This window comes from Danio aesculapii, chromosome 11 (assembly GCF_903798145.1).
Source record: "Danio aesculapii chromosome 11, fDanAes4.1, whole genome shotgun sequence".
Classification (NCBI taxonomy): Eukaryota; Metazoa; Chordata; class Actinopteri; order Cypriniformes; family Danionidae; genus Danio; species Danio aesculapii.
Genome location: NC_079445.1, coordinates 34,842,163 through 35,097,162, shown reverse-complemented (window position 1 = coordinate 35,097,162; position 255,000 = coordinate 34,842,163). Strand labels below are relative to the sequence as shown.

The window sequence follows — 255,000 nt, the reverse complement described above, 5'->3', positions numbered from 1 at the left end:
TATAGGATACTTATTTTTAATATCGCTTGGAGGGTTATAATTAAAGGTTAATACTTGTGTTTTTTTTATATTCAAATTAAATCCTGACATAGACCCAAAGGTATGTAATGTATTCCACAATTCAGGCAATGATTCATTTGGGTCTCTCAGATAAGTTAGAATATCATCCGCAAATAAAGCTATTTTATGTACATCATCCTTAATGTTAATACCTTTTATCTTTGTATTTTGCCTGATCCACTGTGCCAGGGGTTCAATGAATAACGCAAAAAGCAAAGGGGACAGGGGGCACCCCTGTCTCGTGCCCCTCTCCAGTGTGATGGTCTCTGAGAGATTACCATTTATTTTGATTCTTGCAATAGGACAAGAATATATGTTTTGGATAACCCTGATAAATTTTTCATGGAAATTAAAGCGCGTGAGGATACACTTAAGAAAAGACCAATTGACTGAATCAAAGGCTTTTTCTGCATCAAGACTTAGAAGAACAGCTGGCAGCAATGTTGCTTTTTGTGAAAATTTGCCATTAAGTATTTTTGAAAATAATAGTAGTTTCTAAGTGTCAAATGTTAATTTTTTTTTAACTTCAGGTTTGCATTTCTTAATGTTTTCATCTTTCCCATAAGAAATTATTTTTTTGGTAATTGGAAATGTATTTTCTTGACTGTGAATTACATTTTGAAATTTATTTTGATATATGAAGTGCAAAATTCTATTTATTTTCGAAAATATATTTTAAAAAGTTTAAATTTGAACATATTATTGTTCATATTATCATATTATTGAAGAAAATCTGTCAAAATCAGTTAAAATTGTTTGACAAAAAGTAAACGCTTTGGAACAAAAATGTCCACAAAAATTATTGACATTGTAATAAAAATACATAATTATGACATAAAAACTAAATTATGAGATAAAAAGTCGTTAAAAAATTTATATAAATAAAATGTTATAATTATTACATATTAAAGTAAAAATTATATATTATAAAACAAAACAGTAACTATGGCATAAAAAGATAATAATGACATTATTACACAATTACATCATTACAAAAGTTTAAATTATGTAATAGTCATAATAATGAAATGAAGACTCAAACTTGACATTAGAAGTGAAAAATATTGCAATAATCTATAACAAAAAACTAACATTGTAAGATAAAAGTCATATTCATATATAAGGATCACTTCAATATAAATATATATATATATTTATATGTATGTGTGTGTGTGTGTGTGTGTGTGTGTGTGTGTGTGTGTGTGTGTGTATAAATTCTCAATTGTTGAAAAGTATGAGCTAAATAAATCATGAGATCGATACTTAAAAAATAGCCCTTATGGCCTACTATAATATATGTAAAGTCACAAAAGCATATGCATTAATACATGAGCATCTCACTGTGGGCTTGTGGTGACCTTCACATGTCTGTATGCAAACACGAGTGTGTGTGTTTGTGCATGTGTGTGTGAGCAAAGGCCACAACATGCGAATGTCTTTATATGCGGGTAATAGGTTTAAATTGCAGCGCTGCTTTGATCTGTGAGAATGAATGACTGAGATTAAGTTGTCAAACTGGCCACTGATAGAGGCCAGATGAACGGCTATGACAGTCCAGTCCTGAGAGCCTCTGTTCAACATGTAGAACGGCTGCCAAAGCAATTGTGTGCGACTACATCTTGCATGTTAATGCAAATGTTTTTCTATTGTGCACAGATGATCATTGCATGCCGTAGCTCATTGCTTATGCATATCATACAGAAAAAAAAGAAATATACCGTATATATGTGTGCGGGATCATTAGGCTGAAGTAAAATCAAGTGGAAGTAGAAATTGAAGCAGAAATCCAGAGTTCAGTCAAAGCAGGGTGAATCCGCCTTCAGTTACTGCTCCCCCTACTGCTGGAATCCAGAAATGATCAGATGTGCTCCAACATTAGGCACATTCAAATCAACACTTAAAGGGCACCTATGGTAAAAAATCTACTTTTCAAGCTGTTTGGACAGACATATGTGCATGTATGGTGTATAGACCATCATATTGGGGTGATATAAGCACACCCAGTGCTTTTTTTTTCAACTTAACAACATAAAAAACGATGGACCAATTGAAGCGGTTTTCAGATCGACCGCAACTTTACGTAGGAGTGCGGTCCTTCCGCCCACCAATATTGATTGACAGGCGTGTCATAATATCCTCAGTTTGTTGATTCACGTCCGCCATTTTCAGCGTGAGTCGAAGCGATATCACTAAAGGAACACCCTAGCTCTATTATTAGATGCAAGGCTCATTGGGCTCAACACAAGATCAATATTCTCCACATTATCGCTCTAATCGGAATTATTGGTTGTATCTTTAGATAGGTTTGCAAACATGTGTACTTCTCATTAAGTCTACCTTATACTTCAGCTGTTTGCATTTCTCGCGATCACAGAAGCTCCCTGTGATCTTAACTAGGTGCTGCTACACCTGACGCTGTGCCATGCGTTTTAGAATTCGGGACACTGGGGTGGTACCTTTTCAGAAGGTACAAATTTGTACCTAAAAAGTCCTTATTAATACATCAAGGGTACATATTAGTACCTAAAAAGTACAAAAGTGTTCCTCTTAAAATTTGTAGGTACTAATACATACCCCTTAAGGTATTAATAAGGACTTTTTAGGTACAAATTTGTACCTTTCGAAAAGGTACCAACCCAGTGACAGATCATGTACCTTTATTTCTGAGAGTGTATCTATTTTTTTACTGTGTGGGTATGAGCAGTGTGTGTTTGTGTATGACGAGCCTCGGTGCACATAAACACTCACATGTGTGCCAGTGTTCCAAATCCATTTAATTTCAGCATTATTAGGTCTTAAGAAGCAGGAATGAGAGGAATTTTAAGAGGGTGGTTTGGATTGAAGAGGTTTGGGTCTGATTGGTGGTGCCCTGCTGTACTGACGCAGCTCAAACCACATCTTATTCCAGCCGAGTAAAGCTTCACACACATATGTGTATTTATCTGTATAAACACACACACACACACACACACACACACACACACACACACACACACACACACACACACACCATATCCTTCATAGGGGTTTGCTGAGTAAATAAGAGAAGCGCTTGCAGAGGGATTTAGCAATTTCCAAGCTTTATCATTGAGGGTAAAAAAACTACTTTTCTGGATTGTCTCTGTCTGCGAGATATTACTATATATATGAAAGGTCTGGACCTCTTAATTTAAACTTTTTAATATGTTTTTTTGACATTTTGGCATAATTGTTTGTTATTGCTGTTTACTGTTTTGCGTTATACTATACTTTATGCACTATATACTGTTTTGCATCTGCACAACTCTGGTTTGCACTCTCTGTCATGTGTGCTTAAGTGTAATTGTATTGTTTACAAATTTTTATTTTATACTTATATTTTTAGATTATATGTGTAACTGTATTTATTGTCATTTCTTTTTTAAATTCTACTTTTTGCATTAATATTATATGTTGGGTCTGAGAGTAATTAATCGCAATTTAAATTCTCTGTATGTCCTGTACATGTGGTAGAATTGACAATAAAGCTGACTTTGCCTTAATATACAACTTCATTCATTCATTCATTTTCCTTCAGCTTAAGTATTCCACCATATGCCTTCCAGCCACAACCCAGTACTTGGAAACACCCATACACTCTCGCATTCACACACACATTCATTAACTACGGTCAATTTTAGTTTATTCAATTCACCTATAGCGCATGTCTTTGGACTGTGGGGGAAACCGGAGCACACGGAGGAAACCCACAGGAGCACGGGGAGAACATGCAAACTCCACACTGTTCTAGCCTAGCCAGAACTTGAACCAGCGACCTTCTTGCTGTGAGGTGACATCGCTAACCACTGAGCCACCATGTCACCCCCGTAATTCCAATTTTATGCCATAATTTAGACTAAATAGATCGCAATTTTGGGTTTGTTTTTAATATTTCTTTATATTATACTGACATAATTTAGTTTTTATGCCAATTAGCACTGTTTTGATAACCCAGTTTTCTTTAAAACATTTGTATTTATAAATATATTATAATAAGTATAAATACCTTATTTCTTAGGCTAGACACTCCTAAACACGCCCAACTTTAAATCTCTATGATATTTAGCTTTTTTTGTCCCTTCTTCATTCATTCATTCATTTTCTTTTTGGCTTAGTTCCTTTATTCATCAGCTGTCGACACAGCAGAATGAACCGACAACTTATCCAGCATATGTTTTACGCAGTGGATGCCCTTCCAGCCACAACCCAACACTGGAAAGCATCCATACACATTCATTCACACACATACACTACGGACAATTTCGCCTATCCAATTCACCAGAGCACCTGGAGGAAATCCCACACAGACACGGGGAGAACATGCAAACTCCACACAGAAACAACAACTGACCCAGCCCAGGCTCGAACCAGCATCCTTCATGTTGTAAGACGAACGTGCTACCCACATTTTTTGGTTTTGTAAGTCATAATTTTGACGTTTTTAAGTCGAAATTTGAATTTAAGTAATAGTTTCTACAAGTCCTAATTTTAACTTTTATCTCATAATTGCAACTTTTTGAAGTCATAATTTCACCTTTTAAAATTTTGGCTTTATAAGTCATAATTTTAAGTCATAATTTCAACTTTTTATCCTATAAATTCTGCTCTGCTAAGTCATCATTTCACGTTAATAAATCACAATTTCAGCTTTTGAAGTTAAAGACTTTTAATTTTATAATTTGACCTTTATGTCATAATTTAAGCTTTTTTATCTCATAATTTTGACTTAATGGTGCAGTGGGTGATTGTCTTAAGAAAATTTTTTTGTTGTGCTGAATTTTTTGTTGTGTTGAAAGTCTCTTCACATTCCAACAGTAATTATTAAATTAAATGATCTAAATGCATTCATATGTATTTTTATATTCTGGGTAAGGCATAAGACTAAACAACTGTTTATCCAATTAAATATTGTCGGGCCGATAATTCCCATAATTCTAATAAGTAGCCCAAACTGTCTGTCAATAAATGGAGACTTGTACATCTGCAGCTGTTCACGCAGATCCGCCATTTGCAGTTGCACATGTACCATGTGCATGCACACGAGAGAGTGCGGTAAAACAAATGCTCAATCATAACTTTTTAACATCCTGAATTAATATTGGAGTTACTTTTGCACGCTGAAGAAAGGATGGCACCATGGCTGAAGTATTTCTTTTAGACAGGTAATGTTCTGTTTTAAAAGTATTTTAGTCACGCAAAGCTGATGTAGATTGTGTTGTTTTGTGAATGGGTTATATGCACAGAAGTGTTGTTCAGCCGCTGAAATCTCATGGTGAAAGAATAATGTGACTATTTTCAGTTTCATAAGGGAAATTCTTCAATAATGTAGATTTTTATTTAGTTTAACAACAAAACATCAGTAAATAGCGCTATTCTGCCTAGCCTGCTTCACTGAGGTTTTATATCCAAATTGGTTCATTTTTGAACAATGATAGCCTGTGACGCGCTCCCTATACTGTTTACCGCTACTTTGAATATTCACTCTGAAATAGCATATCTTAGTATGTCTTAAGTAATAAGTGTAATTCCTGCACCCCGCTGGCCAACCCCTAAGCATACAGTAGTTGCTTTAGGACAGAGTGCGTGAGAGAACGAGACCAAACGATCCTTGCATGCATGAAATATTACACATTATGACAAGTTTTGCTTTGCTATACTGAAAACATGCTAGATATAGTAGTCTTTTTTGTTCGGAAGTATCATAAAGAACTATAGAGTTTTCTAACTGGCGAATGACATGGTCTAGTGGGTCTCTGCCATCTTTAATGTGCACGTTTATGATATCAGGAGGCGTAGCTCACTTTGGACATCAGGGGTGGGACTGTGTTTCAAAGATATCATGCTAACCGGTTAGCATTTTGACCTTTAAGTGTTCATGTGGGTTTCCTCCAGGTGCTCCGGTTTCCCCCACAGTCCAAAGACATGCGCTAGGTGAATCTGGTAAACAAAATTGGCTGTAGTGTATGAGTGTGTGAGTGAATGCGAGAGTGTATGGGTGTTTCCCAGTACTGGGATGCATCTGGAAGGGCATCCGCTGCGTAAAACATATGCCGAAATAGTTGGGACTAAGGGACTAAGCTGAAGGAAAATGAATGAATGAATCAATAATTTCTATTTTTAAGGCATGACTTTTCCTTACCTGCAAGAAATGAACTTCCATAATAATATTTATGGTTAAGAGTCATTAAAAGTAACCGTGAACCCTAGATTGTGACCAGGTGTCCATCAAGAACCAAACACTAGTCTAATCTAATCTCCAGCAATTAAAGCCTTTGTTTTTTATGACTCCACGGAGCCAGATCTCCGCCCGTGATCTCAACTGACCCCTACTGGCTATTTAAAGGTCAGCCAGGTCACCATTAAAGCTACTGAGCCTGTCTGGTCTGGCAAAGAGCGTCGTCATTTCAGGCCTCAGCTCTTTTTTTATTCTCTCATAAAACACGCAGACCTGGAGCACTACAAAGTGACACTCGCTGACCTGATGGTGGATACATTTCAGCCATTAAACACAGCAGAGGACAGTCACGCTGTTCAAAACTGTACAAGTCACCACATTTAACCAATTAGCTAATGGCAAAATTAACCACATAGCAGCTGAAGCCAGATTGTGTGTTGTTATGATAGAAGCATGTGTGCTTTTCATTATATCAGCTGCTGCACATAAGCTGTGTTTCCATCCATGTATTTTTTAGGGTGTGTTGAGCAGTTGCCGAGGTGTTGCTATACATTTTCAACTTTGTTCTGCGTGGTTGCCAACATGTTTTTATGCAGTTTCAAAGATGTTCATGGGGGGGTTTCTGAAAACCATCGTTAGCCAACTAAGGTCGCAAGTTCCATCATTACAAACACAGTTTGTTGATTTGTCTTTTTCCAAATCCATCGTTCCAACCAACATTCGCAAACTGGGTCGCAAACTTGTACGCTTGCAACTACACCCCTACTGCCCCTTGCTCTTAAATGTGAATCTGAATTTCATTTGGGCATGAAAACACTTTGAATAAACATAAAAACATCGTGATTCATTTCCTTTTTATTACAGGCGCCGTTGCCCCTATGCAATCCTGAAACGATGCATGACTGTCAGATGATGCGCTCCATAGTGATAAATAAATCAATATCACTGTTTCCCAAGCGGATTCTGTATGCACGCGATTTAATGCGGAGCTCAAGTGGAAACTGGGTTTTTTTGGGTGCATGTTTGAACAGACATATACACGTCATCATCAAAATAATAATGATCATAATCATGGCGGTTTATTCAACTGTGGCGACGCCAGATTAATAAAGGGACTAAACTTAAAAGAAAATGAATGAATAATAATAATAATAACAACATCTAGATATGTCGATCTTGTTGGGTTTTCTTTTAAACGCAACAAATTTTGTCTTAAATGAGCATAAACAGTTAGGAAAGCAATCAAATGCTTTCATTATAAATCTGTGTATTTTTAAAGTGACACTGTTATTTAATGTATACAGAATGTTTAAATTATGCAGTGAAGAAAAGATGAATGAGATTTGATAACTCGATTCAATTTCTTTATAATAGCTAATAATTTTAATGAGCTGAACTGTTTGCTAATTCATTTGCAGCTTTTTCTAACGTATACTAATTACTATATCCCTTGTAAATAATAATAAAAACGTATTACTGACCGTTTCAGCAGTTTATTTACAATGAAACAGCTCCAGATGAACATATTTAGTGTTTTTTTTTGGGGGGGGGGGGTGTTATCCCTTATTTTCACATCCCAATGTTGACAGATATGCTCCTATGTCCTATTCCTTTAGAACGTTTCAACATTTAAACTCGGAATAATTTTTAAAAAAGCATTAAAGTCATCACTCTTAGGTGTAATTTGCTTTCCAAGTATTTTTACAGTTCAGTTTTAATAATCTTCATATTGACAATTGCGCTCCCTTCATAGTGCACTTTGAAAACATTTATGCCGTTTTGAACACAGCCGTGGCTCATGACGAAAGCTATAGGTGACCTATTATTTAAAAGCGGGATTTACATTACGTCTCCAAAGCTTCATTCAATCATTTTCTTTTTGGCTTAGTTCCTTTATTAGTCAGGGGTCGTCACAGCAGAATGAACCGCCAACTTATCCAGCATATGTTTTACGCAGCGAATGCCCTTACAGCTGCAACCCATCACTGGGAAACATCCATACACACTCATTTACACATACACTACGGACATTTTAGCTTATTCAATTTACAGATAGCATCCCAAATGAGGGCAGGAGAGATATGACTTGCAATATGAGTGATGATGCAACAGCAAATAAGAGCCCATATGTCGTATTTTTGCTTCTTAAGGCACCCACGTTGGATTTTTATACATTTAAATGTTAGTATATTGTATTTTGAAACTACATAACATCACTGCATTGTACAATTTGGCTTTTTAAAAAACAACAACAACAAAAGCAGTGCATTGCTTAAGTAGGCTTCTTCTACATTCAGACACATCCATATATTATATTTCGAACTGCATAACAATTAGGGATGCAATGACTATAGATTTTGGTTGAAGAATAATCAAGGTTTCACGGTTATCACGTCTAATGTAAATTTGAGCTTTATATTACAGTTTTTTCTGATTGCTTGAGCACAATGTTGAAATTAAGGCTCATTTTGTCAAAACACTACACACAATTTACACATCCACACACACACACAAACAGCAGAACAGTTCTTTTGCTAAATGAAACACTTCGTTCAAAACTTTACAACAATATAACGAAACTCAATTTTGTCACCGTACGAACACACACACACTTCATTTGCCTCATTTACAAACTGCTGTAATTAATCTCACTCATATCATTTCAAATCGACTAATACTGATATAATCAGGGTTTGATTTGTTTCAGAGGTATTGCTATAATGTACATGAACATACTACAGTTTTTCTTAGTTGTTTACACACTTGTACTTCAGACACAATGATTACAATGACTTACAATCATTTGTAAGTCGCTTTGGTCATTTGTAAGTCGCTTTGGATAAAAGCGTCTGCTAAATGACTAAATGTAAATGTAAATGTAAACATGTAACTGATGCAGCGACCCCCTGAACCAATTCTGCTAAACTACAAGCACAATTCCTGCTTTACACTCAAATTGCAGGTTTAAAACACACTTTTTTCAAAACACTACACACAATTCTCTGCATTTGGCACAATTTTCATGCAGAAATTTTTTTCACACAAAGTTTTCACAAGGAACACACTGCCATTCAAAACTGTAAAGTCAGTTGTCCTACTTTCCATACTAACTCATCACATAGGTAAACAGCTGTCATACATAACTGCAATTTAGAAATCAGAGCTCATCTGGTTCATAATTGGTTCACTGTCCACCCACGTTTTTTTGTTGTTTATTTCCCTCCATATTCTCCATTTCTCAATCCTATTGAGGATTTATTTTATATGACCGAAATCCACACTTTTTTTTTTTTACTGTAATTGTATTCTGTAAATACTTCTGTTGATGGTATATCAAAACCACGTTATGTTTAGCTTTGTGTTGGTTGGGATGAACACTGTGTAGACTGTTTTTGTGGGAAAAATACAGTAAAATATATTTGGTATTTGTGTGTTTTGTATAAAAAAAACAATATTCTGAAATATTTTACAATGCACTTATTTAGGCCTATGTACACACTGTAGTGTACGTGTAACACTGAACAAAAAAGGCTTACAGTAAGTCATTATGATAAATGGAGAAATAGTGGTCATAGTGTTTTACATTAAGCACATCAGTGGTCAACTGTTCTTATAAATGTCTATTGATGTGATGGTTTGTGTGTGTCATTTAAAAACAAAATACCATTTTGAGAAGAAATCACATTGTTTTGAATGTAGAGTTTCATTTTTCAGGAGAATTGAAGGGTTTGGCCCAATGTGTGTGTAGTTCCCTACTAAAAAAAACAGCTTAAACCAGCCTAAGCTGGTTGGCTGGTTTTAGCTGGTTGACCAGCCTGATTTTAGAGGGGTTTTGGCCACTGCAGGCTGGTCTTAGCTTGTCAGGCTGGAAAATGACCAGCTAAAACCAGCTTGACCAGCCTCCCTCCTAGCTAAGCTGGACAAGCTGGTTTTAGCTGGTCATCTCCCAGCCTGACCAGCTAAGACCAGGCTGAAAATGGCTGGAAACCAGCCTGGAAGTGCCAAAACCCCTCTAAAACCAGCCATCCACACTGAAAAAAGTGTTGCATGCAAAACTGTTGTAAAACATTTATTTGTGTTGAATTTAAACAAACAAATTAAATTGAGCAATGTTCAACTTAATTTGTTTGTTTAAATTCAACCCAAATAAATTGTTTACAACCACTTAACGTAAAAAAAATTGAGTAAATCCAAGGAATCATCTTTGAATAATTTTTTTCAGTGCAGCCTATGCTGGTTTAAGCTGTTTTAGGGTTCTGACAATATGAGACATGCTTTTAGAAAATGTGTGTAAACAATTGGGAAAAACTGTAAATTCACCAAACAGTGATAGACTGATATTGCCCTATAGACTAAATATTGCCCTATCCTAACAAACCATGCAACAATGTAAAGCTTATTTATTCAGCTTTCTGGTGATGTATATATTTCAAGAGTAAAACAAAATCTCCTCATCTCCTGTTTACCAATCTTCCTCTCTTTTGTGCTTTCTCTACCTCTTACTAGGACATTGCCTTCTATATTTATTGAAGACTAATATTTATATCTATACTACTGTAAACATATTTATTGAAGACTATTAGTTTATACCTATTACTTTTATTTGTGGTTCCAGCTGAATGGTGTGTCCACAGTTTTGCACCAGTGTGCCTGCACACCTGATGGCTGTGTTTTACTAACTGGCTCGTGAGTGTTCATTTGGAAGCCTTTGCTTTGAAATTGCAAGGAAATTCCATCATGAAAAACTTTTGTGTCAAATGCAAACAAGTGTGTTAAGTGATTTGCAAATCACTGTGTGTAATGTTTTGCAAAAAGTGTAAAGCTGACTATGTGCTTACAGTTGTGCTATTCTAGCCTTGTATTTTGCTCCTTGGGTGTAAGGTTGTGCTAGTTGTGGGAAAAGTTACATTTTAGTGTGTAAGCAATCATGAAAAACTGTAAATGAACTGTTGTTATCATCTGTGTTCATACATACATAATCATTTTATTAACTTATAATAATTCGTCTGACGGATCTTTTGTTTACATTGCACTGAAAGCCACGCACAACTCTCACCGCTACGGTGTCAGATGTTTTCTACTCGGTGCTTCTAGGGGCGAGCGCATCGCTCTGCTTGCGCTCACATATTGGCACATATTCTAATATTGGAAATAACAAACTTGCGCGCGGAAAAGATGCGATATGTGAATGGCCTGCTGCTATAGTTAATCCAGTGTGCGTGCGTATTAGCCTTGGTGTATAAGCTCAGAACTTTAAACTAGCGCACAAGTGGCATAACTTTGTTTCACGAGTTCACACTTAGCTGATGATTGATTATAAAGCTTGTTTGGCATGCTGTCCAGGGAGAGAGCCCTGTACTCATAAGATCCTCGAGCCAGTGGCTCCCTCCTGTTTGCAAGGCGAGTGAGGAGTTTGAGCTCAGGTAGATCCTCTCGAAATTAGTTTATAAATAAACTTCACTTAGTTGCAGCAGTTTCGTTCTGTGCAACAGAAACGCAACGTTGAGAAGCCTTTAAGCTTAAGTATCCAAATGTTTTTGGCTGCTCACGCCACTCACTCGCTTAATGTCAGGTGACTCAGGCTCTGTGCAGCCTTCATCTGCAGCTCGTGCTGTATTGAACAGACACGTCACTTCATAACTATAACGACCGTTTTTTGACCGAAATAAATTTATTTTTGATGTTTTGGTCACACTATTTGGAGGGCCGAAACAAATTGTCTCACAGGCCAAGTTCAGCCAGAGCTTTATTCAACTGAATAGCCCTGCCTTAGGGTAATCTGAATAGCTTCCAATGTGTTGCTAACATGGTTAGGGTGATTTCACCAAGAAATGTTCCTGAATGCAAATAATAACAGCGTTACTCTGCACTTAGGGTGATCTGAGCAGTTGTCGAGGTGTTGCTATACAATTTCTACAGTGTTTTGCATGGGTGTTCTTTCTTAATGGTTACCAAGGTGTTTCTAATATGCAGTCTCTAGGGTGTTCTTTATTAGTGGTTACCAAGGTGTTGCTAATATGCAGTCTCTAGGGTGCTCTTTCCTAATGGTTACCAATGTGTTGCTAATATGCAGTCTCTAGGGTGCTTTTTATTAGTGGTTACCAAGGTGTTGCTAATATGCAGTCTCTAGGGCAGGCATGGGCAAACTTGATCCTCGAGGGCCGGTGTCCCTGCAGAGTTTTGCTCCAACACTAATCAAACACACCTGAACACCCTAATTCGTGTCTTTAAGATCACTAGAAAGCTACAAGCAGGTGTGTTTGATTAGGGTTGGAGCAAAACTATGCAGGGACACCGGCCCTCCAGGATCGAGTTTGCCCATCCCTGCTCTAGGGTGTTCTTTCTTAGTGGTTACCAAGGTGTTGCTATGCAGTTTCTGTGTTGTTCTTAGCTGCTGATAAAGTGGTCAATCTGTGCTTTTTAAAATACTTTGGGTTGGGTTTAGGGAAGGGGTGGGTGGGTCAGTTGATCATTCAGTCAGTCAAACAGTCAATTGACAGCGGCCTCTGGTGGATTTATGAGAGAACAGCAGACACGAATGGCACTCGCAGGAGAAATTTGTCTAGAGAAAAAAGTTTACACAGTGGCCTCTGGTGGATTTGCAAAAACAAAAACTGCAAAAAAATGTACCTCCTGAAATGTATTTAGGGGTACGTTTTCAGAATGAGCCAGGGTTGAAATAATCTTACGTCAAAACAAAAAACAAGATTATTTTGTTTACACAACTGGCAGATTATTTTGCTGTTTTAAGAAATAAAACAAAACAACATTTTTTTGCTTGTCTAAAATGCTTCTGGATTTAAGATTTTTTAGATATTTGGAGTAGAAACAAGACACAAAGTCTAAGCAAGTAAAGCATTTTTGCAGCGAATATTCTGTGGAACAATATATATTCTGTACAGTTCAGTCCAATCGCCTTTTAAAATCTTTGATGTGTTTGCTAACTGAGATAAATCAGACTCCCGTGGTCTAAAAAACCAGATCAGACTTATAGACGCTTCATATTCTTCTATGACTCTTTAGCAGTGTGACATTGGGAAGCTGGGGGCCCACCTCTGCTGCTCTCCAAAACCAACATCTGGGTATCATGAGCAGCTAAAGTTAGAAGCACATGTTGCTTTCATTACTGCAAAATAGGAGTCACACTCAAGCAGGCGTGACACCCACAACCGCCTGTGGAATAAAGGCAAGAAGGGCAGATGAGGGGTGTAAAAGGGAAGAATGACTGGAAGAGGAGGAGGTTTTGTGTGCAGAAGTTGCTCAGATCAATTATGATTCAGTGAACAGTGCGATCAAAAAGTCAACCAACCGCATAGTATCTAAGACAAGTATAATTTACAAGTTACAAGGACAAAAACAACTGTTGAATAGTTGTTTTTGTCCAAAGCACTGCATTTCCAGAAATTAGCTCATGCATTCACTGGAAATCCAACACACGACTTTGGCATTGCAGCTGCATTGTTAGTTCTGTTTCTTGATCATTTTTATATTGCAGCCTTTTGTGATTCACATAAGAAAAAAGCATGCTTTGGTAAATAATGCAAACAATAAATACATGTAAATGTAAGTTCTGACATAAATTCTGATAATTTATTGATTAAAGGTCAAAAATAATAACATACTACTCTCAAGAAAAATTTTTGTCGCCTGATCTAATTGCTTATTTAAAATGAGCTGAAACAACACAATTGCTGAAACAACTTAATTGTTTCATGTTCAATCCCAATCCAGGCTCATTCTGAATACCTACTCCTATATACATTTCTGGAGAGCTCCAAATACATCCCAGGAGCTACGTTTTGCAGTTTTGGTTTTCGCGAATCCACCAGAGGCCACTGTGTATGCTTTTTCAGATCTCAAATTTCAATTGCGAGTGCCATTCGACTGTCGACTGATTCATTTACTGACCAACTGACCAACCCACCAATACCCCCAGCCTCCCCCTTCCCCAAACCCAACCAATAATGTTTTCAAAAGCAATCCAGAAAAAGAAAAGCCCCCTGATTTTTACCACGTTTTCAGATTTTACCACATTCTCACCCTGTTGTTTACTTGTTTATTTTATTTTTTAGCTTTTGTTTTTGTCTTACCTGCTTTCTGGAACCGTTCTTCATCGGACTTGAACCCCGTTGTCACAGTCAACTCCACTTTTCATCTCAAGTCAGCCAACATACATGTCGAGCTACCGGACAAACCGGTAACAGAGGGAAAGCCGTCCATACAGAGGTAAGCGGTCACCTGATAAGTGTTTCACCACCCCGTAGCATTCATTTTAAAGACGAAATGCAGCCATACATACTTCTGGCTACATAATTCGCAATCTTCAGAAATGTATATAGGGCTACGTTTTCAGAATGAGCCTTTGTTGTTCAATCCACTTAAATTTGCCAAAAAATTAAGTTAATTTAATCGATTTGTGTTGGGATATCATGAAGCAATTGTGTGGAACCCAGCATTTTTTTACACATATTAAGAGCGAGATAAAAAGTCTAATTAGATAGTCTTGTCAAATTTACAGCACATTTTTAACAAAAGTAGAAATTATGTACAGACATTTATGAGATAAAAAGTCAAAATTTGGACAGTATATACAATATCTTGACAAATATTTGAAATCATGAGATACTAAGTTATAAATATGACCAAAAGATCTGTCATAGACAGTGAAGTAGTCCTCTCAACTTCCTCACTTAAAGGGATGCACGTCATGATTTTACATAATACAATGCCTGGATTAACATTTATGTTGATCCTGGAACATCATTTTTGTTGAAAATGTAATCCATACCCCTAAACCCAACCACAACTGTGAATTATTCCCAAAATCAGAGGGGAATATTAGTCGGATAACAATCATGTAGAATTGCATAAACCATAAACCTAAACTTAGCATAAACGGTAAACATATCTCTTAATTCTGATTGGCTGATTTGAATGTTGTTCCAGGATCAACATACTGTAGATGTTACTCCAGGAACATTTCCTACTTGGTGAAATCAGGCTGTTTTTTTATTCACCACAAAATAAGCGAACATTCTGTCATCATTACTCTCCCTTCTCTTTTGAGTTTTCAGTTTGAGTTTTGTTTTTCTACACAAGAGGGATAGTTCACCCAAAAATGAAAATTCTGTCCACATTTACTCACACTTTACTTGTTCCAAACCTGTTTGAGGGCATACTCACACTATGCTTTCCGAACCGTGCAAAACGCGCCAAAGCCCGAAACTGAAAGCAAGACGTGACTTTTAAGGGATTGTTTCATATGCGTTTATTATTGATTCTTACTGTTCAATGAATGCAAACTGTCATAGTTTATTAAAGACGCAAACCTCTCACTGCAAGAAAGCTCTGCACCTTCAGCAAACTTCCTAATTCCTGCAGCACGAGGACTTTATGATTGTTTATGAGCGTCAAAAGTGGCTGATCTGTTCGGCGAAATATTTGACTGCGTGTCGCTCCATATCAAATGACTTAAACAACGATATAACTGAAGAAATCTCGACTGTGCTAAGCGAGAGCGCTTTTGACCAGCGCATCATCGATGACGTAAGCGTGCCCAGGCCCGAATGTAATGTGAGTGTGGGCCGTCGTGAGAGGCGGGAGGGGGGACAAACGTGCTTTGGCTCGGTTCAAGGAAATTGTACATAGTGTGAGTACACCCTGAGTTTCTTTCTTCTGTTAAACACTAAAGAATATATTTTGCTAAAAGCTGGAAACAGGTAACCATTGACTTCTTGACTTCTTCCTACTATGGAAGTCAACGGCTACAGGTTTTTAGCTTTCTTCAAAATATCTTTAGTGTTCAACAGATTAAAGAAATTCATAAAGGTTTGCAATCACTTGAGAGAGAGAGTAAATAGTGATTCATTCTCATTTTTGGGTGAACTATCCCTTTAAGAAAGTTTGAAGCTGGTATTTATATTTGAAAGCTGGCCATTATATTTTAGTACTTCTGTTGTATTTTCTTTTCTTACTATGGAAGTCAATGGATATCAGTTTTCATCATTTTTTAAAATATCTTCTTTTGTGTTCAACAAAAGAAAAAAGAGATCTGACACAGGTTTTGAACAAGTGAAGGAAGTGTAAACAGTCAGTTCATTTTCATTTTTGGGTGAACTATCCCTTTAAGAATGTTTGAAGCTGGTAGCCATTGTATTTTCGTACTTCTGTTGTATTTTCTTTTCGACTATAGAAGTCAATGGAGAGCAGTTTTCATCATTTTTTCAAATTATCTTCTTTTGTGTTCAACATAAAAGGACTATAAACAGGTTTCGAAAAAGTGAAAGAAGTTTAAATACTCAGTAAATGTTCATTTTTGGGTGAACTATCCCCTTAAGAATGTTTGACACTGGTAGCCCTTATATTTTTGTACTTCGATTGTATTTTCTTTTCTACTATGGAGGTCAATGGGTATCAGTTTTCACAATTTTCAACATATCAGCTTTTGTATTCAACAAAAAAAGTGATCACAAACAGGTCTCAAACAAGTAAAACAAATCTAAACAGTCAGTAAATTTTCATTTTGGGTGAACTATCCCTTTAAGAATGTTGGAAGCTGCGGTAGCCATTACAGTTTCGTACTATGGTTGTATTTTCTTTTCATATGGAAGTCAATGGATATTTCTATCATGTTTTAAAATATCTTATTTGTGTTCGACAAAAAATGGATCATAAACAGGTTTCAAACAAGTGAAGGAAGTGTAAACAGTAATTTTTGGGTGAACTATCCCTTGAAGAACGTTGGAAGATGATAGCCCTTATATTTTTGTACTATGGTTGTATTTTCTTTACATATGGAAGTCAATGGACACCAGTTTCCATCATTATTGAAAATATCGTCTTTCATGTTCAACAAAAAAGATCATAAACAGGTTTTGAACAAGTGAAGGAAGTGTAAACAGTCAGCAAATGTTCATTTTTGAGTGAACTATCCCTTTAATTGACATTTTGTGCAAGTATAAACAAAGCAAGACTGATCTGAGTCAATGGCAGATCCTCATGAGATTCGCAGCAATTATGTTGAAACTCAGACATTTATGGTTTCGTACTGCTATAGTTAATGCCATTAATTATGACCTAATACACTGGAATGGGCGTCCCAGAGTGATCTCAACCCATCCGTTCTCTTTTCATCTCATCCCATGTAATTGTGCTCTCATGGTCCCAAATGACCCACAGGGATCCTCACACGTCTCGGTCGAAAGGTCCCAGAATCCTGCCCCGTTTCCCAGCGGAGATCACAAGCAGTACATACACACCTTCGCCCCCGCTGGCCCTGCATATCATCCTGAACATGCTTCAGTTCATTCATGTGTCTCAACTCATGTCTCATGCCTCAGTTTCAAAAACATGGACATATACCGGGTCTGAAAATCTGTGAGGATTGAGGGTAACTAAAGGGATGGTAGTACACTCAGAAATGAAAATGTAGGCTACTCACTACTCTCCTTCAAGTGATTCTAGTCCAAACCTTTATGAGTTTCTATCTTTTACTGAACAAAAAAGATCTTTTGCATTGACTTCCGTATAGGAAAAACAGATTGTATGGAAGTCAATGGTAACAGGTGGCCTTCTTCAAAATATCTTCTTTTCTGATCAACAGAAAAAAGAAACTCAAACAGGTTTGGAACAAATAAAGGGTGAACAAATGACGACACAATTTAAATTTTGGGGTCAACACTTCCTTCAATCATTTATTCATTAATTTTCTTTCGGCTTAGTCCCTTAATTATTCTAGGGTCGCCACAGAGGAATGAACCGCCAACTTATCCAGCACAAGTTTTACGCAGTGGATACCCTTCCAGCTGCAACCCATCACTGGGAAACATCCATACACACTCATTCACACACATATGGACAATTTTAGCTTACCCAATTCACATATACAGCATGTTTTTGGACTTGTGGGGGAAACCGGAGCACCCCAACCCCCGCGAACATGAGGAGAACATGCAAACTCCACACAGAAATGGCACCGTGACGCTCAAGTCTGGAATCAGCAAAATGATTTTAAATATTTTTTCACTCATAAAACTTCCAAAAATGTTATTTTACAACATGAAAACTTAACCGGTCTGGATCTCTCTGACTCATAGCTGTCTAGGCCAAGGTGTCTTGCAGAGCCACAGACAGGTTTGATGAGGTCAAAGCTCAAGTGCACGTGCGAAACTCAAAATGAGGAGCCAGAGATGCCCTGTTGACTCTGCATGTGATCTCACTGCCGTCATTGTAAAGGACTGAAAAGGACATGACAGACTGACAGATCATTAAGAAGATTCATCAGATCATTAAGTCAACAGGTTAAAAAGTTAAAGGCAGCAGAGGAAAGACTTGCCAATTAAGAATATAGGGGTGATACTCTGCCACATGCTTCCAATACTGGCTTAGTTTATTAAATGCATGAACAGAAGCAGTTGGTGTGAGATTTGCAGAAGAGAAAAACAAGCTACTCAGCCCATCTTTTTATATGGGTAAAAAGTTAATATGTTTGGGTAAATACAGTATATGTTTAAAATAGTCAGAATGAAGTCAGAATTATTAGCCCCCCTTTTAATTATTATTATCTTTTTAATATTTCCCAAATTATGTTTAACAGAGCAAGGAAATTTTGACAGTATGTCTGATAATATTTTTTCTTCTGAAAAAAGAATGTCTTTTAATTTTTTTAAAACCGTTTTAAGGTCAAAATTATTAGCCCCTTTAAGCTTTTTTTTTCTGCAGAACAAACCATCATTATACAATAACTTGCCTAATTACCCTAACCTGCCTAGTTAACCTAATTAACCTAGTTAAGCCTTTAAATGTCATTTTAAGCTTTATAGAAGTGTCTTGAAAAATATCTAGTCAAAATTATTTACTGTCATCATGGCAAAGATAAAATAAATCAGTTATTAAAAAATGAGTTATTAAAACTAAACTAAACTATTCAAATTTATCTCCATGAAACAGAAATTGGGAAAAAATAAACAGGGGGGCTAATAATTCTACTTCAACTGTATATAATGAACAAGCGCACTATTTTTAACAACTTATTAAACAACATTTAAGTTTTCTAATTAAATATTAATATTATCAATATTTAGGATCAAGATATAGTATAATATAAAATAAGGAATGCATTTTTCTATTTCTTTATTTTTACTTTTCCCCTCTAATTTTACTGTGTGTGTGTTTGTGTACATAATTAATCATTTTAAAAAATATTCCATTAGTTTTAAATTGTATTATTTCACAATAAAAAGCATACAAATATTTACATTTAGTCATTAAATTATATAATTATGAATACAAGTTTAGTAATATTTACAATTTTAACTATTATGTACAATTAAGTTGGCGGTTCATTCCGCTGTGGCGACCCCAGATTACTAAAGGGACTAAGCCGAAAAGAAAATGAACGAATGAATTTCAGAATTTACTGTTTCCAATTTACAATTAATTATCATTTGAAAAAAAACTAACAATTAAACATATATTAAAGTAACATATACACTTTATTCCTATTGATTTGCATTGGGCTTCCAGATAATATATTGAAATACAGTGCTCAACATATCTAAGTACAGCCCTCACAAATCTATCTTTTAAATTCATATTTTAATAGGAACCTATACAATGTTATATTTGTGCATATACTTTTGATTAGTCAGTACTGAAGGCAAATCTGGAGCTTATCTAACAAAATAACTTACGATAACGCTCCGAAATTAGTACAGCCAAATGTATATGTTTTAGAAAAATATTAAATACAAATTTTAAAAAAGAGGGAAAAAAAGAAGAGAAAAAAAGAGAAGCAAAAAAAATTTAGTTGAAATTTCGTAGGTTGTAATTTATTTAGCAATATTTTGCTTGAATTTAATTGTGTTATCTTTCAATTCCAAAATTAGTTTGGTGACTAAAATATTATTTTAATAAATATATCTGTTTAATAAATCTGTTTTGTTTAAATGCACTAAAATACATTGCCTATATTCACTGAGAAATGGATAAACATAATAATATTCAAAATGGGGTGTACTCAATTATGCTGAGCACTGTAGGTATAGGTGTATAGATATAGTTACTACAGGGTTATGAGTGGATGCAGGACTTACAACCAACTACTTTCAATCGGATACCTTATACTAAAATTACACTATAGAGGGTCTGATATAATGTACTACTGAATATGTTGTTCTGTGCACCATGGTAAAAAACACATAAAAGCTCCTAAACCCTATAGAGAATTAATTCTAGAAAGAGTGCAATATTTTGACAAACTAAATTTAATAGGTGCTAAAAGATACGTAAGATGAGTAAAACAAGCAAAATAATCTACCAACGGGGTAAGTAATATAATCTTGTTTTTGCTTTAAAATAAAATAACATTTTGCTCACCCCATTTGCAGATTATTTTGCTTGTTTTCAAGAAAAACACAGCTAATTTTGACGTATTATTTTTAAAACAGGACAACATTTTTTGCCTGTCTATGAAATGCTTCCTAATTTAAAAATTAATTTGGACTAGAAACACAAAAACTCTTAAGTAGGAAAAGCATTTAAGTAAGTAAAGATTCTTGCTCTGAAAATCCTGGTTTAGTTCAATCCACAAACACTTTTTGTTCTTCATTTTTCTCAGTTCTGCTTGATTTGTTATAACTTTTAGCAGTCTAGTAGCCTTCACTCTAAAAATCTGATCAGAACTATTAGTACAGCTCAAAACATGACAATAATTGATCTTTTTTTCTGCTGCAATAACTAGCAATATGCAACTTTCGTTCAGTTCAGTACCATTGTTTACATTCTGCTCTCCAATATGGCTGACTGATGATGCGTCCTGAAAAACATACTCACTCAAAAGCTGGTGTTGTTTTTTTTCCTTATACGCTTGTGACTTTCTCTATAGGGCAGATGTAGCAGATACATCTTGTCAATGGATCCGAACAGCTGCCAACAATTAATGACTAATAGCTTTGGCCTACAACATTACAGGGCTGTTTGAACTAAGCAGCTTAGATTTCAGATGAGATCTTTGGTGCACTGGGGTCTTCAAAACAGAGTTGTTCTCATTCTGTGATCCAGAATCAGGATGGATTGGTCCCCCTTGTGATTGAGATCATTGTTAAGCTGCAGATCAAAAGCATTTCTGATAAAATGATGCACAATTGGGATTTTCAAATGTCAGAATATCAGAAACTACGCCAGTAAGAAGATAAGTGGATTTTCATGGTAGAACCAGAAAACAACACAGTATTTTTGTGCTTATATAAGTTCACACCTACTTGGAGTTTTAATCAAAGAGAAATAACAGCTCTATTATTACCCATATAACTACAATATAATTGTATATATCTGTGTTCATATGCCCATGTATCAACATAATGTATTACTATATCTAATATATTCAACATAGGCTCATTCTGTAAACGTAGCCCTATATACATTTCTGTAGATCGCAAATTATGTTGCCAGAAGTATGTATGGTTGAATTTCATCTTTAAAACGAATGCTACAGGGTGGTATGACAGCATTCCTTTTCGTGCTTACCAGCTGAGCGCTTACCTTCATATGGACAGCTTTCCCGCTGTTACCAGTTTGTCCAGTGGCTCGCCATGTACGTCAGCGACTTGAGATGCACAGAGGAGTTGATCATGACAATGGGAGGGTGGGTCAGTCAATAGTTCTGCGTATACTGTATTTCCATGTATCAGATTTCAACATGGGTAATCATGCTTGGGTGACCATATGTCCTCTTTTTTTCCAGACATGTCCTTTTTTTTGGGCCTAAATGAATGTGAAAAGCTCCTTAAATGTCTGTGGTTCAGTTTTCAATTTCTACAGTTATCATTAATGCATTTTTAAATTACTTTTACCCTTCTCTTAAATCCAGGCTTAGTTGTATGCCACCAATGATTGGTCATGTATTTTACATTTCAGTGGGTGGCACACAAGTGTTTAATCATAAACATTGAATTAATTCTGCATTGAATTCCATTTCCCCCACATGACAATCATGATTATTATTATTATTTCATAATTATCTGAATCTCATCCTTTATACACTCATCGGCCACTTTATTAGGTACACCTGTCCAACTGCTCGTTAATGCAAGTTTCTAATCAGCCACATGGCAGCAACTCAATGCATTTAGGCATGTAGACATGGTCAAGACGATCTGCTGCAGTTCAAACCAAGTATCAGAATGGGGAAGAAAGGTGATTTAAGTGACTTTGAAGTTGAACGTGGCATGATTGTTGGTGCCAGCAGGGCTGGTCTGAATTTTTCAGACCACCCATATTTCGCCACAGCCTACCTGAGTATTGTTGCTGACCATTTCCCTCCCTTTTTGACCACAGTGTACTCATCTTCTGATGGTTACTTTCAGCAGGATAAATCACCATGTCATAAAGTGCGAACCATGTCAGACTGGTTTCTGAACATGACAATGAGTTCACTGTACTCAAATGGCCTCCGGTGTCACCAGATCTCAATTCAATAGAGCACCTTTGGGATGTGGTGGAATGAGAGATTCGCATCATAGATGTGCAGCCGACAAATCTGCAGCAACTGCGTGATACTATCATGTCAATATGGACCCAAAATTTCTGAGGAATATTTCCAGTACCTTGTTGAATCTAAGGATTAAGGCAGTTCTGAAGGCAAAAACGGGGTCCAACCTGGTACTAAGGTGTACCTAATAAAGTGGCCGGTAAGTATCTTTTAACTTTCTCAACTTATATTTCCTAATGCAGTTAATGTATCTGTATCGTATCTTATAACTATTTTTTTTTTAATCTCATAACAACTTTTTGTAGGCCCCAACTAGCACAATGAGACTTTTATTTTAAAATAACATTTGTTTATGACAGTTTCAGCATTGATTAAGTTGCAAAAATATACTTTATATTTAACTATTTTGAGGGATGTAAACAAAAACAATAGTCCCAACGTATTTCCCGTTGTACATTTTTAATTTCTATAGCTTCCGAGAATCCTAAAAGAGCCACACACTGATAAATAATGTTATGCTAGCTGTTTTAACATTAAGATTGATTTGCCTCTTGTTACAGTTATGAAAAAGTTTGAAAACCATCAGGAAATGTTGATGGACGAGAATCAAATATCATGAAAAATAGGCCTACATTTGTTAAATTGATAAATTACATTTTTAAACCTTCGTGGAAAACGTGGAGTCAAAAATACACGTAACAAAATCTCAGACACACATTATTTCTTTGTAGAGCTGGCTTGACTAAAAAACATTGTTCACAGCACTCGGTTGTTTGTTTTGCTCTCCACAGTAACTGTGCTTGTGTAAAGCGCGCCGCCAGTCTCCAATCTCGTGCACAGGAATCTACAACAAGTCCCACGTGAACGGCGTCGCCCTTAGCAACCACCGTCACTAAATGACAGTAAAATATATTAACCACCGAGGAAGATGAGAATAAACACCACATACTCATTAACCGAGTTCATATAACGAAAGTTTGTACTTTTTATATCTCCCAATAACTTTATTCCTCATGATATACGGGATGCCTGTCATCTGCTGTGATTTGAAGTGAGGTAACGTAAGATTTAACGGATTTTTGGCAGAATTCTGTATTATGTCGACCACATTGTAGCACAGAGCCTACTGCTTGGTATTGCAGCATTTCATTGAAATACAGTGATAGATAGCCTGTGTTGTAACAGTGTTTGGTTTTGTATGCCTTTTTGTAACTTTGTATCTTATATGAGGGTTTGTGGATTAGGAATATGGACAATAAACAGACGAAAAGTGAAATACCTCTTTACGGATCTGGCATGTTTCGTCCTCAACCTCCAAACAAGTCTAGAGAGACTCACAGGGGCAAACTTCTGTCTTTAAGGGGCATTTACTCTGAGCTCATAACTAAATCAGACAAAACAGAACAGGTAAACAGCTTTTTCTTCTTATGTTGCTTCTTCCTGTTATTTATTGCCTTAGTAAGGGCTCTATGACATCTTTATTTTTCCTCCAAACAGTATTTCCCCCAGAATTCTTTTTTTTTCTAAATTACAGGTACATTGATATAATTTCCTTCAATGCAATGATCAAAAAGAAAATATAGTGTTGGAATAAATTAATTCCATGCGTGTTCAATAAAAAAGGCCAAAAGAGGGTTTTCTTCAAAGTTTAACATATTAGCAATTTCATTCATTCATTTTCTTTTCGGCTTAGTCCCTTTATTAATCTGGGGTCGCCACAGCGGAATGAACCACCAACTAATCCAGCATATATTTTACGCAGCGGATGCCCTTCCAGTTGCAACCCATCACTGGGAAACATCCATACACACTCATTCACACATATACTCCATGGACAATTTAGCCTACCCAATTCACCTACATCAGGTTTTTGGACTTGTGGGTGAAACCGGAGCACCTGGAGGAAACCCACGCGAACACGAGGAGAACATGCAAACTCCACACAGAAACGCCCAGTGAGTGACCCAGTCGAGGTTTGAACCAGTGACCTTCTTGCTGTGAGGCGAATGTGCTACCCACTGCACCACCATGCAGAAAGTTTCTAGCTGTACAGCCCAAGTTAATTTTTGACAATCAGTCCTGTGCAGCTCTATCTGCTTCTGCAAAAATGCTTTATTCGTATGCACAGCACATCACATTCATACAGGAGTCCAGTTAATATGATCTATAAGCAAGACAAATAATTGTTTAATGAAAAGAAAAAGAGACAAAAATAATTAAAAAAAAAAATCAATTTTCCCAACGATAGTAATTTGAGTTCATTAACAATTTTAATAATGGATTCAAATTGTAACAAAACATACCTCTGTGAAATCAGTATAAGCATTATCTGAATTGCATTTAATGTTGTTTTGTTACTTTTTAGATCATTTATACATTTTCTGACAGTTACATTTATCTTTTTTATTTAATACATATGTATCATTAATATTTTAATTAAAATAATTTTTTATTAATATGATCCTATGAAATTAGCTTAGAAATGTCTTATTAAATAATCTTTATGTCTTATTAAATAATTTTTTTCCTAATTTGCATTATGTCATTGTTTGCATTGTGTTTTATGATGTACAGTAATACAAATTTATCAGAAAAAAACTTTAATCAAAGGAATCCTTAAAACCTGAAAAACATGTTTATGTTGTAATATTAACAAGGTCCTATATGAAATTTATTTATTTATTTATTTATTTAATTATTCTAAATTCCATTTTATTTTATTTCCTATTATTTCTCTCCAAGAACTTTAATCAAACGACTAACATTGTTCACATAAAACAATTTATTAATTTGTTAACAATTAAATTATAATCAATATTAATAAATATAATCCTAGAAAATAATTTCCCAAAATCCATATTATTTTTAATCATCACAAATCAAATAAATTCATAAATACTTCACAAAAAAATTACAATAATTCGTTTATTCATTTTTTTCTTTCATTCATTTTTAAAATGTGCTGTCAAATAAACAGTTGAGCATAAAGTCAAGTAATAAAGCATAAAGCAGTAAATGTATATAGTTTGCATTGAATTCCACTATTCTGTTTGTGTTTTCCACATCACAGAAATCATGGGGCCCTACTCATTCACACAATCACACATATACTGTATAATTGTACACATCTTAAACTTATAAACTATGATCACCAAAACTAATGTTGCTGTTTTTAGCCTTACACGCAAGGTCCAGTGTCCCAGCAAAGTTTACTGTGCCAGGGGGGACACAAGTCCAACTCCTGCAAAAGTAAGAAATCAACCAACACTTAAGTCAAAACACAAATGCTCAAACTAATCACATTTTCTTTTGATTTTGGCTGTAGCAGCTATGTTGAAAACACCTCTTGACCTGCACAGTGATATGGAGAAAGACTGGAATGGACCAAGCACACAACTCCAGCAAAAAACAGATTTTTACTCTGGAAGTTACACCCCTAAAGTTCAGCTACCTTATATTTGCCCCCCAGGACATGTGCCCCGCAAGATAGAGATCGAGAGGTGAGGAGTTTAAACCAATGGTCCTTAACTGGTGGGTAACAAACCAAAAATGGTCCGGAAATCTGTTTTGGTAGAAGCTAATTAAATTAGATTACAGCATATTGACATCCTTAAAAAAATGAAGAACAAATTAGTAAAATGATGCAAGGTCAAGATAATAGACATTTGATGAAAGGGAAAACATAGCCTGAATGTGTGTTTTGCAGTAGATCATTGTTTTTTTATATTTATTTTATATATATATATAATACACTACCAAATATAATTATTATTATTTTTAAAGACTTAAATTTTTTATGTATTAGATTTACATTAAAAATAAATTTATTATGTTACTAATAATTTCTATTTAAAAAAATACTGTTTTATTTTTTTCCAAAATAGAAAACAAAATAAAATCCAAATTAGAATACAAAAAAAACAAATTATTAGAAAGCACAGTGGTTTTCACCAATTATATTATTATGAATTGAGCACCAAATCAGCATATTACATTCTTTTTTTTCTGAAGGGTCATGTGAAACTGAAGACTGAATTATTGGCAGCCAAAAATTCAGCTTTGGCATCACAGGAATAAATTGCTTATAAAAATATTAAAAAAAATATTTAATATTAAGTATATTACTGTTTACTATATTACTGTTTTACTGTCAAAGTCAGATCAATGGTCAATCCTGCCACATAGACAGACATACAGAGAATTTAAATGATGTTATTCTTAGACACTGGGTGCATGCAAATAACAAAAACCCTACAAGAAAAGCTGTAAATATGCAATAAATACAAATAATTTTTGTAAAAAAATGAATTAAATTTACTGCATTTATTTTACTGTACTTAGTTAAGTAAATTAGAACATTAGAGACATTTTACTAAAATATTAAAAATCTCCCAAACTTTGACAGTACTGTGTATGTATTTATTTTATCTATCATATTTCTGCGTAATTTTGTGGACAGTTTTTTTTTACCTGCATGCAAATTTAGTAATGTTTGATACTAAACAGTATAAATATTCTCATCCGTTTAAAAAAGCTTGTCTCCATTTTACTGTTGCATGTTTTTATGTATGATATTGTATTATAAAAATGTTAAATGTAATATGCATTAGCGTTGTACTCCGTTTTAATTCTCAGACGCAGGAGGGAATATCAGAAATTAGATATCAGTAAACTTTTGGCTGAACGAGGCATCAACTCTAATCAGCTCATACCCAGAAACCAGAAAAGAACGGAGACAGAAAACCAACCTGTATCAAACTACCTGTCTTTGGAGGTCATGCATGTTCCTTGTATATTGATTTTAAATATTATTAATATGATTATTATGATATTATTAAATATTAATATTACATTAATTTTGTCCTAGTTTGCTCAGGTCATTATTTTGGCTTCAGTTTAAAATCTGGTACACTTTCTGCATCATTGGTCGTATGCTTCTTTTTATATTCATTCAATTTCCAGATATTCGACAATGAGGAGTTTGACTGCCGTACTCCAGAGGAATGGATGGCTTTAGGTTATGAGCCTGGCTCCATCGACTGCAAACCCGTTCCTGCCAAAGCCCTGTTGCCGACAAAAAACAGCATCCCACCTGGTACGGTACTGTCGAAACCCTCTGCAAATACCTGACTTATTGTAGTCGAATGGATCCCATCATTTGTCTTGTAGCTCCTTCTGAAAACAAATTCATATTACAGCCTATCCATTGGGAGCCATATGAGCACATGTGGGAAAAATTAAAGGTCTGTTCTTCGTGTGTTTGAGGTGCAGTGGATCCACAGAGCCTGGAATTGGAGTATTCTTGGCAGCGGGTTGGGGTACTACGGTACAGCCAGGAAAAGAAGCAGTATTTGGTGCATAAAGCAGGATGTAATGGATGGGTTCGAGATTTCAAGGGAGACCCCATTTTGAATGGAGGACAGAGAGAAGGCATGTGTAAAAGCCATTTGGTTGTTTTAAAAACTCATGAAACATTTGTTCTTCTCCTGTTGACATGTTTCCTTTTGAAATAGGAAAGTTGACATATCAGGCCAATGAACTGGGATACGGTTGAACTTTTATGAACTGTTATGTTTCTATTCCACTCTTCCTCTCTTTACAGGGGTTTTGCTAGAGGGCCAGTATTGGGTTCCCAGGATCAGGCTGCTGTTTTGTGCGGAGGATCCACGCGTCTTTGCCCAGAGAGTCCAGTTTGCACAGAATTTGAAGCAAAACACAGAGGCTTCAATTTTATATCATTATGCAGTTGATTGTATGCCAGTGTGGAGTGGCACCCCAGCTCTCCCTCTCACCAGTTTAGAACGCATCAGAAAATATGTACTTTCTACATCAGGCCTGCGACTTAAATGGTAAGTATATGATTAACAAAATTAAATGCAGTTGAAGTCAAAATTTTTAGCCCTCCTGAAATATTATCTCCCCCTGTATATTTTTTCACTAATTTCTGTTTAACAGAAAGAACACATTTCTAAACCTAATAGTTTTAAAAACTAATTTCTAATAACTGATTTATTTTATCTTTGCCATGACAGTACATGATATTTTACTAGATATTTTTCAAGATACTAGTATTCAACTGAAAGTGACATTTAAAAACTTAATTAGGTTAATTAGGCAGAGTTAGGGTAATTAGGCAACTCATTGTATAACAGTGGTTTGTTCTGTAGACAATCAGAAAAAAAAAACATTGCTTAAGCGGGCTAATAATATTGACATTAAAATGTTTTTTAACAAATTCAAAACTGCTTTTGTTCTAGTCGAAATAAGACAAATAAGACTTTCTCCTGCATAAAAAATATTATAGGAAATACTGACAAAAAATATTAAACATTATTTGGAAAATATTTGAAAAAGAAAAACAATTGAGTATGATTTTTTTATCTGATAATTTTTAATCAGTAAGTATACACTAAATTAGTCAAAAGTGACAGACTTCTAAACTGTCTATTTATCAAAGGTGTATAAAAACAGCAGTACTGGTTTCAGTATTGATAATAGAAAATCCACAAATCAGCATATGAGAATGATTTCTAAAGTGACATTGAAGTCTGAAGTTCGGCTGATGCTTTACCATGACAGGTAAAGATGGAAATTTCTAATAAGTACTTTCTTTTGTCTTTACCATCATAGCAGTAAATCATATTTTGCTAGTTATTTCACAAGATAAAACAAGTGTTATTAGTGTTAAAAAAACCTATTAGTAATACATTAAATAACTAATATACTCTAAATAAGTATATTAGTAGTCATCTTAAAGTGCAAGCTAAAGGCTTAATTATAATAGGTTAACTAGGTTAACTAGGCAGGTTAGGTTAATTAGGGAAGTCATTGGACAACAGTGGTTTGTTCTGTAAATATATTTTATGGGGCAAAAATGTTTGACCTTAAAACTTTAAAAAACATATATATTGTTTTTTTATTCCAGCAAAACTAAAAGAAACAAGTCTTTCTCCAGAAGAAAAAAATGAAAGAAATTGAGTCAAAAAACATTATATTAATATTATATTTTATTATATATATATTAATATATATTTTTTCAAGTGTTCAGGTCAAACATTTTCGCCCCTTAAAAAATATTTGCAGAACAAACCACTGGTGTAATGTAAAAAGACATTACATACTTATATTATATCCCTTTATTAATCTGGGGTCGCCACAGCAGAATGAACTGCCAACTAATCCAGCATATGTTTTATGCAGCGGATGCCTTTCCAGCTGCAACCCATCACTGGGAAACACCCATACACTTTCATTTACACACATACACAACGGACAATTTAGCTTACCCAATTCACCTATAGCACATGTCTTTGGACTGTGGCGGAAACCGGAGCACCCAGAGGAAACCTACGCGAACACTGAGAAAACATGCAAACTCCACACAGAAATGCCAACTGACCCAGCCGAGGCTCGAATTAGCGACCTTCTTGCTGTGAGGCAAGAGCGCTACCCACTGCGCCTCTGTGCTGCCATTATATTATATTATATTATATTATATTATATTATATTATATTATATTATATTATATTATATTATATTATATTATATTATATTATATATATTATATTATATTATATTATATTATATTATTATGAATGTAAATTCTATTATACCAAGTATGATCATTAGGATTTTAATCAAAACAACATACACATCATACAATTTCACCAACATGACGTCCACTGCTCATAATTCTCATTGATAATGTGTTTTTTGTTTGTACAGTCTACAGGAATGCGAGAAGCAGCTGGAGAAAGAGCTTGATTTGGAATACAGCCGCCCTATGAACCAGATGTGCTTTAATAAGGTGGTACAGGACAAGCCAGAGGACATCACACTTCCTCAAACCCAACCCGAGAGCGTTCCTGAGAGAGGTAGAGACTATGATGGACATCAAAAGCAAAGAGACTGCTTTCAGACTGTCAGGGCTTTAACAGTGATTTATTTTATGGGCCCACACACAAACTGCTGTCTCCTTTCCTTCTAGGCTTCGTGTCAGTCCCAAACTATCCCTTTGAGAAGAACCGTGCAGCTTTTGTCTTTAATTCTCTGCTCACTAAGGCTGAGGTGATCGCGGTGCTGTCCAGAGTAAGAGAAGAGTGCAACCGGGTGGCAGAAATGAGCCTGTTTCATATCAGCTTCACAAAGTCACTTCGTTTAGAGGAGTTTGAGTCGGCACAGTCCCAGAAACATGCACAGGTAAACAAACTACCAGCTACACATACACATACAAATTTACCTTCCATCATAGTCTTTCTGTCTTCCTACAGATCCATTTGTTTCTAGAAGAGTCATGGTTGGCTGCTTTATGTAATGGCATTTCATCTAATCTGCGCGATGAGAGATGTAGCTGGTACAACCTTGCAGTCTCCCGCTGTGATGTTTACCGCATGTCCAAACTGTGTCGCCTGATGGGGCTGATTCGCAGCGTTCAGCAGGACTCGCTCAGGTTCCTGGTTCAAGGCTCTCTGGCCAGCTTGACCAAATTAATGCTTGAGGCTTGTCACAGTGTCCTGCAATGCCCTCAAGAGCTGACCTGGGGTCCTGATCTCATAAACAGTCCATACAAGTATGTGAATTTTAATTTTCATGGTTAAATATGCTCTATTATTTCTACATTTTTTTAATCAGTGGTTCTCAAACCAGGAGCCAGTGTACACTAGGGGGACTCTGCAAACTTCTAGAGTGACCCTAATAGGTCTAAATAATATGAAGATTTATTAAAGATTTATTAATGTTAGTGGTGGTACCAAAATTAGGCACTTAAGTAAAGGTACAGATACTCTAATAATAGCCTTCTTTTAAAAGTCCTCATTTTAAATATTCAGTATAGTGCTTAATATTTCATTTTAAATTTACTCAGTTAATAAAAGTAAAAGTACTTACTGATGAGTTTTTATTCTTCATTATATTCAGTTTATTTGTAAGATAGTTGAATTACCAAAACTTGTCATACTTTAATAAACATTCTGATGATTCAAGTGAAAACATCAGTGAGTTGTTTACTGGAGACTCACTCTAAACAGATCATTTGAATTAGTGAGTTGTTTGCTACTGGAGACTCACTCTAAAAAAATCATTTTAATCAGTAAATTATTTAGTGGAGACTCACTCTGAATAAATCATTTTGTTCAGTGAATTATTTACTGAACCAGGGGTGTTCAAACTCGGTCCTGGAGGACCGGTGTCCAGAATAATTTAGCTCCAACTTCCTTCAACACACTTGCCTGGAAGTTTTATTATACCTAGTAAGAGCTTGATTAGCTGGTTCAGGTGTCTTTAATTGGGGTTGGTTTGGGCACGGGCTGCAAGGTGGCGCAGTGGGTAGCACGATCACAGCAAGAAGGTCGTTGGTTCGAGCACATCTGGGTCAGTTGGCATTTCTGTGTGGAGTTTGCATGTTCTCTCCGTGTTCGCGTGGATTTCCTCCGGGTGCTGTGGTTTCCCCCACAAGTCCAAAAACGTGGTACAGGTAAATTGGGTAAGCTAACTTATCCGTAGTGTATGTGTGTGAATGAGAGTGTATGGATGTTTCCCAGTGATGGGTTACAGCTGGAAGGGCATCTGCTGCGTAAAACATATGCTGGATAAGTTGGCGGTTAATTCCGCTGTGGCGACCCCTGAATAATAAAGGGACTAAGCCAAAAAGAAAACGAACGAATGAATGAATGAATGGTTTGGGCACCCCTGCTAAAGATGCACTCCGAACAGATCAATTGAATCAATAAGTTGTTGACTTGTGAACAGATATCAGTTTAATTCATAAATTAAATGCTTAGAACAATTTGTGAACTGATTTAACAGGTTAACTGAAATAAATTCAGCTTGTTCATGAAATAAAAAACACTATCTCATCTCTCCCTCAATAACTTTTTACTCAGCTTCATTTAGCAAATGTAGTGAAGTAATAAGTACAATATTTTGTTTTGGAATATAGTGAAGTAAAAGTAAATGTTTCCTAAAATAAAAATACTCTGATAAAGTATAGATACATAAAATATTTACTTAAGTAAAGAAAAAAGAAAAAGACTTACTGTCCATCACTGATTAATGTAACATATATATATAAAAAAACAGTAACCTAAATCATAGTCGATCAAAACTGGGTTGTTGAAAACAATTTGTTTTGTCATTTGCTATAAACATTTATTATACACATCATACCTACAAATATATAAATACTCAATTAATTAAGCTGTTTGGAACATAAATTGACAATATAAATTGACTTATACATTAAATATAACACTAGTATCAAAAGGGTCTAGTATAGATCAGGTTAGATGAAGAGGGCATCTCAATGTTCTCTTGGGTTCTATTTGTCTTTGTATTATACATAACATACACAATCTGACATGACATTTATGCAGGCCAAAAAAGAAGCCACTTTTCTCAGTGGATTTGGTGCTTGACCAGACTGGGGTTCACTACAGCACTCCTCCAGAGAGCTTTGAGACCTCCGTTATCAACCTGTTTGATAAAGGAATCCTATCCACACACAACGTGCCTCAAGTAGACAAGGTTTTGTATTCGATCTCAGGCAGATAAATAACTTTTATGATGAGATAAACTCTAAATAAATAATCAAAACAGCTTCTTATATTATTAAAATTATATTAATTGAAGGTTATGACCTACTTTGTTGTTTTTCCATTCCCTCAGTTTGTATTGCCGAACCTGTTTATTGTTGGAGAAGTGTTATGGTCAGTGGGCTTGTGGGAACCTGAAGTCAAGAATCTGAGGGAGAGTATAAGTACAGCTCTGAAACAAGCCATCATTCCTCTCAAAGCCTACACCCGTGAATATGAATGCTACCTTGAGCTCTATAACTCCGACGTCAACACATACCTTGAGTAAATCTCTATATTGTTGGCTAGTTTTCTGTTAGATATTAATGAATGTATAAAATGTATATATACATAGTTGGATGCATGCTGTAATTTAATACACACCAAGGATTGTTTTTCTGCTTATATTTGAATTTCTCCAAGGTTGCACAGTCAGGAGAACCAGACACCTCAGGAAGTGAAGCAAGAGGTTCTGGAGCACCTGATGGAGGTGGAACATTTAAATCGGTCCATTCCGTCTGCCATTATCATCGGACCCTTCATGGTCAACGTTGAGGCCATCCGGCAAAGTCTGGTAAAGAAACGGAAAGGTCTTGCCAAAGCATTGTTGGACCGTCTTGCCCTGAGGTTACGTCAACAGATGCAGGATGTGAGTCATTGTCCATTAGAACGAGATGCAATTTTTTAAAGGGATAGTTTACCCAAAAATGAAAATCACCTCATAATTTATTAGTTTCTTTCTTCTAGTTTTCATGTCTTCTTCAAAAAAAATTAATTTGGGAGAATGCTAACTGCTGGACTTCCATCAAATTCTATAGTAGGATACAAAAATACTATGGAAGACTATGGATACCAGAACCCAGCATTTTTTAATTCTTTTTTTTTTTGTGTGTGTGTTTAACAGAAGAAAGAAACTCAAATAGGTTTTGAACAAGTGAAGGGTGAGTAAGTGATATCAGAATTGAACATTTTGGGTGAACTACCCCTTTAAGTATAAATGCAACACAAATAAGATCAATTCAAAGTGACATATGTGAACAGTAACCAGATTATAGCACATCACTTCTCAGATATTCGGTGACCAGTTAAGTGCATGTTCAGTCATTGAGAATATTCTCTGACAGACACCTAAAGACTCAACAGCGATATCACACTGACTAACCCAACAAAATGTTCATGTGAATTGGCCTTTATATATTATTATGCATGTATTTTAGGCATGTAAGGAGTGTAAAGCCATCAGCAAAAAGCTGTTTGAGAAGCCCAGCAGCATTGAGGAGCTCGCAGAGCAAAGAGAATGGATGAAACAAGTCCCTGAGCAACTCAAAGTGCATGAGGTACTTTACAATTACTGTTAATCAGCATTACACCATTAATTCATAAGATTAGTCCAAATGTGGGATATATATATATATATATATATATATATATATATATATATATATATATATATATATATATATATATATATATATATATATATATATATTTGGGATGTATAGACTTGAATATCATAGAGATTTGAGAGACGGGTCTGTTGTCTTTGAACAGCAAATCACTAGCAAACTTAGCAAACACCCAGAACATCTAAGCAATGACTTAAAACATCACAGCAACTGCATGGTTTGAACTTTAACATTCATAAAATGTAACCATGGTCCAGAAAACCGCTCATAATTGTCAATTTTAGAAAACTGAGATTGATACATTATCTTAAAGCTGAATAAATAAGCTTTCCAACAGAACAATATTTGGTTGAGATGCAGTACAGTAGTTACAGTAAAACAAATGTAAATACTGAGAAAATCACTTTTAAAGTTGCCTATAGGGTGTGATTAGCAATGCATACCACAAATGTTATTTTATATATTTACAGTTGGAAATTTACAAAATGTCTTGGAGCGTGATCCCAATAGTTTTCACATTAAAGAAAAATTAAAGATTTTGACCAATGCAATTTATTTTTGGCTGTTCTCATGAATATACTTGTGCAACCTAAGACCAGGGTCCAGGATCACAAATGTAAAAAATCTAGATGGCATTGTTTGCATTTATTGGAAAAGTTTAATGGAGAAGTGACAGAAATTGGTGACATCATTCTAGTTTATATAATATTTTGAATGTCTCATAATTGCACTGTTGTGGAAATTGCAGTATATTGACTTTTTCTATTTTCCTCTTCTGATGATCTCCTGCAGGAGATTTTATCCAAAGCCATGTCTGATTATGATCTAATAGATGAATTCTTCTACAGTCTTTCTGATGAGGAATTCAAAGAGAAGTGAGTATATGATACTACAGCAGATGCTAGGATTGAGTCTGTGCTATAAAATCGATGCTAAATTCTGTGTAGGTGGTCAGCAATGGCCTGGCCTCATAAGATCCTGACCCAGATGGAAACAGTGAGTGCTCAACATATTGACGACGAAGAACGTTTCGATAAGATCCAGGTCGCAGATCAAAACAGCTTCCTGGAACGCTTGAGTTTCCTTGAGGTCAGGTTTGCCCAGTTACCATAGGGTCAAAAGATACCCAAGCATTACAATGAAGTTTTCTTTGTTTATTTTCAGATGGTGGTAGCTGGATTTTCTGGTTATACAAACCTTGAGCGAGCACACGAAGTGGCAAATGAAGTGCGGAGAGTAGGCAAACAGCTGAAAGAGTGCCAGGAAATGGCGCAGCTTTACAATAACCGTGAACGACTCTTTGGAAAACCAGTTACTAATGTAGGTTAACTCTTTTTGTTTGTACTACAATATAAGGATTTATTGTTTTATAATCTAATTTTGGAAACATTACAACTTTTCATAGTTGATTAATAAAACAATTGAGTTTTATTATTGACAAATTAAACTACACATTAAAAAACAAAGATATATGTGCTGCTTGTCAAATTGCTTATTTAAAATGAGCTGAATCAACACAGTTCTTGAGTTTTTTTGGGACAACTTAATTGTTTTATATTCAATCCACTTAACTTTTTCAATTTTTGTCAGGAAAACATGAATGAATTGTGTGGAACCCTGCATTTTTTAGTGATCTAATGATTATTTTTTGGCTGTGGTCTAGTACACAGAGTTACAGAAGCTAAACCGAGACTTTCAGCCATTTCATGACCTGTGGAAGACAACATCTGATTGGCTGCGATGGCATGAAAGCTGGCTCAATGACCCGCTTTCTGCCATCAACCCTGAACAGCTGGAGCGTAATGTCACTGATGCGTACAAGACTATGCACCAGTGTGTCAAACAGTTTAAAGATCTTCCTGGTAAATATAATGCACATTTGGGATATCTGAGCTGAGAGTCATATCCGATGTCAAGATTGAAATAGATTTTCCTGTTTAGAAAAAGTGAAGATTAACCCTTGTGTGCTGTAGGAGATGTTTTCATCCACTCTGACGGTGATTTTGAGTCTTAATTTGGCCACTTAATTTGGTGACAAATCTTATTCTGACACATATTTTGGGAAAATGCTTTGAGAAGTTCAACAATACGCTCTGGGCAAATTTACTTCCCTTTCGTTATGTTCGTGACTGTTTTTGCCCCATCGACTTCCATTATAATGACATTTTTTTAATTGCAAAGTCATGACACCAAAAAATCATGCATTCTTGATAGTTGCTGGTTTTCCCTGTTGGTAAGAAGTAAAATTAGTATGTTTTACAGCAAAAAAGCATAATTTCTGCTTACTATATATAGTATAGTGTGTGAGAGTGTAAAATGAACCGGCTACTTGACACCAAAAGAAATCCATAGAAACCTTCAAATGTCTGCAGCGTTGACAATCTTCATTTTTTTCAGCCTACACTGACTGAGAATAATGCTGCACTGTTTTATTAACAAATGGTTCAACTGTTTTCTTTTCCCTGAACATATTCATAATCATTAGGCTATTTTCGCCGGTGCAAGTTTTATGTGCACGCTTGAGCACGGAATAGGCTATAATATATTTTATATATAAAATTCTGCACAATTGTGGCTACGCCCTTGTTAAAAAGGAATCATAAGTTTGATCCTATCCTAACGTATGCCCTTAAATTATGTAGTTATTAGTTAGAGTGCAAGCCTCAGTGTTTATTGAGATTGAAATAAGATTTTTTTTTAAATGAAATTGAGATAAGAAATATCATTATGGCAACACTTGTAACTGCTTTGGGAAATAAAGCTTGTCATAGACGTCAAGGGATGACTGATCATGAAGGAACGTGTAGTCTGGCACATTTGTTACCCCGGACAACTCAAGATTTTATCAGGAAAAAAAAAAATTGCATCATCTGCCATAGTGACTTTCATAAATGACAAAAAAAAACTTGTGATCTGAATGGGGCTTAAGAGAACCTTTGTGCACTTATCTTGATGTGTCTTAAAAAATCAAAATAAGCAGCTCACCTCAGAACATAGTAAGTGTATTCATGCACCCACACTATAATCTGCTGTTTTTCTCTATAGAACTCCATATAAAAGCCAGAAACGTTTTTGCACAGGCCTATCTAAAGGGTTAAATGTCACAGTTGGTGTAGGGAAAGGAGGACTCAAGTGCAATACAAAATAGGTATTTATTAATCATAAAATAAAACAAAACAAAAGGGCAACATAAACATTAACTAAAAGACAAAACACAAACTTGGCTGTGCTGGCAGGACAGGAAGGAAGGATCTAGACCAGGGGTGGGCAAACTCGGTCCTGGAGGGCAGGTGTCCTGCACAGTTTTGCTCCAACACCAATCAAACACACCTGAACAAGCTAATCAGTGTCTTCAGATCACTAGAAATCTATAAGCAGGTGTGTTTGATTAGAGTTAGAGCTAAACTGTGCAGGACACCGGCCCTCCAGGACTGAGTTTGCCCAGCCCTGATCTAGACAAAACTTGACAAGAACAACATACGGCATATGATGAACGACGACGAACTGGATATCAGACAAGAGGGAGCTACGGTATAACCAGAAAGAATTGGCAAACAAAGAGGTGAACTGAATAAACTAATAGTTGGATAACAAGGAGGGTGGGACTAAAAATAGATGGCAGAGCACATGACACAAAGACAACACAAGCCATGTGCTCATGAGAAAACAGGACTAGAACATGCAGCCAATGAGAGAATTATTTACCGTGTGTTCACATGAAACATATCACTAAAGCAAGTGGCGCATGTAAACATGAACCACGCGCTAAACACAACACCAACAGAAGAAAATAATTAAAAACACTTACTGTGCACTCACACATGCAACGTGCATGTTTCATCTCAGCGGCAACCTAAACTGAAACCAACTAGACTGAAGAATAAAACGGCATGCTGCAGACAGAACAAACACTAACATCAGGATGAGAGCGTGATCCCAATCGCCAAGCGGGAGCACACACGGGCTGAGCGCAGCCAAGACAGCACTCATAAAAAGACAATGAAATCAGGAAGCATGAGTGCTCAACTCAAGAAAAACACAAGCCGAGCACAACATATTAGACAAGACAGGACTAGTGTCTGGCCACCAAAACAAGAATTAGCAAGACCGAAGTGGCAGAATCCTGACAGTTAATGCTGCCAACTGATGATCAACAACAAAAATTATACATTACTAAACCACCAACAAACAAAAATACATGAATATATGCTGTCATGGCTTTGCAATCAAAAAATATAATTAAAATGGAAGTCAATGGGGCAAAAACAGCCACAAACATAATGAAAGGGGAGTCGGTTTCAACAGTACACAAGGGTTAAATTCTCATCAATACAAAAGAAAAAAGTAAAATGTACTGTATGTTCGAGTCATATTTGTTATTCCCACACATCTGTTCCTATCATACATCTTTATAACCTTCCATTCAGCCTGTCAAGAAGTAGCATCCGAAATCCGGACTAAAATTGAAGCATTCCGTCCTTTCATCCCTCTGATCCGGAGCCTGAGGAATCCTGGCATGCGAAATCGCCATTGGGAACTTCTATCTGAATGTATCAACATAAATATGAGGTCCAGAGCCAATCTGACTTTTTCCCTTTGTCTTGAGTTGGGCCTGCAAGATCATGCGGAGGAAATCACCCGCGTGGCTCAGGAAGCTGGAAAAGAATATTCTATCGAGCAAGTGAGTGCATTTTTTAGATGCATTTTACAAGGGCTGCACAATGTATTGTTTCAGCATCGATATCGCATTGTTGCATCCTCAATAGTCACATCTCAGAATATGCAATGTTGAGTCTAAATCATAGTTGACCAGGAGCCACAGAAGCCATTTAGAGTCACTGCTCAGTTTAACTATAATAAAGTAAAAGTTTAGAATTTTCATGTGTTTTTAAGGCCCATGAATGTGCATTTTAAGAGAGTTTACAATATTTTTGCACAAAAAAGGTTTATGTTTGGAGGTCTAACAAATATTAATTGTATTTCATTTTAAATGGAGAAAAAACTACATTTTAGAGCAAATATTTGATTATTGTACTCACCCCATTGGCAGATAATTGTGCTAATTTTGACTTATTTGTTCTGAAAGTGAAAACAAAACAATATTTTTACTTTATTTAAGATTTTTTTTTATATTTGCACTAGAAGCAAAGTAAGAAAAGCATTTTTTTTGCATTGTGATTTATTCAATTTCTGTATCTGAATACATTTAGAATCCCCAGAGAACCATCAAACAGAGCTATTCAAACCATTTTGTGAAACTATTCAGTACAAATACAGCATCAGATTTTTTCAGCCCTAAATTTTACCTCTATAAGGCAGAAAAACACAGCATTTATGCCCATTCACATAAAATATGATGACTATAATGGCAAAGATATCAGTGGTGATCTTTTTTTTCTCAATTGCATGACAGGAAAATTCTACAAGCACATTGTTTTACAATGTTGAGTCTAAATCATAGTTGACCAGGAGCCACAGAAGCTATTTAGAGTCACTGCTAAGTTTAACTATAGTAGAGTGGAGGTTTAGCATTTGCATGTGTTTTAGGGCCCATTTCAAGATAGTTTAAAATATTTGGGCACAAGAAATTTTAATGTTTGGAGGTCTAACAAATATTAATTGTATTTAAGTAATTTAAATGGGGGTGACACAGTGGCGCAGTAGATAGTGCTGTCGCCTCACAGCAAGAAGGTCGCTGGTTCGAGCCTCGGCTGTGTCATTTGTCGTTTCTGTGTGGAGTTTGCATGTTCTCCCTGTGTTCGCGTGGGTTTCCTCTGGGTGCTCCGGTTTCCCCCACAGTCCAAAGACTTGCGGTACAGGTGAATTGGGTAAGCTAAATTGTCCGTAGTGTATGAGTGTGAATGAGTGTGTATGGATGTTTCCCAGAGATGGGTTGCAGCTGGAAGAGCATCCGCTGCGTAAAACATATGCTGAATAAGTTGGCGGTTCATGAATAATTTAAATGGAAAAAAATTTGTAATTTTTGTCTTATTTCTAGTCTAAATATCTACATTTTAAAGTGAAAACAAGATTATTGTACTCACCCTGTTGGGAGATAATTGTGCTTGTTTTAAGGAAAAAACTCTAATTTTGACTTATTTTGACTTATTTCTTCTAAAAGATTATTTAATTTTTAGATATTTGTACTAGAAGCAAAGTAAGAGAAGCATGTTTTTGCATTGTGATTTATTTAATTTCTGTACCTAAATACTGTTAGACTCCCCAGAAAACCATCAAATAGAGCTATTCAAACCATCTTGTGAAACTGTATTCAGATTTTTCCAGCCTTACATTTTACCTTTATGAAGCAGATAAACACAGCATTTATGCCCATTCACATAAAATATGATGACTATAATAGCAAAGATATCAGTGGTGATCTTTTTTTTCTTAATTGCATAACAGGACAAATTAACATCCACATTATGTTTTGTGACAGTATTTTTCCTCTCATACATCTGCTGCCTTAGGCTCTGAACAGGATGGAGGAAGAATGGTCAACAGTGATGTTTGAGGTGATGCCGTATAAAGAGACAGGAACTTACATACTGAAGAGCCCAGATGAAGCATCTCAGCTCCTGGATGACCACATCGTCATGACCCAGAGCATGGCCTTCTCTCCATATAAAAAACCCTTTGAGGAGAGAATCAGCAAATGGGAAAGTAAACTGAAAATGACACAGGTAAGCCTGTATATATAATTCTTAAAATCCGCAAGGTAAAATATTGTTTGGTGGTCTAATAAATCAGCATGATTCTGCGAAATAGAAAACAAACCCCCACCCCCAAACAAAACATTGTCACTGTGGCTCTCTGGTGGTACTGTAGGAAGTATTAGAAGAGTGGCTTATCTGTCAGCGGTCATGGCTGTACATGGAACCCATTTTCAGCTCTGATGACATCAACCGCCAGCTGCCGGTGGAAGGAAAGAGGTATCAAACCATGGAGCGCACCTGGAGGAAGATCATGAAGGCCGCCCATGATAACAATCGGGTGAGCAGCATCAGGCTACTTAATCATACTACAGTAGATTGTGGCAGTAGTTCATTAAAGAGCTGATTGTCTTTATGAGCACAGGTGATTGAGGTGTGTCCTGAAGCACGTCTGTTGGCCAGTCTCAAAGACTGTAACAATCTACTGGAGCTTGTGCAGAAAGGTCTAAGTGACTACCTGGAAACCAAGCGAAGCGCCTTCCCCAGGTAAGAATGATGAGTTTTTGTTCACCTGTGCAAATTCACTATAATTGTTAAAGCAGTTGCTCAGCTGAAAATGTTATTCTAGTAATGTTAAATTGTTAATAATGTTTAATAACATAATCAAAACCTTATTTAGTCCCTCCAGGATTTAGCAGGTACTTTCTTTTTTATATTTGCGGCTAGGCATGGGACGATAACCGGTATCAAGGTTTATCACAGTTTAGAAAAGTCAAGGTTTTAAAAACATTAAAATATTCTGTTATACCATTCATACAGTATATTTTCATACAGTATAAGTGTTTTTTATGACAATTCTATTTAGTTTTTTTCTCCAACAGAAAAGGACCTTCACAAAAAAGCTACTGGTTAGCCCATGATTCAGGAAACATTTGAAAAACAAATCACTTATAAACCAACATCTAATTATGCTGTAGACCTGAACAGTGCAGTGGTTTACTTTATATCCACAGAAAAGAAAGATATCCAAAGATGCCTTTTCAATATTGTAAAGAAGTCTATGTTTTTGAAACTAATACAGAGAGCAGAAGTCAATCATTTATTTTAATTATTTAGCCAGACATGTTTACCGTTCCAAAATATTATAAATGTTTCTTAAAATGAAATAGAATGTGTTCAATGGGCAAAAAAATGTAGTTTTTCTTACCCAGATATTTAAATAGAACTTATTTTAGAGCAGTAATCCCAACACTGTGATACCGTGATATCTTTATTCAAAATTATCATCCTTCAGAATCTTATACCAGCACATGCCTATTTGTGGCTTAAAATGACTAAAACTAATCAGAATTTTGTGACAGCTTGTTTTAAAATTTGTCATTATTTGCTTCAATTCTTGTGTTTTGCTGTGAAGATACACAAAAATCTTGTGAAATTTTACTTTTTTTGATCTCAGCAAACATTGGACTCACAAAATCCTGAAGTGATTTTTTTATGGATTTTTTAGTTATTTTATGGATTTTTTTGTTATTTTTATGAAATGTTTCCTAAAACTACTTGGAAGTTTTATTTCAGATGGTTCAGAGAACATTAAAAGTAATATCACACAATGTTTGTAAGATTTTGAACATTCCACTAAGGTTTTCTTCAATGTTAACATAACCAAGAAAAAAAGGTAGACATTTAAGGAACTGAATGTTCTGTTAACGTTTGGAAATAATATTTTCATAAATTAATGGGAACATTAGCCATATATAGACCCATGTAGAATATGTATTCAGTTTTTAAATCAATTACAGTGATATTATTGACTAATCTGAAAATGTTCATGTGATTTATTTACAATACAGTTTGTAAAGTAATATTTTCTTTCTTTTAGCAGATATATTAAATGAGAGATTTGATTTGTTTGCCAAATAAGTGGATCTAATTGGATTTGCATGTGGTTTAACTTTAAATAAAAGTTAGAAAGGTATTATTTTTTATTGTTATATATAAAGTTTTTAGTTATGATACTCCCAACATTTTTTAAACTAAATTCTGCACAGAAAGAGCAAAAAAATGTCCACAGATTCTGTCTGGCGCTAGCCATATGTTGTTCGCTGGTTAAGAATTCTTTATTTTTTTTTTGGATGTAGATTTTACTTTTTATCAGATGATGAGTTGCTGGAGATTTTATCTCAGACTAAAGATCCGACAGCAGTGCAGCCACATCTCCGCAAATGCTTTGAGAACATCGCCCGGGTGCGTCCTTATTCATATCCATATGTTTACCATATTAGAAATAAAAATAATTTGCACGGCAGAAAATATCAATAGGATTTTGGCTTATGTCAGAATAGCACATTTCAAGTATAGCAACAAATAATAATGAGTTCTGTTGTTCTGTATGCAGCTCCAGTTTCAGTCAGATCTACTGATCACACGCATGTACTCTTCCGAGGGAGAGGAAGTACAGTTATCCGTTACTGTCTCTCCTACTGGAAATGTGGAGCACTGGTTACGGGAAGTGGAGAATTCAATGAAAGCCAGTGTAAGAGACAACATCAGTCGCTCTTTGCAAGCTTATGTTGAGGTTGGTGTTGTTTATTTGAGCTTCATTTTTCTTCGTATTATTTTTATTATTCTTTATATACAGTGCTCAGCGTAAATAAGTACATTCCTTACAAATCTCTCATTTAAATTCATATTTTCTATAGCAGTGTTTCCCAAACCTGTTCCTGGAGGCACACCAACAGTACATATTTTGAATGTCTCCCTTATCTGACCCAATAACTTCAGGTTTTAGAGTCTCTTCTGATCTTCTGATGAGTTGATTCAGGTGTGTTTGATTAGGGAGAGGTTGAAAATGTGTAGTGTTGGTGTGCCTTCAGGAACAGGGTTGGGAAACACTTTGCTTTACAATGTTATATTTGTGCATATACATTAGAATAGTCAGCACTGAAGCTAAATCTGGAGCTAATCTAAAAAAAAATAACTTACGAGAACGGTCCAAATAATTAGTAGCCCAAATTTATATGTTAGGGAAAAATATTAAAATATGATAATACAATTTTTAGATATATAAATAAATATATGTGTTGAATTTATTTCTTTTAAAATAATTATTCTGCATGAATTCCTAAAGATTCAACTTCAAAATAAATAAAATACAAATTTATGCTGAGTACAGTATTATCATGCAGGTATTTAATGTTGTGTTTTTGATTTTTCCGGGAATCAAAATTATTTGTGCAGCATCCTCGCACAGAGTGGGTTCTGTCCTGGCCCGGTCAGGTGGTCATCGCTGGCTGTCAGACATTTTGGACCCAAGAAGTGTCAGAGTCTTTGGATAAGGGAGACTTGGCAGATCGGCTTTACCCACAGTTGCAGACACAGGTACAGATTTTCTCCAACTGTGCAAACAATTAATCATTCCTGGTGGTGTTTTTACTTGTGCATTACATTATTGTAAATTTAAATATGGAACTATGTGGTCTAAGCTTTTGTTTTGTATATGCACAAACAGTTAGGAGATTTGGTGCAGCTGGTGCGGGGTCAGCTGTCAAAGATGCAGCGGGCCGTACTCTCAGCACTCATTGTTATTGAAGTGCATGCTAAAGATGTGGCAGCTAAGCTGGTTGAGGAGGAAGTGTCCAGTGTCAATGACTTTGAGTGGATCAGCCAGCTAAGGTTACACAGTATTCAATATTCAATTTCATTCATCTTTAATTCTGTTGCGCCTTTACAATGTATTGTGTCAAAGCAGCTTAACAAAGAAGAAGTTCAGTCTCTTGTGCTGTATTTGATTCAAAAGGCAATATTGTAAAATACTCTTCAACTCTTCTCCTCCAAGTATTTCTCTTATTATTATTATTATTATTATTTCTTATTCTTCTTCTTCCTTCTAATTTCTTCTTACTATTACTTCTTCTTATTTTACCTCTTTTTCTTCATCCTCATTCTTTCTCTTCTTCTTCCTTCTTATTTTTCCTCCTCCTTTTTCTCCTCCTTCCTCCTCCTTCTTCTTTTTCCTCCTCATTCTTACTCTTCTTCTTCGTTCCTTCTTCCTTTTCCTCCTCCTTCTTCCTCCTCCTTCTTCTTCCTCTTCTGTCACGGGTGGGTCTTGAACCCAGGTCTCTGGTGTGGACACTGGTGAGTGAACCACCGAGGAGACATAAATGGAGACAAAATGCAGGATGGTGACATCTTCTTTTAATTTCTTTCTTTTTTTCTTATTTTCCCCCTCCTTCTTCCTCTTATTTCCTCCTCCTCCTTCCTTCCCTTTTTTCTTCCTTCTTTTTCTTCTTCTTCTTTTCCCTTGTCCTTCTTTCTCTTTCCTCCTCCTCCTTCCTTCTACTCCTTCTTCTTACTATTCCTCCTCCTTCTTATTTCTCTTCCTCCTTGTTCTCTTTTCTTCTTCTTTCTCCTTATTTCTTCTTCCTCTTGAACCCGGGTCTCAAGTGTGAAGACCGGTGAGCCACAGGGGCAGCTGTGTTGAGTTTTCCCCCTCCTTCTTCCTCTTCTTCTTATTTCTTCCTTCTTCTTTTTCCTCCTCCTTCGTCTTCCTTCATCTTTTTCCTCCTTCTTCCCTTTTTTTATTCCTTCCCCCTTCTTTCTCCTCCCTTTCCTTCCTTCCTTCCTCCTCCTTTTTCTTATTTCTGTTCTGTTAATTTATTCTTCTTCCTCCTTCCTTCCCTTTTCTTCTTCCTTCTTTTCTCCCCTCCTTCTTCTCTTTTCTTCTTCTTTCTTCTTCTTCCTCCTTATTTCTCGAGTGAACCACTGAGCCACAGGGGCAGTTGTGTTGAATCCTAATGAAAACACTCCAAGTATGGATCCAGAAAAAAAGGATTTATTAAAAGAAAAAGTCAACTTGGATTCTTCTCAGAAATGAAGTAGCATAATAGACAACTTAGGTTCTTCTCAGAATGAGGTATATAAAATATTTTAACAGTATAATAAACATACAAAGAAAACTTCAATAAAGCAGCAAGCAACAGGGAAAATAAACAGTCTTACTAGACGTATCTCAGGAGATCACGGGGACCTCTAGGGGAATGGAGACAAAATGCAAGATAATATCTACTTCTTCCTCCTTTTTTTCTAGTGCTTCCTCCTTCTTATTTCTCTTCTTATTTCTTCATCCTCCCTTATTCTCCCCCTTCCTATTCTTTATTATTATTATTATTAATAGCATTATTGTTGTTAATATTTCTTCTTCTTCTTTTTCTTCTTTTTAAAAATTCTTATTTCTTCTTATTATTATCATTATTATAATTATTATCATTATTATTATTATTATTATCATTATTATTCATTCATTCATTCATTTTCTTTTTGGCTTAGTCCCTTTATTAATCTGGGGTCGCCACAGCGGAATGAACCGCCGACTTATCCAGCACATGTTTTACGCAGCGGATGCGCTTCCAGCTGCAACCCATCTCTGGGAAGCATCCATACACACTCATTCACACATATACACTATGGACAATTTAGCCTACCCAATTCACCTGTACCGCATGTCTTTGGACTGTGGGGGAAACCGGAGAACCCGGAGGAAACCCACGCAAACGGGGGGAGAACATGCAAACTCCACACAGAAACGCCAACTGACCCAGCCTAGGCTCGAACCAGCGACCTTCTTGCTGTGAGGCGGCAGCACTACCTACTGCGCCACTCCATTATTATTATTATTACTATTATTATCATTATCATCATCATCATTATTATTAATATTTCTTCTTTTTTTCTTCTTCTTCTTCTTTTTATTATTGTTATCATTATTATCATTATTGGTATAAATATTTCTTCTTTTTCATCTACTTTTTCTTATTTTATTCTTTTTCTTCTTATTTATTAATATTATTATTAATATTATCATTATTGTAATTAATATTTCTTTTTTTCTTCTTCTTCTGCGTATTTTTATTGAAACCCATTTGATTGTTATTTGATGAGTAAAAGTCCACAGAGCAGCATTCATCTGTCACTTTTTATTATTTCATGCAAAATTGTTTTCTCAAATATGTATATGTTGGAGTATAGCATGCATTAGTGTTTGTGTGGGTTTGTAGATACTACTGGCGTGACGATCTTTACATCAGGGCAGTGAATGCCGAGTTTTTATACGGTTACGAGTACCTTGGCAACTCAGGTCGACTTGTTATCACTCCTCTGACAGACAGGTGAATAAAAATATTATCTTCTTTTATATATGATTGTATATAAATGTATCTAAAGAAAGCCTAAAATACTTTACTCACAAATTTAAAATGTTTTGCACTGTCCATCACGCAGGTGTTATCTAACCCTGACTGGAGCACTTCACTTAAAATTCGGAGGTGCTCCGGCAGGCCCTGCAGGTACAGGAAAGACAGAAACCACTAAAGACCTGGGCAAAGCTTTGGCCATCCAGACTGTAGTGTTTAACTGCTCCGACCAGCTGGACTTCATAGCCATGGGCAAGTTCCTCAAAGGTCTTGCTAGTTCAGGGGCCTGGGCCTGCTTTGACGAATTCAATCGAATCGACGTGGAGGTTTTATCGGTCGTGGCTCAACAGATCACAACCATCCAAAAAGCCCAGCAGCAAAGAGTAAGTAAAGTTTCACACTTGACCATACAGCTATCAAAACACTTGCATGTCAGGGACAGAAGGATCTTATGACTGACGAGAATGTGAAGCAACCACATGTTAAGGGCCGTGAAATGCTAAAGTCAATGTCCCTGCAGTAATAAATCAGCATTTACATTAAAAGTCAAATGTATGAAGTGAATGTCACATATTTCTGAAAATATATTTATTGATTCTTATAAGTTCATATTGTAAACACAAAGTTTTTTTGCCAATGATTGTGTTTAGCTTCACAAAGGACTTTTGTGTCTTTAGTGGTGAAAATAACGCAACACAGATTTCTCTTTGAAGTCTTGTAGAATCCAACATACTGACTCCTGTAGTGTCTCCTATGTTTTGTGTCTTGTCTAATGCATTGGATGTTGGACTTCCATGGGGTCAACATCTAAGGCTGAGACTAATCGGAATATAATTCTCATAAATTCTGTGTAGTCTTTAGTAATTTGTATATCTAAAATTATTATTTGGTTACCATAAAACTTTCAAAAAGTAATGGAAATTAATTATTTACAAAGTTTGGCATCCCTGTTTTTTTTTTTTTTTTTTATCAAATCAAAATCAAATCAAATTTCTTGATGAATCACAATAAAAACAACAGTAGTTGACCACTGTGCTGTACAGAATGTCAGCTTAGAAAAAACAATATAAAACCAAAATAAATGGCCTTAGTGCATAAAAAAAGACCAAGAGGGTAGAAAAACACTGATTAATAAAAATGATTTATACTTTATGAACCGCTATCAGTCTTAAAATAAAAGGTACATTTTTATGTTTTAAATTCTAATTCTGAAAAACTTAGAGGAGGGAGACTGGTAGGCTATTTCATAGTTTTGGCCCCGCAATCGAAAATGCACAGTCATGTCTTAACTTTAATCTGGAAATTCGGACCATCAAGAGTTCTTGCTCAAAAGACTTCAGCAATCTAATAGATGCATTTGGATTTAAACGATCACAGAGATATTACAAAGTCCCTTTAAGGCAGGTCATTTCACTCTGCGGCCATCTTTGAAACACCTCTCCAGCAGTATGCTCGGGTATTCAACATCAAATTCTACAAAATTGCTTGCCAAGCTTACGGTTAAATTTTATATCAGGGATCACCAATAAAAATAAACAACAACTGTCTATTTAGTTTCATTTCTAAACATTCGAATGACACAAAATCTGCAGAAACACACAGATGCTCCGAGCCCCTCCCTCCGAGAATCGTTAGTCTATAGCTATTGATGATTGGCTCCTTTACTAGAAGTTAGGGCTTCATTCACCTTATGGACTTTTACACTTTTTCCTATTCAAAACTATGCAAGTGACATGTCTTGTGTATAGTCCTTGTATATTCAGGAGCCGTTCCACTCAGAGATTTAAAAACAAACAATAAAAATGTCAACTTTTTATGTGCTTTCAGCTGAAGACGTTTGTATTTGAAGGCATGGAAATCGCTCTTGTTCCTTCCTGTGCGGTCTTCATAACTATGAATCCGGGTTATGCTGGTCGTACTGAACTTCCGGATAATTTAAAGGTACAGAGCTTGCCAACAGTGCTTGCCATCAATGTATAAATACAAAAAGACCACACTGTGTGTTCCTCAGGCCCTCTTCCGTCCAGTGGCTATGATGATCCCTGATTACGCCATGATAGCAGAGATCTCGCTTTACTCATTTGGCTTCAGCGACGCCAAAGTCCTGTCCAAAAAAATCACCAGCACCTTCAAACTGTCCTCAGAACAACTCAGCTCACAGGTGTGACCTTTTCCAGTTTTATAGCAATTCTTTCTGTACATAAACAGTTTTAGGTTAATCTAATAGAAGCAGGCAACGCACTCTATTGCTAGAAACTCACACTGATGCATGTCTTTTCACAGGATCACTATGATTTTGGGATGAGAGCTGTAAAAACTGTGATATCTGCAGCTGGAAACTTGAAGAGGGAAAATCCTGATATGAATGAGGTAAGCTGATGCACATGAGTATATATTTAGGATGCATGATATATCATTGGCCATATCGATATCAGCCAATAAATCCTATTTTTTATAATCTTGTCTCTAATAACATTCATTCATTTTCCTTCGGCTTAGTCCCTTTATTCATTAGGGGTCGCCACAGCGGAATGAACCACCAACTTATCCAGCACATGTTTTAGACAGCAGATGCCCTTCTAGCTGCAACCCAGTACTGGGAAACACCCATACACACTCATTCACACACATACGCTACCGCCAATTTAGTTCATTCAATTCACCTATAGCACATGTCTTTGAACAGTGAGGGAAACCGGAGAACCTGGAGGAAACCCACGCCAACATGGGGAGAACGTGCAAACTCCACACAGAAATGTCAACTGGCTCAGCCGGGACTTTAACCAGCGACCTTCTTGCTATAAGTGTCCGTGTCGCCCTTCTGATAACAGTATTAGGCCAATATCTTTAGCCCGATTGCTTATTATTTTGGAAAAGTGGTGACACAGTGGCGCAGTAGGTAGTGCTGTCGCCTCACAGCAAGAAGGTCGCTGGTTCGAACCTCGGCTGGGTCAGTTGGCGTTTCTGTGTGGAGTTTGCATGTTCTCCCTGCGCTCGCGTGGGTTTCTTCTAGGTGCTCCCGTTTCCCCCACAGTCCAAAGACATGCGGTACAGGTGAATTGGTAGGCTAAATTGTCTGTAGTGTATGTGTGTGTGCATAAGTGTGTATGTGCTCCTCAGTGATGGGTTGCATAAAACAAAGGCTGGATAAGTTAGCGGTTCATTCCACCCCGGATTAGTAAAGGGACTAAGCCGAAAAGAAAATGAATGAATAAATATTTTGGAAAAGTTCTGAAAATTAGTTTAACAAATATCTGTGTACTTGAATATCTTTTCTTATTTACCACGTGTACGTAGACAATACATAAAACACGAAACAAGATCATGAATATTTTGTCACAATCACCAGCGATCTAATACTTACAGATCGTTGGAAAACACACATATCACATAGGATTACAAATCTGCTGGTATATGGACTACAAGAACCAGTCATGCAACATACACACACCTGCTCCAATTCTCCATTGATTTCACTCCCACAGCTGATGCTGCTTATGGACTGATTACACACACATATATATGGCTCACTTTGACACTTTCATTACTAAGTCTTCTTAAACTGTATAGTGAACATTACGACGTGTTTTTCCTTGCCTTGTCTTGCCATGTTTTTGACCCTCGCCTTGTTTTGTTTGTTTATTCCCGTATACTGCCTGCCTTTTGACCATCTGCCTGTTTACTGACCACGACTCTGGACTGCCCTTGTACCTTTTGCTCCTGTATTGACTGTTGCCTACCTGACCATTCTCTGAATAATAAACCTGCATTTGGTTCCGCACTTCCTGTTGTCAGCGTCCACTTCACGTTACATATTTACCCTAAAGCTTTGGAAAAGTCATCAAAAAGACATGGAATTTTAGTAGTAAAATGTGTATGAATCCTGTCATATTTTAATTTTGTTTAATGTTAAATGACTTGTTAGCATTTTTAAGGATTTATTTTTAAAATTGATTAATAACGTTCAGAGATCAGTTCAAACATTTCTGAAGTTAAGGTTTTAAAATAAAATTAGTTGTTCATTGTATGTGTTTTTGCCTTTTGTTTTTGCAATCATGCAGAAAAATTTCTATTTCTATTTTTTGGCTAATATTTTGGCTATTGATAAATTCAAATCTACAGAGTTATTATCCGTTATCAGTATTGGTGACAAATTCCATATCAGTGCATCCCTAGTATCTATGTACTGTATTCTTTTAAAAGTAATTTGTTTGTTTTCTATCACACTTATAAAACTATACCTGCTGCAAAACTGATATAATAACTGATAAGTGACTATAAGAACTGATTTTCTGATGTAATTTATGCAGGAGCTGATATGTCTGCGCGCCATCAGGGATGTCAATGTACCAAAGTTTCTTCAGGATGACCTTAAACTCTTCAATGGCATTGTATCTGACCTCTTCCCCAAGATCCGTGAAGAGCCGATTGACTATGGCACCCTTGACGAGTCCATAAGGAATGTCTGTGCAAACAAGTGCCTTAAAGATGTGGATGGTGAGGGTGCTGAATTGAATTACATGATTTATATAGGATTTAAGTCATGCTTGCAGATTCGGTTCTGCTTTATCATCTGAATAGATCAAATTGGAGTCGCACTTGAAGTGATATGGCATAATTAATTGTTCAAGCTTACAGTTGCTTTAGAAGATTTGGACGTTAAAACTCACTATTACTGAGATTATTCTGCAATGCGGAAGCAAGATCTTTTCTGCAATTGTTTAGCTTATGGGAGAAATGACTATGAATAAGAAATAACAGTAAATTGTCAAAAATAAACCTAATAAAAATCAAAATAATATAACAGAAAAATACCAGTTTCAACAGAAACAGCATAACAAGCTGTTTTTGATGGCTAAAAATTGAAGACTTCAAGGGCAACACATACACTCAATATACAAATACACTTCATTGAACATGTACACAATGACGTCACCTATTTATTGTGTAACTGCAGGTTGACTGTGCTTAAATATAATAACTTTTTAACTGTTAAAAGCTGTTAGTTACTAGTTAATTATTTAAAGTTATTAGTAAATAATAAAGTTATGGTAAATAATAACCTTAACTTATCAGATTTTGATTGTAATGCAATAATGTACACCTTTTGTAAAGCTGCTTTGAAACAGTAATTATGTGAAAAGCACTATACAAATTTGAATTGAACTGAACTGAAATTTGAAACTTGAATTGAACTGAATACAAATCAGTGGTTCAAATGGATGTGCCCCTAATTAAAAGAATAGGGTCAAAAAGCATCTTCACATTTAAAAAACATATTTTAGTTGTAAGAATACACTAGGTCACCTGACCAATCAGAACACTGTCAACTTTTATGGAGGGAAGGGCTTATTCATTACATTATCATACAGTATGCCCACTTTAAATGCTAAGTTGGTTACACCCTGTTTTTTTTAACACAAAATGAACGTACAGTAGATGTTTATGAATGTTTTCCTTGTCTTGCAGGCTATTTAACCAAATGCATTCAGTTGTACGAGACCACTGTTGTCAGACACGGTCTTATGTTGGTGGGACCATCAGGCTCTGGGAAAACTAAGGTAAACTTCCCCAATGCATAAACCTTCAATACAAAAGTAACAATTTGAATTTTTTTACAAACCTAAATATACAGTTGAAGTCCTCCTGAATTATTAGCACCACCCTGTTTATTTTTTCCCCAATTTCTGTTTAAGGGAAAAAAGATTTTTTCCAACACATTTCTTAACATAATGGTTTTAATAACTCATTTCTAATAGCTGATTTATTTCATCTTTGCCATGATGACAGTAAATAATATTTTACTAGATATTATTCAAGATACTAGCTTCAGCTTAAAGTGACATTTAAAGGCTTAATAGATTAACTAGACAAGTTAGGGTAATTAGGCAAGTCATTGTATAACAGTGGTAGACAATCGAAAATACATTTTGTGTAAGGGGCTAATAATATTGGTCTTAAAATGGTTTACAAAAAAAAATTTAAATCGCTGAAATAAAACAAATAAGACTTTCTCCAGAAGAAAAAATATTATAGGAACTACTGTGAAAATGTCCTTGCTCTGTTAAACATAATTTGGGAAATATTTGAAAACTTCACAGGAGGGCTGCCAATTTTGCCTTTAACTGTAAATATATGCACACTCACATTCTTGTAGTGTTATGAAGTGCTAGCAGCAGCCATGACGGCTCTGAAAGGCCAGCCCTCAGTTAGCGGAGGAGAATATGAGGCTGTACAGACCTATGTGCTTAACCCAAAGTCCATCACCATGGGGCAGCTTTACGGAGAATTCGACCAGCTCACTCACGAATGGTGAGTGTACTCTAGATTTATTGTTTTATCATATGTACAGGTTGTTAAAGTCCACATAAACCAGAAGTTGCAACCATTTTTTTTTTTCGTCATGTGACACAGTTCCTAGAGAAGCGGAATATTAAATGAGAAAACAGTGGGCGTGGCTTGTTTTTTACTGCAATCTGATTGGATGTAGCAAAGTAGGCATTTCATTCTGAAAGATCGGAACAAGACGTTTGGGGAGAGTTAGTACAACCTAACAGACTCCTCCTCCTCACCATTTCTGTTTGTTGTCAAAACTGACAGTTGGAAGGGCGTGGTTAAGTATGTTAGCCACGCCCAATACCTTAGACAGACCTAATCTGAGAGTTGAACTGAAAACAAACAGGAAGTGCATTTTCAGATTTCAATGAAAGATTACAAGGGCATTTTTTTATTCTTATTGACATGCACAGATGAATGTTCACCACAAAACTAGCAATGTGACGTAACAAAATCAGTATGGTCAGTTTTGATTTCATTTGTACTTTAGATGTAACTCACACTATTGTATTACAGGACAGACGGTATACTGTCTTGTCTCATTCGGGATGGAGCTTCATCCATGGAGCAGGAAAAGAAGTGGTACATGTTCGACGGGCCTGTGGATGCAGTGTGGATCGAGAACATGAACACAGTTTTGGATGACAACAAGAAACTGTGTCTGAGTTCTGGAGAGATCATCAAACTCTCTGATGTATGAGAGTTTCTGATATTTGTGTGTATGTGTTGTATCGCCTCATAATTTTTTTGTTTGTTTCTTTGACCCTCAGGCGATGACGATGATGTTCGAGGTGCAGGATTTGGCGGTGGCATCTCCTGCCACAGTTTCTCGCTGCGGCATGGTGTATCTGGAACCTAGCATTCTGGGTTTGACTCCATTCACAGAGTGTTGGCTTCGAACAATCCCTGACATGTTTCGGCCCTACGCAGATCAAATCAACTCGCTCTTTACAAGGTTCTTACAGGTGACTGGTCTTAGAGTGGTTTTGGTTAAATTCTTAAAGTAAAATTAAATAAAAGACAACAGTATGTGAGGCGGCGCAGTGGCACAGTGGATAGCGCTGTCACCTCACAGCAAGAACGTTGTTGGTTCGGGCTTCGGCCGGGTCAGTTGGCATTTCTGTGTGGAGTTTACATGTTCTCCTTGTGTTTGCATGGGTTTCCTCTGGGTGCTCTGGTTTTCCCCACAGTCCAAAGACATGCACTATAGGTGAATTGGGTAAGCTAAATTGTGCATAGTGTACAGTGTTTCCTCAAGGATTTTTTTCCAGCTGTGGCGTCAGACTCTGTTGGGCCTTTTACGCAGATCTACTAACTACCTGTGGTGTTATTTCATTGACAAATGTCGTGAGCGCAGTATTACAATTCGAGATTGTATACATGTAATACGAGCATGTGAATCTCTGTGCTCGAGCACTGATTCCTCTGTTCGTGCACAAAACTTGTGCGCTCTCAAATATACGCTGCTCAAGTGCAGATTTTCTTGTGCGCTCTCAAATAAACGCTGCTGAAGGGCGATTTAGTGTGTTTATGTAACGAGAATGTCTCCAACATTTATTAGATTTGGTAAGAATATTTATGAATGTCTCTAATAGATTTACAGAGCGGCATTAATGCGTCCTGAGGTAAAGTGAAATGGCTATAAACTCCAGCAAGATAAAGTCATTTTATGAAGAGCCATAAACCTTTATCTATAAATAAAATATAATTATGGAAACTGTGTTTGCTGGCCTCACGCATCACGCACGTCAGTCAGTCAGTTAGTCAGCATGTCATCTTAAAGGGTTAAACAAATAATGCACAGCACAACTACGATTACAGAAAAGTTCATGCTGTTATAATTGACTTGCCTTTTAATATGTTTTGGTGCGATTATAACCCGCTATTTTAAAAAAAAACGGCTCATTGTTCTCAATGAGAAGCTGTAATGTAGCCGTGGCGGGATAAATTTTGGTGTGGTGCCCCGCCATGGAAGAATTAAAGTAGCGAAATGGGTGTATGGGTGTTTCCCAGTGATGGGTTGTAACTGGAAGTGCATCCGCTGCGAAAAACATATGCTGGATAAGTTGGCAGTTCATTCAGCTGTGGTGGCCACTGATTAATAAAGGGACTAAGCCAAAATAAAAATTGTGGGGGAAACCGGAGCACCCGGAGGAAACTCAACACAGAAATCCCAATTGACCCAGCCGAGGCTCGAACCAGCGACCTTTTTGCTGTGAGGCGACAATGATACCCACTGCGCCCCTACACCACCCCTAGACAAAAACAACATTTGTAAAAAATTGAAAAAAAATCTAAATTTTATAACTTTTAATGAAAATAATTGTACTAAATATCAACTTATCTTAACATGTATAATCACATAATATGAGTCCCTTACTGTATTATATTTCTTAATATATTAGAGTACAATATGTGAATGCACAGTACTGTATATGTTTGCAAATGTCATTTCATTGATTGTAGGTCATGTCATTACTCACTATTAGTTTATTGTCATACATTAGTATGATGTAATATTTGTCATGTTTTTATTGATTTAATTTCCATTCATTTGAAGTGGATTGTGTAAAAAGTTTCTGAGTAACTGTGTAAAAGGTTAAGGTAAAAGGTTTTTGAGGTGTAGTTATTACATTTATTTCCTTAGGACTCTATCCGATTTGTGAGAGAATCCGTAAAGGAGGTGATCACTTCCATGGACAGCAATCTCACCTGCTCTCTGCTCAAACTACTGGACTGTTTCTTTCAGCCTTTCATCCCACAAGAGGTCAGAGAAATTTTGGAATTAAAGTGGTTATGCTTGCTAAATTTTGCAAAGTTAACTGTTTTTAATGTGTGTGTGTGTGTGTGTGTGTGTGTGTGTGTGTGTGTGTGTGTGTGTGTGTGTGTGTGTGTGTGTGTGTGTGTGTGTGTGTGTGTGTGTGTGTGTGTGTGTGTGTGTGTGTGTGTGTGTGTGTGTGTGTGTGTACTGTATGCGTGTGTGTTTAGGGCAAGAAGCCTCATTCCCAGGAGAAACTATCTCTGCTGCAGGAGCTGATTGAGCCCTGGTTTATCTTTGCTCTCATATGGAGTGTTGGAGCTACAGGAGATGCCAACAGCTGCCAGCGTTTCAGTGCCTGGCTAAGGGGCAAGATGGTCGAAGAAAAGGTCAATACCCGCATAAATTTACAGTATCAGAAGGCTCGGTGCCACCAGCAATGATTTACATGCTGTAGACAATTAAACAGAAGTGCCAGAAAGTGTTGATTTCATTATTTGTTATTGTTCTTATGTAAGTTTATTTATTCAGAGTGAGAAGTTGAATTTGGCAAACCTTATTTGTGTGTGTGTTTCAGGTCCAACTTTGTTTCCCAGAGGAGGGAGCAGTGTATGATTACAATTTGGATGATGCAGGAATAAGTTGTTTTGATGATGAGGATGAGGAGGGTAAAGAGAGGAAGGTGAGAGAATGTTTTCTGGAACATTTTTAAAAAGTAATTTTGGTTGATATAAATGAACACATTTTTAAATGTTAAAATAAACACATGAACTTGCACTACCTGACGAAAGTCTTGTCGTCAGTCCCAGTTGTAAGAGCAACAAATAATACTTTGACTTCTAGTTGATTATTTGGAAAAGTGGCAGAAGTCAGATGAATCACCTGTTGAACTGAATCCCAATCATCACAAATACTGCAGAAGACCTATTGGAACCAGCATTGACTGGACCCAAGATTCTCATAGAAATCAGTCAAGTTTGGTGAAGGAAAAATCATGGTTTGGGGTTGCAGTCAGTATGGGGGAGTGTGAGAGATCTGCAGAGTGGATGGCAACATCAACAGCCTAAGACATTTGTGCTGCCCATTATATTACAAACCACAGGAAAGGGCAGATTTTTCAGCAGGATAGCGCTCCTTCTCATACTTTAGCCTCCACATCATGAAAGCAAAGAAGGTCAAGGTGCTCCAGGATAGGCCAGCCCAGTCACCAGGCATGAACATCATTGAGCATGTCTGGGGTACAATGAAGGAGGAGGCACTGAAGATGAATCCAAAGAATCTTGATGAACTCTGGGAGTCCTGCAAGAAAGCTTTCTTTGCCATTCCAGATGACTTTATTAATAAGTGATTTGAGTCATTGCAGAGATGTACTGTATGGATGAAGTTTTCCAACCTCATGGGAGTCATACACACTATTCATTCTTTTTCCATGGCACCATGACTTTATAATCTTTACTGTACATTAGCTTATTAAGTGACAAGACTTTTGTCTAAGCAAAGTCAGACCTTACTGTTCTAATTAAAGAATTAAAAATCAAGGCATGATTATTTATATTATTTATAATCAAGGATATTTTATTTAGGTAAAATAAAGCATAATCTAGAGGCCTTTGCTTTTCATATGAGCCACTTTTGATACCAAATGATAAACTAGAAGTCAAGTTATTATTTGTGATCCCAAAACTTGGATAGGCTACACGACTTTTGTCAGGTAGTGTATAATTTCTTCATGTTTTTGTCTTCATTGTTTTCTTTAAAAGAAAAATTAAATAAAATGAATTCAGGTTATGTCTAAAACAGTAAAAGAAAATCTGTTAGTGTGTGTTTAAAGCAATATTTTCATTTCACTTTTGATTTGAGTGTATTATTTTTCTCCTGTTCCTAAACATAAGCTAAAATTGATACATTTTTCAGAAAACAAGACTTAAAGTGGACCTATTATGCAAAAAGTTTTCACTTTTATAAGGGGTTTAAATACAGTTGTGTGGTAAAAGTGTGTGAATATAGCCAGCCTCTACTGGTAAAAATGTATTCAGTTTTTTTATAATCACACTTGATAAAAACAGTCTGCAGAAACACTTTGACATTCTCCCATTGTATGTGGCATCAGAACAGAAAAGCCCGCCCATTAAGTAATCTCTCCCTCATTAGCATAGGGCGTTAGTCTTGTTTTTGAATCTGCCACTATGCTGACACGTAGGCATTTGTAGCTCTGCCCTCTTTTAAAAAGAACACAATCTCATTTGAATTTAAAGCAACAGTCAACAAAATGACACAATTAGGATCAAAGGGGCAAGTTTCAAAGAGTGGTAAAACATTATGTGTGCAGTATTCTGAGCTGAAATTTCACATACACACTCTTGGGACATCAGAGACTTACTTTAAATCTTTTAAAAAGGAGCCCCCTTTAATGTGTAATGATTTAGGAATGCAAAGCTAAAAGACAATAACACTACAGAAAACATTTTTTTGAAGTGCATTAATTTGATTATTCATATATCTCAGGTACAGTGGGTCAGTTGGATGAAATATGCCCAGGAAGTGGTCATCACCCCTGAAACAAGATACTCAGACATCATTGTGCCCACAATCGACACTGTTCGCATGTCTTTCCTGATAGACATGCTGCTTTCCAATAAGAAGCCTGTAGGTCATTCAACATACAGTCAACATAATGCCTTTCATATGCACTGCTAAGCTCACATCCTTCTCTAATTTGTCAGGTCTTATGCATTGGGCCTACCGGTACAGGAAAGACCCTGACCATATCAGACAAGCTTCTGAAAAATATGCCTGCTGAATACATAACTCACTTCCTAATGTTCTCAGCTCGTACTTCCGCCAACCAGACACAAGACTATATTGACAGCAAACTTGACAGGAGGTTTTTGTTTCCTAATCAGTCTTTTAATTAACTGTACTTATTGTTTTGAACATCAAATTTAGAATGTGCATGTGTTACAGGCGTAAAGGTGTGTTCGGGCCTCCCCTGGGAAAATATTTCATCTTCTTCATCGATGATCTGAACATGCCCATGCTGGAGACATATGGAGCTCAGCCTCCCATTGAACTCCTGCGCCAGTGGATGGATCATGGAGGCTGGTATGACAGGAAACAGATAGGTGTGTTTAACAAGAATGAACATTTTGAAAGCATTTTTAAACACACACTACTGGTCAAAAGTTTGGGGTCAGTCAAAAAATATGGCCGATACTGATAACCGATATAAAGGCCAATAAATACAAATATTGGTATGTATTTTTCAGAGAATGGCTACAAAATGCAAATAAATGCAATGGACAATTAATTTTATTTTAAAAACTTAACTGCTTTTTTTGTCACTGGTTCTTATTTTTTCTTTTATTTATGTATTTATTGTATTTCATAGTTTTTAATCAATTTATGCATAATTTCTGGACATTTTTGTTTTTTGTTTGTTGTTATAAAACAGTGTTACGCTACCTTTATTTAACAAGAATAAACATTTTGAAAGCATTTTTAAACACTACCTACTGTTCATAAGTTTGGTTTCAGTCTAAATTTTGGCTGATACCGACAACCGATAAATCAATCTTTATATTTTCCTTATAAGCCGATAACTGATACATACATATGCATATATATATATATAGGCCGATAAATGCAGATAGTTTCAGAGAATATCTACAAAATGCAAACAAATACAGTAGACAATTTATTTAATTTTAAAAACTGTTTTTTTTTTTTTGTTACTAGCTCTTATTTTTTATTTATGTGTGTATGTATTGTATTTCATATATTTAAATCAAATTATGCATCATTTCTGGACATTGTTCTTTTTTTATTGTTATTATCAATAACCACTGTAGTTCTACCTTTATTTAGCATCAATATGACAAATGATTTTACAAAATTTGGGTGGGTCTGTTTATTGGAATTTATTTTGTTTTGCTAATTGTTGAAAAAAAAATCCTGATATTTATTGTAACTTTTGAATCCAACATAATGTTATATAAATTCCCGATAAACATACTTATTAAAAAAATACATAGCTGCAAAAATACATCAAATATCTTGTTTCCAAAAAAAAATAATAATACGTTTAAAGTCTCTTTTCACAGTGAAAATCTCCCACAAAGCCTCTTGAATTAATTCATCTGAAGTGGATCATCCAGCAGAAATAATCTATAATTTATGAACAGATGATTTATTTAATTACTTGGCTGAAAATAGCAACGTTAAAATATGTGCTATTTGGCCCATACCAATATGAAAGCTAATACATTGTTTATCACAATAAATAAAAAAGTTTTTAAGTTAATGTGTTAGGAAAGGAGATCAAATGTGACAATAAATACCAAATCAGCAAAGTAGAATGATTTTTGACAATGAAGATGTTCAAAGGAACATATCAAAATGTATTCAAATTCTTTTTTTATACTATATTAATACTTCACAATATTACTGTTATACAAATGCAGCCTTGATGAGCAAGAGTTATCTTTTCTATCAATCCTAAACCTTTCTAAAATCCTCTTCAGGTACATTTAAAAACCTTGTTGACATAAACTTCGCCTGTGCAATGGGCCCCCCCGGCGGAGGCAGGAATCCCATCACTCAACGCTTCACACGCCACTTCAACTTCCTGTCATTTACCGAGATGGAGGACGCCAGCAAGGGGAAGATCTTCTCCACCATCCTGAGCAGCTGGATGCGTGAGTGCCAGTAAACATACGGGCATCTAGAGATCAGTGTGGGTTTTTAGCAAGTAACACCTGTCAGATGATATCATAGCATTTTAAATGGAAATGTTTTCGATTGTTTTTAAACAGGGAGAGACACAAAAAGAAGACAGATGTAAAAATGATATACACTTTCTATGAAATATGCATGTAAAATGCTGTATACAGATATTCTTAATACATTCACAATCACTTAATGACCTTATAACATGTTGTATCTGATTAATAGCATAACAACAGTTAAACTATTAGTTAAAGTATTTTTAATGCTTTATAGTACATGCCAGTGTTAGATTTAATAAAAATACATTTTGAATATATTCTTCCTCTGTTCCTTTTCACATAGTTTGATTTTAACTGAAAGGAAGTGTCATATAATCACTTCCTGGTGTCTTATGCACAGTATTATTACTGTTATGAATATTCTTGAGAATATAAACACATTTCATTTTATTTACAATAAATATCGTGTATTTAAAACAAAACATTTATCAGATTTTGTAAAAGAGAAAATAGCAATATAAATAGAGAAAATAGACATATAACAGTACAAAATTGATAAAAAAAAATAAAAAGACCACACTATAACTCACATATTGTACAACAAACAATATATGATGTGCATAAACAGTATCTGATGTGCATTAATGTTTACAAATTAAGGTCAGTATTGAAAGATTCTTGCTATTTAATACATAAATAATATCCCGAATGCATTATAAAACCACTGTTAACGGTTTTTGTAAATTACACATTATTTATCTGTAATATGAACTGTATTTTACTGTAGGACAGTTATGCGGTATGTTACTGTATTTTAAAGATACATTGTGAAAATTACTGTATATTCTAGAGTAAAGATATACAATACAATTCTGTAAATGCATAAATAGCAAGATAAGTAATGCTGTAAATGTCAATACAGTATTTTTTGCTGTAATTGATTTACAGTAGGTTGTTGGTAGGGCCAGACAGAATCTACGGACATTTTTTGCTATTTCTGCTGAGAATTTTGTAAAAAATCTGCAGATTTATGCGGAATGATTTTAGGAATATCATAACTACAAACTTAATATATGAAATAAAAAATTCATTCAAATAATCATTCAAATCATTTAAAGTTTACAATGCAAATCCAATTAGATTCACTTATTTGGTAAACAAAGCAAGTCTCTCATATAATTTATCTACTAAATAACAGAAAATATTACTTTACAATCTGTATTGTAAATAAATCATACAAACATGTTAATATTACTATCATTATGTCACAATAATATTAGTGAAATGAATGTACTAACAATAAATATAAATTTTCACACATTTACACAAGTAAATACATAGACTCATTGACAGGTTAAAAATCAGCAGAAATCTGCGGATTTCTGCACGTGCAGATTCCGTGTGGGCCTAGTTACTGGTAAACTGCTGCCAGTAAGTTACCCTAGATTCCACAGGAAATTGTTAACAATGTACAGACTTCATAGACCTCAAGTTTTAGAGATATTAAAGCACTTAATGCCACATTTATTAATGTATTGCAGAATGACTCAAAGTTTGATGTTTGAGTTTGAGCTTATATTGTTGTTTATGTAACTCAAGAGAAACTCAAGCTCATTTTCTTTCTTTGATTTCTAGAGAAAATTCCAGAAATGAAACCATTCTGCAAGCCACTTGTAGATGCTACTATCAGGGTTTACTCCACTATTACATCCACTCTCCTACCCACACCTGCCAAATCTCACTATACTTTCAACCTCAGGGACCTCTCCAAAGTCTTCCAGGGCATCCTGATGGCAGAGGCTGGAAAAATAGAGGTACCACCATTGATAAAGCTCAGTTTATTTTTGGATTTTTTAATGCGTAATCTATTCATCAAAAGACAAGAAATACAGCGTCAGACACCAGTCCCAACTCAAATGAAATATATACAAGTTTGGCAGCCCGTTGATGTAAAAATAGCTGTAAGTTCAAAAACAAATAACAGGGTGTCTGCGGGGTCTTAAAGCTTTAAAATGTCTTAACTTTCAACTAAATTTTAGGCCTTAAAATTAATTGTAATGTCGTGTTGTAGGTCTTAAACAGGTGTGAATTTATGTTCTACTGTATGTCCATGCAAATCCATTTACCAATATGGTTTAATTATGTTGCTTATGTTAACATTTGTTTAAAAGTTCTTATATTTATAGCTACCTGTTGGGGACTATGACCTGGACAGGCTGTTGTGCATACATTTGGCTTACTATATTTTTTAAATGTGTCACTTTTTTTAAATGGAAATATTGTGGAGGAAAAAAAAGTGTCTGTATACAGTTAGTTTGCTTGTTTTGACACGATATTTCAAGTATGTGGCTAAGAAATAACTATTTAAAATCCCAAACCTATAAGATATAGGTTATAAGATGTAGCTATAGGAACTTTTTTTGTATTTAACCCTGTAAAAGTCTGAAATTGGATTCATAATGATTTTAAAATGTCTTAAAAAGTCTTAAATCTGACTTGATGAAACCTGCAGAAATCATGAAATAAGGGCATGAAGAAATCAGGCAAATATACTATTAGGAATGTATTGTCCAGAGGTCTCAAATGAAGTGCAGAAAGTGACAAGGAATGCAAAACATTATCGAGATGAACTCTTTATCACTGCCATATTTTCAATAACACACATGCACACATTTAAAAGGCTCATTAACGTAATCATTACAATATCCAAGACTTTTAATATCAACACTGCATTCAATCATTCCCATTATCACATAAATTCACATGATTATATAACGTAGATTACAACAATATTAACATTTTTTGTAAATGTTAATAGGTTTTGTTTCAATTTTTGTTTTATATGAATTGGTGGTTTCACATTTCGATAAACATGAATCAGAGAACTTGTTATTATGTCTTCATTTTATTTTGTCTTTAATTAAGTGATGTTTTTCAGTCATTGTGCATTTATTGTATCTTTTTATGAAATGTAATGGTTACACTTCAAGAAAAAGGTTGTATTAGTTAATGTTAGTTAATGCATTTAATAACATGAACAAACAATGAGCAATGCATTTATTACAGTATTTGTTCATGTTAGTTAATGTTAGTTAATAAAAATACAGATGTTCATGGTTAGTTCATGTTAACTCATGGTGCATAAACAGTAAATGTAATATAAATGTTAACCATCTTAAATTTGGATTTTAATATGTTAGTAAATGTTGTACTACTGTATGATGAATAAATGCTGTATCAGTGTTGTTCTTATTAGTTCATCTTAGTAAATACATTAACTAATGAAATCTTTATGTCACCAATGAAACAATATGGAATATTGAGAAATATGGCACTGAAGTAGCATCAATCCTGAAAACGCATTGTATTACTGAAAACCCCCCACTTTTTGCACCTTATTTTGTGACTTTTGGATAATAAAATATTTATTTTCCAACCTTTTTTGTGCATTGCAAGAAATGCTTTTCTTACTTCGATTTTTTTGTCTTGTTTCTAGTCCAAATATACAAAAAAATCTTCAATCAAGAAGCATTTTTTACACTAGCAAAGAATATTGTTTGTTTTAAGAAATAATTTGCCAAAATTAAACGAGTTAAGCAAAATAATCTTATGCAAAAAGAAAAAAATATATTTTGCTTACCACATTGGATTATTATTTAGCTTCTTTTAAGGAAAAACTCACTTAATTGTGGTGTATTATTTCTTAAAACAAGACAGTATTTTTGCTCTAGAAAATGCTTCTTAATCTAATGCTTTTAAATAAATAAATGCACTGCAAAAATCCTTTTTTTACTTCGATTTTTTTTATATTTAATCTGTAATTAAAATGTTTTGTGTCATGTCTGTTTGCACAGAATAAAATACACCTTCTGCAGCTTTGGTATCATGAGAGCTGCAGGGTTTTCCAGGATCGACTGGTCAGTGAAGAGGACAGGGGTTGGTTTGACCAGCTCCTCCAAAACCATATAGTGGAGTTTGGGTGTAAGATTGAGGAGGTGGTCCCGTATCAGCCCATTCTCTATGGGGACTTCATGTTTCCTGGTGCTGTAAAGGTTTACCAGCTTATTGAAGATAGAGAGAAGGTAAAGGAGGCTCAATTCAATGCGTGTTAGTGGTGCCTGGTGTAGACATGAGTGATATCTCAAATTGTGCAGATGCCATTATATTTTACATTTACATATAGTCATTTAGTAGATGCTTTTGTCCAAAGTGACTTACAATTGAGAAGACATTCAGCGATTCAACAAAAAGATTCAACTTGAATTTTTCCATTATTTCTAAACATGGTCTAATATTAGGTAAAATTGATGAAGCAGTAATAATGAGAATATAAAAAAGTGTTGCTCATTAGTTTAACAGATTCTATTTTTTATTATTTATTATATATATATATATATATATATATATATATATATATATATATATATATATATATATATATATATATATATATATATATATATATATATATATATATAAATATAAATAGTATCTGTATATATGTGTGTATACAGTTGAAGTCAGAATTATTAGCCCCCCTTTGATTTTTTTTCTTTTCTTTTTTTAAAATTTCCCAAATGATGTTTAACAGAGCAAGGACGTTTTCACAGTATGTCTAACAATGTTTTTTCTTCTGGAGAAAGTCTTATTTGTTTTATTTCGGCCAGAATAAAAGCAGTTTTTAATTTTTTTATGGCCAAAATTATTAGCCCCTTTTACTAGTTTTTTGGATAGACCTTAGGCAAGTTATTGTATAACAATGGATTGTTCTGTAGACTGTGTACTCAATATGGTTTATCATGATTATCACATTGCAAAAGCAGTATTGTAATTACAGTAAATAAATTTGTACTGCGATGTACAGCACTGTGATATTTTGCAATTTTAAATTCAAGATTTTAGATTCAATATTTTTTTGTAACAAAGTTACATATATACATGTATTATTATGATTTTATTATTATTATTATTTTATGTTTGTGGTTTTGTTTATTTAATACTTTAAATGCATTTTTGTCAAGTCACTTATAACATGCATTTGAAAATGTAACGTGCACCAAAAATCTTACAAGTTTGTAAAGAGATCTAAGTTTGTAAAGAGATTGTTTTTTTAAATCAACAAAAGAGAAGCATTTCAGAAGAGATTTTAGACAAAATTAAAGCTGTATGGTTTAACATTTCTAGTAAAATAAAATAAATAAAAATGTAAATTGTAAAAATTGTACTGTGGATATGGAAAATGTTAGTTTAAGTTCCTTTTAATAAAGTGATCTAAATTAAAGCTATATGGTTTAACATTTCTAGTACAATTTTATTTTGTACTGTTCTTGTATAATAATACCAATAAGAGTGATATATATTTTTTTAATTTAAAGGTAAACGGGTAAAAATGTTTACTGTAGATGTGACAAAATGTTTGTTACTTTTAATGTTTTAGTTCCTTTTAATAAAGGGATCGAAATAAAAAATTTCAAGCCTTTTGCAATGGAATTTTTGCATTACTCTTCATTTAGGCAGGTACAATTGAAGTCATAATTATTAGACCTCCTGAATTATTAGCCCCCCTGTATATTTTTTCCCCAATTTCTGTTTAACGCAAACAAGATTTTCTAATCATAATAGTTTTTATAACTCATTTCTAATAACTAATTTATTTTATCTTTGTCATGATGACAGTAAATAATATTTTACTAGATATTTTTAAGATACTAGTATTTAGCTTGAAGTTACATTTAAAGGCTTAACTATGTTAATTAGGCTAACTACTGTAGATAAGTTAGGGTAATTAGGCAAGTCATTGTATAACAGTGGTTTGTTCTGTAGACTCTCTAAAAAAATATTTCTCAAGGAGACTAAAAATATTGACCTTAAAATGGTTTTTAAAAAATTAAAAACTGCTTTTATTCTAGCCAAAATAAAACAAATAATACTTTCTCCAGAAGAAAAAATATTATAGGAAATACTGTGAAAAATTCCTTGCTCTGTTAAACAGCATTTGGGAAATATTTGAAGAAGAAAAAAAAAAATCACAGGAGGGCGAATAATTTTGACTTCAACTGTATATTGCAGAGTATGTATTCTTTTTAAATCATATGCCACTTTGAAGTTTTGTTCTTTATCTGCCTCATACAGCTGGCCCATGTGATGGAAGAGTACATGGATGATTATAACCAGACCAGCACCTCTAAAATGAAGCTGGTGCTTTTCATGGACGCCATACAGCATGTGTGTCGTATCAGCCGTATCCTGCGCCAGCCCCTCGGGAACGCTTTGCTGTTAGGCGTCGGTGGCAGTGGACGCCAGTCTCTTACCAGGCTTGCCACACACATGTAAGAGCTTCTGAAGCGTTTATTGTGCTGAACCCTAAAAAATATAATTAGCGTTACTAACTAGAGTCCGTTCAATAAGGCTTCATTTGATCAAAACAGAAGTCATACTGGGCTATTTAATTGGAGCTCTAACCGTTTTGACATCAATACTTTTGTCAAAGTGATTCTTGCCTGTAATCATTTTGCTTTGCCACCCATGTTGAACATGAAAGAATTATTATGTCATGCCTGGAACACATGCAAACAAAATTCAATATCTGAACACATCTAATAAATCGTTACATGTAATACGAATCATTTTAGATCAGATATTTACATACATACATACAATGATTTTTCATATTAATTGGTGCAATGTGTTGTTTAAAGTGACACTATATATAAATACTCCCTATATTTATTCTTTTTAAACTTCAGTTCAATCTTTTCATCGTTGGACCACAAAGAAATTATTACAGTGAGCCTGCCATTATTTACCACCATCAGTCAAAAGAGAAACACCCACCTCATTGAAGTCCCATAGAAACATATTGAACAGTCATTCATTTATATAGAAACCAGGCGTCAGTGATACACCAAATAAAAAGACTGACACACATTTTGTCTTTGTGACTGACCTTGTATTATCAGAGTTGAGTATGAGTGCTTCCAGATTGAACTCTCCAAAAACTATGGCCTCCTGGAGTGGAGAGAGGACATCAAGAGCATCATGCTAAAGGCTGGCATGCAGAATGTGCAAATCACCTTCCTGTTTGTAGATACACAGGTGAGATCACAGATTGTCATTATAGATTATATATATTACAGCGGGGAAAAATAAGTATTGAACACGTCATGTTTTTTCCTGGGAATAATAATTCTAAAGGAGCTGTTGACATGTGTAATAACTTGAATAACAATAATCAGTTATTAACATTACCAGAGAAAAATACTCAAACAAAAGTATTGGTTATCATCTATTAATGTCAGTTAATACATTAAATGTTATTTTAAATGGCTCCAGTGTCATTTATTTCTGTCAGGGCTGAATTGTTAGCATATGTTTAAAATATGATTCTTTGGTACTCAAGTTATTTTCTGTTAAGAACAGTATTTATTCAAAATCCATTGTAATATAATAAAAGTCCTAACCTAACTTTTTAAAATCAATTTGATGCAGTTTTTTATTAACAAAATAATAACTTATTAAAAAAATAAAATGTGCAATTTTGCACTTTCCTGATAGTAGTACAATAGTAAAAGCAGGCCTCAGTAAATTATCATCATTGAGTAAAAGAAGCCATGTAACAAACTTCTCTGATCTAAGGTTAATGGACTTTACAGTCTGTGAGTAAATTATCCTAGAAGATTTATCTGTACCTCATCACTATTGCCAAACACACACACACACTTTTTCAGCAACATCCTACTCAAGTCTTGAACATAAATATTTGTGTGTGTGTGTTTCTTTTCTGGTTTTCAGATTAAGAGTGAATCTTTCCTGGAAGATGTGAACAACATCCTCAACTCAGGCGACGTGCCCAATCTGTACACCTCAGAGGAGCAGGAGCGGATCCTCGCTGCTATGAAACCGGTGGTCCAGGACATGGGCCAGCAGCCCACCAAAGCCAACCTCATGGCTGCTTATGTCAAGAGAGTCCGCAGCAACATCCACACTGTTCTCTGCATGAGGTTAATCTTCATATATTTAGATATTTCAGTGCTACAAATTTATGGTTGCCATATATATATATATATATATATATATATATATATATATATATATATATATATATATATATATATATATATATATATATATATATATATATATATATATATATATATATATATATGTATATATATATGTATGTATGTATGTATATGTTTAGAATGTATGTAAAGAACAATAGCATATAACATTTTATAAACAAAAAATATAGGGGGAGGTAAGTATGAAAAAAATATAAACGTACAAACTACAAGTGCGTGTGGAGCTTTTGTTGTTTAAAGAGACTCTGATACTGGTAATATATAAGCACATTTTAGTGAATAAAACCTTAAAATTAGGTTCACTTTTTTGTCATATGTCAGATAGATCTCAGCATTTTCGGCCATGATGTATACATTAGCATGCAATGTTACAGTTTGTAAACTCTGTTCTCTGTCTCCATCTACAGTCCAGTAGGGGAAGTGTTTCGGGCTCGCCTTAGGCAGTTTCCCTCACTGGTAAACTGCTGCACTATTGACTGGTTCAGTGCTTGGCCACAGGAGGCACTAGAGTCTGTAGCAACATCTTTCCTCAATGAGCTTCCAGAACTGGAGTCCAGTCCTAAAACCATCCAAAGCCTGGTAGGGACAAGTGTGTGAAATGGATCCCAAAACTCAAGATTCGGATCACGTTTTTATGACTTACAGATGAAGTCAGAATTATTAGGCCTCCTGAATTATTAGCCCCCTGGATATTTTCCCCAATATTCTGTTAAACGAAAATGTAAAAAAAAATTCAGCACATTTCAAACATATTTCTAATAACTGATTTCTTTTATCTTTGCCGTGTCGACAGTGCATAATATTTTACTAGAAGCTTTTCAAGATACTACTATTCAGCTTAAAGTGACACCTAAAGGCTTAACTAGGTTAATTAGGCAAGTCATTGTATAACAATTTTTTTTTCTGTAGACAATCGAATAAAAATATTAATTAAGGGGGCTAATAATATTGACCTTAAAATTGCTGCATTTCGTTGCCTTGTACTTGTACATGTGTAATAACAATAAAGTTGAATCTAATCTAATCTAAATTGTTTTAAAAGAAATTAAAATTTTATTCAAGGCAAACTAAAAGAAACAAGACTTTCTCCAGAAGAAAAAATATTATAGGAAATACTGGGAAAAATTCCGTGCGCTGTTTAACCTCATTTGGAAAATATTTGAAAAAGAAAAGAAAATGCACAGGAGGGCGAATAGTTTTGACTTCAACTGTATTTGGTCAATAATATGGAACTCAAAACTCATGGTTCAGATTACATTTCGGTTTTTCAGATGCAAATCAGAACATTTATCACATCAGCAAAAAATGAGATAAAATATAATTTCCTTTCCTTATTTCATTGCAAAAGTTTTTTGTTTTAACAAAAATAACCTTCAGAAACGTATGCTTTAAACAAAAACAAATTCATGTTAATGGCCAAATACAAATTCAAGGATCTGTTTAATACTGTATGTTTTAGAGCATTTAAGTAAATAATATGCCAACTTCTAAATCAATATAAGTTGAATAAATCAATAAGTTACTTGAATAAATGCACTTAACTTATTGATATATATTTTTTGAATTCATTCATTTATAACCATTTGTATCATAAAGCACATCCTGCACTTTATTGTATCATTCATGCTTTTTTCCATTAAAACCTAAACAAATGCAAGCACTTTTGACGACATCTGTTTAATGGTTTATTATGTTTCGAAAGAAAATCTCTGATGTCTGTCTGATGTTGTATTTTTTACTTGTTCAGTACAGATTAACCTAAAAAGTATTGCTATATAATATGTGTACTTTACAGTGCATTAATATGTATGGTATGACTACTTTATTTTTTATGATTCAGTCATTGGTAGTGTTGCTTGAGAGGCTCAGCCATGCCACAAGGCTGTAACATTTTTACCCACCACTGTTCTTATATCATCATTATATTTTATAGTGAAGCCAAAATGCTTTCACACATACTATATTAATTAATTAGGAGGCTTTTTTTTTAAGTTCATCCTCTTCTCGACCAAATGGATTAATATGCCCCATTCACATTAACATGACTGCCTTCTCTGCAAGATTTTTGTAACAACTCATTTACAAAAAAGTATTAGCCTGTTTTGAAAAATGTTCTACTTTAGATAGTTGACATGGTGGCTCAGTGGTTAGCACTGTCGCCTCACAGCAAGAGGGTCCCTGGTTCGAGCACCGACTGGGTCAGTTGGTATTTCTGTGTGGAGTTTGCATGTTCTCCCCGTGTTCGTATGGGTTTCCTCCGGGTGCTTTGATTTCCCTTACAGTCCAAAAACATGCGCTATAGATGAATTGAATAAACTGGCTGTAGTGTATGTCTGTGAATGAGTGTGTATGGATGTTTCCCAGTACTGGGTTGCAGCTGGAAAGGCATCCGCTGTGTAAAACACATGCTGGATAAGTTGGTAGTTGGCTCCGTTGTGGCAACCACTGATGAATAAAGGGACTAAGCTGAAGGAAAATGAATGAATGTTAAACATAAAATCCACAATAAAATAAAAAGCAGGTTATATGTATGCCAATCTGTCAGTCGTTATCCAAACTGATCAACCACAGTTTGTTTTACCCCTACTGTAAATGTGAAATGAGCATAAAAATTCTTTCTCTTTGTACAGGCACTGATGTGTGTTGAAATCCATCAAATGGTGTCTAGGAAGTGTGAGCAATACCTAGCGGAACTTTCCCGCTACAACTCGGTCACACCTAAGAGCTACCTGGAGCTCCTGAGCATATTCTCATCTCTGATTGGCCAGAAGAAGCAGGAGCTTCACAGCGCTCGACAGCGAATGAAAACTGGCCTGGACAAGGTGATTCATGAAATTATCTCTTGTGTTGTTGTTTTTTTTTTTACACAATACTTCCCAGTGGGCACCTTGATGTTAAATCGATTTTAAAAATATGCAAATTGATTTGATGTCAACATCTTGACGTCCATTTGACATAAACATATTGATGCTCTTTTGACCATCAAAATAATGGCACAAAAATCTTATAATCAGTGGTGTAAAGTAACTAATTACAAGTACTCAAATTACTGTGAGTAGTTTTTCTCAGATATTGTAATTTACTGAGTAGTTTTAAAAATGTGTACTTTTACTTTCCCTTGAGTACATTTTTAGTGCTGTATCAGTACTTTTACTCCACTACTTTCCTTCAACCTGCAGTCAATACTTTATTTTTTCATGTCTATTGGGATTAGAAAAATCAGTCCTGTGATTCCTGTCCAATCAAATTGCATATAGAAATAAAGAGGTAAATTGCGTCATAATGAACTACCTCAAGACATGTGCGCTTTATAATTGCAGTAAACTGTTTGGAGGCATTAAAAGTGTCCAGGAAGATGTTCAAAATCTTTACACGCACTGACTCAGAGACTGTTGGGATGCATGTCACTGATGAAAAGATGACGGATGTTTACTGTATGATGACTGAAATGGCCTTAAACACCCAGCAGGCACAAGATGTCAACATAATATCAAATTGACGTGGTACCCCAACGTCAGGGGGACGTTGCATTTTGTTGAAAATGAAAATCAGGTTGACGTTACAACTAAACGTCAGGCCAACGTCAATGTCCAACCTAAAACCAACCAAATATCAACGTCTAATGGTGTTACAGCTTGATGTTGTGTGGACGTTACCACTATGACATCTATCAGATGTTGGATTTTGGTTGCCAAACCTGATGAATAAATGTCAGTATTTGACGTCAATATGATGTTGGTTTAAGATATTGTTTTCACGTTGGATTTTAGTCATTTTCTTACAACCTAAAATCAACCAAATAACATCATTTGATGTCATTATTGCACATCAAAATAACATTGTGCTTAGACGCTGGCTAAACGTTGAATTTTGGTCACCTGACATCTCAACCTAAATCTAACCTAATATTAACATCAAATGACATTATGTGCCCGCTGGGCAATAACTAGCTGCACTACAGAATGTTACGTTTACACACATCCACAAATTACATGTAAACGCATCAGAATTTAACAAAGTAATACTCACTACCCACTACTCTTGATTACTTTTGAAAGGTCTACTTTTTACTCATACTTTGAATAATATTTACAACAAATAATTTTACTCTACTTGCATAACATTTTTAGGCAAGTAATAGTTATTTTACTTGAGTATGATTTTTCAGTACTCTTTACACCACTGCTTATAATATAAGAAAAGCTTTATACATCTGAAAGCTTCAATTTTTGGTACATGTGGTACATGTGGTTTCAACATGTGGTACAAAATTTACATCCCTACCATGCATGTATGCTACCTTGATGTCAAATTGACATCAAATTGACATCTAACATTCGTGCCAAAAAAATGTTAATATTTGGCGTGTTTTTGACGTCAATTTTAATTGTCAATTTGATGTTGTTTTAACATCAAGGTAGTCAATTCACATCAAATCGATTTGCAGTTTCGATTTGTAATAATTTTTATTATTTTATGTAGTTTTGACATCAAGGTGCCAGTATTTTTGAATATCTGTGTGTGTAGTTGTTGAGTACAGCAGAGGATGTGGCCAAGATGCAGGAAGAATTGGAGATGATGAGGCCTCAGCTGGAGGAAGCAGCCAAGGATACTGTGATCACTATGGAGAAAATAAAAGTGAATAAAATGATCCAAAATTAGGTTTGATTGTAAAATCTCAGGAATAAAACTTGATTTTTTGTTGATGTATTTTTGTGTATAGGAAGACACAGTTGTAGCTGAAGAGACCCGTGTAGCAGTGCAGGCTGAGGAGACTAAAGCCACTGAAAAGGCTCGAGTAGCACAGGCAATCGCTGATGATGCTCAAAAAGATCTGAATGAAGCACTTCCTGCACTGGACGCTGCGCTCACTAGCTTGCAGTCATTGAAAAAGAATGATGTCGTTGAGGTGGGAACTTTTATTAACATCTTTCCATAATGCATCAAATATTCAGGTCATGTCAGATCACGAGAAAGCCATGTTTTTTTTACAGGTGCGAGCTATGCAGAGGCCTCCTCCAGGAGTGAAGCTGGTTATAGAAGCTGTCTGCATTTTGAAGGGTATAAAACCCAAGAAGGTCGCAGGAGAGAAGCTCGGAGAGAAGGTTGATGACTACTGGGATGCAGGAAAAGGCCTTCTGCAAGATCCAGGGAAGTTTTTGGAGGGTTTGTTTAAGTATGACAAGGTGAGGTCAAGATTTAGTTTTAACATGTTTTTTAAGGATCATCATGACTTAAAGAAGGTGTCATTTTTTTCTTCAACAGAACATTAAAGAAGAAGTTAAAGGAGTAGTTCACCTGCAAATGAAAATGTACTCACTATTTTCTCACCCTCAAGTGGTTTTAAACCTTTTATGAGTTTCGTTGGTCTGTTAAACACAAAGGAAGATATTTTGAAGAAAGATTAAAACCTGTAACTGTTAAACTATGGAAGTTGATGGTTACCGATTTGCAGTGGTGGAAAGAGTACTGAAATCATACTCAAGTAAAAGTACTATTACTTGCCTAAAAATGTTGTGCAAGTAGAGTGAAAAGTATCGGTTGTAAATATTACTCAAAGTATGAGTAAAAAGTAGCCCTTTTAATAGTAGTAAGTATTACGCTGTAAAAGCTGATGCGTTTACATGTAATTTGTGGATGTGTGTAAATGAAACATTCTGTAGTGCATCATCTACTGTAGTTATTGCCCAGCAGCCACACAACGTCATAAGATGTTATTATTAGGTTGGATTTAGGTTGTGACGTCAGGTGACCAAAATTCAACGTCTAGCCAGCGTCTAAGGACAACGTTATTTTGATGTCCAATAATGACGTCAAATGATGTTGATATTTGGTTGATATTAGGTTGTTAGAAAGTAACCAAAATCCAACGTCGACCCAACATTTAAAATCAACATCATATTGACATCAAATACTGACATTTATTTATCAGGTATGCTAACCAAAATCCAACGTCTGATAAATGTTAATAGTGGTAACATCCACACAACGTCAAGCCGTTACATCATTAGTGGTTGATATTTGGTTGGTCTTAGGTTGGACATTAGACATTGACATTGGGTTCTGACGTCAACTCGATTTTCATTTCCAAACAAAATACAACGTCCCCCTGACGTTGGGGTACATTGTTAATCTGACGTCATGTTAACGTCTTGTGCCTGCTGGGTGTTTAAGGCCATTTTGGTCATCAAACAGTAAACATCCGTCATCTTCTCATCAGTGGCATCTAAACAGTCTCTGAGTCAGTGCATGTAAAGACTTTGGACATCTTATTGGACAGTTTGAAAACTTCCAAACAGTTTGCTGCTATTGTAAATCGCCCATGTCTTGAGGTAGTTCATTATGATGCGATTTACCATCTATGTGTGATTTGATTGGACAGGAATCACAGGACTGATTTTTTAAATCCCCATAGACAAGAAAAATAAAGTAGTGACTGCAGGTTGAAGGAAAGTAGTGGAGAAAAAGTACTGATACAGCACTAAAAATGTACTCAAAGGAAAGTAAAAGTACACATTTTTAAAACTACTCTGTAAATTACAATTGCTGAGAAAAACTACTCAATTACAGTAATTTGAGCATTTGTAATTAGTTACTTTACACCACTGCTGATTTGCAGCGTATCTTCCTGTGTGTTCGACAGAAGAAAGAACTTCAGGTTTGAAGGACAGGCTTGGAACAAATAAAGGGAGAGTAAATGATGACAGAATTTTCGTTTTTGGGTGTACTATCTCTTTAATGGTTACCAGCACTTTGAGAGTGGAAAAAAAACATACAGTCAAAACAAAATTAAAACCTGTAGCCCCTAACAATACGTTGAATATTGAAGTCTTATAAGTGAAAAACGAACTTTATTTACAACATTATTCCCTTAAATTCACATCATTGGCAAACTGTCCCAAGTGCATTAGCTACACTGTAAAAGAATGCTGTAAAATGTACAGTATTACTAGCAATTTTGATTGGCTTTCACAGGAAAAAAATACACAGTTTGCATAACTTCGACAATAATATGCTACAATGTTCACAAAGGATGTGATACTGAAAACTGTAGTAATGGCTACTTAAAATTTAGCATAACAAAAAAAACGACATTCTAATATATCAAAATAGGAAACATTTATTTTTATTTCCAATAACTTTTCACAATTTTACAGTTTTTTTTTCTCAAGTAACTTAGCTTAGGTAAGCATAAAATTTCTTTTTAGATATATTACTAATCCCAAACATGGAATTTGCTAATTACTATTTGTTCGTTTTTTCTTCATTTCTTTTTTTTTTTTGGTTGTAAAATTAATAATGACATCACAAATAGAAACATTTAAGCCCAAAGTTTCTAATAAACATTACTAAGCTCTTGTCTTTCTCCCACAGGACAACATCCCAGACTCAGTGATCAAACAAGTGCAGCCTTACATGGACAACCCAGAATTCCACCCTGACTCAATCGCCAAAGTGTCCAAAGCCTGTACTTCCATCTGTCAGTGGGTTCGAGCGATGCATGTTTACCATTTTGTGGCCAGAGCTGTAGAGCCCAAACGGGTAAGAGTTAGATTTTTTTCTCCTAACCCATACAGAAATCTCATATATATGGCCATATATAAGCACATATATAAAATTACAGATGATATATTTAAACATATGTGTACATATTTGTAATTCCAGTGGTTAAAAAATGCAAACAGACATTTTTTTCTATATTTTGAAATAAATGTTGCAAAACATGTATACAGGTGGAATACAATCATGAATTTGTACTACTGAATGTTACTGTATATATGTAATTTGCATATATTGCTATATATCAGATTTCTATATGGGAAATTCATTATTTAGCAAACTCCTCAAATGTGCATGCTTGTTTTTTATATCTGGGAAATTGCCCATGTTTGCATGTACTGTAATTAAATCGTTTCTAAGCACTTTTCTGCCTAAAGCAAAGTCTAAAATATTGAGAGAACCAACCAAAACTTATTCTAATCATTATTTGAATGTGTTTTTGTGTTGTTGTGTGTGCAGCAAGCCTTGCAGGAAGCTCAGGAGGATCTGGCTGTAACACAACGCATTCTGGATGATGCTAAGGGCAAACTGGCAGCTGTAGAAGAGGGCATTGCCACCCTTCAGGCCAAATATCATGAATGCCTGGCTAAGAGAGATGAGCTAGATGCTAAATGCCAGCTGTGTGAGAACAGACTGATCCGTGCAGATAAGGTGTGATTACTTAAAACATGCTTTTTTATCATACCTTTGCGGCAAATCTTCTGTCTTACTATGTTGAAGCGTATCATACATAAAGTTCAGATAGAGGATGTTGTTGTTGTGTGTGGTAGCTGATTGGTGGTTTGGCTGATGAAAAAGTGCGCTGGAGTGAGACCGTACAGCAGCTGGAGTATATGGTAAACAATGTGGCCGGAGATGTGCTGCTCGCTGCAGGATACGTCGCTTACCTCGGACCCTTCACTGTGAGTGCGTGGGAGTGCGTGCGGCAAGAAAATGCATGCTTGGAACAATGATGCTTGTATTTGAGCTCTTATAAGCGTGGTTGCTTTTCTTACACATAAAAATTACCTTCAACTCAACATACAGTCATTAATAGCCCTTCTGAATTATTAGCCCCCCTATATTTTTTTCCCCCAATTTCTGTTTAACGGAAGGATTTTTTTCAAAACATTTCTAAACATAATAGTTTTAATAACTCATTTATAAAAACTACTATTATATAATAATTCTAATAATAATTACTGTATATAATATTTTACTAGATTTTTTTCAAGATATTAGTATTCAGATTAGTGTAGTTTAGAGGCTTAATTAGGTTAATTAGGCAAGTTAGGGTAATTAGGGTAGTCATTGTATTATGATGGTTTGTTCTTTAGAGAATTGAAAAAAAAATATTGCTTAAGGAGGCTAATAATATTGACCCTAAAAAATTTAAAACTGCTTTTATTCTAGCTGAAATAAAACAAATAAGACTTTCTCTAGAAAAAAAGAAAATACTGTGAAAAATTCTTTGCTCTATTGGTCAATTTTCATTTAGGAAAATATTTGAAAAATAAAAAAAAAATCACAAGCGGGCAAATAAATTTGACTTCAACTGTATATAAGAGATTCATTACAATGAATTAAATTTGCATTCTAACAATAAGAGCCACATCTTTAACGTCTTATGATGTCACCACCTGTTAAGCGAGTAAATGTGAATATGCAATAAATTGTATTTTCAGAATAATAATTCACAGTCGACTAAGTCACTCTGGGTCAAAATTGTTGTGTTGCTGAAAAAACCCCACATATAAGTCACATTAGTATACACTATAGGTTGCATTGGGAAGTTTTACATTTAGACTTTATTGAAAATAGGTAAATAAATTGAAGCATTTATATACATTGCATACAGTAAATGTATTTTTGTTCCTTTAATTCAACAACAAGTCTAATTTGACCATATTCACAACAGAAAAAGAAATGGGGGAAAGTCAAAGGGCCCTTTCATACACACGGCGCAATGTGGCGCGACGCAAATGTTATTTGCTAGTTTCAGCTCGAAGCAAGTGTCATTTTGGCGTTTTGCACCACGCTGTTTAAATAGCAAATGCATTTGCGCTCATATGTGCACCCATAGGCGTTCTGGTCTAAAAAAAGGAGGTGTGCTAAGGAGGGAACTAAAATAGACTGCACAATAGACCAGCTGAGAGCAGGCCTAAAGTCCAGCACAGAGCGCATCAGTTGTGCGCCTTGCTTAAACATTGCTTAAAACACGTAGGATGCACAGCAATACACACATATCTTTACAAATGAAAAAGAATTAAAGGAATAAAATGTTACAAAAATTTTAAATAAAAAACTTTTTTTAGTTTAGTCATGGCAACTTCATTCATTCATTTTCTTTTCGGCTTAGTTCCTTTATTAATCTGGGGTCGCCACAGCGGAATGAACTGCCAACTTATCCAGCATATGTTTTACGCAGAGGATGCCCTTCCAGCTGCAATCCATCTCTGGGAAACACTCATACACTCTCATTCACACAAATACACTATGGACAATTTAGCTTACCCAACTCACCTGTACCACATGTCTTTGGACTGGAGCACCCAGAGGAAACCCACGTGAACGCAGGGAGAACATGCAAACTCACACAGAAATGCCAACTGACCCAGCCAAGGCTTGAACCAGCGACCTTCTTGCTGTGAGGCGACAGCACCACCTACTGCTCCACCTGTCAGGTTTTGGATCATATGGGTCATAGGACGTGTCTTTGGATATATCATTTATTAGTTTGCTGGAAATTAGAACTGAATTTTGTTTTGAAACAAATCTGTGCACAAACGAAATTAATTATGTAGGCTAATGGATGTCTTCAGTGGAGAGCGTACAACACCATTTCCTTATCCACGAAAGAGTGAAAGTGAAAGTAAATGTCGAATGGATTAGGCTCATTATCCTGTTGCTGCAGATGCTGTTTTCTTAGCTGTTTTGAAGTGTTCAGTTTTTCCACTTACAAAATCTGCCATGTAAATAGCAAATGCGCCATGGAGCGATGCAACTGACTCTCAAAGGGAATGGGAGATGAGACTCTGATTAGTTTATTCTCAAAACACACCCATAACTCATTAAGAGAATAAGCTCAACCCTGTTAGACCATGCGCCGAGGCGCAGAGCGTGTTTTCCCATCTTCAAAATAGCAAAAATGGATTCAGACATGCCCTTAAACCATTTGCGCCTTGCGATTTGGACTTTGCGCTTAGACGGTTAAAATAGAGCCCAAACACTTAACTGTAAAGTGTAAATTTATTTTACAAGTGGTCTCTGAATAAATGTAAGCATGTTTCAGATTTATAAATAAAGTCAATATTATTAGCCCTCCTGTATTTTTTTTTCTTTTTCAAGTATATATATATTTCAAATATATTTCAAATGATGTTTAACAGAGCATAAATAATTTCACAGTATTTCCTATAATATTTTTTCTTATAGGGAAAGTCATATTTGTTTTATGTCGGCTAGAATATAAGCTGAATAAATTTTTTTAATAAAAAAAAAAAAACATATTGAGGTCAATATTATTAGCACTTTTGAGCAATATTTTTTTGATTGTGTACAGAACAAAACCATTGTTAAACAATTATTTGCCTAATTAGCCTAACTTGCCTGGTTAACCCAATTATCCAACTTAAGCTTTTAAATGTCACTTTAAGCTGAATACTAGTGTCTTGAAAAATATCTGGTAAAATATTATGTACTGTCATCATGGCAAAGATAAAAGAAATCAGTTATTAGAAATTAGTTATTAAAACTATTATGTTTAGAAATGTGTTGGAAAAATCTTCTTTCCATTGAGGGAAAAATATACAGAGGGGCTAATAATCCAGGGGGGCTCATAATTCAGACTTCAACTGTAGATAAAAAGTGATATTCAGGAAAATGTTGTTTGTTTTCTTCAGGGAGAGTATCGTTCAGCAATGGCTGAAGAGTGGCTCAGGGGGTTTAAAGATCTGGCAGTTCCTCACACAGAGCAGCCCAATCTGATCAGCACACTGGGAGACAAAGTCAAAATCCGCTCCTGGCAGGTCAGAAGCAAAACAACATTATGTGCAAAGATAGAAAGTCTGTGCTATACTAGAAGGTTAAATACTGTTTATATGAATATGCTAATTATAAGGGGTTTATTTAGTCATTTGTGATTTTGTGTAGATTGCAGGCCTGCCTAAGGATAGTCTCTCTGTGGAGAATGGAGTAATTGCACAATACTCTCAGCGCTGGCCTCTGTTTATCGATCCTCAAGGACAGGCCAACAAGTGGATTAAGAACATGGTGAGAATGATACAGAATTATTATAAAGCATTTTTACTAACTAGATGAATCAATTTGAAGTCTTTTATGGTCGCCACAGCCATATCACACTGCAGCCCAAGACAGGTTACTCACTGAAGCTAAGCAGGGCTGAGCCTGGTCAGCCATACACAATAAATGCGCCATATAAATAACGTTATTTACTTACTACTACGTAACAACATGCATTTAATTGATGGCAAATTGCAGCAGACTGTGATATTTTGAAATATATTTTGAGTTTTTTTTTTTTTTTACATTTTTCATGCATCAATTGTGTTGCTTAATTTTTTAATGAAACCAATTGGAAAAAAACAATGAAAAAATGGTCAGAATTCTTTGCTGAAAATAACTTCATATTTGAAAAACAACTTTTTGCAACATTATAAATGCCTTTAATGTCACTTATGAACCACTTAATGCATTCTTGTTGAATATAAATTTAAATGTAAAAACAAATCTGACTGTCCCCCAACTTTTAAACAGTGATGTAACTTCCAGTGTGTTTCTGCCTTTTGTCATGGTCTTTGTTTTTGCAGGAGCGTGATAACAGATTAGATGTGATGAAGCTGAGTGACCGGGACTTCCTGCGTAGTTTAGAAAATGCCATCCGTTTTGGGAAGCCTTGCTTGCTGGAGAATGTCGGAGAAGAGCTGGACCCTGCACTGGACCCTGTTCTCCTACGACAGGTTCAAAAAAACTGTTATCATAAATAAATCATAAAATATAACTCAAAATATTCCAAACTCAAAAGATACCATGTAAAAATCAGTATTTTGAGCTTAACTTCTATTGTTTTATGTTTGAATATCACCTTTTAAAGGGCTAGTTCACACAAAAATTTAAATTTCTCACCATTTACTCACACTCAAATGGATCAAAACTTTTATGAATTTCTTTCTTCTGTAAAACACAAATCAAGATAATCTGAAAAATGTTATAAACCAACAGTCATAGATTAATAGTACTAACAAAAACACACCATGGAAGTCAATCTGTGTTTTTTGCAACATTCTTCAGATTCAGGTCAGTCGATCGGTCGGTCAGTCAGTCAGATCAGATCAGATCAGATCAGATCAGAGCAGGCACTCGCAAGAGAAATTTGAGGTCTCTAAAAGCGTCCACAGTGACCTCTGGCAGATTCACAAAAACGAAAGCTGCAAAAAACATATCCCCTGGGACGTGTTTGGTGCTCACCAGAAATGTATATGGGGTACATTTTCTGAATGAGCCTGGGTTGTTTCTGTTAACTCTAAAAAAACTAGAATTACTATAACTGAATCTGAAACAAAATTTTTAAATAAATATAATATAAATATATAATTTGATAAAATAAATATATAATAAATACAATATTAAACAAATATAAAACAAAACTAAAACTAACAAAATCATTAATTAAATAAACTAAAACTAAACTGAAATGTACAGCAAATTTCTAAGATGATCTTCTTTTGTGTTCAATAGAAGAATCAGGTTTGGATCAAGTGGAAAAACCATTATAATTAGTGAACTATCACTTTAAATGATCCGTTTGTTTTGTTTTTTCTTGATATCTCCTCCTGGTAGACGTATACACATGAAGGCAACAAAGTTCTAAAACTCGGAGACACTATCATTCACTATCATGACGATTTCAAAATGTACATCACCACGAAGTTGCCAAACCCACATTACTCACCAGAGATCTCTACTAAAGTGACTCTCATCAACTTCACCCTCTCGCCCAGGTACTGCTCTTGCATTTTTTCAAACATGAACATGGTTGTGAGATGGATGCTGAGTTTTCAAGAGTGTTGTTTTTTGTGTGTGTTTATGTGCAGTGGATTAGAGGATCAGCTTCTTGGACGTCTCGTTGCTGAAGAGAGACCTGATCTCGAAGGGGCGAAGAACCAACTCATCGTGAGCAACGCACAGATGAAACAGGAGTTAAAAGAGATTGAAGATCAGATCCTGTTCAGACTGAGCTCTTCAGAAGGAAACCCTGTTGATGACGAGGAACTGATAAAAGTGCTCGGAGCCTCCAAAGTCAAAGCTGAAGAAATTCAGGTGTGTCTGAAAGAAGGTTGTTTGGTAACACTTCATAATAACTACACACTCTGAATCATTTATTAAGCATTAGCAAATAGTTAATTCATTGTTTGTTAAGCATAAACTCTACAGTAATAGACATTAGCAGTTTATAAACAGCTACAAATGCTGTATTCTTGACTTATAAGCACATGTATAATGTGCTTAATGATTGTGTTTTCATGCTTTGCTAACGATTCATTTTTCATTACTAAATTAAGTATTGCATTATTTACCAACCAGTTATTTAAGAATAGTTGTTTTTTCAAAGATCATTCATATTGTGTAAGTAAATGATTAATAAACTATTTAAATTAACATTTACATATCTTATTATTCAGGCATATATTAATAGTTACTTTGTATGTTCATAAATGCTTTATTAACTCATCTTCATCCAGTTTTGTAACCTAATCTGAAGTGGGGACTGTTTATGATTCATAAATCCCTTATTAATGCACTGCAAATCCCTTACAAAAACTAAAAAGACTTAAACTATTGGTCAAAAATTATTTCCATTACTGAAATAAAATTCAAAATTCACCCTAAATGAACTAAACTAACAATGAACTAAAATAAAATATTAATTACCGTCGGTGCCAATAGCTTAGTGGTTAAGTGCACTAACATAGTGCTCAAGCGACCAGAGTTTGATTCTTCTCTTGAAGTCCTTTAACTATGAACTAAAACTCAGCTGAAATGTTGAGCAAATTTAAAAGTTGTAATGAAGTACAAACTAATTATAAATGCAGAATTATAACCTTAGTCATGCTCATGCTCTCTTTTTAGTTTCTAATATCTATTATATAAATCTAATAAGTTTTTTTAAACCAATAGGCTAAAGTGACTGCTGCTGAGGCAACAGAGAGGGACATTGACGCCACACGTCTGGAATACGTCCCAGTCGCCGTCCGAGCCCAGATCCTCTTCTTCTGCGTGTCAGATCTGTCAAACGTGGATCCCATGTATCAGTACTCTCTGGAATGGTTCCTGGGTATTTTCATGGGTGGCATTGCCAACTCAAAGCAAGCAGGTAGAGAATATACCCTCATATTTCATATATTTCATATATTGATAAAAACTGAAAACACAGTCATTTAAAGGCCTTCTATCCTTTCAAGTTTGTGATTTGTGAACAACAATATTTTTATAAATATGTTTTTTACTAAATATATTGAAAAATGGGTCATACTTACTGTAATAATACATAATACAAATACATAATACAATAAGTGTGTATTAGTTAATGTTTTAAATACTAACATGAACTAATAATGAACAATACTTGTACATCATTTAATCATAGTTTCTATTATTATTATTATTATTTATTATTATTATTGTTATTATTATTATTATTATTATTATTATTGTTATTATTATTATTTACTAATGTATTATTAAAATCCAAATTTTTGCTTGGTATCATTAGTTAATGAACTGTGAGTTAAACAATGAACAATTATCATTAACAAAGACGAATAAATACTGTAATAAATGTGTTGCTCATTGTTTGTTCTTTTTAGTAAATACTGTACATTAATTAACATTAACTAAGACAACGTTGTTGTAAAGTGTTATGCATATTGGTCAAAGATAAAAAAATAAAAACTTATCCCTTAGGTACTGTTAGGGATGTTTTCATCCACTCTGGGGTGATTTTGTGTCTTCATTTGTCTTTAACTTTTTCTATGTTTCAGCTAGCAGAATGATTTTTTTTAACAAACTCAATGATACACTCTGGGTAAATTTACTACCCTTTTGTTATGTTAAAGATAAAAAACATCCACTGAATTAAACTGCTGTAAAAATGCATCAGATTAAATTTTTTTTAAACTTTTTTTGCATAAATCTGTTAATCAACCTCGTTCCTGTTTAAAACTACTAAAATGTTTAGAAAATTACAGAAATTTAACTCTATAATTGCCAATTTCATAGATGATTTCACTGATTTGGTGAAAAAACACACCCAAAATGACGTCTCTTCAATATAAAAAGTAATTGTGGACTGGATTTTTTTACCTTTTATCAGTCTTGAACATGTGAAATAACATTGCCTTTGATGCTCAGTTTTTCAGTTTTTCTTCATAATTTACTGTTCGTGGCTGTTTTTGTCCCATTTACTTCTATTATATCCACATTTTGTTGATTACAAAACCATGACATCATATAATCATGTATTTTTGATTATTGGCGGTTTCCCCTTTAGAGAAGAGGTCAAATTTGTCATTTTTACAGACCTGTGCAAAAAAAAAAAGCTTAGTTTCTGGATTTTATATGGTGTGTAATGACAAATTAAAGTGTGTGTATATATGTCTGTGAACGTGTAAGAGTAAACTTTGCATACTTACCTTGATGTGTCTGAGAAAATCAAAATATGCATCTCAGCTCTCAGAACTACACGGAGTAAACAAAAACAAAGACTTTGTATTTATGCACCATCAAATGTGGTTATAATGGAAGTCAAATGGGACAAAAACAGCCACCAACAGTAAATTAGAGAGAAAAAATGAAAATCTAACAATGCATCAAAGCCAGTGTTGTTACTAATTGTTCACATGTCCAAGACTGTGATAAAAGGTCAAAAAATCCAATCCACGATTACTTTTTCTAAGTCATTTTGTGTTTTTCCACCATATCAGTGACATAATTTGTGAACTTGGCAATTCAAGAGTTAAAATCCTGTAATTTAAAAAAGAAACTTTTAAAACTTTTGATCAGGACTGAGGTTGATTAGCAGATTTATGCAAAACAATTTGAAAAACGTATTTATCTGATGCATTTTTACAGCGGTTTAAACATAACAAAAGGGTGGTAAATTTGAACAGTGCACAAGGGTTAATTATCTTAAGAAAGATTCTTTTTTTTTTGTTGTTTTAGCTTATTATACAGCTAGCTTGCCTTATTTAAATATATATATTTTGTAGAAATCTCAGACTTTTACAGTAGCTGGGTTTCCATCACCCTGAGTTAATGCATATTTTGTAGTATTGCTTGAGAAACGTGTGATGGAAACTCCAAATTTCGAATAAAAATCACTTAATTTGCATAAACATTTTTACGCTCCCTTGAAGTGGTTTTAGACTTGTGTGAAAAAGGAATGTTTTTTCAGTATAAACACTGACATAGCAAACATTACACCCACGTGTTTCTATTAAACTTGCCTTGTTTACTGCTGGTTACTAGGTTACCAATACTAGACAGCTGCTCTTACATCTTGATGGAAACTTTAAAAAGATTTGCTTCATATTAAATGGAAACTCATCTAATGATTGCTAATAAAAAAGTGTCAAATATTTGATCTATTGACTTTATTTGTTTATTTATCTGTATTAAATGTTTTGACTTTTCCCTCACTACAGATACCGTGATAGAGCGTATTTTGAACATAAATGAGTTCTTCACCTTCAGCTTGTACAGTAATGTCTGCCGCAGCCTTTTTGAGAAACACAAGCTGATGTTTGCCTTCCTCTTGTGTGCCAGAATCCTGACAAATGACAGCAAGATTGATATGGTTAGTGTAAAAAAAAAAGTCTTTTTCATCCTATTTCATCTCATTTTTTCATTCAGCAAATATTTACTCACAATGTTTATCTCCATTTGCTTTAATCTTTAGCACTCAAGCTGCTTTTCATAATGCGAGTGTTTATTTCACTATAAAACCAAGAGCTTTTGTTTGATTGAGGCAAATGAGCAGTTAGATCTGTTTTACCATATCACCGTCAGCGTATTTAGTGATGATGTAAGGACTTGGATGTGAGTTTATATGTCTGTGTGTACAGGCTGAGTGGAGATACATGTTATCTGGGGGTCAAACACAGCAGCAAACTCCTAATCCTGCTCCAAACTGGCTGTCCATGAGGGCCTGGCAGGACATATTGGCATTGAGTGCCCTGCCCAGCTTCAGTAACCTGCCAGAAAGTTTTTCCAAACACGAGTCTGCCTTCAAGAGTATTTTTGACAGCAGCCAGCCACACAGGTAGCCACAAAGTGAAGTGACCATAACATGTTTTTTGGTGGGAAATTACCTTCTCCTTAGAGCATAATGTTGCTTTAATGTTTTCATGTTTCAAACATAATAGAAAAAGGTGGCCTACAGAACAAACCATCGTTATACAGTGACTTGCCTAATTAGCCTAACTTGCCTAATTGACCTAGTTAAGCCTTTGAATGTCATTTTAAGCTGAATACTAGTATCTTGAAAAATATCTAGTAAAATATTATGATCTGTCATTATGCAAAAGATAAAATTTATTAGAAATGGGCTATTAAAACTATTATGTTTAGAAATCTGTTGAAAGAATCTTCTTTCCATTAAACTGAATTTGGGGAAAAATATAAGGGAGGGGGCTAATAATTCAGACATCTGTATATGTACATGTATAGATGGTTCAATTAAAATATAATTTAAAAAACTGCAATAAAGTTGTAACCACAAGGGAGTCGGGTGACAATGGAGAGAGGATCCACACGCAGCTTTATTCAGTGACGTAAAGACAGGCAATGATCAAATACAGGAGCAAACAGGTACAAATGAGGAAATCCAGAAGCGTTGTCAGATAACAGGCAGGTGGTTGATGCAGGCAGCAGGCAGGATAAACAATAAAACAAGGCAGGGTCAAAACACGAAGGGACTAAACCAGAAAACACTTCGTAATGTTACAGAGTGTAAACCAAACAAGACTCAGCAATGTCTATGTGTGTGTGTGTGCTGTTTATGTGGTCCATGTAAACAGTCTTTGTAGCTCCCAGCTGTGTGTGTGTGTGTAATCAACGGAGAACTGGAACAGGTGTGTGTGTGTGGTGCCTGAAGGGAGTTATAGTTCATATGGTGACAGAATTGGAGTCCGAGTGAAAGTGAATGTTCTTCAGCGATCTATGAGGGTTAGATCGCTGGTGATTGTGACAAAAGTAATGTATTTACATGTTTATGTATGTGAACAGGGAGCCTCTTCCAGGTGAATGGAACAGCCAATTAGACTCGTTCCAAAAGCTGTTAATTCTGCGCTGTCTGCGAGCTGACCGGCTCACTCACGGCCTGCAGGACTTTGTGTCATTACAGTTGGGTCAACGTTTCATTGAACCCCAGGTACCCACACATAAAATTATTATTATATTATTAGTCCTCCTGTGAATTATTTTATTTTTTTAATTATTTCCCAAATTATGTTTTATGGAGCAAGGAATTTTTTACAGTATTTCCTATAATATTTGTTTCTTCTGGAGAAAGTCTTGTTTTATTTCGGCTAGAATTTCAGAGTTTTTAATAAAAAAAAAAACATTTTTATGGGCAATATTTTTAGCCCCCTTAAGCAATGTTTTTTTTTTATTGTCTATAGAACAAACCATTGTTATACATATATTTGCCTAAATACCCCAACTTTCTTAATTAAGCCAATTAACCTTTAAGCTGAATATTGCTATCTTGAAAAATATCTAGTAAAATATTTTTACTGTCATCATGGCAAAGATAAAATGAATCAGTTATTAGAAATGAGTTATTAAAACTATTATGAATAGAAATGTGTTGAAAAGAAATCTTCTTTCCGTTAAACAGAAATTGGGTAAAAAAACACCACATATCATCATAGCATTTTCATATTGCTTGAACAAAGAACAACAACACATTGTTTATGTAAGAACTTAGCACTGTATCGTTTAATAAGCAGAGGTTAAAGACACAATTTTAATTCACCCTTTAGCAGAAATTTGCATATTTTTGAGTCATAATAATAATGTTTTTCTCTGTGACTCACTGTTTTTTTGGTCATGATTTGCCTTTCATTTCAACATGTTTCTCTAGACGTCAGACCTGTCTGCGGTGTTTAAAGAGTCGTCTCCCTCCACACCTCTCATTTTTGTGCTTTCTCCCGGAACCGATCCTGCTGCCGACCTCTATAAGTTTGCAGAGGTCATGAAGTTTTCGAAAAAGATGAACGCAATCTCCCTAGGCCAAGGCCAGGTCAGAACATAAACAAACATGCAAAAACAAAACATGCACAAACACAAACTAAAAAATTCTGTTTCATTTTTTATGTGTCCTATATGCCATGTTAGTCCATTCAAAGTATTCACCCTTCAACCTTTGCAGCCTGAGATACTCTACATTTTTCACTAGACAAATGCTAATAAAAGATGACTTCCCACCCTAGTGCTAATTGTGTTTCTATATAAAGGCTACAGTGCTCTTTTCCACCTACTATAGAACTGTGACATGGCCGTTCTACAATCTCACTCCAACCATTGTACATGCATTTTCAACATTGCACTAATTATATGATGTCAATTTTAATGTTCATGTCTTTATAAGGACTTGCCTTTAGTGCATGTATTTTAACAGAAACACTATGGGCAAGATTTTATAAACAGCAAATTTGTGAATGACTGAAACTGCAGACATTTCGAGATCAACTTACAGAAAGGAAACTAAGTATTGAACACGTCATGTTTTTTTCTAAAGGAGCTGTTGACATGGAAGTTACATGCATTGCTCAGGTGTACGTTTTCAACAGAGTGGAAAAAAATCTTGATGGTTCTGTGGGTCTCGTCTGTCAAATCTGATCTTTATTTCATATTTTCTATTGGATTCAAGTCAGGTGATTGGCTGGGCCATTCTACAGCTTGCTTTTCAATACTTTTTTCCCTGCTGTAAATAATACAGATGCATCAATATGACCATAAAGACCAACACGATCTACTAAAAGCAGAGCAAATCAAAAGATATTGCGTCATGTTTATCATCATGTTTGGATATTTTTGCCTTCTGACACTACAAATACATTAACACAAGTGAAGAAATTTCTCTCTTCTACCACATGCTGTCTTTTTCTTGGTGCAAAATGGGATAACAACAGATTAAGTAGTGAAACAAGTACTGATTAGTGATTAGTAATTCTCTTTGCATAATTCACTAAAACACTAACATACTGTAAATTTTGCATCTGAAACAGAAACTTCTACAAATGGTTTACATTTCACATTTTTCACTCTGTGACTTCCTTTAAATCTGTACAGTAGCGTTTTTTTATGCTAAAAAAGGGTTTGTGCTGTCTCATGGTGTAAATCTAGCCCTATATTTGTGTATAATTATATATAATTCTGACTGCATTTTTTTTATATGTCAGGGTCCGAGTGCTGAGATCATGATGCACAGTGCCATGGAGAAAGGCAAATGGGTTTTCTTCCAAAACTGCCACCTTGCTCCCAGCTGGATGCCATCTCTGGAGAGACTCATTGAAAACATCGATCCTGACAAAGTTTGACAAAACTATTTTTGTTTTTATTTTTATTGACTGTTTGTCTACGTAAAACTATGAATTTTTTATTATATCAATTAAATTCTGAAATTTGTGCTGTAGGTCCATCGGGACTTTCGGCTTTGGCTCACTAGTCTGCCCAGCAACAAGTTTCCCGTGTCCATTCTGCAGAATGGCTCCAAGATGACCATAGAACCGCCACGAGGCATTAAAGCCAATCTCCTGAAGACCTATGCCAGCGTTACTGAAGATTTCATCACTTCCTGCACTAAGGTTCAGATTAAAACAAAGAACATTTTCAAAAAGATTACATTTTGCCTTTATATGTTGGGAAGGTATTTACTGTCATATCAGGATTTTAATGCATTTAAAGTGCTGTTCACAGGTTTGAGGTCTGTAAGTTTTGTTTGCTTGTTTTTGAAAGAAGTATCTTCTGCTCACTAAGGCTGCATTTATTTTATTAAAAATGAACAGTAAAACAGTAATATTATAAAATACTGTATTAAGATCTTAAATCACTGTTCTGTTATAATCTATTCTCAAATCTATTTTATTATTATTATTATTACTACTACTAATATTACTATTATTAGTATTATTAGTTCTAATGTTGATTATCCATTGGAAATTATTCTAATATTAGATTGATTAATTTATTTTATTTTATTTTTAATTTTTTTACCAAAGTTTCCTGAAAAGAAAGTTTCATGGTTGCCACAAAACTAAGTTATGAAAGCTAATGTTATTAATTCCCAATGAATCATAAACATTATAATAATAATAATTATTATTATTCATTCATTTATTCATTTTCTTTTCGGCTTAGTCCCCTTATTAATCTGGGGTCGCCCCAGCGGAATGAACCGCCAACTTATCCATATGTTTTACACAGGGGATGCCCTTCCAGCCACAACCCACCACTGGGAAACACACACGCTCATTCACACACTCATACACTACGGTCAATTTTAGGATACCCTGTACCACATGTCTTTGGACTTGTGGGGTAAACCGGAGCACTCAGAGAAAACCCACACGAACGCGGGGAGAACATGCAAACTCCACACAGAAATGCTAACTGACCAAGCCGAGGCTCGAACCAGCGACCTTCTTGCTGTGAGGCAAATGTGCTACCCATTGCACCACGGCATCGCCCAATAATACTAATAATAATAATAATAATAATATTTGAATATATTATATACAAAATGTATATACAGTTGAAGTCATAATTATTAGCCCCCCTTTGAATTTTTTTTTCTTTTTTAAATATTTCCTAAATGATGTTTAACAGAGCAAGGAAATTTTCACAGTATGTCTGATAATATTTTTTCTTCTGGAGAAAGTCTTATTTGTTTTATTTCGGCTAAGATAAAGGCAGTTTTAATTTTTTTATGAACTATTTTAAAGTCAAAATCATTAGCCCCTTTATGCAATTTTTTTTCCGACTGTCTACAGAACAAACCATCGTTATACAATAACATTCCTAATTAACCTAACCTTAACCTAATTAACCTAGTTAAGCCTTTAAATGTCACTTTAAGCTGTATAGAAGTGTCTTGAAAAATATCTAGTCAAATATTATTTACTGTCATCATGGCAAAGATAAAATAAATCAGTTATTTAAACTATTATGTTTAGAAATGTACTGAACAAATCTTCTCTCCGTTAAACAGAAATTGGGAAAAAATAAACAAGGGGGCTAATAATTCAGGGGGGCTAATAATTCTGACTTCAACTGTATATTTATTATTATTATTAATGTTTTAATAAAAAAATGTTACATTCTAAATATCTTTTTTGTCACTTTTGATCAATTAAATACACCTTTGAAAAAAATCTATATTTTGACTGCTGGCACAGAAATGAAACTACACAATATACTGTATTTATATTTAGTTATATAGATTATTTATTTATTTTTACTCAATATATATTTTTTCTTTCTCTCTGTCTTTATTTTGACAGACAGCCGAGTTTAAATCTCTCCTCCTGTCTCTGTGCCTTTTCCATGGAAATGCCATTGAGCGCAGGAAATTTGGCCCATTAGGATTTAACATTCCATATGAGTTTACAGATGGGGACCTGAACATCTGCATCAGCCAGCTGAAAATGTTTCTGGACGAGTATCAGGACATCCCATACAAGGCAAAACCAGACATTCGCCTGCTACCACACACAGTTTCCTTTTCTCCCTTCCTTTGCTGATTAAGCATGTGACTATACACATGCCATTTTAAGCATTTACAGAACATCTGAAAGTCTATATTATGTGGTGTTCATATTTTTATGAGGTATAAAGGAAGAGACACTCACAAATCTTTTCTGATCTTGTTTTCATTTTTACTTTTCTTCCTATATATTCAGGTGTTGAAGTATACAGCGGGGGAAATAAACTACGGTGGTCGTGTGACGGATAACTGGGATCGGCGATGCATCCTAAACATCCTGGAGGATTTCTACCAGCCCATTGTCCTGAGCCCTGATCACGTTTACTCTCCTTCTGGAGACTATAGACAAATCCCCACAGACAACAATGTCAAGGTCCAGAACTCATGTCTCTTAAAGGGATAGTTCACCCAAAAATGAAACTGTCCTCATTCTTTAGTCACACTTAAGTTGTTTTGAACTTTTATGAACTTTTATGTTTTTCTTCTGTTGAACACATAGGAAGATATTCTGCAGAATGTTTGAAAAAAGCAGCCATTGACATCCATAGTATGAACAAAACATATGCTTTTTCCAACATTCTTCAGAATATCTTCCTTTGTTTTCAACAAAAGAAAGCAACTCAAACAAAAGCTGTCAGTTTTTTGCTGAGATTTTGAGCTTTTCTTTTATTTTCATAAACTTCTAGCACAAAAATGTCAACATTGGAGAAAGTCAGGTTTTAAATTCTTGTATATTTTTTCTGACATAATCAAAAAGCTAATCTTTATTCATTCATTTTCTTTTCGGCTTAGTGCCTTTATTAATCTGGGGTCGCCACAGCGGAATGAACCGCCAACTTATCCAGCATATGTTTTACGCAGCGGATGCCCCTCCAGCTGCAACCCATCACTTGGAAACATCCATACACACTCATTCACACACATACACTACAATTTAGCTTACCCAAATTACCTATAGTGCATGTCTTTGGGCTTGTGAGGGAAACCAGAGCACCCAAAGGAAACCTACGCGAACACTGGGAGAACACGCAAACTCCTCACAGAAACACCAACTCGAACCAGCAACCTTCTTGCTGTGAGGCGATTGTGCTACCCACTGCACCACTGTGCTGCCCTAATTTTAATCTTTAAAAATGTGAATTGTATTTGACACCTACAGACACAAACAGACCAAATGGATCAAAGGAAATGTCTAAAAGTAGATGCTTTCTTTACTTATTTAATTTAATTGAATGATATGTGTATTTTTTTATTCGATGTTTGACGTAATCATAACAAAAAAAAAAGAGAGAGAGAGAGAGAGTGGGACATAGAGTAGCTCATTCATTCATTTTCTTTTCGTCTTAGCCCCTTTATTAATCTGGGGTCGCCACAGCGGAATGAACCGCCAACTTATCCAGCACATTTTTAACGCAGCGGATGCCCTTCCAGCTGAAACCATCACTGGGAAACATCCAGATACACTCATTTACACACATACACTATGGACAATTTAGCTTTCCCAATTCACCTATAGCGCGTGTCTTTGGACTGTGGGGGAAACTGGAGCACCCGGAAGTGCCACACTCCACACAGAAGTGCCGACTGACCCAGCTGGGGCTTGAACCAGTGATCTTCTTCCTTTGAGGCGATCGTGCTACCCACTGCACTACCATAAAGTAGCGTCTCCCCTTTAAAAAACAGCCAATAGTGTATTGTTTTTATGACAGCTCTGCCAGTGGGAGTGGTTGAGCTCAAGTGCATCAAATGAAAAGCAAATAAGAAGCGTCTTGAAGGGGGCGGGGCACGTCAGATACTAGAAAGCATTTGATTGGTGAGAAACTGAAGTATGAGTTGATGTGAAAAAAATTGTTGATCCATTTAGGTGGAAGTGACAAACTGCAAGCTTTGGATGTTTAAATCAGTTGTATATCTTCTAAATGCAAATTTTATCATGGTTTTGGAGCACAAAAGATTATAGATTTCCTTAAAACTAACAAGACTAAAACCATCATCTAAATTATTCATTCACTCATTTTCTTTTTGGCTTAGTCCCTTTATTCATCAGGGGTCGCCACAGCGGATGACCTTCCAGCTGCAACCCATTACTGGGAAACATCCATACACTTTCATTCACACACAAACACTACAGACAATTTTAGTTTACCCAATGCAAACTCCACACAGAAATACCAACTGACTCCGCCGAGGCTCAAACCAGCGATCTTCTTGCTGTGAGATGATAGTGCTACTAACTGCGCCAACGCGCCGCCCTCACATCTAAATGATTTTATTTTAATTTCATGGGACCTTCAAACAAACTACAAAATTCTCAATTATTATTAATGAACTTGGAAAGAATGGTGAGAGCTAGTAGTTCATTGCTTTTATCATATTCCTCTTACCTTAATGTGACCTCAGATCAGTGTATAGAGTTTCTTTCTCCACAGTCTCATGATTTATCTAGCGTTCTCTTGTTTCTAAAGTTTTGCTACTTTTTTTGTGCAGGGTTATTTGACATATTTTCGTGGGCTACCAATTAACGACTCGCCGGAGATCTTTGGCCTCCATGACAACGCCAACATTAGCTTCGCACAAAATGAGACATTTGCTCTGCTGGGTACTTTAGTGAAGCTCCAGCCAAGAGTCGCAGCCAGCGGAGGCAAATCCAGAGAGGAGGTTTGTTTCATACTGAAGCCACATACATTTATAGGAATTTGAGACCCTGAGAGTTTCAAAGGTTTGGTGTCATTAAAAATTCTGTCTGTAAAAATGAGTAAAGATTCTTTTTATTTTAAGTATTTATTCAGCATTGATACATTCAAATAACATTTTTTTACTTAATAAGAATCCTGAAAAAGCATTGGTTTCCATCAGAAAAACAAATGTTATTTGTGTTAAATATACACATGAAGCAAAATTATTAGTACTTCTATGAAATTTTTATTCTTTTACAAATATTTCCTAATTGATGTTTAACAGAGCAAGAAAATTTTCACAATATTTCATATATTTATTATGAAATATATTTCTTTTAGTTTGGCTGAAAGTTTTTAATATTTATTTTTATTTATTTTTAGAATGTCAAAATGATTATCCCTCTTAATAAATTACTTTTTTCAATTGGCTACAAAACAAACCACTGTTGTCTAATGGCTTGTCTAATTATCATAACCTCCCTATTTAACATAACCTAATTTTAAACTTTTAAAATGCACTTTAAACTCAATTCTATTAGTATTTTGCTAAATAACTGTAAACTATATAAAATGTATATAAAAACTATAACTATGTTAAATGTTAAATAATGTCAAAAAATCTCTCAATTAAACAGCACTTGTGAAATATTTTTAAAAGAACTAAAATTTCACAGGAGGGCTCATAATTATGTCCTCAACTGTATAGAAACATCTCAAATAAGTAATTTCATTTTAGAAAGCCATGTGATTGTGCTGCATTTCAAACAGTCATGCGTTTTATCTGAATGTATCTACAGTGCTCAACATAGATGAGTACACCCCATTTAAAAAAATGAATATTTTTATCCATTTCTCAGTGAATATGGGTAATATATATTGGTGCATTTGAACAAAACAGATTTATTAAACAGATATATTTATTAAAATAATATTTTAGTCACTGAACATCTTTAGAAATGGAAAGAAATTGAAGAATTTTTCAATCAAAATATACAAAAAAATACAAACTACAACATTTCAACAAAATTGCATATATTTTTTGTTTCTCTTGATTTTTGCTATTTTGGAAAATGTTATTTAATATTTTCCCCTAACATATAAATTTAAGCTAATAATTTTTTTAACCATTATTGTAAGTAAATTTGTTAGATTAGCTCCAGATTTGGCTTCAGTACTGACTGAACTAATGTATATGCACTAATATAATATTGTAAAGCTTCCTACAGAAAATATTAATTTAAATGAGAGATTTATGAGGGGTGTACTCATATATGCAGAGCACTGTATACCGTCTGAATGTATCTAGTACTAAAGTTTTTTTTAGTAAAATGCACACTTGGGTCTAATGCACACTCTCTTCTGCGCATTCAGATCATAGAGGAAATAGTGGAGGGGATTGTGGAGAAGATTCCTGATCTTATTAATGTGCAACAGGTCATGAATAAATACCCAGTGATGTATGAAGAATCTATGAACACTGTCCTGGTTCAGGAGGTAATAAGGTAAGTTTCCCTCTTGGGCACATCCTGTGGTTTCATTTTCAGTATGAAAAGTCCACATTTTAAATGTACACTACCATAAAATATTAGTCCTTTTATACAGCAAGAATTCATTAAATTGATGCAAAGTCAAAAGTAATTAATTCAATTCAATTAATTAAAGGGATAGTTCACCCCCAAAAATTACAATTTTGTCATCATTTACTCACCTTCAGCTTGTTACAAACCTGTTTGAGTTGAACACACAAGACAAGATAATGAAAAATGTTGGAAAGTAGCATTGTCTTCCATAGTATTTTTGTTTATTTAATACTGTAGATGTCAGTGACTTGGTTTCCAAAAATATTTGGATGAACTATCCCTTAAAGCTTTTTTAAATAAATGTCTTTTACTTTCTATCCACTAAAGAATGAATGACAATATGAAGCACCTTTTTGAATGGTAGTGTATAGTTGAAAACAAGTAGACTAGTTGTTCACTTTGTTGCTAAGCATTCTAAAAGTGTCCCTCTTTATCACTCTCACAGATATAATAGGCTGTTATCAGTGATTTCCCAGAGTCTCAGTGATCTGGTGAAGGCTTTGAAGGGTTTGGTGGTTATGTCATCTGAACTGGAGCTGATGTCTAACAGTCTGTTCATCAATGCTGTTCCCGAAATATGGAAGGCCAAGGCAAGAATCTCCCAAATGTTAACCATGCAAGACATGCTCTGAATTTTTGAAACGATCATTTTGTTGCCATTGCAATGACTATGCAAACACATTTGTGCATGTAACAGAAATCAAAGTTTGTGCTATGACAACAGCGGAGTTCAGACCACAACTACAATATTAAAGATGTGGAGAAACAATATTGTTGGGATCACTTTTCAGAGCTAATAAACAATAAAACACTGACAGCCCAGTCAGAATACATTGAAACATAAAATGGGCATGCGCAATTTAAGAGAGCGGTCTGGATCCAGACATGGTGCAGTGCAATCTGAGCTGCATCCACTGCTTTTTAATGCGCTTACCTAACTACATCCTTAACCCTACCCCTCACAGTGACGTCACTAGCTCCATTGAGAGCATTGTGTCTGACATTGCATAACTGAAATATGCAGTCTCAGTTTGCATCATCAAGGTTGCACCCAGATACTATTGTAATTTAAAGCTACACTGTAAAATATATAATGACAAAAAGTCAAGACACCAATTATTTATATGTTACTTTAACTCATTTTAATAAGTTAATCAGGTTTCAACTAAATGTTTTAAGTTATACAAAGTTTAACATCATATTTTTAGTCAGTTTGATTGATGTAAGTTGAGATCACTAGAAAAGTTTGTTAAAAAATTAAGGCAGCAAGAATTTTTTTACAGTGTACAGATGACATTGTGGAGAAACAAACTGCTCTTTTCAAAGATTAATAAAAGATAAGGATTATCTTAGAAACAATTGGTTATGCCATGGAAAATAATGATAAAAATACATGGGTTTTATGCAAGCCAGGCTTTCAAAATGTTCAAATGTTGTCAGTTTGTGTTGTTTTTATTCCAGTACACAGACTGTGATTGCTAAATTCACTGTTTGATTAGATAGATTAAGTTACACGAGCTGGATTCACTGGTCAGATGTTGTTTTAGTAGTACACTAAAGTTATCTGCTGGTTACAGTAGGGTAATACTAAAAAGCATAAACTAAAAAGCAACAGATCTTTATTGTTCATCACTGGGAACGCAAATATATTTATCATTATATAAATATATAAATATATAAATATATATATATATATATATATATATATATATATATATATATATATATATATATATATATATATATATATATATATCACGCTTAGTGTGAATGGGGTATTGATATTTCTACTTTTAATATTTTTCCAGGCATATCCATCCCTTAAGCCTTTGGCCTCTTGGGTGTCAGATCTAGTCCAGCGGATAAGCTTTTTGCAGAACTGGATCTCAGATGGCATTCCTTCTGTATTCTGGATCAGTGGCTTCTTCTTCCCACAGGCTTTCCTCACAGGAACCCTGCAGAATTTCGCCCGTGGCTCTGTGGTCTCCATTGACACCATTGCTTTTGACTTTAAGGTGCATAATCAGCTTTTAACAGCAAGGCATTCTTGCATTAAACTCTTGTCTAATGCAATTTAAAGCTGTTTCCATATTAAGCTCTGAAAGCAAATTTGATATTTGAGAAGTATAGTATCCTCTTAAGGCTCAAGGTGTTTTTTACATGCATTTTTTATTTCACTTTGCTATTTGGGCTTATTGAAACCTAATTAGAATAAAAATTTAAGTATCATATTTTGATATGATCTACTTTTAGAGAAAATTTATGTCCATATATGTGGACTCTTGGTCCGAATTTACAAAATACACTTATTTCTGAATTGTTTAAATGCATATATAACAGAAATTTTTTTGGGAACTTCTTTGACTATCATAGAGTAAAAACAACATTTTTTCCCATTTTGAACAGTTACAAATAGGGTTTGGGACTTTTCATATGTTGCAAAACAGTTGCAGGATGACACTGTATGTCTGTAACAAAATATAAAACATTCAGAGTGTTTTAAATAGCCACTTAAGAGCTAAAATGTGCTGTCCACGTATATATGGACGCTCAAGCCCTAGGAGGATAAACCTGAGAATGTCAGACATTGGAATAAAATGTTCTCTTGTATATCTAAACACCACGATGTGTATATATTTATAACAATATGCATTTTTTCCCTCATTTAGGTGATGAAGGAAGCAGTAACAGAGCTTACTGAGAGGCCTGACATTGGCTGCTTTATTCACGGTTTGTTTCTAGAAGGGGCGCGCTGGGATGCAGACACAGGTCAGCTTGCTGAATCCCGGCCCAAAGAGCTCTACACAGAGATGGCTGTTATCTGGATGGTACCTGTTCCCAACCGCAAAACTCCTCAGTCTGGAGTCTACCTGTGTCCTATTTACAAAACTCTAACTCGAGCTGGTGAGCAGTTCTGTTGTTAAAGAAGCATTCTAAATCCATTTTTAGATTATGATTTACATTTTAATATTCATTAATTGTCACATACTGTACGGTTTAAAACTTAGAGTACAGTTTAATTGCTATGATTAAAGGGATAGTTCACTCATCCTTTACTTGTTCCAAACCTGCGTGAATTTTCTTTCTTCTGGTAAACGCAAAAGAAGGGATTTTAAAGAAAGCTGAAAACCTGTAACCATTGACTTCCATAGTTTTTGATTCCTACTATGGACGTCAATGGTTACACGTTTTCAGCTTTCTTCGAAATATCTTCTTTTGTGTTTAAGAGAACAAAGAAACTCATAAAGGTTTTGAATCACTAAAGAGGGAGTAAATAGTAAGTAAATTTTATTTTTTGGGTGAACAATCCCTTTAGCTTCTAGTTTCTATAATACCCCTCCTTCTGAAAAGTCTGGAGTGCTTTGATTGGCTGGATAAGACAGTGCATTGTGATTGGACAAACACCTCAAATATGTGTCAAAAACCCAGGGTTCCCACGGGTCATGGAATTTCTGGAATATTAAAAAGTCTATTATAGATACTGGGGATGACACAGTGGCGCAGTGGGTAGCACTGTCGCCTTACAGCAAGAAGATCACTGGTTCAAGCTCTTGCTGGGTCAGTTGGCATTTTCTGTGTGGAGTTTGCATGTTCTCCCCGTTTTCGTGTGGGTTATCTCTGCGTGCTCCGATTTCCCCCACAGTTCAAAGACATGCTGTAGGTGAATTGGATAAGCTAAATTGTCCATAGTGTATGTGTGTATGTCCTGGTCTTCCAGATTGGAGGTTGAGCATTGGGCTAACGACTCACCTCACAAAAGCTAGATGTTGCGAAACACCAAGATGGTGCGGCTTAATATCAATTTTGCTATAAATGGCCCTGAGAGTAAGTAAGTATTATAGATATTGAAAGTAGGGAATATCAGGGATTTTTGTTTCTCATTTAAAATTTTCTTTTTTATTTCTATTTATCAAATTAACTATTTTCTCCACCATGTTTTTGCTGTTATGTTTTACATTTTACCTTTGGTTAGGCTATTTTTAGTGCTGTTTCATAATTTTTTCCACTTGTAAACAGGCAATCACCTGTACCTGTTAAAACACTGTCTGCAGCCTTCTTTTTTTCAACTAAGTGCTCAAAACAACAGCGCCTGTTCATTATTGGCCGTGGAAATTCAGCTTTTTAGTCAGTGAAAAGTCAGACAATTTCACATTTGGCTTAGAGTAGGAACCCTGTGAATCATAACTGCGAGAGAAAGAAAACACAGACTGTTAATAATGGTGGTAGTTTTCGATATTATTTTAAGTGGATGATCTGGTAGGTTGATCTGAACCACTTGATTGCACAAATGACTATTATTTAAAATATTTCACAGTTGGTGTGTATCTCCTGAAACAGTATTTCCACACATGGCAATGACATTAACATTTATTAATTAAATTTTGGATGGACACTAGTTCTAGATTTCATGTTATGATGATTGAGGAAATTAATAACTGGACTCAGTGCATTTTGGTCATGTTTCTTTCAACCCAGGCTCATTCTGATTACGTACCTCTATATACATTTCTGGAGAGCGGCAAATACATCCAAGAAGTAATTTTTTTTTGTTGTTTTTGCAGTTTTTGTTTTCGAGAATGCACCAGGGGCCGCTGCATACTTTTTTTGAGGTATCAAATTTCTCTCACGAGTGCCATTCTCACCTGCTGTTCTCGCGTAAATCCACCTGAGGCCACTGTCGACTGACTGACTGACCTACCAAAAGGTTGCTGGTCAATCGGTGCGTTTGAAAACACTATTGGTTGGGTTTAGTGAAGGGGGAGGTGGGGGGATCGGTCGGTTGGTCAGTCAGTCAGGCGACAGTGGCCTCTGGTGGATTTACACGAGAAGAGCAGGTGCGAATAGCACTCGCGAGAAAAATTTGAAATCTCAAAAAGAGTACACAGCGGCCACTGGTGCATTCCCGAAAACAAAAACTGCAAAAAATAAATAAATAAAATGTAGCTCCTGGGACTTATTTGGGACTCTCCAGAAATGTATATAGGGGTACGTAATCAGAATGAGCCTGGCTTGTCCTGTGGAGTCATTGTGACCACTGTACGAATTTGGTTTCTCTTTTAGCAAAGATGTCTAAAAAGTTTTGTTTTTTCTTCAACAGGAACTCTATCTACCACCGGACATTCAACCAATTACGTAATTGCAGTTGAGCTGCCCACAGACTGTACCCAGGGGCACTGGATCAAACAGGGGGTGGCTCTCATCTGTGCTTTAGACTACTAGACTCTCAAACACACACACATATACATAATTTAAACACACACAAAAGCTTAAAACAACATGGGAAAAACAGTGGTTGCAGAACATGAATTATTAATCATTTCTAAATTACATTTTTTGGCTTCCAGTTGTAATGAGCTTATATAACACGTAGGGTAGAGTTAATTTAAACTGATGGTTATGAAAATTCACTGTAAAAGAGGTCAGTCAACTTTAAATATTTTATTCTTAAAGTTTAGTCACACACATACTTATAGATAAATATGTGTGTGCGTGCGTGCGTGCGTTCATTTAATGTGTGGCTTAGTATTTTAATGTGTTAATAAAATAGGATTTAACATGCAGTGAGTGGTGTCAGCTCCACACTCAAATGCATTTTATTGTGTAATACTATAGCTTATGAAATAAAAAACAACATGTGAGCTCATTATTGTGTGCTGATTTCTAAAGTAGCACATGAAAAGTACCTGGATGATCTACTACTTGTAAAGTGTGCATCTGTGAATGGCAGTGCATTACTCTAGTGCAACCATTTAATGTAATAATAAATCAAAACAATATGTCCTTACATTTATATAGCGCTTTTGGGCACTCAAAGTGCTTTACAGATGTTGGGGGCAATCTCCTCTTCCATTAAATTACATGTGATTACATTTAACTATACTGTACATGTTTCATATTTTTTATAGTTTTTGCACTACAAATGATTAATTTGATAAAATATTTTTAATACAATTTTTATACATTTAGTTTTTAGATTTTGGTTTAATTTCACTATTATTTATCTGAATTTGCAGTAATAGACACAAGTTTTGAGTAAACTGTGAGTTTTTTTTATTTTATAAACCATTCATAATGTCAATTTTAAATATGAATATCATTTACTCATATTTAGTTCTGCTAAACGAGTAAGATTTATTCAATTATTTATTTGCAGAAAAAGCACAATAGATAAAAATATTGCTTGACCTTAGATTTAACTTAAAAGACCTTAAAATAATTATTTATTACTTACTACTACATTTTATTTAGTACACATGTATTTATTAAAGTTTGGTTTTGAGTTTTGTTTTTTGTTTGTTTTATTTATTCACTTTATATTTCAATTTGAGATCATATTCCTAATCCTTTAATTTGGCTTACTGAAAATTAAAATAAGCTTCAATAAATTTAGTTTTCTGTAACGACACTGTGTAAAAGTGACAACATTTTAAACTTTCATATTTTAAACTGCAGTCTTGTAAAGTTGTCCCAACAATGCAATCCAATGGCGTGGCTAAAAGTTTAAGCTTTTTAATTAATTTTTAAAAAAATTTATACTAATTTTGTTTCCTAATTTAATTCTGACTCATGAATATTTAAATATGACTCCAAAATTAAGGCACTACAAATTTGCTATCTTTATGTTTTAACTGTTGATCATAAAAGTAGTTGTGATTTAATTGAGAGTTTGGTTTTTCTTGGATTCCATCCTTTCATTCATTCATTAGAGTGTCACGCCCCAGAACTGGCAATATTTGGATGTAAGCAACAGGATAGATCACTAGTGAATATGTTGTTCTGCCTATTTATGCTGTCTAAACTATAAGGGGGGAAACGTGTGGAATCTGCTAAATCATACAGAAAAGAACTAAAGCAAAAGTTTTTTATTTTTTTTTATTTTGACAAACTGAATTTAATAGGTGGTAAAAGATGCATATGAGCAGTATTAAATAATATATGACAATAACACATGACAATAATTGATCGTTTTCAGCAGCAATAATCAACAAACTATGAGAGTTTTATTCGGTTCAGTGGCATAGTTTACATTCTGGGCCTTCAATATAGCACAGAAAAAACACTATAAAACACTCTATATCTGCAGCTTTTATTTGACCTTTTTTCTTGCCTGGTTTTGCTGATGTAGACAAAATGTTATCAAAGATCTTTAGTTGGGCAGTCTTTCATCAGAAAAGAATGCGTTAGCCTATTCTCTTTATTTTTACCTGTTTTTTTTGATGAATGAAACCAACTTACCTGTCACACCTGAAATGCAGCCAGGGGGTGGGGGTATTGGTTGGTGACTGTAGAGAGGGAGAGCTGAGATTGGGCCAAATGTTGTCCTGTAGGGTACTCTTTCTCGCAGATCCAGTCTTTAAGGCCACTGCACAGTCAAACTCCAATAAACAAGTCTGTCAGAGTTTGTTGGATCTGCACTGTAAGAAGTAATTAGCTACTTAAAGCAAGTAAACCAATAGCCTTAAAAGCAACAAGTTGACTTTACAAAAATAAAGTAAACCCACTGTAACTTGAAACTGTTAATTTGACTTAATTTTTATAATTATGCTAATTGTACTTTGTGAAGTTTAGTTATAAACTAATTTCGAGAGGATCACGTGCTTATGATTGCTAGCGGCTGGATCCGCATTATCTAATTCTCAATGCACCAATCAGACGACTCCTAAGCTACTACAAATACCCTGGGTTACGTACCACCGCTATCTTCGTTTTGAAGAATCCCCCCATCCACCCCTACTCCTCCTTCCTAGATGGGTGACACGGTGGCCCAGTGCTTAGCACTGTTGCCTCAAAGCAAGAATGTCTCTGGTTCCAGGCTTTACCAAACCAGCAGACATTTCTGTGCGGAGTTCTGTGCATTTTCTCCCTGTGCATTTTCTCCCCGTGCTCACGTGGGTTTCCCCCGGGTTCCCCGGTTTCCTCCCACCGTCCAAAAATCATGCAACATAAGTTAATTGACTAATTCAAACCGGCACTATAGACATGCTCCTAGTAAATGGTTATCTCTCAAGAGCAATCACTGGCTGTTCATTGGTTATTACAGCGGGGGAGTTCTCGAGATCTACCTGAGCTCAAACTCCCCTCTCGCCTTGCAACGGGAGGGAGCCCCGGGCTCGAGGATCTTATGACCTCAGGGCTCTCTCCCGGGACAGCATGCCAAACAAGCTTGTAATTAATCATCAGCGAAGTGTGAACTCTTGAATTTTTTAAAGTCAACGAATGCCTTTTTACAGTATCAGACTATTTTAGCATGTCTGTTTTCAAATAATTACTGTAATTATCACAATATTACATGTTTGGTACTTCATTAAGTCTATAAAATCTACAATTATAGCCTGTATTGAATTTAAAAGACACACTGGAGTCTGGAAGCGCAGATTCATTTTACTGTATGACATTTTGCTAGATACAGAAAAGCAGGGGGGAAATATAATAAAGATGTATTGGAAAACAGTGATTAGTTTACTTTTTATTTTTTAAAAAGTGGCAATGGGTTTGCATACATTATTTTGAAATGTCAACTTGTTGCTTTTAACGCAATTGGTTTACTTTTAATTTCATGCATGCCCCCTGTAACAAATGAGATATTGGATGTGACTATGAACTGCTGAAAGATTATTGTTTTAAGGGAATTTAATAGTTAAATGCCGTATTGGAAAGAAACCTTAGCATTTCGTGATGTGTCTCTGTGGTCGTTCTGACTCGGTAGGTGCAGTGAAGAGTGTCAAACAGTCATGTGTGTATAGACTATCCTGTTGCAAAATGCGGCTAAAATCCTTCAAGACGGTAATAGTTTGATTGTGGAGTTTACATGTGTGTACATGTTCCACATCTGTTCGACATACTCCACATCTTGACCTTAATCGGATTAAATTAATCAAAAATCGCTGTTTACATGGTACACTCTTAATCAGAGTATTGTCTTAATCGTATTAAAATCGGATGATTGGTGTCCATGTAAACATACTGTTGACATCTGGTGCCATTGGTCCAACAAACTGCAATTTCACCAGGACAAATGTGTTTTTAACCCTGAGAATGATTGTTTAATTAATTATTATGCTTGCCAATTGTTGGGCAGTGTGAAAATAACAGTATTTTTAACAATGTTTTAAATACAACGGGCAACTTGTTTGTTGGTTTATCGTTTTGTTTGTGAGCGTTGTGTGAATTGGCCTTAGATTAGTTAAAATTCTTGCCTAAAATTCATCATACAGTCTTTACACGACCTGAAATTCTGATTAATGCAAACATATTGCGTGTGTTTTAATCGAATTTTCATAATCAGGAATATTAGTTTACACTTGTCATCTCGATCATAAACGGTCGCGGCTCCTTTAAGAGAACAGCGGTCACGGGCTCGCGCTTCCGCAACAGACACTGACCCCATGTGAACACGCGCACACACACGCACATACAGAGCGGCATTACAGTCAGGGACGGGAACTCCAGAGGACAAGAGACACTTTCCTTTTCATTTATGATACTTTATAACCGGCATATTTTCTAGTAAACTTAAATATGACTTTTATAAGTAGATAACACTGGTTTTAAATTAATCCTCGCAATATAAAGAAACGTATAGCCGACGTAAGGACACTTTATACATTTGTTTAATATTTTTTTTTGCTGTTGTTGAGAAATTTTTCTACCGTTAACGTCGAAACGGACATTTCCCTCTAGTGTGTTTCTGTGTATAATGTGCTGTAATTCTGTAACCGCCAGTCATCGCAGGAATTCATCATCAGCGGTGTATTTTGGGATCAGCGTCACTCTCTGACAGCGGGACAGTTTGTCTGTGGATGTTAAAGGACCTTCTTGAGTCTCTGAAACCCTCATTTCACCAATTCACCTGCATTGAAAGATGCTCCAGAATGGAAAGTCCCAGACGGACACAGCGGACGCGTCCGAGCCGAAGCCCGAAGAGCAGAACGAGCAGCCTGGGGCGAGCGAGAGCGCTGCGACCCCTCCAGAAAACGAGTCCTCGGACGGGGAGTCCACTCAGTTCCCCTTACCCGTGTTTCCCAAACTGGAAATAAAGCGACATGCCGTGACCGAGGACTACAAAGTGTCCAGTCAAGTGCTTGGTTTGGGTGTCAATGGAAAAGTAGTGGAGTGCTATAACAAGAAAACCGGACAGAAGTGTGCGCTGAAGGTATATAGTAAATCACACACACGCACACACACACACACACACACACACACACACACACACACACACACACACACACACACACACACACACACACACACACACACACACACACGTATTAGCCATGGGGATCCAGATGTCCGGGTTTATAACAGGAGAGTTGACTAAAGTGGATAAATCATGTTTTTTAGTCATAAACCCTTGTACATAAACCCAACTTGTACAATATTTAGATTTACTTCAAAATCAGATATTATATCTACATAAACTCAAATATAGTTATTAATCATCGTTATCCATATATTACTATTATACTATATATTACTATAATATCTTATAATATTTAAGGTATTATAACAACACCATGGGCTAATATATAAAAAGTTAATAGACTAGTTAGACTGTACTATCAGGCAGTTTTTCCTTAAGTATTTATGCCGATTTGTTTTTAGTAATGATTGTAAATGTATGATTCTTTTAACTTTTCATCAATGATATAATACGTGTTTTTAGTATACTACAATAGTATTTATTAGTATTTGTAATATTTTTAGGGATGTTTTATAGTTTTGCTTCAAAGACAGATAACTTCAGATAACTTAAGATTAATTAAAGGTGCTATATATATATTTTATACAGTGCTCAGAATAACTGAGTACACCTCATTTTGAAAATCAATGTTTTTATCCATCAGTGAATATAGGAAATGTATTTTGGTGCATTTAAACAAAACAGGTTTATTTAACAGATATATTTATTAAAATAATATTTTAGTCACCAAATATTTTTAGAAATTAAAGGATAATACAATTCAATTCAAGTAAAATATTGCAAAAATACATTACAACCTACAAAATCTCAACTAAATAAAAACATTTTTTTTGCTTCTCTTGATATTTACACTTTTAAAATTTTTATTTAATAATTTTCTATAACAAAATTTGGGTGTACGTGTTTTTGGACCGTTATCGTAAGAAATTTTGTTAGATAAGCTCCAGATTTGGCTTAAGTACTGACTAATCTAATGTATATGCAAAAATATAATATTGTATAGCTTTATATAACAAATATGAATTTAAAATAGAAATTTGTGAGGGGTGTACACACACACACACACACACACACACATATATATATATATATATATATATATATATATATATATATATATATATATATATATATATATATATATATATATATATATATGCAGAGCACTGTATATAAGAACAATTTTAATTTTAAACATTGTCATACAAATTGACAAATGCTTAATTTTTTAGTTTAACAAAATAAAAATACAAAAACAAAAATACAACAAGAATAATATAGATTCAGAATAACTTAATACACGTTTAAATAAAAAAAATACTAACATTAAATAACGCATCAATAACATATTTGTCTAATCTGTATACTTTTCAATGTCCATCAGTTCAAGACAAGAGTTACCATCTAGATTCTCCAAAAAGTCATAGTGTATTTTCCAAATAGACCAAAATATATAAATTTAGTTTTTCAAAAATAGGTTAAAGGTGGTATGTTTATTCATTATTACTATCGTGGACAACCTTTTTTTAGTATTACAATGCTTATACAGATTCTTATAGACTTTATTGTTATGAGGTATTTTTCAGTTTTAATTTTCAGTAATTATGGTACGTGCTTTTTACTTTTAATTTATAATAATAATATATCATTTATACAGTTGACGTTTGAATTATTAGCCCCACTGTTTATTTTTTTTTCTCCCATTTTTTGTGTAACGGAGAGATTTCTTCACCACATTTCTAAACATAATAGTTCTAATAACTCATTTCTAATAACTGATTTATTTTATCTTTGCCATGATGACAGTAAATAATATTTTACTAGATATTTTTCAAGACACTTCTGTACAGCTTAAAGTGACATTTAAAGGCTTAATTAGGTTAATTAGGTTAAACAGGCAGGTTAGGGTAACTAGGCACGTTATTGTATAACGATGGTTTGTTCTGTAGTCAATTGAAAAAATATATAGCTTAAAGGGGCTAAAAATTTTGACCTAAAAATGTTTTTTTTTAAACTGCTTTTATAGCCGAAATAAAACAAAAAAGACTTTCTCCAGAAGAAAAAAATATTATCAGACATACTGTGAAAATTTCCTTGTTCTGTTAAACATTATTTGGGAAATATTTAAAAAAGAACATTCAAAGGGGGGCTAATCATTTTGACTTCAACTGTGTGTGTGTATATATATATATATATATATATATATATATATATATATATATATATATATATATATATATATATATATATATATATATATAATGTTAGATAAAAACCCATGTTGATATTTTGGTACGTTTTTATTATGTTTGACTAGTTGAATAACTGGTTGATCTGTTATTTTTGACAACTTAAAAAAATCTGTTTAAAATAGAAGTACATTTGTTAGTAACTTATGTAGTTTGAGTTATACTGTAGTTTTCCTCAGTAACTTCATGGAGTTTTGCAATTGACGTCTCAGTGAACTGTTCATTTCCCGGTATCAAGTGTCTGTGTTTGAGTGTATGTCGTGGGACTGTATGTGAGACCATGTGAAGGTTCCTGGAAACTGGAGGGCCACCAGTTTAAAGGGTTATCAGATCTGACTTGGCTCTTTAAGGAGATGAGGTGTGACACAGAGCATTCAGGCAGTGCAATGGAAACATGTCACCCACGTGGCATCGCAGACAGGGATTTACTGTCCAGTATGATCCATCTGGATCAGAGCAACTCAATATGCATAAACTGAAAAAAGGCACGTGAAGTGTAAAGATTACATTTTTAATATTTATCTTTATTCATTTATTTTTGACACATATACATACATACTTACACACATAAATATGTTTAAAAATACTTGTCAGTTACCATAAAGTTACTTATTGTGTTGTAATATACAGTGCTCTGCATATATAAGTACACCCCTTACAAATCTCTCTTTTAAATTCATATTTTAAATTTGAAGCTATACAATATTATATTTGTGTATATACATTAGATTAGTCAGTACTGAAGCCAAATCTGGAGCTTATCTAACAAATAACTTATGATAACGGTCAAAACCCAGTACACCCTCATTTTCGTTATACTGTAGGAAAAACAAATATTAAATACAAATTTAAAAAAGAAGAAAAATCAAGAGAAGCAAAAAAAATTAAAAGATTTAGTTGAGATTTTGTAGTGTTTTTTTTTTTGCAATATTTAACTTAAATTAATTGTATTATCTTTCAATTTCTAAATGTTTAGTGACTAAAATATTATTTTAATAAATATATCTGTTTAATAAATCTGTTTTGTTTAAATGCACCAAAATACATTGCCTATATTCACTGAGAAATGGAGAAAAATATTCATTTTCAAAATGGGGTGTGCTCAATTATGCTGAGCACTATATGAAAATGTCAGTATATGAAATATTAAAATACATTTATATAATAAATTACAGTATTTTAAAGTTAACAAAGTTATTAATTCTATTATTTTTCATATTGTATATTTTATATTAATTGTCAAATAATTAAATAATTATGTATATAAGTTTTTAACAATGATCTAGATAAAGTATAAAATATGTTATATAAATTGTCCAAAAATAGAATTAATTTGTTATATAGTAGAACACTATTTTGTAGTTATGTCATATTAAATATTAGTAACCATAAAGCTACTTATTGTGTTGTTATTATATGAACATTTCAATATATTTTATATAAAGGAATATTTAAATAATAGAATTAGTTATAGTACTTTATGTTAACATAAAGTTGTTAATTCTATTATTTTTTATATTATATTATACATATTGTATATATTATATTTATTATGCACGTAATTAAAGTAATTATGCATATAAGTTATATAATATGTTAAAAATCAAATTAATTTGTTATATATTATACTATTTTGTCTAGTTATATCATATTAAATATAGGGTCTGTTATAAATTATTTAATATTTGATTGTAATAAAAAAAATACATGCAAATTATTTTTTATTATTATTATTTTTTTATTTATTATGTTTTTTATTTTATGAATTATAACATACACATCATACCCATGAACATTTAGGGCGACGCAGTGGCGCAATAGGTAGTGCTGTCGCCTTACAGCAAGAAGGTCGCCGGTTCGAGGCATTTCTGTGCGAGTTTGCATGTTCTCCCTGTGTTTGTGTGGGTTTCCTCTGGGTGCTCCGGTTTCCCCCACAGTCCAAAGACATGTGGTACAGGTGAATTGGGTATGCTAAATTGTCCGTAGTGTATGTGTGTGTGTGAATAAGTGTGTATGTGTTTCCCAGTGATGGGTTGCAGCTGGAAGGGCATCCGCTGCATAAAACAAAAGCTGGATAAGTTGGCGGTTCATTCCGCTGTGGTGACCCTGGATTAATAAAGGGACTAAGCTGAAAAGAAAATGAATGAATGAACATTTATTTCTTAGAATGTTTTGAGTAGGTGGCATGGTGGCTCAGTGGTAAGCACTGTGGCCTCATAGCATGAAGGTCCCTGGTTGAAGTCCCAACTAGGCCAGTTGGCATTTCTGTGTGGAGTTTGCATGTTCTCCCCGTGTTTGCATGGGTTTCCCCCAGGTGCTCCGGTTTCCCCTATAATCTAAAGACATGCGATATAGGTGAATTGAATAAACTAAATTGTCTGTAGTGTATGTGTGTGTGTGTGTGAATGTGAGAGTGTATGGGTGTTTCCTAGTAATGGGTTACGGCTGGGAGGGTATCCGCTGTATAAAACATATGCTGGAATAGTTGGTGGTTCATTCCGCTGTGGTGACTCCTGATAAATAAGGGACTAAGCCGAAGAAAAATAAATGAATGTTTTGAGGGAAATTGCCTATAGGTTAATCCATTATTTTAAATAGACATCTTGTTAGAGGAGATGCAAAAGGGACCCAGATGACCAGATATCATTTGTTGACCTGTGTGGTTTTTTTAAAGTTGTGTTGCAATTAGTCAAAAGAACTTATAAACTTCCCCATCCACATTTCCAATCACCTGCCGTCTGGTTTGGCAAGTCTGCACTGCACCTGCTCTCTCTTTGCTTTACAACTTAGTGGAAGATCTCTAACTGGTTTAAACAGCAGCTGACCTGAGACACACACACAGTCAGTGCCTCTCATATTGGTTAAGGTCAGGATTGACTCAATGTGACAACAGATCACGCTGACCAAACCAAACACTCATGGCTTCTCACTTACACTCAGCAGATAAAAAACATCCCAAAACCTCTCCTGAGGGTGAAAGAGACACTATAATGTAAACAAGCTGTTTTTCATGCTTATTGTGCTGAGGATTGTGTTGTAAGTAGGGATATCAGTTTTCACAATTGAGCATTGTCTAATTAACAGTCAATTAATCAAGTAATCACTAACTTTATTGATTCAATATGTGTATAGTGGGAAAGGCTTGAAAGGATGTGCAAAAGACCCTCAATACACAAGGATCTTCCCTTAAATAAAAGGATAATGCGATTGTAAAGATGTTGGTACACACCAAAACCCAATCGTGTTGTCGCCTTGCATTGGCTCACGTCTGGTTTCATCTGGACCTAAAAGATGCCTATGAACACACCAAACGGACAGTAGCCGACTGATTCAAGAGTGTGCTTTTGATTCAAGAGGATGTAAACAACTTAATTTATATAGGCTGAATTTAAACAAACAAATTGTTTGCAACCAGTTACCTTTAAAAAAAACGAGTAAATCCAATGAATAATGTTCATTGACAAATAATCACAGACTGTTGCGAGTAGGAGACATGATGACAGGAGTTGGATCCAAAAGCAGTTTTATTAGAGATGATCATGGTGAAGTAGGTAGGGATCGAACACCAGCAATGGCAATAGGTCAGGACAGGCGGCAAACAATCAAAACAAAATAAGGGGATCAACTACAGACAAGGCTAAAACAAGGAAAGGCTTTATAAAGTAAGCAGCTTGAACAGTTTGAGTGTTGTGTTTAAATAGTCCAGTAAATGAGAATCAGCTGGATCTGGTCATTAGTGCAATGCATCGTGGTAACTGTAGTCCTGAAGGATGACAAAGGTGGGTGGAGTACCCTTGAATGGGTCACGAAGGCAGTCCCGCTGGTAATCATAACACTGGTGGCTTGACGCTGTTGACCATCAGCTTAGAGGATACTTACACTACATTTGTCTTGAACCGTGCCGATGTGTGCTTGTCCCCCTCCTCTCTCCCCCGACAGCCTGCACTCACACTTTGCCTTCCGAGTCGGAGCATGCTTATGTTATCTATAATGCGGCTGTTCAGTTTAACAGGAAGAGAAGAGCTCTCGCTCAGCACACTGGACATTGCTTTAATTATATTAGTTTGTATTAAGTCGTTTGGGATGCAGTGACACACAGTCAAATCTTTTGCTGAACAGATCCACCCCTTTTGACGCTCAAAAAGTATCATAAAAGTCCACGTGCTGCAGGTATTAGGAGATTTGGTAAAGGTGATAAACTATGACAGTTCGTGTTCATTAAAAAGTAAGAATTATTAATAAATGCATATCAAACAGTCCTTTAAAAGTGACGTCGCTTCTTCGGTTTTGGGCTCAGATGCACATTACGCTCACACTACAGGCGTACTACGCCAAAGACCATCCGAACCATGCTTTGGCACACCTCTTTCAACCGGGCTAGGGCCGGCCAACTGAACCATGCCTGGGCCTGATTCGGAGCACTCACACTTGTCAAACTTGGGCACGGTTCAGATACTGTAGCATAATGTGAGTGCACCCTCAGTGTGTCCTGGCCTTTACTAGATAAGGACAAAACGTTATTATACAACATAAACTTTATTTCCAGAGCTGATCTGAGAATCACATTACCAGCATTTTATCATTTTCTTTGAAAAAAAGTCAACGCAAGGAATCTCACAGAATCTTCAGGATAGGACACGTCATCAAAATAAAAGTTTTTTTTTGGTTTAATTTGAGAAACATATAATACATTTTATAAGCTTTCTTAAATAAAAACGTATTCTTGTTCAATTAAATACAATTCATGATTTCAATTAACTGGACGGCTTTTTTAATTACTAAAAATTAATTTAACTATTAAAGTCCATGTGGAATGGAAGTTCCTGAGACTTTTATTGCAGTATGTCAATGTACTTCCAACTGAATCTGAATATATCTGGCATTTATTTTACCATCATTCCCTCATAGCAAACTAACATTAAGAGGGGCTTGGTCAAAGCATCAAACTGATGTCCACACAGAAAGACCACCACTCCAAACGCAGAAGCAAATGGTCAGACGTTGATTAAAGATTACCAAAACAAGCACATTTTTAAGCATATTAAACTGCATTGATTAATTGTTCACAATAAACATAGTAAATTTTGATTTCATTCATTCATTTATTCATTTTCCTTCGGCTTAGTCTCTATTTTAGAGCTTGCCACAGCATAATAAACCGTCAACTATTCCGCCATATGTTTTACACAGCCACTGACAGTTTTTGATTTCACACAGACTTTAAAAAGGAATCCAGATTTGCACTGATAGCCCTGACACACAGTGACATTAAGCTCATTCCCATTCCCTCCTTTCTCTCCAACTTTGTGATTCCTGTAACTACATTGTCCTATCACAGTAAAGGCCAAAAATGCCTAATGCCAATTTTTTATAAAGGAATTAACAAAAATGTTTTAAATGGGAAAAACAGGGTAACAGGGTAATTAAACAGAATTTATAGACCCCTTTATAAGTTGTTGTGCACTCCTCATCGAGTGTCATTGTACCAGAATACAACTGACCTGATCTCATGAGTCATTCAGGAGTCATTTATTGCCCAATATCCCCTCTGTTTTTAATCACAGGGTAAACAGGTATAGGGCAGTGCTGTCAATCTCGCTGTCTTTTAATTAAGTAGCAGGTTGATGGCTAAATGTGAGTGTTTGTCTGCCGTTTAATCCACTCTGTTTAGCTGGACGGCAGCCATCCCTTAAATCTTATTTATTTAATTTACTCTTGATTTCCCATATTGAACTTGAATGGCTGCCAGCGAGGGAAAGATATGTTATATGGCCTGATCGAACCTGTGCGATATATTTATTGCCCTGCTGTTGGGTCTCTATCTTACCAAATCTGTATGCTGCTTTTACATCCAGTGGAAGTTTTTGGTTTGCTGGTTTGAAACAATTGAAATGATCATTCAGAAAAGGGAAATAATCTGACTGTGAAAGGTCAGTTTCTTCCCAGGACAAATAAATGCATAAATATATATTATTTTATTATTATTTTTTTTTTTTCATCACAGATAATAGGTGCTTTGCCTATTGTGTAATGAATGTATTAAATTTAGGAATAGCAGCCAATTGATGGACTCTTCTAAAGCATAAAAATACCAAAATATGTTTGCAGATATTTAAGAAACATGTAAAGTGAACATTCTTGTTTATGTGAAAAACAATGCTGTCAGATATTATGCTTTGAAAATGTGCGTTATGTGCCCGAACGCAGTCACTTTAGCCAATTATATTTCAGCACTCTGATGCCTGGTTGCCCTGGTGGAAAACCGCGTATTTATTCAGTCAGGATGGCTCTCAAAGTATGTGTCCGCGACCGAAATGCGACCTCCGGTTGACAGTCGCAGACTCTGAAATGAGACGCAGATTCAGAGTTCCACATGAGGTGGTTATTAATTAGAAAATCATATATATATTATGAATGTAAACATTAGGTGAGCAGGTTACATTGTAACCCCGTGTCCTACAACATGCTACATGACGAGTACCCAGTGATAAGCAATTTGGCTGTTTGGACCAGACGAAACATGACAGAAATTAAAATACAGTCATTCAGAAGCACAGAATAGTGCACTTACTGCACTCCAGCGAAATGGTAAGGTTTATAACTCAATTAATACATATTAAACCTCTTTAACATTATTTAATGTAGATATGATATGTGTTGGTTTGCACTATTTTACAGTTCTATTGTTAAATTTCAAAGGGTTTATTTTATTTTCAAGATCTGAGGTGAACTATCTGCTGCTGCTTTCCGTAGTATGACACTAAATGTCATGTAAAATGGCATTCAAACTCACATTATTAGCATTTAACACTGAATTAAGCACATGAGATGCACCTGAGGTGATCATTGTCAGTTTTCTGTTGTTCAGCTGATACAAATAGAAGCCGTTTCTAAAATATACATTTCAGGTGTTGGTTAGAACAAAAACTACTTTTAATATGGATAATATTCCTTCTATCGCGTGCCATAGCATTTATATAAAACACAACATAAATCAGCCTTTAGGCTCGATAGTCAGGCTTTCTCCTGTTGGTGTCGTCAATCTGGCAACCTGCGCTTGCAGTTGTTTTGATCCAGGAGTGCAATATCTAGTTCAACCACTGGGTGCCAAACTTACATATTGCACCTATAATCTGTTAATATATAATAATATTAATGGTTATATTAAATAAATTAAATATATAATTTAGAAAGTATAATAAATACATTTTATTATGGACTAATTGGCTTGTAATCATTTATAATTGGTATAATTTTAATTGTATGTATATTGTAATATTTTACGGTCCTGTTTGTATAAAATTTTATATAGTTATTATATTACATCAAATTATATTATAATACTATTGTCCTATAAATTATGAAATTGCTATACTATATAAATATAATGCTACCTTAAATTTATTTGTTTATGTTTTTAAAAATATTTTGGTTTGTGTAAAAATCATACATTTATCCCATTAGATGTAATGCATATAATAGTAGAAAATTACATTACAATAATTATTTGACATAACTTAAAATGCTATTATATAGTAAATTAAACTATTTTATAATATCCTATTATAATAATAATTATAATAAATTATTTTCATAACAGTTAACACTAGTATTGTATTAACAGATTGAACAGTTTTAATTCAGAGCTCTGCTTGAGCAGTTTTCTCTAGCATAATCAAATGAAGCAGCGTGTTGGAAAAGATGCTTTCACCATTTCCACTGTGCAGTCAGTCAGCACCGTATGCTTGACTGGTTCATATTACAGCTCTGGCACTGGCGCACTCACTGTTCACTGTCTGTTCATCTTTCCACACAGATCCTACATTCAGGATCCTGCCATTGTTCAGTTTTCTGTCTTTGTTCAGTCCTGGTTCATCTGGCAGGCCCTTCATGTTTTCACTGCAACAGGGATGAAATTTGTCCCCCCCCTCCGGGAGAAACGGAGAAGGCTGACTTTTATCATGAATCTCTAGAAGTTCATTTTTAAGGAGGATAAAATTTTAATACAGTGAGATGAATTAAACTCAAACACTGTCCCATTCTTACATCATAGTCTATAAGTAATGTTTATTTCGAGAGATAAGAATATATATTTTTAAATATAATCCCAAATCAGAAAAAGTTGGGACAGTATGGAAAACACAAATAAAAAAGTAGTGAGTTCTAAATTTACTTTGACTTGTATTTCATTGCAGACAATACAAGAAAAATTATTTAATGTGTTCCTTATGATTTTTATAGTTTTTTTTTTTTTTAATAAACATGTATTCCAAGTTTGGTTCTTGCAACACATTTCAAAAAAAGGTGGAACAGTAAAGCATTTACTACTTTGTAGTGATTTCTGTTCACAACATGTAAAAGACACCAAGTGATTTCAGGTGTAATTTTGTCCCATTCTTCCTGAAAAAAAGTCTTAAGGTGGGCAGTAGTAGGGGGTTTTCATTGTTGCATTTTGCACTTTAAAATGCACCACACATTCTCTATTGAAGACAGGTCGGGACTGCTGTCATACCAGTCTAGTACCTGTATCCTTATCCTCCGCAGCCAGGACTTTGTAGACACAAAGTCTAAAGTGCATGGCACAAAGGCATTAAGAGCGTGTCCGAATCCACTTTTGCTCTTTCAAGTCAGAAAAATACGGTCTGTGCCTCGGCACATGGTCTAACAGGGTTGTGCTTATTCTCTTAATGAGTTATGGGTGTGTTTTGAGTATAATGTACATTAAACCAATCAGAGTCTTATCTCCCATTCCCTTTAAGAGTAAGTTGTGTTGCACCATGGCGCATTTGCTATTTACACGGTGTACTTTTTATGTGGAAAAACTGATTGCTTCAATAGCGAGAAAACGGTTAAACAGAACATCTGCAGCACGAGGAAAAGAATGAGCCTCTTCCATTCGGCCTCTTTACTTTCTTTTTACTTTATCTTTACTCTTTACTTTCCTCCTTTACATTTGTGCAGTAAGAAACGATGTTGTACACACTCCACTGAAGACATCCATCAGCCTACATTTTAATTTAATTTATTAAGCGCAAAGATTTGTTTCAAAACTATTTCTAAATTCAGTTCTAATTTCCAGCAAACGAATAAAGAACAATAATAATGAAGTGTGGTCAAAAAACTGAATTATATCCAAACACACGTCCAATTTTTATGACCCATATGGTGATGCATACGTCTGCAAAACCTGACAGGTAGACAAATCTAAACTTGTTTTTATTAAACGAAATATAAATATGCATATGATAAATAATACTGCTAATAATAATAACATTATACAAACACAAACCATAATGAATAAACTGAAAAAGCCTCCCGAGATCATTCCACTGTTGTTCTTGATTAATAAAGGAACTAAGCTGGAAAGAAAATGAATGAATGAATGATTTTATTTGATCCTGAAAAATTTGTATTTCTTTTGTATTTCTTTTGTTATCTCAATAACCATTGGACTCCAGGAGGGACTGTTCAAAGTGATAGTTGTGATTAAATTATTACAATGCAATAAGATTTTTTTACATTAAATGCAACAATTATATATATATATTATTTATTTTGTATTAAATCACTGTATTACATAAAATTAAAAATATATCAAATATATTTAATAATGAAATATAATTAATTACTTCACAGGTCTGTAGAAGTTCTTATAAGGATTTTAATTAAACTCAGCCCCATTTTATTTTTTACAATAGACTCAGTAAACAGTGTAGGATTACGAGAGATAAGAATAGTTTTTATTAAAGATTGCTGTGGTGTCTTTTACAAGGGCCTTATTTTAGACTGATCAGAGTGTCATGTTTCACGTGTTATCATAAAACGTGACTTGGACAAACATTGAAAGTAATATAAACATTCATGCGTCTCTCTGTTTGACAAAAAAACCAAGTGTGAGGTAGCTATGATTACTCTGACCACCAATAAATCAAGCTGAGGCTCTTCAGATGACAAAACAGACGTGAATGACAAAACCCCTGCACATTTCTGAGGTGAAACTGAAATGGGGCCTCTAGATGTAAAACCCCCACTCACTCTGTTTTTAGTCGAGTACTGTTTTTTAAGGAAACTGTGGTCACCGAAAGTCTCTCGATACAGTCACTGCTGTTATAAATTATTTACTGTAAAACATAAAAATGCTCTTCATTCGGTAACATCTGAATGAAAGTATTCCACTTAACATTTTTTTTAAATATGACTGCATAATTGACCACACTGATAATGTAGGGACTGTAAATTTAAACACTATGGGTTTACCAAAAGTAATGGAATGTTATTTACTAGTGGGTGGCACGGTGGCTCAGTGGACGGTCTCTGGTTCGTGTCCCAGCTGGGCCAGTTGGCATTTCTGTGTGGAGTTTGCATGTTCTCCCCTTGTTCGCGTGGGTTTCCTCTTGGTGCTCCGGTTTCGCCCACAGTCCAAAGACATGCGCTATAGGTGAATTGAATAAACTAATTTCGCCGTAATGTATGAATGTGTGTATAAATGAGTGTATTGGTGTTTCCTGGAAGGACGTCCGCTGCATAAAACGAATGCTGGAATAGTTGGTGGTTCATTCCGCTGTGGCGACCTCTGATAAATCAGAGACTAAGCTGAAGGAAAATGAATGAATGAATAAATGTTATTTACTATTTACGGATGGACGTCTATAGACTCGTCTTGCAGTTCATTTTACTGCTGAGACTATTAAATCTTGTGGCTGCAGAGTCAGGAAATTAAATGCAGCCATAAAGCTTAAACAGTCAATTTAGCCGTCATGCATTCTGCAATCAATCTCTGACTACATAAAAGGTATGATTATATTCCTGTGAACTCTTAAAATAAAGGTTTCAGAGGTTTTATGCTAGTTGTGGACATTTAAATTGACCCAACCCAGCAGACACACAACATCATAAGTCGTTAGTATTAGGTTAGATTTAAGTCGTAGTCAAAATTCAATGTCTAACCAGCGTCTAAGGACAAGTGAAGCTTATTTATAAACTAATTTTGAGAGGATCACGTGCTTATGATTGCTTGCAGCTGGTCCCGCATTATTCAATTTATGATTCACCAATCAGACGATTGCTAAGCCACTATAAATATCCTAAGTTCCATATAACAGCCATCTTCGTTTTGAAGAATCCCCCTTCCACCCCTGCTAGATGTGTAGCACAGTGGCCCAGTGGTTAGCACTGTTGCCTCACAGCAAGAACGTCACTGGTTCTAGTCCTTACCAAGCCAGCCGACGTTTCTATGTGGAGTTTACATTTTCTCCCCGTGCTCACGTGGGTTTTCCCGAGTTCCCCGGTTTCCTCCCACCATCCAAAAACTTAAGTTAATTGACTAATCCATATCGGCACCATAGACATGCTCCTAGTAAGTAGTTATCTCTTAAGAGCAATCACTATCTGTTCATTAGCTACTACAGCAGGGGAGTTCTCGAGATCTACCTGAGCTCAAACTCCCCTCTCGCCTTGCAAACGGGAGGGAGCCCCAGGCTCAAGGATCTTATGAGCTCAGGGCTCTCTCCCGGGCCAGCATGTCAAACAAGCTTTATAATCAATAATCAGCAAAGTGTGTCCAAAAATGACATCAAGTGAAGTTTCATAAACCAATTTCGAGAGGAGCACGTGATATGATTGAGCACGTCTGGCCACTCATCTGTAATCAGTAATAATCCAATTAGAGTGATCCTAGTTTACTATAAATGGATCATTTTCTCCCTAATGTTTTATCTTCGTTTGGAAGAATCCCCCTTCCACCCCTTCTCCTCCTTTTCCTCATCTTTTCTAAAGGGGGAGCTCTCGAGACCTACCTGATCTCGGATCTCCTGATATGCTTATCAACCGGGCGGGAGCCCTGGGCTCAAATATCTCCGAGCTCAGGGTTCTCTCCCGGGACAGCATGCCAAACCTGCTTTATACGCCAAGCATATCTAAGTGGGAACTCTTGAAATGATGTTGATATTTGGTGGTGGAAAGTGACCAAAATCCAACGTCGAGCCAACATCTTAAACCAACGTCATATTGACATCAAATACTGACATTTATTCGTCAGGTATGGCAACCAAAATCCAACATCTGATAGACATCATAGTGTGAACGTCCACACAACGTCAAGCTGTAACATCATTAGAGGTTATTTGTTTGATTTTAGGTTGGACGTTGGACATTTACGTCGGCCTAACACTCTTCTGTCAATTCGATTTTCATTACCTAACAAGATGCAATGGCCTCACAATGTTGAGGTACAATGTCAATCTGACTGTTGACGTCCTGTGCCTGCTGGAAAAACAGACGATTTTGGTTGGCTAAGATGAAATTTCAGAAATGTGCTTAAACTGTCGTACTATAAGAGCCCAGAAACTTTTAAAAATATATATTTTAATTAAAATAAAGAAAGAAAGATTTCAAAATTGTTTTCTTATTTGCAGTGATGTTTATGATCTATTTTTTCATAGTACGAACAACATTTAAATAAATTCAAACCTTTACAAAAAACAACCTAAAAAGTTTTGATGGTTGCCAGAGTATTACTATGTTGTTCCTACAATGTTTAGGGTAGTCGCCAGTGTGTTGCTATGCAGTTACATGGTTATTAAGAGGTTGCCACGGTGTTGCTGTTTAGTATGCTTTTTGCTGTTTTAGTTTCTAAAGTGTTTTGTTGTGTTGCTATGCAGGTCCAAGAGTGTTTGAGGTGGTTGCCAGGATGTTGCTGTGCAGTTGCATAGTTATTGAGAGGTTGCCATGATGTTGCTGTTTAGTATGCTGTTTTGCCGTTTGCTATTTAGTTTCTAGAGTGTTTGGGGGTGTTGCTAGGCAGGGCCTTGGGTGTTTAGGGTGGTGGCGAAGGGGTTGCTATGCAGGGCCTTGGGTGTTTAGGGTGGTTGCCAAGGCGTTGCTATGCAGTTACATGGTTATTGAGAGGTTGCCACGATGTTGCTGTTTTGTATGCTGTTTTGCTGTTTCCTGTTTAGTTTCTAGGTTGTTTGGGGTGTTGCCATGCAGGTCCTAGGGTGTTTGGGGTGGTTGCCAAGGTGTTGCTATGCAGTTACATGATTATTGAGAGGTTTCCATGATGTTGCTGTTTAGTATGCTGTTTTGCGGTTTGCTGTTTAGTTTCTAGAGTGTTTTGGGGTGTTGCTATGCAGGTCCAAGGGTGTTTGAGGTGGTTGCCAGGATGTTGCTGTGCAGTTGCATAGTTATTGAGAGGTTGCCACGATGTTGCTGTTTAGTATGCTGTTTTGCTGTTTCCTGTTTAGTTTCTAGAGTGTTTTGGGGTGTTGCTATGCAGGTCCAAGGGTGTTTGAGGTGGTTGCCAGGATGTTGCTGTGCAGTTGCATAGTTATTGAGAGGTTGCCACGATGTTGCTGTTTAGTATGCTGTTTTGCGGTTTGCTCTTTAGTTTCTAGATTGTTTTGGGGTGTTGCTATGCAGGTCCTTGGATGTTTGAGGTGGTTGCCAAGGTGTTGGTATACAGTTCTATGGTTTTTGAGAGGTTGCCACGATGTTGCTGTTTAGTATGCTGTTTTGCCGTTTCCTGTTTAGTTTCTAGAGTGTTTTGGGGTGTTGCTATGCAGGTCTTAGGGTGTCTGTTAATCAAAAAATATATAGCTTAAGGGGGATAATAATACTGAGCTTAAAATGGGTTTCAAAACATTTAAATCTGCTTTTATTCTAGCCAAAATAAAACAAATAAGACTTCCTTCAGAAGAAAACAATATTATAGGAAATACTGTGAAAAATTCCTTGCTCTGTTAAACATCAATTTTGACTTGATAACGTTGATAATCGTTTTGAATATTCGTGATTACAACAATGACCAAAGTAATCCTGATTATGATTTTTCCTAAAATCGAGCACCCCTACTTCATAGTTCATTGGGTGTTCTGACAGGTTGTCAAGGTGTAGCTGTGAAGTTCCTCTGGTTATTTATGTGTTTCTATGCAGAGTCAGGAGTGTTCTGGGAAGTTGATAGGGTGTTGCTATGCTGTTCCTAGGGGTTTCTGGGTGGTTGGAAAGGTGTTGCAGTTTCTATGGTGTTTAGAGTACTTGCCATGGTATTCTTAGTTATTTACTATACAATATCTAAGGTTTTCTGGGAGTTGTCATGTAGTTTGTGATAATCTAATATGTGTAAACAATATTAGTAGGGCTTTCCTCAGAAAACATCACTAGTAAGTGTTCTTTGTATGTTTGTTCATTCGTCACCATCAGTCAGAGCTGATATTAATCCTTTAACAAGATTACCCATAAAGCTTATGCAGCAAAACCCAGTGCACACATGTGATTTCATATATGTGTGTGTGTGTGTGTGTGTGTGTGTGTGTGTGTGTGTGTGTGTGTATGTGTGTGTGTGTTATTTGACTCTCTTGCGGTTTTCTTTCAACCACATCTTCTGTTCTGTGTTATTGTTGTAAAAGGAGTTTCCTGACGTCGGTTCCCCTTTGATTCTACAGCAGTTTTTTTGTAGGTGGTTCCTGTATCTGTGAATCAAGACTGAACTATAAAGGTTACTCCAGTCAGACATTTACAAGACTACCCTTGAAACTCCAGCCCACGGGCATCTCTGTTAAATGACTCAAACTGTCTTTCGGCTGCTGTTAGTCGGAAAGCAAACTTTTTTCACCCACATTCACATGCTGTGAACTTAGTTTATCATCTGCACAGACAGAGACGGCGTGGGTGGGGGTCAAATGAAATTGCATGCAGTTCACGCCTCTGCAAGTGGCTCAAACCGCTTTCAGGCTTAATTGGTAGAAATTAAAACCAGAAACCCATTTCTGTTGACTTGCATGTAAACAGTTGCCAAAGTGTTTTAAATTGCGTAAATGGATGTAGAGGGTTTCTTTCATGTGGTGATATCTGCCTGGTTTTATTTCAGTCAAATATAAGTTGTAATATTGCACAATTTACACCAATGAGTAGTAAACACAAATTAAGATGTTGGAAAATTCTCATAGGTCAATACATAAAAGTCTAATACTGCTTCAAAAAATAATCTATGTAGTTTTTAAGCATATATTTTATCATGATTTACAGAGATACCCATTAAAACGTCAACGTAACAATAGTTTTTTTGTCAAAAATGTTGCCAGACATTATTTAAATCAAGAATGATTTTCATTTCATTTCATTTTCCTTCGGCTTAGTCCCTTTATTCATCAGGGCTCTTATCCAGCATGTTTTACACAGCGGATGCCTTTCCAGCTACAACCTAGTACTGGGAAACACCCATGCACTCTCACATACACACTCATACACTACGGCCAACTTAGTTTGTTCAATTCACCTATAACGCATGTCTTTGGACTGTGGGGGAAACCGGAGCACCCCAACCCACGCGAACACGGGGAGAACATGCAAACTCCATAAAGACATTTCAATTGACCCAGCCGGGACTCGAAACAGCAACCCTCTTGCTGTGAGGTGACAGTGCTAACCACTGAGCCACCGTGTCACCTTTCAAGAATTGTTTAACATAAAAAGGCTCAGTATAAGATGGCAACATCTACAGTCTGAGGTATCAAGACATTTGTGCTGCCCATTTCATTACAAACCACAGGAGAGGGCAACTTCTTCAGCAGGATAGCGCTCCTTCTCATACTCCGTGACGTCAGACACAGCGACATTCCAAGATGGCTGCACCCTAGGTTTAAAATCTATAGTAAAACATGTCGTTTTCGGCTAAATGGTTACATTAATTGAGTTTGTTTAATATATTTTCATTAAAGTGGAATCCAATGTACAAAATAAGGTAAACCTGGCTGAGTGCTTCATTTCCCCTTTAAACAGGAGGTTAAACTGAGTGTTACTGCAGCAGAATGTTTCAGGCCCCAAAATACACTATGATGGGATGCATTTGCTATGTCAAGGACTCACTCTGGCCATGTGTGTGATTTCACACTTCAGGGAAGAGAAAGGACGAACACACAGAAAGAGCGATTAACGACTTTCTGTACAGACTGTGAATAGAAATTTTCTTTTGTTTTTAGATGAAACAAGCTGTTGCATAACTGTTCTTCTTCAATGGGCAGCGAGCAGCTGGAATGTGTTGGACTTTTATTAAAGGAATGTTCAGAACAATTCAGGTTCAAAACTGTTAGCGTGTGTGACATAAAAAAGGCACAAAAAAAATGCCTGTCAAAAGTTCATATGGTAAATCTATATTTAAAACAGTATATAGGTAAATGCAACATAGGCTCATTCTGAAAACGTAGCCCTATACACATTTCTGGAGATCGCGAAAAGTATATTACTGCCTTAAGTCAGTAACTTAGGCAGTAATGCAAAGTGATAAATAAGTGAATAAATAGCCTAAAAGAAAAGGACAAAAGGGACCAAAATCAGCCATCAGGTCAAGTGCCCCCCTATGGGATTAAAATACCCCCTCAGTTATGACATCCTGGCGCAGGGCCTGCAATAGCAATACTTTATTGTTTGTAGCGAGAAAGAAACAAAAGCAGAGACCTGGCTGGGGAGACGGCGCTAACATAAATGATCTGTTCTTCACGACACCGTGACAGCGTTTATTATACAACGCAGTTCGTGTTTATGATCATTAATATTAACAACTAATATTAATAACAAATTAATCTTGCTTTAGACTTCACGTTTTAGAGCTTATAGGCGCAATATAGGTTTATTGCATGTACGAATCAGATGAAGAATAATTAAGAGCATACTTTTCCTTTATTGCATCCTTTCCGTAAGGTGTTTTATTTGTTTATTTATTTATTTATTTTTTAAGTGGTAAGGACAATATTCACTGGCAAAAATGTTCCTCCTGTACAACCAACAAATTACGCTTCTGTATGTACCCAAGTAGCCTACCTACCTACCTAATTTATATTTTATGTAAAGAATTAAGAAATAACAAAGCCTAAAGAGGGTGATGCAGTGGTGCAGTAGGTAGTGTTGTCGCCTCACAGCAAGAAGGTTGCTGGTTCGAGCCTTGGCTGGGTCAGTTGGTGTTTCTGTGTGGAGTTTGCATGTTCTCCCTGCATTCGCGTGGGTGCTCCGGGTGCTCCGGATTCCCCCACAGTCCAAAGACATGCGGTACAGGTGAATTGGGAAGGCTAAATTGTCCATAGTGTATGAGTGTGAGTGAGTATGAATGGATGTTTCTCAGAGATGGGTTGCAGCTGGAAGGGCATACGCTGCGTAAAACATGTGCTGGATAGGTTGGCGGTTCATTCTGCTGTGGCGACCCCGAATTAATAAAGGGACTAAGCCGAAAAGAAAATGAATGAATGAGACCAAAGAATTATAAAAATATCCGTACAAACATAAGTGTTTTTTTTTACTTTCGTTAATAAAACAACTCAATACAGCCTATAAATAATGTAGTTAAATATTAAATAACTTTAATATTAACGCGGAGCGGCGCGTTCTCAACTACCTCTTATTTATCACTTTCTCTTTTGTATCAGGCCATTTTTGAAAAGGCCTCTGCCATACATGGCTGACTAGCTGGGCATTTGCGTTCAGAAGACATGAGTTGATTATACGTGGCTGGGTGACATGACCTGAGATGGCTCTGGAGATTTGATGTGCTTGCCCATTTAACGCTTTTTTAAACAAACCCTACAAATAGCTTCATGCCAATTATTGGTTCACCTTTTCATTCGGCACAAATCCAAAATGTTCCCAGATTGGCGATGTAACATTTGGTTATCCAACGAGATTCATGGCTAAACTTGAACTTGTAATACTTGGCAACATAACGGAAATTTGTGTTTTAGAGTGTGTGACATCACGTGCTACCCGCTGGTGGCATGGACAACGCGTTTGGATAACGCGGTTTGACTGTCTCAGCCCTAGGTTTAGGGAAGGAGGAGGGTGGGTCAGTCGATCGTTCTGTCAGTCAGTCATTCAGCCAGGACAGCGGCCTCTGGTGGATTTACGCAAGAACAGCAGTTGTGAATGGCACTCAAATTTGAGATCTAAACAAGCACACACAGCGACCTCTGGTGGATTCGTGAAAACAAAAACTGCACAAAATAGTAGCTCCTGGGATGTATTTAGCGCTCTCCAGACATGTATATAGAGGTACGTTTTCAGAATGAGTCTGGGTTGGATTGTTTTGTTGTTCAGGGTAGGCCCACACGGAATCTGCAGGCGTAGAATTCCGCAGATTTTCAGCCAATCATTGATTCTGTTTATTTACTTGTGTAAATGTGTGTACATTTATATTTATTCAGTTTTTAAATTAATTTCAGTATTATTATTGACTAATATAAAAATATTCATATTATGTGTTTACAATACAGTTTGTTAAGTAATATTTTCTGTCTTTTAGTGGATATATTAAATAAGAGACTTGCTTTGTTTACCAAATAAAGGGGATCTAAATAGATTTGCATTGTAAACATTAAATAAAAGCTAAAAAGATATTACTTTTTATTTCATATATTAAGGTTTTAGTTATAATTTAATTTAATATATATAATTTAATATTTAACAAAATTCTGCGCAGAAATAGCAAAAAATGCCCGCAGATTGCATCTAGCCCTAGTCCAGGGTCACATATCCTCATTTTGTTTGTAATTTTTTAACTTTTTTTAAATGGTTTTAATGAAATCTGTGTTACATATTTTCAGATTTAAAAAAAAAAAAAAAACCTGAATAAAGTCTAATAAATGAAGTCAAAAATAACATTTATTCATTAAGCAAAAACAGAAATTTCTTTAATGCATTCACTCTCAACACTTGATCAGTTTATCCTTGCTAAATAAATGTATTAATGTCTAACAATCTTCTTACACATGAACACTTGACATTTAAATAAAATATATATAAAAAGGTGACGATCTGCTTGTGTTTTCTGATTCCTTTAGATTCTGTACGAGTGTCCTAAAGCTCAGAGGGAAGTTGAACTACACTGGCGAGTTTCTGGAGGGCAGCATATAGTCCGCATCCTCAGCCTCTATGAAAACATGTATCGTGGGAAAAAGTGTCTTCTCATAATCATGGAATGGTGAGTCCTGTCACTGCTAAAATCTCCCCATCATGCTCGGCTGCCAGAAATAGTCCAGCTCAAATAGTACAGTCAAACTCCTTGAATAGTGGCATTTCTTTTTATTCTTTTTGACAGAAATACAACAGGGGATAAAAAGATCTTGTGTCACAGTTTTGTTCTGAATGAAGGTTTCACTTCTCTTTTCCGCTAATAATATCATTTTAAAAAAATTCTCTTCTGGTTAGATTGCATTGTTTCAGTTTCGAGTTTTTAGAACTAAAAAACGAAACCCCTTATTAAATATGCTGGCATTTAAGATAGTGTAGTCTAGTCATCAATATTTATTTTAAAAGATTGTAAATTCATTTAGACTATCAACAAATGTCTCTGTATGTGTTTTTTAATGTAATGTTTTAGTAATATAACTCAAGCAAGAGTGAAATTTTCCCAATTATAAGTGCAAAAGCTTGACTGCAAATGTGTATTACAAAATATTAATTTTGTCAAACAGTTCAACAAACAAGAAGTCTGATTTATCTTATTTATATTTATTTATCTAATTTTATTTCTTATTTTGGCAAATAATTATTTCTGAGTAAATCGTTTGAGTCAGTTATTCAATGATCTGTTCATAAAGACCAACAAAGATCTGTTCATAAAGACTTATAAAGACTTCACTAAATGAATCATTCATTTTGAACAAACCATTTGAACAAATGATTCAACAGAACACTCTTCAAGACACTTGCAAGGACTTTCCACACATACTGTAAATTTTAGCGTCATATTTATTGATCCATGAGAGGCCAGCATATCAACCAAAAAACACACTAAAGTAAAAATATTGTTAAATATAATTACAGTAATATTCCCTAATTTCTTTTTTGATATATCATTTTAAGAAAATATCTGTGTATTTTGATCACTTGAATTTTTGACACTAAATGTAAAAGATTGCAGCTTTAAAGTACACTAAAGCAAAGTACACTACACTTCATATTTTTACATTGTGGGTTTATTATTATTATATGTAGGACTGGTTGGGAATTGATCCAGATGTCTTGATTCAGTTATAATTTCAAGTTGATTCATTTGAATCTTGACTTTATTCACTGATAGCAGATTTAATATAACTCAAAAATTAATCATGAGTTTGCAGATGGTGAGTTATTAAAAAGTAATCAACAGCTACAAACTTGCATATTACAACCCATAAGTGATGTTTTATAAACAAATTTCGGGAGGAGCACGCGCAGAAGTTTCAGTATCAAATACGTCATTGACAATTATTCTATTATCCAATCAGTTCTTGACCAAACCCCTATATATACCAAAGCTGTCTTCCCTGTAGCATCTTACGACTTTAGCATCCCTCCACCACCCCGTCACCTCACCTCTTAAGCATTACAATCCCGGGGGGAGCGTTCTGGGGCCGGGCTAGATACTTCGCTCGAATCCCTATTCCTCTTTGTTTCCTGATAAGAGGAATAACTCGAGTTTGGGTGTCTTCCCCGAGCTCAGAGCCCTCTCCCCGGACAGCACGCCAAATACGCTTTTTTCTGAAACTATTGCAAGTGTGAACTCGTGAAAAACAACCCACCTTGCTATTTCAAATGCATATAATGAGAAACTGAATAAACAATATGGACAAAAGTGCTGTTTGCTGATATTTTTAATCATTAAATGTAATTTATTTGACTGTGATGTTATATTTAACCCATTACAAATTAATTTTTCATGCTCAAAGTCTAGTTTGAACACATCTTAAAAGTATAGTGAAGTGCTTTAAAATGTGCATTTTTTTTAATTCAGCGTTTGACAATCTCAACAGAATATTGAGGACAGGGCAGGACATAGTGTAGCTCCCCCCCTTTAAAAAACATCCAATAGCATTTCATTATCACAGCTCTGTCAGTGAGAGTGGTTCAAATGAAAAGGGAATGAGAAGTGTCTTTGATTGGTCAGAAGATTTGATGAGTAACTGAAGTATGAGGTTTCAAAAATAAAAGTGTTGATCCAATTGGCGGAAGTTACAACCTTCAAGCTTTGGATGTTTCTATCTTCTAAATGTGAATTTTCTCACTGTTTTTGTACCACACTAGCTTGTAGCTTGTAGGTTATATCATTGAGACTATTATGGCCTACCCACCAGCATCAGGAATGCTGTTTCTCTGGAATGTTTTAAGAATCTTCTTAAGACTCACCTTTTTACCGTTGCTTTTAACTTAGTTTTTGTTAATTTTATCATCTAATTGTAATCAATCGTTCATATTTTATTGTGGTCTTTTTATTTTTTTACTGTTTTTATTGTTCTGCTTTGTTTGCCTTGTATCCCTGTTAGCGCTTTGGGACTGAGAAAAGCGCATTATAAATAAAATTGTTATTATTTTTATTATTATTATTATTAAAATGCTGATAACATTTAAAGGGCACCTATGGTGAAAAATCTACTTTTCAAGCTGTTTAGACAGACATATGTGCATGTATGGTGTGTAGACCGTCATATTGGGGTGAAATAAACACACCCAGTCCTTTTTTTTTCAATTTCGCAACATAAAAACGGTGGACCAATTGGAGCGGTTTTCAGATCGACCTCAACTTTATGTAGGAGTGCGGTCCCCCCGCCCACCGAATTGATTGACAGCTGCAGGTATTAACATGTCCTGGTAGTCATGTGTATAATCATATCCACAAGACCAGACGAGCGCAAAGCAACCGGAAATAAAAGGTGTTCACTAGGATCATCAATCATCATCAAATGTGATCAAGAGTAAGTTTCACACGTTTAAAATGTTTTAAAACAGTGCACGTGTGTAATGAATTACAGTGATTTAGCTTAGCTCTACTTCATCAGCACAGCCGCGTGTCAGAACAATTATAAAGGAAGACGCTTCAGTCCCGGTTTCTGGACGTTAAGTCAGGTTTATTTTGTACATTAACATAACAGATCTCCATACAGCAGTGGAGATTAACCTGTATCCTGTCACATTTGCGTGCAAAAAGAGTGCAAAGCTAAACGGGCGCTCTGTCTGTCTGTGTGTGTGTCTGCTCCGGTGTGTGTGTGTGCGCGTGAACTTTATGTGACCCTGCCATGCAACTGCACAATAAATACTCATTGGTAAAGTTCTTACTGTAGTATTTCTCACAAACGCTACGTGAGATCTGCTTCCTTTATGTCTGTCTGTTGTCTGATGCTGCCGAGGGAGGAGATTAAGGCACGCAGAAACGCACGTAGAAACGGTGAGCGGGGAGGACTAGCCTTAAAGGAGCAGTACACCAAAACCGCCACCCAGTGAAAAAATGTATAAATAGGAATTTAATAAAAGGTATAATAAAAAATCTGATGGGTGTTTTGAGCTGAAACTTTACACAACACTTTCTGGAGACACAAAAGACTTATATTAAATCTGAAAAAAGGGCTAACCTAGGTGTCCTTTAAAAAACTTGATCTTAATTTCACAAGACCTCTAACAGACATGAACAGAAAGCCGCAGAGCTTTGATTTAGAGTCGATGTGGTGTTTCATCAAGCAGCAGCTCTGAGTGCTGTATGAAGTGCTGCGATGTGCTTTATCTGAAAGATTAAGTGCTCCTCTCAGAGAGCGACAGTCACAGGCACACACACGCACACACACAGAGAAGAGCTCCAGTCATTCATTAGAGCTCATTTCCGCTCTGCCTTCTGCTTTTGGACGTTTTTGGCAATGTGATCCATTATTTATTAACCATGTAGCTGTGTTAGAAAAAAAATCTCAGCTGGGAAAGGAATGTAACTTATTGTGATTGTGTATTTGTGCGTTAAGCTGGATAATTAGTGAACATGTGTATATGTGTGTGTGTGTGTGTGTGTGCGTGTGTGTGTGTGTGTGTGTGTCAGTATGGAGGGAGGAGAGCTCTTCAGCAGAATTCAGGCCAGAGGTGACCAAGCTTTCACAGAGCGAGGTGAGTTATGTATGTTTTGTAACTTTGTAACACACACACACACACACACACACACACGCAATTGCTTCAAACCATTTGAGTTAAACTAATTTATATGAGTACTGTGAACTTACTCCATTTAAGTTGAAGTAATGAGGTATTTAATGAACTCATTACCTTCAACATTGAGTTCAAAGCTCTTTTTGAATTGAGTAGAATTAACTTTCAGTAAATTTTGAGTTAACTCACTTGATAAAGTGACTGTTGGTCACAGTGTAGTCATCAATATGGTTAAACTTTTGATCTGATAAGGTAATCATTTCAAATGAAGCCACTGTATTGTACACTTATTATTTTGAGGAAGGAATTAAACATTTGGAGATGATTGATGTTCACTGTTCTACTTTAATAATGATTCACGTTTGTATGATTTCTGTCCTGTGCGCACAGAGGCCTCTGAGATCATGAGAGACATTGGCACTGCTATCCAGTATCTGCACGACATGAACATCGCACACAGAGACATCAAGGTGACCAGCGATCCCCTCCTGCTATCTATAACCACATTACATTCAAGACTAAACTGGGAGATTACATTAACAGGATAGTTCACCCACAAATGAAGAATTTACTCACCCTTCATAATCTGATTTTCTTTCTTCTGTTGAACACAAAATAAGATATTTTGAAAAATGCTGGTTGCTAAGATTTATTGATTTCCATGATATATTTTCCTACTATGGAAGTCGACAGTTAACAGCATTTTTAAAACTATCTTCCTTTGTGTTTAACAGGAGCAAGAAACTCAAAAAGGTGTAAATGATAAGGTAATTTTTTCATTTTTGGATGCATTCAGCCCAATCTCACGAAGAAATTTAACTATTTTACGTTTCGTCAGAAAAGTGGCTAATTTGGACAAATTCATGCAATGTAATTCATATGGGATGGCTCAGTGGTTAGCACTGTCACCTCACAGCAAGAAGACCTTAGGTTTGACTCGGCTGGATCAGGTGACATTTCTGTGTGGAGTTCGCATGTTCTCCCCGTGTTTGTGTGGGTTTCCTCCCGGTGCTCCCCCACTGTCCTAAGACATGCGCTATGGGTGAATTTGGTAAACTAAATTGGCCATAGTGTATGAGTGTGTGAGTTGCGGCTGGAAGGGCATCCGCTGTGTAAATCACATGCTGGAATAGTTGGTGGTTTATTCCGCTGTGGTGACCTCTGATAAATCAGAGACTAAGCTGAAAGAAAATGAATGAATGAATGAATGAATGAATTCAAATGAAAATGTAAAATTTTTTTAAAGGCGTGGCCACAAACCCCACCCCTAACTCTACTCTTCATTGGGGGATGAGCAAATCATACATCAGTATGAATTAATAGGAATTAGTCACTAAATCAAAAAGCTACAAATGGGGTATATGCTTAAGGACTTTTCATTTTCAGTCAGTCAGCTCAAGCCCTTCTGGTCATACCATTATAAAATCACAGCAATTGAGGTCTGGTTTCTTTTAAAATCAATGATCGTCACTGCCTGATTGATATATGGTATTTAGTGGGTTTCAGACCAGACAAGAAGCACTGAGTTTTAGCATTTCCTGCTGCTCCTGACGGCACTTGCCTTTAAACAGTCTCGTTTTATGCTTTAACAACTAAATGAATACTCAAGTCCATTTAACTGATTGTATTTGACTTAAATGACATTATCGATGCTGTAAAAGAAACTAATGAAATTGAAAAAAGTCACATGAACCTTTCACCTGGAGTTTATGGGTGGCTTAAATACACTTGCTGTGCATATAACCCATTACTTTTAGATTGCTTTGGTGAACTATCTCTTTAAGAAGCAGTTTATTGTTGGCAATGTCATAAGCATGTGATCTGTCTGTCCTCCTCAGCCGGAGAACCTGCTGTACACTAGTAAAAATGACACAGGAGTCCTCAAACTAACAGACTTTGGCTTTGCTAAAGAGACGTCACTGCATAACCCCTTACAGACGCCCTGCTACACGCCATATTATGTAGGTCAGTATAAGATACACAACACTCTTGTTAGAAGAGACTCCTTTTACACTTTTTTTCACACTTCTTTTTGTTGCGCTATCAATTTGTGTATGTGGATTTCAATAATTACAATGCATTACTTAGACTTACAATACATTTTTAAAGGCTGTTTTGGGGAGTTTTTTTCTCCTGCACTGAGCCATAAATCTCCACTTCAAATACAGCAAACAATATATTTTAATTCATGTCTGTATTCTGAAGGTTGTCACAGAAGGAATTGCTCATATATAATATGTCTGATTACACAATGATCCCTCATTTATAGCAGGAGTTACATTTTAAAAATAGTAGTCGGCTTTATTTTTTTTTTACAACTATTATAGTTGTTTTAAGGCTGTAAAACCCCTCACTACACTATTTTCTCAGACAGGAATTAACATTTTTACACTTTTCTCTCTCACTTCTACCGTCCTTTAGCATGTCCAGAAGTCCAACTTTTTGTGCAATGGTTAGCGTCTTATTCTGCCTTTTGGGTGCTAGCGTGAGTGCCTTTGACGGTGCAGAATGTTTCGTCGACATTATGGTGTGTGTTGTGGAGAAAACTTGCATCTGCAACATACAGTACAGCACTTTAAAGTCACACTGCTAGCGATCAAAGATTTATGTGAATTTGGCAAGCTAAATGCATTCTGTACTGTACAGGAGACATTGCACCAAGGAGATTGATTGACAATAGTCTACAGCCAATCAGGACGCAGAACACAATATGCTAATCAGGACGCAGAACACAATACGCTAATCAGGACGCAGAACACAGTGCGCTGTAAAAAAAAAAGTATGTTTAATTCCTCTAACATAAATCCGCAAAACTGCGACACCATGAAAGGTGAACTTCGTTATGGTGAGGGACCACTGTATTTAAAATGTTATGCTACAATTAATTGTGAAAATTGTGTATTTTCTTCTAGCTTTTTGCAGTATTTTCAGAATTATAACGTGTTAAAATGAGATTCCCAAATCCATTTAGTATTTTTTTATATATATATTTTTATATATATATATGTATTAGCCCCACCCCCCCCCCCCCCCCCCCCTTAAATTTTTTCCCCCAATTTCTGTTTAACGGAGAGAAGATTTTTAAAATATTATATTATATTATATTTTACTTTAATATTAATAAGTCATTTCTAATAACTGATTTATTTTATCTTTGCCATAATGACAAAGTAAATCATATTTTACTAGATATTTTTCAAGATACTTCTATATAGGGTAATTATATTAGGGTATTATATTATATTATATTATATTATATTATATTATATTATATTATATTATATTATATTATATTATATTATATTATATTATATTATATTATATTATATTAGGGTAATTGTGCAAATAAAGAGGATAATAATTTTGACCTTAAAATGGTTTTTAAAAAATGTTAAACTGCTGTTATTCTAGTCGAAATAAAACAAATTGTAACGTGGGGTCTGGGGTATTAGAATCCAAATGCAGAAGTTTTATTAAAGGGTTTAGACAGAGACATCAGTGAGTAAACAGGCGGGAAGTCGGCAGCACATAAGCAGTCCAATCCAGTCAACAAACACAGGGGCAAATCCAGACGACGTAGTGAGAGTGCAGGCAGAGGTTCAGTATAACAACAAACAGTCCAAAACAGAGCAAGAGGGAAAAGACAGATAACGTACTTGATCAAGGCAGGCAGGGTCATACACAGGCAGGCAGTCATGAAAGTCTCTTGGAAAACACTTGGTAGTGCAGGTAGACTAGCAATACTTCGCAAAGAAGCATGGCCTGAGCACTCACTGAAATACTACACAAACAGGAAGTGACTGCAGAGGGAGCGGAGCTGAGTCAGTAGTCGGGCGAGGGCTTCCTCTGCTGGCGTGGCGTTACACAAATAAGACTTTCTCCAGAAGAAAAATATTATCAGACACACTGTGAAAAGTGCCTTGCTCTGTTAAACATCATTTGTGAAAAATGTTTCTAATTCAAAGGGGGGCTATTAATTCTGATTTCAACTGTATATATATATATATATATATATATATATATATATATATATATATATATATATACACACACGCATCATATCACATATATTGTATATACCCATTCCAAACATGTATATTGTATACAGGATATTGGAAAAATCTGACATTGCTATACTTTTGCTGCAATATAGATTGCGATATGAATACAATTTCACCAAATGATTTAAATTGTTATTTTTGGAAAGATTTCATGAAATTAGATTGACTGGGGTGATCAAGTCTTTTTCTATGCAATGCATCTGCATACAATATAAATTACAAGCATATATAAATATGACAGAACACAAATAAAAGTGAATTCAACTTTTGTGCTTTATGATTTTTGAGTCAGTATTCACATCCAAAAATATAACAATAAAAATAATATGCTTATGCTTTCTGTATCTTTTAATCTTTAATAAATAATCTAATCCTGCGATGTGACTATTGCAGATACACACATTGCGATATCGATGTATTGTTCAGCCCAATATATACACATATATACACACACACATACATACATACATACATACATACATACATACATACATACATACATACATACACATATACTGTACACATACTGTACATAAATATTAAAAATATTAAATCAACCACAACTAAAATAAAAGGTTGCCAAACATATTCTCTCAGTGATGCATTTTAACCTCCGTAATTATATCAATGTTCAAATATGAATAATTATATTGTGGTTGAGGAGAAAGCCAGCCATTTACTCCATTTCTTTTCAAAGATCTATTTATATATTTGGAAAAAAGGATTTCAAAGGTTTTTATCTCATTTTTAGATATTTATTTGTGTTAGAAATGTATGCAAATTAGTGCATATTTGATTAAATAATACCTCATTTGAAAATTTAAATGAAACATTTTAGAAAATATTAGCAATTTGTGTAATGTAGTCAGTCAACTGAAGAATTATGAGGATAACTATTAGCTAACCTGTAGTTAAACAAAGATAGAAAGCATGTTCTGTTTGTATATGGTGTGCATAAATAAATAATGACAACTAACACTATCTCTGCTAAAGTAATCAAATGTTGATGTTTTTTTCAAGCCCCGGAGGTTTTAGGCCCTGAGAAATACGACAAATCATGTGATATGTGGTCTCTGGGTGTGATCATGTACATCCTGTGAGTAAAGCTGTCAAGTAAAGCCTGCGCTGTATAATATATAAACTCTTATTCTACTAATTGAGCTGAAACTGATCTGTACTTCTTTATGTTGTGTGAAGGTTGTGTGGTTTTCCGCCTTTCTACTCCAACACTGGACAGGCTATTTCACCAGGAATGAAGCGGCGCATTCGCATGGGCCAGTACGAGTTTCCCAATCCTGAGTGGGCTGAAGTGTCTGAGGAGGGTGAGCTGCTTTTTATGTTTGGATTTTGCACCCAGTTAAATGACGTGTTTGGTGTTAACCACCAGAGGGCAATGTTTTATTTCATTTTAGTTTTGATTGTCATATTCCTGACCAGGCTCTTAGCCAGCCTATCCGCTTGTTAAGTGTGACGTTACTCGAAGCGGCTTCCGGGTCCATCAAACTGTATGGGGAGACCATAGACTGTAAAATATATGGACGGAGTATCCGTGACGTCACCCATAGGTTTCTGAACACTGCAAAAGAAGCTACAAGTAGGCGCGGCCAATCGTCGCCATTTTGTTCGCGCGTCATCGCACCCACGGCGGGATACCAAACAAGGGCAAAGAGGCGGAAAGTGAGAGGAGCTACAGACACCTGCTGGCACTTTGCTTAGACCTGGCAGACAGACTTTACTTTGGGAGAAACGCTTGATACTCTATTACCTGCGACTCGTTTGTGTTCTGACCACATGTGCTTGGCTGTACACTATATCAGTAAAGTGTTTAGACTTTTAAAAACACTGTAGTAATACATTGAGCCACTAAACATTGTTCTTATGACGTTTTTCTACAGGAGGAAAACGCGAATTACTTCCAAACACTTCAGATATAGTCTGTGTGTTAGTAAATGCAGGACTATTGATGAACTCCAGCATAACACTGTATGATAACGCTTCAGATGACTGAACTAGAGTCTACAGCTAATCAATCTGTCACATTCTGGAGTGCTTTACGGGTCTAAAGTAAAATATTAATGATAAATGATCTTAAATAAAACAAATATATTTATAGAGAAAGTATATAACTTTACTCACATGGGAAACGAGGCCACATGAATGGTTTGTGAGCACAATTAAATGCACACAGCATCCCATATCATCTGATGGCAGCTGACTGTGTAAAGCCACATAAAACAACACAAAAATACGATGAACATGCCGTGATCAGTGGCTAATCTGCCGGATTCAGCTGAGGTGAAGTGACGGCGACCAGCGAGACCTAGCTGTCACTCAAGTGGCCACGCCCTTAATTATGCAATCTTAATATAACCTAATATAAAGGAAATGGATGAGTTATAAAAAAATTCACCCCCCTCACAGTTGTCATGGAGGGTAATAATAGCTATATGAACCAAAATCGTTCTTTGTACCAGGCTGTAAACACCTTTTTTTCTGCTGTAAAGTTGGCCATTCTAACAGTGGGCTCAATTGCAATTTGCTCTATTATGGAGCCAGGACTAGCAGAATTTTGATGAATTGCAGTTTCAGTTACTTCTGTATTGGCTTCCCGAGGGAGAGCGGGAGGTTGCCGCTTAGGGGAGACTCATGAAATGGTGATAATAAACATTTACTAAACGCTGTAATACTTTCGATAATCACAATCGCAATATGCATGTCCATGCCTAATATCCGATGGCCAGAAAGTGATTCATTTTTTTATAAATTGTTACAATTTTGGTATTTGTGATGCAGCAGGCCCAGAGATTGTTGTATACACTATGACTTTATATCAAATTTTCTTTAATGTGTGATATGAATAAAAAGTGGCCATAAACAAATATTTTTTCTCAATTCAAATAAGTGGCAGCTTGAACCCAGAAACAGTATTACGTATGTCACCAACACGTCACCACTTAACAAGCGGATTGAAAGGGGTGGTTCTTTTTTCTCAAAAGTGGACTTTTTTGCAGTTATTCAATTTACATTTCTGTTAAATTATGTGGTTCAAATACTGCATTTTAGTGACATATTATACACTGGTTTTTGCTGGATTAGGTTGTTGAATGGTGATCATAACCACACTTTTTGATGCAACATTTTTGTCAAAGTGCTTACCATAGTGTTTATTTACAAATGTGCATTTAAACTGTAAGTTATTACAGTTCTATAAATAATGTAATGAGACTAGAACAAAGAAACATGAAAAAATGTTTTTTTTAAATCCATATTGATTATCATCCATCATTTAAAAACAAAACAAAAAAACAATTAGGAATAACTTGTTTTAAATGAAAAACAGTAGCCTATAGGCAAATAACAAACTGGCTAGCTCATTTCCTCAGTCAAAATTTGTTCATTTGTATAATTAAAAATTCAGTTTTAAAGCCTTTAAAAAGTCTATTGGTTATTTTCACAATTTATGATGGAATGCTGTCAAAAATGGGACAGATGAGCTGGTATAGCAGCCAAATTCTGGACTTTGCCAGTGGGGGTATTGGGTCTTTCAAACCACCCGAACCACTCTACCGGCCTGTTGACTGCATGTAGTCTTTTGGACCTGTTGTATGTACAGTTTCCTGTTTTAAAGTTTAGATGTAGTATAGCTATTGCATTTTATTTTGTATGTGTGTGTGGAGTATTGTTCTTTTTTTGCCCTTCTAAAATTAATTTTTAATGTGATCAAAACGTTTTGTTTTTATTAACATTTTTATATTATTTATAATAAAAAAATTATTAATAATAATTATACATGAAGTTTTCTAATTGTAATTACACACATATACATATGCATAGTGCAGAATCAGATATACAGTTGACGTTTGAATCATTAGCCCCCCTGTTTTTTCCCACAATTTCTGTTTAACGGAGAGAAGATTTTTTCAACACATTTCTAAACATAATCGTTTTAATAACTCATTTCTAATATCTGATTTCTTTTATCTTTGCCATGATGACAGTAAATAATATTTAATAGATATTTTATTAAGACACTTCTGTAAAGCTTAAAGTGACATTTAAAGGTTTAACTAGGTTAATTAGGTTACCTAGGCAGGTTAGGGTAATTAGGCAAGTTATTGTATAATGATGGTTTGTTCTGTAGACTATCGGGAAAAAATAGCTTAAAGGGGCTAATAATTTTGACCTTAAAATGATTTTTAAAAAATTTAAAACTGCTTAAATTCTAGCCGAATTAAAACAAATAAGACTTTCTCCAGAAGAAAAAATATTATCAGACATACTGTGAAAATTTCCTTGCTCTGTTAAACATCATTTAGGAAATATTTAAAAAAGAAAAAAAAAATTAAAACGGGGCTAATAATTCTGACTTCAACTGTATATGATAGATTAATATGTAATATTACATATTAATCGCGACAGCAGAATGAACCACCAAGTTATCCAGCACATGATTTACGCAGCGGATGCCCTTCCAGCTGCAACCCATCTCTGGGAAACATCCATACACACTCATTCGCACTCATACACAACAGACAATTTAGCCTACCCAATTCACCTGTATCGCATGTCTTTGGACTGTGGGGGAAACCGGAGCACCCGGAGGAAACCCACTCAAACGTAGGGAGAACATGCAAACTCCACATGCTCTGGCATTCTGTTTGAATGGGGAAACATCAAATCCTTAAAAATTGCTTGCCAAGCTTAAGATTGAATTTCATATTAGGAATCACCAATAAAATAAACAACAACTGTCTCTTTAGTTTCATTTCTAAACGTCCAAATCACACAAAATCTGCAGAAACTCATGTCTGGTCCAAGTCCCTCCCCCGGAGAATCATCAGTCTATAGCGATTGATGATTGGCTCCTGTACTAGTAGGCGGGACTTTATTCACCATAATAACAGTGACACTTTTCCCCATTCAAAAAGATACGAGTGACTTGTCTTGTGTATTCTATAGTCTTTGTTAAAGCACAGATTTGAGACTAACTGAACTATAATATTTTCCTGCAGCCAAACAGTTGATCCACCAGCTCCTGAAGACTGACCCCAGTGAAAGAATGACCATTGAACAGTTCATGAACCACCCCTGGATCAATGTGAGTGCTTTTCACATGACCGTATGCATTTTATTTCATACATTTATTCTGCTTATCCATCTTTTTACATTAAATTATGAGCTGTACGTCAAGTTTGGAAACTTCCATTAGAAAAAATATGAAACAAAACACTTCAAATAATAATGTTGAGCTACAAATAATCCATATCTATAGTGATAAATGGGTGAGAGGGATGTTTGGCTTTGTAATTTACTTTTATCTCTCAGGATGTTAAGCTTTTAATGTGAAATTATTGTCACAAAGCTTTTTTGAGTTTACCATGTTTTGTTCCTTTGGATTATTTTGTCATTATATATCCTACAGTACAGTAATATTCAATATGCTTCAGTAATATTGCTGTGGAAAGACGTTTTGCGGATTGTTCATGGTATACTTACAGTAATCTGTTAATTCTAACAAGTTCCCTTTTAATATTCAATGAATAATGACAACTTATTGCAACCCAGTTTTTCAAAACACTCCCATAATTCACAGGAAGCATCATGGGAAAATGTGGACACAAATACTATTAAACTGAGACATTTTTCTTTTCTTTCAGCAATCCATGGTGGTCCCGCAGACGCCTCTCCACACCTCACGAGTGCTTACTGAAGACAGCGAGATGTGGGACGAGGTCAAGGTAAGGCGAAATTACAGTTCCTGTCCAGAGTATTACATCCATTTTATTCCATGCTGTTATTTTTCATTCTGATATGCTCTCACAGATATCTGTAATATCATCTGTATCCTCAAGGGGGAGCCACATAGCAGAGTTAAAACCTCTCCGTCCTGTTCAATTTAGTTTGAGTAGCATCGCACTGGCATTATTGACATAATATTTAAAACAATAAATGACTTAATATACAGTAAAATATTGAAATAAAACTATCTACAGCTGTGTGTATATATATATATATATATATATATATATATATATATATATATTATATATATATATATATATATATATATAGTTATAACATTATTAATAAGTATTAATATTAATTACATTAATATTTATATTACAATTTACATGTACATTAAAATTTTAATTAATGCAAACAAAACAAAACAACAACAGCCTTCAATTTAATTTATTTTTATTTATAACCATACAACACTTAAAGATTGCAAGTATTTAGAATATAAATGACATTTAAACATTTACTATTATTTATAAATATATATGCTATTTAAAAATATATTACTAATAGTCTTATTGCTCTTGCTATATAAAATATGATACAATTATGTATAATATATATGGTAGTAAAATAGTAATTATTTTAATATAGTCATATTGTAAATAATGACTAAATATCATATATATTCTTACTAATATAAATAATATACTCTTCCTATTATATATATATATATATATATATATATATATATATATATATATATATATATATATATATATATATATATATATATATATATATATTTATATATGAGCAATATCACATGAGTAGCAGTGCAATGTGGCTTTATATCAGCACTGGTTAGAGGTGTGCGTTGGCTCGAGGCTGCAGGCCGAGTGGCTTAGTGTCCCACCAGTGATGATATACAACCATATCGCACTGCTACGAGTGTGATATTGCATTTATACAACAGTTCAACTGCATAATCATGCATGTATATTTATATTTATATACATTTAACCATTTTTATTATACTCCTTACATCATTTTCTCATTTGTTTCTTCTTTCTTTCCTGTTGGTTTGCAGGAGGAGTTGACCAGTGCATTGGCCACCATGCGTGTAGATTACGAGCAGGTGAAGATTAAAGACTTGGACGCGTCCAGTAACCCCTTACTGAACAAGAGACGCAAGAAAGCAGCGACCGGCGAGAAAAGCGGAGGAAGTGGATGCAGCAGCCAGTGAGAGAATAAACAGAGTAATGACACAACGGAAAGAGCAAGAGCAGATGAATGCAGAGAATACAAACAGACTCTTCAGAGGAGAAGAGAAGGTGAATGGATGAAGGAAAAGTTTCAGAAAAACTGCACGAAATGCACATGTACACAAAAGAAGTGCTTGTTTCTACCACCAGCAGGACTGAAAAAAGCTGCTTTAAAATGCTTCAGTGTGTGTGTGTGTGTGTGTTTACTGTACGTCATTGTTCATTAATGTCTTTTCTGTGCACTGATCTATTATTTGTATGCACTGTGTTTGTCATGTGTGTGTATTTCTATAAGATGTGTCAGTCCTATCACTCCAGAGGCTTCATTGGTTGTTGATTTGGGCTTTTCTTATTGGCCCTTTTAAATAAAAGAAAAATTTAATACATTTCCGGGAGTAATTTTATGTCTGCGCTGGAAATGTTTCACAATATTCATCGTGTTGTGAAATGTGGTACTGTTTTAGTGCAGCGAGTCACTTCCTGAACCCAAAACTCACGTCTGCCAAAAATGAGTTCTAACTAAAATATGTGCCTTCCTTTCTTTTTTTTAGAGGAACTTTCACATTTTTATTTTTGGCAAGAGTCACATGAGGTTTCCATCACCATGGATTGATGCAGATTTTGAAGTATCACATGAGAAACGAGTGATGGAAATGCAAAACTCTGAACAAAAATCTATTCACAAGAAAATGTTTGACACTCGCTTGAGGTGCTTTTGTAGTTGTGCGCAAATGGGAGATGGAAACGCATTTGCTGAATAAATTCTCCATTATGTTTGCGTTGAGGGGCGGCACGGTGGCGCAGTGGGTAGCGCTGTCGCATCATAGCAAGAAGGTCGCCGATTCGAGCCTTGGCTGGGTCCGTTGGCATTTCTGTGTGGAGTTTGCATGTTCTCCTCATGTTCGTGTCGGTTTCCTCTGGGTGCTCCGGTTTCCCCCACAAGTCCAAAGACATGCTGTATAGGTGAATTGGGTAAGCTAAATTGTCGGTAGTGTATGGGTGTTTCCCAGTGATAGGTTGCAGCTGTAAGGGCATCCGCTGCTTAAAACATATGCTGGATAAGTTTGTGGTTCATTCCGCTGTGACCACCCCTGATGAAGAAAGGGTCTAAGCTGAAAAGAAAATGAATGAATGAATGTTTGCATTGCTTGCTATCGATTACTAGGTTACCAATACTACAATGAGCAGCTCTAACAACCTGATGGAAACACACCTAATTTACATTTCGAGATTTTTCTTTTTTTGACGTTTGAAAAGATTCAGCTCCATGTTAGCATGGAAATCTGCTAGTGACACTCACGTGAATCCACCAGAGGCCACCGTCAACTGACTGACCGACTGACTGACTGATCAACTGACCCACTTCTCCTTCCCCAAACCCAACCAATAGTGCTTTTCAAAAGCACCGATTGACGATTTCAGAATGAGCCTATGCTGATTTATTTTTATTTTTTATAATGGATGTCAATGGCTACTGGTTTCCAGCATTATTCAAAATATCTTCTTTTGTGTTCAACAGAAACTCAAACAGGTTTAGAACCACTAAATGGTGAGTAAATGTTGATTGTTGGGTGAACTTTAACTATTTGAAAATGCCTCATGTTAGGCATTGATCTCTCAAATATTCTGCTGTTTAATATTTTGCTTGCCAGATTTTGCATTAGCCAGAGTTAATTACCCTTTCAGCTCATTATGATGAAATACTGGCAATTCCCACGGGACCTCATGGTGTGTGACGATTATTACTCCTAATACACTGAGTAGTTTCTGAGAAGGAATGTTTTCACGAGTTTTGACATTAAATGGATCCTACAAAGCAGGCAGTGTGAATCACTCTCTCTTTTTATGTAGTCAATCAGGCACTGTGGTTTATAAATAGCACTTTATCACAGCGGATTGGTTCAAAGCAGGCATTAGTCTAAGTCAGGGGTGGGCAAACTCGATCCTGGAGGGCCAGTGTCCTCCATAGTTTAGCTGCAACACTAATTAAACACACCTTCACATGCTATTCGGTGTCTTCAAGATCACTAGAAATCTATAAGCAGGTGTGTGTAATTAGAGTTGGAGCTAAACTGTGCAGGACACTGGCCCTGCAGGACTGAGTTTGCCCACTCCTGGTCTAAGTCTTTAGACTTTTACACACCTGAAACTTGTATATAGCACTTGTTCACTGCTGCTCTTATAGTTGTGTAAATTTCTTCCTTGTCCTCATTTGTAAGTCGCTTTGGATAAAAGCGTCTGCTAAATGACTAAATGTAAATGTAAGTGATAGTGATCCACTTTCTAGTGAGCGTATTTAGATGAGCACTTGACAGTGGCCTTTCCCCTGGTTTCAGTGCTCGTCTGCCTCAGTCACTCACTTGATATTTGAGTTTGAGAAACAAGTGTCTGTGCTTGAAAACTATTGCAGTTTCAAAACATTATGTTGAAATTGTTTCCTTTTTTTAATAAGAAGCCATCTCAATCACATGTGTGAAAACTGATTTTTTGTTATATACAATAAAGTGATCTTAAAAGTCTTTTTAATATAAGGTGCTGTATGTAAGTTTTTGACTTTTCTAAAGCATTAAAATACCATATGTTTGCAGATATTTTAGAAACATGCCAAGTGAACATTCTTGTTTATCTGAAAAAAATGCTGAAGTCAGATATTCTGCTCTGAAAATGTGCGTCACGTGCCCAAACGCAGTCTTTGTTTTGGTCAATTAACCCGCCCACTGCCACTTTAGCCAATTATATTTCAGCACCCCGGGTTGCCTTGGTGGAAAACAGCGTATTTCATTCATTCATACAGAAATGCAACCTCCAGTGGACAGTAGCAGACTCCGAATGAGACGCAGATTCAGAGTTCCACATGAGTCTATTAATTAGCAAAAAATATAAATATTACGAATGTACACATTAGGTGAGCAGGTTACATTGTAACCATGTGTCCTAACAACACGCTATGTGACGAGATAAGCAATTTGGCTAGTTGGACCAGACAAAACACGAGAGAAATTTAAATACAGCCATTCAGAAGAAACGAAATGGTAAGGTTTATAATCTAATTAATACATATTAAGCCTCTTTAAGATTATTAAATGTAGATGCTGAATCACTGATGTGTGTTGGTTTGCACTATTTTACAGTTCTAAAGTTCAATTTCAAATGGTTTATTTTATTTTCAAGATCTGAGGTGAACTATCTGCTGCTGCTTTCAGTAGTATGGCAATAAATGTCATGTAAAATGGCATTCAAACTCACATTATTAGCATTTAACACTGAATAAAGCACATGAGGTGTGCCTGAGGTGATTAGTTTGTACTGTTGTTCAGCTTAGCTGTGTCTATCGCAAATTCAGGTGTTGGTTAGAACAAAAACTGCTTTTAATATGGAAAATGTTCCTTCTATTGCATGCCGTTGCTTTTATTCAGAACACGACCTTTAGGCTATAAAGCCTTTAGGCTCGATAGTTAGGCACGCTCCTGTTGTCATCAATCTGGCAACCTGTGCTTGTGTGTTTTGAACCAGGCATGCAATACCTAGTTCAACCACTGGGTGTCAAACTTACATACTGCACCCTTAATCTACACTAAATGTGCGTATTTATTCCATTAGTTGTCTAAATTAAAATATAGTAGCATATTTTAACAGCACTAAACTTTATAAAAATAGTTACCAATGTAATATTTATTTCTTTGCGGAGTGGCTGTTACACCCAGATGGTGTATTATTTGGTAATAATTCAATGGAGGAAAGCTGGAAGCATTCAGCGCAGTGATATTCAAGTATAATGTGTAGTATAACTGATATGTATGTGTATATATATATATATATATATATATATATATATATATATATATATATATATATATATATATATATATATATATATATATATATATATATATATATATATATATATATATATATATATATATATGGGGGCGACATGATGGCTCAGTGGTTAGCGATGTCACTTCGCAGCAAGAAGGTCGCTGGTTTGAGTCCCGGCTGGGTCAGTTGGCGTTTCTTATGTGGAGTTTGCATGTTCTCCCTGTGTTGGTGTGGGTTTCCTCCGGGTGCTCCCGTTTCCCCCACAGTCCAAAGACATGCGCTATAGATGAATTGAATAAACTAAATTGGCTGTAGTGTATGAGTGTGAATGAGCGTATGGATGCTTCCCAATACCGGGTTGCAGCTGGAAGGGCGTCAGCTGTGTAAAACATATGCTGGATAAGTTGGTAGTTCATTCCGCTGTGACAACCTCTGATGAATAAACGGACTTAGCCGAAGGCAAATGAATGAATGAATGAAATGTTTAATTATATTATCAGTAAATAGTTTTGATAACTTTTACTAAGCAATAAAACCCCCTGAAACGAGTGTATATGTAACCCTGCCCGTCCTACACCACCCAACCCACTCCGAGCTGGATTTGAACCGGCAACCTTCTGAATGGGAGTCAAGGAGGCTAAAGACCATGGCCGCTAGAGCTTGACGCTAGAGCACCTTTAGAGGTCAGAGGAGTGAGGTTTACCTGCACAGCTCTTATTAGTTGGCCTCCAGTTATATATATATATATATATATATATATATATATATATATATATATATATATATATATATATATATATATATATATATATATATATATATATATATATATATATATATATATAGTTACCATTTACCAAAATATGAATGGAATTAAAGCACCCCTTCAATCACATCCATGTTTTATTTTTTAGTAAATGGTATAATGTTGTTTAAATATATCTTATTATAAGTTTAAATTATACATAATTCTTTATTTTTTAATGTCACCATACTTTAACAAATCTACATTTCAATAACCCTATGGTCAAACTACTACACTAAACTGCAATCTCTTTAATTTGCATAAAAACACAAATTTTCAGTAATTAGCATAGCGTCTATGTTTGAAAGGACTTCAGGGCTGGATCTCTTGCTTTAGAGCACGTCCGCTGTGAGGGCCAGGAATAGGGGGAAAGATGTGTGAAGCAGGGTCTGATAATCACCATGGCCTTTATGAAGAATGTTCTGGACACACACGCAAAGGTCAGGATCTGCTGTCACAAGATGTGTGTTTATTTCCAGCCTTCACAACTGTCTTACTTATTATATAATAAACTATTTTCCTCCCTGATACTGTAAACATTTTGAGCGTCTTCATGTTTGAGTAGATAAAAACACATCGCGCTGTTTGCTGGCGAGATTACGAGCTCCAGCTGACCTGTGTTTGTGTGTTCACCAGATCACGTTTACATCCCGTTTCTCGACCCTTCTTCATTTCATGCCCTCATCACAATTTCATGTCCTGCTTTGTTCCAGTCTGGAGTGCATTTTCCAATTACAACAACGTAACTTTCGGTTTAACAACCATATATGAAGAAACGAACCAGTCGACGGGAATTTGAGATTAAAGTCCTTGTGGATTCAAAATGTACTGTTTGTTTTGCTAGCGCACATTGTTATTCTTAAAATGAATTATTAATCCGTGCAAGTTATTCCACTGAAAAAAATCTTTGTTTTGGTAACCAATTCAATCAAAGTCTGACCTTTTGTTTTTGCGTTTGTTAATTTATTACTACTAATATTATTAATTTATTTTTAATTAAATTTGCTGAACATTTCCAATCAAATGCATAACAAATCTTACAATAGGATATTCACATTCACAAGGGGGTAGCGGACATTTTAAAAGTGTGTGTGTGTGTGTGTGTGTGTGTGTGTTGGGGGTGGGGTTGGGGGGGGGGGGGATGCAGCTGTATGAGATCATACGTTTATATAATTATTAATCACCTGTTTCTAAATGGTCTGTCTCTAAAAGTGAGGGGGGACGTATACGTCATGGAGGAACAGAGTGCATGACACTGATTCCTGACAGACGAGTCCCTGCATTGATCGTTTGGGCCAGCCTGACCCCCCACCGGTGACCTACTCACACCTGCAGCTTTTCCACGATGGATGTCCAGCTTCTCCAACCTTAGAGCCTATAGACTGCAGCTTCACACGGGAAGTTTGACTAGAAGAATAATGGTCGTACCAACAGAGTCTAGTTCCTCTCAAAGTTATTTTTTCCCTTTACTTTGTCACTTGGTGAATTTTTGTTCCTCGTCACTGTCGCCACTGGCTTGCTTGAATCGGGACTTGTAGAGACTTGTAAATCGATGGATTTGCTCTTCAGTGTTTGGACTTTCAGCAGTGAAAATTAAACCACACTAAACTAAACTAAACTGAACTTCAACTTTGAAATTGGGACTTTACTAGAACTTCTAAGCTGCTTTGACACAATCTACATTGTGAAAAGCGTAATATAAACAAACAAGAATTGAATTATATTTTTAAATCAGCCTTGAAGTGTGAGATGTTAGGCTTCCTCTCCAACCATTTACATTTATATATGAAACTTGTCTAATATTATCAAAAGATTTAACATAAACAATAGATTCTTATCTATATCTTTTTTTATCTACATAAAATGTGGCATCTCTTTTCTTTATATTATTTTATAACCACTCAGTATATTAAATAGACATTTAACATCAAACCAGAAATATTTAACATACATAATAATCGAAAAAACAAACGCATAACAGTCTCAACATCCATTCTGCAAAAAACACAAGATTCAGAAAGATCAACTTTATATCTCTTGAGAAACTGGCTGGTTGGATATATTTAATGTATAATTTTAAAGTAGATTTCACTGACTTGCCTCACAGCAAGAAGGTCGCTGGTTAGAGCCTCGGCTGGGTCAGTTGGCATTTCTGTGTGGAGTTTGCATGTTCTCCTTGCGTTCGTGTGGGTTTCCTCTGGGTGCTCCGGTTTCCCCCACAGTCCAAAGACATGTGGTACAGGTGAATTTGGTAGGCTAAATTGTCCATATAGTGTATGAGTGTGAGTGAGTGTGTGTGGATGTTTTCCAGAGATGGGTTGGAGCTGGAAGGGCATCCGTTGCGTAAAACATGTGCTGGATAAGTTGGCGGTTCATTCCGCTGTGGCCACCCCAGATAATTAAAGGGACTAAGCCGACAAGAAAATGAATGAATTTCACTGACCTTATTAGTGACACAATATTTGTTGTTTTAGTACCAGATCAAATTCCAATGGATATTCTCAAATTGGTTATTCCAAAAGTACTTGTGTCTAAAGGTCGCAGGATAATGAATCAAACTTCTAAGAAATGTATTATTACATTTTCTATCTTTGATATCAAAACCATCTAATAAAATCTCTTTTTAACTGTTAGTTAGGTAAGGCAAGGCAAGTTTATTTATATAGCACATTTCATACACAGAGGCAATTCAAAGTGCTTTACATAAACAGGAATAAAAGAAACAAGTATAAGAAAAATAAAAACAAATGATATAAAAATGGTAAAAAAAAAAAAAAAGAATGAAAAAAGAAGAGAAAAACATAATAGTGTGATCTGTCGGACGTAGCACAGTGCTCATTCAGTAAAGGCACAGCTAAACAGATGTGTTTTCAGTCTTGATTTGAATGTGCCTAATGTTGGAGCACATCTGATCATTTCTGGAAGCTGATTCCGGCAGTGAGGGGTGTAATAGCTGAAAGCCGACTCACCCTGCTTTGACTGAACTCTTTTAATTTCTAGTTTATATGATCCTAAAGATCTGAGTGATCTGTTAGGTTTGTATTCAGTGAGCATATCTGTAATGTATTGAGGTCCTAGGCCATTTAGTGATTTATAGACCAGTATTAATTTGGTTAGTTAGTTTATTTAGTTCACTGTAATCCTGCAAAAGCCTCGCCAGGCCTGCTGGTATTGCATCAATTACAATACTATACGTGGAGGCACTGGAAAACTGAACTTCTCTAGAGATTTAGTATGATTTAGGACATATCCTTCATCGTTTAATAACTGTGAGACTAATAGAATATCTTTCTTTAACCCAATTGTCATAGAAAGTTGATCTTATTCTTATATCTGACATTTATTATTCTATTTTATTTGTTTATGGTGAGACAAAATGTGTTTGTATAGAAGAATCCAACATAAAAGAGCCTGTGGCGACCCCAGATTAATAAAGAGACTAAGCCGAAAATAAAATAAATGAATGGTTCCAAATATGAGATCCTTTTTTTCCTGTTGAACCTGAAGAAGATATTTTGAAGAATGTTGGAAACTGATACCAATCCATAAAATGCTATGGAGGTCAATCGTTAGAGGTTTACAAATTCAAATGAAGTTATTTTGTGAAGAATAAAATATCAAACAGGTTTTCCACAAGTGAAAGGTAAGTGAATGATGACAGAATTTTCTTTTCTCTTGGATGAACTGTCCCTTTAAGTCTGCACGTCATGGCAGCTTCTAAAAGCTGACTATAAAAAATTTGGGAAACGCCAAATCTGTCAACTATGTTGTTAATGACAAAACTTCTGACCATGTTAACTAACAAGTCTATTGGGAAATGCACCCTTGGGCAAAACCTCACAAATCACATCATTCTTGTCTTTTCTACAGCTTACGAAAAACACTACAGTGACAATTAACAACAACGTTACACCCACTAACTCCAACTCAAGCAGTTTTAATCACCCAGCACAGACCATGTGACCTTTGTCCTGACTTGGCCTTTGTCCAGAGCTCCGTCTGTCTTTACTGTGGCTTCACTATGGGCTGTGTGTCTACGTGAGGGACATGTTCCATTGCACAGGCTAAATATGTTTTGAATGCAGAAACACTGCAGCATCCAGCAGGTCAAGATGTTCCTAATGTAGCCGATCGAGATTCCCGAGAGACGGCGTGCAATTAAAACACCTCTCCTGCATTAGTTCGACACGGTGGCCTTATTAAATTAGATTATGAATGATACCTAACATTCTGTAGGCAGTGCAATTTTATTTTCACTGCAATAATGCTACAACAACCTTTATAGACACATTGTAATTTGATAAAGATATCCATTTTGTTAAAGAAAGAAAAATAGTATATACACTCACTGGCCACTTTATTAGGTACGCCTTACTAGTACCGGGTTGGACCCGCTTTTGCCTTCAGAACTGCCTTAATCCTTCGTGGCAGGTACTGAAAATATAACAAGGTACTGGAAAATTCCTCAGAGAGATCCATATTGACATGATGGCATCACGCAGTTGCTGTAGATTTATCGACTGCATATCCATGATGCGAATCTCCCGTTCCACCACATGCCAAAGGTGCTCTATTGGATTATGATCTGGTGACTGTGGAGGCCATTTGAGTACCGTGAACTCATTGTCATTTTTTTAAGAAACCAGTCTGAGATGATTTGCGCTTCATGACATGGCGTGTTATGCTGCTGGAAGTAGCCATCAGAAGATGGCTACACTGTGTCATAAATGAATTGACATGGTCAGCAACAATACTCAAGTAGGCTGGGGGATAGACACAAAGCTCAATTGGTATTAATGGGCCCAAAGTGTGCCAAGAAAATGTCCTCCACACCATTACAACACCGCCACCAGCTTGAACCATTAATAAAAGGCAGGATGGATCCATCCTTTCATGTTGTTGGTGCAAAATTCTGACCCTACCATCCGAATGTCGCAGCAGAAATCGAGACTCACCAGACCAGGCAACGTTTTTCCAATCTTCTGTTGTCCAGTTTTAGTGAGCCTGTGCCAATTGTAGCCTCAGTTTTCTGTTCTTAGCTGGCAGAAGAGGCACTCTGCAGAAGCAGTGTGTTCTTCTGCTGCTGTAGCCCATGCGCCTCAAGGTTGGACATGTTGTGTGTTCAGAGATGCTCTTCTGCATACCACAGTTGTAACGAGTGGTTATTTGAGTTACTGTTGCCTTTCTATCAGCTCGAACCAGTCTGGCCATTCACCTCTGACCTCTTGCATCAACAAAGCATTTGCACCCACAAAACTGCCGCTCACTGGATATTTTCCCTTTTTCTGACCATTCTCTGTAAACCCTAACGACGGTTGTGTGTGAAAATCCCAGTAGATCAGCAGTTTCTGAAATACTCAGACCAGCCCGTCTGGCACCAACAACCATGCCACGGTCAAAGTCACTTAAATCCCCTTTCTTCCCCATTCTGATGCTCGGTTTGAACTGTAGCAGATTGTCTCGACCAATGTCTACATGACTAAAAGCTCTGAGTTGCTTCCATGGGGCTGATTAGAAATTTGAAACGAGCAGTTGGATATGTGTACCTAATAAAGTGGCCGGCGAGTGTAGTTCTTATGAATCATAAAGCAATCATGTGGCTTTTATTATCTTATATGAGAGTCAGTTTTACTTGAGAGGAAATATGAGACAAGTTAATATTTTAAAAGTAAACAACAAATGCAGAGTAGTAATAATTACAATAAAATATAATAAAATTAATATCATTATTATTATTACTCTGCCTTTTTGTGCATCTTATTGTAGTTCCAGATAATAAAATAATGAATTGCAGTCGTATTAAACAGTTTTTGGGTATGTTCAATAAGTCATGTCATCTTCTTTCAACTTGCAAACACAGAATTGAGCGCATGTATTCATTAATTGGTGCCATTCCTCAACAAAATACAAAAAACATTGCATAACACTGCGCAACAGTATCAACACAAACTTTGCCCTGATTCCTTACAACGTAGGGTGGGCGTGTCCGCGCGCCTCTGCCTCGCAGCGATTGGCTTCGCCGCCTGTCAATCAGTGGGCGTGTGTGCTCGTGTTTTCACATACTTCTCCTTTATACCTCAAGGCTCGAGCATCAAAATAAAGCACTAACACACAAAACGAGGACAATGAGGGGTGCTGGCCGGTCCAAAATCACACAGAATCTGGATAAGAGGGGTAAGGAGCTTGAGATTTTGGCTGTTTTTTTGGCGGAAGCAGCTGGTATTGTGTGCGCGAGGAGGAAGAAGTAAACAAGACTCTGTCACGTAGGCGCGTGTGCGTTGAACTCAGCAGTTCACGAGCCATTTAATTGAGCAGTAGCATTTTATCTGCGGTCTGTTAATGATATACTCACATAACCTATGGTCATACATTGCTGTAAAACATGCGTGTGGTCTAAATATAAATATGACGTCGCGTTGGGGGCATTGCAACTGAATGAATGGAGATAACCAGAGAGTGTTTGGGTCATGTGCTGCATTCACTGAAATGCACTGAGGTGTTACATGATTTTTCATTGTGTTGTGAAGGATTTTGTGTATTTTTTTTAGTGTCAGTGATTTTTCTTAAGCATGTAAGTCATGTTGTCCAAGAGTGTGGAGGAGTTGAGGTCAAATCATGGCCATGTTTGTTGGTTTACTGACTGACGTGAAGGTAAAATGCAGCCAGTGAGGTGGTAAAAATAGAGTACTGTGACCTAGAGAGAAGACAGAAAAAGAGAAGGTTATGTGATATATAAAGAACGCATCTGTTGTTGCTTTTCTTTCAGAATTGTAAAATGAGGAGTTGTGAATAAAATGGATGTATTTTTTTGCAATTTAAAGGGATAGTTCACTCATAAATGGCAATTCTGCCATTATTTACTCACTCTTCACTTGTCACAAATCTATATGAGTTTCTTCCTTTAAACACAAATGAAGATATTTTGAAAATGCTGGTTTTTGGCACCCATTGACCTCTATAGTACCTTTATTTGACTAACTATGGATGTTGATGGGTTGCAGCAACCCACATTCTTCAAAATATCTTCATTTGTGTTCAACAGATGCAAGAAACCCTATGAGGGAGAGTAAATTATGAGGTATTTCTTGGCAAAATCCTATGCCTTTAATCAATTGCGATGAGAATGAAAGTTACTAAACAAGTACACACTAAACACAAAAGAAGATATTTTGAAAAATGTTGGTTTCTGGCACCCATTGACTTCTATAGTACTTTATTTAAGTACCTGTGGATGTTGATGGGTTGCAGCAACCAGCTTTCTACAAAATATCTTCTTTTGTGTTTAACAGTTGAAAGAAACCCCACGAGAAAGTAGTTTGCCAAAAATATCTCACTTTTTCAATCAACAAGACCACATTAAAAACAAAAGAAGATATTTTGAAAAATGTTGGTTTCTGGCACCCATTGACTTCCATAGTACTTTATTTTAGTACCTGTGGATGTTGATGGGTTGCTGCAACATGCATTCTTCAAAATATCTTCTTTTGTGTTCAACAGATCCTAGGAGGGAGAGTAAATAATGATGTATTCTTTGGCATAATACTGTATTTTTAATTCATTGTGGTTACTAAAAAGCACACGCTATAATTAAACCTAAGGAAATCTTATTTTCGAGATTTGACAGATTGTTTTGAGAGAACATGTAGTCGTTAGTATTATGTTTTTTTTTTTTACAGTGAGTTGAACAAATATTCCACACCCACATGTGCTTGTTTAGCAGATCTAGTTCAGGACATCTTAATACTGATTTATGATGTCTGATTTGCTGACTGAGAATTATGATTCATATTTTGACCATAGACTCAAACAAAATCTAGAATTGGGAGTAAATGTGTGATTGTTGAGGTTTTACTAGTTCCTCATGCAGAATCTGTTGCAAGACTAAAGTGTCTTTATTTAATAAGGAAATTTACGTGAAGGGTTTGATCAGTGTTATTACATACACATGCATATGTCATTTTAGTAGAATGTTTTGTAAAAATGTAAAATTACCTCTCAGTTTTATTCAAAGCAATCATGTAGCCTGTTTTTCTGTGTTTTAGACGGTCATTGTGCACTGATAGTGTATGCTGCTTCCCACAAATCACTGTTATTATCAAGCTATGCACAGTTGCAGACAGCTCAAGTCAAATCCCCTACCCATAATCCATTGGGGTCTGCAGCCATGAATATGTCTCCGTCTTGCCACCTAGTGGACAGTTCCTGAATATTATCATGTCTTTAACTGCTCTCACTTCCAAAAATGTAATAATTTAAAGCTTCTAGCATTATTTTTAGCTTTAAACTGTACCTGTCTGCAATAGTATTGTTGTTTTGAAAGCAGTGATTTCATGTTTTGAATTTGGGCTGCATCTGTAAGCTTTTAAACTGAATATTTTGAACGTGAACTTTGACCTAATTCCCGTTTTTTGTGTTTTATTTGGCTGTAGCTATTGCAGGCATGCTTTTAATATCGTTATGTTGTGAATATAACACGTTTGACTTGATATACCGTGATTCATAGTTGCATATCTGGTGAAAGCAGACTATTCTAGTTACAACTTGCCCTCAAGCCTGCAGAGACATTCAAAATGACAATAACCAGTGTAGCCTGTTAATTGAACGTCTGCATTTGTGCATTTCATTCGGCTAATAAATGTAAGGCTCAAATATGTACATTAAGTTTATTTTAAAGATGAATGATAAAGTAATTAAATAAAACAATATGTTCATGTACCACACGGTGGCGCTAGAATTAGCAGTTTGGGTAAAAATGAGTTACAGACCCCTCTAAAACCTGCTGTGATCTGCTATATTTGATTTAAAAATAAAGTCATCTAAATTGTAGCTTAAATAAAACTTTGCCGGAAAAAAAAAATGCTTAACGCAATGTTCTATTGCCGTTATTTCATCTGATGAAAATGATTATAAAAGAATTCATTTCACTCCAAGATCCATAACTATAAATATAACGAGTAGACCAGGGGTGCCCAAACCTTTTCTTATGAAGGGCCAGAAACCAAACTAGATTGAGGCTAGTGGTCTGAAAGTAAATATAGCTGTCATTAATACTTCCTAATTTATTTAATAATATTAAAAAATAACTAGAAATCATTTTTTTTTTATTAATTATAACAGTATATAATGAACTTATTACAGTAAAAAACTATCTCATTTATAACAGAATGGAGTTATGCTAGTCAAGCTGCACCTGCTATTGCCTTGATTTGCTCGCAGATGTCTTCTGCATTGTCCTTTATCTGTATTGAGTGACAGTATTTACATTTTTACAAAGTATTTATTTATGTATTTACAATTAACCTTTAAATAAAAAAAATAATTTCAGTTGGCTTTTTTATGGAGCTCAGCACTAAAACAAACAAACAAACAAACAAACAAACAAACAAACAAACAAACAAACAAACAAACAAACAAAAACTTTATTTTAAATTACCCTGCCCATCATTCGTACTTCTTTCTCAGATGGGATGGTGGGCCAAATCAAAGGTTACAATGGGCCAACTTTGACCTGCAGGCCCTAGTTTGGGCATCTCTGCAATAGACCATTTCGATTTGGTCATGTAATTTAATGTTAAAACAGCAATTATTAACATAATATAACAATATTTATCAATATGTGGTTCTTTTTGGATTCAGGGAAATATGTTTGGACCATTGTTTTTGTTTACATCTCTCAAAAATGGTCTATAAGTGAGGTTTGAAATTGCTTTCTATCATGTTTTGTGTGGGTTAGGGTCTAAGAAATAAATTTTTAACATATTTATTACATATTCGCACATTTGTCCCCCATCCAGAATCATGGAGCAGTCCAGTAGTCAAATCAGGTAGAGATTTAGCATTAAAAATAAAATAGTTTATTATTTTTTGTGAATTAATTTTAAGGAAACAAATCATTTAAAATTTAGAGATTGCACAGAGATAAAACGTAGAAAAGGAGAGATGTAAATGAATAGAAGATAAATAAAAGTACAAAGGGTGCATATTAAGACTGCTCGGCCCTGTGGCTGCAATTGCTTAAAGCCCCCAAATCAATAAATCCGCCCCCTGAATATAACCATAATGACAATTAGCATTCACAGAAAAAGACCACTGGTTGATTTTGATTGGCTGTTGGTGTTTTTTTAATCTGAAATTGACTCATTTGATATCATTTCTCTCTGCTCTTTTATTTTTTTATAGGTGTGGTAATGAAATATAATACATTATAAAATCTTGCATGATTAACATTTACTAGACCAAATTTAGGTTTACTTGATGTTATATTTACACACCAGTATTTATTTATTTTGTTTTTATTATAAAATCATATTCATATTTATGTGCCATAACATTTTGCTGCTGCATATTATTGTTAAATACAGAGTGTTAACTCATAGTTATCTGCTAAATCTGATTAGTTTACATAGCCTTTCACAATATCTATTTTTTGTTGCGATATATTGCAGCATAATATATTGCAATAAACAATATTATTGTCATTTTAAGACCATTTTATGCCACTCATTACATAATGCCAGAATATCATCTCAATGCCAGTACACTCTTCTAAAGAGCGCATAATAATTTATTCCTAAGAATATTTTATTTAATTATAGTCATTTTAATTATTTAGTAATTAGGCATTGGAATCAAAATATGAAAAGGGACCAAGACGAAAAAAAAAAACTAAATGAATGAAGGTAAACTTGCCAGGTAAAAAGTAACAGAGGCTGCGTTATCTGATATCTGCCAGATCTATTTTCATTCGTCAGACACCCACATGAAAATATACTATATTTTACAGTAGGGTTGTCACGATGCCATTAATTCATCATACGATACTATACCAGCTGAAGTATCATGATACCAAATAGTATTGCGATACTGTAACTCTTAACTCAAATTATAAAGAAAATTGTCAGGAATACTATATTTTATAATGGGTCTTGAATTTAATTAATAATTTCCTTATTACTGAAAAATGTATTATTTTCACTTCACCTACAATTCATTCTATTTGTTTATTTTGTAGATAACTGACCTACAACAAATACATTAAAATAAAGATACAAATTATAGCAAATGAAATTTTTTACAAAGAAAGCATTTTTCAAACAAAATTAGGCTATACGAAGTGGTTAGAAATTGTTTCAATGTTTCCTGTTGCTATTTGGGGGTTTTCATCAATTTTTTTTATCAGTTAAGAATCCAAAGTAATTAAAAATTTCACTTCGGGAGTGGTTCTTTTTAATATATTGTCACGGTTGTTGTAGCTACTAAATCATATTGAGAGGAACAGAAACAAACCGATTCATATGTGCTTTTGAAACATCAGAAAACATCACAAAACTTGCAACCCAAAGGGCTTTAAAACAAAGTGTGATAATTTCAGTGACTTTTCCACATCCAACATTATCTATTGTAGACAGACCGTTAATGACGACACTACCGTTTATTTATAGTAACACAACCCTAATTTATAGTAGATATACTACAGCGTTTGTTTAACCATACTGACAATGACACCTCCAGTAGAGATAGAGATGTCGCACAATCAGCTAAACTGTTGCTAGAATTGGTTTTTATGGATGAATATAAATGATTGAGGTCATGTCCATGTGTTGTATGATAAGTCGTTGTATTAATTATTGTGGCAGGCCTAGGTTTACTATAAAAAAAAATCATCTTGTTTTCTAGGCATATTAATAATATCATCTGCAAGAAATTGCACATTTTAATAATTTTGAGTATCTGAATAAAACTGAACACTTTGTTCCCATTTTTTTCATTTAATATTGTATATTTATTAAAAAAATTAACTTAATAAAGAAAGTTTTCTGTTATTTAATGTAACGTATCAGTCTTTGCAATTTTAGGTTACAATTTTTGTCATTATGTGAATATTGTTAACTAAAAAAGACAAATCTTTTACCCATACACAAAAGCACTTTTTATTTTGATGACTGGACACATTTATACACTAAAAAAAGAGTTTTGCTGCTTGTTCAAACTAATATATTTCAAATGAGCTGAATTAACACTAGTTAAAACTTAATTAATGTTAAATCTACTTATATTTGTATAAACAATTAAGTTAATTGAATTTATTCGTGTTGGGACAACATGAAGGAATTGTGTGGAATCCAGCATCCAGTACGTTTACAGTATTAAATCTATCAAGCAGCCAACCACAAATGGTTATGATTAGTCCTTTAGCAGCAGCGCTGAGAAAAGTAACAGATATCAGGTGACCACACAGTGGCGAACAGAACAATGACACAAACAAACTTTAGTAGGTTAACAGCTAACTTAAAAAATGGTACAAATATCAGTTTTATTAATGTTATGTTTCAAGCTCTTAATATAAACCAAGTAACTAAGTCATGTATCTAAAGAACACTTTTTTAATCTGTCCTACTGTTGTTACTATGAAAACACACCAATGTTTACGGTAGATATTTGTAAGCGCGCATCCGTTGATGTCATTACGGTAGACCTTTTCCCTACCAGTCTCATGCCGTTCCTCAACGCTGTCTTTAGTGCGCACTGATGGTTATGGACGCTCGAGTGTAGAGACGACGGATTATAATGAGTTTGATAGAGAACGACACGGAGAAATGCGGCAATAGTTTGACCCGAGAGCTCACCCAGAATCCTTTAAAGAAAATATGGGTGCCATCCTCTAGAAACGGCCTTCCTGACAGGCACATTAGTCAGAAAAAGGGTAAGCGTGAATGAAAGAATGAGATGCTGGAGGCAGATTTGGGTTAAAGGGGTTTTTCTGATGCAATACTTATAATATGACACACTATTTAACACCATGTTTCGAGCTGGACATGAAGAAATCGAGAGGTTTTTGTTTGAGTACGTTTACTTTTTTAATTATTATTTTTAATAGCATTACATAAGATTTAAGAAGATTACGAATTCTGTGTTTTACTGTATTATTGTATTATATATGTGATTTATAACGTTCATTTGTTACAATATAAATTGTTGCACAGTACTAGGCTAACTTGTAATCTTAGATATGTAAACAACTGAATTAAATAAGAGACAATAAATCGTAAATAGTTGTAAATTAAATAGTTATTGTGTATCAAGCTGTATTGGTTCAGTAATAGCACGTTTATTACATTTTATTAAATATATTACTACTGTGTGTGTGTGTGTGTTATGGGTTATAACCAGTTCTTATGGTTTCCCATTGACAAATACACATTTTTTTAGTAAAATGCAAATATTTTTATTTTAATTTATGACTACCGATAATTTGTCTTCAAGTAAGAATATTATGATTTAGAGAAATATTTTTCAGAAAATGACAATATCTCAGACCTTAAAGTTTAAAAAAAATATGTATAACACATTAATAAACATTAATTTTTACTTATAATTTCTTTTCAACATTTAAGGTCTAAAAGTATTCAATATTTTATATACTAAGGCTGTATAATATTGTAAAAATCTAACATTGCGATATTTTTATTATTATATTTTGCGATTATATATTGCGATTTAATACAATTTCACCAGATGACTTCATATCTCTATTTGGAAAGAATTTATAATGTTAGTTGGATTGAGATGATTCTGCAGTAAAATACATCTAAATAAACAATCTATAAACTTTTTGGGGTCCCCTGACACATTTTCGTTGTGGTCTGGTTTATTTGCTGTGCATTTTTGTATTTGCACATGTTGTGAGTATTTTCACGCATAACTATCTATAAATACAATCAAGAAAAAGATACAATTGAAATAGCGATTTATCGTTTTCCAAGTCTAACAGCATTCAAGTACAGTAACTGAATGATAAAAATAAAAGTAATTTAATAAAATGAATCGTTGTTTAAATCACAAATGGTACAATTTCTTATACCTGAATGCTTTTAAGGTCATAATACAATCACAGGCATCAAAAACACATGCAAATGATAAATTATGATACAAACTCAACATTGCATATATCCTGCAATGCGTCAGATTACAATATCGATGCTGAAACGATATATTGTGCAGCCCTATTATATACCTAAAGGCATTTAAATAAATACAAAGCATTTTAGATTTTTTGTAAGAAGCTTAAACTATAAATCTCTACCTTATCATATATGGTCTTACAGTATATACTAATATTTCTGACATTTTTTTTAAATACAGTAATAATTTTAAAATGTACAAACAAATAGCAATAAAGCTTGGGGCTGCACGATAATGGAAAAAACCTGACATTGTGATATTTCTGCAACATGTATTGCAATATAAATATAATTTCACAGTATGGCTTAAGTAACTTTTTCAAAAGCATTCAGAATTTTACATTGATTGGGATGATTTTGTAGGGGAGTACATCTCTGTAAAATACCTAAAAATATAGAAAATTAAACAAAACAACAGAACAAAAATAAAAGATAAATAGCTCTTTATGGTTTTCAGTGGAATCTAACAATATAGAGGTACAGAAATTCAATTATCAAACGTAAAATAACACTATCGTCTTCAACGTATAAACGATTAAACACAATTAATCTTTGTTAAAGCAGAAAACTTTATAATTTCTTCTGTTTAAAAGGTTTAGATGTGCTTTAAATCTTTCAGTCGCAGGTCTTAAAAACACATCCAAGTAACAATCTTGTACACTGTTAGATTATGGTTAAAATACTCCAAAAATCATGCACTGAACTGTGTTTCATGGTTGATTATAATCCAAAGTTGACATTGCAGATCCTGCGATGTGACTATTGCGGATGCATTGCAATACAGATGTTGAAACGATATACTGTGCAGCCCTAATTTTCACCCATTTTAAATTACCCAATTAAATTGGCATAGATATGATATTATGCAATTTGATGTGGCGATACCAAAATGACTTATGCTCTACAATTACAACACACAGATTTGATTAAAGCAATAAAAATGCCACCAGAACTGCACAAAGATCAAATCATTGCTGTTCTTTATGCAATAAGATGTGTGATGATCCACAGCTCAGCTTAAATACAAATAGGAATCTAAACATGTTTTTAAGTGTTCTGTGAGCCGCTGTTTTTGTTTCTTCCAGTATGCATGACCAACTGCCCCACGCTGATAGTAACCGTCGGTCTACCCGCCAGAGGAAAGACCTACATCTCCAAAAAACTGACACGCTACCTCAACTGGATTGATGTTCCCACGAAAGGTTTGGATTGAGTTTACAAAGTGCAGATTCGTAAAATGCTGGGCCAAGACTCTGTTGATCCACATGTGGTTTTGCTCTTCCTCAAGTTGGTTTCTTTTACTTCCGCAGAGTTTAACGTTGGCCAATACAGGCGAGAATGTGTAAAGATCTACAAATCCTTTGAGTTCTTTCGACCAGACAATGAAGAGGGGCTCAAAATCAGGAAGTAAGACTAAGATTTTTGTCAATGGTGATCATGAAAACAAGTTACTGTTATTCTGGAAATGTTTAAATATTCATACGTGCTTTGAGAACACAATCCCCATTGAGTTTACTTTCTCAACATTATCTAGCAGGGTGTCCGCAGGGTCTTAAAAAGTCTTACATTTCAAATCGAAAACTTGAAGCCTAAAAAATCTTAAATTCACTGAAAAAATGTTTTGTAGTCTTGAAGGTCTTCATTTTCCCATATCCATGTAACCTGAGGATTGAGAATTTAATTCTATCTAGTTTAATATAATTTTTAAAACTTCTTTTACAGAAAAATCTAGGTTAAAAAAAGTGCTTTATTTGACACATTATTTAAAATGTGACTAAAGGCTGATTTATACTTCTGCATCAAGCGCATGCGTATGGACCGGCTGACCACCTCTCAAAAAATGTAAGTCGGCGCCAGAGGTGTAGTGGTTAGTGCGTCGACACATGCACTCCGGTGCTCACGGCGACCCAAGTTCTCTTCCCGCCTCGTGGTCCTATGCCGATCCTTCCCTTCTCTCTGCTCCCCACAGTTTCCTGTCAATACTTACTACTATCTTTCCAAATAAAGGTACCCCCCCCCCCCCTATTAAAAAAAAAAATTTAACTACACTTTGCAACGATGCGTAGCTCAAGCTCTGTGATTGGTCGGCTTGATAATTTGGTAGTGGTGATGAGTGTGGGCGGTGCTGAGAGCTGCGAGCCCGATGGAGAGACTGTTTACAAGTGTTGAGTCCCATGAAAGAGATCCAGATGGAAACTTTTTTTGTGTTTACCTGATTAAAGTTGTCGCACGTCCACCGGTTCCCACCTGTGAATGAGCGAATTTTAGCTACTTGTATAGTAAGGTAGCATTCAGAAAAAACAATACACCCACAAAAAAACTCGACACAGAGAACATAAAAACCTACTGTCAGCTAAATCAGCCTTAAGAAATGCCTTTTTTGATAGGGCAAGTAAAAGACTTTTAATCTGCTGGTCCAACCAGGGCATTAGAAAAAAATCCTCAGCATTTAGCCCTGTTTAAGTCTGAAATAAGTCTTAAAAAGGTCTTAAAAGTCTTAAACTTGACTTGATGAAACCTGCAGAAACCCTATCTAGGCCTCACAAACTCTGAGTTAAAAGACAAATCTAATAAAAGTGTGATAAACTCTTTTGATTGCCTATAAAATTAAAAACAGAAAATGGTTACAGTCTGAAATTCCTGAAATTAGTAACTCACTCCAAGAGATATTGAGCAACGTTTTATCAGGAAAAGCTCATTTGTTTTAAAATGTATTAACATTAAAAGTCTTATCAAACTTATCTTTTGTTTATTTGTTTGTTGATTTTGATTGTATTTGTTTTTATTAAATAGTTTTTGCCATGAAACTAGCCTTTGTTGCTGACATTGCATTAAATTACAAATATAAGATATAAGAAACCTAGTGTAGAAGCTTCAAGCTAACAATGAGTCTTTGTTTACAGTCTGAAGAATCTAATGGAGTAATTTTTATTATGGAGTAAATGGTAGAATGGGTAGAATATATAATATATTATATTCTTCCATTAAGACCTGACTTGAAGGGATAGTTCACTCAAAAATAAATGTTCTGTTATCATTTTCTCGCACTCAAGTGGTTTGAAAAGCTTTATGATTTTCTTTCTTCTGTTGAACACAAGTAAAGATATTTTGAAGAATGTTGGAAATCCATTGACTTCAATAGTGGAAAAAATACTATAGAAGTCAATGGTTACTGGTTTTCAACATTATTCTAAATATCTTCGTTTGTGTTTTACAGAGGAAGGAAACTCAAACATGTGGAGGGTGAGTAAATAATTACAGAACTTTTATTTCTGAGTGAACTGTCCCTTTAATATGTAAAATAATAATGAAATGAGACTGACAGATCTGCTATCCTCATGTTTTCACCTGGGCATAATCGGGAGGAAAAAGTAGGAAAAACCTGAAAACAGGACTAGGCACACAACTGGATTAGCTATTGAAAAGCTAAACATTTGTACTGTGGTGATAAAAATTATATTTTAATTTGTATATGCTCTATTTAGGCTGTTTTTTGCTTGTGATAACTTCATAATATACTGTCAGGATATCAATGAGTCCTTTTATATTTACTGTTCAGGGTTCTTATGTTTAATCGTTTAATATATTAAATGTCAAAAGCTTTGTGTACCATACAGCTGTAAGTAAATGTCAATTAATATAGAAATGCTCAGAAAATGTTTTGTGATTGCTTGTCTTTTTTTAGGCAGTGTGCACTGGCAGCTCTCAATGATGTTCGGCAGTTCCTCACAGATGAAGGTGGACAGGTGGCGGTAAGAAAAACGCCATTTTAAAAAACAATGCCATTCACAACAAATAGAGGATGTCATACATGCACAAATACTGTGTTCAAATTCAAAACGTCCTGTACATTAGCTGGATTTCCATTGTAACTGAATCAATTGTAAGTGAATCTTTTTTAAGTTTGCAAAAAAATTTAAATAAAAATCTCCACATGTGAATTAGGTTTCCATCAAGTTGTTAGAGTGGTAACCTTGTTGACCATAGTTAACTGACTGGCAACCTAGTAGCCAAAAGGAAACAAGGCAAGCAAAACGGAGACAGTTGATTGGTCACGTGGGTGTAATGTTCCCTTTAGAATTTATTGGGGAAATGTTTCCATCTCTTTTTATTGGCATTAAAGCATTTTTAAACCGCCTCAAGCGATTGTAATTTTTTTTAATGCAAATTAAGGGATTTTTATTCAAAGTTTTCCATTTTTATCACTCAGTTCTCATGCGATTCTTAAAAAAAAAACGATGGAAACCCAGCTAGTGTCTCTTTTTATCTTATTTTTGAGGAAATAAGTCACAATTTGCATCAGGTAAAAATTGAATTGTTCACCCTTGTATGAATATTTGCTGCTAATTTACTCATCTTTAAAAATGTAAATGACGTTTTTTCTTCAGTAGAACATTAAAGGAGTTTTTTTAGCTAAAACTTTGTGGCTATATGGTGATTCATAAAATACAAGTCAATAGCTGCGTTTCCACTGTTGCGCCTAAAGCGAGCGAGCCAGTGCGAGCCAGAGCCAGTTGCATTTCAATAGTCACTTCCGGGGCCTGATCAGGCCAAAGTGGGGCTTTCTCTGGGAATACGTTGGGCCAAAGCGAGCCAGCTGGGGCTTCGGGACCGAGTTAAAGCAAAGGCGAAGTTTGCAAGAGTGTGCCGCTGTCATTACACTAGTTTTCCCATCACGCACAAGTACATGTGTCAAAAAATAAATAAACAAGGGAAAGAAAAAGCATAGCTTCTGGTCAGTTTAAGATATTCCATAAAACACCTTATAGGCTAGGGGTCTTTTGCTTAAGATCGCTCTTATGTTTCCCTTTTAAATTTAAGGCTGTTGCATAAAATAATTAAAGTGGTTTTAATTTAATAAGTGATATTTCTTTGCTGCTGCCTCCTTGATGTTTCAATAACACATAATAATCTTTAAACCATATTAAAGACACAGCAGCCAGTAACTTTCAGTTGTCGAGAGTTTTTGTCAAGTTTGAAAGGGTGTTTGTGCATGAAACATGGGCGTTTAGATGCATGTGTGTGTGAGAGAGAAACTGGCTATTAGAACGCTCGCGTCACAGTTCTGTCATTACCGTGAGCTGCTTCTTTCTTTCTTTATTTATTTTGAAGATAATACAATATATGAATACAGCAGAAAGACAAAACTTTACAAATGATCTGTCCATTTTTGTAGTGTCGTAGATCTAGATAAAATAAGCTATAGGCTACTGAAATCATTTAAAGAATTAGAAATATCGGATATAATAAAACAAGTTAAATAAATAAACCAATATAAAACAAACAAAAGCTATAACAATGTAGGTATATACAATACAAATAAATTAAACAGTTTTAAGCTATTTTGAACTGTCATTTACAAATCTGAAAAAAAGATTTTAGATATTTTCTAAAAACAATAAACAATGGAGGAGTTTTGAAATATTATTTATAAAGTATTTAGATATGATGATATTAATCAAATCGTGCAAACAGAGCATTTTTGAGTGAGCAAAACCATCAGAAACTACCTTTCAATTCCTTTCTGTCATCCAGTCCTGCACTGGGTATTAACGGATTGGGAAAAACTGCACGTAAAAATGTCTTCGATAACCTCAAACTAATTATGTTTTATATGACGTGGTAAAAATGTAAAAAAGAAATATTTAGAGCTTTATCAGAAGGATTTTTAATATTTTAAATCATAATTATGCTTTGGGGAGAATCAGTCTAGATGTGCCGTTCTGCCAAAACAAGAATGTTATAAAAACATTTTATACGGAGTTATTTACGGATAAATTCTGTGGTTTTTATATTATGGATGGTGCACTGGGTCATCCCTCCATTAGTGGTGAGACCACTCGATGCACAATGCCAACAGTCAGCCGGCGAGTAAACTAATATAATGAATGAAAATACACAGGCCTGTATAGTACAGTAGCGTGTCATTTGTTTGTTTCGATTGTCTCCATTTTAATCGTTTCGTGATAATGCGATGGTGTGCTTTATCTGCCTGATTCCTGCTGAACTGGGTGGGTTGTGTGATGTTTGATTCATGGGGCATTCTGGGGGCGGGGATGGCGTGCTGCGCTGCAAGTTATTGGCCTGACAGTGGAAACGCGACATGATTTCGGCCTCACTGCTCATGCTCCCGGGGGATTGGCCCAGCCCGGCCTGATAAAAGCCCTGGCTCGCACTGGCCTTGCAGTGGAAATGCCGCTAATGTCTACCAGCCTCTTTGAGAGTCAAAAAACATACAAGTAGCATAAAATAAATACTTGTGGCTCCTGAAAATACAAAAAATCAAAATAAGAAAACACATTGTGTATGTTTTGCTGGCTTAATATTAGGAAGTCTTTTTGAAATTCTGCATTATGTTTCAGATGATAAAACTGCAACTTTTATACTCCAGAAAATACAGTAGTTGCGATTAAACATTTTATTTAATGCTTTTATCTTGTTTTTTTATTACTCAATCCTCAGGTTTTTGATGCTACAAACACAACAAGAGAAAGAAGAGACACAATCATCAGATTTGCTGAGCAGAACAGTTTCAAGGTGCCGGATATATGAAATATTTCATCTAAAAGCTTGAATTGTCATGTTTCACATTTAGCTCTTTTAAAACACTGTGTTCCTCTCATCCTTCAGGTGTTCTTTGTGGAGTCTGTGTGTGAAGACCCTGACGTTATCGCTGAGAACATTGTGGTAAGTCACAGAGACCTCTTTAGTATCTTTATCTCACCCTGTATTTTGTCTAAATGTGTGGTTTTGGTGTTCAGCAAGTGAAACTGGGCAGTCCAGATTACACACACTGTAACACAGAAGAGGCCGTCGCAGACTTTATGAAGAGGATAAAGTGTTATGAGAACTCCTACCAACCCCTGGATGAGGAACTGGACCGGTAAATATCATTTATATATTATTATATATATATTATATATTATTTATATTAATAATATCAGTGCTGTTGAACTGGATCTTGAATTTTTAATGTGTATATTTTGATTAAATATAATTTTGTGTGTGTGTTCAGGGATCTTTCTTTCATAAAGATCATTGATGTGGGTCGAAGGTACCTGGTGAATCGGGTTCAGGACCATATACAAAGCCGTATAGTTTACTACCTCATGAATATCCACATCACGCCACGATCCATCTACTTGTGCCGGCATGGAGAGAGTGATCTTAACATTAAAGGCAGAATCGGAGGAGATTCAGGGCTTTCAGCAAGGGGAAAGAGGGTAAGATGTGAAGGCCTGTTTATGTTAAGTTCTTTTTTAGCTTAGCATTCATTCACAAAAATGCCAGGAGGTTTGACGTCTTGGAATACTCTATAGTGATGAAATCAGGACAGTTTTTGAAGTCAGGGTGAACATTAAGTTGCTGATACTTTTATTTCAGTATGTTGTTGTATTTCCAGGTAAAACTGAATATTGAGTAGGGGGCGGGGCTTTCTTTTTGCACATCATTCTCTCGTTAGGAACTAATGTAAATACGTTTAATAATATTATTATTGCTTAAACGTCAAACTGAAGTCAACAGAGAAGTTCCGCCACTCCAAACGCAAAAGCATATCATCAGATTTTGATTGAAGATTATCAAAACAAACATTTTTTTAGTGGATTCACTTGCACAATTTAATTATTGATAATAAAAATAGCAGTGTGCGCCAACTATAAAAAAAATTGAACATTTTGATTTCACATGGACTTTTAAGTTTTTTAAGAAATCTTTTTGTTATGCATTAAATGTGTTCAGATTTGAGACGCTTAGAAAGTTAGAAAAAAATTGCTATTTCAAATCAATTTCTTTTGATGGTTGTATTCATCACTGTGATTCAAAAATAGGAATCAACACAGCTGTTTTCAACATTGGTCATTAAAATAAATGTTTTTGAGCAGCAAATCGGCTTAGTAAATGAATTTATGAAGGATCAGTTGAGATTGAAAACTGGAGGATTGATGCTAAAAATCAGTTATGCATAAAAGAAAAAAATATGTGTAAATAAACTCAAACGGAACAGACATTTTAAGTGTTGCTTTTTTTAAATAATTGTTTTTATAGGGGTTTTCACCTTTATTTGATAGGACAGTGGAGATTGACAGACAGGAAAGTATGTGGAGCAGAGAGAGGGAAAGGTTCAGCAAAGGGCCTCGAGCCGGGAATCGAACTCGGGTTGCCGCAAGCACCTGGGTGCTATATGTTGACGCACTAACCACTAGGCTATAGGCGCCGACAAGTGTTGTTTTTTTTAAAGAACATTACAAAATATTTATTTGTAAAAAAAAAAAAAAAAAGGAATGAAAAATAATTAAATGCGTATTAATATCGGTACCATCTTAAATATTACAGTACCTAATTTTTGTATTGTTTTCAAAAAAGTGCCTGGTGAAAGAATTTTATTTATGTTTAATAAAGTTATGCAAAATCAATTGAAATAGTTTTTGAAGTGTTTGAAAAAATGTTGTCAAAAATTGATCATCAATTAAATAATTTCTTTTGACATTTCCTCATAGTATGCTGAAACTTTGGGTCAGTTTATCCAGTCGCAGAACATTCATGATTTGAAAGTGTGGACGAGTCAGATGAAGAGGACCATACAGACGGCAGAAGCTGTGGGCGTACCGTACGAACAGTGGAAAGCTCTCAATGAGATCGATGCTGTAAGTCTCTTTTCCATGGTCATTAATCAAATATCTCAGAATTATTGTATTAATTGAGGCATTCGCTGCATAAAAGCATATGCCACAGTAATTGGTGGTTCATTCTGCTGTGGCGACCTCTGATAAATCATGGACCAATCCGAAGGAAAGTGATTGAGTCAGTGTAATAATTGATTGGTTTCACTGTGTGCGTGTTCAGGGTGTCTGCGAGGAGCTCATGTATGAGGAGATCCAGCAGAGATATCCGCTTGAGTTTGCATTACGGGACCAGGATAAATATCGATACCGCTATCCTAAAGGAGAGGTCAGTTTACTTGAAATCATCTCAAGGTTTAAAGGCATAGTTCACTCAAAATTGAAAATTCTGTTATGACCCTGGTGTTGTTTTACTGCCATTCTTCCTTTTTCTGAACACAAACGGAGACTTAATAACCATCCTGCTTGAGCTCATCTACAAAATGAATAGCAACCAGCATGAAACTTAAATTAAAAACACACACACCAGTGTATCACTGGATGTCGCATCTAACTATATATTCCTTTATTATTTGTTATGATAGTCTTTTAATTGAATTGAATGAAACATTTAACCAAAGTCCTGACTACAGCACAACTACAGTTCACACAGATTCACCCAGTAAAAACACAAGTGCACTTTTTGGATAAATCAAGGTTAATAAAACACAAATCGCCATTTTATTAGATACTAAAAATGAAATCTTTAAAAGTCTAAAAATATTATCTTTAAACTGAAGTCAAGTTATCAGATTGGCTGATGAATGATGAATTACTGTTGAATTACTGCAAAGACCACAATAAGTTTATTTACCTCAGAAAAGAAAGTGTCACATTTTTCTTAATCATGACTTCTTTTTCTTGGCAAATTACTAATAGAAGTTTATAAATCACTGACAAACCTGCAGTCTGAATTTCTGTGTAATAATACAATAGGTGTTGGCTTGTTTTCACCAATTTTATATCTCAAGACCTCTTATTATTTATTTATTTATTTATTTTACCAGGAAAATCTCTTGAGATGTGTTATCTCTTTTTTTTAAAAGTGTCCTGGATGAACAAACAATAAACAACACAGCATCTAAATAAATAAATGCAAAAGACAGTTAAATAAATCATAGATTTGTACCTACATAACATATCCAGGATACGTAAAGTAAAATACGCTGTTAAAGTGTTTTAAGACATAATAAATGTGTATCTTTATAATGCTAAGATTATATAATGGTTTAAATTAAATATAAAATATACAAAAATTAACAGAGCAAGTGTTTATTTTAGCAATTATACTTCTACTTTCTTTTATCATGTTTACATTTAATCATTTGGCAGATGCCTTTTACCTGTTCATTGAGGGTTTTTTTCATTGTAATGAATAACAAAGGTTTTCATTCATTTTGTTTGAAAATCAGATGGATTTTTAGAATCGTTTTTTTTGTTCTTACTAAAAACACAGATGCATGTACAGATTAATGATTCACTATCTTTTTAATGAGCATATAAAACATAGCGAGATGCATTTCAACATTTATTTGTTATCATTCAGTGATTGCATTGCTCTTTTTATGTCTCTTTGGTGACAAAGAGCTTTCCCTCACGCTTTAGCACATTAAAAATCCATTTCCTAAATGTTTCTGGTTGCCAGGCTCTCTCTTACCCATGACCAAATACTCTGAAATGGAGTAAACAGCTCTTGTTTTTTAGTCTGCGTTGACGATGTTCCCAGAGTGCATAATTGACCTTGTTTTGTGTGTTTTTGTAAGCTGTTATTACTCTGACTGAGCACATCACACACCATTACCCTGAGCCCCTACACACATACACACACACACACACTTCTCGTCTGTCAGAGTGTGTTTATTCTTCAGAGCCAGCAGTTCTCATTAAGATCAATATCTCAAAGCTGTTTACTCGGAGAGCATTAAAGCAACACACTATTCTCACTTTATTAAATAAAAGGCGATGTCACATCACCTGCGTTTACTATTTACCATCGTTTATTTCACTGCTGAGCAGGTGGGTTTGTAAATCAGGGCTCAATTTCAGATTTAATTCAATATCATTTTATTTCAGAATATTTCTGTTGCTTGTCAATATGAGAGATGTTTCTGTAAACGTGTGATTTGAGTTATTGGGAACTCTATAACTGTGAATTATCAGGTTATTCATATTTTATATTGATAGAGTTGAGTATTGATATTTGATGTCAGCTGCCGGTATAAAAGGGAGCTGTGTGTATTATGTATGTGCTTGATGTGGTCATTTGTAAGGAGGATATACCAAAATTTAAGGCCAAAACTGACAATTCAGAATACTCTTGGCTAAAAGCTGAATATTTTGTTTTTGTATTATTGATTTTGTGAATATTTGATCATGAAATGTAAGCTCATATTCTGATTGATTTAATTTTATTATAATTTAATATTTGAATAAAAAGATATTTTTAAAAATTTAGATTAATATTTATATTTTTATTTATTTTTATTATTTATATTTATATATTATTTAAGTTTGATTTCTTAATTATATGTATTTGTAAAAATTAATAAAACAATCACACTTTAGTTTTAAAGGTATCGCATTGATTTTCATGAATATTGGATTGTTTAATTACACGAAAGTTTACTTGCCATAATTTTTTAATGTTTATGTTTGTATTTATTTAGATTATTTACAGTTGAAGTTAGAATTATTAGCCCCCTGTTTATTTTTTTCCCCAATTTCTGTTTAACGGAGAGATTTTTTTCAACACATTTCTAAACATAACAGTTTTAATAACTCATTATTAATAACTGATTTATTTTATCTTTGCCATGATGACAGTAAATAATATTTGACTAGATATTTTTCAAGACACTTCTATACAGCTTAAAGTGACATTTAAAGGCTTAACTAGGTTAATTAGGTTAACTAGGCAGGTTAGGGTAATTAGGCAAGTTATTGTACAATGATGATTTGTTCTGTAGACTATCGACAAAAATATAAAGCTTAAAGAGACTAATAATTTTGACCTTAAAATGATGATTAAAAAATTAAAAACTGCTTTTATAGCTGAAATAAAACAAATAAGACTTTCTCCACAAGAAAATATATTGTCAGACATGCTGTGAAAATGTCCTTGCTCTGTAAAACAACATTTGGGAAATATATTTAAAAAAAAAAGAAAATTCAAATTGGGGGCTAATAATTCTGACTTCAATCTGTATTTATTTGTATAATTTTTATTTACATTATACAATATATTCATATTATTTATATTTGTATATTATATATTAAGTTTGATTGTTAATTACATATTTTTATCAAATTAATAAAACAATCACAGTTTTCAGTTTTGAAATTATTATTGATTGTATGAATATTCGATTGTTTAACTGCATGAAAGTTTATATTATGATTGATGTAATTTTAATATAATTTAATATTTGAATAAAAATGAAACATTTCTTTTAATTTGTAATATTTTAAATACTTTAAATTTTTGAAGGTTTATATATGTATTTATACTATTTAAATAAATAATATATTATATATTCATAATATTTATGTTTGTATTATATATATTATTTAAGTTTGATTGATGCAATTTTATTATAATTTAATAATTATAATTTGAATATATATATATATATATATATATGTGTATAATTTTTATAAAATTAATAAAACAATTACACTTTTTAGTTTTGAAAGTATCACATTGATTTTCATGAACATTAGATTGTTTCATTTCGTGAACGTTTATTTCATGTTTGGTGTCCTTTCAATATTTGAATTTTTAAAAATTGTATAAATGAAATAAAATTAAATGCATCCCACACATTTTTAAGGTTTGTATTTGTTTACATTATATTTAAATTACATTATATATTTAAATGATTTCTATTTGTATATTACTTATTTATTCAAGTTTGATTGTGTAATTATATAATTTTATAAAAATAATAAAACACAACGTTTTAGTTTTGAAAGTATCACAAATTGGACAGAAATAGTTTTAGAGCAATGGATCATGCGTTGCTATGTTTGTTAAATCACACTGCCAATGATTTTTATTTGTAGGTCCAAAAATGCATTTTTAACGTTTTTTTTAATCCATAATTGCTCCAGAACCTCACATGTACACAATATTTAATTTTGAGCATTGCTTCACTGACATTATAGCATATCACATTAACATGCAGTCATTCAGTGCATCAATAATCCTGCAATAGAAGAGTTGTAATCCAGCTCTTTTCTCACAGTCCTATGAAGATTTGGTCCAGCGGCTGGAACCCGTGATCATGGAGTTAGAAAGGCAGGAAAACGTTCTGGTCATCTGCCATCAAGCCGTCATGAGATGTTTGCTGGCCTACTTTCTGGACAAAACTGCAGGTGATGACTTTTAAATCACACTTGACTTGTATTGATGGTTATGAGTTGTAAGTAAACTAATGTCTTGTTGTTTGGTGTGTTTTATTTTTGGTCTCTTGCAGAGGAACTGCCTTATCTGAAATGCCCTCTACACACAGTATTGAAGTTAACACCAGTGGCCTATGGTAAGATCAGGACACTTTTTCAGCTAACCTGGATATGATGTATTAATTAAATGTGGTTCAGCTCTTAATTGTGAATCATTGTTGGTCTTCAGGTTGTAAGGTGGAGTCGATCGATTTGAAAGTGGAAGCTGTGAACACACACAGAGACAGACCGACGGTAAGACTTTGAAACATAAAGGCACTGAGGATGTGTGTCCGTATGCTGGATAAAAATATATGGAAGCTTATTTCTGAAAAAAAAAATATTTGCTACTTTTGTTTCTCAATTCCTTCTGTTTTCTTATAATTAAAAGTTAACATTGTAAAGAACTTAAATTAAATGTAACATACTTTTACTTGCAATAATCAGTTAATGTTGTCCAATTCAGACTTTATTCATATAAAAAGTCAGAATTACAAGATATGAATCAGAATTTTAATATGTAAACACAGAAGTCCTGAAGAAAAATAGTTTTGTAATTGTAATGTAAAAAGTTGAAAACTCAGAATTCTGGAAGGGAGAAAAAGTCAATAAGATTAGTCAATAAGTTAATAATATTTTTAAAAAGTCATAATTCCAAGATTTAAACAGAATTCTGGAAGAAACAAAATAGAATTTCAAGGTGAAAACTCCGAATTTTGGGAGAGAAAATGTAGAATTGTGAAATGTAAAATCGGAATAACAAAAAAGTAAAAAGTTTGAAATGTTAACTCTGAATTCCTGGAAAAAAGGTAGAATCCGAGATGTAAAAGTCAGAATTCTGAAATGTACACTCAGAAACCAGAAACCATTGGGGAAAAGTCAGAATTCCTAAATGTAAACTCAGAATTCTATTAGAAAAGTCAGAATTCTAATAGAAAAGTCAGAATTCTAAAATGTAAACTCAGAAACCTTTTGGCAAAAGTCAGAATCTCTAAATGTAAAATCAGAATTTTAAAAAAGTCAAAATTTCCAGATGTAAACTCAAATTGTAAACTTATAATTTCAAAAGGAAATAGTCAGATTTCCAAAATGTAAATGCAGAATTGCTTTTTATAAAGTCAGAATTCTCAGATGTAAACTCATTTCAGGAGAGAAAAGTCAGAATTCCCAGATATAAACTCAGAAAAGTCAGAATTCCCAGATGTAAAGTCAGATATCCAAAAGGAAAAGAGAGAATTCCGAATTGTAAACTCAGAATTCAAAAAGGAAAAAGTCAGTTTTCCAGAATTTAAATGCAGAATTGCCTTTTTAAAAAGTCAGAATTCCCAGATGTAAACTCATAATTCCAGGAGAGAAAAGTTAGAATTCCCAGATGTAAACTCATAATTCCAAAAGGAAAAATGTCACGATTCCTAGATGCAAATTCAAAATTATTAGAAAAACTCCCAGACTTCCAAATTGTAAACTAAGAATCCCAAAAAAGTCAGATTTCCAATGCAGAATTGGCTTTAAAAAGGTCTGAATTTCCAGATGTAAACTCAGAATTCCAAAACGAAAAGTCAGAATTACAAATTGTAAACTCAGAATTCCAAAAGGGAAAAATTACGTTTCCAAAATTTTTATGCAAAATTGCCTTTTAAAAAAACTCAGAATTCCAAGGTTTAAACTCAGAATTCCAGGAGAGAAAAGTCAGATATCCTAGATGTAAACTTAGAATTTCAAAGGAAAAGTCAGAATTCCGCGAATCACTAGATTTCCAAAATTTAAAAGCAAAATCTCCTTTCAAAAAAGTCTGAATTTCTACATGTAAACTCAGAATTCCGAAGGAAAAGTCAGAATTCCGAATTGTAAACTCAGGATTCCAAAAGGAAAAAGTGAGAATTCCAAAATTTAAATGCAGAATTCCATGAGAGAAAAGTCATAGATGTAAACTCAGAATTCTAAAAAAACAACAACAGAAAAACCCTCTGAATTCCATATTGTAAACTCAGAATTCCAAAAGAAAAAAAGTCTGATTTCCACAATTTAAATGCAGAATTTCTAAAATAAATGTCAGAATTTCCAGATGTAAACGCAGAATTCCAAGTGAGAAAAATCTAAATTCTGAAATGTAAACTCACAAGTGCAAAATGTAAACTGAAATTTCCTATAAAACGTTGGAACTTCGAGATATAAACTCAGAAATCCAGGACAAAAGAATTTAAAACATCAGAAAAATATAAACAAAACAATGACTAGAAGAAAAAAAAAGAGTCTGTAATTTGAGATGTGAACTCAGAATTCCTAGAAGAAAAAAAGTTGCAAAATATAAACTCACAATAGTGTAAAAAGTCTGAATGGTGAACCATAAAGTCACATGCACCATTTTTCTATCTGCATTGAACGTCAGAAAGGAGCTTCCACTAAACGCCTCCCCTGTCTGCTATGGCTTAAGAGGAAAGTGTGGAGTCAGTCTGTAGTTATGCTTGAGAGCTCTTCTGTTTAATGAAGTGATTAAGATTCGTGGTCTCCTGAGCCTCAACCGTCAAAAGAACCACGTTGTGTTGGATCACTGATGAATTTACCTATAGCTTCTACAACAGCATGACCATTTATTAAACATCCCAGGGTTTATTATATTACACTGCTTTCCTTATTTTGTCCTGTCTTTGTTTTGAGTTCTGCGCTCATTGATTTGGATGTTAATGTTATTTGTGGACTCATTTTTCATCATCATCGTCGTCACCCGCTCATCACCTCATCTTATTAATTTGTGCCGTCATTCCCTGTGTTTGCTTCAAACAGAACGTAGATGTGTCTCGGCTGGCGGAAGAGGCTTTGTTAACCGTACCAGATCATCACTGAACGTTCCTCACAACAACCTTATCTCATTCCCATTTTATTCCAATCCTAAAACGCAGTTTTACACCTCAGAGTTTATGAAGCACTTGAGTAATTCAGCTTTGTGTTCTTGTGTTTAATATTAAATTGCACTTTATTATAAATGCACACTCAAATTTCTATATACATAAGAATTCATCTGCTGCTATGAAAGATCACTCCAGAAGCACGTCATATTTATTTATGGTAAATTAGGATGGGGATTTAATTATTCATAATTTAGGACTGTCTATCATGTATATAAGAACGGTGATATTTTTGTTGTTATCAGGGCCTTATGGTGCTTTCGGATGAAGGACGTTTTTAAATCATTTTAGTTTTTTATTGGAGTAATTTATCTTTTTGAAACACTAAGGATATCATGTTGTGATGTGAAACCTCTTCTTGTGAGTGAGAAGGGCAAATCTCTACTGTAATGTCTGTTTGCGATGCTAATAAAACTATTGGAATAGTGAAATCCTGTCTCTCTTTGCATTCTGCACTACACTGCCAGATTTTGCTTGGTTTTAATGGCCCATAAAATGAGGTAACATTAATATGGCTGATAAAATGTGGTGTTAAATATAGTGGTAAAGGGCAGTGATGTCGTCAGTGGACTTTTACCTGAAGTCAAAAGGGTGGAGACGCTGAGCCGATCATATCAGATGTTTTTTTTTTTGTCTTATGAACTTTGACCCCTGTGATTACATGCTGATCTATTTTTACACTATTATGAAATACAAATATTACGTAATAATCATTAGCTTGTTTTAAAAAAAAAAAACACCCTGATCTCATGAGGAAACGTAAGTATTTTACGTTTTGTCAGTTTAGTGCCTAATTCGTATGAAAATTTACGATTTTAAAAGGAGGCGTGGCACCAAACCCCACCCCTAAACCTAACCGTCATTGGGGGATGAGCAAATCCTACTAAATTGTATGAATGAGATTAACCACTAAATCAAAAAGTTACGAATTGGCGTGAGATTGTGTTGAAAAATACTATATATTCTTTATTTTTAAAAATTGTTTCAAATTGTCGGTGCCAATGTCCTAGTGGTAAAGTGCGCCGACATCTTGACTTTATTCTTCATGTACGAGCAGGCGCAGCCATTTAAATCTTTTTGGCTCGACACTTCCGGTCTCATTCACTTCCAATTCTTTTTTAGACATTAACAACTGCTCGTTATGCTGCTTGCAAACTTATATTTTCTTATTATATTATTCTACTTGGTCTGTATAGTCATGCACACACTTGTTTGTAGAGCAAGTAGTTTGACCGTTTTCTGCCGTTTATTATTCCTAGTTATGTCTCCCATAGGCTACTAAAACAGACGTTCTAAAACAATCGCAAAAACGTGCACAGCTCCATATTGAAGAATAAGGTCAATAGCACTGAAGTGCTCACAGCGATCTGAGTTTGATTTCCAGCTCGAGGTCCTTTGCTAATCCTTTAAAAAAAATTTACTCAGAATTCTTACATTTAAACTTAGAATTCCAAAAAATTTACTCAAAATTCCAAAAATAAACTTAGAATTACAAAAATAAACTCAGAATTTAAAAATTTAAACTCAGAATTTCAAAATTTAAACTCAGAATTTCAAATTATAATTTTAGAATAGCAAAATTTTAACTTAAAATTCTAAAATTTAAACTCAAAATTCTAAACTTTTAACTCAGAATTCCAAAATTAAACTCAGAATTTCCAAATTTAAACTCAGAATTCCAAATTATAATCTCAGAATTTCAAAATGTAAACTCAAAATTTTAACTCGGAATTCTAAAAATAAACAGTTAAAAACGCGAAGCTAACAGATATGAAAACAGCTGATGGAGTATACACTAACCTGCACATTATTCAATCACAAGATTGTGCTAAACAGTCAAAAACGCAAAGCTGACAGAAAAAAAGTTACGATATTAAACCTGCATGCAATCTTTGTACTTTTGTAAATAAAATAATAGTTTCATTGCATTTTAGAAAATGTCACACCTCTTTCAGAACTTGACTTGTAAAACTATGGCTCTTATATGTATATCTTTTGATTGCTTAAGAAAGTTTTTGGTTGCTTAATTCTTTTGCTTTAAATTGTTTTTTGATTTCGACAAAAGTAATAAAAAAGTATTTATGATTAAAAAAAGTAAATATAGATTTTTTTATGTAAATGTATAAAACTTATGATTAATACATAACTTCAATCAAACTGGAAAATTATAATGTAAAAGTAAATGTAAAAGATTTTTTGTGTATACATGTATATACATTTCCCTTTTTTAACCTTTTAATAAATACTAATCATAATTATGATTATTCAGATATAATAAGCCAGCAAAAACAATCATTTTTCTATTATAAATAAGTTGTTTTATAGTATATAAATGAAATCATTTTTAATCCTTAAAAATGTGTTAGTTTCTTTAAAAAGTAATAACAAAACCGACCATTTCAACAACAGATCAATAAAATTTGACAAGAAAATGAGTTTGAAAAGTCAACACTTAATATGCAGGCTAGAAAAATGCATTAAATCTGGTTGTTTTAACTGAAATTATGAAGAAAGTATTTTAATTACAACACAATACCCTGTTATAGGCTATCAAACTCACAGTTTATTCCCATTAAATCCAATATAATAGTTGATCATTCAACTCTAAAAAACTGGACCCACACAGTTTTAATTGACTAGAACTTCTATGTTAAGCTGCTTTGACACTATCTACATTGTAAAAGCGCTATAGAGATGAATAAATAAAGATGAATTGAATTGAGTTGAATTTTCTTTGTCTTTCCGCAGAATGTTAATGTTCACCGCACCACAGAGGATGCCCTGCAGACCGTTCCGACTCACCTCTGACCCACAGCCACCCCGCCGTCCAACTGTCCACTACACCTGAGTCTCTGATCCAGTCGCTGTAAGATAACCAGTGCTTGTGTATAGTGTGTGGTTTCTCACTCTGTGTTTTGAAAGAGCCATAATCCGTTTACATGGCATGAGGTCTACACGTAGCCTGGGAGATTTCGTTTGCACTTAATGGGGTTTGGGTTACATTTACAACACCAGTTCTGAAAAAGTTGGGACATTTTGTAAAATGCTGGTAATATTAATTGCTGTTAATCAGGCAGATGTTTTTTTTATAGAGAGAGAGAGTTACAGGTAGCACTTTCCAATAAGGTCATAAGTTAATGTATTTACTAACATGAACAAGCAATGAGCAATACATTTACTACAGTCTTTATTCATCTTTGTTGATGTTAGTTAATGAAAATGAATCATTCATTGTTATTCCTTGTTAACTCACCCAAATGAATTACCTTATGTTATTAAGTGGCTCTCTGGAATACTTGAATCTGATTGGTCAATCATGTCATTCCAAGGTAAGTTATGTTATATTATATTAGTGATAAAGTACATCCAGGAGGTTGTTATGGCAGAATGAAGTGAAGTATTATCCTTACATGGCTACTTGCCACAAAACTGAATCTGTTCTGAGTCATAATATTTTATTAGTTCATAAATTAAAAGCAAAGGTGATATATATATATATATATATATATATATATATATATATATATATATATATATATATAAATAGAGAGAGAGAGAGAGACAGAGAGAGAGAGAGAGAGAGAGAGAGAGAGAGAGAGAGTATACACTAACCTGTGCATAATTTGGTCACAAAATGGCGCCATCAGTTAAAAACGCAAAGATAACAGAAAAGAAAACAGCTGATGGAGTATACACTAACCTGCACATTATTTAATTACAAGATGGCACCAAACAGTCAAAAACATAAAGCTAACTGAAACAACAAAAGCTGATGAAGAATACATTTACTTCAGCATTGTTTAATCACACAAGATGGCGCCAAACAGTTAAAAACGTGAAGCTAACAGAAACGAAAACAGCAGATAGATATACTCTAACCTGCACATTATGCAGTCATAAGACGGTTGCCAAACAGTCAAAAACATAAAGATAATAGAAACGACAACAGCTGATGGATATATACTAACCTGCGCATTATTCGGTCCCAAGACGGCGCCAAACAGTCAAAAACATAAAGCTAATAGAAATGACAACAGCTGATGGATATACACTAACCTGCACATTATTCAATTATAAGACTGTGCCAAACAGTCAAAAACATAAAGCTAATAGAAATGACAACAGCTAATAGAGTATACACTAACCTGCGCATTATTCGGTCACAAGACCGCGACAAACAGTCAAAAACATAAAGCTAATAGAAACAACAACAGCTGATGGAGTATACATTAACCTGCACATTATTCGGTCCCAAGACGGCACCAAACAGTCAAAAAACGTAAAGCTAACAGAAATGACAACAGCTGATGGAGTATACACTAACCTGCGCATTATTCAGTCCCAAGACGGCGCCAAACAGTCAAAAAACGCAAAGGTAACAGAAACGACAACAGCTGATGGAGTATACACTAACTTGAGCATTGTTTAAGCACTCAAGATGGCGCCAAACAGTTAAAAACGTGAAGCTAAAGGAAACGGAAACAGCTGATGGAGTATACACTAACCTGCACATTATTCAATCACAAGATGGCGCCAAACAGTCAAAAACATAAAGCTAATAGAAACGACAACAGCTGATGGAGTATACACTAACCTGCGCATTATTCGGTCACAAGACCGCGCCAAACAGTCAGAAACATAAAGCTAATAGAAACAACAACAGCTGATGGAGTATACACTAACCTGCACATTATTCGGTCACAAGACGGCACCAAACACTCAAAAAATGCAAAGCTAACAGATACGAAAACAGCTGATGGAGTATACACCAACCTGCACATTATTCAATCACAAGATGGCGCCAAACAGTCAACGCAAAGCTGACAGAAACGAAGTTACGATATTAAACCTGCATGCAATCTTTGTACTTTTGTAAATAAAATAAAAGTTTCATTGCATTTTAGAAAATGTCACACCTTTTTCAGAACTTGACTTGTAATACTATGGCTCTTATATGTATATCTACTATACATATATTTACAGAAATGTCTGTTATACCTATATGGGAACTGCAGGTGTGTTCTTTTGCTGCTCCTCCAATAATTGTGCTTCTGTATTGGCAAATCTGAATGGGTTTCTCTCTGTTATTTTGAGGGATGGATGACAACATTGTTGTATCTTTGTACATAGAAATCTGAGAAAAAAACACTCATTGTGTCAAAGAGCTTTATTTACTTCATTTCCCTAAAACATTAGAGCTGTTTTTTATATGCTTGAAAATAAATATTGACCTTTTTCACCTGACATTTAAACAGATACTGATGATCAATTACAAGTGCTAGTTGTTTTAATCAGGCAGGTATTTTTTATATCATGTAAATTTTCAAAAGTGATTTTAACTGCATGTTTCTGAGAATTTTAAGTGGTCGTGGGAGAGAAACATAAGCTGTTTGTTACATTAACAAATTTGGGAACAAGACAAAAATCTCAGTATTTGTATTGATATTAAACCTGCTCTACATTTACTGATCATTATTAGCTATTTGCATTTAGTAGAGCACTACATTTTGTTTGGAAACAGGCTAATTTTGCAAGTCTCCTATAAGTAAAAGGTTGAAATGTACCATTTTTTAATCCATTTAGCCAATCTTTAGGTCTGGCAGGAGCACTTTTAGCTTAGCTTAGCATAAATCATTAGACCATTAGCATCTCGCTCAAAAAATTCAAATAAAAGTTTTGATAATTTTCCTATTTAAAGCTTGACTCTTCTGTAGTTACATTGTGCAATGAAGAGTCAAACTTTAAATATTAGCAAAACTCTTGGGTTATTTTTTGAGTGAAATGCTAATAGTCTAATTTGATTCAATGACTTATGCTAAGCTAAGCTAAGCTAAAAGTGCTCCCACCAGACCCGGAAATCATCTGAATGGATTCAAAAATGATACAACTCCAACATTTAACTCTAGGTGACTTGACAAATGAGTCTATTTCTGTTTCCTTAATGATTAAAACCGTACAGAACTGTTAACTGAGTTCATCTGAGTGTGTCCGATGTTAAATCTGTGTTTCTTTAGTCTAGCTGAACATGTTTATGTGCACTGAATTGTTGCCTCAAACCGTATCCAAAGAGTGCTGTGATGATTCCTGTACATTTGAAGCAGATCTTATCTATTTAAATGAGATTTTCTGGAATATGACTGCTTGTATTGTTATGATTTGGTGCCAGAATCACACTAAATATATAGAGATGTTTTGATGTAATAGTGCATCAGTAGTAAAGAATCACTGATTTGAATTCATCTGTGTATCCAAATACGTTATCATGTACACCGCCACTCGTACGACATAACCGGAAGTCAAAACTGTGTACATACTACAAGATCATGGAAAAGTAATATATTTGATGTCAGTTCACATGGAACTTTTATTGCACCCATTGAGATAGAATCAGTGTTTGAGTGTTTGCATTGAAATTTCTCCTTGAATAAACTTTTTGTGGTGATTTTATATGTTGTCGTTTTGCTTCTATGCTGATTCATTGTTTTACACTTATTATTTCGATGTAAACATTTGCAAAAATAAAATTTTAAATAAACAATATTAAAAACAATATCTATCCATCCATCCATCCATCCATCCATCCATCCATCCATCCATCCATCCATCCATCTATCCGCCCATCCGTCCATCCATCCATCTATCCATTATCTCCCCATTCATCAATCTAGAGAGTAAAAATGTGGAGGGCTATATATTTAATTAATATTTTTGTTAAATAAAACACATGATTTTTAACCTTTTAAATATGTATGTATTATATATACATACACTTTTCCCAATCAAATTAGATGCAGATTTATTTTACACATGTTGTTCTTTAACATTTTAAAAATTAAATTAATTTAAACAACATTTTTAATCCTTAATTTCGTGATTAAAATAAATTAAAACTTAATCCTTAAATATTAATCAATAAACAGGCCTAACTTTATCGTATATGAAATGTAATAGGCAATTTTTTTCCACATCGTTCGATCTACTTTCACTATACCAGTTGTGTTGACTTTGTTATTTCCTTAATAACAATATGAACCCCCGTAAATCAACTTCACGACAATCAACGATGGAAACAATAAAACTGAATCAAACCTACCAATGTACATTTGATTGTTTGTAATGAAAACCTGGATAGGACCTGGATTTTTTTTCCACTCGCATTAAACTTCCAGTCTGCTTTCTCAAATACGGCCTACTTCATGACTCCATTTTGGCTTCTTTGAAAGCAGTTTATTTCGCGGGCCAAAACCACGAGGTAATTGACCTGTTTGTTTGTTTTAAACGTAAGTTTTCGATATTAATTTCCTCAATTCAAGATGTATGAAAGCTAAATTAAACACGGTAGCTAGACTATGCTAGGTCTTGCTGCTGTGATATTGTTTAATTGTTTCCACGTTGTCATATTTATATTTTTCATAAATGTCAAATTTGCCACAATTTGTTCTTAAATTGTTCTTAAATATCTGCTACTAATATTTCTAGTAATTATATTGTTTAAGTTCCCACATTGCGTACAGTTTATAAATGTACACAAGTGTATGTGGAATGTTTGAGTGTTGACAGTGTAATGTCACAAGGTGGCGCTATTGCTTTTTGTCCTGTTACTTTGGCTTTTTTTAATATAGCCTACTTGTTTAATTAAGTGACCACTTAAATTCTCAATTTCATTGGATTTACTAAATGTATTAGCCTTAGCTTTGAGTAAAATGTTAATATGTTTTAAATCCAGAAAGGTCTAATAACATTTCTTCCTATTAAAAAACAACAAAACAATTGTCATTTAGATTTTTGTTATTGAAAATCAGGGTTATACGCAAAATATGAATCAACTATTCTGAAGTTTAAACATTAGTTGTCTAACACATGACACTTTTGGTCATTTTATGCTCTAAAGGACAACATTTGAAATCTGATAGAAATGCCATGAATAGTTTGCTGAACAAAGTCAATATGTAATGATTGGATATAGTTTTTCAAAACCAAAAACAAACATTTGCACAGAAAATTTTGTGACTAAACAAGCAAATTAGTGATGGACTCCCTGTGGCTTTACACCCTAAAGAAATATGCAGTCTTATCGGTCATGTGGTTTACAGTTTACAGAAAAAAAGTCATTTTTGTCATGAAGTGCTTAATGTTTTTGCTTTTGTGTTGATTGAAAATATCTCATTCCTGTCATTGCTCAATTGACTCTGAAATTCCTGTAAGCTCTTGTGTGACAGCATGTTTTCTTATTGACACTGATGTCATTTTAGATGGTTAACTGTTGGTTGTGTGGTGTGTGTGTGTGTGTGTGTGTGTGTGTGTGTGTGTGTGTGTGTGTGTGTGTGTGTGTGTGTGTGTGTGTGTGTGTGTGTGTGTGTGTGTGTTTTTTTGTGGTTGTGTGTGTGCTTGAGTTTTTGGATGAGAGCCACCAGTGAGTGCAAAAAAAGAAATTTAAAGAAAACAGAGTAATAATTAATAATAGATAAATAGATTTAATTTATTTTTTATTATTATTTATTTGCATAAATAGAAAAATAAGGGAAAAACTTGTTGGAAGATTGTGGAAATGTTTAGATAAAAACAGGAAAACTGCATAAATTAATTTAATAAATATATATTAATTAATAAATATAGTATAAATAAATAATGAGTAAATGAGTATAAATAAATAATTAAATTAAATTAATTATTTTAAAAAGTTTAATTAAATAAATAAATAATAAAAATGTGCTCTAAATAAATGTGCTCTAAAAATGTGCTCTAAAATATTTATACATTGAATTAAAATACATAAACATAAAAAGAAAAATTGTGAAAAAAAAAGTTAAAAAATAAACTAATAATAAACTTTTGATAAATAATATGGATAAAAATAATTAAATAAGCCAGGATGGATTGTGGAAATGTAAGGAAATAAACAGTAAAAAAAAAAAAAAAAAAAAACTAAGAAAATTAAAAATAAATAAATAATATAAGGCGGGTGGCGTAGTGGGTAGCATTGTCACCTCACAGCAAGAAGGTCGCTGATTCGAGCCTCAGCTGGGTCAGTTGGCATTTCTGTATGGAGTTTGCATGTTCTCCCCGTGTTGGCGTGGGTTTCCTCCAGGTGCTCCGGTTTCCCCCACAAGTCCAAAGACATGCGGTACAGGTGAATTGGGTAAGCTAAATGATATTTGTTTTTTGGAATGTAATGTTGGTTGTGACTATTTTTCCATAGGAAACAGATGGGCGTTTCTTCTTCTTCCTGAAATCAATAACCATCTCTGCAATTGTTTGTGTTTTTAGCTCTCGACAGCAGACATTCACTTCCTCTCCCTGCAGAAACGCATCACACTTTCCTTTTGGTTAGGAAATCACGGATCCAGTAACAGACAGGAGGATGAAGGACTCAGTCTGATCTGAACTTAAAAGCAACAAATGCAAACATTTAGGGTCAGTGATTTTTATTTTTTTTTTTGAAAGAAGTCTCTTCTCATGCTTACATTTATTACATCAAACAATACAATGAACCAATAACTTTGTCAAATATTGTTAAAGTTAAAATTTGGATTTTTTAATTTCATTTCTTCAGTTTAGTCCTTTTATTCATCTGGGGTTGCCACAGCAAAATTAACTGCTGACAATTCCAGCATATGTTTTACCCAGCGAATGCCTTTCCAGCTGCAACCCAAAAATGGGAAACATCCATATACACTCGTTCACACACATACACTACAGCCAATTTAGTTTACTTAATTCACCTATTGCACATGTCTTTGGACTGTGGAGGAAACCGGAGCACCCGGAGGAAACCAACACTAGAGTGCTAACCACTGAGCCACCCTGTCGCCAGATTTTTTATTTACTATTTTTAAATATAAAATTGAATTAGAAACGTAAACATAATAATATGCTGGTTTTATGATGAAGACATATTTATTTATATTATCAGTGTTGAAAACTTGATATTTTTATTATTTTGTGTCATTGATGCATGAAAAGCTTGAAAGAACAACATTTATTTGAAATACACATCAAATTATTCATTCATTCATTTTCTTTTCGGCTTAGTCCCTTTATATTAATCTGGGATCACCACAGTGGAATGAACCGCCAACTTTTTCAGCTCATGTTTTATGCAGCGGATGCCCTTCCAGCTGCAACACATCACTCACACACATACACTACGGACAATTTAGCTTACCCAATGCACCTATACCGCATGTTTTTGGACTTGTGGGGGAAACCGGAGCACCCGGAGGAAACCCACGCCAACACGGGAAGAACTTGCAAACTCCACACAGAAACGCCAACTGACCCAGCCAAGGCTCGAACCAGTGACCTTCTTGCTGTGAGGCGATTGTGCTACCTACTGAGCCACCGTGAGGCCCACATCAAATTATAAACAAATTAAATATATTATAAAATGAAATAAAAATATCATTGTAAATGTCTAAATGTGAAGTGTTTAATCAATTTAACATATTCTTGATAAACAAAAAGTATTTATTTTTAGTTTTAAAGTCCATGTGAACCAGAAGTTGCTGAGGCTTTTATTTCAACATGTTGATGTACTTCCAACTGAAATGGAATATTGAGTAGGGGGCGGAGCTTTCTTTTTGCGCACCATTCCCTTGTTGCAAACTAATGCCGAGTTCAGACTGCATGATTTTTAAAACAGTCGTGTCACAGATGTTTTCACACTGCATGACTATCTGGGCTAGCATTCCGTCGCTGCTGTGTTTACACTGTAGGATGAATCGGCGACAGGGGTTTTACACTGCATGACTTTACAATATGAAGAATCGCCGACAACTTTGTCTTGGTCCACAAACTACGTCTCACAACCAAACACACGCGAGAAGTTACATGGAAACAATGCAAGGTCACGTAGGGTATCTTTTGTTATTAACTACATAATGAGAAAGATGAAAATGTTCATATTTTGCTCACCTGAAGGGAATTAGCAATTTCTCATCAACCTTTTTTTAGTTTTCAACCCGGTTGTGTTATTGCTCAGTGCTTCTGCCAAATTTCCACTAGTTTTTCCTTAATTTCTTGGTTCCAAATAGACCATAAAGAAACCCTTTTAACTTCTCCCCCAACCTTCCGCTGGCCTGCAGATGCCCATAGTGGATGCTGCTCTCTCATTGGCTGTAGGTAATCGCCTATGTTATTTTCAATCAGAACACATTTCACACGGCATAATTTTGAATCGCAGACATTTGGCATTTGGCAAATATCTGACAGGTGTCGGCAACTTATTGGCTATTCTCTCAGATCGCACCTTTGATAATTCACACTGTGAGATTTGCCTGTGTGAAAACCTGTCGGCGAGTCAAAATCGGGGCTTTATTCATGCAGTCTGAACTTGGCATAACTATGAGAGGGGCATGGCTAAAAATATTGTGGCTGAAGCTTATATTTGGCACTAACCACACCCCTTTTACTGTTTTCTATGACTGAGTAATGCGCAAAAAGAAAGCCCCGCCCCCTACTCAATATTCTGCTTCAGCAGAAAATACATCAACACACCGAAATAAAAGTCTCAGCAAGAGCTCAGATCAGTGTTTTATATTTAATTATATAGTGTGATGGCATGTAAGCCATTTAATAAGCAGGATAATGTCCATCTAGGCAGTTGTTTATTGCAGAACAAAGCCCAGTAGAAGACTAAAGGCTGCTTTAGTCTTCAGAAACAACCACCAAGATGTACATAACCCCTAAAAAATAACTCCTTTTTCACATTAAAATGACACACATACGCTTTAACTTAACGAAATGCCACATGTGTACGTTCATTAAACACACACACATGCACACACACACATCTGTTCCTCTCAGCTGATGTTTCTGGAGTCCTTACTGTTCCAGCTGTCCCGTCTCCCTCAGGGCCTCATGCAGACCAGAAAAACAGCACACAAGTTTGTCAGTTGACTCGGCCCTGTACAATGAAGCCCACTCATGTCACGCTGCAGTCCCACACACACTTATTGGGTGCGGTGAGTAAAATACAGAGCTGAAGAATGTCTTTCTTGCAGAGAGGAAGCCAGGAGTTCTCTGAAAACAAAACCAATGGACTGAAGGAGCTTGTTTGACCACTGGACAATACTGGATGGTGTTTCAAATAGCCGTGGCTGGTTATGATTAGGACCAGACAGAATATGCAAACTTTTTTTGGTGCAGAATTGTGTAAACTTAAAATAAAAAGTTGATTTATTAGCATAGATTTTGAGAGTATAGGAGCTGAACACCAAAAATATGAATAAAATAACTTTTATTCTAAGTCTGGGGCGACACGGTTAGTGGTTAGCTGAAAGGGCATCCACTGTGTTCGCGTGAACTAGAAGTTGCTGAAACTTTTAATTTCAGTATGTTGACGTACTTCTGACTGAATTATTGACTGAAATATTGAGTAGGGGGCGTGGCTTTATTTTTGCACATCGTTTATGATGGGATGATTTATGATTTGCTCATAAATCTGCAGAAATCTACCTAGTTATGCTGCAACGAAAATAATAGTAGTGTGTTTGGTTTTGCCTGAATGGCACCCATCACTATATTAAAGATTAGAATCAGTCTATGCTTAAAAAGATATACATAAATATATGCAAATGTCAGTTGTGTATGCAAATATATGTAGTAAAGAACTGCAACTGTAATTGATATGCAAATATTAGTGACACCATCACTGTCTGTTGCTCTAAAAGTGCCCTATGAAGAAAATGGATATACCCTAGGCATAGTCAAATGATGAGAGTTCAGTACATGGAAATGGCCACACCGTGAGCCTCAAACACCCTTGTTTTCCTCGTTTTCATGTAAATTACATGAAAAAGCCCTATCAGAACACAAAACTGACTGATACGTGGCTCAAGGGGCACGGCCTCATCCTTTGAATATACTTTAGGTCACATTCTACATTATCTGGACCTGAGCAGCTGCCATCAGGAGATCAGCAGCCATATCACAGACTTATATGTTGCAGTCTGGGATCATTAACATGCAGGCTCTGTTTGATAAGACACAATGTTTCCTAGAGAGACAGCAATGATCACTTTCCTCCCTTAGTTCTTTAAAATTTTATATTAAACTTACTATGTGTCTGGGCTAATTGTTTACTATGCGTTACTGAGCAATGACTCCAGGCTCCAACAATCCATATGCAAAAAATGAAATAAATAGATAATACATTTATTCAGCTTCACCCTGAAGAAGCATATAAGGTATGCTTAATTGTTTCTTTTATTAATTTATGCTGAAATTAGCGGAGTATGTTTCAACAAACACAAGACTGCTGAGTGTAAGTGCATAAGTCCACGTTTAAGAATCATGTCAATCACTCAGCTCCTATCGTCATTTTTCTTGAAAAAAAAACCAGCAGTGAACTTTATTAAAAGTCATCTGTTCGTGCAGAGGTTAATATTAATTCCTGGCTGTGTTTTCTTTGACATTATAGCTTCAATATACAACACATCTCTGTCGGTCTCTTTTGCCCAGTTTACATGTAAGTATAATTTTGTCTAAATTTTATCCACAACACAACTTGTGTGTGTTTGTGCGTGTGTGAGAAGAGAGTGGATGCCCATAGTGGATGCTGCTCTCTCATTGGCTGTAGGTAATCGCCTATGTTATTTTCAATCAGAACACATTTCACATGGCATAATTTTGAATCGCAGACATTTGGCATTTGGCAAATATCTGACAGGTGTCGGCAACTTATTGGCTATTCTCTCAGATCGCACCTTTGATAATTCACACTGTAAGATTTGCCTGTGTGAAAACCTGTCGGCGAGTCAAAATCGGGGCTTTATTCATGCAGTCTGAACTTGGCATAACTATGAGAGGGGCATGGCTAAAAATATTGTGGCTGAAGCTTATATTTGGCACTAACCACACCCCTTTTACTGTTTTCTATGACTGAGTAATGACTGAGAGAGAGATAGAGGGCAGGCTGCAAGCATCACAGCGGAGCTCATTAATATTAACAACTGATCCAAATATGGTCAATATGGACCTTCGTATTCTAGGTTCATGAGTAATAAATGAGCATATAAAATGATTTTTTTTAAACTTACCTAAACCATACACCTATTATGTAGATATAAGAGAACAATTTAACTTATGCAAAACCAATGCAGTATATGGCACCTTTAATGCTGAATATTCAATGTCAATAAAAATACAGTCCTGCCAGTTTCTGTAAAAATACATCTATGTGTTTGAACATCTAGAAGATGAAACCAAAAACAGAATAAAATGCAATAATTTTTTTCTTCTTGAATTGGGCACTTCACAAACTCACACAAAACATGCTGCAAAAGCATTGATAGAATTAGTTTTTAATGAAATATTTTAATAATACATCATATTGCGATTAAAATAAAAAAAAAGAGTCCCACGCCTCTTTACAATAAAGTTAAAATGTTCTTTCGTCTGTACTGTACATTCAAGACATTAAACCACTGTTAAACACATCTCGAAAGGAAAAAAACAGAAAAGGTCAGATAAATATCATCACTATTGCACTCAGACCTTTTAATGGACATGAAAAGGCAACCATTATATAAGAACATGTCTTCAAAAGGCACAGCTAGATTTTATTTCGATGCAACTCAAAATAAAATGCCTCTGCAAAACCTTTAGAAAACATTAGTGAAATACGACTCCATAAAAAACAAAAAAGAGGTATTTATGGATGGGAAGGAGTAGATGGATGGGATTCTCCATTGGGAATGAATGTAGCGTCCCTGCTGGCGTCCTTTGGGAAGGTCTGTTTTCAGAATGGGTCACAACTTCCTGACACAACACACAAAACAGGATATGGCTTGCCTCTGGTGATTCTCTGGCAGAAAGTACACGAACTTCCAGAAGAAAACACCAGATTTTGTAGTGCTTTTGTATGGATATTGCAGGTTCTAGTCCGGCCTGCAACATGTTATGATCCCGTTCCCTCATTATAAACATTTTCTAGTTGGAAACCACAAAATAATTGCACCATCACATCGATGATCGGTGGTGCGAGTTTTCTGCATTAGCGAGGCGACACACTGCAGGCAAAAACATCACTTTTCCGTTTTTGGCTTTACATAACGTGTGTTAATTTAAAGAAGACTGTCAAAATACGCTACTTTTATATAATAAAATAAATATTTGTAAAGGCATTTTTCTGATTTTATTATTTTGGAATGAGCCATAATTATGCACTTTAGCAGCTCTTAAACATCACAGTTTCATTCATATCTGTATTCTGCTGATTTTTAGAGAGGGATTTGCTCATAATAGAAATTTTTTTTCTTCTGTTTTTTTTTTTGCAATATTTTGCCAACTACACTGTAAAAAACAATTAGTTAAAAATAATGAGTTAACCCATTGCCTTAAAAGTGTCAAGTCAACATAAAAAATAAAATAAGTAAACCCGTTGTAACTTGGGACTTTTAAGAAGACTTAATTTTTATAATTATGCAAGTTCTTTTAATTAATAATTATAAGGCAATGGGTTTACTCACTTTTTAAAAGTAAAGTCAACTAATCACTTTAAAAGCAAAGGGTTTACTCAATTTTTAAAGCAATCGCTTTTTACTGTGTTAAATAATTAACACTGTTACACTGTTAAATAATTTAACAATATTAAATAATGCCTCAGTGGCATATTTAAACATTTTAGAAAATGTGTCATACAAAAATTGTGTGCAAATCTTAATGCAATTAAATCAGTTTGGAAAATATGATAACTAATAGAATTTTTTTTACTCTCATCATCTGCAGTGTCTCGCCGTAACATTTGAAATGCAAAGTTTATATATACACTACCTGACAAAAGTCTTGTCGCCCATCCAAGTTTTAGGAACAACAAATAATTAATTGACTTCCAGTTGATCATTTGATATCAGAAGTGGCTTGTATGAAAGGCAAAGGCCTCGAGATTACACTTATTTTACCAAAATGAAATATTAAGTGACAAAAGTCTTGTCACTTAACATAAATAATGTACAGTATAGAATATAAAGTCATAGTGCAGTGGAAAAACAATTAATATTGTGTATGACTCCCATAAGCTTGGAGGACTGCATCCATACATCTCTGTAATGACTCAAATTAATAAAGTCATCAGGAATGTCAAAGAAAGTGTGATTGCAGGACTCCCAGAGTTCATCAAGAGTCTTTGGATTCATCTTCAATACCTCCTCCTTCATCTTACCCCAGACATGCTCAATAATGTTCATGTCTGGTGACTGGGCCGGCCAATCCTGGAGCACCTTGACCTTCTTTGCTTTCAGGATCTTTGACGTGGAGGCTGAAGTATGAGAAGGAATGCTATCCTGCTGAAGAATTTGCCCACTCTTGTGGTTTGTAATGTAATGAGCAGCACAGATGTCTTGATACCTCAGGCTGTTGATGTTGCATCCACTCTGCAGATCTTTCGCACACCCCCATACTGAATGCAACCCCAAACCATTATTTTTCTTTCACCAAACTTGACTGATTTCTGTGAGATTCTTGGGTCCATACGGGTTCCAATACTCTTCTGCTGTATTTGTGATGATTGGGATGCAGTTCAACAGATGATTCATCAGAAAAATCTACCTTCTGCCACTTTTCTAAATGATCAACTAGAAGTCAAGCTATTATGTGTTGCTCTTACAACTGGGATTGACGACAAGACTTTTGTTGTGTGTGTGTGTGTATATATATATATATATATATATATATATATATATATATATATATATATATATATATATATATATATATATATATATATATATATATATATATAAATCACCACCTAGCCATTTATATAAAAAGAGCTTGACATAAATGGTCAGTATTTGAATATGCAAAACTCCTACTGGAAACATATTTAAAGCAGAACAACGTGAAATCTCGAGCATCACAGTTGAGTAGGCTTTATACTCCGAGGCACATTTAAGATGTCCATTAGTCCCACAAACTGTCCCAAAAGTCCCCCGTGATGATTCTCACTGTAAACATTTGATTTGAATGAACGTTGACGTCTGCGTAATCATATATATAGCATGTAGCACAACATTGTCTTTTTCATTTCTTATCAAGTGCGATTCAGTTCTGGTCCTTTTCTTGCAGAGCAGTTGTCATTTTATATATACAAGCAGCAATAATCTCATGCAGAACTAATACTAAATCAGAGAAGAACTACAATAGCAAACAGCATCTCTGCAAACAGTGACAGCAACTCTGAAATATTACATAAATACCTTATTTAAGAAAGGATTGAGAGCAAAGAAAAAACAGTGAGGATAAAACTGGGTCATCTTTTCGGTTTATAATATAGTACATATCTTTGATAAAATATTTATAGCATTTTAAGTGATAAAATAGGGGGTAAGGGATGTTTATGTGCAAAATCATGCATCCATGAACAAAAAAAAAAACATCTTAAATTGTTAAAAGCTCCTGCTTTTCCCAAAAAACGGAATATTTACCAAGCATTTATGGTTTTTACTAGTTAGAGATGAGTTGATTTAGACACATTTGGGTAATATAAATCTAGAATTGCCTGAAGGTGAATATATTTCAGCAATGTTTCATTTTTAAGTGCACTATTCATTTAAAGATCATATATTTCTCAGTACGTTTTTATATAGTTTATAATTTGTACTCATCTAAAAATAACAGGTTCAATGATTATTTTTCTCATTCCCTGTATACAACTGATATTAAATAGCAATTTCATCAATCTTATATATTTGCGTGAACTAACCCTTTAATTAAGTGTTATTAGCACAGGGGTGTCCAAACTCGGTCCTGCAGGGCCAGTGTCCTGCATACTTTAGTTACAACCCCAATTAAACACACCTGAACCAGCTAATCAAGGTCTTTCTAGGTATACTAGAAACTTCCAGGGAGGCGTGTTGAAAGAAGTTGGAGCTAAACTTTGCAGGACACCGGCCCTCCAGGACCGAGTTTGGACTCCCCTGTATTAGTAGGTGAAAAACGGTAATGCATTGGCATTATCATTTGTGATCTATCACTGAAAATATATGATAATACCAGGTAAAACAGGGCCTCAGATTAGCTTCAAAACTACTCTAAATCAGATAGATGTGAGGAGGTGTCAGTGCAATAGCCTAGTGGTTAGCGCGCTGACATATGGTGCAGTAGCACTTAAGGGCATCCCGAGTTCGAATCCTGACTTGAGTACATTTCCCGTCCATACCCCCTTTCTCTCTCTCCCACTTCACTTCCTGTCTATAACACGGTCCTATTTACTTAACAAAGGCAAAAATAAGTCTTTCAAAAAAAAAGATAGTTGTGAGGTAGGGGAACACAGGCGGTACAGCCTTATTAAAAATAACCATGTTTTCCATTTCTCCCTTTAATCCATGGAGAGATTCCCTTTGGATAATGCAAAAATAAAACTAAACAACAATCTCCCAAATAAATGCATGCTAGTTAACAATACTGCATATATGGCCCAAAATGATGTTTATCAGAATGAACATTTCCAGGTACATCGAAGTAAACAGGTTGATCTATTGTCATCGCTTTCACAGTACATTCAGCAGGAACGCTGGAGAGCCGCTGCATTTACTCTCTTATTTTGATGTGAGGATCGGCGGTGTTCATTCTGGAGCTCCTGAAGAAACACAGTGAATCTGCGGCTCAGGGTGAGTAGGATTGCCACTTTTGTTTGTCTAGGTAAATGACTGCTGCTAGATTTGTCCCTTTCTGAAGGATACATTGCACACAGAATATAGTTTTGGAAAAAAAACTAAAATGTGTATATACTTACTACCTCTTCAAGATTCATTTGAATCATTGTAAACAACAACAAAAAAAAACATTATTTATAAAAACTGAATGTAGTTAATCCAAGACAGTGCAGTAAACAAGACTGATATTGATGTACCTGCTCATAAGGCGATCTAGGATAAGAATTTACTACTTTAACGCTAATTATATACACAATTACTTCCTAAATATGCAGTTGAAGTCAGAATTATTAGATACTAGTATTTAGCCTAAAGTGCAATTTAAAGGCTTAATTAGGTTATCTAGGCAAGTTAGGGTAATTAGGCAAGTCATTGCATTACGGTGGTTCGTTCCGAAGACAATCGAAAACAAATATTGCTTAAGGGGGCTAATAATATTGACCTTAAACTGGTAAAAAAAACAGCTTTTATTCTACCTAAAATAAAACAAATAAGACTTTCACGAGAAGAAAAAATATTATCAGACATGCTGTAAAAAATTCTTTGCTTTATTAAACATCATTTGGGAAATATCGTTCATTCATTTTCTTTTCGGCTCAGTCGCTTTATTAATCAGGGGTTGCCACAGCAGAATGAACCGCCAACTTATCCAGCATATGTTTTACGCAGTGAATGCCCTTCCAGCCACAACCCAACACTGGGAAACACCCATACATACATATTGCATTCACACACATACAATATGGCCAATTTAGCTTATTCAATTCACCTATACCGCATTTCTCTGGACTGTGGGGGTAGCACCCGAAGGAAAACCCACACGAACACGAGAAGACCGTGCAAACTCCACACAGATATGCCAACTGACCCAGCCGATGCTCGAACCAGCGACCTTCTTGTTGTGAGGCGATCATGCTACCCAATGCGCCACCGTGACGCCCCATTTAGGAAATATTTGAAAAAGAAAAAATTCACAGGAGGACTAATAATTTTGACTTCAACATATTAAATAAACCTCTCACAAATGGCCTCTTATTCTGGCACAAAAGAAACTTTGCTTTGCAATGTGTGTGAATAATAGCTCATAAACTGCTTATGGAATAACATATTAATCACATAAAGAAACAAAAACATCTTCCATTTTAAAACAAAAGTGGCTACTTGCAAAATGGCAAGGTTATTTCCTCTGAATCCCTCATCTTCTTAAGTGTATCCCAGGTTCTCCATCTCACTGCGGTAGCGCTGCTCTGACACTCTGCTTTTGTGCTGTTTGCTCTCCAGGTGTAGACGAAATTCGGCCTCCTCGCTTGCACCCGAGTTACACATGGAGCAGTAGAACTGGCCACTGGGTGTGACGCACATGGCAAGGTCTCGTGGGATACGCTGCCTCGGCCGTGGGTTGTAGTAAGGGCCTGAAACAGCACAGGAAACATGTCAGGTCATGAAACATCAAATAAACAGCTACAAGCGGATGTATAAGATTATAAATGCATAGTCACACTGACATTTGAAGTGCAGGTCGATGTGTAAACTTTAGCATGTTCTGGAGTCAGTAAGTACTAACCGTTTTATTCAGAAAACATGTATTAAATGAGTGGAAAGTATGGTGTGTAGTTTTACAATATTACAAATATATATTTTAAAGAGGCCCTATTATGGGTTTTTGAAAATGACCTTCCATGCAGTGTATATCACAACTTTAAGTGAACGAAAACATCGAGCTAAGGGTTAAATCCGAAAGTGCATCATGTTTAAAAATAATAGATTTTTTTAACAAAAGATTTGTTTAAATGATTCGTCGTTCGTCCAAATCTTTTGCCTTTTCGTATCGACGTCGACACGAAACAATACCAAATATGAAGTTTCGGATCCGGTAAAACATGAACGTGCCTTTCCCTTCAAACGCTAGCAGAGTGGCGGTGTGTGTGGGACTGATCATCACTGAAGATGAGTGAATATTAATGAGTCAATGTTTTGGTGATCAATGCAAAAATTTACCCTGCAACAGGGGATTCGTCCGCTGTTTGTTAAAGAAAGGATCAGAAAAGACTATTGATATATGGGATTTTATCAGTACACAGTTCATGGATCAGTTTCCTCCTCACTTTCACAAGTGTAAGTGAGTGTGATTAAACGGTTGCCTTCTTGTATTCTCTAGCTTGCAAAATGTGTATTTAATTGTGTTTTCTTACTTGTAATCCCTCCACACAGTTTGTACTGTATCTGGTTGGCTCTTTAAATTTACATGTTGTGTCTAAGGCCACGTTGAAAATGCCACACGTGCCGCTTTCTTTACGAAATTAAATGCATTTGTGTGCTGGCAATCCTTTGCCGTTTGTCATTGCTGTGGCCCCCATCAGCTGTTCCTACAAGTGCAGCGGTCAAGTTTCAAAATAGTTCAACTTTTGCCGCTGTGTGGATTAATACTGAATGTGCGTCACTGTTATTACATATAGTTAAGAATAGACATATGCTGGTGTTTAACTGCATTGATTTAATGCACTCTCGGATTGGGCTCACACATACACTCTGCACTCTGACTATTTCAAAATTGTTGATAAGCCGTGGTGGGTGATTCTTTCTGTCTCGTGCTGAACACAGTCGACCAATCGCAACAGACAGGGTCATCAGATTTTAACTTACAGTATATATTTACTAAATATTCATGTAAGAAACTAATCCAAAACTAAAACATTATTCATATACTGAATAATAATATAATTCAGTATATGAATATAACCTAATACAACCTATAGAACTGCAGAAATAATGGTGTTGCCTTGGTTACGGCTGTAAACAAAGCAGCATGATGTCATATCTAGTAGGATTTCATTGATTTTATAAACTACACAGCATCCTGATATTCACAGATTTAATTCAGGTTTAGCATACAACCATACATTGTATAATCAAAAATGATATAAAATTTAATACCTTGCAAAATAGAATTTAAGACTTTTTAATACTTTTAAGAGCCTTAAATTTCTCTATATTGATTTATCAACTTTTAATACTTTTTAAGACCCCGTGGACACCCTAATGGTTTAAGTAAAAAGAATTTAAAATACCACATTTACAATTTGCAGTTATCGTACATACTGTATTGTGCTACATATGAGGAAAAGATATATAATTTTCATTTCATTTAGTGAAAAAACAGCTAATTTCCATTTGATGAAGCACAATGTGTAAGCGCTTGACTTTGGCCTATAGTGCAGCTAGTGAATGCTGTGTGTTTCAGTATGTAAGTGAGGACAGGAGTGCAGGGCAATGGGGGCATGTGTGTGATTGAGATCTGCCATCGTGTGGGTGACGTTCGTGAGCCCTGGCTGACGTGGGGTGAAGGATCGACTTACACAGACCAAAGCCTTGGCTTGAGGCCTGCATTTAGCGAGACTAGCGCATTGCGCTACATTAGCACAGGCTGGCAAGCTAGCACACGCAGCTGCCAAGTGCTCTGCTGCCAAAGCACTGATCACAAATGGAGGTTTTGCACCACAGCTTGGACCACTGAGCAGAAAACTGAACCCGTGGGGCAAGATCACATGATGGCAAAAATCTGTCTACTAAACTATAGGTTGAGATGAATGTGTGTGGACAGTACCTGGCATGGCAGTGTTAAACTGAGTCCTGCGGTTCTTCATTAATCGATACTCATACCCTTCTTTCCGTGGCCGTCTCTGAGTGTCCGACAGGTCTCTGGAAAATAAAAACATTATATGAAAACCCCTATTTATAAATGGATATAGTTATTTAACCTTTTGAGTATGTTACATATCTTAATATGAATATAAGTGCTATGAAACATATCTTTTTTTTTTAACCTACAAGATGAATACCTTGCAATTTTTTCACAGTACTAAAATGAACTAATCTAGAACACAGTTTTTTTTAAACAAATATTTGGCAATATTATACATTTTAGTCCATGAACACAGTCTTTGAAATATACAAATGTTACAATATAAGTTTAATGCAAAATAATAAAAAGATTTATTAAAACAATTTCTACAAACATTTAATGATTATGTCTCACTGAATCACAATATTGTCTTAAGTACAAACATGTTATAAATAGTATAATTTTGAATTTTTAAAAACATTTAAGTAATTATGTGAATGATTCATGAAATCAAGGGAAACCCATTGAAAATATGTAATTAATTTTCACTCTTTATTACCCAAAACAATGACATATTCATTGGTTTGGGTATATCATATACATTTTCCCTCACTTTTAGCTTATTTGTTGGTTCTAAGGATTCAAACCTAGCTTAACTGGCCACAGACATGTTTGTTCAGATACAATCTTGGGTTTGGAGTGAAACAGGATGTGTATTTCTGGGTTTGTTATCAGGCCGCTCAACATCAGCCAAAGCAGCATTTCAATGAGAGCCTCACTTATCAATGCAAAAACAGCCTGAAGATCGATCTCACATGAAAAGCCTCTTCCTCCATACAAAATGTCTGATGTGTTTAAAGCATACACATGGATTTTCTTTTCATCAAGATTTTAGGATAAAAAAAACCGTCAGATTTAGATCCTAGATATACACTGACTGGCCACTTTTTACATACACTTGTCCAACTGCTTGTTAATGCAAATTTCCAATCAGCTAATTATATGGCAGCAACTCAATGCTTTAACGCATGTAGACATGGTCAAGATGATCTGCTGCAGTTCAAATCGAGCATCAGAATGGAGAAGAAATGTGATTTAAGTGACTTTGAACATGGTATGGTTGTTGGTGCCAGCCTGGCTGGTCTGAGTATTTCAGAAACTGCTGATCTACTGGCATTTTCATGCTCAATCATGCCTAGCGTTTACAGAGAATGGTCCGAAAAAGAGAAAATATATAGTGAGCGGCAGTTCTGTGGGTGCAAACGCCTTGTTGATTCCAGCTGGTTTGAGCTGATAAAAAGGCAACAGTAACTCAAATAACCACTCGTTACAACTGAGGTCTGCAGAAGAGCATCTCTGAACGCACAACACCTCCAACCTTGAGGCGTATGGGCTACAGCAGCAGAAGACCACACTGAGTGGTAGGGTCAGAACTTGGCATCAACAACATGAAAGCATGGATCCATCCTGCCTTGTATCAATGGTTCAGGCTGGTGGTGGTATAATGGTGTGGAGGATATTTTCTTGGCACACTTTGGGCCCATTAGTACCAATTGAGCATCGTGTCAACGCCACAGCCTACCTGAGTATTGTTGCTGACCATGTCCATCCCTTTATGACCACAGTGTACCCATCTTCTGATGGTTACTTACAGCAGGATAAAGTGCCATGTCATAAAGTGCGATTAATCTCAGACGGGTTTCTTGAACATGACAATGAGTTCACTGTACTCAAATGGCCTCCACAGTCACCAGATCTCAAACCAATAGAGCACCTTTGGGATATGGTGAAACGGGAGATTCGCATCATGGATGTGTAGCCGACAAATCTGCTGCAACTGCATGATGCTATCATGTCAGTATGGACCAAAATCTCTGAGGAATATTGCCAGTACCTTGTTGAATCTATGCCACGTAAGATTAAGGCAGTTTTGAGGGCAAACGTGGGTCCAGCCCTATACTAGTAAGGTGTACCTAATAAAGTGGCCGGTGAGTGTATTTGATAAAAGCATATTTACATTCATAAAAGGCTCCAGCTCCTCCAACACTAACACTTCTATTCTATTCTATTCTATGCTAAATTGATCTATTTGTTTCTCATTTGTTCTGTTAAAAAACAACCCTTGTTTTTCACACAATGTTAGACTAACTTCTGTTGATTTGACTTGCTTCTACAATCCTTAATTGCGAGTTCTTTTTGATAAGAATGTCTTCTAAATGAATGTAAACAAACCCAACAAAATGGGCCATAACCCGTCTGTTTTGCATCCGACGATATTCCCAAGCGCAGGACAAACTGCATATCTGATGCCTCAATAAAAACGGCTGAAACGACACCACCCACAAACACAGGAGGATTTTCCATGTTTACTGTCTGTTTTATCTTGGAGCATGTGTGGGTGTGAGAGACTCACGAGGACGTGGCGTTCTGCTGCGCCTCGGCCAGACGCAGTCTTTTGGCGTGGTTTTTGCCCTGATAGTGTGCCTGGGCCACGGCGGGGGAGCTGAAGGAGGCATCGCACAGCTTGCAGTAGTCGTTTTCCGTGGCCAGTATTACTCTGCTGGCACCCTTAGTGAGTAGCTGCAAACGGGACAATGACAGTGGAGCTTTTATAAAAAGTCGAGTGATGAAAGGTTCATGTCGACTGAGACGTCTCTGATTACTATCAAGCTGGACTTGGTGAATGGATGTTTGTGGAGTGACACCGCATGATCAAACTGCACTTAAAAGATATTGTCAGATAGGGCTGGATGATAAAGATAAAAAAAAAAACAATGTATTTTGGTCATTTTAAGCTTTTGATGATATGCTATTCTTAGGCAAATAGATATGTAGATATTAGTGCATATTAATTGTTTTCCAGCATTGTGTACATATATCGGTATTCCGATATATGCTTATTTTGACTGATATTGTTTTTTCCCCAATAAGAAAAGCAATTATAGGAAATTAACAAATTATGAAGAATTTCTGCCAAATGATCTACTACTTTTTGATAGGTGCAATTCACAGCAGACGCTCACTTTAAAAGAGTTTGTGCTTGAGAGAAGGGAAAACCAGATGTTGGGAGTGTTTGATTGTTTTCTAATAAGGCGCAAAAAAATGTATTTCCAGATTTGTATTGATCAGCTTAATATTGGTTATTGCCTTTTAAATATAAAGAGTCATCAGTAATCAGATATTTATCAGTAATTAGTCCAAATTTCTATAGTGATGCACAATATATCGGTGGCCATATCGAGCTAAATATATAGTTATTGGTAATAAGATATTTATCAGTTATCAGCCCAAATTTCTATAGTGATGCACAATATATCGGTGGCCATATCGGGCCTTATCGAGTTTTTCACCATGAAGAAAAAGACTTCAGAATTGCTTTTTTGTTGTTGTTGTTATTGTTGTTGTTGTTTTTGTAGTCAGGCACAGAAAAATTCATTTTAAGTTTTATATTTATCGGCTCAAATATCAATTATCGGCTTCCAAATATAAAGAACTATCGGTAATAAGACATTTATCGGTTATCAGCCCAAATTTCTATAGTGATGCACAATATATTAATGGCCATATCGAGTTTTTCACCATGAAGAAAAGGACTTCAGAATTGCTTTTTTGTTGTTTTTGTTGTTTTATAATCAGGCCCAGACGAAATCATTTGAAGATTTATATTTATCAGCTTAAATATCAATTATCGGCTTCTAAATATATAAGGTTATCAGTAATAAGATATTTATCATTTATCAGCTCAAATTTCTATAGACAGACGCAGTTATTAGCCCAAATTTCTATAGTGATGCACAATATATCGGTGGCCATATCGGTGGCCATATCGGGCCTTATCGAGTTTTTCACCATGAAGAAAAAGACTTCAGAATTGCTTTTTTGTTGTTGTTGTTTTTGTAATCAGGCACTGAAAAATTCTATTTAAGATTCATATTTATTGGCTTAGATATCAATTATCGGCTTCCAAATATAAAGAATTATCGGTAATAAGACATTTATCGGTTATCAGCCTAAATTTCTATAGACAGATGCAGTTATTAGCCCAAATTTCTGTAGTGATGCACAATATATCGGTGGCCATATCGGGCCTTATCGAGTTTTTCACCATGAAGAAAAGCACTTCAGAATTGCTTTGTTGTTGTTGTTGTTTTTGTAATCAGGCACAGAAAAAATCATTTCAAGACTTATATTTATTGCCTTAAATATCAATTATCTTCTTCCAAATATAAAGCGTTATTGGTAATAAGACATTTATAGATTATCAGCCCAATTTCCTATAGACATCAGTGATGCACAATATATCGGTGGCCATATCAGGCCATTCCAAGTTTTTACCTTGAATAAATCAGTATCAGTATTGGCCAGAATTTCCATTTCATTGCACTCCTAATAGACATTGCTACCAAAGCCATTGTAAATATTGTTAAATAAGTAAAAAAAATATATAAATATATCATCCAGCCCTATTCCCAGACATCTTTAAAAAGGTACTTGTTTAGACAGAAATGCAGCAGTTCAGAGTCATAAGCACCTGGTTGGCAGTCGCATTAGCAGAATCTGTGGGTGGAGTGGCTGAGGGTTGCTGGGAAACAGGCTCTACTACTTCTGGAATTGTAATGGGAGGAGGCTGCTGGCTACCGGCATAAAAATTGCGCAGCTTCTTACTGTGGTTTTTCCCCTGTAGACAAAACAAAGGATAGATTGCGTGCTTCATCGCAGCAAAGACAAGGAACTCAAGAAAAACAACTCGCTGAAAGAAACCAAAACTGAAAGTATAAACTCCTGATTGTGAGAGCATGCAGTAAAATAATCAAGGCTAACTATCAACAGACAATTGTGCAATGCAAAACTGCTTTTGTTGACGTGAAGTCAGATTGTGAATTAATTTACTGACTTATTTTCTTACCTCATGGGTTTTAGATTACCTGATAATGTGCCTGAGCCTGTTGAGCAGAGTTGAGAGTGACATTGCAAAGCTTACAGTACAAAGGTTTGCAAAGCTCTTCCAGAGTGGCTTCCTGGTCAGTGGACACAGCCTGAGTGTCTTCCTCGGGGGGCTTTGGGCTGATGACAGGAGGTGCTGGGATGGGTGCGTTGGTGGGCAACTGGAGATGAGGGGGTGGCTTTACGGTTAATGGAGTGCAGTGTGGGAATGGCAAGGGGTCAGGCATCATCACTGGTGGAGGTCTGAGGTTCTGAGTCGGGGTCATGGCCTGGAAGGGCTGAGGTGGCTGCTGACACATCAAACTAATAGGAGGCTTCAGAATCGGGTCTGGACCTGGAAAGCCAAATGACAGAATTTAGGCATCAGAATGAAGAAGGTGAACATGTTTTTTCTTCAAAAAGTGGCATAACACTAGTGAAACTGCAGTGTAATCCACTATTGATAGCACACACATTTATGAAGCACCACTCAAACTGAAGTCACTTTCAAACCTATCACGTTTTTCATTTTCAGGGCAATGAAAACTGTGATCAACTTGATACCAAGTGAAATCTGCATTTTTGACCTAATTGCATGGATTTTTATTGATTGACAAAGTTGTAACAGTCAGGTATAGTGCTTTTTTTTCTTTTACAAACACCAGGCACCCGCACACACATGTGCTGCATCTAAAATCGCCTACTACTCGAGTAGATACTACATTTGTATTTAAACTTACTACACAACCATTAGAAAAGTACATTCTACATAGAATGAATGGCTGAGTTCGAAATCGCCTGCTACTCAGTAGGTACTGCATTTGAGTTCAAATGTACTACTCGACCGTTAGAAAAGTACGTTCTATATCAGTGCATTTGTTGACCGCCAAACTGTTGTAACAGCACACATCTGATTCAAGCTTCTCCCCTGGAGAAACGTCGATCTATATCGATCGATGATTGGCCCATGTACTAGTAGGTGGGGCTTCATTCACCATATTGACACTTTTCCTCATTCAAAACTATTCGAGTAACACGTCCTGTGTATTCTATAGTCTTTGTATTGACTTAACATATAATATGCACTTGGATGACTTTTTGTGGTTTATACAATGATGCCATTTACTTATGTTTTGTTTTGTGAGACTCTTGTGTCTGTCTTGGTAGTTCAAATAAAATCTCAATGCTGTCCTCAGATTTGTCAAGGTGCAGTCATACTCAACTCAACTACTTCTCCATCTCATGCTTACTAAATCAAATGTATAACCGCTACGATGTCCACATTAATTTCACAGCTCTGTAGTTTTAGATATTTATCCTTAGCTAACAAATCTGCTGAAACATAACATAAGACCTCTGGGCTATACACAACAGCGATGTAAAGGCCATATACATATTTAGAGCGACAAATGAGCCATTCTAATAATAGCACAGATAAATGTAAGAGCCATGTTTTGTGCATCGCTCTTTCTGTAGCTGGAATGAATTTGTGCAGTATGGCCTGCTGTAGATGTGATTAGGGCTGACTTCTGTCTCCTGAACTCAGCGCATGTTTGGCGCTTCGGCACATCTGAGGCCGGGCGAGCGGGGGGTTGGACGGTCAGCTGTTTTGTGGCTGTGTGATATTTCCAGTGTATTAATTCCGACGGGATCATGACAACAATGATTCAGAAGACCAAAATAGACATAAGAATGCGCCAAATGGTCGTGTTTCCGATTGCCTGGACGCTGTCATCATTAGAACACCACTTCCTGGAATTTGGAATTTTTAAATGCCGCTTTGTTTATAATCTTAAATGGAACAATTTGAACTTTTTTATTTCATTTGAAAACATTAATGATTTATAGGTGGCACGGTGGCTCAGTGGTTAGTTCTGTCGCCTCACAGCAAGAAGGTTGTTGGTTCGAGTCAAGGCTGTGCCAGGAGGTATTTCTGTGTGGAGTTTGCATGTTCTCCCTGTGTTTGCGTGGGTTTACTCCGGGTGCTCTTGTTTCCCCCACAGTCCAAAGACATGCACTATAGGTGAATTGGGTAAACAAAATTGGCCGTAGTGTATTATAGTGTGTGTGAATGCGAGAGTGTATGGGTGTTTCCCAGTACTGGGTTGCAGCTGGAATGGCATCCATTGCGTGAAACATATGCCGGAATAGTTGGCCGTTCATTCTGCTGTGGCGACCTCTGATAAATAAGGGACTAAGCCGAAGGAAAATAAATGAATGATTAATGATTTATAATAAATAAAACTGCATGCTTGTTGCAAAAGATCTTCATAGCCAGTGCTCCTTATCTATGGTTTCATGGTGTTCTTGCTTATTTTTAAAAATTATGCAAAAATTAATACTAAATATTCATTCCTACATTTTTCATCGGCTTGGTCTCTATTTCAGAAGTCACCACAGCGGAATGAACCACCAACTATTACAGCATATGTTTTATACACCCTTACACACTCATTCACATACACACTGGACAATTTTGTTTATCCAGTTCACCTGGAAGGGGTGTTAGAGAGGCCAGCAGGGGGCACTCAACATGTGGTCTGTGTGAGTCCTAATGCCCCAGTATAGTGAAGCGGACACCATACTGTCAGTGGGCGCTGTCTTTCAGATGAGACGTTAAACCGAGGTCCTGACTCTCTGTGGTTATTAAAAATCCCATGGCATTTCTTGTAAAGTGCAGGGGTGTAGTCCTGCTGTCCTGGCCAAATTCCCTCCATCGGCCCTTACCCATCATGGCCTCCTAATCATCCCTATCTACCAAATTGGCTCTATCACTGTCTCTCCACTTCTATAGCTGGTGTATGGTGAGCGCACTGGCGCCGTTATCCTGTGGCTGCCGTCGCATCATCTAAGTGGATGCTGCACACTGGTGGTGCTGTGGGAGACCCCCCTCATGATTGTGAAGCACTTTGGGTGTATGGCCATACACAATAAATGCGCAGTATAAATACACATTACAATAGATTACCTGTACCGCATGTCTTTGGACTGTGGGGGAAACCAGAGCACCTGGAGGAAACCCACGCAAACTTGAGGAGAACATGCAAACTCCACACAGAAATGCCAACTGGCCCAGCCAGGACTCGAATCAGTGACCTTCTTGCTGTGAGGCGACAGTGCTAACCACTGAGCCACAGTGGCGCAATACTGAATATTTAATTTCCTATTTAAACAAAATATATAAAAAAACAAACTGGTTTCTGACCTCCCCCAAATGGCTATACCAAGCTCCAATTATCTCGACTGGTTAATTGACAAATTGTTTTGCTAAAACTAAAACAGGCGGCGGGGTGGCACAGTTGTTAGCATTGTCGCCTCATGGCAAGAAGGTCACTGTTTCGATCTTTGACTGGGTCAGTTGGCATTTCTGTGTGGAATTTGCATGTTGTCCTCGTGTTCGCATGGGTTTCCTCCAGGTGCTCTGGTTTCCCCCACAAGTCCAAAGACATGCACTAGGTGAAATAGGTAAGCTAAATTGTTCGTAGTGTATGTGTGTGAATGAGAGTGCATGGGTGTTTCCCAGTGATGAGTTGCAGCTTGAAGGGCATCCGCTGCGTAAAACATATGCTGGATAAGTTTGCGGTTCATTCTGCTGTGGCGTCCCCTGATTAATAAAGGGATTAAGCCAAAAAGAAAATGAATGAATGAATGAAAACTAAAACAAAAAATTTGTGCATTTTTTCCAAAGACGTGCAATATAATCCTGCCCCAAAATAGTTCATTGAAATCATAAGACACATTTTTATAACTGCCAGCATAAACTGCCAGCTGTCTTATATTTTTTCTTGTTTGAGAAGTACAAGTTTCACCTGTCACACTAGAGGCAGAAAATCGAATTAGTTTGTGTTGCATGCCAACTTTAACAAATCGTTAGATCGTCGCAGCAAAAGTCGTCATAGTTAGGTAAACTTAAAGCGCAGCCAATGGGAGAGTACAACAATTTTTTTTTCACAATGCTATTTGCTGAAATAATAAAAGAAAAACGCCATGATGACTTTCAGAAAAGGTTCATTCATTCATTTTCTTTGCACTTACTTCCTTTATTAATCTGAAGTCGCCACAGCGGAATAAACCACCAACTTATCCAGCATATGTTTTACGCAGCGGATGCCCTTCCAGCCGCAACCCATCTCTGGGAAACATCCATACACACTCATTCACACACATACACTACGGACAATTTAGCCTACCCAATTCACTTGTACCGCATGTCTTTTGACTGTGGGGGAAACCGGAGCACCTGGAAGAAACCCACGCGAACGCAGGCAGAACATGCAGAGGCACGAACCAGCGACCTTCTTGCTGTGAGATGACAGCACTACCTACTGCGCCACTGCGTCGCCCCTCAGAAAAGGTTATAGGTTGTTTTTTTTTTGCAATATTTTGCTTGAATTTAATTGTATCATCTTTCAATTTCTAAATATGTTTGGTGACTAAAATATTATTTTATAATATGAATAATATGTCTTTTAGTAGAGATGTTATATGAGAGACTTGCTTTGTTTACCAAATAAAGTGAATCTAATTGGATTTGTATTGTAAACATTAAATAAAAGTTAAAAAGGTATTACATTTTATTTCATATTAAGGTTTTAGTTATGATACTACTAAAATAATTCCGCATAAATCTGCAGATTTTTAACTCAATTCTGCGCAGAAATAGCAAAAAATGTCTGCAGATTTCGTCTGGCCCTACCCATAACCCATTTTTTTTTTTTGTGGTAAATCTCAAGCCTTTCTAAACCTGTATGACTCCCTTTATTCCATGATTCCATCCCTGTGGAATGAAAAAAGAAGTGTCAAATTGAAGTCAGAATTATTAGCCCCCCTTTGAATTTTTATTTTTTTTATATTTCCTAAATTATGTTTATGTTTTTAAGGTCAAAATTATTAGCCCCTTTAAGCTATATTTTTTCCGATAGTCTACAGAACAAACCATCGTTTTACGATAACTTGCCTAATTACCCTAACTTGCCTAGTTAACATAATTACCCTACTTAAGCCTTTAAATGTCACTTTAAGCTGTATAGAAGTGTCTTGAAAAAAATCTAGTTAAATATTAATTACTGTCATCATGACAAAGATAAAATAAATCAGTTATTAGAAATGAGTTATTAAAACTATTAAGCTTAGAAATGTGTTGGAAAAAAATCTTCTCTCCGTTAAACAGAAATTGGGGAAAAAATAAACAGGGGGGCTAATAATAACGACTTCAACTGTGTATATACATATATATAGTTGAGATAAGTATTTTTGTCACCAAACAGGTTTCCTTTGACTTTCATACAGATTTGAAACAGCCAATTATAAGATAATTTACTTGAATGTAACTTTATCATCATTTGCAGTGTTACAAAAAATAACAGTACCCAACCATTTCACATTCTTCTCCTTTTGACCTGAAAACAAACTTGATATCTCTTGGTCATCAGAGAATACAAGCCCAGAAATAGGTCTAAGTAGAACCCACAGTCCCATCTCAAGGTCAGGGACACATATACCTGCTCTCTTTCATTTAGATTAAATTTACTCTGCAAAGTTTAGTCGGAGCATGGCAACAAACATCTGCTCTTTCATCAGTACTGGCATCAAATATTTTCAGATATAGGGAGGATTGTTCCCATCGGGCATCTATAATGCAAGGTATGCCGGGCACATGAGAAGGTAAAGCAGTCCTATCACTTGATGCTGCAGGTTGTTTTACACCACTGACTGCTGCAAAACACTTCTAAGTTGTTCGTGCATTGCACATTTGTTCTGTGACAGCATCAATTATTGAGAGCAGAATAAATGCATTACGTGCATGATTGCTCTGTGTGCTTAAGGGATGATTTGTGTTTGTTAAGATCCTCGCACAATTCATCCTTCTGTTTTGGCTTATGGATTTCAATGGCTTTTGTCTCAGAGCTGTATGGTGTCCAACTGTATATCAGAGCCACTTTAACACTTCAACCAAGAACAGAGTGCTCTGGCGTGCAATAAATATAAACTGAGCATTTTATATCCTGATCAATTAGATGAAAGAACTTGCCTAGGAGTCCTTCAACAAATCCACCCTTAACCTTGTGTTCGATTGTGTTTTGTAAAGACAGCAGGTAGTGTTTCGACTGATATTGCATGTCTCTTCATATCAGCACGGCTATTTGTTTCATATTTGACCAAGGCTTATATGAACATGGGCAGAACCTACCATCATATGCCTCACTCAACATGCCTCATGCATCATTCTGCATGTTTCTACAGTATATAAGAGAATGAATAAATGATAAGAGTACTCTCTTTGGAAAATGTTGTATTTTAAAAGCTTACATGTATTTGAGGTTGACATGCAATGCAAATACAACATCCATGTAGAGCTTAAGCAATATCTTAACATAATGGGAAGAGAAGCTGCATCTTGAGAAATTCAATGATATTTTAAATATGTTAGTCGTGTACATAGTGTTCTATTAACATTTGATCTGTTATTATCATCATAGGCAATGCAGATATGGATATCCATTATTAATTTGTCCATGGTTTCTGCTAGACTGACATCAAAGCATTTATGCTCCTCAATTTTACCATTATTTGAAAATAAGCACGTATTTTAAGTAATTGCAGGGCAAAGCAAATATGATGCAGAGCATCACTTATAACGCACTGCAATGAAAACCATTTCAAAAACATTGTCTTGTCTTACCTGTCATCCGAGGGAAATAATGGCTGCAATCTCCATAGTTTACAGGCTGAGAGCTGTAGATATTGCAATAGTCAGCACCTGAATAAAAAGCATCTCTGTTCTTTACATTCATCGCCATCTTCCCTGCATCCTTTCAAGCTCTCTCTGCTGCTCAACTTCTTCCAGCCAGACGTGCGCCGCATGCTTCAAACGTCCAGCAGAGGGGTGTTTTCAACCACATACGTTTTCAGAAAACCAAGAAATACGTAACAACGTTTGTATATATGAGGTAAAGGGAAATTAAACATTTTACAACCACGTGAATTACAAAACTGTCATCAAATATATCATTTAAAATTTATTAAATATCTTTTGATATATTTGAATCTCTCCCTCACGCCTATTGGTACAGTCCATTTCCTATCGATGTGAGAATCTGATTGACGATTCAGTTCGCGCAATGAGAGGATGCGCGAGCCTGACAAACGCGTGAAGCACTCAAGGTAGAGCATTACTTTTAATCTCTACGTGTCTTGTATTTGTTTTTAAGGTAAAAATAAGTATTTTTAATTCTGAAAAAATATTTTGGTGTCCAAAACTACCAAATTAATAAAATGATTCAAAACTGAAGACGAATCAAATGCCATACAACTTCTTATTTAGTATTTAAGATGATTTTTATAGGCATATAGTGAAAACTGTAGGCATATTTTATACTTCAGGTATATTTTAGCAAGGTTTGGATGGTTTATTAAGTATAAAAATGTTTTAATAATAATAATAATAATTATTATTATATTCTCAATTATAATACAAATAATTGAAAATAATACATTTTAATTATTGCATCACTGAAAACACACAATTTAATAATAAAGTCATTTAACAAATGTCATATATTCAGGTATTTATAGAGAAATCGAGCTCTACATTTTATATATGTTGATTTTAAAAGTGTAATCTATTTATAATATAATATATTGACATTCATTCATTCACTATTCATTAAAGTTCAATTGGGCTATTTCTGCATTTGCAATTCCTGTTTGCCTGTGTACCAAAATAAGCAGTGTATAAGCAGGCTATAACTGTATTTACAGTGCAAATACAGAATAAGAGCTACCATTTGTCATTTTTTTCTGCAAAGATTAACAAGATTTTTTAGTTTGTTTGGGTGTGTTTGTGTAACATACGGCTGTCCCATACCATAGTGGGATGATCGATTAAAAAAAAAAAGGAGTTCATTGGGTTTGTCATCCTCGCTCTCTCTCTGTCCCTCTCTCCCTCTTTAGCAGTCACCCTCCCTCTCACCTATCCGGCCACTTTAGTGCTTATTTATCCACAGGATCCTCCCTTGTTCCATCGTGACAGCGTTTCCGACGATTTTTATCCAAACCATCGGATATTGGACAGCATGTGTTTTGTCTTTCTGCCTCGGTGATGATTGATTTGTACGAAAACACCGCTCGCGATCCGCCGCCGCTGTGATGATGGAGAGGCGGTGCGTGTCAGAGCGGGGCGGCTAGAGGCCCAACAGAGCCCCGCGCTGGATTTACAGCCTTGAACGAGCGACTGAACACCAACAGCGGATTACCTCAGAACAACTCTCCGGTACATAACCCATGTTAGCTATATAGATAAATGTGAGACGTGAGTATTTCTTGATTTTATTTTTTAAAACAACTCTTGTTGGCTTTTTGAGATATATTTATTGCTTCAGAATTATAACTGTTAAAGCGTCGTTGGCGGGATGTTACTGCACATTTTATCTGAAAGTTCTCGGGTTAGCTGTTGTGGGTTAACGTTAGCTTAGCGGCTAGGCGGCTAAAAGAATCAATATCCCATCGTTTTACGAAAACAAAACACCGTCTTTAATGACTCCGTTATGCTGTAGCTGAAATGTGTTTGCATTTAGAAATATTTCAGCTCTCCAACACGAAAATAAGTAATTTATGCTTAATTAGTTGTTTTGTATGGGATTGCTACTTGGCTATCAAGCTAATTATGCCATAGATATTAACATTTCAAAATTAAGTTTACATTGTTTTTACACTCTTAATGCACGTGTTTACATATATAATTCTAGTTATATATCTCGACTTCTTTATTTGTCAAACTCTTGTTTTACGCTGTGAAATAAAGCCGGTTTATAGAGATGTTAGTCCATGTTTCTGCTCCGTCATGATTCAGTTTTGTTAAAAATGAATAAACTCGAGTTTAGTATAGTTTATAAACGAGACTTTTGTGTCTATAAACTGTTTCAGCAAGTGCTTCCCTGTGTCATCGTGGCTGGGGCTATTCATATGCAAGAATGATAAACCTTTTAATCTTATTATCTTCCCATCTATGTCAGTCTAAACACTGATGTGGAGGATTGTTGTTGTTGGTAGTGTTGGCATAGGCATTGGTTGAGTTGTTTTGAGTAAATTGAGTGAGCAGATCCACTGTCCGCTAGTCACTGAAAGTCTATTTTTTTTGTTGTTACAGTATAATTCATTGGACCTGAAGAGACGCTATAAAGCAAACAGATCAAATGAAGGTCTGAAATATGATGGATATTTACATTTACAAGTGTCCCTAACAACCGACTAAGGTAAGCACAAAAACCTCCGTCTTATGTTGTAAATATTAATTTGTCTTTTGCTGGTATTTGGTGTTAAAAGAAAGTGTTATAATGTGGAGCGGTTATGACAGTGAAGTAACAAAGACCCACAAATCTCTGTCATAATTATTTGCATAGTGTTTTGCATGAATAAACCCAAAGAACTAAATGCGAGGATAGATGAGATCTGATGTGGGTACGCTCTAGTTTAAAAATCCAGATATTTCAGATAAAACATTTGACGTGTTTTAAAACGTTGAAAGATTTTGTTTGTAAGATTAGTGAATCGTTTTCGGAAGCTTTACACCCAGGAGATGTATGCCGGAGTCTTTTTGTTGGCCCGTGTTTGCAGGGAAAAACAAGTCATCCACTATAGTATGAAGTGCCAAATGTTTTTGGCTTTGTGTTGAGTGGAAATATCTCTCCTCTCTCACTGAGTGATACATTCCTGTCATTGCTCAGTGACTCAGATGTTGGGTTGTGCTGAACTTCCTGTAAGGATGTTTTTTTTTTAGGCTGATGTCAGGGATGTGACTGCATCAAATAACTCTGTTTGCCTCATGGTTTAGTACTAGAGTGTTTGTTATTGGGTGTGTGAGTTTTAGTTAGCGTATAAAAGTTTGGTGTCAGTTTAAAAAAAAACAAGTTGATAAAATATACAGTGTATCTGCGGGGTCTTAAATTAAAAAAAAAAACAAATTTTAGTCTTTAAAAAGTTTTAAATCCACTGAAATATTGTGTCGTAGGTCTTAAATCATTTTAAAAGAGTCTGAATTCACCCATGTCCATGTAAAGCTTTACCCAATCGGGCTAACACCCATCAAATCACTAACAATATATTTAAATAAAAGTTTTAAGAAACGTTTATTTATGAACTCTATTTGTTTAATAATATGGTTTAATTATCTTCCTTACAATAACATTTGTTTTTAATGCTTTTTTAAAGTTTTCACCTTGACCATTACATTTTTTTTAGCGTTGTGTAAGCCTGAAATTTCATTCATTATGGTCTTAAAATGGTCTTTAAAAAAGGTCTTAAATTTGACTTGGCGAAACCAGTAGAAACCCAGATCTAGTGGAATTATTTTAATTATGTACTATTTTCCATTACTGTTTATTTTTTAATTTAATACTTTGAGCTATTTGATGTGCGTTCAAACTAGGGCTGAACAATATATTGTTTTAGCATTAATATCGCAATCATGCGCATCTGCAATAGTCACATCGCAAAGATATGCAATGTTGAGCAGGAGCTACAAATTTGTATTTATTCACTGTATTTGTACAGAATTTACATGTCTTTTGCATAAAAAAGTCTTACTTGGAATTTTGGTCTTGTTTCTAGTACAAATATCCACATTTCAAAGCAAAAAAAAAATTTTTTTTCACTTACCCCACTGGCAGATAATTTAGCTTGTTTTGAGGAAAATCTCTTAATTGTGACTTATATTTCTTAAAAGTTCTTCTGACGGTGAAAACAAAACAATATTTTTACTTGCTCTAAGAATTTTTTCAAATTTGGTCAGGAAATGAGACAAAACAAAGTAAGAAAAGCATTTTTTCTAATATGGTTATTCAATTTCTGTACCTGCATACTGTGAGACTTCCCAGAAAGCTGTCAAATAGAGTGATTCAAACTATCTTGTGAAACTGTATTAATATCGCAATATTTATTGCAGAAAAATAAAATATCACAATATCAGATTTTTCCAATATTGTGCAGTCCTAATTCAAACTATTCGAAATGTAATGAGCACTGCAATTTGATCTGCAACTGTTGTTATAAGCATGAATGAACATCTTTGTCTGCAGAGAAATGGCTTAAGTAAATAATTTTAGTAACCCATACTTCAGCTAACAACCTTAAAAAATTACTGTAGTTTACAAACTTGTAACATTTAGTTATAGTAAACTGTAAAAAATATTCGGAAATTAACAGTTTTCCATATTGTGTGACTCATGTTTTATAAAAAAAAATTCCCCATATATTTATACTTTTGCATTATGGGACCTAGATCTTTCTTCCAACAGCATTTAACCTTAAAATGTAAAAAAAAAGGCTTTTATTAACATTTTTAATAGTTTAAAGTAATATATTGTCTGGGTTGGTGTTGTATATTACACTACAAAAACCTTGCAATAAATTGCAGTTTTACAGACTTATTTATCTATATATTATTTCTTATGTATTATGATTTATAATTGCAAGCTGCTAAAATATCAATTAAAGTCACTTTGTTAAATTGAATTTGTTGAATTTTTTAACATCAAAAGTCATAATGCAATTCACAACCATAAATAAACGGAATACACTTTTGAATCACTAAAAATGAAAACTGTTAATTAACAGAATTATTTTTAACAGTGTAGCCTTGAATACCAAAACCAAAGCCAACATATTCTCAGTTGTGAAAGGACTATTTTTTTTCGTATTTTTTTCTGTGAATGACGACACGTTAATCAATCAGTTTTGGTGCTGTAAGATTAAAAAAAAAAAAAAAAATATTTGTTTCGTGACATGCTGACTTGAACATTTTGTCTTATCACATTGGTCTTATCCGTTGATCTTATTGTTATGGAAAACAGTGTGTGATGTCAAAGTTGTTGCCAAAACTTACTCTATTTATCCTGTTCTCTTTCAGGAGAGAAGGAGGTTGACAATTATTGCTTCCCTTGTTGACTTTGCGAGGATTACAAATCATGCCTCCAAGACCCTCTTCAGGAGAGTTATGGGGCATCCATTTGATGCCCCCCAGGATTTTGGTGGACTGTCTGCTGCCCAATGGCATGATCCTGACACTAGAGTGCCTCCGGGAGGCTACACTCATAACAATCAAACATGAGCTGTTTAAGGAGGCTAGGAAATACCCCCTTCACCACCTTCTGCAGGAGGAAACCTCTTATATTTTTGTCAGTGTAACGCAAGAGGCAGAGCGAGAAGAGTTCTACGATGAGACCAGGAGACTCTGCGACCTTCGGCTTTTCCAGCCGTTCCTAAAGGTCATCGAACCTGTAGGGAACAGAGAGGAAAAGATCCTCAACAGAGAAATTGGTAAGACCTTAAATGCTGGCAGCCTTTCTTTATCCACTACAGGGGTGCCCAAACGTTCTCTTATAAAGGGCCAAAATCCAAGCTTGATTGAGAGCTGTGGGCCAAAAGTAAATATGGCAAACTGTAGGAAGTTGCCATGGGTATTTTTCTAATTTATTTAATAGTATTTATAAATAAATAGTAAAAAATTACTTCTACCGTATTTACTAATGCATTATTATTTTTTTTTAAAATGTATATTATTTTAACAAACTTGTTACAGTAAAACCATAAAAAAATCCATTTATAAAAACAGTGGAGTTCATTGCCGAATACTAGTCATGCTGAACCTGCCTTGATTTGCACGCTGATGTCTTCTGCTTTGTTCCCTATTCGTTAAGTGACAGTACATTTAAAAAAAAAAAAATCAGATTTATTTACAACATTTAATTGAAATGTTTATTTTCAGTTTTTTTTTTGTACCTCAACCATAAAACAAACAAACTTTCCCAATCATTTGGCCTCTGGTGGGCCAAATCAAAGGATACAAAGGGCCAACTTTGGCCAGTGAGCCCTATAGTTTGGGCATCTCTGATCTAGGCATGGGATGATAACAGTTTAAGGTATACTGTGGTTTAGAAAAGTCAAGGTTTTAAAACCAGCAAAAAATTTTTACTATACCGTTCCTAAGGTATGTGTACGATTTTTTTATTTATGTTTGTAAAAAAATTCTGTGTTTTTAAAACTAATGACGATAGCAGAAGTCAATGATTGATTTTAATTATTTAGCCTGACATGTTTACTGCTCCAAAATATTTTTTCCCAAAATAAAATATATTGTGTTCAAAGGGGGAAGAAGGTTTTGTTTTTTTTACCCGAGATTTAAATAGAAAACACTACCGTTCAAAAGGATAGTGTCTGTTTTTTTTTTTTTTTTTCAAAGAAAATGATTTTGTTCATCAAGGCGGCATTTATTAAATGTAAAAAAAAGTTAAATAGTTAATTATTTATAAAATGTTTAAATGACTACGTTCGTGTTGTATGTAGTTTCAAATGAAATTATCACTCCAGTTAATATTGCTTTTATTACTTTTACCAATAATAATAATAATTTTAATAATAGTTAATATTAGAGTGATTTATGAAGGATCATGTGACTCTAAAGACTGCAGTAATGAAGCTGAAGATTCAACATTAAAATCACTGGAGTAAATTATTAAATTAAATGATAAACTACTTTTGAACAGTTATTTTATAGTGCAATAGCATTTTACAATTTTGCAATTTGTACTGTATTTTTGATGAAATAAATGCAGCCTTGGTGAGCAGGAGAAGCTTATTTTAAAACATTTAAAAATCCTACTGACCTCAAACTTTTGACCGTTAGTGTATATTTTAGAGCAGTAATCACAATACTGTAAACCATAATTTTTTTACCCAAGGTTATCATACCATCAGAATCTTATACCGACCGATGCCTACTCTGATCTACTAAATGCTAGAACTGGGCAATGCTTTTTCCATATCTGGTGTTGATTTTTCTTTTTTTGTTTGTATTATGATTTAATACAAATTATCATCAAAAATGGTATGTGAATTAATAAATGTGACTTTGAGATCATAACCATCACATGAAAGCTGAAATTTATTACAATATCTGCAATCTGAGGGTTCAAAATAAATCAAAATACTGAGAAAATCAAATGAAGTGCTAGCAATGCACGTTGCTAATTGAAAAATGAAGTTTGGATATATTTACAGTAGGAAATTTAATAAAACACTATCTTTTAATGTTCTAATGATTTTTTTTGTGCATAAAAGAAAAAAATCTATAATTTTGACCCATACAATGTATTTTTGGCTTTTTTTTACCCGTTCAGGTTTTGTGGTCCAGGGTCACATATAGTAACAATTTAATACATTTTTGAAAATGTGATAATTAACTTACAACATAACATTAATTTTTTTTTTGGTCAGATAAGATGCTGCACAACAGAACTTTGGGAAACAATGTCTTTGTTGTATGACATGTTTGAAAAATAGTAATTTATTATCATTAATTACTTTTTATTAGGGCTGTACAATATGATAATATATACAGGGTTCACACGGTTTTTGACATGGCATTTTCCAGGCCTGGAAAAAAATTTGGAAAAGCAGAAAAACCCACAAAGTTTTGGAAAAGTCATGGAAATTAGTTTAACAGTTATCTAAACACTTGAATTAGGGCTGTTGAAAAAATCTGACATTATGGTATTTTGTATTTCTGTGATATATATCGCAATGTGAATACAATTTCACCAGATGATTTAACAGATTTATTTGGATTGATTGGGGGCATTTTGTAGGGGATTAAATCTCGAATAATAAATAACAAATAAATTAAAAGCAAAGATAAAATAAAATATAGTAAAGACAAAAGTGAATTATAGTTTTCAGGTATTCACTATTCAGGTACAGATATTGAATAATCAACACTGCATAGTCTTTATTGTATATTATTTAATCTTTTTTTAAAGTTACAAAAAAATTGGAAGGTTGTTTTAAAATTTGAAATATTGAAATGTTCACACAGTCACAGGTCTTAAAGGGACAGTTTACAAAAACTTGCCCTCACATTGTTAGTGCTGTGTAAGCATTATTAAAATAAATTTTACATGGATATTAAAACAAAATAGATTGTTGCGCGTTCTATGATATGCTGTAATAAATTTGAACGTCATTGTTTTTCTTATTATTTACCATGTATATGTAGGCATTTACATGAAACATTACGTCCTGAAAATGTACTTGAAAGTTCTGGAAAAGTCTTGGAAAAGTCATGGAATTTTGTAGTCAAAATGTGTATGAAGCCTGTATATATCGTATGGACAAAATAAAAAGTCTATCATTTCGTATGCACTATAGTTTATTTTGTGGTGTTACAAAATACTTTATATGCTAATACTTTTTCATAATTTATATTGTGCAATTATATTACATGCCATTTGTGGCATTGCAGAACAAAACAAATAACAGCATCGTGAGAACGTTGCAGTCTTGAAAGTAGAATGTTTACATTTTGCTTTTTATTTAACTTTTATTTTAAACCTGTAATCATTAGTTTTGAAAAATGTTTTATATTTGATTAATATTTATTTTATATTTCTACATTTTTAATCAACATTTTGCTGTGAAGGTTTTAAATAAAGTGAGAAACATGATCAAATATGAATGAGTACAATTCTGTGAATATAATTAAAAATGTAAAAAATAACTAGTCCTTCACATGTCGTTAATACATTGCAGTATTCATTAATGAATTTACAGAAATGGTACTATATCATGATAGATATTGTTATCCAGTTATGATATCCTATCGTGAACGTTATATATTTTTCTTTATATCACTCAGCCCCTACTTTATGGTTATACGATAGTAATATATTTTATAATTGCTTTTGTTTTGATGGTTTGTCCTGGAGATTTTTCAGTTTTAGTGTGTGATTGTGAACTGTGTGTAAAAGCACTCTCAGGACAGCTCTAGAAATGTTTATGAGTTCATATAATGAGACGAAAGATGTTGAATGGGTTGAGAAAACAAATATCCAGAGCTTATCGTCATTATTGACATTTTATTTATTTATTTTTTTTAAAAACTGCACCTTGATATAATATTGTTTGTCGGGCAGTCAACAATTTTATGACTTTTCTGTGCTGACCTTGTCCTAAGGCAATATTTGTTATGTTTTCAGGTTTTGCCATTGGCATGCCAGTGTGTGAGTTTGATCTAGTGAAGGATCCTGAGGTGCAGGACTTCAGGAGAAATATCCTTAATGTCTGCAAGGACTCAGTAGAGTTGCGGGATGCCAGCGGGGCACACAGTCGAGCACTATACGTTTATCCTCCTAACGTGGAGTCTTCACCAGAGCTTCCAAAGCATATATATGGCAAATTAGACAAGGTAAGGCTGTTTAAATTTCACAGAGAAATTGTTGTGTTGCTTCTCCTTTCCAGATTAATAGGGGAACCTAAAAGACCCTACATTAAGGGACTGGACTGTCAGTTACTTCATTTGCATTTGATAGGTAGCCTGTAAGTCACTGCATAGCGGTATAATAACTGTTCAGAACAGCTAGCATCAAGACAGCATATCTGCGTTGCCGGCAACACTACATTTCCCTATAAGGTTAAAATGAGAAAACTGGGATGTTCTCTAAATAGTTTATAAGAAGTGAGACAACCTTTTAGGCACTTTGCTTTTTTTAGGTGATCTCAGTGTAATTTCTGTGGAACCGGTTTGGAGAACTCAATACGTCTTTGCCATTCCTGTTAATTTAATGCAGATATTTTAGGTTTTGTAAAGTTTTTTTTAGGTGGTCATGACATGAGGCGACAGTTGAATCATCATATACAATATGAAATAAATACTGTATATGAAATATGAAATATTTGTCAGATTAAAATGGGTTTTCAAGGATTTTCTTTTTCAGAGCAAACTATACCTACTAAAGTGTCATTTAAACAGTAGTTTATATATAATATTGTTTTAAAGGTGTTGCATGTAAGTTTTTTTTAATATATATTTTTGCAGATATTTAAGAAACATGCTAAGTGAACGTTCTTGTTTATCTGAAAAATAATGCTGAAGTCAGATATTATGCTTTGAAAATGTGTATTACTTGCAGGAACGCTATCTTTGTTTTGATTTTTTTAACTGTCCAATGGCACTTTATCCAATTATATTTCAGCACCACGATGCCTTGTTGGAAAACAGTGTATTTTATTCATTCATTCAGATGGGCTCTTAAAGAATGCGCCCGCAACCCAAATGCAACCTCCAGTGGACAGTAGCAGACTCCGAAATAAGACGCAGATTCAGAGTTCCACATGAGGTCATTAATTAGCAAATAATATAAATATTATGAACGTAAACATTAGGTGAGCAGGTTGCATTGTAAACCCGCTAGTGATCAGATTTGCAGTGATAAGCAATTTGGCTGTTGGCTGTACCAGACGAAACACCAGAGAAATTTAAATACAGCCATTCAGAAGCACAGAATATGCACTCACTCATGAAATGGTAAGGTTTATAATCTAGTTAATAAATATTAAACCTCTTTAACATTATTAAATGTAGATGCTGAATCACTGATATGTGTTGGTTTGCACTATTTTTACAGTTCTAATGTTCAATTTAAAACAGTTAATGTTATTTTCAAGATCTGAGGTGAACTATTTGTTGCTGCTTTCCGTAGTATGGCAATAAATGTCATGTAAAATGGCATTCAAACTCACATTATTAGCATTTAACACTGAATAAAGCACATGAGGTGAGCCTGAGGTGATCATTGTCATTTTTCTGTTGTTTATAATAGAATAATAATATAATAGAAGCCATTTCTAATATATCAATTCGAGTTGTTGGTTGAAACAAAAACTCCTTTTATTATGAGGGAATATTTCTTATATCGTGTGATGTTGCTTTTATTTAGAACACTTGCTCCTGTTGGTTTTCAATCCGTTCAACCTTACAGGTGTCAAACTTACATACTGCACCTTTAAATTGATTTATTTATATTTAATAAGGACTATATTAAAATAATTCAGTTGAGCGTGAGTCTAAATAACAATGAATTTTTTGGACATTTAATGCTCATTTAAGTTACTTCAAACATTACACTTTTACTTCCAATTATTTAATGTTTTATTTATATACAAAATCACTTTTGTCATTTTTTCATGTTATTGTTGACCCATCTACAGTAATCAGTGTATTTGTTTTTGCTAGTAATTTTGTTTTATACCTGTCAGTATTTGTGCTTCAAATTCAGATATATTTTAAGTTGTTTTAAACAATATATTTCAGTAAATCAGTTCAAAATATGAATAAACTATTTTTCTGGCATTATTTTTTAGATATTTTAATGAAGGTCTCCAATTTCCAGTGCTTTAAAATGTTAAGGGCGTCACACACCGGATGCACCGCTCAGCACTGCGACACGGCGCACACTTGACAGTTGAAAGTATCGCACACCAGACGTGCGCATTCGCATGATATTTAAAATGAAACTAATCAGATGGCGCTCTGTGGTGCGGAAGAAATATGAACAGTGTCCTGAGTGGTGGCTGGGCGCTGCGGACAGCCGCCAACTTGCGGCGCGGGTGTGTGTACCCTGATAAAAACCTATTTTTAGAATTCTAAAATTAGTGGTGAGGTGCGTTGCCGAGCGGCGCTTCTGGTGTGCGATCTGCTTTAGAGTAATATATTACCCACATTTTGGCAGTTAATTATTATAATCTAGCACTACAATAAGAGAAAATCAAGGTAATTTTCTGTAGTTTCAAATTACATTTTTTTTATTGTCATATTTGCTGAAAATTATTATTTGATTATTTTATATAAATTATTTTATATAAATCCAATAAAATAATTTTTTAATGTAGAAGATGCAAGTTATTTCTATCAAGTATGTTCATGCTTTAAAGGGATAGTTCACACATAAATGAAAATGTACTCGTCCTTAATCTAATCCTGATTGAGCGTCTTTATTCTGTTGAACACAAAAGAAAATATTTTAAGGAAAGCTGAAATCCTGTAACCATTAATTTCTATAGATAGAAAAACAAACACTATGAATTAGGGTTGCACGATACTGGAATTCGGTACCAATGGATACTGAAATTTTTTAAAGTGTCCATTTCCTGCTGACATTTGAGCGCTACTGAGTATGTTCTTAAACAGCGCTGATTTGCCATTGTGTTCAAATACTCAACAGAAATGACTGTGATTGGCCGTGAAGGTCATAAGTGTAACCACAGATACAGGAACACTGGAACGTTTTAAAGCTGTGATTCATCAGTGGACGTTTAAAAAATTTCAGTATCGATTTGTACCGAATTCCAGTATCATGACAACACTACTACGGATGTCAATGGGTTGGTTCCCCCCCAAAAATGAAAATTCCGTGATCATTTCCAATCCCTCTGACTTGTTCCAAAACCATTGAGTTTCTTCTTTCTGTTGGACACAAAAGAAGCTGCTTTGAAGAATGTTGGAAACCTGTAACCATTGACCTTAATAGTATTTGTTTTTCCCACTATGCAAGTCAATGGTTACAGGTTTTCATCTTTCTTCAAAGTCTATTTTTTTTGTTCAACAGAATAAAGAAACTCAAACAGGTTTGACTCAAGTGAAGGACGAGTAAATAAAGACAGGATTTTTAGTTTTGTGTGAACTACCCCATTAACTTTACCACACAAGCCTCATGCTAGCACAGTATCAAAGATATACTTTCTGAATTGTGTGATATTTGCATGTTTTAATCATGTATGGATGGTTCTCCCTGTTAGGCCTTTGTGTTTTTCCTAACAAATTCTGACAGACAAGTCAACATTATTGGCTGACTATTGATTTGAGACTGAGAATAACCTGGAATGTTTCTTTATGTCTACTAGGCCGAAGCCTGTAGTAATCTTCCTAGATTTGAGTCACTCCAGGAAGTCTTGTATTTGCACTAATGTTGTTTTCGTTCTTATGTGAATGGGCCTGTGTTGTAATAGTAGTAGTCGTCACGAAGCATATGATGTTTGTTTTGATGCTTTTGCCCACTTTCTCCTCTTAGCCCGGAGGAACGCAAGCACAACAACTCCATTACATTCACTCCCTGACAGCTTCATTCAGCTGCGTTCAATATCCAGTGCTTTTTTTAACACAGTCAGTTGCCATGTGGGATTAATTGTCTGTTCTCACATGCTTGATGCCTGAAGGAGTCGATCCAATAGAGCTGTTTGTGTTAACACTTCTCACTTTGTTGTGCTAGGTCAAATCATTGTGGTCATCTGGGTGATCGTCTCGCCCAACAACGACAAGCAGAAGTACACACTAAAGATCAATCATGACTGCGTACCTGAGCAGGTGATCGCCGAAGCCATCAGGAAGAAAACCAGAAGCATGCTGCTGTCCGCCGAGCAGCTAAAGATGTGCGTTCAGGAATATCAGGGCAAATACATCCTGAAGGTCTGCGGCTGTGACGAGTATCTTTTGGAAAAGTACCCCATCAGTCAGTACAAGGTACATTTAGGCCCTTTTTATCATCACTAAAGTGCTAGGTTTTGTTCTGTTCATTCTGATTATAGGTTGTACCAGGTCAAAGTGGCATTGTTGAGAGTAAACAAACTCATAAAGGTTATATGATTTAGTTCAGTACTCATGCTAAATAGGCTACCAGTAGGCCTAAAAAGAGATTAAAAGGTTATGGCTCTTTTAACTACCTTGTGTTTTTTATTAATATTTATTTTATTATTGTTTTATTTAAACCTTTTATTTTGCCAGGAAAACCTCGAGATTTGTAATCTCTTTTTCAAGAATATACTGCACAAACAAACCGTAATAAACACTAAAATATATCAATGCAAAACCATAACATATCCAATAGATACAGTAGTAAATGTAAATCATAAGATTATGTAATGGTTTAAGATAAATATAAAATATCCTACAATTAACAGAGCAAGTACATTAGCGTTTGCAACTAAAAGATGCTAAATGTAAATCGTGTAATACATTTTAAAATCTTCCTAAGGGGACTAGTGATTGAAGTTTGATTTTCCTTTTGAAGAGTATTCCATGCACAAGGAGCTGCATATGAGAATGCAGCTTTACCAAATTCAACCAAGTTTTGTGTGAAAGCTCTTTATAAATTTAGCATTTTAAATTGATAGTTTGTTTTTTAGTTTCCCTCACTCCACAACAAACCATTTCAGTTTAAAGTGGAAGTGAAGCAGTCAGTGAAGTCTATTTTTTTTTTTAAGTTTTTTTTTAAACGTTTTTTTTTTAAAGTTTTTGTAATTTTATTAAATGGTCCACTTAAATCTAATTATATTAAACAAATATGATTAATGTCACCATTTTTACAAAAAAGGCATTCTTTACTATAGTTTTTAAAACAAGGTTGCCACCAGAATATCGCTGTGCCTGATGTCACAGGGTTGGTTGTGTTCCCTGAGGTAAACCGATACAGTGGAAGTAATTGACTGACCACAAAGACTGGACAGTAGGGATGTAACGATTCAACTAACTCACGATTCGATACGATTCATGATACTAATTTCACGATTCACGATCTAGTCACAATTTTTTTTAACAAAATTATTTGAGACAAATTTAAGATGAACAGGAGTCCTTTAATTTTTTTAAATCAAATTCTGCTCAATTGTTTTTTTTACAAAATTAAATCTTTTTAAAGTAAATAACACTAACTAAAGAAGACTTTAATATAAACAATCCTAAACTTTAACTGTGCAGCTAAATTACAGATTTAAAATGAATTCCAAATCAAAATGAACAATACAAATTAAAGAAAGCTCTTTAATACAAACAAACTAAAACTATGACTGTGCTGGGATTTGACTTTCTTTTAAAATAATTATCAGAATATCTATGTTTTCTGGTATAAGCTGAGATCTCTGCACATTTATAATGTCACCTGCCGATGAAAAAACTTTTACTGGGGATTGAGATGGCTGGTGTGGAGAGGAAAGCCTTTCCTAAACCACAGAGCAGTGTGTACAGAGGTGGTCAATAGGCCCTCTGCTCAAGGGGACTGGCCACTGGCATAAAATACTGATTATAATATATGACATAATAAGCAAATAATTAAAATTGGCAAAAGCTAAATTGAAAAAGAGAGGGTAAAAAGGAGCAATCTAATACCTGCTGTGGTGTTTACCATACAGAGTTGTATGGTAAACACCACAGCAACTTCAAAAAAGTTGGCAAGAGGGTGTTATTATGTTGAGGAATAGAGTGGAGGAACTATGACGTCAATTTGTGTGCCAAAACCCGGAAGCGAGTTAGCATTTTAGCAGTTCCAGATCCCTCGTCCCAAAGTCAAAAGACGGTTGCTATTAAGTTGCTAAATGGCACTGCAGGCGGTGTCGGAGACATTATACATCATCAAGCTGAACTGGTCTGGAACGCAGCTCACTTGCGTTGGGCATTTGGATTTGTCTGTTATTTAAGTATTTTCATGAAGAGTATTTTATAGTTTGTAGTATTTTTCTAATTGGGAATTCATATTGTGTGTAAATAATGCCTTCACTTGTAAAGACTGTCAAGACAGATTCATTTGCAGATTCTTTTTTTAATTAACGATATTACGGGGATACTGCTTACCAGTGCAGCCTGTCTCTTTCCTGCTCAAAATCTAATAAGATTCAATGGTGAGTTTCATTTCACTTGATTTTCTTTTAGTAAGTTAAGTGCCATCTAAGATCAGAGAGTGATTTAGCATTTTCACTCGGCACTTCGCAGTGAAAATCACTTGGGTATGCATTCCAAAAACATCTTGGAAAAAATGGTTCTGATAAGCAGTCCCAGTGTGCACAAACCTTAAGAGTATTCATGTCACAAACCGAAATTGAGGCGATCACTATAAACAACCATTATGATCAGTGGTGTAAAGTAACAAATTACAAATACTCAAATTACTGTAACTGAGTAGTTTTTCTCAGATATTGTAATTTACTTAAAATGTGTACTTTCCCTTAAGTAAATTTTTAGTGCTGCATCTGTACTTTTACTCCACTTCTTTCCTTCAACCTGCAGTCACTTTATTTTTTCTTGTCTATGGGGATTAGAGAAATCAGTCCTGTGATTCCTGTCCAATCAAATTGCACATAGAAGGTAAATCGCATCATATGAAACCTCAAGACATGGGCAATTTACAATTGCAGCAAACTGTTTGGAAGCATTAAAAGTGTCCAAGAAGATGTCCAAAATCTTTACACGCACTGACCCAGAGACTGTTTAGATGCATGTGATGATGAGAAGATGACGGATGTTTGCTGTATGATGACCAAAATGGCCTTAAACACCCAGCAGGCACAAGACGTCAACATGGCATCAGATTGACATTGTACCCCAATGTCGTGGGGACGTTGCATTTTGTTTGGAAATGAAAATCGAACAGAACTTAACGTCAGGCTGATGTCAATGTTTAACGTCCAACCTAAAATCAACCAAATATCAATATCTCATGATGTTACAGCTTGATGTTGTGTGGACGTTACCACTATGATGTCTATCAGACATTGGATTTTGGTTGCCATTCCTGACGAATAAATGTCAGTATTTGATGTCAATATGACGTTGGCTCAACGTTGGATTTGGTCACTTTCCAACACAACCTAAAATTAACCAAATATCAACATCGTTTAATGTGGTTATTGGACATCAAAATAACGTTGTCCTTAAACGGTGGCTAGACATTGAATTTTGGTCACCTGACATAACCCAAATCTGACCCAGTATTAACGTCTTATGATGTGTGCCTGCTGGGCAATAACTAAATGCACTACAGAATCTTACGTTTACACACATCCACAAATTACATGTAAATGCATCAGCTTTTCACAGCGTAATACTACTTTTGAAAGGTCTACTTTTTACCCATACTTTGAGTAATATTTAAAACAGATACTTTTACTCACACTGCATTTTTAGGCAAGTAATAGTACTTTTACCGAAGTATGATTTTTCAGTACTCTTTCCACCACTGATTATGATAAACATCAAGCCTAAACAAACTTATTTAAAGTGTTTCATTCAGCTGAAATCCAAACATATTTGTGCATATTTTGAATCGAAATGTATTATATAAATGACTTTTAGAGCATATGTCAGAGAATATTTCAGATCATTATTAATTGAGGCTTACATTCAGGAAAACATGGTCATTTTTAGTTCAAATGCTGCTTTTGTTTATCTTCAGTAGCGATTTATGCTTTTTACCTTGGGCTTTGATTAATTAGCCATCTGAGGTTTCTAGTTGTTTCAAATTTTAAGTTTTTGGCAGCAATTCTGTTTTTGTTCCAGGCTTTCATTATCCCAAAAAAAACAGCCAGTACACCAAATCCAAATGAGTAGTTTCAGTGACCGGCTGGATTTCTAGTTTATATCATCCCGACAAAACAGTACGACAAGAATTGCTGCACAGGACACTAAAAATACCTCATGTGCATGTTTAGATGACTAAAGGGCTCCTGAGATGTGCTGATTATGTGGCTTTATGTATGAAAATCTCCCTCTATTTCTGTCCTTCTCTTTCCCTCAGTATGTACGGAGTTGCATTATGCTGGGTCGCTTGCCAAACCTCATGCTTATGTCCAAGGACAGTCTTTACTCTCAGCTGCCGATGGACAACTTCACCATGCCCTCCTATGCCCGCCGAATTTCCACCGCAACGCCTTACATGAACGGAGAGGCCTCCACCAAATCTCTTTGGACCATTAACAGCACCCTTAGGATACGGGTCCTCTGCGCAACATACGTTAATGTGAACATTCGGGACATTGACAAGGTGCTTGCTTGAAGTTGTTTTTGTTGTACACAATGCATGGGAAGTAGGCCTGCACGATTAACAATTATTTAATTTAATTATTTAAAAAGCAATTATTTCTATGCGCTTTTAAATATTTTAACAACAAACATATAGTTTTTGAAAGTTCTGACAGATAGGCTTTTCATGATATCTATTTTTTTGGACGATATAGGGTTGTTATGATACTGGAATTGGGTACCAATCGGTACAAAATAAAAAAATTTAAATTTCCCGCAAGCATTTAAGCTCTGTTGACCACATTATTAAATACAGACGAGTTGCCATTGTGTTCACGTGCTCAACAGAAACGACTGTGATTGGCTGTGAAGGTCACCAGTTCACCAAACTTACCGCTGTCTACTGAATGTAAACACAGATACAGGGAAACTGAAGCATTTCAAAGTCACGACGATCAGCTGATGAATCGCAGTTTTAAAACACTCCAGTGTCCCTGTATCTGTGGTTAAAGTCAGTAAATAGCGGTGAGTTCGGTGAACTGATGACCTTCATGGCCAATCACAGTAATTGTTGGGCTGTTTTATGACATTAACGTTTTTAAAATTTTTGTATCGATTGGTACCGAATTCCAGTATCGTGACAACACTAGTACGATATGTTGCATCATAATTGCATCATAATAGTATAAATGATATTACTTGTCATTTTAAGACCATTTTATGCCACTCATCATTATATAATGCCAGAATGACAATATAATATCATCACAATGCAAGTACACTCTTCCAAAGAACACATCATATTTTATTTTTAAGAATATTTTATTTAATTGGAGTCATATAAACAATTTAATACGTAGGCATTGGAATTTGAATGTGAAAACGCATATCCTTAGCTAAACTGTTGCTAGAATTGGTTTTTATATTGCAATTTATATTGCATCACCAAAAACGGTTGAGTTCATTTTCTATGTGTTGTATGATCAGTCGATATATTGATTATTGTGACAGACCTACTGATATTTTGTAAGCACATTATCCTGAACAATCTGAAAAATGTAACACAATGTAAATGTAAAGGTTTTATATATCGAAGATTTTATATATATAATTAATTCAATTGAATTTAAAATACTGTAGTTGTTTACTTAATATGTCATGACAATTGAGAACTTCATTGGAAAAAATGGCTGCAATGTCTAAGAGGTTTTAAATAGTAGCATAGTGTAGCGTACTTAGTGATTATTCTTGGTCTTTCTTTGGTGCTGTTAAAACCACCATGTCAAAACTGTATTTTTTATGAAATGTAGTATATTTGCAATTTTGATCAGATAAATCGCAATTCGATCTTTTTATCTCAAAATCATACAGCCCTAATTGGAAGTGTTTTGTAAGATTGTGCAGAGTAAAAGAACAGGAAGCTGTTGTGTGTTGCTTTTCATTATTGTTGCGTGACCTTTCTGGCATAGGGTTTTTTTCTGATCTAAGAGGCTTTGCGCCTCATTGCTTGTCACCTTTTATTTCAGATTTACGTGCGGACAGGGATCTACCATGGTGGAGAACAGTTGTGTGATAATGTCAACACGCAGCGTGTCCCGTGTTCAAATCCGAGGTAACTGTACAAACACTACAGTCAAATCATTGCTGAATGATTGTGAATGTGTCTACAAAAACATTAATGCCCGTTTCTGCCATGGAAAAAATTATAATTGTGAATTTTTATATAATTTTTGACTTCAGATCTTATTTTATTTCTCAAAACTGCATGTTTTCTCCACTCTGTTCCCAAAACCTTAAAGTTTGAGTTTAAAGTTGACTGTTTGCAGTTCTGGCTTTTTTTTTTCTAAGCATTTTAAATTGATATCTTGTCAATATGACTGCTCAGATCTGAGTTTATATATCTTCCCCATTCCAAGAGCCTAATTTTATGGCTAAAATGTCTTTCTGGATTAAAAAATTTCTATTTTGTTTCGTAAATGTTTTGGTACATTCAGTTTAGTATTAATACAGGGTGTCTGTGGGGTCTTAAAATGTCTTAAATGTCAAAAATGACTTTTTTTTAGGCCTTAAGGCCATCTAAAGAAAAAGCATTTAACAAAGTTACATTTATTAACTACATGTTTTTTAAATGCATGCATATAACTAAAGTTTGCTTGTTTTACACATAATGTAAAATATTTGGCTGAGAAAGAACAATTCGATTTTTTTGGAGGGGATAATTAAAAATGTTTTCCACTGGCCATTAGACACAATGCTTACTGTTTTGCCCTGTTTGAAATTGAATTTATAATGGCCTTAAAAAGTCTTAAAAAGTCTTACATTTTACTTGGGGAAACATGCAGAAACCCAATAATATTAGCACACAATATCTTCTTGCACTCAAGAATGGAAAACTACGTTCACAATATGCAAATGTGCAATATATAACTAGCAAATCTGAGAATAAATTGCAATATATAAACTTTTATATCATCAGAATTGTGGGGCAAAATATCAGAATTATTTTATTTATTATTCTGAATTACTTTGTTTTTTTTATTCTGTAGATGAGCTCTGTGGATGATTTGGTTTTATTAAAAAATGCGCTTCCATTTGTCTTTTGTAATGGAGTAAAATCACACAGATGTTTTAAATGTCAGAGGAGGCACTTTATCTTATGCAACCTTTTTGACATGAAATGTCATTTTTCTTGTTAATCGCCGTCACATATAAACACCTCACCCTTTCTTTTTTTCACTTCTAAAGGCCAATGTGTCGCAGAAGTAAATAGATTGACTTCAACTTTGTAGCCACATGACAATTAGTCCGTTTATTCTCTTGTTTTCTAGCGATTGCTTTTTAGTTGGCCAATAATGGTAACATTTGATTGTTTCACTGCATTTAGATTTTTTTAAAGTGTAGACGTTTTAAGTGGAACATTATGTGCTGATATGTGTCTTCAGGTGGAACGAGTGGTTGACTTATGACATGTACATTCCTGACATCCCCCGGGCGGCTCGTCTCTGTCTCTCCATCTGTTCTGTGAAAGGAAGGAAGGGGGCAAAAGAGGTGATAACTTGCTTTTCTCATTTACACAGACATCTCATAAAACCTTGCTAGTTGTGCATCCATGTGAACGTCTTTTCTGATCATTTTGGCTGTGTTAATGCGAACAACAGCATGGCATTTGGCAGAGAGCTGTATTAAAATTTATTGAAATTTTAATATTTCATCTTCATTTTATTTCAAAAACAGCAACACTCAGGACTTTCAGAAAAAATGAAACCCGTTAAAACAGCAATGTTTCATCCCGGTGCACTCTAAGCTGAAAGTCATACATTCATTGTTAACATGATTTGATTGAGTATTTTTTCATGCTAGGAGCAAATAAACACTTATTTTTCTGTTTTCTGCTTTTTTAGCTCTCTTGGCTAAAGTAATAATTTAAATTATGTAATTTTGAGTAGATTGATATGAATGTCAGGGGTTGTTTTACATGCACGGTTTATACTTACACATTTGAATGCGAGAGAATTTTTATTATTATTTATTTTCACAGAAAGTAATTCTGATCTTGTTAAAATCAAACAAATATTATAATATGATATTTTTGCAGTGAGTTGTTGTTTTTTTTACGCAGACATTATTGCCATCTATTAAGCTTTTTGCAACTTTACAGTTGAAGCACACTTATTAAGCACAATTTTTTAATGTAAATACAAGCTGAAATTTAAACAGGGTTTTAATATATTTTAGGACTAGATTTGATTTAAGTGATTTTTACCAGATGTCGTATTGGACATACAAGAATAACGCATGGTTTTTTTGCTTAAAGCTGAAGACACCACTCAATGTTTGTTCTGCACAATTCCTCTTACTTTAAAACACATTCTACTGGACTGTCCTGCTTTTAATGACTGCAGAAGGCTTTTTTAATGAAATGAACCAGGGGCTGCACGATATTGGAAAAACTCTAACAGTGCGATTTTATTATTTTTTTATTTTTTATTCTGTGACATATATATTGCGATATGTTTACAATTTCACTAGATAAGTTTAATGTCTATTCAGAAAGAATTGATCATTTTAGATCTAGTGGGATAATTCTGTAAGGGAGTGCATAAAATATAATAAACAATCTAAAAGCATAGATAAATTCAATAATGAAATAGATCCAAATTAAATAAACAGCGTTTTATTGTTTTCTGAGGAGTGGAACTGTTTTCAGATATACAGTAATTGAATAATCAAATGTAAAATTATACTGTATAGTCTTCGTTTTTTAAACAATTCAATAAAATTAATCGTTAATTTGTCAAAGATACAAACAGTACAATGTCTTATGCCGGAATGCTTTTAACACCATCACACAGTCACAGGCTCAAAAAAAACACCTGCGATATGATAAATTATAGTTCAGACTCAATATTGCGCATACTCACGATTTGACTATTGCGAATGATCACGTTGCGATATCGATGCTAAAACGATATATTGTGCAGCCCTAAAATTAACTCTCCTTTCTTAAGGAGATATTCAGCAAAGTGTCAACAGGAAAAATGAATCTTTATCATGTATTAACATTAAAAATCATATCTAATTTATATATTAATTTGTTTGTTGTTTTTAATTGTATATTTATTAATGAAATGCTCTTGCCATGAGAATAGCCTTTGTTGCTGACATGGCATTAAAAAAAAATCATCATTATCCTCAGTGTTTTAGTGGCATTGAGATATGAAATGAAGCATTGCTTGATCTGCTACAGGAGCATTGTCCACTGGCCTGGGGAAACGTCAATCTGTTTGACTACACACACACTCTGGTCTCAGGAAAGATGGCACTGAATCTGTGGCCCGTACCACACGGCCTAGAAGACCTGCTTAACCCCATCGGTGTCACAGGCTCCAACCCTAACAAGGTTTCTGCTCTTACATAATCTCTTTTCAGCACTGAGCCACTTTAATAAGCTTTAATAGGATTTCTCTGTGTTGTTTAATCTGAGGTGACATAGTTAATGAAGAAGGCTCTTTATTTAGTATGCAGTTTCTTGTTTTTTGTTTTCGTTATCAGATGAAATTGTACATTTTTAAGACAACTTTATTGTAGTAACCAAAACTGAATGTTTGATTGATGCTAAATATGCATTAGTTTTTAATAAAATGTTGTTTAGTTTTTTTTGTATCTAAATGCTGCTTTTGTTTCAGGAAACCCCATGTTTAGAGCTGGAGTTTGACTATTTCAGCTCACCTGTTAAGTTCCCTGACATGGCTACAATTGAGGATCACGCTAACTGGATAATATCCAGAGAGATGGGATACAATTACTGCCAGTCTGGACAGGTGAGCTTACAGACACACATCCTACTTAATTAATTATAGCGACACACTTCTCGATGCTATTAATACTCTTTACAAGCCTGAGCAGCATCAGAAACATCTCTGCTATTGTCTGTAGTCACCTCGGGAGTTTCTCATTGTTTACAGTTACTGAAAAGCGCATGGTTCGCTCTTTTATTTAATTTTATTTTAGATATTAGTAGTGACTATATACGATATGAGCAGATGCCTGTTTACTCTCAAAACATTGTTGCTGATTCATCTTAGAGCCTTTGAAGTATATCAGTGCTTGTTAAAATGACTTCTTTGGAAGCAAACGCATTTTTACAACATCAGAGGTTTCGGAAAGATTATTACTCAACCTTATATTTAAATATTTAAACTGCGATTGAGGTTTATTTACTTTAAAAGTACACTGTTAGTCAAGAGGATGATTGATTAACACCTCTTAATGTTTTAGTGTACCGCCCATGGTACACTGAGTGCTTAGTTACAGGAATACTCCTTTGAAAGGAGGTTTCTTTTAAAGAAAAAAAAGAGGAAGATACAGTGAAACATAAAATAAAACATTTTTGCTGGCTTCTATGATGAAGGGAATGCGTAAAATCTAGGGATGCTCCAAACAGGATTTTTGCAGCTGATACTGAGTACCGATTCCTTGTCATGGTGATCGGCCGATACAGAGTACGGATTCTGATGCTTCAAGCTTTATATAACTATGCCATTGCATAAGCACATTTTTCCTCTAAGTATTAGATCTCGCCCTACCTAAGTGAATAAATTAAGGATGTTGCATGCATGTAATGGTCGGAAGCAGCTTTACAAAAAATAATGAAGATAGAAAAAAAAAATAGTAAGAAAAATGACTAACAATGCAATTTGGAAACATTGCTCATGTGCTGTAGCACTGCTAATGTATAACCCGGACATTACACGTCCATCTTCTTCTGCTTGTAAACCCGTAAACAAACATTTGAGATTGGTTTATGAGATCAGCCAGATCAGCGAGTACTGATCGAGTCGTGACGTGATTATCGGCCGATACCGATCTCTGGCCGACTGATCGGAGCATCCCTATTAAAAACTGTGAATTGTGTTAATTATGAAATAAAGTGGGCAAAAGCAAACTAAAAAAGTCAACTACTACTATATTTATAAATGTTTAACATTAAAATATGAATAATTATGATAATTTCTAATTTAAATTATGAAAGAACATTGCTTTAATACATTTATTTTTATTGTTTATTTAAAATAAGTTAATACAAATACCTTGAATTCTTTACATGTGAGTTAACAGATTTTTAAGGCATTTACAAAAAAGTATATACAGTGGTCCCTTATTATTCGCTGGAGTTACGTTCTAAAAATAACCTGCAATAGGTGAAATCCGTAGTAGTCCGCTTTAGTTTTTACAATTATTATAGATGTTTTATGGCTGTAAAACTCATCACTACACACTTTATACACTTCTCAGACAGGCATTAACACTTTCACACGTTTCTCTCTTGTGTAAACACTCTCGAAGATCAAACCTTTGTAGCAAATCAAGTCCAGTATTATAGAATAAAACCAAAGATCAAAATCATTTGATCTTCATTTATTTATTCTGTACAGCCACATAACTTCTACCTTCCTTTAGCATGTCTAGAAGTTTTTTTGTGCGATGGTTAGCATCTTCCTCTGCCTTTCGGGTGCTACTGCAGGTGCTATTGACGGTGCAGAACGTTTCGTCGTCATTTTGGGGAGAAAACTTGCAAACATACAGAACAGCACTTCAGATTCACACAGCTAGCTCAAAGATTTATTGTAAATTTGGCAAGCTGAACGCATTCTGTACTGAACAGGAGACACAGCACGGAGGACATTGTATTAATATTTTGTAAAGATTTACTTTTATTTTGGGTGTGATTAATTATGATTAATTGTTTGACAGCAGTTAAAAATAAATTTTTGTAATACGGTGGCCCCTTCCCATAATGTTTCGTTGATTTTTTAGATAATTTTGACATGCTTTTTTTCTACAGCGCATTGTGTTCTGTGTCCTGACTCGCTGTATATATTACATGTATTATTATTATTTTTAATTTAATGTAAATAAATTTTACTTGTATATTTTTGTATTTTATGTACAGTATGTGTGTGTATTTATACATATGTACATATACACAGTACACGTTATACACGTATATTAACAAATAATACACAACTAAATATTACTAAATATGAATATTTCTAATTATATAGTTTTTGTCTTAGTGAATTCCATCTCTCAAGTGTTCATTAACAAAGACTATACAATACACAAGACATGTCACTTATATAGTTTTGAATGGGCAAAAGTGACAATATGGCGAATGAAGCCCCGCCTTCTAGTACAGGAGCCAATCATTGATTGCTATAGACTAACCATTATTTGGGTGAGGGGCTCGGACCAGACGTTAGTTTCTTCAAATTTAGAAATGAAAAAGCACTTAGAAATGAAACTAAGGACACAGTTGTTGTTTAATTTGATTAATTTCTAATGATTCCATACTGCCCAATAGGCATTTCAAAGACGACCACGGAGTGAAATGACTTGCCTTAAAGTGGCTTTGTTATTGATTAGTTTTTTTGTGAATTACAGAGCAGTAGAGTGGCGCGAGACCATGCAATGACAGAGACAGATATAGAGCAACTTCGGCAGCTGGGCAACAGGGACCCACTTTCTGAGATCACTGAGCAGGAAAAAGACTTCCTATGGAGGCACAGGTAGTCTAGCTTCCCATCAGCTCTGCTCATATAAGTGTTCCAAGCGTATGTAAAACTGTGCTTGTGTTTTCTATTCCAGGCAGTATTGTGTAAATATACCAGAAATCCTGCCCAAGATTCTGCTGGCGGTGAAGTGGAATTCCAGAGATGAAGTTGCACAGATGTATTGCCTTCTGAAAGATTGGCCTGCAATAAAGCCAGAACAAGCCATGGAGTTGCTTGACTGTAACTACCCTGATCCAATGATCCGAGACTTTGCGGTTAGGTGCCTTGAGAAGTATCTAACCGATGACAAACTCTCGCAGTACCTCATTCAGTTGGTTCAGGTAAGATTGATATAATTAATTATAAATACCCTGTCATGTTTTCATATTAACTAGGGCTTGCAATTGATTAGTATTTTCGGATTCAAAAGCTCTGGTCCAGTTTGATTCAGTGGCTATAAATTTAGCACTACTCAACTGTTATTGATATTTTTGAAAATGGTGCTTGAACATTTGATTTAAGGTGCATGGGTGTATTCAAACAGAAACCATTTCTCTATTTTAGATGCATAGAATAAGTCACAGTTATAATATGAAAGACCAAGACAGTTGGAGCTATATATATGTGTATATATGTGTATATATGTATATAGATAGATAGATAGATAGATAGATAGATAGATAGATAGATAGATAGATAGATAGATAGATAGATAGATAGATAGATAGATATACCATCGGTACTTTTAGCATTAGAAAATATGCCTTTCACTTTAGTCTAAAATATGATTGTTGCCCTCTGATTAAACATTGAGGTAATAAGTCACACTTATGAGGGAAAACCTAGACATTCACAGAGTTTGTGATAAATCATGAGGTTGTTTCTTTATTCAAAATAGATTTTAGGATTGAAATTAAATTTAGATGCTTTATTTTAGAGGTTGAGTGAAGGCAGGACATTCTTGACCCAAAGGGCGAATGGTGAATACAGAATATTAAGATAACAGGAGGGTTAACAGATAAAAAATCCTGAATCTTAAAATTAATTATGCATCATTTCATTCTAGGTTTTGAAGTACGAGCAGTATCTTGATAACCCACTGGTGCGATTTCTGTTAAAAAAGGCTCTCACCAACCAGAGGATTGGGCACTTCTTCTTTTGGCATTTGAAGTACGTCATTTGCTTATTTTCCCTTCTCATTGTCATTTCCTTTTTAAGCGCGCTGTCCTAAATATCATGATGTTTTTAAGATCTAAATGAAGTTAAATTGTAACTTCTCATGGGGCTGCAGGTCAGAGATGCACAATAAAACAGTGAGTCAGCGGTTTGGCCTGCTGCTGGAGTCGTACTGCCGCGCATGTGGCATGTATCTGAAGCACCTGAGCAGACAGGTGGAGGCCATGGAGAAGCTCATCAACCTCACAGACATTCTCAAACAGGAGAAGAAGGATGAAACTCAGAAGGTAAACTCAACCCTTGAGCTTCTCCTAAAAGCAGGCTCGTGAGGTTATATAAGAAGAGTCTCTGCATATACTTCAAGTGAAACCTTAGCTGTTAGATTAGGTTGACGTGAGATATCTCATCCATTGTGTGATTCAGGCTTTACTTTAAACACCCCATTTAATAGAATGATCAGGTATAAAGAGGACAGTGTATTTTCAGTTCTTCATTATTAGAATCTCTTTACACATTTAGGCCCTCATTATAAAGAGATTCTCATAAAGAAGAACCGAAAATTCATTGTACTCCAATACTTGCAATTATTTAATGCTTGGTAAAATTAAACAAGAAATCAGTTTGAGAATTTAAAGTAACCTAAAAAAAGCAAAAATCATATAAGCAGTTGTTAGCAAGCAAATGGATTTAAAAATTAATGTTTCTTTCTAATAAAAAAATAATTGAAACAAAAAATGTCAAATGTACAAAATTAAAACGGAGATATAAAAAACATGAACAAATTATTCAGAAGAAAATGAGTCCAAAACTTAATAAAATGTAATTTGTTAAAGTGATTTTATATATTTTTAAAAGCCTATTAAAAGTACCAAGTGTCAACTTTAATGTTTAATTATGAAATTAAAATAAATAAAATAATGTTCCAGTTGTCATTTTGCATATATTTATGTAAGGACAAAATAAGAACAAGAAATTATATTTCTGTTCTGTACTTACTCAAATGTATAGAAGAAAAAGTCTTAATGTAAGCTTCATAAATGGTATTTTTATATCTAAATATGCAAACCATCATTCTTACAATGTTGATTCATTATAGTCAGATTTAAATTTCTTGCATGGTTACATTTACTCTACTAATTTAATGCCTATTTATAACCCAAACCCTAAATCTAACCAGTTATCTTAACTCTAACCCTGTCCTCATTACTGAATCTATCCTTAAACCCATAAGGAATAGATTTGGGAAATGTCCAGAACATGATGTAGCTGCATAGTAAATCCATAGTTTTGTACTTACTAGTCATTTGTAATGTCCTTGATTAATGCATTTATTGCCTTTTTTTATTATCTAATATCATTCATTAATTTTCCATCGGCTTAGTCCCTTATTTTATCAGGGGTCGCCACAGCGGAATGAACCGGCAACTATTAGGGCATATGTTTTTACGCAGTGGATGTCCTTCTAGCCGCAACACAGTACAGGGAAACACTCTCACATTCACACACGCACTCGCACTATACCTATTAATAATAGGAGATATTAGATAATAAAAAGACAATAATCTGCCCTGCTGCTCAATCAGACCACAATCTGCCCCACTGCATACTGAATTTAATTAATTTTGCTTTTTCAGGTGCAAATGAAGTTTCTAGTGGAGCAGATGAGGCGGCCGGACTACATGGATGCCCTCCAAAATTTCACCTCTCCACTAAATCCTGCCCACCAGCTGGGGAACCTACGGTGAGAACCACACTGTGCTGTATTTACAGCTAAGAGAAAAGATATTTGCACTCGGCAGGGGTGACTTTTAATTTTATTTTAACACTGGTGAAACATGAAGTGAATGCTGTACTTTCTAATTTAAAGAATCCTAAAATACATATTTGAGCATCAAAATTCCTTAATACTGAGATTAAAAAGTTTGTTTTAAGTGTCTAAACACTAAATCAGCATTTTTAGAATGATTTTGGAAGAACCAGGACGCAGAAGACTGGAGTAATAATGCTGAAATAATAAATTACAGATTGCTTTTGATCAAATAAATGCAGCCTGTAAGAGCATAAGAGACATTTTAAAATCTTACTGACCCCAAACATTTCAACAGTATAGTGTATTTGATTTGTGACTTGTTTTTTTGTTGTTTTTTTTGTGTGTGTGGCAGACTTGAAGACTGCAGAATCATGTCCTCTGCCAAGAGACCGCTCTGGCTGAACTGGGAAAATCCTGACATCATGTCCGAACTTCTCTTCCAAAACAATGAGATCATCTTCAAGAACGGGGATGGTCAGATCAGCTTTTGTTCTCTTTCAGAATTAACGCCCTTAGTTTGGAAAGAAACAACAATTTACAAGTCTTTTCCCTGCTTTTCCATTTCCTAGATCTGCGGCAAGACATGTTGACACTTCAGATCATCAGAATAATGGAGAACATTTGGCAAAATCAGGGTCTGGACCTGAGGTATGTGAGAATAGTTAGCCAGGAAACCAAAAAGTTAACCAAATCTGCTAGGGCTGCACGATATTGGAAAAATCTGACATTGCGATTATTTTGTTCTTTTGCGACATGAATATAATTTCACCAGATTTATTGAATAATTGCACATTAGGCACATTCAAATCAAGACTGAAAACACATCTGTTTAGCTGTGCCCTTACTAAATGAGCATTGTGTTACGTCCGACAGATCGCACTATATTGTCTTTCTTTTCTTTTTTCTTTTATACTTGTATAACCTGCTTTAACACATTTTAATCATTTTTAATCATAACACATTTAAACACGTTTTAAATCATTTTATTTTTTTTCTTATTTTTTTTTTCTTATTTTTTTTTCTTATACTTGTCTTTTTTATGTAAAGCACTTTGAATTGCCACTGTGTATGAAATATGTTATAATTAAACTTGCCTTGCCTTGAATAGCTCTATTTAGAAAAATTTCATTTATTTAGATAGATTGGCAAGAGCCCTTTCTTATGCATAGTGTTTGCATAAATTTTAATAAATAGTATATATAAAGCATAAACAAATACAACAGAGCAAAGATAAAAGTTAAGTAAACAGTACTTTGTGAAGTTTGATAAACTAATTTCGAGAGAAGCTTGTGATATGATTGATCGTGGCTGGTTTCTCATCCACAGTCATCGATAAACCAAACAGATAAATCCAAACCAACAATAAATAGCCCGTTTCACGTTATTTTCCTTATCTTCGTTTTTGAAGAATCCCCCCCATCCACCCCATCTCCCCCTTTTTTTCTTCTTTATCAGGAGTAGCTCTCGAGAACTACCTGATCTCTTGACCCCCTTACATTCTTATTGACCAGGTGAGAGCCCTGGGCTCAAGTCTCTCCGAGCTCAGGGTTTTCTCCTGGGACAGCATGCCAAACCTGCTATTAATATCAAGCAATATCTAAGTGTGAACTTTTGAAATGGTTTTCTAGACAGTCTAACAGTATTTGGGTACAGAAATTGAATAACATAAAACAACATGATCATCATTGTATTAATAATAATATTTATTAATGTCTTTTTCTTTTAATCTTTAATAATTAAGCGATGTGACTATTGCAGATACACACATTGCGATATTGATGCTCAAACAATATATTGTGCAGCCCTAAAACTAGGTAACCAAAAAGTAGGTTTGAAGCTTAAAATGTTTAAAGCACCAGGTATTGATTTTACATTGTGCTTAATTCTCCTGCAGCCATGTGAAATTGAACATGTTTTTGCTATCCCAGAATGCTCCCCTATGGCTGCTTGTCTATTGGAGATTGTGTTGGTCTCATCGAGGTAGTAAGAAGTTCACACACCATCATGCAGATTCAGTGTAAAGGAGGCCTGAAGGGTGCGCTGCAGTTTAACAGTTCAACGCTGCATCAGTGGCTAAAGGACAAGAACAAGGGTGAAATGTAAGTTCCAAATCAAACCAAATCACACCATTAAAAGCAAAATTATTTGTTTGGAGTAACCAGTCGAAATGGTTATAGGTACGACATGGCTATAGACTTGTTTACGCGATCCTGCGCTGGCTATTGTGTGGCCACTTTCATTCTGGGCATCGGTGACAGGCACAACAGTAACATCATGGTGAAGGATGATGGGCAGGTGGGAATAGGAATCTTTGCATGCCTTAAAGTCAATGTTTGATTCCGTTATTGTCAGTATTTCCACACTGAGCGTCTGCATGTGTTCCTACAGCTGTTTCATATAGATTTTGGTCACTTTTTGGACCACAAGAAGAAGAAATTTGGCTACAAGCGAGAGCGAGTGCCGTTCGTCTTAACTCAAGACTTCCTAATTGTGATCAGCAAAGGAGGAACCCAGGAGTGCACTAAAACCCGAGAGTTTGAGAGGTACGTATCGCCAATTATTTTCCAGAGTGAACGTATCCGAAAACAAATGCTTTGTTATTTCGCCATTAACATAGTAATTGGCAGTCAGCAAACTGAGACAATCAGAGATTGAGCAGAACAATAGAAGCTTTCAAAATGAGACTCTCGGGCCTCCATCCCAGCAGACATTTCTCCTCCAACAATACACTGACAGCAAGACGGCTGCCAAGTTTCCTGCCTCTCTTCCGCTTTTTAACAAATCTCAGCTTCAGGAGGTTTCAGAAAAGCAGGATTTGTTCTTTATCGGTGTATCTCAGAGGAGTGGACGTCTGTGTCTTAACTCTGGCATTATTGTGTCTGGACTTGCTTGAGTAAAACTGAACTAGTGTTGAAATGGTCTATCAGGCCTTAAGGGAGTATTGGAAAAAAGGTATCATGTTTCATTCATCTTTTATCTTTATTTCTATAGCGCTCTTACAATGTAGATTGTGTCAAAGCAGCTTGACATAGAAGAAGTTCTAGTTAATTGAAACTGTTGCAGTCCAGTTTTCAGAGTCTAAGTTCAGTTCAGTGTAATATAAATGTCACTGCGGAAAGTCCAAACAATGAAGAGCAAATCCATCGAAGTACAGCTCCACAAATTCCAAACTAAGCAAGCCAGTGTTGCCAGTGGCGAGGAACAAACTTTACCAATTGACAAAAGTGAAGGAAAAAACCTAGAGAGAAACCAAGAATAATTAAGACTGCAATTGGTGAAGAGTAATGCAATTTTCCACTGAGAGGTTCTCAGGCTGGATCCTTAAAGTCTTAAATCCTATAATATAATAATAAGGCCAGAATTAGACTTAAAATGTCTTAAATCCATGTTTCAGAGGTCTTAAAAATGCAATCGAACTGAAGATTTTATTTCCGTTTTCAAATCTGCTAAAATCTCTTTATCATCACAGAACAATATAAGCAGAACTAAAGTCCATTCTTTGGCAGAACATAACAAAATACACAGTAGTGGGGATTTTGTTATCATAATTAATGTTTGTTGAGATTTCACTCTATAATAGCTTTTAACAGCTGCGTCAACATGTACATTAACAAACAAAGAGCTAAAGATGCACCGATCTACCGGCCAGAGACCAGAATCTGATGATTTCTTTTATTTTGTATGTTTTAATTTTGGCTGCACGGTGCCGCAGTGGGAGAAACAATCACCTCACAGCAAGAAGGTCACTGGTTCGAGCCTCGGCTGGGTCAGTTGGCATTTCTGTGTGGAGTTTGCATGTTCTCCAAAGACATGCGCTATAGGTGAATTGGGAAGGCTGAATGAGTGTGTATGGATGTTTCCCAGTGATTGGTTGCAGCTGGAAGGGCATCCGCTGCGTAAAACATATGCTGGATAAGTTAGCGGTTCATTCCGCAGTGGCAACCCCTGATTAATAAAGAGACTAAGCCGAAAAGAAAATGAATGAATTTTTAAAGTAATTTATTTTGACTAGCAAAAAAGCATTGACCGGTAACCAGTACGCTGTGTTGTCATAGAGATACCCACAGACACTCACTAATAATCGAGCATAATCGAGTACACCCCGTTTTGAAAATGAATATTTTTCTCCATTTCTCAGTGAATATAGGCAATGTATTTTGGTGCATTTAAAAAAAAACTGATTTATTAAACCGATATATTTATGAAAATAATATTTTAGTCACCAAACATATTTAGAAATGAAAAGATATAAATAAATTCAAGCAAAATATTGCAAAAAAATTTCAACCTACAAAACTTCAATTAAATGTTTCAATTTTTTTTGCTTTTCTTGATTTTTTTTTTTTTCCTATTTTTAAAAAATTTGTATTTAATATTTTTATATAACATATGAATTTGGGTGTATTAGTTTTTGGACCACTATCGTAAGTTATTTTGTTAGATAAGCTTCCGATTTGGCTTCAGTACTGACTGAACTAATGTATATGCAAAATATAATATTGTATAGCTTCATGTTAAAAATATGATTTTAAAAGATGCATTTGTGAGGGGTGCACTTATATATGCTGAGCACTGTATAACGTATCATTGGTGCTGATTCCTAAACCTTTTCCACACTGTGAAGGTGACACTGTCATTGATGCAATCAATTTTAAATGTGAAATTTAAAAGCTATTTTAGGAATGTAGAGAGAAAACATTACATTGAAGTTGTCAGCAAATGCTTTAGCAGAATAAGATCAAACAAAATCAGAAAATCTATAAAACTAATAAAAAGTTATACATATAATATTGTTATATTCAATTTAATTATAGGCATAAGTTATTGACATTTGAAAATTATGTTTTATTAGTGTTGTTAATGCAGGGGAACATTTTATAATGATTATGATCATTATTATGGTTGTTATTTTTATTATTAATATTAATAATAGTAATAATAATGTTTTTAGGGATTGTCATTAGTTGTGGTGCGTGCTTTTTTTGTAAATTCTGTACTGTAAAATTGGTCTTAAATTTTGTTCTTTGCTGTGTGGTATTAAAAAGGTTTTAAAAAGTCACTTAAATATCACTTTTAGAAACCTGCAGATGCCCTGGGTACAGTACGGTATGATTTGGTATGGGGGTCACCCTTTGCCAGTTTAATATTTCCGCTTTCTAGATATCACCCTAGATATCAGAAACTTTAATTAATCAAAAAAATGACTTCCAGGCAACGAGACTCATTATCGTAGCACTCTATCCTTGAAGCAGGAAAGCTGAATGTCTCAATGTCTCTCCCTGCAGGTTTCAAGAGATGTGCTACAAGGCATACCTGGCCATCCGACAGCATGCCAACCTCTTCATCAACCTCTTCTCCATGATGCTGGGCTCAGGAATGCCGGAGCTGCAGTCCTTCGATGACATCGCTTACATCCGCAAGACTCTGGCATTGGACAAAACCGAGCAGGAGGCCCTGGACTATTTCATGAAGCAGATGAATGACGCTCACCATGGCGGATGGACCACCAAGATGGACTGGATCTTCCACACCATCCGACACCATGCCCAAAACTGAGCCCAATGGTGGAACTTAGGGCCGGAAAACAGGCAGAAACCAAACACTTTTTGCAGGACGCACTGCCTGATTTATGCCATGATGAAAAATGGCACTCAAACCTCATGTACAAATGACCTTCAGAGCACTAAAACAACCCAGAAGGACATCTTTTTTTTTTTGGTGTTGTCCTTTTTGTTTATTTTTTTGTCCCATATGAGGCATCTTTTGCCATTGTCCAGTGTGGTTTTACATTATAGCTGTAGTTTTGTCATACTTCTTTTTTTTTTAATAATTCTCTCCCCTTGTGCTGCTCTTTTCCTGGAGAGTCAACTCTACTTGTCATATTTTATTATTTTTATTATAATTAATATAATTTTTTTTTTTCTGCGGAAAACAAACCTTCAAGAAAAACAAACATTCTGCACTCTTCAGGAGCTTTTGTGGGGATGTTCATGTCTTCCTGTTTAAAACTACAAATGCCTTCTAATATGCACGGAACCTCTGAGAACACTAGAAAACAAACGAAAGAAAAAAAAAAACAGGGTATGAAACTTGGTCTGCTACCTGGCCTTTCCCCTCAAAACCAACACTAACCCCTGAAAGGCAACTGAGGCGTAGCAGTGCGAATCTGATGGTGCTGATTTTGGAATTGCGCTCTTGCCCTTTTGAGTTCAGTTTGGCCCCCGCTGGCCTTTACAATAGACGGACAGGATTTCGTTCTTCTTTCTTCCTAATATGCACAGCGAGCTAAAATGATAGCCTGAATACCTTATATTATGCACTGGACGTGAATATTTTCATTACATTTTTATTATTATTATTACGAACTCACATTTTGGCTCACATTTGGTCTCATATTCCTTATACAGACTTTTAAAACATGGTTTGTGTTCTTGATATGCACGCAACGCACTATTCAATAGCAGTACAGGAAGAATTATTATTATTATTGATGGCCAGTATGGATGGCGATGTAAACAGATGAGTGCTGATTAAATCGATCACATATTTGACACTATATTTGACTACCAATGGGTTAAAAAATGGCTAAAAAATGGCAAACTAGTAACACAGGCCTTTATATATCAGTCTGACACTAATAAGAAAACATTAAAATTTTTGTTCGCTCATAGTTGAGTAAAGTTTTTGCCGTTCCAGTGTACGAAACATCACAGGAATCCAGGTTATCGGCTCTCTGTGTTTTTCTCGGTTGATTTACATTCATCCATCCGGATGCTCTGGCAGCAGATATATGAAGCCTTAATACACTCATTTAGTATGAATGGAAATTAGTGTCCTCCATTTGCCCTCGCACGCCGTTAGAAAGCAAACGCTTGTCCCCTAAGCAGTTGCGAAAGATCAAAATCATTTTTCTCCCTCTCAGTTGAGTCGCTGTATCTCTGGGTACTTTTATTCCACTACACAGAATTTACAGGTTTGTTCAGGAAGCATTAAGACGGTGCTATGTAGTTAGACATTATATTGAAAGATTCTACAGACGAAATGGATGTTTTTTAGACGGTGAAATGGCTTTTAGATGCTTCAAGTGGATGACGCTGGTAACATTTTGTTTACGGACAACACTACAGTTCAGTGCATTATAATACATGCTTTTATATGTGTGTGTGTATATATATTTATATTTATATATATATATATATATATATATATATATATATATATATATATATATATATATATATATATATATTATATATATATATATATATATATATATATATATGTGTAATATATATATATGTGTATATATGTATATATATATATGTGTATATATATATATGTGTATATATGTGTGTATATATGTGTGTATATATATATATATATATATATATATATATATATATATATATATATATATATATATATATATATATGTATATATATATATATATATATATATATATATATACATATACACACACACACACACACACATTCTTTACTCCCTCATTGTCTCCCTTTCACTTGCACAGACAATATTTGATCATTGAATTTAAAAATATGAGAAAAAAGATGACAAAAAAAGAAACGCCACTGTTTTGGAAATAGGCTCATTTTACAAGTCTCCCAGAGTTAAATAGTTGAGTTTTACCATTTTTTCATTCATTCAGCAGATCTATGCATCTGGCTGGAGCACGTTTAGCTTAGCTTAGCATAAACCATTGAATTGGATTAGACCATTAGCATCGTTTAAAAAAAAATCTGAAAAGAGTTTTGATTGTTTTTCTATTTAAAGCTAGACTGATGGAAAATAAAAAGTTGCTGTTTAGTAGGTCGAAATAAACAGACTTTTGAGCGAGATGTTAATGGTCTAATCCGATTTAATGATTTATGCTAAGCTAAGCTAAAAGCTCTCCTGCCAGATGCAGAGATTGTCTGAATGATTTAAAAAAACGGTTTAAAACTAGGTGATAAAGCAGAAAGCTAATTTAAATGACAGTTTTAAATTAAACTAAACCAGGGGTGCCCAAACTTGGTTCTGGAGGGCCGGTGTCCTGCATAGGTTATAGCCAACCCCAATCAGACACACCTGAGCTAGATAATCAAGCTTGCTAGAAATGTCCTGGCAGGTGTTGTGACAAGTTGAAGCAAAACTCTGCAGGACACGGGTTTGGGCACCCCTGAACCAATTAGCGCCCTCTGGAGTCAGGTTAAGTGCTTTGATAGGGGGCATAATGACAATGTTGTGTTCAAGCTGCTCCCTACGACACTTTTGATTGGACGTTTTCAATCTTTTATATGCTACAGATCAAAATGAAACTCCTGTGTCATTCCAAGTTTAAAAAAACACAAAAGAAGATATTTTGCAGAATGTCCAAGCAACATTGGACCCCATTGACTTTGTGTTAAAAAAATAAATTAATGGAATGACGTGCGTGTTTAAAACTAGGTGATTAAAAAAGTGGAAAGCTAATTTAAGTTTCGAATCAAACTAACCCAGAGGTGCCCAAAACTGTTCTGGAGGGCTGGTGTCCTGCATAGATTGGATCCAACCCCAATCAGACACACCTGAGCTAGCTAAACAAGCTCTAAACAAGCTAAACTCTGCAGGACACAGGTTTGGGCACCCCTGAACTAACCAATCAGCGCCCTCTGGAGTCACCCTCAAGTGCCTTGATTGGGGGCATAATGACAGAGTTGCGTTCAAGCTGCTCCCTACGACACTTTCGATTGAACATTTTCAATCTTTTTTTATGCTACAGATCAAAATGAACCCCTGTGTCATTCCAAATTTAAAAAAACACAAAAGAAGATATTTCGCAGAATGTCCAAGCAACATTGGACCCCATTGACTGTGTGTTAAAAAAAACTAATAAAATGTAATGACGTGCAGATGAGTAAATATAACATGTGTTGGATTCATCTGTATTTTCTCTTTATACGTCTACTCTTGTCAAAGCCCTTGTCATGTTCCTGCATTACTTTAAAGCTGTGAAAATGTACATTTTACAAATGAGGTGCAATCGTGCTATTTAAACGGATATATGGATACTGGCTGGAGCACTGAGTACTATTTTTCTCTCATGATGTTTTACGTTGGCAAGCCAGTGATCATACTCGCATAACCACCTGAGATCTAAATGATAGATGTAGGAAAAACTGAAGGAAACGATAGATGCTCATTTCCACCATTGCAGAGCTGAAATTCAGCTTAATGGAAAATGCAAGAGTCTACATTAAGTACTTAATAATTATGCATTCATTTGCTATACATCTTGTGTAAAAACGAAACAAACACAACTTTTTTTTTGTCGTAACTCTTATATGCAGTAAACAGATTGACACTTGGCATATACAGGTGGTTCTTGCACTTTGTATTCCTTCGTTTTTATGTTTTGTTGGTTCTCTCTTTGCCTTCAGACGCTTTAATGCATGTGTTTTTATCCCTACAAGCTCATTTACTGCCTGAGATCGGCTATATTAGAGCTTAGTCAGCCTTATGTTAGCTCTCCTAAAGCCATTTAATGCATGGTTTTGTGTTTCGTCTGTACAGGTTACAGATCTACTTGGGCTGGACCCGCTACAAAGCCCAATCACACTTTCTTTTTTGTATTGACTCGCAAACTATTGAGATGCAGAAACTCTGAAGTCTTTTGTATGACAAAAAAAAAAAACGTAGAAAAAAATGTTTAATGAGTTTCAGTTGTTGTACTTGAACATGTCATCGCTCAGATTTGTCTTTGTGTGTCGACAACAAAGCCGTCAATGTTACATAGCACTGAAGGTTTACCTGCATAGGCGATTTCATACCGATTGTGAATGTTTCAATGGTTTGTTCTGGAGTCTCTTATTGTTAGGAACTCTACTACACCAGTAAAATAAAAGAGAGAACGGTTTACCATGTGAAATCAGAGGAAATTTAAAAATAATGTACATTTGTTTGCTATATGTGAATTTTGTCAGATGGAGGATATAGAAAAATCTATTTAAGGAAGGGCAAGGCGTCTTTTGTTTATTTTTAATATGTTTTCGAATGCTTTGAGTGGTTACATTCTCTCTCGGTATTGCTGTTGCATTTTTACTCATTTACTTGATGTCATTACTGGTATCATTTACTTTATTATCACTATTACGAAATTATATATAGCGGGCCAAATACTTTCTTTACCTCCTTCCTTCCTTGCATGAGATAAAAATAAATTGAAAATGAGACTAAAGTTGCCCTTGTATTTTGGATTATTTGTAGACGTAATGGAATTTTTTTGGCCTATGACTGCACTCAGTAGAAACCATCTATAAACTGCCATCAGTTACAAAGCCTCATCTTCATTTCTATTCAAAAGTAGCTTTGTATCCAGTCTGTCTTCAATATTTTGAGTGTTATGTGACTATGTACAAATAAACGTATTTCAAGAAAAGTGGCTCAAGCCGTTTCGCTGATTATTTACGTTCAATTCATGTTTATTTTGGTGGCTTGAGAAAGGCCAACATACTGTTTATACTACATAACGCGTTGTTCCGTCTTCTTCTGAGACTAATTTCTATATGCATCTCATCTTAGATTGTTCATACTACAGCCACCAAACTAACACCAAACCTCCAACTGTCTGACTTGGGTTGCTATATCTTTCCAACTGATCCGACTTACGGGTTTTCAAAAATAATCCGAAAATTCGGAAAAGTCCCAATTGACTTAACATGGACCAAATTTGTGACCTCATAGCTTTGCGCCAGACTGTCATACAGACTTAAGTTTGGGCTCATTTTAACTCAGACTACCAATCTGCCACCACTGATGACCTTTAAAACTTTTGGCCACACCCTAGCAACCCCTACGGTACCTAGCAACTGTCCCATAGACTTCTATTGTAAAAACTGCCTTGACTTTACATTGAACATACAACACCATACTAGAACATACAAACATACTAATCATTACTAGCAACATGCGTAATTCACACTAAATTCAGGCTAACAACATGCAAGTTTGATACTAGAAACATTGCTAGTGTTTTCATCCAGTTTTCAGAGTTCAGTTCAGTGTGGTTGAAATTTTAACTGCTGAAAGTCCAAACACTGAAGAGCAAATCCATTGATGTGCAGCTCCACAAGTCCCAAACCATGCAAGCTAGTGGCGACTGAAAATTGATTGTGACCTAGAGAGAAACCAGGCTCACTAGGGCATGACCATTTCTCTTTTGGCCAAACTTCTTGTGCAGAGCTGCAGTCTTAGCGCCGGAGGTTGGAGAACGCTGGATGTCCATCGTGGAGAAGCTGCAGGTGTGAGTAGGTCACTCGCGGGTGTTCAGGCTGGCTCACAGGGTCAATTCGGAGACTCCCCTGACTCACTAGGGTCTTTTTAGGAATCAGTCTTATGCTCTCCACGACCACCACAGCATCTGCTTGGGTCAGGATATGGCCTGGTCCAGGATTATGAAGACCTCTAGAAGTTCTCTATGGCTGGCATCATCCCTTTACAGGACTTGGATCACATGTGATTGTGTTTAGATGACATTAACATGCACATTTACAGATAAAGAGTTGTATGTTTAATCCTAAAATATTATGTAAGATATTGAACTACACTTTGCAGTAATTTGTTTAAAGCAGAGGTGCTCAACCCTGTTTCTGGAGATCTACCTTTTTGCAGATTTCAGTTGCAGCCCATATCAAACACGCCTGCCTGTCAGGGGTGTAGTCGGGGCTATACGCACGTATACTCAGTATGTCTACTTTTTTCCACTAGCTGTTTGGATATTACGACTTCTGAGGATCAATAATTGCGTATACCCTCGGTATACTCACTTGTTTTGCTTGATTAGACTTCCCCTTTAACTGTATATCATTTTTTTTGTAAACTCTCATCCTAATTTGTTGCAATTGGTGCGTTTTGTTTATGTTTTGAGCCATTCACCGCCCCCTGACGACCACAGCAGCTGTGAGAAAATTTAGTGGGTTTTTCGAAGTTAACTGAATGATGTCTTGCTGAAACGTTCAGGTAAAATTATAAAACAGCATGGGCGGGTTGTGTTCGTAATAGTATACCAACCTTTTTTTTAGGACTACACCACTGCTGCCTGCAATTATCCAGTGCTGTTCAAGTCCTATTTAATTGGTTCAGGTGTGTTAAGTCAGGGTTGGAGCTGAACTTTGCAGGAAGGTAGATCTCCAGGAACAGGGCTAACTGTGTTATTGAAATCATGGAAACATTTGTTAAAAAATGACTTAATGAATCACAATTAACAAGTAACTTGTGAAAATAAAAACGAATGCCATTGAGTGTATGATGCAATTATGTAAAAATTAAACAACACACTTATTCTGAGCTGTAATCACCAATAAATATATATGAGTATGTGGTCATACAACATTTTATTAGATTTGAGCATTTTGAATAAATAATCTTGCTGACAAATGGGTAAAACCTAGTTTGAAGGATAGTAAATTACTTTTTTATACATTTGTTATTAAAACAGTATTTTAGGCAGCACATAACAAAAATCGCGTTTTATAAATGGAATATACTTAAAAATACGTTATTTATTTATTTATTTATTTATTTATTTATTTATTTATTTATTTATTTATTTGTTCATTCATTTATTCATTTGTGTGTGTTAATGTATGTCGACGCTGCGTCCCATACTCCATGTGATACCGAGTCTTTTATTATGAACTGTTCAACTTCCGGTGATGTAAGACGCGCAAGTGTTTAGAAATCTCGTGTCTGCATATTTCTTTTGCTTTTGCAAATGTGTATTTTTCATTCGGTGTTTAATATCCCACCGCTCCAGTTGTCTTCAAGCAGCAGCAGCTCCTCTTGTCATGATTTCTGTGTTTATCGCGCGCCGCTGAAGGCGTCATGTGACGGCTGGTAAGAGACTGTTGCTTCACGCTACATGCAAAGCGCCCGCATATAAACATGTATGGATGTGCATAACGTTACTTTAAACATCTGCTGTTTGCTGTATCAGAGCTGACATGTTTCAGGTGTATTGTTTGAAATTGTCAGTTGGCCTAACTGGTATTTAGAGCTAAAGGTTATCCAAAAATGAATATTCTGTCATTATTTTCTCATGATGTGTTTCTGTCAGTGATGTTTAACTGGGCATTTTGACATTTTCCCTCATGGTTAAAGAGAATAAAGACGTGCTTTAATAGGCTTGTGCTATTTACATTTTCTGAGGCCATTAAAATTAATTATGAAAGGAACAGACCAGAGTTTAATATTGTTTACTCAACAAAAACCTGTGTATATGTTTCTTCTGTGAAACAGAAAATATAATTGCTTAAGACACAAAGTTCTGTAAGAGTATTTGAGAGGTCATTTTGTTTTATTACATGTCTGCATTCAAACAGGTGATATTTTGAAGAATATTTTAAACCAAAGAACTAAATTAACTAATGTTCCCCAAAATAAGAAATTAAAAATAAATATATATGTTTATATTATATGTTTATATTATATGCTGCACGATATATCATTTTAGCATCGACATCGCAATATGTAAACCCGCAATAGTCACATCGCAGGACATGCAAAGTGTAGATTGAGGTAAAGTTGGTATTATATTCGCACATTCATTCATTCATGCAAGAGTGTATGAAAGTTTCCCAGTGCTGGGTTGCGGCTGGAAGGGCATCCGCTGTGTAAAACATATACTGTATAAGTTGGTGGGTCATTCCTCTGTGGTGACCCTTGATTAATAAAGGCACTAAGCTAAAAAGAAAATGAGTGAATGAATTACATTATCTTGTGAAATATTGCATAATAAATCGCAGAAAATCAAAATATCGCAATGTATGTTTATTTTCCAATATCACGCAGCCCTAGTTTATATACAAATAAAAATAGTCCACAGCACTTTTTTGCATCTGAAGCCATAATATACACAAGACGAGTTACATTAAACTGAATTGAAATGAGCAAAGCATGTCAAAATGTATATTTCTGGGCCTCTTAAAAAAGAAAAATGCATACAAGTTTAGAGAAGTATGATGGAGAAAACAATAGTTTTTATCTCATCTTGTGTATATATTATATATTATATTATATTATATTATATTATATTATATTTAT

At 35.1% G+C, this 255,000-nt stretch overlaps 5 protein-coding genes across 7 annotated transcripts; 4 read left to right on the top strand and 1 right to left on the bottom strand.

The window, feature by feature from the left end:
* Positions 1–23,990: 23,990 nt before the first annotated feature.
* On the top strand, positions 23,991–102,553 carry dnah1 (dynein, axonemal, heavy chain 1). Its single transcript, XM_056468594.1, has 76 exons — positions 23,991–24,149; positions 25,919–25,991; positions 26,071–26,242; positions 27,378–27,516; positions 27,705–27,837; positions 28,014–28,172; positions 28,345–28,591; positions 30,468–30,616; positions 30,730–30,941; positions 31,013–31,311; positions 33,113–33,263; positions 33,405–33,595; positions 33,734–33,959; positions 34,528–34,647; positions 35,509–35,591; positions 35,664–35,805; positions 35,881–36,036; positions 36,380–36,578; positions 39,144–39,397; positions 41,187–41,399; positions 41,545–41,709; positions 41,794–41,915; positions 43,508–43,613; positions 43,765–43,944; positions 44,607–44,747; positions 44,878–45,041; positions 47,423–47,533; positions 47,646–47,940; positions 49,385–49,498; positions 49,569–49,718; positions 49,841–49,927; positions 51,868–52,054; positions 53,027–53,118; positions 53,715–53,869; positions 54,410–54,587; positions 54,664–54,858; positions 56,541–56,660; positions 56,882–57,040; positions 57,229–57,333; positions 59,157–59,297; positions 59,375–59,535; positions 59,616–59,773; positions 61,172–61,345; positions 63,011–63,189; positions 65,230–65,457; positions 67,508–67,704; positions 68,335–68,470; positions 69,167–69,375; positions 69,864–70,035; positions 72,087–72,278; positions 73,984–74,094; positions 74,180–74,365; positions 74,451–74,642; positions 76,831–76,998; positions 77,476–77,667; positions 77,787–77,918; positions 80,898–81,023; positions 81,148–81,267; positions 81,825–81,974; positions 82,855–83,015; positions 83,109–83,334; positions 84,193–84,388; positions 86,718–86,869; positions 87,138–87,334; positions 88,300–88,444; positions 89,159–89,317; positions 90,480–90,611; positions 90,714–90,884; positions 92,580–92,759; positions 92,979–93,155; positions 95,270–95,440; positions 96,832–96,962; positions 97,486–97,630; positions 98,849–99,055; positions 99,710–99,944; positions 102,139–102,553. The coding sequence occupies exons 1-76, from the start codon at positions 23,991–23,993 to the stop codon at positions 102,258–102,260; spliced, it is 12,534 nt and encodes a 4,177-aa protein (XP_056324569.1). The 3' UTR covers positions 102,261–102,553.
* A 3,887-nt stretch (positions 102,554–106,440) lies between these two features.
* Positions 106,441–143,861, top strand: mapkapk3 (MAPK activated protein kinase 3). The gene is made up of 10 exons (XM_056468593.1): positions 106,441–107,193; positions 128,309–128,448; positions 132,307–132,371; positions 132,801–132,880; positions 134,249–134,375; positions 137,492–137,567; positions 137,669–137,793; positions 141,484–141,569; positions 142,129–142,209; positions 143,301–143,861. Exons 1-10 carry the CDS (start codon positions 106,903–106,905, stop codon positions 143,454–143,456), a joined length of 1,227 nt encoding a protein of 408 aa, XP_056324568.1. The 5' UTR covers positions 106,441–106,902; the 3' UTR covers positions 143,457–143,861.
* A 10,284-nt stretch (positions 143,862–154,145) lies between these two features.
* On the top strand, positions 154,146–184,513 carry pfkfb4a (6-phosphofructo-2-kinase/fructose-2,6-biphosphatase 4a). 3 transcript variants are annotated; one of them, XM_056467781.1, is made up of 14 exons: positions 154,146–154,273; positions 163,146–163,262; positions 163,371–163,467; positions 165,746–165,812; positions 168,523–168,597; positions 168,691–168,747; positions 168,822–168,943; positions 169,076–169,283; positions 170,559–170,705; positions 170,905–171,009; positions 174,965–175,094; positions 175,196–175,258; positions 175,351–175,415; positions 180,815–184,513. In XM_056467781.1, the coding sequence occupies exons 1-14, from the start codon at positions 154,225–154,227 to the stop codon at positions 180,872–180,874; spliced, it is 1,362 nt and encodes a 453-aa protein (XP_056323756.1). In that variant the 5' UTR covers positions 154,146–154,224; the 3' UTR covers positions 180,875–184,513. The 3 variants fall into 3 exon arrangements, with proteins under 3 accessions (XP_056323756.1, XP_056323755.1, XP_056323754.1); XM_056467780.1 differs by lacking the exon at positions 154,146–154,273 and adding an exon at positions 160,609–160,802; XM_056467779.1 differs by lacking the exons at positions 154,146–154,273; positions 180,815–184,513 and adding exons at positions 160,609–160,802; positions 177,945–178,497.
* Positions 184,514–194,816: 10,303 nt separating this feature from the next.
* On the bottom strand, positions 194,817–212,086 carry zmat3 (zinc finger, matrin-type 3). The gene is made up of 6 exons (XM_056467658.1): positions 211,950–212,086; positions 205,270–205,622; positions 204,876–205,022; positions 202,758–202,924; positions 200,327–200,421; positions 194,817–198,134 (listed from the first exon to the last, which is right to left on the bottom strand). The coding sequence occupies exons 1-6, from the start codon at positions 212,065–212,067 to the stop codon at positions 197,926–197,928; spliced, it is 1,089 nt and encodes a 362-aa protein (XP_056323633.1). The 5' UTR covers positions 212,068–212,086; the 3' UTR covers positions 194,817–197,925.
* A 1,128-nt stretch (positions 212,087–213,214) lies between these two features.
* On the top strand, positions 213,215–248,105 carry pik3ca (phosphatidylinositol-4,5-bisphosphate 3-kinase, catalytic subunit alpha). The gene is made up of 22 exons (XM_056468095.1): positions 213,215–213,578; positions 214,416–214,521; positions 217,173–217,582; positions 221,296–221,504; position 224,185; positions 225,364–225,614; positions 229,657–229,902; positions 231,407–231,492; positions 232,823–232,928; positions 234,628–234,780; positions 235,067–235,201; positions 237,825–237,949; positions 238,029–238,275; positions 239,001–239,104; positions 239,226–239,397; positions 240,745–240,851; positions 241,273–241,394; positions 241,490–241,568; positions 242,849–243,019; positions 243,098–243,215; positions 243,309–243,463; positions 246,206–248,105. Exons 3-22 carry the CDS (start codon positions 217,231–217,233, stop codon positions 246,474–246,476), a joined length of 3,210 nt encoding a protein of 1,069 aa, XP_056324070.1. The 5' UTR covers positions 213,215–213,578; positions 214,416–214,521; positions 217,173–217,230; the 3' UTR covers positions 246,477–248,105.
* The last annotated feature ends 6,895 nt before the right edge of the window (positions 248,106–255,000 follow it).

What these genes read in the sequence shown, in the direction of transcription:
- dnah1 (XM_056468594.1), top strand. Translation starts at nt 23,991, where the DNA reads ATGGACAATAAACAGACGAAAAGTGAAATACCTCTTTACGGATCTGGC. An exon ending in ACGTGCCTCAAGTAGACAAG is followed by an intron (nt 33,264 to 33,404) that starts GTTTTGTATTCG and finishes CCATTCCCTCAG; the next exon opens with TTTGTATTGCCGAACCTGTT. An exon ending in GTTTGTTTAAGTATGACAAG is followed by an intron (nt 74,643 to 76,830) that starts GTGAGGTCAAGA and finishes TTTCTCCCACAG; the next exon opens with GACAACATCCCAGACTCAGT.
- pik3ca (XM_056468095.1), top strand. Translation starts at nt 217,231, where the DNA reads ATGCCTCCAAGACCCTCTTCAGGAGAGTTATGGGGCATCCATTTGATG. An exon ending in ACCCCATCAGTCAGTACAAG is followed by an intron (nt 225,615 to 229,656) that starts GTACATTTAGGC and finishes TCTTTCCCTCAG; the next exon opens with TATGTACGGAGTTGCATTAT. An exon ending in AATCAGGGTCTGGACCTGAG is followed by an intron (nt 241,569 to 242,848) that starts GTATGTGAGAAT and finishes TTGCTATCCCAG; the next exon opens with AATGCTCCCCTATGGCTGCT.
- pfkfb4a (XM_056467780.1), top strand. Translation starts at nt 160,667, where the DNA reads ATGAGTTTGATAGAGAACGACACGGAGAAATGCGGCAATAGTTTGACC. An exon ending in GCACATTAGTCAGAAAAAGG is followed by an intron (nt 160,803 to 163,145) that starts GTAAGCGTGAAT and finishes TGTTTCTTCCAG; the next exon opens with TATGCATGACCAACTGCCCC. An exon ending in GAGGGGCTCAAAATCAGGAA is followed by an intron (nt 163,468 to 165,745) that starts GTAAGACTAAGA and finishes GTCTTTTTTTAG; the next exon opens with GCAGTGTGCACTGGCAGCTC.
- zmat3 (XM_056467658.1), bottom strand. Translation starts at nt 212,067, where the DNA reads ATGGCGATGAATGTAAAGAACAGAGATGCTTTTTATTCAGGTGCTGAC. An exon ending in TTATTTCCCTCGGATGACAG is followed by an intron (nt 205,623 to 211,949) that starts GTAAGACAAGAC and finishes TTGGCTTTCCAG; the next exon opens with GTCCAGACCCGATTCTGAAG. An exon ending in CTAATGCGACTGCCAACCAG is followed by an intron (nt 202,925 to 204,875) that starts GTGCTTATGACT and finishes TCCCGTTTGCAG; the next exon opens with CTACTCACTAAGGGTGCCAG.
- mapkapk3 (XM_056468593.1), top strand. Translation starts at nt 106,903, where the DNA reads ATGCTCCAGAATGGAAAGTCCCAGACGGACACAGCGGACGCGTCCGAG. An exon ending in TCGCACACAGAGACATCAAG is followed by an intron (nt 132,881 to 134,248) that starts GTGACCAGCGAT and finishes TGTCCTCCTCAG; the next exon opens with CCGGAGAACCTGCTGTACAC. An exon ending in TGAACCACCCCTGGATCAAT is followed by an intron (nt 141,570 to 142,128) that starts GTGAGTGCTTTT and finishes CTTTTCTTTCAG; the next exon opens with CAATCCATGGTGGTCCCGCA.